Here is a 243831-nt window from a genome sequence, read left to right on the forward strand (position 1 = left end):
ACAAATCCCTACTGTCTACCTTGATCTCCTTAAATCGCCTGGGGTAGAACATGAAATATGTTTGGCAGTATTGTGGCTCACTGTGCAGATCATTATGTCATTTAGGATGCAATACATTTGGATACAAAGGACATTTTAGCTAATTAAGTATCATAGATCATCCAATTAAATTAATCCAGCCTATTATTATGATGATGATGATGATGATGATGATGATGATGATGATTGTTATTATTATTGTTGTTGTTGTTGTTGTTGTTGTTGCACAATCTATCTATTGTGCTGAGCCATCCAACATGAGTTCAGCAAATAAAGACAGACCATTCCTCCAGGACAAAAAAATCATTTAAAACATTTGTTGAAGCATCTGTGTTTGTGAAGCCAATCTGATTTTTCACTTTATGTGTACACAAAATCTTGAATTAATACCGAGGCTTTACAGCATTTGCAATAATGTGCACCAGAGCTTATTATCTTGGCAGAGGAACAAAAATCCCAACATAGAGCACAAAAGGTTTGGACAAAAAGAGGACAAAAAGAAACTATTCACACATTCTAATTACCACAAATGTCTTTCATTTAGCTAAATCTGGAAAATAAGTGGGGAAATATTGTAGATTGAGAGAAGATCTTTGCTCTGCTTTTTAACTGCATTTAAGAATCCCATCTGCACTGGACTGCAGCCATTTCTGCAAAAACCTTCCCATGATTTGGATTTACTTAATATAAGAAAGCTTTTTTTTTATTACACAGAAGAAAAAGACAATTTCTTTGCTAAAAGGACACACATGGACAACACCATCCAACAATTGTCTATACCTAGCTGTCTTTATTCATTCTTCCTTAATCTTATTATTCTTTAGAGCAAACACATTTTTTTCCCCCAATGTAGCTTTAACTCATGTATGTGATTTAGTTCATTTAATCACTGACTGAACAATACCTCTTGAACAAACACACACAAACACCCTGACGGTGGTCCTACACCTTCATCGCCCCACACAGACACACACACTTCATTCTCGACGTCTTGAAGACACAGACCACCTTCAACTTCTGATATACACACCACTCTAGTTCATAAACAATGGAACACTGGGAAGATCCAGTGTGAAACTAAGCTTTATAGTGTGACGCAAGCAGGAGTCACTGGTAGGTCTCTTGTCACCCATCATTAATAATAACAGAAACAGAGGAATTCTGGGTGTTTAGAGCATGTCTCTTTCCAATGCACTGGACTCTATGAAGGTGGAAGTTCCTAAAACGTCTTACCATTGCACGCAAAATTTACATTTCTGGAACGTTAAGTGACATGGTTGAAAAGACCGTCATGAAGTCTTGTGGTCTTGCAAGTGTCCGTGGAAGTACTCTGCTGAGAATCTGGCAGATATTTAACCTTCACGTCCTTTTTAGTCTCTCTCTCGCATGTCCTATTTCTCCCTTTTCACTATCTTTCTCTGAGAACTGTAAGTATTGCCGCACAGCTTGAACCGAGACAGCAGTGAAACCACGGTTTTCACTGTGTAGTTGTGGAATGTTTGTTTTGTAGCCTCCTGTGCAGCTCATTTAACTGGCCGAGCGTTATGATGTTTCTAGAAGAAATAGCATATTTGCCAAGCTTCGTTCAATTGAGGCTGATTCTGTAAGATCTCAAGTCTCGAGCGCACTCACAATTCCAAAACTTTTTTGTATATCAGTTTTGGAGGGGTTCTTTTGTTTGTTTATTTTTAGGCATTGTTTCTTATGTCATTTTGAAATCCACCACCAGTTCATTGCTACTTTATCTGTGAATAATCCGTGTTAATAAAGCCATCATGGGGCATGTGAAAGAAACAGTTTCTGCAGCTGTCCTCGGCCTGTCACAACAAATGACTGCGTCTTTGCTGAAAGCAGCTGATCTAATTCTAGGTTTAACACCCTGAATGACTTCATCCATTAGAACAAACATAAACCCACCCTCATAGTATCCTCTTTGAAATATACTTGCTGATATAGTACTACCTTGTCCATTGTTTTTGAGTTTTGTCTAATAGTGCCCGAAATAAAATAAAGCTGGAACTGATTAAAACACCATGCTCCCACAAGGCAACTCAGTTGAGGTTAGGGCAAAGGGCAGGCTGAGCATTCATTTGAATTCTTATGACTCTTCTACGGCATTGGCAGTGATTAACGATCACTAAATCAGAATAATTGGAGCTCCAGTAAGTGGAAATACTTTCAGGTACAAGCTTCAAATAATTTGCTTTTTTGTGCTCTTGTTAAGGTAATGGGCTGCATTTAAGTCAGATGTTCTTTGGTTTTTCCAGCTGTATCACCGTCAGTGTATCTGTCTGAGAAGGCAAGTAGATGCAGTTCTCAGTAGAAGGCAAAGGTTTACGACCTGAGCGTTAGAGCTTTGGGTATGTTCGAAGAGACAGCTCTATATCCTTGGCCTCTGGTCTGACTTTACCCTGCCTGGAATGCACCATGGAGCTGCACTGGTCTGTTTAATGACCCTCGGTACACCCTATGACTCATTGCTTCACTGCTGCGTCCCTGAGAAATGAGGACGTCGTTTTGAGAAACACACACACACACACACACACACACACACACACACACACACACACACACACACACAAATATAGACATACACAGCAAAAGCCTTACACAATGGGTATGAAAAATGTGCTATTGATTTCAGCTGCTTGCTTAAGATGTGCCAGTGCAGATGGTAGTGCAGATGTCCTCTTGCCCTCAACTATGTTCCACTTAATTTATAATACAGTTTGTGAGTACACTCTGTCATTGTGTGAAAGAAGAAGAGACACAGGCAGAAACCATGGCCACCACAAAGAGGCACATGTAGACAGATGAGTGAACTGTGCAAGGATAGTATTTGACATCTCCTTCAAAGCGGAAATAGGGACAGTGAGTATGCAGACACAGAGACTGTTTGGAGACTGGAAGTCTGGTGAGCCACAGCAGCTACTGCAAAGAGAACAGTGGATATACACACACGCGGTCCCTTCAAACCACCACGAAAATACAGCTTAGCAATCCTAGCTCATCTGAGATAAAATTCGAACAATCCAGAACCTTCTTTTGCCCTCAGTGTCAGACATACTTACTGTCACTCCTTCAGACTTAAATGGAGATGAATGGAGGAGCAGTGGCCCAGTTCGTCCATCAACATCAAGTCGCACAGACAGGCCAGATAACTGGATAATGTCAGACTGAAGACCTGTAGGCCTGTAGTTGCTGTCTGAACGCATGTCCCAGCCCCCAGAATCTGAAGCCTGACTTCAATGGAAGGCTGCTTCAATAGAAGTAGTTCTTACATGAGGCCTTATCCAATTCGGGGACAAGCTATTTCTAGCATGGAACAAGGGCACAAGTGTGGCTAAGGCTACTTGAGGGTTAATCAGCTAAAGCCTTATATTCTGCTATTACTGATGCTGTTAAAACATCTCATTGGAATGTGATTCATTTTCCAGCTAACATAACAGTAAAATGTTTGCTGGGCTAAAAAGGATATATCAGTATTAAGAAATTTGTACATTAAATGAAATGGTGTTTAAAATTGTTATTTTTTTATTTATTGAAATTATGTATTTTTTAAATTTTATTTAAATGAATTATAATTCAAGTGCCTCAGGCACTGGCTTTTTCTTGTGCAATTTCTTTGCTGTTATTTTTGCACAGTTAAGTGAAGTCTTGCAAATAAATACACTGTCAACCCCAAAGTAAGGCATATTTTCACAAGGGAGACATTCATAATGCATTGCAAGGTCTTTCAACATGTGTGCCTTGTACCCTTAAGACAGCAATTTTTTTCCTGCTATGATAAATTCTGATTTAACTTTGGAAACCAAAATAAAATAAGAGCTATCAGAGAGTGGGAGTTGACGGGTCTGGGTTTGATTCTCAAAGAAGCAGTAGAAGCTCCCCACATTCATCACTCAATGACAAGGTTCAAGCGTATGTCCTCAAGGACCGCCAGTTCACCAGCCAACACGCCATCCACCAGCCCTTATCATGAAAGCATACTCTGAGGTTTGAGTAAGCCTCCTTGACCGAATCATTCGCTTTGAACTTGAGATAAGATGACCTCCACATGGTTACCATGTGTCTCTCCATCTTGCTCTCACTGTCTCTCTCGTTCACTGTTTGTTTTTTGCTGTGCTTGGATGAAAAGCAGGAGCGCTCCTAAGAAACTCAGGAATTAATTTAGAGGCAAAATTTGTTTTCCAGTACAGGAAGGGAGTTTGGATGATACATGAAGAGAAGTCATGTTTGACGTCAACTAGTGGTAAAAGGTCACACTCCATTAGACCTGTGATTCAAATATTGAGTGTAACATGTGATTTAACTGTAATATAGAGAGGATTGAATTTAAATGGGTAACTGCTATAATGTATACTCACTAGCCACTAATAACAACAACTGTAAACCTGCTCATTTATGCAATAATCCAATGAGCCAGTCATGTCATATCACTTTGTACAATTTTCAAAAATCCAGTATCGGTGATCCTGTGCCCACGGTAGCCTCAGATTCCTGTGTCTGGCTAACAGGAGTGTTCTCATGCTGTTGCAGCCCAACAGCCCCAAGGTTCAACACATTCTCATCTCATGCTCCCAGATGCTTTTCTGCTCACCACAGTTGTATAGAGTGGTTATTTGAGTTACCAAAGCCTTCCTGTCAGCTCAAATCAGCTCCTCTGATGTTGGTTTCTGCCCTTAGAATTGCCACTCTAAAGCCTGTTGTATGTGACAATCTCAGGAGACTATCAGTTTCGGAAATACTCAAACCAGCCAGTCTGGCACCAACAACCATGCCATGCTCAAAGTCACTGAGACCATCAACTGAAGATCTTGACCTGTATTTGCATTATCGTGTGCTTTCTGCTGTTGGCACATGATTGGCTGACTGAGTAATTGCACAAATGAGCAGGTGTACAGATGTTCCTATTAAAGTGGTCAGTGAGTGTATTACATGTTATGTAGTAGCGCTTAGTGCAATGATAATTGTCGCCATCAACTGCTTGCAGAAAAGTGCACACATACTATACAATGATAATGTGTAACACAATGAAACGTGGTGTTTAGATATTTCTGCAATAAGCACTACTATGTGAAACAAAAACAAAAAAAACTTGAATTAAACACTCATCTCCCATGTTGATGAACTCTAAAATAAATGATTTCATTGTTTCCTTGGAGATCAGAGTAAATATAAGTTACATTTACAGGAAAACATAATCAACTTCAATAAAGACATCTTAATTAGTCTAGCCTCTGCTGAGGGAATCTGGGGCATATGCTTTCTGCAGCAGTTGCTGTAGGGATTATGATATAATCCTCATGGGAAGGACAGTTAACAGACTTCTTTCTGGAACTCAAGCAAGGCCGGAACAAGCACTGGGGCTGCTTTTCCCATCAGCGCTGGGAGAAAGGGGAGATGTTGGAGTGCCGTTCTCACCAGGCCACGGCTATGATTTACCACCAAATGGTCCAGTACCTGACAGCAGCAGCTGGCCAAGAGGCCTCGCCTCAGGCTCATGTCATCTACAAGATTCCTCTGCACTCAGCATTTCTGTCAACACTCAACATGACAAGCTAATTTTACCAGAAGCTGACATACTTCTGCACATCAACCAATCTCTAAATGCTAGAGCTATCGATTAGCACTGGAGGGGTAAAACAATAAACATTATTCCATAATAATGTTAATTTACAATGAGATAATATACTTATGCATACTGACCAATCTATACATGGTATTCCCAAGCATTACCACTGCATAGATAAAAATGGTAGTCTAAGTACGCTAGTTTTACCAGGACTTGATATATCCAGCTCTAAAGCACTGTGGCAAACCAGTGCAATAACAAATTCAGTAACCTAACAAGAAAACCCAAAATACGATAGCAAAACTAAAAACAGCAAATTTGTAAACAAAACCAAAAACAGGGCATCAAATTGTTTTCACTACACTATTTAGCTAACAAACTGAAAAGAGTTCTTTTACCTTGTAATAGTCCTACACCATTTCCAATCAGCAACAAGCATGTAATGTTCAATAAGGATCGTCCCTATCTGTTTTGCATTCATTCTGGTTTTGATTTTATTGTTGTGTTTTTGGTTTTGCTGTTGTGGTTTTCATTTGTTATCATGTTTTTTTGCTTTATTGTTATGCTATTGGTTTCATTGTCATGTTTTTGGTATTCTTATCATGGTTTTGGTTTTATTGTTGTGTTTTTGGTTTTATTGTCATGTCTTTGGTTTTGTTATTGTGTTTTTGCTTTATTGACATGTTTTTGGTTTTGTTATCACAGTTTTGGTTTTGTTATTGTGTTTTTGATTTCGCTATTATGAGCTTTTTTGCTTTTGGTTTTGTTGTATTTTTCATTTGTTAATGATACTGGCCACTGTACTAAAGGCTACTTTTACCACTGATGAGATAAGAAGTAACCTAGAATGCTGATTTTAAAAATATACTCACACAGTACAAATCATCTAAATACTAAAGTGTTAGGTCGCATGTGAAGTGGTCACTGTTAGCCCCAATGATTAGCCTCAAGGACTTAAAGCTGAGCGGAGCTGAAACCTAATCTGTTGTTTTGCAGCAAGCCACTTCAGGGCAGGATGGAAAGATTTATCAGAGAAAAAAGAGTGGAAGTGGAAAAGTATCAAGAATCCAAAAAGAAACGGCAATTCCAGATCAGCACTAATCCATAAAATTCAATGACAACTGGTAGGAGATTCCTACAGGTAGTTTCAGCTCATAAATGAATGAAGGATAAGGAGACGTCAACACACCAAACATGACGCATTGCATTCTGGGAGGGAGTGCAGCCTGGATTCCTGTGGACAGTAAGCCATCATGGGTCAGTGTCATATCTCCTCTGATACATTATCTTCCACTTACGCATGAATAGCTTCTCTGGTTCAGAATTGTCGTAGCTTTTGTCATCTAATGTATATTAACTCCAGATGTTTGTTTACTCTTTGGGTCCTAAGGGGCTAATGCTGGAAAGAAATGAGAGAATATGGGGAAAATAAAGTGTAAAAAAAAAAAAAAGTTTCTAGACATACTGACCTCTTTCACTGTGGGAATGTGAAGGGTTGTTTATTGCACTCTTGGCTGTTTTGTAGATCCGTTTGACAGTTTGCGTCTCCCAGATCTTAACCTCTGCAGTCTTGGGAATTCCTTATCAAAATGTTTGCCAAATCACAATATTATATCAGTGCAAAAACAGATATGCTGTACTGTCTTTAGGATGAGTAAAAATATCAAGATAAGTAATGAAGCCAGTGAATTCGTTTTTAGAGTAGACTATTCGAAGGTTCAGAAAAGGCAGCTATAAGTGAGAGTATAAATAAAAAAAATAAATAAAGTGAGGAAATAATGTTGCAATATTTGGATGTATGAGGTGACATTCAGTATGTCATATCAACAAGCACCCACTGTCTTAAAATCCATTTATATATATATATATATATATATATATATATATATATATATATATATATATATATATATATATATATATATACACACATATACATATACATATACATATACATATACATATATATATCAAACATTCTCTCTCACAGACCTTTTGGTTCCACATTTGAAATATAAACAAGCATTCATTAATCAGGGTGGAAGGGTGTTGTTGCCACGTCACAACTACAATCCCCAGTTTGATCCTGAGCTCAGGTTAATCTCTGTGCAGAGTTATGCATGTTCTCACCATGTACTCTGAATTTCCTCTGGGTTCTCCAGTTTCCTCTCACATCTAAAAACCTGCCAGTAGGTGAACTTGTGACTCAAAATTTCCCCAAGGTGTGAATGTGTGTATGTGGGCAATGAGGATGAAATAATGAACACTTTGATCATAAAATGCTGATCTTTTATGGAGCAACTTGATGAAACTTGATGTTTCTACATCATTACATTTTATAGCCACAAAAGAAATAAAGCGATGGTTACAATTAGTCTGTAAAACAATTTGAGCTCTCCATTTTATAACTGGACATTTAAAGTAATTATGCCATATTTGAAATTGTGGCCTATCAATCATGGCTTATAAACATACAGTGTATTGTAGAAATCACCATTTTACAAGGTTACTCTTTTTTTCATTTACAGCGAGTGTGGAAAGGGAAAAGCTGAGAGGCAAAACAGTTTTCTACTTGAGAGCCCCAGATATAACCCCAGTTTTCCAATTTTCTATGAACTTCATTTACTTATTTAGCAACATCCTGATGACAGAAATAGAATGGAGAATGTAACCTACAGCTGGAGTAAACTGATTTATGAGGGAATGAAAATGGTTTTCTTGCATTCTTCTTAGACAAAGAAAAAAGTTATTTAAACAACTTCACGACAGATATTTGCCTCTTGTATTTAAGGAATTTTGGTTATTCAGTGGAAAACCACTGTTTACTACGTTTGATCATTTCAACCCATTGTTAACCTTTTAACTACAACCTTAATTGTTCCTAACTTTTTAGGAACAATTTTCTTATTATTATTTTCCACCTGTGCAAACTCCTTTCAATGAATTTTCATTGTTGTTCACATGTTATCTAATGTCAAATATTATTCCTAGCAATGTTTTACCACCATCTTAATTAGCAACCTCTTGCTATTAACCATGATTATTAAGATCCATCTATCTTGACTATGCATATTGATGGCATCCCGCCATCCTTAAATCTGGCAATATAGGCTCCCGGTCTGCTAAGTTTGATAATGATGAAAACAAACAAGACTGTAAAAAAAAGTATAATTTACTCCCTCAGTGCCACTATATCATGCAATCTCTGTTCTAATTTCCTTTGGGAATACAAGTATCACTGTTGCTATGTTTTTACGTTGACAAAAATATTCAAAAACCATATGTATGATATGTTAGTTTGGATCTGCTTACTAGCCTCCCCTTCAACTCGAGAGAACATCACTCTACAAACGCCCAATAAATCACAAAGAGAAAGTTCTTGGCAAGGGGCCAGGCTGGGATTACGATGTCCAGATATCTGTCTTCAGCATAGACAAAGACTAAAGCATGCATCTGGAAAGCCTCTTGGTTTTCCCTAGCTGACAACGCTAGCCTGCTGGTGTGAAGATCTTTTTCCTTTTCATTTTTTTTGTAGACATCTCAGTGACGGACCATATCACATTTCATGTTTCCATACAGAACAGGAACTACAATAGACATGCCAGGAACCAGACTTTAAAAGCAAACTCTTTTTATGCTTCATATGCTTTTTGTCTTTCATCCTGCACATCTTCTGAGCTTTCAAAACAACCAGGATCACTGGATTTCACAATGAGTTTAGCACTGTAAATATTGCAGTCATATAACCTTTCAGTCCTGAAAACCCAACCTTCCTTTAACAGCACTGGCCTTCAGATTGATGAAGCGTTGCTTTCTGTGACCTTTTCAACCCGTAACTTCAGCCTACCAGCAGCTGTGCACCCGTATCCAGATCTCTCACCCTCCTTCCTCCCTCCCTCCCTCCCTCCTTCCCTCTCTCTCTCTCTCTCTCTCTCTCTCTTTCTCTCTGACTTCCAAGCCTGCATCCTGCCCATAGCCTTGTGAGAGACAGACATATACAGCACGACAGAGTGATAACCTCCAGCTGGGGGTGGTGGGTTCGAGTGCCTGGCAGAAAACATCACATACAGTACATACATATTGATTTGAAGGCCAGAGCTCCTGGAGAAATATAGTGCTGAAACCTGACCTTCCTCGGCTGTGATAATGGGCCATGTTCCCTCAGGAAATACCTGCCCTGTGACAGAGAGAGATGGAGAGAAGGAGATGAGGGAAAACCGAACAGAATGGCTATTGTTCTCACAGCCAAAGTTCACGAAGGCAGAGTGACAACCCAAAATAGACATTGCTTCTGGAACGAGACATGTGTCAGAAGTTCAAGATTCCCCACCTTTGCCATTTAGGATCGAGATTCAAAGATAGACAAGAGTCAAGAATTTCATATATAAAACCAGGTGATATGCTAAATTAACCCAAATCAAAAGACATTTCTAGCACTGTAGTGAAATCAATGTCATTTAGATTCGACTCTGAGCTTAGGAATTTCATGTGATATATTTTGAATGAGTCAAATACAGTATAGATTACATAGGTCAAAATTGCATTATGTAGTATATGAAATGTACAAAAATAAGAATAAACACTGACGGCCAGGTTGCCATTTGGATTTACGTTACAGTGAATTACACGAAAATTACAGAATCTGTTATTTGTCTTAAGTTCAACAAACGTTTTTTAAATGGTTTAGCATTAGTATATGTTCACATTAGAGAGAAACAAGTCACTCATGCCACTTGTAGCTTGTCGCTTGTGGATGTGTAGGGTTTTTTTTCTCTATGCACAGGTTGTATACAAAGACAGGATACAATGTAACCATGTTTCTAAGTTTTTCTTCCATTTTTGGGCCATCAAACAGTAAATGGAACATAATTGGAGATATGAACTCAAATTTGTGATCACATGTGCCATAGGATTGGTCGGAGGAATCATTCGAGTCATATCTCATATGCATAGAGTCACTTGCTGCTCTCGCTGAAATCGCAATCTCATGTCACACACATACACAGAGAGTGAATGATGCCCTGGCACTTTGTTATTCAAAAGTGTGAACGCAGGGTTGGGTGTGACTCAAGGACCGTGCCATCTTGAACAAGGGGCACAGACTTTTGATTTGATTTGATTCACATACTGTCAAAACACACACACACACACACACACACACACACACACACATATATCAGACACAAGAGATCAGCAAAATCAGGCATATTTTTTAGGTGCCAGCGAGTTGAATGAGATTTACCAGAAGGCCTCCAGGAGTAAATGATGGATATTTATTAAATAATTTTTACAAGTAAAAACATACAAATAAACCCTGCACTGATCTTAATATGTAATTGCTGCAAAATTGTTGCAGATGTGATTGTGGGTCTTTGTTTATTCGTTTTTGGTTTTGCTTCCGTTATTTTCAATATTTTTGATTTGTTTTCATGAATGTGGCACGCAGAACCTAAAAGTTCTCTGATTCTCCACTGAGTTTCACATATAAACAAAACTTCATAACATCAGCTGAAGTCTGGTACCAAAACGTCTTCCATAAATGTAGTAAATGTAGTAAGCTTTATTTATTGTTCAGTATATGCTTTTCCAATTCACACTGCATGTGTATCACAATCCTCATTCATTCATTGAGTTTGGAATTTCATTTCTGTACTTTCTCTCCATGAGGAATTAAACACATAGTGCAAATTATTTGTATTAGACTGTCAGATTATGAGGGGACATGGCGGCTTAGTGGTTAGCACATTTGCCTCACACCACCAAGACGCACCTGTGTACTCGGAGCCTGCCCATTCCCCCCATTTTTGGGGGGTTTCCTTTGGGTACTCCGGTTTCTTCCTTCAGTCCAAAGACTTGTGTTGTAGGCTGATTGGCATTTCCATAGTATGTTGTAGAAAGTTGTCCATAGTATGTGAATGTGTGTGATGGTGTCCTGTGATGAGTTGGCACCCCTTCCAGGCTGTTCCCCATCTTGTGCCCCAAATTCCCTGGGATAGGCCACCCCACCCTCCACCCCTGACCCTGTGTAGGATAAGCGGTATGGAGAATAGATGGATGGACTGTCAGATTGTTATCAAACGAATATTTGTTTATTACCTCAACCAAATAAACTTATTGATGTGCAAAAATTATTAAAATGGCACTGGTTAATGATTAAATGGGTTTTTAATCATACAACAACTATAGCGTGCTATCATCTCGCTATTTGTTACACTGGTCACAGACAAAGTCTTTGCTCCCATTAAGGTTTGTCAAGGGTACAAAGTGCAAAGTGTTTATCTCTGTGTTCTACTGACAAGTTATTACCAATATGGTTGACCCACCAGTGATTACATCTCTGTATCAACAGCCAATGAAGTAAAACATGTTTGACCAAGCAGGTATGACAACAGGAAAAGAGGCTAGTCAAATGCAAGCATAAACAACACAAGGACACTAGCTAGCATGATCTCATTTCCACAACACATGTGTACTCGTTGACACCTTCCTTAAATCAGATGCCAACATTCCATCCATCATAAACCATCTGTCAATCACTAGAGAGATTCCTCATCATTCTACAACCAGTCTTGTCATGTGTGGTGATGTAGACATGTACTAATGATCTCTTTGGCTCCAAGTTCTACTATCTAAGACTGATGGATGTCTCAATTAATGGTTGAAGGAGATGTAATGAAAAGAAGTATTAGAGATAATTAGAGGCTTTGAAGGGGTTTTTTACCTAAGAGTGTACATCTTAGGTAGGTTATATGCTACGTTATATATATATATATATATATATATATATATATATATATATATATATATATATATATATATATATATATATGTGTGTGTGTGTGTGTGTGTGTGTGTGTGTGTGTGTGTGTGTGTGTGTGTTTGTGTGTGTGTGTGTGTGTGTGTGCATGTATACATGTGTGTGTATTTGTGTATAAAATATTTTAAGGGTCTCATTAAACACTTGCAACACTTATGACCATTCTATGGTAAAAATGAGTTCAGCAAAAAAAAAGCAAGTATCAAAATGTTGTAGTGTGCATAGGAGCATCATGATATAATAATAGGGGGCATTACTATGAGGGAAACATGATCTCAGGACTTTCGCAATGACAGCTGCTGGTGTGTGTGTAAGAGCTGGAAAGGGGACAGATGCAGATGCAACTCTAGCAGATGACAAGGATAGGGGTCAAAAACCAAACGCAGGTTTTTATCATGCTCTGTCTGTCTTACACATAAACACACACACACACACACACACACACACACACATACACACACACACACACACACACACACACAGCGTTTGTGAAATAGCATGCACGCAACTGCATTATTACACATGTTTCAAAGCTTTAGGCTTTTCCCATCTGAGTCAAGCCAAGGCAGTAAGCAGATGGGATTTTTTTTTACTTGGCTATTTTTCAAGGAATTGTAACTTGAACTAGTTTTGACTCACAAGCCTCTATACAGATTTGCACGGTTATGGCTAAGGTATCATAAGGAGAGTGGTGTTATCACTAAGTGTTATACCTAAATTCATTATACTCATACATATTAAACTTTATCTGATTTTAGGAAATGCTGGTGATTGAACTTATCCTGAAAAATAAAATGTTTTTTGTAACACTCCTTCAATATGTTGCTTATTCATCCTCACAAAAAAAAAAAAAAAAAAAAAAAATTTATATAATATACCGGTGTGAGTTCGCTACCGAGAATTGGATGCATTTTTATTACATTCCACAATGTTGATGACTTAATTGTTCTAAAATAACTCAGACACATTAACGTATAAATTATATCAATAATAAGCACTGACTGAGTGTTTTGTATTAATTTTTTTTACATCTATTGAAATAAAAAAGCAAACAAAATGGACTCTTGGCTAAGCATTTTAAAGCAAAGAAGAGCCCATTGTTATCTTGTTATTTTGACCACATGGCCACAATTCAATGCTGTGCATTTGGTGACATGAAGGCCGAGCTGGAACTAAAGCAGGACCATTAGAATCATAGCTCATTGCTCAAGCAAAATGTTCTGCTCCCTGGGGTCAGCTCTGAACCAGAGAACAGTCCAGATCCCCATGAAGTCCAGGACATGTTGTTTGTCATGTGCGGAGGCTCTTTGATTCTCGGCCATATTGCGTCTGTTGCTCTTGATGTCTCTGGGAAAAAGGTTAAGGCTTGCAGAGATAAGTGAAAACGCAATTCCATCTGCTAAAGCCTCTATTTCATATGCACTCCTGCCTGTCAGTGGGATCTTACTGCTATAACTATGCATTGATGTTGTTTTGTTTAGTTTTATTACATTAGTATACACTATGGTATTACAAAATCAACACAATTTATTACAGTAGGAATGTACAATAAATTACATCTAGGTATATTCTGTCCAGACAAGATCCTCTTTAGCTGACAGCCTCTGAAATGGTCATGGATAAGAAAAATTAATGCTACTGTACGTAGGTTGTTAAGAAGACTAAAAGTTATACCAAAAGACATACCAAAGCAAATGCAGTGCAGCTGAAAATAAAGGAAATGGGCCAAGCAAGAGTGACAAAACATATTGAATGTTGGCAATTTGAATGGTTTCATAACTGATGCCAAAGCCTCCTCTAGTAATTTATAAGCATTTCCTGCAAGTGTTGTTTTTACATGGAAGGTATTATAATAACTGATTTTATGGAAAGTCCAAACTTTGGATCTAGCCAGACATTTGCACATCTAGCTAATTCTATTAATTTAATCAGTGTACACTTTGGAGAGAGCTTTGAATGGATGGCATAGGACTGAAGGGAAGTTTGGACAGTGATAGTAGCTGGCAGAAGAGCTGCTAATATTGCCTACACTAGCTTTAAAGATAAGATGTTATTCTGTGCTATGTGATATAACAGTTCAAATGGAAGCTAGAAGAGAAGTAAATCAGTGTTTTGCAGCAATACATGTCAATAAAACAGAGGTCAACGCTAATGCTGTCTCTAAACAATATAGTGTTACAGTTTCAATGAAGCAAATAAAGGATATTCAGATATATTTTGTTACGTGTTATTTTTAAATAGCTGATCATTTGATCCACTGCTGAGCCAGGAGCCACTCTTCATCCCAATCCAACATTTTACAATGTTCACACTCACCTGAACACTACCACACCTGTTTTCTGTATCTCTTCAAACAACTCTATACATGTAAACAATCCAATCATTCCAGTTATCTGTAGGGTTTTATCTTCTTTACACCTGGCAACGCTGAGCATTATTTCCCAATTGCTTTCTTGGTTTTGACCGTTTTACTTTCTCCATATTTTTGCCCCTTTGTTCTTCCTGTATTGCTCTGTCTGTTTGAACTTTTGACCTTTGCCTGACCACGATTTTGCCTGATGACTTGGATATGAACAAAGATTAAGCTCTCATCTACATCCACATGCCTCTGTTCCGTGACTTAATATGGGGGCAAATTCAGATCTACTGTATACAGTTTGATAATGCTTACTCACATAATCTTAATAGTCAGCTGTCGAAAGCACTGAAAGGGGTCAAAAAGTCATAGACATCCATGGTCTGAACAAAAGCTTCCTGTGGTCACTTTTTCGTACGCAACAACAAATTTTCCTCACAATTTTCCTCCGGTTGCTTTTCCTGTTTTTTTTTTCCTGCATCTACTTTTCAAAGGTAATATATATATTTAGCTTTCACTTGCATAATCTCACACATTGTTGCAAAAGCACAATAAAGAGGCCTGATCATCACACCTGATGTCCTGTTGATGTCAGAGCCAGCTTTTGAATAGGCTGTCCCATTTCCAGATGTCTTTTAAAATTATTTTTTATATATATATATATATATATATATATATATATATATATATATATATATATATATATATATATATATATATACACACACACACACACACATAGTTCTACAATCTAAAAGGAAAGAACATTTCCCTTCCTAAGAGAAATGGCGAAACTAATGTGTGCTAATGTACCTGTTTTCAGCCTGAACTTGAAGTTTCCCAGATGTGGCCTGGCAGTGGTTCCTATTTTATCACTCTAATTATTGTTAAAAACGAGTCACCCATTTGGGTGCCACGTTCCACACCTAAGTGAAATAAAGGAAAATAGGGCGCTGAAGGAAACACAACATGTAGAATTAACAGTTCATGAAGAGCCTATAGCTCAGTGGGGGTCGTTTTACAAGCACTCTTTAAGTAACCAGTGCTTTAAACATCAGAGGGGGTGCAGAAAGTGACCACAATACTCTCTGGAACAAAAAAAAAAAAAAAAAGCTGTGAACTGCTGTGGCTACTCGGAATGTTTCCAATCTCACAAGTGACTTTATTTGACACTGCGGCACTGTCGGCCAGGCTGTTTCGAGAGACAGTAATCACTCTCTACCCGACTTGAAACAGAACAACATACTGTGGCGCTGGTGGTGGTCCAACACAAACTTTTTTCTCACACCATAGGAAAACAAAAAGAAGTGTTTCTCCAGTCTTGATGGGGCCCAAGAACTATTCCTGGAGTCAATATGCACACGCTTGATTGTACAGTTGGAGTGTGCACAGCAGATGTAAACACAGCGTTATGTGTGCATCTCATATCCTCATCCCAGGTCTCATATCCTCAAATAGCGTTACATTTATTAACAGCTACACAGACTCCCATTGACAAGGAAACAGTTTGTTAAATATTAGCTAGAAGGGAATTGTGAGAAAAATGTTTGGAGCTCTTTTTTCATTTTTGCAAAGATGTGATATTAGCAAAAAAATATATATTAGTACGTCATACTGTGCATGTCTCATATGTAGAATGAAAGCAACTTTTTTTCTGAAATCTTCAGTCCCTCCAGGATTCCACGATTTTCGCAATATTCAGAGGAGCTCGCAATTTTTCAATATTACCGCAGATTTTCCCCAGATTTGGGCCAAGACACATCATGTGACATCATCACAACACGCATTCAGCCAAAGTCATCTTCAAATCACATGCGTCAAACATGAGTACAGCTAAAAGGTCTCATTTACCAACAAACACCAGGGCAAAAGGCAACAATTTCGTGCAATTGAAATTTCACCAATTCATGTAGTTTTCTGCAAAAAAAACCACCACAAAAACTCTGCAAATTGCATCACACATTTTGGAAGAAAAAAAAAGGAAAGAAAGAAAATCAAGCATTTTTGGCCGCAACATTAAAAAAAAAAAAAAAACTCCACAAAATCCTATATTGCCTGAATCTTCATAGATTTTAGATTATTAGTAGGCAATATTTAATGCAGTCATGTGCACTGAAATTGAGATGTACTGTATAAAAATCTAGCTTCAATAAAATGAGCTCTGGAATAGAATTCTGTTCGAATTATAACCAAATGAGGTGAACCAGCTCCCATCATTTGCAAATGGCCCTTCCCAGGGTCGTGAGACATCAAACCAGTCCAGAGGTTACATATTTCCCTGCAAGTCTTCAGATAGTGGCATTAAAAATAAGCCTTCGTCAAATGGTGGAGCGGTTATGGCTTTCCCTCTAAGGACGCAGGGTCAGAAGTCTGGTCCCCAACTGCCGGAGCTGAATCAATTTCAATGTGCTCTCAGGCGGTGAGGCTTCCTGTAGACGGTGGGAGAAAGTCATCTATCGGAAGTGTCCCAGAGAGGAGATTTCAAATTTGATTTAAATAAATCAGACCGGGAGTTTGGTTCATAATTGCAATGAAGAATAATATCTCTGACTATGAACGTAGTGTTGTAGAAAATATCATGCTTGAAGCACTCGTCGAATTGATATTGAATTTAAGTAAAGAGGTGTCAATAAACCTGACATCTGAATGCACATATTTTAGTTGCATTTAAACAATTTGAATGATGGGTTCTGTGGCAGCTTGTTTAAAAACCTGGCTTAGGAGTGTTAAGACAGTGGACACTCACTCAGGCTTTGGAACACTGGTGCTGTTGAGCACACGGAGTGTGTCTGGATGTGACAGACTCAAGTGTACAGAGTTTATTAAAGAGGACACAGCACAACAGCCGTAGCCTGCCAAGCTAGGACACTACTAAAAGAAGGCATTGTTTTCTGATCCAGAGAAAGCCATGCCCCATTCTTCTATAAATATAAAAAGCTGACAGACACTCATGACAGGAAATGATGTGTGTCTAGACAGGATATAAGTGGCATAACAGGCTCAGAGCTGGGATTTTTCTGCACCTGTTATTCTGAGATCATTGTCTGAGGAAAAGTGTTCGAAATTGAAAAGGGACACTTGTGAAAAAAATTGTGTGCTAAAATGTTCCACTTTATCATTCATATAATACCTTGCAGTTGCCTTGACCTGTAGGCTGGTCAAGACTTATATGTCACTTGTTAAATGTTAATATACTCTCACCCATTTTAATAGGAACACCTGTACCCATGCTCATTCATGCAATTTTCCAATCAGTCAATCATATAGCAGCAGAAGAACACATAAAATCATGCAGATACAGATCAAGAACTTCAGTTAATGTTCACATCATTTCACTGTGTCATGGTTGTTAGATGCCAAACAGGCTGGTTTGAGTATTTCAGAAACTGCTAATCTCCTGGAATTTACACAGAATAGTGAAATAACAGCATCCAGTGAGATGCAGTTCTGTGTGGGTGAATGCCTTGTTGATGACAGAGGTCAGAGGAAAATGGCCAGACTTGTTCAAGTTGACAAGATGTAGCTATACAGTAACTAAAATAACCGTTCATCACAACCATGGTGAGCAGAAAAGCATCCTAGAACATTCCTCTCAGGTCTACAGTTCTTCTCCTACCTCCCAAAACCATGCCAGTGGCTATGTTAAATATCCAGTAGTTGTTAATATGTGGATGATGGTGTCCGGGTGTCCCTTCCGGTGTGTATTCCCACCTGTTCCCAGGATAGGCTTCAGATCCACTACGAATCTGAATTACAATCAGCAGTTCAAATTGCCTCATTTGAGTTATGATGCTGTGATATTTAAAATCCCTACTGTTTAAAAATGATTTTACTTGGCAAGTACACAGTCTTTTATTTGTCTGTGTGAGTTAATGGTTAAAGGTGCCAGAGTCGAATCGTAGAAAAGCAAATCGCAGCTCTAGTCTAACAGGCAACATGGTGCCACATCAAATAAACTGTTTATCTTTTCTGGTTTACAGCTGAGCATGGCTTTTCTTGTCCAAATCTGTCTTCAAGTGCCATACAGTCATATCTCTGAACATGTAGACGAGATTACAGTGCACGTAAAATGTGCTTCCTCTGTAAAAACCGTTACAATCTATATCTAAAATCTATATATTGTCCCATAATGAAAGAGAAATTGCTTGAGCAAGGAAAGCTATTGTATGAAAGATATAAAACAAATGCAGTAATGAACTTGAATCCATACATCAAAGCTGATAAATCTCTTATTCTGTGCTCTCTGTTTTCAGATACACTCATCGATCACTTTATTAGGAACACTATTCTAATACTGGGTAGGGCCTCCCTTTGCACTCAAAAAAACCTCAAGTCTTCATTGCATGGATTCCACAAGCTGTTGAAAACATTCCTTTGAGATTCTGGTCCATCATGTTGACATGATTGCATCACGCAATTCCTGCAGATTTTTCAGGTGCACTTTCATGCTACGAATCCAGTGAAGAACATTGAACTCATTGTAATGTTCATGAAACCAGTTAGAAGCGATTTTTGCTTTTTTTAAAAATGTGGCCATGAAGGGATGTACACGGTCAGCAACAACACTCAAACAGGCTGTGGCATTTACCGGATGATTGAATGATTTTAATGGGCCCAAAGTATGCCAAGAGAACATTTCTCACACCACCTCCACCAGCCTGGACTGCTAACACAAGGCAGATTGGGTCCATGGATTCGTGCTGTTGGTGCTAAATTCTGACCCTACCATCTGTGAGCCTCAGCCTTCTACATTTTCCCAGTCTTCAACTCTCCAGTTTTGGTGAGCCTGTGCAACCTCAGTTGTCTGTTCTTAGCTGACAGAAGTGTAACCCGACGTGGTCTTCTGCTGTTGTCCATTCTGAGATGCTTTTCAGCTCACCACAATTACTGTAGCCTTTCTGTCAGCTCGACGCAGACTGGTGATTTTCCATTGATCTCTCTCATTAACAAGGCACTTCTATCCACAGAACTGCCACTCGCTGGATGGTTTTTCTTTATTGCACGATTCAGAGTAAACTCTAGAGACTGTTGTTTGTGAAAATCCCAGGAGATCAGCAGTTATAGAAATACTCGAACAAGTCCGTCTGGCACCAACAATTATGCCATGCTCAAAATAACTGAGATCACATTTCCCCCCTTTCTTATGGTTGATGTGAATGTTACCCGAAGCTGCTGGCCCGTATCTGCAAGATTTTATGTATTGCACTGCTGACGCACAATTGGCTTATTAGATAATTGCATGAATGTGTAGGTCTGCAGGTGTTCCTAATAAAGTGTTCAGTGAGTGGATATCATTCATACAGGGCTAAAAGAAATGTACTGTACAGTATATCATTTTATGGTCAGGGGTCAAGATGATTTCTCTTATAGTCGGCATGAATCTAGTTAAAGTCCACCAGTTTCTTCATTGTCTCAAGAGGTTGGTAAAGGCCTTTTTTTGGGGTATCCAAACTACTTGGCAATGAGCTCCATCCATCATGCCTGTGAAGTTGCTGGAGGCTGTGGCGCCACAGCCCCCTCCAAAAGGCCCTCTGTGTCTCTTACTGAGTTACTCAATGAGGGCTTGAGTTTTTCCTTAATGTCCCGCAGGAGCTGGGCCAAAATTATAATCCGCTTTGGTGCTTTTGAAACAGGGCATGCAGGAACACATAGAAAAGAAAGCCTTCTTCATGGCTTCCCTCCAACATCAGTGGATCATGTAAAATGATGAGGGTATGAATATGGTGAGTGTCTTGAATGATCTTAAATGATATATTAAGGGATATATTCAATACTCCATGACATCACATATTCTCATTTAGATGGGCAGCATAAAATGGTTCTTGTAAAATTTTCCAAGAAAATATATCAGATTTTTAAGTTTCACTTTTTAAAAAAAACACATTGTGGGATTAATAAATAAAAAAAATCGAAGTAAAGATTTAAATCTGCTGTGTCACAGATCACACCTTCTGAGGTTTTACAGAAGTTTTACATTGTTTACTGTAGAACATCTCAAGCCAGGAGACTCCTGAAATCCAAGCCGTTCCAAATATAGGTAGGTGTGATGAGGAGAGAAACAAGGGGGAGAAGGAGAGAGAAAGTAAGAAAGACAGAGAGAGCTCTGGATTGTATTATGTGTTGCTCCGAGCCGGGTGGTCCAAAGCCGTGTGCTCAGAGCAGTGAGTTTTAAAACACTGTTCCACTCTCCAAAACAGCTCAGCCTTAGAGTTTTGCTGGATAGGCCAAGGGGCCCATTAACCATTTATGGGCTAAGACAACATCGGTCACATCAGGCAGGGACTTCTTGTGGTGATTAATTTCCCACAATGCAAAAGTGCAGAAGTTACACGACAGAGCGAAAGAGAGCGAGAGAGAGCGAGAGAGCTTTGCGGCCAAACCGCCAAATGCCCCTCAGTGGTCAGACTAAACAGCCTGTTGGCTTTGTACAAATGGAATAAAACTAGCCAGCCCACTCCAATAATATATTAAGAATCACATCTTATCACAAAGCAGTAATTACCCACAGGGCCTAATTGCAGGATGACTGTAGTTCTCTGGAAATATTCCACCAGAATTGCTGTGCTTTAAATATTACTGTCTTGATTGCATCTGTGGGCACTGTTTCCCCTAAATCTGCAAATGATTATCCAAAATAGCAGAGTCTTTTGGATGTTCTCAATAATGGGGAATGTAATTGTTAGTCCTGGCTGCATGCATGTGTACTGGTTTGAAAATCTTATTGTTCATCTTTTCTTTTTTTTTATCCACGCTTTATCTCCCACTTTAAAGCCACTGACCATTAGCAGTAATGAAAGGAGCCGAAGAGCCGGCCTGATTGGGTATAGCATGCCCTCGTTAAATGCACAAGTTAAATGCACCCTTTCATCTACCTTATGTTTTGTAGTTATAGACCTCTGCGTGGATGAGAAATCAAACTGCGTCACTGTTGCTCAGGAGCCGCACAGTGTTTAGCTGCTGATATAAACAGGAGGAGTGTGAGGGATGAGAAAGAGGATTATTGTATGAGATTAGCATGCCAGATTCAGCAATCAGATTCCCAGGGGTGTTTCTGCACCTTCATGTCACTCAGGGATGACAGACTGGCATGAATGACCTATTGTCCAACGTCCCAATGGAAAACAAGAGAACGAGAGAGTACAATACTGACACTGTGTCCCTTCTATCTCATCAGTGGGAAAGAGTGGCTCAGACGAGTTAGGGATCTTTCTGAGCCATCCTGGATTACACAGGCTCGTCTTTATGATGGAAATCCACTCCAGAAACAACGGATGCAACTAATTTGAAGTTCATTTTATTTCTTAAGAATAAGAAAACCATATTGCAGTGATTTGTGTAATACATTCTCAGGTTATTTTGATATCAGCAGACTGAGTTTTACGACACACTCAGAAGACTCCAGAATGCTTATGTGGTCGAATGCTTTCATTACTATCTCCAGGTGATAAATTCCAATTTGATCTGGTTATTATTAGTGCATTCCAGGATGCCACGTACTGTCTGATTTATCTTGTCTCTCCACATCAAACCATATAAAAGGCGCTCAGGTTCGCAGGCACCTCCTCAAAAAAATGTTATACATAAACATGTTTAGGCAGTGGAATCTATCTTCCAGCCTTGGCATTTCTCTTTGTACGTGGAGAAGCAAAGCACATGCCGGACAGTGGACAGTTTTACTGAGATAACATTTGGCACTGTCACCTACTTTCTTCTATAAATACTTGCAAGAATATTTAAAAATCCATAAATCTAAGGACTCTCATTTAGATATAAATCATATAAAATATAGTGGCTTATATTGTGAAAATGGGCTTTTTTATGTTTTGTTGTATTTTTTTTTACACTATGAGGAGATGCACTTTCTTGAGTTTAATGGTGGGAAATCTCAAAAACATTTTTTAACACCATTTTCAACATCACTGACATTGATTCAGTTGAATAACTTGCTGTATTTGGCCCACGCCTAAATGAACATACAGCATACCAGGTGCATCTCAAACTGCATACTACTGTTCTGAGTAAAAGGATACTTCACTATATAAAATAACAGCTGGTGGCATACGGCTTCCACATACCATTTAGTATAGCAGTATGCGATTTAGGACAATACTCACACTTCTTTAGCTAGTATTAGAATAACCTGAATAATTAGGAGTGAACAAAGCCTAAAGAAATGTGTAATTCTGCTCAAAGAGACAAAGAAATCCCGTCATTTATTCTCCAAACACAAAACTCTCAATGACCTTTAGATATTTGTTCCCCCAAAAATCCTCGACCTTTCATACTTTTCAGAGGGCATGGATATGAGAAGATTGTGTTCTTTCACAATGTGTTCAGAATGTGTTCTTTCATTGAGAAGGGTAATAAGTAAGCTAATGAATATTAAGGAACACCGGGGTTAATTTATGCATATTAATGAGTTGTGATAAATGAGAACAATTCACTCTGAAACAATTTTTTTAAATATTTAAAAATTTTATAAAACAAATAAATTAAAATTTGCAAGTAAAAATATCTTGAGATTTTCTGAGATGACTCTCAGGAATGTACATACATACGTATATATATATATATATATATATATATATATATATATATATATATATATATATATATATATAGATAGATAGATAGATAGATAGATAGATAGAAAGAAACAAAAAGAAATAGGAAATAATTTGAGACCTTTTGTAATTAAAAATCATACAATACTAGCCATCACAGAAAATAAAAAGTTTGACTCAGCATAATGGCGTACTAAATGAAAAAATACACAGTCAATAAAACTTTCAGCCAAGAGACTGCAAGAACAGACCCCGGACAGTGGCATATGCCTGTGATGGCACAACGCACCAATTCATGATCCACTGGAGAGCATTTCAAAGCCACAGAGCATATTTCATGGGCCGAGGAATGAAAGCTGAGGTTTTTGGTTTGGGGTCATCTCAAGAGTCAAGAACAAGAATCCCTCAAGGAGTTTGAACAGGAAGTCATCACCAGGCATGAGTGTGTGTGTGTGTGTGTGTGTGTGTGTGTGTGTGTGTGTGTGTGTGTGTGTGTGTGTGTGTGTGTGTGTGTGTGTGTGTGTGTGTGTGTGCAGTGGGAGGAGATTTTCTGAAGACTTAAACACAAACATAAGACACATTGTGGCACTGACCACAAACATGAGGACTTTCATAATCCACTTTAACCACCACCTCCATCATAAACCCCACATTTTCTAGGGGAAAATGTAAAGTGGAATATTGTTAGGAAGCTTGTTTTTTTTTTTTTTTTTTTTTAAAGAACTCAGACAGCAGGGCAACTATACAAAAAACTACTCAAATTAACTGAGATTGATATTTACAATAAAATAGGCTTTGAATTCAGGGTGTATTCTCAGGACAAGCTCCAGAACCACAACGACCCTGATCAGGATAAAGCTCTTACTGAACATGGTTACTACAGTATGAATGACATTACAATAAGATTTCAAACCTCTTAAAAGCACTCAATTATATAAACACGATGTTAGTGAATGTGTGTATGATGTACACCATTTTTTTTCTGACCGCTCCAAGTCCTGTATGTTTATACAAGCAGTGTTTTTTTTTTTTTGTCTTTTTTTTTTTTTTTTTGCACTGCCTCAGCTGGGTTCAGTTGTTTAAAGTAACCCATCACGCCTAGTACCTTTTAATGATATCCATTGCAGCTCAGGAGAGTTCACTAAGGTTTAACACGAATGTGGACATGCTCTTTAATGTAAATATTTCCTTAGCTGTACATTTGCCTCATGCTGGGTTTAAGAGAATCTGTCTTGAGCTGCATCATCTGGAGAGGATTGTGTCCTGCAGCCACGACCCTCCTCTTGTTAAGAATAATGAACCACTGTTAGTTTATTCAGTAAACGACCGCAACAATGCTTCAGAAATTGATCCCACTACTGAAGAGCATAAGCATTTTGATTGGTTTACCCCTTTGGCGTCTTGAACAGGGTGCTCGGGGAAAGGAGGCGCGCATAGAGAAAACAGAACAGAAAAGGAGGCAGTGCTGAATATAAAACAGTTGCGTCTGCATAAAACATATGTGCACTGGGAAACAATGTAATGTGAGCCAACACTGACTGAAGCAAGGCAGGACACAGTATCTGCATATTGGATAATGCACCATTGGCCTTTAAAATCATTTAACCACTGAACAGTGGGGGAGGGGGGAGGGGGAATCCAAACAGCATCAGACTTTAAACTTTAGTAACAGTGAAAATGAGATAAACTAACACATCCGAACACATCCAATACATTAACTGCATTCAATGACCATAATGCATTGTTCCAAACGAAGCCTATACATTTTATCACAGAATCTATAAACGGTAACGACTCCCTTAGGAACATCAACATAACGCTAACATGATACATGTGTGAATTTCCTGCCCCCTTTCTCCCACTCGAGAAGAGAATGAGCTAGGCCATTGTACGACCAGACACAGCGAATTAGCCGCTCTGACACGAGCGTGACACAAACACATGTGCAGGATGGATTTCCTCCCTGTAACTCTTTCTGATTACGCAGAGATTATGAAAGCTAATCCCTCAGCCTGGATCACAGACATGGTTCAGTGCAGGAAAGCGATCTTATTGGCACGGAGGAGAAAGATGCAGAACAGGCACCTCCAGCATGCAGGCACCCACAGCTTTGTGTCATTCTAGATGCCCTGAGAGACCAGAGGACTGAGCGAGAGGGGGAAATAGGGCACAAATGGGAGAGGATGAAAGGAAGATCCTGACAGACAGGATCTTATGAGTAGCTGTAGACAACTCAACAGAGCATTGTGCCAGAGATGAGATCAGGGTTGGCTAGGCCAGGCGGTTTTTGAGAATACCAGCTACAATGTTGCTTAACATTGATTGAATGATTTTCACTATGATATCCAAACATGACTTGATACACATGGTTCACAGTTACTATTTCATTCTGATACACAAAGGTGCGGAAATGCATTTCACTGGTATTAAACATGACCCATATAGGAATTGCAAAATTTGTTAGCTTATACTCCTGCACCTTGGAGGGGAACATGATTTCTTTAAATGGGACATGTTCCTTGATCAACATCCCTTGATGCCACGAAAACAATATTTTTATTTTTTTTTTAAACAAATTACTGCTGATGTTTGATGTCATCAGATTTCACATCGCCGTTAATGAATGAAAAGCAATTAATGTGAACAGGTGTATCTTAATGTTGTTAATGCTGCGTGACATTTTAACATAATGTTACTCTGGTAATATTATTTGAAATAACAATTTCATTTGATCTGCTGCTTTTAGTTTCGAATAATGCCATGTTGCTCCAGTCTAGTTAATGTAGTGTTAGTAAATCATGTTAAATATTTCAGTAGTATGTTAATGTTGAGCTGGTGAAGTTTGGTTTAGGTATTATGTATAGAAATCAAACCCCTTCTGCACTTTTGATAGATTATACATATATATTCACACCAGTGTGTGCCATGAAAACATTCCCTACACCATTACACTTCCACCACCAGCCTGAACTGTTGACACAAGGCAAAGCCAAATTCTAACTTTACCATCTGCAGAAGTCTAGATTCATCAGATCATGTGACATAATTGTAACTTTTAAGTGTGCTTAAAAGTATTAAATTCACTAAGTATTCAATATAAATCCCAATTTTAAGAAAATTGATGAAAACAAAGACAACTAGAATGTATGCAACTAGAATATTGACACTTCATGAGATCTAAGCTTTCTTGGGTCTTCTGGAAATGTTGAATATATATATATATACACACACACACACACACACACACACACACACACACACACACATACACACACACATATATATATATATATATATATATATATATATATATATATATATATATATATATATATATATATATATATATATATATATATATATATATATATATATATAAAGTTTTCAGAAATTAGTTTTAAATTTGATTTTAAGCAATTATGCTTGATGTCTTGGATTATAGACTTAACATTGAACACCCACAACAATTACACCAGTTACCGTATAATCAAAAATGTGTACTCAAATTTATGATTTTACACATTTCTGATTTTACACATTTACACAATAAAGACAACCTACAGTTATCTATGAATAACATTTTCAAACAAATTCTCACAAATTCTCCACGACCTGTGACTGCTGCATCAGGGAAAAACTGATGTTATCAGAAAGGAATCCACCACCTCCCTCACCTCCCTCTCATCTAAAATGACTGGATGGAAACTTTTAATGGCAAAACTACATGTACTGGGACAACTAATAATTGGTTTAAAGAAGCCACATCTGGTTTGTTCAGCAAAGATGAGCCTGATAAAAGTAGACCTCGGGTTGCTCCCAGGCAGTGGCTGAGAATAGGCCTTAAAGTTAAACAAAAATCTTAACTACAGGAAATGGCCTTGTTATCATAATACAACCATTTACTGTTGGCCAACAGTCTGTGTCATGCATAAAAAAGAACTTGTTTACTATTAAATGCAGTTATAAAGCTCAAGGGTTCAGAGCAGGTGTGGATTTTGGAACATGGAGAGCATTACACGAAGAAGAAGAAAACCAAAGTTGTGCTACGAATTCATTCATTTTCTGAGGCAGAGTTGATCATTCTTGGATTTCCGCATGAGATCTTAGCTTTGTCATAGACAGACATTGCACACAAAAGTATGTATAAAATGGACAGAGTTTTCATGTAGAGTAATAACATATGTCAATACATAACATATAATAAAATATTGTGAGCAAGTTAAGTGCATTAATACATGCTGAGGAAAACAAACAATTATATGGCTGTATATTACAGTATATGATTATTTAGCAAATACAATACACCAGTGTGGACCTCGAAATGTGGAGGATCTGGAGAGATTCTGTATGGAGGAATAGTCTCAGATCTCTTGCCATGTATTCTCCAACCTCAACAGGCATTATAGAAGAAGGCTCAGAGCTATTATCTTGGCAAAGGGAGGTTGCACAAAGTATTGATTAAGAGGGTGCCAATAATTGTTGGACATCTATATTTAACATGATTTATTATTTTTTTGATAAACTTGTGTTTTGTTTGCAATTGTTTATCCATGAGAGAAGAGTATTTTGTGAATTTTGAACAAAAGATCAAAAGGTTAAACAATAAAGACAATTTTTCACAGTCTTCTTTGCTCATATTTACCAAGGGTGCCAATATTAGTGGAGGGCATTGTATGTTTTGGCTATTATCTGTAATGTTCTGTCCTGAGATTTTTAAGAGGTGCTCTAGTTATAGTAGGTCTGATAGAAGACAGGCCTAATAAGAATAATAAGGACCTTATCATCTTCATAGGGTGCTGCAATTTTAGTGCTTGGTGCCCTATTAACAATGTATGCCATGTCATCACATTGCATTTAAACATACCAAGCTACATAACAAATGATATGTTTTGTTTTGCCAATAAGATGGAGGGTTTTTGTCTTTTTCTAGTTTTTGAACCTACATGTCCACAAATGTGGTCCAAGATCTTCTAATTTTATTTTTCATTTAAAACTGGAAATAAAAAAGAAATTTTTAGACTTTTGAACATTGTTAAACAAAGAAAGGAAATGTTTAATATCTTGAACTTGCAGTATTTAAGAAACTGCTCTATTTCTATATTTATCACTATTTAAATTGAAGCGAATTTGAGATACTGAGCCTGTTAACTCCTTCTTATCAAAGGTCAGAATTTCCTTCAGTTATATCTCTTACATTGAAGCACATGCTCAGATCACACTCTGTGGGTTTTGATCTAAAAGGATCAGATTTTACACAAAACTTGCAGAGTCCAAGCCTGCTTGAGTGCGAGCTATAATTAAAGCAAAAGTGGGATGTACCAAAAACTAAGAAATTCTGAAATTTGTGCACATATTTCTAAGATTGTTATTGCTTATATAATATAAGTTATAATTATATAATTTATGGTAAATTAGAAAAGAAAGCAACTAGACACATGCTCACTAGTGAACTTGAACTTATAGGAAAAAATAGGGGAAAATCATCTGGTAACAGGTAGATTGGAAGAAAGTGTATTTTGCAGTTTAAAAAAAACGTTTTTCGTGTACTACTAGTTGTATTCCCCCAAAATAAAAAGAAGTCTGCACAGGGTATGTACTGATTCATGAAAAATAAAAATAAAACTGTGTGTAAAAGGTCATGGTTGTTGTGGCTTGGATGGAGGGCGTTGGACATCCTATGCCATTTATCCACTGAGAAAATCAGCGTGGTCTGAAAATCAGGCCCCAATCAAAATTGCTCCCATTTAAATGTTATCTAAAATGTCTACATGCTTTAATCCTGAGTCCCAAGCATGCTTTGTGGCCGCCAAATACAGAGTTTGCTATCATAATGGCCTGCTGATTGTGAATGGACAGCTAAACTGATTCATTTTTTCCCCTCCGGTTTGGCAGAGTCGACTTCAGCTTTTAAAACTGTAAACACTGTGCTATTAACGCTGATGATTTGCTAAATCCCATGTGGGTTTGTGTGTGTGTGTGTGTGTGTGTGTGTGTGTGTGTGTGTGTGTATGTGTGTGTGTTACTTGTATTACTTTATTAACATTACCATTGTGAGGCGTTAATTGGCTTTATCAATACACTGTATACATTATTACTAGTGCAGTAATAATAATATTTATTATATTAAATCACTGGTTGGATGGAAAGCTAACGTTCAAATCTCCTCTAAAAGTGCAGGATCTAAGAGTGAAGATGCCGCCAAATCCAAGATACTCAATGTTTGCTAAAAAGTCACGTGAGTTAGAAAAACACCACAAAAACCTCCTGCTTCCTGCTCACTTGCCTTCTCTTACACACATACGTAATGACCGGTAGCAGGTTATGGCCCACACACACTTGAACTTAAATGATATAATAGAGTGCCCAGAGGAAACATAATATATCTTTCACCATATTTTGTGGTCTACAAAGATGACAGGCTCCAAATATGCATGTAGAAAATTACACTGAAAAAACTATTTGTTACAAGGCATCTTATTACACCATGTTGCTGTTAATTATTGTTGTCTTTTGACATTATGATAAAAGGAGAAGGTTCTGACTTGTGTGGGATCATTATAAAATGTTTTAAGAGGTCTGATTTTGTGAAAATGTGCCTCTCCAAATGACTTAGCTAAAAAAATTAATAAATAAATAAATAAACTTCAACAGCAAACCAACCCTCAGGAAAACCTTTTTTTTTCTTTTCCAAGTGTACAAGTTTATCTTGCCATCTGAGAGAACACATGGCAACGAACTCCTAGCTAGAGGGTCTCTGCTGCCTCATACCCCACCATCCCTTTCTTTCCCCCCAACTAAATGAATTCCAGATGTTTGAGAGCTGTGTTGTAAGGGAATTTTATATATATATATATATATATATATATATATATATATATATATATATATATATATATATATATATATATATATATATATATATATATATATATATATATATATATTGTAGTCTGTTTAATCTACTTCCTTATTATTCAACGATTATCTATGATCACATTAAGAGGGTGGAGACATAGATGTGGGTTCCCATGAGCGTGGTGGAACTGGAATGCTCATGTTTGCAGATATGATTTGGATTTAGAGTGTATTGAATTCCTCCTGCAGTGGAACTGGGGGAAATACCTGCAGGAGAGAGAAGATTCATGATCTCTGTCTGTACTCTCCTCCAGAGGCTGAACTGTACATTCCTGAGCATCTAATATATCTATCTCTCATATATATATATATATATATATATATATATATATATATATATATATATATATATATATATATATATATATATATGAGAGATAGATGTATATAGAGAAAAAGAGAGAGTGTGTGTGAGAGAGAGAGAGAGAGAGTCCATGCTGTTTTCATTATGGGTCATGTCTGTTTTTTAAGAAGGCTTTCAGCTGAGTACCCATAAAGGCATGCAGGACTTCAGCAAAAATTGGGGTATAACATATTTCACTATTCCCATGAATATGTAGTTTATATGAAAATGACTGGGTTTGTGGGTTTGCATCTGCATACAGTTTTATTTAGGCACCAATGCATAGCTTTTCATCCAGCACAAAAGAAATTATTTCAACTATTTTCTCGCACGTACATTAAAACTCTTTCCAGGAGGTCAGCACAGTAGATCTACATCTTAGATAGGGAGCAGAAAAAACATTTGATAAGAAACTGATGTTGAAAATATTACCTGTTTTCATTAAAGAGCAAGAGCAATGTCGGAGTTTGTGTGTGTTCCCGGTTGAGCATGTGCATATGCAGACATGTGTAGGTCTCGGTGTGTGTGGTCCGCTTTCTTACTGTAACAGACTCATGAATGAAAGTAAAATACCGCTCTCTATTTTTAATAACATTCAAATCCGTGCAGCCTCGGGGTCCGCATGTGAGCTCAAGCTGAATTTCGTTTTTATCACTGCTGATTAATAAGAGAGCAGACTTTGCTAAATCTCATGTACACCACGTATGCAGCTTGCACATAAAAATTGATTTCTTCCCTTCCTTTGGCATACACTTCTTGTCATCATGACAATAATGATAAGCAATGGGGGGTCGTTCCTTGAAAACAAAACCATTCTTTAGATGGTTTGGTTTGTGGGGAAGCTATTTTATTGGGACAACTGAGGAAAGATGGCAGCAAGAAGGGTCACACTACAATGTTTACATGAGCTTCATCCAAGGACATGTTTAACCAAAACCAAAGTCATGTACAATAAGGATTCTGAAAAAATTGCTGTGGATGCCATGTTGACTTTTTCTTCACCAAACTAGACACAAAGTTGTACTTTGCAATCGAATGCCTTATGTTTGCAATAAAGACAAATCAGCATATTTTTTTTCTTCATTTCCCTCCGTACTGTGTGGCATTTTTTTATTTGTCACGTCGTCCTCCACATACACCGCTGGCAGCCGGCGGCGAGAGGGAAAATAAACTGACCAGCTATGATCCGCCACAAAAGCTAAATATTGACTTAGCGACCTGTAATCAGATTCACACAAGACAGAATGGAAATAAACAGCAACATGTGCGCGTTGTGGCGGGCCACAAAACAGAGCGAGTGCAGGGGAATGCCCAGAGAACTGAGTGCCTGTAATGTTAATCCAGTAATGGGCTCTTTGAAGGCCTATTTAGAGGAAAAGAATGGCAGTTTTAAACAGGGCTGTTCATCACATATATAAATATGTGCATACGCCTATATAAGGCAAGCTACAGCTCCTTTTTGACTCCTGTTGTGGTTGAAATTGCATGTTCTAATGCTGACTGGCACCGGGAACATGAGAGGCTGAGCTATTCACACTTGGTGTAAATAGAGAGTGGTTTGAAAGCTGCAAAGTCATGCATGCAGGGTCATTCCTAGACTGCTTTGAATTACCAGAATGACCTCTTACTGCTTACTGGCAAACTGCTTTTTATATATCAACACTGATTTAGCTAAAGGTTTTTGGCTCACATGACCTTTATCACATATGGTATCTTAACAATTGTATGCCAGGCTGGGCAAAGCCTTCTTAGAGTGAAATTGTGGAAAAGCATTGCCTGGAGTGTTTTGATTTATCAACTGTCCAGTTTTGGTAAGTCTGTACCTGCTGTAGCCTCAGATTCCTGTTCATGGCTGACAAGAGTGGAACCCCTTGTGGTCTTCTGTTTTAGCCAATCCACTGCAAGGTTAGAAGTGCTGTGCTTTCTGAGATTGTTTTCTGCTCAACATGCTGTAAAAAGTGCTTATTTGAGTTACTGGTGGCTTCCTGTCAACTCAAAGTAGTCTGGCCATTTTCCTCCAATCAGTCTGGCCATTAAACCCATGCCAGTCCGTCTGGCGACAACAATCACGCCACGGTCAAAGTCACTGACACGACATTTTCCCACATTCTGAACATTAACTGGAAATCTTGGCCTGTATATGTGAGATTTTATGCAGGTCGCTGCTGCAAGATAATTGGCCGATTGGGTAATTGCATGAATTAGCAGGCATACGTGTTCCTATTAAAATGGCAAGTGAGTGTTTTCTGTTCAGGATAAAGAGATCCATTATTTACATAAAAAAGAACAATATTAAAAATGATTGGTCTAACATGAATATGTATGTGCTTGGCTAAGCTTGGCTGAGTGTCTCTAATGAACTTTACAATTTTTCTAAATATTAATCAAAAAAGTGAATTCACATGACATCCATCTATTATTTCCACTCACACCTGCTATCAGAAAAAAACCCTCGAGCCTGAGAAAGAAAGTTTGTGCATATATTTTCATAAACATATGAAATAATAATTGAAATTATTAGTGAGCAAAGTAGTCAGCTGTGAGAGGACATGCATAATAAAGAGTAAAATCTGCATTTATTTATTTATTTATTAAATTAGCTGCTGTCAGATTCATAGGCTGGCACAGGGGCACAACATGTGTTGGTATACAAGCTCACGATGGATCCAGGGTCCTTGGATCCATCCTGAGCTTGTGTTACTGTCTGTGTAGCGTTTCACATATTCTCCCTTTGTCCATGTGGATTTCCTCCTGGTTCTCCATGTGGGTTTCCTCCAACATCTCAGAATGTGCCAGTTGGTGGCCTGGCGACTCTAAATTGTCGAAAGATGTGAACAGGCATTAGAATGAGTGTGTTCATGCTCTCCTGTCATTGGACTGATGGTCCTTCCCGCACACCCAGCCCCCCCCAATACATATGTTGTAGGCTGTTTAGCATTCCCAAATTGTTTGCAGTGTGCAAAAGCCTATATGATTCTGCCCTGTGATTGCTTGGCACCCCATCCAGGGTGTCCTCCACCTTGTGCCCTGAGTTTCCTGGGATAGTCTCCAGACTCCAGACCCAATGACCCTGTGTACGATAAGTGGTATGGAAAATGGATGAATGGGGAAAAAATGCATAAGAAGTCTCAGGTAGAGTTTGTGCAATATTATAAGGGACATTTTTCTTAACCATAGTGGAAAACCTGTCACATTTCTTCTAGAAACTTTGCTTCTGTTTGCTTTTTGGGGATTTTTTTGCTTCGGATTCTTTTTTTTTTTTTTTTTTTTTTTTTTTTTTTTTGGCTGACACCTGAACATTTTTCTGTAACATTTTGTTTGGAACAAAAAATTTTTAGAAATCCTGACTCAATAATGCGAATGTAATAAAATAGATATCTGAGAGGAATTAGGTCGCCTTTTGCACAGTACTGTATGTCACTAGTATGTGTGGTGTACTGAAAATACATTTTTTACGGAAAAACATTTTTTAACAGAACATAACAAAACGTTGCATATATTGCAGTGAAAATTAACAAACCATACATTGTTTACACAGCTTCTATCTGTCATGGTTTTGCCTACAGATTCAGTGCCCAGTTTATTTAGTTTTTCCTTTCTGTGTATAATATTAAACAGGATCTCATTAACTTCTAGCTAAGAGACAGCAGAAACATGTCATATGGTTTGGATCTGGATATAAAATAAAGGCTATGAATTATGCATTAGTGGGTGCATGTGTCACAGCTGAGGTCAGGTCATTATTGGGAAGCACAAGGAAATAAGCTGCAGGCCTAGAAATGCATTCATGCTGATCGAGTGCACAGATGGACGGAAGCAAGGAAAATAATAAGAACATGTGGATGAAAATGAAACATGCTTAGAAGGGATTGTATGGCTATATACAGTATAACCCAAAGGCAAGTGCTTTCCATATGTGGCATTTTTAGATAACATTTTTCACTAGTGGCAGTTATATCAAATGTCTGTGCCTGAACCGTCAGCAACGTTATTTCAGCTACAGTATACACATACATACAACCCCGGTATACAGTAATTAGTTATAATGTGCATGTATGTATTAAGTCATTTACGGTTGACGTTGAATATCACCTCTCCCATTTTTTGTTTCCCGCTCAAACAAACTCAATTCACAACCCAGATGTTTCTGAATTATGATTTGCTCCTCCACAGTTTCCCATCTGCTCCTAATTCTTCTTCTTTATGCCTCTCGTGAATTTTGCACTCCTATGACTGACATCCAAGACCTTTAATCACACGCCAAGACCTTAAATGATAAAAGAAATCAAATCCTCTATCCTTATCTTGTTTTGAATAGTTGTGCCTCCAAGTCTTGATAAGAATGTGCACTGAATTAAAGCAACAACAACAAAAAAAATGGACACAGAATGTTTGGCAAAATTTTGCACTTTAAAAAAAAGGAAAAAAAGGGCCCTATATTTTAAAAGCTGTCTATTGGGAACTTGAGATAGGCTTAGCAGAGGGGATGACGGGTCACATGACGCATCGCAGCCGCCTGCCTGCTTTCTCCTGTGGAGTCTGGAACTGGTTTTGGGTAAACCGCAGCAGTTGGAACAGCTTTTCGATTTGTTCCCCTTTCACCGTTTGCCCCCCCTACACACACACACAGAGACGTAGCAGCAGTACTATGAGCACACCCCTCGATTTTCCAAGGATAAATCTCGAATTTGCCTTTGAGCAGCCTTTGTTCCGAGTGCCTCTAATTGCCGGGCGCCTGGATAAACTGTCAGTGCTGTACGATTTCTTAGGCAGCCATCTTGGCCTTCCTCTAATAGGCCATTAGTCTCGCTTGCAATTCTAGCACATTTTTGGCCCAACTACACAGAGCTGCCGAGATAGCATGCAGCTGACGGCATTCACGATCCCAGAAAATGCCACTGTGCCCGCCGCCAACTGTAGAAGAAAAAAAACAAGGGGGGAAAAGTCAAACAGCCTTCATGGTTCTTATGTTTTAGGCATTAGAGAGTAGGGGCTTTTTTGTGGCTAATTGATGGTGAGGCTAATCGTTCTCTCGGTTTTCATTCAAATATAACTGGCCCCTATCATTCCACCCCTCACCCAATGTCACAGCATTCTCATGGCTGCTCAGGCAAAAGGCTGAGCAAAAAAAGAAAAGAAAATGCAAGGACTAAACCTAAAATCTTGAAAATAAGCAGTCATAAAAACTGACTGAAATCCATTTACACATAAACGGATTTGGAATTCGGGCTTACTCCCACATAACTGTCCAATATGCGTTTTCAGTCCTCCAAATTGAGAAACAGCTATTATGAAACTCACATACTTATCCTACTTTGCTGTTTTTTGAAGAAGACTATCCAGACTGTGGAAATTTTTGGACTTGTGTGGACTTTTTATCACTACTGATATATAAGAAGTTTTACACTAAAGTGTTGCTTTGAGATCAAATTAAAATATAAAGCTGAAATGTTATATTTGCTTTTACATTCCTGTATATGTCAATCACAGAATTTTCAAATATTACCTTATAATTACAAAATACATACTGTTTTCCATAAAATCTCCGTCCTTGTTTTACACCGATCAGCCATAACATTAAAACCACTGAGAGGTGAAGTGAAGAACATTGATTATTTCATTACAGTGGCACCTGTCAAGGTGTGCTAAATATTAGGCAGCAAGTGTATAGTCACTTCTCGAAGTTGTTGTGTTGAAAGCAGGAAAAATGGGCAAGCGTAAGGATCTGAGCGACTTTGACAAGGGTCAGATTTGTGATGGCCAGACGTCTGGGATCAGAGCATCTCCAAAATGGCAGGTCTTGTTTTGATGTGGTTAGTACCTACCCAAAAATGGTCCAAGAATGAACTAAAGGTAAGTTTTTATCAAAAACCTTTGTTACATATTGATACATGGTTGAAATAATTATTCTGACATTGTCGAAATGATTACATACATGCGCTGTATAATACACAGGTCTATAGCAGCGCATAAAGGTTAACACATGAAGACTTGCTCAGTTTATTGCAAACATTAAAAAGCATGCATTTTTTCTTCTATGCTCACCGTAGGCAACAGTGACAGGGTGTATTCATTCCAAGTCCTCATTCTGAAGGATTACTGTCATTAAAGCGAGACAAGTACCATAGAGGATCTAACAGAGAGCCAGCAGTCTTTTTCACCCTACAGTGAGTCAGTGTATTTGTTTAAAATGAAGGACCAGAAAATGAAGTTTGGTTTTATATCTCGTTTCAGTTTAAGGTCAACACAACATTTGCAGCAGAGAGCAGTGTTCGGTTTATTCGACATTCTCAAGAAACACTATTTCTTTCCTTAAAATCTGATATTCTGCCGAGGGCCTCTTGACTTCACCTCATTACATGGCTTATCTCCATCACGCATTTACAAATACTTACACTGACTCCCAGCCCAAATGTCAACAGAGGCCCATTCATGAGCCGTAATGGCTACACCCAGGTCTCTGGTGTCTGAACGTTCAGTCTCTCAGGCCAGGCCAACAAAACAACAGCTACAAACTGAAGTTTACTCTCAGGACTCCATGAAAAGCCACAATTTGAAACTCAGACAAGCTTCCTATTGTGCAAACAACAGAGCTTCTTTGTGCAAGAACAATTCAGGCTACATCACCACGGCCTTTCCGAAAATGGTGATATTTTTTCCCATCTGAATTGAGTTAGCTTGCCTGATATAGAATTTCACTTTTTTAGACTCATCTGTCAGAATGTCTTAAGTCTCTCTTCATTCTGTTTAAGCCACAGTCGTGATGACATTGAGGTAGCTTTTAATCAATTATTGCCCATAATCTGAGGGAAAGGTTGCTTTTGAATACACTCTTTACGGTATATGATATCGTGTTTAAGAATGTGATGATATTTATTTTTTCAGAATTCCGGAAAACTCAACATCTCGGGGGAAAATATGGATAAATCAGATTGGCTGGACTGTGTTTTCAATCCGTTTCCATAGTAATGTTATGTTTCTTTGGCAGTTATTAGCCCGCACATTCCATAACAAACTTGACTCCACTGCTGGTAAGTATGATTGCCTGTTTAGTTTGGCACCTGTGTGGAATCTTCTGCATTTTTTCCTATGATGAATAATCAGTGTAAACACATTAGCTCTCTCTATTTCTCCCCCAGTCCCTTTCACAACGCTGGCAACTCCAGGATTTCGGCGTAAATTAGGTTCTGTGGGACTCTCACATGAAAACAGTTGTGTGGCACCACAACCTCCTTTCCCGAAACCCCAAATTTGTCAGTCGCACAAGTGACTGTGTGTGTGTGTGTGTGTGTGTGTGTGTGTGTGTGTGTGTGTGTGTGTGTGTGTGTGTGTGTGTGTGTGTGTATGTGTGCATGCAAGGTGCAGTGTAGGTACTGCTAACCACACACCACATAACTTGGGTGATCCAGATGTGGTTAGAGGCTTGCTGCTCTAATCTGTGTGCTGCCATAATTCTGTGGTCATACAGGTAATATAGTCTACCAATCTTATTTTATATCCTCTTTCAATTCATACATTCATCATTTTCCCATACGGTCAATACTTTAAAGGAATACTCCACCAAGAAATACTTTTTTTTATTATTATTATTATATTGAATGATTTGTGACGTGTTTAGCAACTCAGGTACTAATCTGATGGTTGTTGCTGTAGTTTAATATTCTTGGAAGAAGTTAACAGCTGGTGCTACACTAATGTCACTGCAGGACAATGTTAGCGCAGTGACAATGGTGTTTAAGAGGAGGAGGGAGAAAAAAATCAGTGCTCTCAAACTTAAGGGATAACAGTCAGGTTCGCGCTTAATTCCTGAAAACAAAAATGCAAGAGCTTCTTTCCTTTTCTCACGCACCATTTTCCAGCAACGTTCAATGTCACATGAATGAGAAATCCAGAAGTAGTATCCGGATGTAGAAAAAGTGGAGACAGCAAACACTGGATTCAAAACGCGATGGTGTTGATGGTGGTGTTAGCATGAAAGGTGAAGCTTTGGAAGCTGATCTATTTGATCAGTGTGTACAGATGAGGAGGTGTGAGATCTGGACAGACTAAAGGACTAAAGCACTGCTGCATTGCTCTCTTTACGAACTCTTTATGACTTCATGCAGAAATAACGACCACGTTAAGTACATGTTAAAAAAAACTTACTCTGGCACTTAAACCTCTACTCTGCACACTTTGCTTTTCTAGAACTCAATTAACAGATCATGTGGTAGCACTACTTGTATTGTTCTCCACTTGATATATCACTTTGCTTTGTACTTCCTCATTTGTAAGTCGCTTTGGATAAAAGCGTCTGCTAATGAATAAATGTAAATGTTAGTACATGTTTGTTAGTTAATGTATAGGGTTAAACTAAATCAAACATACTCTATAAGAAAGAATATGAATTAAATATGCATCATTTCAAATTGTTTAGCTATATAATTTGCCATATGCAGCTGCGTACACAAACATCATGCGATGATGCTGGATCACTTTCATGATTTACATCCATCCTCCTTATCGAGCGTACAAAGACGCACTAATAAATTCATCGTTGCGTCATTCTCCATTCGTTTCTCTTCAAATCCCACCGTAGTACTAGTAATATGCTCTAGGTGGCTAGGGCTCGGGTCACTGCTCCTTTGCCCACCAGGGTGAAATTAATACAGTAACATTTATTCATTTAGCAGATGCAATTATCTATTAGCACTTAAAGCCAGTGTTCTATTTAGTTTACCCCTACGTGCTAATTAATACATTAACTAACAAACATGTACTAACATGTACTTAAGGTAGTCGTTATTCATGCATGAATTCATAAGACTCAAGTCGTAGTTAAGGTTAGCGCTTCATTAGTCTGTGATTAGTACATTTAACTCCTCATTAGTTCATATTCAATGAAGTAAGTATTAAATCAGGTATTAGTGCATGATTATTCATGTACTGTTATTGTAAAGTGTTGCTCAGAATGTTTTTAGAATGTTAATTCTAAAGATTAATATTCAACTTGGTCAGGGTGGATTTTTATTTTAACAATAGATCTGTGTTGTTTGAAACAAGCCTTTCAAAGTTGTTAGATTTTTTTTTTTAATTCTGCATTGTGCCAAAACCAGAGAACTTCTTATGAATGAACTTGTTGTTACAGGTCACCAGTGACAGTCTGTGATTTATACACTGCATCCATGAGAAGACCAGACAACACGGCTCCTGCTCAGTTGGAATGAAATCCTGCAGCTACTCTATGCGTTGCCAGCTATATAAATGTATATAAATATATTTATATATTTGTGTACTATATGTTAGAATAATACATAATTTACCTAAATAAAATGAAGGAACCATCTTCCAACTAGCACAAATGTTTGTGTTTTAATACAACTTTGAATCTCAGCCATGCTCATATCAAAGCTTTCATAGGATGTGATGGGTGGTTTAGTTCCTCTATCCCTGTCAACATATAGCTAGAATATTCTAGCTGATTGTACATGTTGGGTCACATGTACAGTATGTGTGTTGGTCTGGGAAAATATATCGAATGGCTAAATTCTGGAAAGTGGCCATAAAAGAACATCTGTAACATACTTTAACACCTTCATTTGGATAAACCATGAATTTGCACAGTTTTGTGCAAACGTTTTAGGCACCCTATTTTTTTTAGTACAAACTTTGTTATAGATTTTATATTTTATGACTTCTACATTATGAAGTCAGTGCAAAAAACAAAAAACATTTTAGATTCCCAAACATTCGTTTTCTAGCACAAAATTGAACGTTACAGAAAAATCTTAGTATGTCAGTAAAGGAAACAGCATATTACGTAAGAAACCATTTGTCAATCAAAAAAAACACAATGATGGCTGCTGGATTTTGCTGCACAAATAAGACGCGACAGTCAAAGTCTCCAGAAGAAACATGACTGGTTCTGCGAGACACTCAGTAACACTTACAGCTCATTTCCTCATAAAACTGCACTAATTCTACAGGAGACTACTACTATTTATTTATTTATTTATTTTTTGTCACACCAAATATTGCCTTTGTTTCATTTATAACTGTTTACTGCTCTTTATGGTTTTTTTTTTTTTTTATGTCGAAACATTTAATTATTTTGAAGGCATCTTTGCTCTACAGCATTTCTTTGCACAGTACTATGTCACCAAAATAATGTGTGAATGTTTTTATATCCTTTTAGGTCTTGCCTAGGCTTTCTGTGAAGATCATATTGGGTATATGGACGATAATTCCACCTTCTCTGACACTGCAAATCTTTTTAAAAGATACATTCACTAAGTACACAAAGACAACAAGTAGGGATTAGTTAAGACTAACATTGTGAGAAAACTATAAAGTGAGAAACCACAAAATCATTAAGACATCGCTGGAAATAGAGGGCCACTTCCCACTGGTCTGGGTGTGTGTGTGTGTGTCTGATGTTTCATGCCTGCAGGCACATGGTGGAAAGGTCACAGGAGGAGGGGAAAACAAAGCCCCCATCCACAGAAGTACCTGACAGCAACACATGCAGGCTTCTCTTTGACATCTGTGTTAGCTGTTTCATGGGGCCTGCCTCTACAGGCTTCTCCTCGTTCTCTCTCTTCTGCTTTCCCTTCAAAGCCAACAGGAAGCTTGAATGGCTGGAGAACATGCCGAGTCGAAGTGGCTAATGCTCCAGGAACAAATCTCAAATCCCGACCGTACCATCATGCAGATGGTTAGCTTTTAAATGACCAAGACGACCGAGGAAGGTTTAAGCAACTTACCAGGCAGTGCATTTAGCTAGCCAAAGTTTGCACTGTAAAGTATTTCCATATTGTCTAGACAATGCTATCACATCTTGTATGCAATCTGAATCTTAGCCAACACACACACACACACACACACACACACACACACATACATTCACAACAAAAAATGGCCACTGATGAGCGAGTTTACGCAGGTCACACCACGTTGCTAGGCAACCAGCACGCGACTTTGTTTGATTAGGCTCTGACACGGAAAGACATTGCATGGGAGGGGAGGGAGACCGAGAGATAGAGCTAAACAAAGACTGAGAGAGAAGAAAGAGCACAGTGCATGTCGTTTTCTGAGCCTCATTAATGTGTCAAGTGCAGGAAAAATATCGTCAGAGTGTAACTGTGAGGAAGGAAAAAATGAGGCATGAGGAAAAAAAATAGTTAAGAGGCTCTGGAAGCATTTTTCAGCACTCTTTTAAGGACCGGCCAAAGTTAGCCTCTAGTCCTGATCTGGGGTCGTTTGCTCTCTATAACTCTTAACACTCAGGGGGGAGAAAAGTTCTGCAGTGTAGGGCGTCAAGTAATGAAACCTTTGAAGACCAGCTATAGTGGTACGTCACAGGTGATGGAACACAAAGCTGAGCTGATATAAGCCCAAGGGAGAACAGCTGTCCAACCCAAACTGTGTCAAACACCACAGGTTTGATTATTTTAAGACGGGGCCTCTTTGAAATCCATCACCTGGAGTGTGTGAACATCTTATTTAGTTTGGTTTTCATACCACTCTATTAGGGCAGATGTCTATGAAATTTCGTTAATGCTTCTTTCCTCACACCCAAGTAATTATTATACACAAAGACATGATCATTAAAGATTTGTTTTTGTGAGTATCAGCGTCATTAAGAATAATTTATATACATTATTTGCATTAGAAATAGCATTTTTGGTATAACTAAATTTATTGCTTTTACTACTTTTCTCTAAGTTTCTACGTTTCGCTGAAGAAAATAGTTTGAAGCAACATCTTTTATATTAAAATTGGTTTTACATGACATTTTCGTTTGTTTGTTTGTTTGTTTGTTTGTTTGTTTGTCTGTTGTTGTCTGCTCTTGCGTTATACTCTACTTCTGCTGTATGAAGTCCCTCAAGAATTGTTAAAATCCGAGGTAGAGCGCCCTCTTGTGTTCATAGTGAATAGCATGAATGCAATCGTCTGACTACTGAAGTTCTGACTACTAGACAAAAATCCTTTACTAATCCTTGTCAGAAATAACAGCAACGCTTTACCATAAGCTCCACAAATAAGAATGTATTGATACTTATCCGATGGTTTCATAATGATCGATTAATGCAAGCAATAATACATTCAAGCATCGGTAAACAATGAAGAATATTTACATTAACAGCCTCTGGGTCATATATGAATAGACATTTATGATGGTTATAGTTAAGAATTAACATCTTGTTAACACATTCTGTTAATTAATATAATGAGTTGAGGTTTTAAAAAATTATTAACACACAATTAAGTATGAATAAAGTATTAATAAACTGTTATTTAGATTATGAAGAGCGTGTTTAGAGGGGGAAAAAATATAGGTTAACTCAAATTATAGGCTCTAATGTTCAGGCCATTTGTGACAGTTTGGTAAGTTCGTTTTGCAGCACCTCCAATTCTAAACTAACACCTCACATTGGATATATTGGATATAAATACAAGTGAAATATACATGCACAACCACTTTATTAGGAACATCTGTTCACCTGCTCATTCCTGAAATGATCCAATCAGCTAAACATGTTGCAGCGGTGAAACAGGGCATGGGCTCATGTTCACATAAAACATCAGAATGAGGGGAGAATGTGATCTCAGCGACCCAGTGACTGTGGCATGGTTGATGGTGCCAGTTGGGCTTTGAGGAAAGGAAAAATAACAGATATGGCTTAAATAAAGCATTACAGTAAAATTTACTTACAATAAAAAAGAGAAAAAATTTTAAGAAGTTACACTGATAATAGATCACAGTTCAAATAAACTCAAATTCCTTTCCTTGTATTAAGCAAAAGAGGCTTCATTTAATGTGCAAAATATGATTTATACAATCTAAAGAGTGTGAAAATCTGGTTATAGTCATTTGTTTCTTCGGCTTTCTACATTACGATCGAGTATCTAATTGTTGCTAAGGTCACAGCTAACATATTGCTAATCGTTGCTAACACACCAACACAATTTTCAATCTCACCAGAATGAAAATGCTTCACTAAGGAGTTTTTTTTATGTCTTGATGCTGAAACCTTGGGCATTTAGTATCTATTTTTCACATATTTCACCTCAGAGATTCTCTCATTTTCTTCCACACAGGAGAACTGTAAAATGCCAAGACAGAGCCTTATCAAAAACAAAACAAAACAAAAAAGCTATGGATAGGTATTTATTATCTAGATAATTATTGATTAAAGGCTGATTGGCGAGTCCAAAGTGTCCGTAGTGTATGAATGGGTGTGTGAATGTGTAAGTGATTGTGCCCTGCGATGGATTGGCACCCTGTCCAGGGTGTACACCGCCTTGTGCCCCATGCTCCCTGGGATAGGCTCCAGGTTTCCCCGTGACCCTGAAAAGGATAAAGCGGTATAGAAGATGGGTGGATGGATGGATGATTGATTAACTATTTTGTTTTAATGTCTTGTACCTGTTTGTGTCCAAAAATTATGGCAACTCACTGCAGTGTTACACCAAATTCCCATGTTTAATGCTTCCAAACATAGATAGGAAATTTCCAAACTTCCAGAGATAGGGGTCCCTGTATACTCTGGTAAGCACCCAATTCAAAAAGAATTTATACTGTATTAGCTAGCATAAACTGTCCTTTTATTGGTGCTGATGTAAAAGTTCAATATATTAGTCCTGCTAGCATATTAGCATACTGCATACATACTGATGAGACTCCTTACAGAAAGACATAGAAGTTTCGCATGTAGTGAGTGGTTGTTTTTGATTGTTTTCTAATGCTTCTCATTTTCTTATGTGAATAATTCTTTTTCACGTATGATCACAATACTTACAGGACATTGTGTGTTTACATGCATGTTTTTCACTCGATCACATATCATTCGTATAATCACCTAATCTGTTATTTTTCCACACAGGATTAAAAAAGAACATGAAGAGAAAGAAACTGCCGTTACAACCTACCCTAATAGTGTTAACACTAAGTAACAGAGTAAACATGAAACACTGTAATGACATAATTTCCTCCGTAAAACTCAAAAACATCAGTACAATATCATGCATATGACTGCCAGAAAAAAGTATTGAGCCCTTAAGCAAGGCTCTTAACTCTAAACTGCTTAGCTACATGCTTGGATTGGATTCAATCTTACTTTGTAGGTCACATTAGAATCAAAGCATATGCCAAATGAATGCATGCATATGTGAAACTAAATGAAGAACATGTGACTCATACAGTCCTGGTGTGTGACATATGTGGTAAATGTTCACACGTGCATATTTGAGCATGCAGCTGTTTGTGTCCTCACCCTTGCGTGATTAACGACCCTTTCTTTCCCAGTTCTGCTTCTTTTTTTTTCAGACAATTACTGTAAAGTTTTTCCAGAGGCTTTGCTCCGTGGCAGCCTAGGATTGTACTGTAGGCCCACAGGAGATCTCATTTAGAGCTGTAATGGAGGTGTACTTAAAGGCTATTACTGCGATCAGAGCATAGGTTGATGAGGAGCGTCGGGGCCTCTCACACAATGAGAGGCCACCTGTCCGTCTGTATGGACTTGGCAGACGGATGGAGGGTCGAGGAGAAGAGTGCACAGCCCCAAGGCCTGTAAACACACCCTGTCAGAGAGATCTGCTCAGGCATGATCAGGTTCAAATTTAAAAGCGTTTGATTATTTATAAAGGATTAATATTTATTACTAGTTAGCGTATCCTTGGTTTGGTGTAAAAATCGATGTCCAGTCTTCATGCATCAGTGTCTTATCAGGATTCAATAAGGATGAATCAGCAGTGAGGAAAATAAGATAGCAGTGTGAAAAGTTACTGATAACAGAAAGTTCGAACAGTGGGTCAGGGGTGAGACTGGCTTTAAGATTCAAGATTCAAGATTTTATTTGTCACATACACCGTTATATACAGTATATAACTTGCAGGGAAATGAAAACCTGCCCTACTCCTCCTTAGAATGTGCATTTAAATGACTAAATTAAAAATGACAAATAATAAAAAAAATAAGAAATATTTGTACAGGAATGTGCAAAAGCAGAGAGGTACAATATATGCAAGTATGTTATGTGTAGTAACAATACAAAGTGCAGTGTGCGGAATGTCAGAGGAGTGCAGATTGCAGAGTAACTAGTGAAGAGGAGAATGTATATGTGTATAATTGAGGATAATTGCAATTGCAATAAATAACTATCAACAGCTTCTTTCAGTTGGTCAATTTTTATATTGAATCAAAGGAGCGCCAAAGTAAATTGCCCCAATAATGACACATACATGATGGTAGTCATGGAAATTGTAGAACAGCATTGTTTTAAAAAGTGCAGATTTTATTTGAAAACTGAAGATCCAAAGGATTTTGTTAAAACTTTCTGTAAAACGTTCCATGAAAGCCAGAGGTACAATGACCTACAAATGTATTTATACCATGTTATGATGTGTCTAGCAATGGATATAATACATTATGGATTGTTAGCAGATATGAGTACACTATGAGTAGATATGAGTATGCTATATGAGTGTAGATCATTGACATTGGGGGTTTAGCATGTTTGCTTCACACCTCTGGGGTTGGGGGTTCGAATCCCGTCTCTGCCCTGTATGTGCTGAGCTTGTACTCCAGGTACTCTGGTTTCCTCCCCAGTCCAAAACATGTGTTGTAGGCTGATTGGCATTTCCAAATTGTCTGTAGTGTGTGACATTGTGATGGGTTGTCCAGGGTGTCTGGCCCATCCAGGGTGTCTCCCACCTTGTGCTCTGAGTTCCCTTGAACTCCAGACTCCCCCGTGATCCTGTGTAGGATAAGCAGTATGGAAAATGGATGGATTAACTATTAACATACAAATGAGGTTATAACTTAAATATTATATAAGCTGTACATATACATACTGTATATACTACACCTATTGTTTGTATCTGCATTCAGTCATATAGGACGCATTATTTGTTCAATCCGAATAATGTATTTGTATTCTGTTACATCATTAAATCAGTATATTGTACCAATGACATTTCCATTTTTTAAAAATGATTTACTGAGAATGTCTGTGCTATTACCAGGGAAAAAAAATAAAAAACAGTATCAAGGCAGGTCAAACATAATGCACTATACAAAGTGGGGTTGTGCTTCTTTGGTATTGGTAATGCATAACGATGATTGCTTAAAAAAAAGTGTAGTTCATGTTCATAAATAAATCTGTAAACTGCTGTCCAGATTATATCATTATAACATGATATGTGTTCATAGTGCATTGCAGATACGGCCTTTATAGAAAGTGTTGCCAAGATTTCCATTTGGGTCTTAAAGTTAATGTTAGGGTTAGTGTTTATAGTTGCAGTAAGTGTGTGTGTGTGTGTGTGTGTGTGTGTGTGTGTGTGTGTGTGTTCAGGAGGTCAAGAAGGATCATGATCATGATTTAATAAATGCTAAATGACTGTAGGAATTACAGCGGAGCTAAGGGCTGTGATTAAACAAGAACTAGGCAGGGGGTCTCATGGGAACCAGAGTACCTTGTGATGTGTCTAAAGCAGAGGATGGAGTTGGCATCACAAGAAAAAGACTGATCTCGCACGACAAATTATCTGTTCCCATTCCCACACATTGTGGGAGGTTTATTAAACACAGTGCAAAACAAATACAAAACAGAATGTGTGTGTGAGATGAGTTATGAGTGTGAAAGAAGATGAGAAGTTAAACTAGATGTAAACAGGACATGCACACAGATTTGGAATTAGAAATATCAGAAATTAATTACACTACACTACAGTACTGCAATGGTCAGAAGACTAGAGCATATATGTAAAATATAATCAATGATTAGGAATAATGTGGTTAAGACATTGGACTACTAATCATAAGGTCATGAGTTCAAACCCCAGCACTGCCAAGCTGTCACTGTTGGGCCCTTAACCCTCAACTGCTCAGTTGTATAAATGAGATAAAAGTAAGTCACTCTGGATAAGGGCATCTACCAAATGCCATAAATGTAAATGTAAATAACAATAGAGCACATAGACATGGAAGTAAACTGAGAACGAAGGTAAGGGAATGGTGGCATGGTGTGCTGAGCACTGACTGAGAGAATGAGAATGTCTTATAGAGAGTCCTTGATTAATGCAGGTGTTATTACTCCAGTGAGATGGAGCAAGGACAGGGCCGTTGTCGAGGCATGCAGGGACATGGCGTTCATTACCCACATTAGGGAGAAAAGCTCATACTGATAGGCTCATAGGAATTTTGTTAATGTTGCTTTGAGCTAAAAGTTCGAACAGATTACAGGATAACATTACAGGAGTTGGGTGATTATCACATCAGTGGCCGCACCACTTAAAACATTTGATATCATGATTGCGATATTTTGAGAATACATATCTACATGTGGAACCAGAGAACATGGGCTAGATTTGGCAGAAACCCAACACTGCTCATCACCCTGAGAACACCATCCCCACAGTGTAGCATGGTGGCGGTAGTGTTATATTGAGAGTTACCCTTGGCCACTTGGCTGTTTGCCTGATTAATGCCCTCCTTGCAACAAAAGTCACTGACTTTTGTTGGACAGCCTTAAGTTGGGAAACACACCCCTGAACAGTTAAGATTTTGGTCAGGGTTCATACATTTTCATACAAAATGCAAATAGATATAGATAGAATTTCTATGAATTTAGCATGAAGCTGCTGTAATGCATGAAAATGATGATTCAAAGTACTTTGCTCTATCTCACAAAAGATTTTTGCTTTCAAAAATCTCTTATTGGCAAATAATTTACACGTGCTCATTTGACACATGGTTTTATCTAAAACAACTTTAAGCACAGAATACAAGACAAATACAGTCAGTACAGTCAGTAATTAAGTATTCTGACACTTTTTGTTATTTACTATACTTCCTGTGCATATATCCACTTCAAATTTAGACACTTATTGTCATTTGACTTTGTACTTACAAATATGAACACAAAAGTATGTATCCATAAGTATAACCAAAGAGCTGAAGTTCTCAGGGACCACATTATTAAACAACAATCAAGTGAAAAAAGCTACAGAGCCATAGCAAAGACTTTAAACATCCCTGTCAGTACAACTGATTAAATAATATGCTGGTGGAAATCGTCCCCGGACAGGTGCACCATGCAAAATTTCATAACACGCTCTCGGACTAATGATAAAGAAGGTAAGAGACAGCAGTCACGTGAAAAGAATTGCAGTGTGACCCTAAAGCAGCAGGAGCAACAGTCACGCAGAAAACAATAAGAACAATAATAATAATAACATAATAACATATCAATAATGAACTGCACTTCCATCACAGTCATCTCCATTCCTACACCTAACACCAAACTCTTACAGTTACAGTGAAATTACACATATGGGAGCTTCAGTATATGGAGCTGTTTCTCTATGAACGGTACAGGGCTACTACATGGCATCAAAGCAAACATGAATGGAGCCATGTAGAATATGAGCTGTTTCAACAAAGCAACAACACCAAACATTCTAACCATCTTACATGTATTTGCCAACACCAGCTTTTTTACAAAAGTGTTTGTGGTGTCCAAATACTTTTTTGCCAAATCAAATTTGATAAATTTCATTTTTATATATATCTTTGTTAATACTTATGAATACATTGTTTATATGTACAGTATACATACCGCATAAAGTCTAAGTACATTATTTGTGTAAATTTGAAGAGGATATGCATTGGAACACATTGTAAAACTGGATAGTTCATTTAACTCCAAAAATTTGAGGAAACTAATTACCTCAAAATGTTTAAGTTGATAAATCAATTTCTTTAAGCCAAATACACTTAGTATAACAAAAATTTAACTCAAACTTTGTCATTTAAAATTAATTTTTGTTATATTTAAGTGTATTTGGCTTAAAGAAATTGATTTATCAACTTAAAAATGTTGAGGTAATTAATTTCCTCAAATTTTTGGAGTTAAATGAACTTATCCGGTTTTACAGTGAAGTATATAATGGAACAAAAACAAAATTTTTTTTTTTTTTTTTACTTGTAAGAAAATTTATTTCCCACATATTTGTCCAATTACTTTTGTTCCTGTTACATGGCTGTAATTAAATGGTTAATGCAAGATTTTCGTAAAACCCATGAATTAAAGTTGAAAGTCTACACTTCAATTTCATCTTGATTGCTTCATTTCATCCATTCCATTGTAGTGCTGTACAGAGGCAAAATTACAAATAAATGTGTCACTGTCCAAATACTTATGTACCTGACTGTACATATTGCTGAAGTAAAAGCACTAGCAGTGGCTTTCTAGACGTAATCCACGTTGAACTCAAACTTTGAGTCACAGCATAGCACTTTAAGTGGTGACTGATTATTTCCTTGATATTTGATTGCTTACAGACAGATTAAGACCTGATTATTATTGGATTAATTTGGCCTTTAGGGGATCCTTTTTATGTTATAATAACTGTACACTGACATTGAAGTGTCAGTAAGCCTTCTAATGTCTGACTTGGTTATAAGAAAAAGTCATTAGTCTCACTGCTATAGCCCACATGAGTCATGATCTAGTGTTGCTTTTTTAGGGTCTTGAAAAGAGAGAGAAAAAAAAATCCCACACCCAGCGAAAATTACACACTGGTCTTTTCGGAGAAGCAGAACTCGTTATATAAATATGCAAACAAACAAAGCCAAAGCATAGCTAAGGTCGCCAAATTGCTATGTGTGCAACCATCAAATTACAAGGTAACATCATAGTTTATACGGCAATAAAAGCAATAATTATGTATTGTGGCTGCATAAAAGCGTTGAATATCAAATTTAGGTCTAAAAGCCCTCGCTGTTTAATTTGTTCCATCATATCGAGGGGAATTAGTGTTCTTCCACTGGCTTTGCCTCAATAATAAAATATCTATAATTTTCAGGGAAATGTTGAAAAAGCAAAATTGACTTTACAGGCCTGTTCTTGACCTTCGCCTTACCGCTTACAGTTTTTGTTCAATTGCTGTGTTTAATGGTTTTAAAATGTTCATTTTATATGAGCATAAACAGTTTTGTCCCTGAAAATATAATGGTGCTCAAGATTCTGCCAACCATCTTTTATGACATGCCTGCCACATACTGTATATAGATTTTAAGATTTACAACACACTTAAAAAGGTTCCTGTCTCTCTGCATTGGATGAACTACTAATGCTACCATAAGTAACACAAAAAAGCTTACACACTCTCCATGCACTGTAAGTACCATTACTTTCATTTGGTGGTATTTTGATTCAAACTAAAGTAGTAGACCACAACAGGGCTTATTAATAATAATAAAAATGTTTTTTAGGGCTATAGTATGGAATTAAATTTGTGCCAAAAGTATTGAATGTAACTTTTCAAGAAGGAAACAAAAAATATACAATGAGAAAGAAGAAAAACACTCAAAATTTACATGGTCTTCAAATATTCAGTGTTCCTTATTAACCGTTTTCTATGCTTCGTTTTCACTAATCATGGTTTATGAATGCGCTGTCATTTTCGTTTACATTCCCCAAGTTTACGTTCACCATACTTTCACAAACCTCTCATTGGCTAGTGAGATTTGGATTGACAGCTCGAGTGTCCGGTTGAGGAGGAGGATGATAATGATGCCGATGAGGATGCTTTATGCCACTCCTGAAAGCTCATCTTGAAAAAATAGTCGTAGTCAAAAGGGAGATGCAAACCATGTAAACTGGTGTCATTTAAATTTGCTCAATATTAATAGCTAAAATAGCATACACTATTTGACCATTTTGTGATAATGAAGGAATATCTAGAAACAGATAGAAGTTTTATGTAGTATGACTTTGTCAGTACATGAAATGTAGAAGAAGTCTCAATAATTGTTGTGGGCCGGTAACAAAACTGTTATCTGTACATTTGTTAAGTGTATATTTTTAAAAAATATTTCCAAGTTGTACGTTTGTCTTGAAACACATTCATGAAGCTATGAAATATCTTCTGTAAAGTTCTCCGCATTACCTTTTTGGTAGTGTATTTACTGAATCACATTCATATGATATTGAATAATTTTTATATGGTATTCACAATGAATCACATCCATATGGTATTCATGTTGAATCATTTTATATGATATTCATACTGAATCACATTTGTATGGTGTTCATATGATAATGATGTTTATATGATATTCAGTCACATTTAACTTACAAGTAGGGGCTCATTTGCATTAAAAACTTATAAAGCACCAATGTAAAGCATAGCTTCTACAACCTGACTCTACAGCACTGAGTTACATGGCTCTCATGTCAGCTGATTTTAATTATTTTCATGTTCTCAAACTAAAGCAGAAATGAATATGAATGGAATGGTTGCTTCATACAGTAGCTGTCTTAAAGTTTAATGAATGTGCTATTACTAAAGAGCAACTCATAGCATGCAAGATTTAAAAATTTTTTTTTAAACATTTGCAGTAACTATATTGATAATTAAAGCTTCCACTCATCTTTCATTTAAACCTCTATTGTCACCGCACGAGTTTTGAAATAAGCCTTTTATAACTCCTGCAACATTGCTTTACTGGATTTACACAATGCATATGTATGTGTTATAAAGCCCCACTTTTCAAATACAGCGTTTATGATTAACTTGTTTACATTGTTTATTAATGCAATGGAATTCAGCAATCACAGTGTAATACTCAAATTGTTTTCTACTGGACTTCCACACCTTTGCTCGAGGCTAGAAATAGTCAGTTTTATTGAAAGAAAGCTGGATTGATCTCCTGGAAGAGCTTTCTTAAGAATGCTCAGTTCTGGTCTGCACATGCTGGTCTGCTGTATTATGTGCAGCAGCATGAGAAGATTTTATGGACTTCAATTAAGCAGTGTCTGATCGTATTAGCCAAGACACTGGGTCAGGATACTGGAACCACTGAATGGAGTTAATTGAATAGAGGAGAGGAGCTCAAGTGGGGTGTTCTCTGAACTGGGACTCAAGGTCAAGCCTCGCTGAGCACTTAGATAGAAACTAAGTGCAAAAGTCAAATGTATTTTGTCTTATAACCATCCGCTATTAAACTAAAATGATTAAGGTATAAATAATTAAAGATAGAAATTATAGGCCCTTTCTGAATATCATATAAATATTCTCTAATTCTCTAAAAATTTCTGTGCTCACACATCATCTATAACTGCCTCCAAACTTCTTCATACCCCTTGAACAGCTTTTCTACTATCATGGTTGTAAAGATAATCTACTGCCTCTATTCTTCCCAACTTACTTTATCTGTTAGATGTTATCCCATAGTAGGCCAGATGTTAAAGCCGAGCAGTTCTTGTCAAAGCCTTTGAAAATCTATTTTTCTGTTGATTTTAATTTATCATTTGGATTGTTGTCTTGTTGCAGGATTCAACCACATATCATTTTAGACTTCTTGAGCTTTTTTAGTAGATAAATTGTTATCTACCAAAGAAGCAAGACTGGGGCTGATTTCTTTCTAGCCCAGACTGTAGACTCAAGCATCCTATCAGTGACAGTCATGACAGGTGCGTACATATTTATATATTTACCTTTAAATAATTTTTTAGTTTTCAATATTTTCAATATTTGTCTTACTTTATTTTATTTGACCTTTTATTAATTCTTTATTCTTACTTTATATTCAATTATATTTATTCCTTATGTGTGTTTGTGCCTTGTCTTTTATGCATTGCTGGAACACTATAATGTCCCCTTGGGATACATAAAGTCTTATCTTATCTTATCTTATCTTATCTTATCTTATCAAATGTATATCAATATTAGAAAATGAATACTTTCATGCTGTACACATAGGTTTACCACACACCTTGAAGAATAGAAGAACACCCATCCTCCTGTTTTAACAAGTACTGCCAGAGGCATACACACTCCACCCTGTGTGTGTAAGGACGTGTGAGGTGGTTGTAATGAAGGGGGTGCATATTGTTGTGACAAGAACTGGAGGGGTTTAACTCTGATTCATCCCTGCTGTGTAGCACCACTCATCCGATCCAATCTGCTGGAAAAGAAGCATTCAGGAACTCTGTGGGCCGCGTTCATACTGGAGGCCACTTGCCTCAAAAAGCACCTCTAATTTCCTCCATTAGCTTTTACTTCACTGCATATGAAAGCAAAATGGGTGCACCTGTTGTCTCTCTGTCCTTTCATTTTTAAAGATGATTTTGATTTGAAAAGGATTTCACATACTTATTTGACATTAGCAGATATGAGATTGCATTCAAGTCTGAGTATTTTAAAACAATTATTCTGACAAGCTGGGCTCTTTTATTTAGCAAAGATAAACATTAAAAATTCCCAAAGCTTCAGCCTATTGCAAACCTGCAATGCATTTATTTAATTTATTAATCATCCACTCTGTGGATGGTGGTTACAGAACTATGACATTATTATTATTATTTTTAAAGATATATCTATCAAGCATTATAATTAATATAGATTCACCTCTTACATTACAGGGTAAAAGAGAGGAATTTTATTAAAGTTGTGGCTTAAGAATCGATATTGTTATATCATAATGAATTGCCTATTTTTAATAGTCACAAATTTAATCATGGCTTAATAAATATGGAAAGATTTATAATCACTGCATAATCATTTCGTGGTTAATATATCAGTGAACACTTCCAAAAGAAATAAAGCTATCATGATTTGTTCATATTTGAGAATTTTTTCCCAGGGTTTGGCTGACTTAACTCCTGGCTTCTCTCTTGTGTTTTCTTTCCTGGCCCATGATCCGTAATAAGGAAACAAAAGTAAAACTGAGTGGGACTGTAATTTCCCAAATACCACAAAAATGAAAACCTTTCCTGAACTATATTTAAACATCTTTTTGTTGCATGCACTTCAAATACGTGAACAGTTTATATCACCTCAATTCTGAAATACGGCTCCAATATTAACAGATGTCACACCATCATCAACTCCATCAATCATGTCCTGCTATCATGACATCCTGCTTGCATTGTTTCTAAGCTGCTGGACAGATATGTAGTTTCTTCGTCCCCTTGTTTTCACGTCCCAGTCCTAGTTCCATAGTTTTCCATGTCTTCTGTAGCTAAAAGACATTTGTTTAGCTTAATTATAAAAAGACATGGCTGTTAAGGCTAAAATGACAAAATACTATTTTACACTTATATGAATTGTAAATAAACAAATTCCAAATTACTATTAAACCCCTATCAATTCAAACACCTAAGACAAAAATGCAATGTTGTCTCTGTTATTCAGACATCAAGATTGCTAAACCAATGGTGTGTGTGTGTGGAGGGGGGGGGGGGGGGGGGGGGTTTACAAGAACCAGGAAGCCATGAGACAACCAGAGTGTGTGTTTTACATTTTAAAAATGTTTTAGGTAAAGCGTAATTATTCATTGTTTTCTTACATATATAATCAAGTCTTTAATACAGAATATTACTTGATCCACATTCTCTTTTGAATCTCTTTTGAAATATGTGGGCTGTCTGTTATATTTCTATGTATCGTAAATGTTTATATAAATAGACTGTCTGTGCCTGGACCATTAGTTTGAACATTATTTAAAAATCTAAAAGCAACCTTGGACAAATTTGAGAACTAAGAGAATGTTACAGGAACATTACCAGAATGTTAGTTTGTGGTTACAAAAATGACACCAATCTGGCAAATACAAACAAAGGTTAGTCTGTAGTTACAAAAAAATAATAATAATAATACTGAAAAACAACTTTTGGCTAGCGTTCCTTGTCAGGTGTCATATAACCATAAGAGAGTGTTACATGTTATAAAACAGAATGTTATGAAATGGTTCCCAAAATCCCCCCAAAAGAAACAAAGGTTGACCAAATGTTAACCAAATGTCATTCTGTGTTTGCTGGGAATCTTTTAATGAGGCTGCATACAAGGATCTGCAATAGCTGTTCTACAGTAGAGCGCAGATTATTGATGTTTGTAATAAAGAGTGCACCTAGTGGACTGGAAATGTAGAATAAACATGTTGTCAGTGGTGGAGGAGGAGTACGCATAATGATTATTGAAATAAATGTTGCCCTGCATGTAAAACGTTTGTAAAAAATAACAACTTTAGCCTTTTCTCTGAGATTTTATAGTGATCATGTTCTCACTTTCCTTTACCTCACTGTAGCATGATGAACATACTGTGAATTAAATGAATTAACATTGCTGTTGTCTGCCATCTCACAGTAAGAGTAATTATATATGAAATAATAGCACAGAAACATGTAGATCTGGATCTGGACATTATCTACAAAATATGAACTGCATGTTATAACATTACCCAGTGCTCACAGTTAAAGTTCAGGCTAAAGTTTTAATAATATTGCATATGAACAGCACAGTGGTGCAATTGGTAGTTTGCCACATCACAGCTACAAGGTCACTGGTATTTTTCAAGGTCTCTAAATATCTTTCTAAATCTGCTGAAAGCATCTCTTTTTAAAACCAGAGGTATTATAGCTCACTGGTTCCAAATTTAACTTTCAGGATGCATTCATTAGGAGCTTATTCTTCATATTAAACCTATTCATTTAATCAGGAGAAGGCTAAAAGGAGGTTGAAGTGTGAAATATAGTCATATCCTTTGGTTGGCTTGCTCAAAGTGGTAGTTTATGCCAAAACTTTCTAGCTTTGTTTGATCATGCTCTTTTTATCTCAAAAGAAGCATAATGAGAGCAATAAGAGATTGTATTACATAAAGAGAAGTGTAGATACAAAGGCAGGAGTCATCATTTTCTATCTCGGATTTAAAGGGTAAAATGCTTGTCAGGTTGCTTTGTAATAAAGAATGGGTTGTGCATGTGTTTGTATTTATTACACAATCACATTCTTATCTTTAATATATTTGGTACGAGATCACAGATGTTAGAAACAGGCAAACTGATTAAACTAACGTTTTGGTCTGAGATGATAAATGTAATAGAGGAATGGACAGTACAGTCTCAAAATGTCTCCAAATGTGCTTCAGCCATCGAGCCCAGAGTTTGTGATGGCCCTAATGGGATTTGTTACAGCAGCCAGACTCAAAGATTATAGAATGGCTTAGGCTTTTATGACTGAAACATCCACAGTGGGAATATAAAACCCAAGGTTATTATAGAAATTCATTCATTCATTCATTTTTAGTAACTGCTTTATCCAGGTCAGTGTCGCATTGGATCCAGAGACTATCCCAATCAATGAAATGATTCTGATTAACCCCAAATAAAGATCAGCTGTTTCCATGGGATTTTCTACTTCTTGGTTTCATCTGCCTGCTGAAGTCATGGTTCTCAAAGAGCTAACAAAGCATGTAATGGATTCTCTGTTGAAAGGTGAGGGATTCAAAAGAATTTCCAAAACACTAGATGTACCATGGAACACCGTGAAGGCCATCATCAACAAGTGGAGAAAATTGGGAACCATATTAACATTAACAAGAACAGGACTTCCTCCAAAACTGACAAAAGTACAAGATGAAAATTTATCAGGAAGGCTGGCAAGAGAAATTATGACAACATTAATGGAACTGCAGGAATACCTGGCAAAAACTGGTCACTCCCTGCATGTGACAACAGCCTCTCATTTTCTTCACATATGGTCTAGGGTGATTAGAAAGAAACACTTTCTCTTGGAAGAAAATGCATAACTAAATAATCCCAAATCATGGTCTTACTTTATGTGATAACTGTAGAACTTTTTGGGTATAAATCCAAAAGATAAGCAAGACCCCATATCATCCAAAGTACGCCATACCCATGGTGAAGCTTGTTGGTGGCAGCATCATGCTATGGGACTGGGGCTCTTCAGACGGGACTGGGGCTCTAGTAGACATAGAGAGAATTATGGATAGCTCCAAATCCCAATCCATTTTTTTTTACAAAAACCTACAGGCCTCTGTTAGACAGATGAAGATGAAGAAAAATCTCAATTTCCAGCACAATAACAACCCAAATCACAAATTCAAGTCAACAAAGGTCCATCTACAGAAGAAGAAGATCAAAGTTTTGGAATGGCATAATCACAACCCAGATCTAAATCCTTTTGAAAACCTGTGGATTGACATGAAGAGTACTGTGCACAGGAAATCCACTTGCAATGTGATAGATCTGGAGCATTTTTACAAAGAAGAGTGGAATAAAATAGACAAATCAAGATGTACTAAGTTGGTAGATTCTTACCCAAAAAAATGAGTGCATTATTACAAGCAGAATGTGCTTTTATAAAGTATTAGTTAAGGGGTGTGTACACTTATGCAACCAGTTTATTGTAATAATAATAATAATAATAATAATAATAATAATAATAATTAAATATTCTTAAAACAGGGTTGTGTAGACTTTTTTTTATCCACTGTAGAAAGTGATGCAACAAAATGATGGACACTGTATGCTGTTTTACATTATGATGTAAGTGTGTGTTGTGTGTTATATGTACACGCACCTTCATATGGGTACCCGTACAATCGTGTGTGTGTGTGTGTGTGTGTGTGTGTGTGTGTGTGTGTGTGTGTGTGTGTGTGTGTGTGTGTGTGTGTGTGTGTGTGTATGTGTGTAGCCATGGATATGACCAGCTGTGAAAACACCAGTGATTAATGATCACACCTGTGGGGAGGTAATGGGCCAAAGGATGGTGAAGCACTTTAGTCTCTCAGTCATCTCTCAGTCTGCACTTGATCTTGTTGTTTTAACACTGAGTGTCTTGCAGAGTTGCTGAGGCCAGGAACCGTGGGCAAAGGGTGGCTATCCATCTGCAGTCAAGACAAGACTAACACAAGAGTTACTGACATGTATGAAAATGTCACTCAAAAGCACCTGCATGTACGTTCTGCATATAGGTTTTCTGCTGTCATTAGAAAAATGACATAATAGATACTACATGCCTAAAAAAAAAAGTAGTGAGAACCAGAGGAAGCAGAATGTGTTCAGGGTTTTCCTAAATTTGTATTCAAAGATCATAGCAGGAGTCATAGGAATCTTAGACAGGGCTAACGAAGGTATATATCCTACCTATTTCATAATACACATTTAAACACACAGGCAGACAGGGGGTCAACATTAGAAACTATTAAACTAAGAAAACTATAAATGGGACTAATACTGTAAATACTGTCAGTTAGTATTTTAGAATGAACAACTTTGGGCATGAACAAACACCTAGAAAAACAAGAAACTAGGATAACTGTGGGGGGAAAAACTCAACACTGGCTTAGAAATGCAATGTACCTTAAAAATAAATAAATAAATAAATAAACCTCCCTACAAGATTCCTCTGCTTGTCTCTCCAGGGACATTAAGCCCTACAAGAGAAGGTTTACTTTAGCAAAAGCTCTAAGTAGAACTCTCTTAGAAAGCTAGAACAGTTAAACTTCCAACAACCCCATTAGGAAGCCTTTTTTTCTTGGATATGGAATGGATATGTATACACAACCAACTGAGCCCTAACAAGACCAATAACAAGAAACAGATCACAGTTGCAGTTGAATAAGGCAGAGGTAGCACAGGAATGGGAGAAATAAGGAAGTAGACAAATAAAGCATGAAGCAGGAAGTTACTCAAATCATTTTCAGATAATTTGGAGTTCATTTTAACTCCCTTGCCAGACTCATAGGCATCCACAACAATTTTTTTTTCTGAAGGCCTTACAGAACTTTTTAGATCTTGGCATGATGACACCACACACCTCAATAATAAATAAACCAGACACTAGATATGAGAGGGGTATAAATAAGACAGGTTCCACCTGCACTCCCTAAGCAGGTTCTAATCACTGACACCTGATCTTGAACACCTGATTCAAATTTTATGGATTTGAAGGTGTGATAAATGTAGGGGTGTACTTACTTTTTCCATGTGACTGATCTGGGGTTTTTTTTTTTATTTATTTAAATTGTGGAAATTTCTGCAAAATTTCTGACCACTCTTCCATGCAATATTCTTTCAGTTGCAAGTTGTTTGAGATTTTCTTGCATGTACTGCCTGATTCAAATCCCCCACAACATAACCCTCCATTTCTTCTTTTTGAGTCAATCTTTGGTCGATTTGATAGTGTGCCTAGGAGCATTATTCTGTTGATGTCAGTTTGTATTGCTCTCAGTGATGGGCTTCTTTCATGTTATAAGAATCAAGTAAAATGAGCGATTCTGAAAACGTAATCTTTTACCTTTACCAAGAGTGCTAAAAGTGCTACTAATTATGGAGTTATCTCTTGAATTCAGAATGCACCTGCTTTGAACTTTTCTCATGTGTCTCCCCCTATCAAAATCACACCACTGGCTCACTGTTGCAGCAAGAATGAAATTCAAAACGTCTCTTTCTCACAATCCAGGCACCAAAGAGCTCCTCACCACATTACTACATACTCTGGTTCAAGATTACACACCTGCATGCTAGCTCAGGTCTTCAGAGAGCTTTGGCATGTCCTTCTCTAAGATATAGACATTCTCTTAACCCAAGATCTAATTGCTTTATTGTTCTGGTTCATCAGTGGCCATCCGCAAAGGTCTGAAAAACCTAGCACTTCATCTAGGATCATACATCTCTGTGTTTACTTCTTTATGCTGGTTAGCCTGCATTTTCATGCTCCATTTGCTCATAAAAAGAAATACCTGAAAATATAAAAGCATGTAAATTTATGTTGAGTTTTGATGTTGCTAGTTGCTAGCTTCTGGACACACCGTGAAGACATTGTGGATAATTGTTGAGTGTGAAACTTTAAATCAAACACTACCCTACTAATCAAAGTAGTAGCAAAGGTCCGATGACAGACACGGTGTCGGGCTGCCTGGTGAATTTATGTCTTTCTGGATTTTAATTAATAGGATTCTCGCCTTCCCAGACATCAACACTTCAGCTCTTGCATGGAACCCCGTCATTGAACATCTGAATAAACCTGACATCATGGCTGCTGGGACCAGCAAGTGTTGAGTGTTGAGTCATGTTTCAGTCAACGCATTTTATCGTGTCAGCTGGTTTTATGTTCAAGCTCATGTCTTTGTGCTGTTGGATAAATTACAGCCCAGCTCTAAGTTTGATATTTGTGAGAAATATATTGTACGAGGTGTAATCATCAAAGCTATTCATGCTAGATTGGCTAACATAAGCAGAATCACTACAACTACATCTGTTGTGTTTAAACTACCAACTAAAGACCAAGAAATAAAAGTGGGTATGACTGCTGATATGGAATCGGTTTGTTTTTTTTAATAATATGAATAACACATGCAATTAAAGATTTGTTGATCTTAAAAGATATGTTGAGACCTTTGTATTATAAAGTTCTGTCTCTCATGCATGCTTAAAGCAGACAGAACTTTATAATACTAAGGTCACAATATGGGAAAGCTGTATCCAATTACAATGCAAAACTTTTTTAAATATAGAAATTTCCCCTATTTTATTATTATTATCTCTTTTTTTGCATATACTATTATTACTTCACTAATAAGGCCACAACAGTGGCAGTTTGTCCTATGGCAGGTGGCAGTTTTGCGGTAGTAGGATTTGAACTCACAAACTTACAAAGACCCAAAGCTTGAATCACTGAGCCTCCACTGCCCCCTAGAGGAACCAAGGACAACTTCCCCACGCAAAGTATTTTAGTATCAAATTCTTAGTTTTGCACATCTAGACTGTCCTCATATTTTCAGTAATTTGGATATTGCAATGTTTGACTTCATTTTGTTCATTCAGTAGTTCATTCAGTCCAATATGACTTACAAATTAAGCATAAGCAGCTGTGTAGTCATGGGTTAAAGGCTTTGCTCAAGAATATCTTAAGATTTTAAACCACAACCTATATGAACCACTGAGCCACCACTGCAATGTCTAACAGTGGTACAACATACAACAGTACATATACAGTCCCCTCCAAAACTATTGGAGCAGCAAGGCCAATTCATTTGTTATTGTTGTAGACTGAAGATATTGAGGTTTGAAATCAAAGATGGAATATGAGAAGGGAGTTTAGAATTTCAGATTTTATTTCCTGATGTGTGTATATATATGCCAATGTGTTAAACGACATAGAACATAGCACATTTTGTATCAGACCACCCAATTTCTAGGCGATCTGAATTACATGCAACAGTGCTTGTTTAATAAGTTACAGTAATTAATTCAGTCACCTTTCTGTCCGTTGTTTCATTTCTTTTTCCTTAAAACAACACAGATGCAATAGTAATTTGGCCATTTATGTTCTTAGCTTTTTTTTTAGAGTGTTTTTCCACCACCAAGCAAGACTCGAGTTTTTCATTAATAGCATCACAAGGATAATAGTATTATGATATTGTACAGAGGGATAATAACAAATCTGTTTCCTTTGCTATACCTATGCGTCGGTGTTTTTCCAATTATTTTCTGTTCCTTGTTGTTTGGTGAGATCACCTCACCCAATTTCTAGAAGGCCAAATTGCATGCAATGCCCATGTCTGCGACTAGATGGCGCAAGTGTATTGCATCTTATTCATCTGGAGCCCACAAACGTGTGTGTTGTAAATTATATATAAAATGTAATATTGTTTCTAAAGGGGCGCACGGTGGCTTAGTGGTTAGCACGTTCGCCTCACACCGGGGTTCGATTCCCGCCGGGGCCCTGTGTGAGCGGAGTTTGCATGTTCTCCCCATGCTGCGGGGATTTCCTCCGGGTACTCCGGTTTCCTCCCCCAGTCCAAAGACATGCATGGTAGGCTGATTGGCATGTCTAAAGTGTCCGTAGTGTATGAATGGGTGTGTGAGTGTGTATGTGAGTGTGCCCTGCAATGGACTGTCACCCTGTCCAGGGTGTACCCCACCTTGTGCCCGATGCTCCCTGGGATAGGCTCCAGGTTCCCCGTGACCCTGAAGAAGGAGTAAGCGGTAGAAGATGGATGGATGGATGTTTCTAAAGTAAGTCTATTGCAATTAGTCTTGCAAAAGTCCTTATTAAGCTTTTTTATTTATTTACAAATCTGTATCGCCTATCTTTTAAAAATATAGCTTTTTTTTACCTTAAGAATAAGAAAGACTTTTAAATTATTCCTGTACAAAGCCTTGCATATGTAAGCATTCACGTCCTTGAACCTTTCAGCATTTTGCAACCTGGAGATGAAATGGACTTACAATGTGTCATGAATCTACACAAAAAGACACCTTTTCCTGGAAAGCCATGCATCATGAAGAACCAGTCCAAGTCAAATTTCTGATAATAAATCTACATGCTGATTTCTGTAAAGCTGCTTTGTGACAGTGTCTATTGTTAAAAGTTGTACAAATCAAAAAATCAAAAATTATTATTTTTCAGTTGAATTGAATTGAATTGAATTGAACTAGCAGCATTCTGGTTACAAGCACAGAACTAACACTGCTGAAAAAAAAACAATAGAAACCATGGGAATTCTAACGGTTTCCACTACAAATACCATCACAAATCATCAGCTAACCATTAAAACCATTACCATTATTAGTCCCTAGTGGTATCCACTATACATAACAATGCCACAAACAGAAGACAATAAATTACTTGTAGAGAAGTACCCACAGGTATCATTACAGTTTCCATTAAAACCAATACAATTCCCATTATAACCATTACAACAATTACAAATTCTGTGACTATTTTTGTTGTTGTTGTTGTTTCAGCAGGGGTGAAACAAAAAGGTACAATGTCTGTACAGACACAGTAATTATGTACATTTTAAGTGCACATGTAGACTATTTTTACATATCATCTAGGAGCGTAATAAGGCAAAATGGCGCCCCCTGCAGGCTGAAGCAACGTGTTTCTGTTTCACACAGCGCTCCCTGCTCAGGCGACGCCGCACACCTACATTGTTAGAAGCCTCCCATTTCCTTCAACATGCCATTTTCGTGTCTCTCTCGGTCGGTATGACGGTTTTAACGCGTTACACCGGACTTTACTCGTTTTCTGCGCACTGACGACGGCGGAGGATTAGAGGTAACATTTATTATGAGTGGCTTTTATTGAGATGTAATGGTAATGAGCAGTGTTCCGGGTGAGCGTATCCTACCCCGCTCCTCGCTACTTAAGTGATATGAAGAATACGATTGCGTTTGTTTGGTTCACACTCAACACAACACTGAGACCTGGAACTTGCGTTTAATGAAAACCCAAATGTGAGATGAGTTTCGGTAATGTTCCAGCCACAGCTGTCTCTCTCTCTCTCTCTCTCTCTCTCTGCCTAATACCGTGTTCTTCGTGTTCACTAGGCAACCAGCGCTTTAATTACTACAACACATCTTGACAAAACATCCCATAATATGGCTATTTATTTGTCATTCTTATGTATACAAGTCGCGCCGTCGTCGATAAAAGGTCTGCAAAGTGACGCGGCTCGAGCTTAAACAGGCCGGTTAAACGAATTTTTCTTGACAGAGATAAGAGACCTCCCTTCCTTGTTTCTTCTTTCCTTCTTAAATCCTTTATTATTATTATTATTATTATTATTATTATTATTATTATTATTATCTGCCCTCTTTTAGGTGGAATATGAGTAGGTTTCGATGTAAGCTATCATGAGGGTGCAGGTGATGGAAGCGCCCAGCACCATGACCACCTTCAACCAGGAGAACGTGGAGGACCATTACGAGATTGGAGATGAGCTTGGAAGGTACGGAACAGTATTTCCCTGTTTAAAAAACAAAACAAATGGTCTTTATAATTTTGGGGTGAAGTCGTTTCTGTGTGTGGGTTTTATGGAGAACCATAGCTCTTATTGCTTATGGATATGATTTAATGCTACATGTGCACAGTGTGTAATAGACCAGAGAGAGATTGGGACTGTTACCAATGTTATGAGGGTTTGAGGATCGTGTAATGGTCCCCTTTGGTCTCCTGATTGAAGGCAGACATGGTGCAGGGCTCTACCTTCACCTGCTCTCTTATGACATTGAAACTTACTCATATTTGACGTCAAAGAGGACAAATAAAGGAAATATATACTTTGTGCATAATCTACAAATGGAAATCTGTCTCTTCTTTGACTGTATATTCGTTTAATTGGCCTTTTTTTAAGCACCATGACTGCCTTCAACTAGGAGAACATGGAGGACCAATACAAGATTGGAGATGAGCTTGGAAGGTAAGGAATAATATTTCCTTTTAAAAAAAAAAAAAGTCATGGTCTTTAGACTTTTTCGGTGTAGTTGTTTGTGAGCCTAGGCTGTACCATCGGGTTGTAACGGAGAATCCTACCTCTAATTGCTTATGGATTGTTTGTTTAATGCTACATGTGGACAGTTTGTAAGAACCGAGAGCGAGACTTTTGCCAGTGTTACGAGGTCGTCCTCCACGGTCTCCTGGCTGAAGGCGGTAATGGTACTCGGCACTACCATCACCTGCTCGCTTATGGCATTTAAAACGTACACATATTTGATTTAAAAGAGGACAAATCTAGAAATCGTGAAGAAACTAGGAATGGAAGTTTGTCTTTTCGTTTAGTGGCCTTGTTGCATCACGACCACCTTCAACAAGAGAAACGTAGAGGACTATTACAAGATACTATAGGAGCTTGGAAGGCTCCTGGATTTTCCCCAAATGAGAGATCATTCTTTACGTCTGAGACTGGACTTTTTGGATGAACATGGCCTCATATGAAGGATATGAATGAATAAGAAGAAACCATGATGTTTATGTGAGCCTACATTGTGGATTGGATGGAGAACCCTAGCTCTCATTAATTTTGCTTATAATACAGAGAGGTTTAAATGCTACAAAAATGCACCAGAGAGATACTGTACTTTTGTAGTGTTGGCAATGTTGTAAGGTTTTCCAGTACCATGCAGTGGCCAGTGATTATGTGGCATGCTAGACATCTACGGCGTTTTATTAAATTGATCTGTATGCCAGTCATATCAAATTTTTCTATTTCACAGCTGAGAGCTAAGCCATGACTTTTATTGGATACACTTTTCACAAGTGAAGTTAATGCTCTTCAAATGATTGTCATCGATTTGCACGGCCTACATTTTTTCTCATTCGCTGTCACTTATATTATGGGCCTACTGTCTGGACATATAACACACAATTGGTCATGATTTAGCTTCATTTGCTAAGGTCACCTCATGCGTCCCTTTAGCCACCTGGTCATTGTGTTTGCTTAATCACGCGGGCTGTGTTTCTAGTGAAACCTTGTCAAGTGTGGTTGGAGATGGGGTAAGGCTCTCCAGCTGGATATCGCAAGCTTGTGCATTCTCACTCACTGCCAGGCATGTGGGTGGTGTTGCTCAAGCCACATGAATCTAGTCATGTAGTGGGCTGCAGCAAATTGGACTCTATATGTTTAAAAGAAACGGTTTGTGTATCTGCTGTCATGTAACAGCCTATAGGGAGTGGGAAATGCCCTACATTTTGATATTGTGTGGGATAAGTGGTACTGTTCCAGTAAGAGGATGCTTCGAGACTCTTGAGCTGACTCTTTTCCTCTTCACTGCTACAGAATGCAAGCTTATCTCTATTAAACTGAACGGATTTGTGTAATTGATTCAGGATTGCTGTTATGGCTGTTCTGTGGAAGTTCTTGCATTGAACAGGTTCAGTAATATGGGAACCACGGGACTGTATTTGATGACAGTGATGAGGAAATAGCTAATACGCATGCTTTCTCTCGCTCTTTCACTCTCCTATTTCTCTCTCAGAGCTAGTTACGGTGTAAAATGTCTCTTTTTGGAACGTTTAAATAAACATTGATTACGAGTTGAATGAATGTATTTCAATCTATTTATGTCAATATGTTGTGTATATTGTATCATAGACAAGTGTTAACTGTGAGTCTTGGGCTTGTGAATGTTTTATAACACATGAGTGTGTGTTTTTGATTGTAGATACTCTTACTTTTCACATCTGTGTGTCCATTAAACTGTAACAGCATGCTACTGATGGGCAAATCCTCAAACAGTGCTCAGATTTGTCTGTAGATCTTAGTGCTGAATTTTTTTTTCTTGTCTTGTGCTTTTTACTAGCGACTGATGAGCATTTTGTCAGATGATCATGCTTAGCCAGACATGAGTAGATCCTTCAAAATCAGTAAGATCATTGACAGTGTCCAACGAAGTTCGTCACCTTTGTTATCAATCACAGGCCACCAGAAAATAAAGTAATCCACAGTGCTTATATAAGTGGATCGGAATATACCAGAAGTGTGCAAGTGATCAGAAGATTGTGGGTTTCAGTCCCAGGACTGAGACCTGCTGCTTGGCTTATAAGAAGTGCCTGAAACCTGCATGGATTTGACTCATGTATAAGATGATTTGTATAAGTGTCTACCAGCTAAACCCAACTTCCAGGTTCATAGGATGTGCACAAAAGCAATATTGCCAGTCACTGCTTGTGGTTCAGCTTCGGTCTTCTGATTCGTCTTTAATGATAGAGCTGGAACCTCAACAAGCCTAAATCGGAGGATCCAGGTTTGAACACACAGGACCATTCGATGGGCTTTAGAGACTACAGCCATGGTAAACTCTGAACACTAAGTAGGGAGTCTTTATTTTGCTAATAGGCCATGCTAAGGGTGGTCCAGATGTAGTGTAAGAGCACACCTCAGTTGGCAAGGGCATTCGTGGATCTGGGCTGCGTTGCTACTTGGACACGACGCTGGGATTTACAACCAGCTTTTGTATGTCAAAGAAAGTTTTACTGGAGTTTGTGATTGCGTAAGAGGGCTTTTTTTGTCAAGTTGTCACCTTGATCAGGGCTTAATATTGACCAAATTGAATGTAGTACCCCACTGCTTCCCTTAATAGGAGGTATTGACCACATTACACAACAGAGATCCTGTTTAAATGCCCACAGAAGAGAAGCAGAATGCACTGTATTAAAAGCAGTGCATAGGCTGAATCAATGTGGCTGGACAAGCTGGTTGCCTGCCAAATTCCTCATTACGTGTTAATTCCGCTCTCACTAATGCGGCATGGACAGACTACACAGTTTAACGTCGATGAAGTGTTTAATTTTCTTGTGCACGTTTCATTTGGTATTATTGTTGAAGGTTTTGTAATATGAAAGAAAAATGATGGACCATATTTTGTCAAAGGTTGTGAATGCAGTACCGCATAGCTCCATTATGGATTATTACATTCAGGCAAATGAGAGACAGTGAGAGAAAGCCTCAATAATATTGACACCATCTTGTAATGACATGCAGAAGCTGCAAAGATGCCTGTGTTAGAAGAGGGTGCAGGCTGGAAACTTCGCAGTGAAGGGAAACTGCCATCCCCTAAAGATGCTTAGGCCTATTGCACTGGTATATATGATCAGCATCCAGTGCTTGAAATGGAGCAGATGTGTAGACTTTCTGTAAATATTTAACTGACTGGTAAGCTAAACATTCATTTGATTGCTGCAAAGGGTTGCAGAGGTCCATACTTCGATCATGAACGAACATCTCATGCCACCTTTTTTCATTTTTATTTCCATAAATGTGTCATTAGACTAAATATTTGGAATATGGAGCTCTGCTGGGTTGAACATGAAGCATTTTTGGGTGCATTCAGATCAACTAAAAAGGTAGTGTAGTCTGGCTAATAATTTATCTGGTGTTTCCATTAAAACGTCATTCAGTTCTGTACCGAAACGATGGTAGATTGTGCTCTTGGGAAGTCTGTGTATGTGTAACTGTGTGTTCTTGTGAGGTGAGATGAAAAGAGTGTGTCAGAGAGAAATAATTCTCTTTTGAGACAAGTCTAGTGTGAAGGGTAAGCGCTGACCAGCCAAGCATGCCAAATACCAGCGAGAGAGAGGATTCGGCATTCGTTTTTGAAATTCTTACTGGTGTGTGGAGCAGTAGACTCGAGCAAACTGGCAACATAGCATTGATATCATAAAATATGGCTTTACACTGTGATCGAATCATGAGTACGGTACCTGTATATTATCGTCTGACGTCATTGTTATTCACTTTAACAAGTGGCATGATTCATTTCTCATCATTTTTGATCATATAGATTTCACAGGTTTAGTAACTGAGGTGGCACTGTTTTGCAAGCACTTAAATACATATTGTAAATGACAAGTAATATTTTAGCCTTGTACCACAGCATTCTTCTCAGTTCTCAAATATGATTGGTAAGGTGGTGTTAAGGATTTTTATTTAACAGCCCGGACAGTAGTTCTAGCTGTAATTTAAATGATTTATATTTAATATTTATATCACAGTCCCTCTAGAATTTAACATGACATCACAACGTGCATTCAGCCAAAGCCAAAGTTGATCATGAGAACAGCTAAAAGGTCTCATTTACCAACAGACATCACTGCGAAAGACCGTGCAAATCAATTTCATGCAACTGCAATTTTGCCAATTCTTGAATTTTGGAAGAAGAAAAAAAAGCTTCAGCAAAATCAATCGTTTTTGGCCACAACAATTGCAGAAGAAAAAAAAAAAACAACTCTGCGAAATCCTGTACAGACTTGTATTAGGATTTAAGGTTTATATTAACGCACTCGTTCTGATGCGTAATCGTTTCTATAGTAACGGATCATATACAGGGACTAGTGTGCTCTCTACATAATCTAAAGCTAATAATAAACACACAAATTTTTACAAAGAAATGCGTGTAATTGTTGATATTGCGAAGCTTTTTGTACAGAGATTTAACGTTTATGTAAGGAGTCCCCACTGTCAGCGCTTTGTAAGTCTTCGGTACAGAGCACTTTCACTGCTGTTTTGTTCATTAGTGATAAAAGGAAGCTTACTTGTCTCATCGACGTTCCATAACATTAAATGTAAATATAGATGATTAAAAAGCACAGCTTGTGATTCATTAATGAATGTTAAAAATGCACTCCTTGGCAGACCGCTGTGGTATAAGAGGAATAAAATACTTCGGGACATGCTTTTATTGGAAAAGAATCTGCTTTTGGGTTGTTCGCATCAGTCCGTGTAATGCATCAAATAACGGCGTACCCCATACCACCGCCCTCGGCCTCCAGGACCATGAAAAGTTCAATCCTTTCTTTCACCATCACACTGGCCATCTAATGCAAGTTCTCCAACTTTGCATCCACTATTAACCACAGCCCACATGCAAACGCCGCCCAGAGGCACTAAACACTCAGGAGCAACACCCCTGTTTTATAATCATCGGGTGGTTTGTTCCAGGCTTGGGCGCTTTAGGTGTAAACTGACAGCCTAATCAAAAGGCCCAGACGCAGGCTATTATGCCCAGCTCCAGTCTACTGTGATTAATGAAGGGCCTGGTCACAAAGGGATTGCCGTGAGCTTAGACACAGGAGACGCTTTACGAGTGTGTGTCAGTACACGGTACATGTCGACTTCCTGCAGTGGCCCACACTTAACATATAAAAATGCTAACAATAATTATTGAAGTGTGTTTTTATAGGTCATACAGCCTGTCATGCAATCAATAGTCCCAGTGTGTGTTATGACATGGCACTGAGCATTTCAGGATGACACAAACTGTAACATGTTAGCCTTGTCAATGTGTTTATGGGTCTGAGTTCCATAAACGCAACATTGTCGGCCATTTATCGACTCGGCGCTGTCATAAATGGATGCCGCGTGTGAACCTTCAGGCTGTTTAATGGCAACGTCGTCATCGACATGACCATGCAGTGCTCGGTGTTTGATGGAGCTTTACCGTCGCGGTCTCAAGAGTCACGAGGACAACATGTCACCTGTTAGGTTTACAGCATATTCACAGCTTGTCAAACCTGAGCAGTGGAAAATGAGCATGCCCTCAAGATGCGACAGCGAGTGATGAATCACGTCTGGGATCGTAACCGCAATTGATCGCTCAAATCCGAGTGATGCAGTGGCCTACCACAGGGTATATAGCAAACATATTGATTTATTAATATTCAGTAACAGTTCTGCAGCTCCAACAAGACGCTGATCGCAGTGGTAATGCTGTTGCTAAGCTACAGTGGGAGTGATTACTAAGTAGCAGGAATTCACACACTTGTTACACAGAGCACTTATTAAGAGATGGTTTGTGAATTGTCATTTAGGTTGTAAAAATGCCTCTCACCAATTATTAGCCTCAAGCCTTAATTATTTTTTGTAGTAGTAAGGTTACCAGTTTATCCAGTTTAGCAATTGTAATATCCACCATTATACTGGTTTGGGACACTTGCAGAATACACCGTGGAAATTGCTGTGTCCACACTAGGCGTGTGTGACGTAATGATATCCTCCCTACACCATATTACGTTGCAAAGATATCCAGTGACCTATATCGCTGATTATATTATATTACCAGACCCGCCAACCCTTATGCGTAGGAACTCTACGCAAAACATCCAAGAGCGCTAGTACAAGTTATCACTCGGAAAATGCCTAAAGAGCATTCTCTTTCTCCTCAATAAAACAAGAGGTGAGCTACAAACGTATGAATCTGGGATGATCTGCACAGGTGTTTTGAACTCTGCGATATTAATAGACCTTTCTTGGAAGCCCTGCCCAATTCCCGCATCTAATGCGCTCCCAATTTCTGTCAAGGTTTATGGTCGAATATTTTGAGTTCATTAATAAATTAAAATGAGGTGTCCGCCATCACATGCTACCTAAACAGCTTTAGTGCACCTTGGCTTGGTACAAGTTTCTGGATCTGTCCTGGAGGGATGAACAGCATGCTTCCAGAATATATCGCCCTGGTTGGTGTTTTGATGATAATGATGGTGAGTCCAACATCTCAGTCCAAAGTCACCCATAGGTGTTCATCATTTTCATACTCCTTTAATCCTTCAGTGTGCACTGTCTCTTGGGGTGTGGTCATCTTGAGAGAGAACATTCTCATCAGGATAGAAATGTTTCATCATAGGATCATCAACGAACAGTCAGAATAACTTTTATATTGATTTGCAGGAACTCATCCCTCTAATGGGACTAAAACCATCCAAAAAGGTTTTGTCCTTTAATTTGTCACACATCTGTGTATGTTAAAGTATTCTCAAAGAAATTCTCTCTCTTTTTGCCAGTTGACTATGCGCTGATATTAAAAGCTACACTGTCTCTGCTGCCATGTTTTGACAGTAAGCATGCAGGCCTCCTCGAAACCAAACGAATGTCAGTTTCAGTCTCAGCAGTTGCCCTTTAAAGCCACCTTTACAGCTCCTCCCCTTCTGCTGCTGCTGCTTTAAGCACCCTCCTTACCCCACCTTTTTTGCAATCGGTTCAGCACATGCATCTGTGGCTCATCCCCGATTAGCCTCACTCTCCCCGGCTCGCCTCGTGCTGATCAAAACGGCTGAGCACGAGACACACGCTCTGCCTCCAAGCTCGTTTAAAAGCACGACGCATCCGCCAATGCTAATTTTATAATTAGTTTCACCAGTTCAGTGAAGTTACAAGTGAGCGCTTGTGTTTGGTGGCGTGATTTATTATTTTTTTTCTTCTTTTTCAGCATGGCTGTCTCATTACATTTTCACATAATGTGCCCTTTGTGGCCTTAAATCCTCAGGAAAGGAGCAAATTACATTCCACTGCCATGTTGAAGGCCTCTTTCTTGGTAATCACTGGGATGGAATTGCACAGCTCCTTGTGTCTGTTATGTCTGTTATCTTATTACTATAGCCCAGGGTTGTCAGCATTATAAACGGACCCACGGATCAATATAACCAGCTCAATGCTAACACTCAGAAGACCCCTTTCCAAACCGTACACAAAGTATAACATCATGGCTGTAATTGCTGAACTTACAGTAATGCTTGCTACAGTATATAGTTTGTGCCCTTGGCAGTGAGTTGCTTGTCAGTGGTTATGAAACGATAGTATTTGAGACTGACTAGCTGGTGACAGCTTTGCACTGCACTTTATTTGGCTCGGGTCCGTCAGTGTTTCCACATAACTGTGTGCTTCTGATTCTGAAAAGAACATGTCATCAGTGAATACTACACATAGCACATTAAGAGTGCATTTCTGTAGCAGTGAAAATGTTTCCTATAGGTATGACCTAAAACTACTAACTTCAGCTACGAGCTCTGAGTACAACGAGACCAGCTTTCGATTTGGTCCGAGACATTTTTTTTTTCTTCTCTCCTTGTTGGTGTCCATTAGGTTATAGTTTCTCTGCTCTTTCGCTTCTCCTGACGCTGATGGTGTGTTCGACTGAACTCAGAAGTGTGAAGTCTGATCTCTGGACTATGTCATTTTCAAGTTTGTTGCATTCTAACAAAAAATTGGTTGGGAAATAACATGGATGGCTTCTTAAAAGCGTGTCCAACAGGAGTTATTTTGAGACCGTCGCAGCCAAAAACGTTCGATTTTGCTTCGGCTCTTTAAAAAATTTTGCCCTGCAGCTTGCGGAGTTTTTACTTGTGGGAAAACTACTTGAATTGGCGAAATTGCAATTGCACGAAAAAGTTTTGCACGCTCTTTCAAGGTGTTGTCTGTTGGTAAATGAGACTTTTTAGCTATACTCATGTTCGATGCACGTGAATCGAAGAGGGCTTTGGCTGAATGCGCGTTGTGATGATGTCACATGACACGTCTTGACCCAAATCTGCGGAAAATCTGCAGTAATTTTGAGAAATTGCAAGCTCCTCCAAATGTTGTGGAGCTTGCTTGATTTTGCGTTCATTTCTGCAATCGCAAAATCCTGGAGGGACTGGCATGTGGGTTTTTTGTTGTTGTTGTTTTGTTTTGATTTAACATTCTCAAAACATTCTTTTACGTTCTCAAAACAGCAAACACCAAAATATGATTTAATTGTTTATACTAAATTTCATTTAAACAAGTTTCTAATTTCTGGATTGAATTATATAGAGTGAGTATGATCATTTCACTTAATATTAACATGATATAATTATGTTATAAAATGGTTGTTGTTTTATGTTAGTGCTGATGGGAAGAAATAACTGTAGTATTTATTAGATTTATGTGATTATAGCATATGCGGTAGAATAGTGCAGCTGTATGCCAGCAGTCTGGATTCGGCCCTGAGCTCGGTGAGAATACAGGGCTTGGTTTTATTCAAGTCTTTGAAATTGTATGATCAAATTATGTTGGATAAACAAAAACAAATTTTGTTAATGCGACTCAGTTCGATCACATGGAACCAATGTATACATTTGAATTGAAGAGTTGAGGAGACATTCCCAACTCTCCCGGGTTTTTTTTTCTAGTTGCAGGTCAGAAATTCCCAGCTCCGAGCTTTGGGTTATCCATGACCTGGAATTTTGTAGAAATGTGACCTTTTATTTAAAGAGCTGTGGGGAAACAGCAAATGTAAGTTTCTGAAGATTCTGCAATCAATCCCAGTAGTGTTTGAGTATGTGTAAATAAAGTAAATGATTTTATTTGAATGGAAATACGGTTTACATATAGTTATAACTAATCAAATGTATGCAAAACACTTTTCTCAAAAACCTAAATGATTTAAAAACAAAAAAACAACTTCTTGACAGTTCTCCAAAAGTTACCCAATTCCACAGGAATAGAAAGTGCTTGACAAAGTCATCCAACAGAAGCGCTGACGCACCAGTTGGAGAGTTACTAGATATCATGAGAGGGTGTAAGACTTCTGTTTACCCACTCCAGTTCTCCTCTATAGTTTAAACCGTACTGTTAACATATGACACAGTGTTTTGTACTGTAAAGTATGGTTAAATTTGGAGTGTGAGATTTGGGTAAAACTTATGTTTATATATCAATCTATCGCATGCAGTAAATATAGAAGGGATGGTACATCTGAAAGCGTATGACTCGCCTAAGGGGAAATTTCATGCTCCATGTATGCATCTGACATGGAGTGTTTGCTCAGTGTCAGACACAGAGTGCCTGGGATTCATCTGAACGCTGATCGAAAGCCCATCCAGTGGCTCTGGAAAGAGTTTCTGACCATGCAATGCACCAGGAACACTATTGTGGTCAGTACACTTATTACAGGCCTTTTGCATTAAGCACAGGTCAAGGGTTAATATAGCAAATGATGTGGATTTCCTTTCTTAGTTTCAGTTCCTGAAAGAGGCTTGTGAGCAAAAAAAAAAAGGTGCAGAGCCAGTTAAGCAGGGTTTTTTTTTTGCTGCAGTCAGGGGAGTTCTGATAAACTGGCACCAGTGGATTTTATTTGGAATTTCATCTTTTCTTGTAAAGTGGTGTAAAAAGGAAACTAAATGTGTACACACACACACACACACACACACACAGAGAGCCAGCCTTGTAAGTAGCATTAGAGATCGACTCCTGCTGTTTGCCTGCATGTGTCTCTGGTAAATCCACCAAGATTTTTGTCTTCAGCAAAAATGTTCTGTGTGTGTATGTGTTTGTGTGTGCTCCACCACACCACAGTTTCCTTGGTTACTCCAGAGCTGTTGCATAATGCGCATGGCTTTGGCCCGCAGATTAGCCGGCTCAGGATCTGCTCTCCCTGAACCGTCCTCCCACACTCATTTTCCACTAATGAATCAAAATGGCTCACGCAAGTAAACCATTAATTCAGACCATGCATATCTAAGGAGTCCCCTATATGGGACCTGAAGTCATTATGCGGAGGTGAGGAACTGAACCCAAACTGTTTGTTTGCCGTTGTCAGGTGTAACACGATGTTGAGTCGATGATGAGTTAAATCTGAGCAGATGATGTTAGTCTGATTTGATACTTGGATTATGAAGTTGTGTGTAAACAGACTAAGTCTGGTTTCACACCTTGTTCGTTTGTTGTATTCAACACCAGGTTGTTTTCTTTTTTCTTTTTTCATTTCATCTGATTGTTTTTACATTGCAATAATTTCCAAGTAGTTGTTTATACATGTGGGTGTTTGTTGATTGGTCACGAATTGGACAGGGATTCAAGCACTCAGAACCTTTTCAGGTTTGCCCCATTAGTACCTAATGCATTATTTTGTTTTTCCTCTACTGCTCATCTGGCATTATTATCAGCAGCGCATGCTGCAGGAACAGTAGGAGTCTCTGTCAATAGTCCAATGTTTGAACGGGTACATTATATGGACAGTACAGCACTAGTGGGCTGCTAGAAGGGAAGGGAAATACATGCTCCGATGTTCTCTCTTTGCCATGAGGCTTGATTTGTTACACTAGTGTAATAAAAAATATTCTCTGTTCAACATAACAATCATTTAAAAAAAAATTTAAAAAGCTTTACAGGTGTTCCTCTTATAAAATTCCGCTATAATACAGTTCACGGACAATTCATCATGCAGTAATACAGTGACTTTTCAATTATGTGACCACAACACAATGCATTCGATCATACAGATACAGGTCAAGTGCTTCAATTAATGTTCACATCAAAGTTCAGAATGGGGGTGGTTTGGTTTTGCTGATCGTGGCATGGTTGTTGGTATCAGATGGGTTGGTCTGAGTATTTCAGAAACTGATGATCTCCTTGGATCTTTACACACAATCGTCTCCTTAGTTTATATATAACGGTGAGAAAGCCTTGAAACATCCAGATAGCAGCAGTTCTGCAGGTGGAAATGCCTTGTTGATGAGAGAGTTCAGAGGAGAATGGCCAGACTGGTTTGAGCTGAGAGTACAGTAACTCAAATACCCACTCTGTACACCCATGGTGAGCAGGAAAGCATCTCGGGATGCACAGAACCTTGAGGCGCATGGGTTACAACAGCCTAAGCTAAAAAAAAGAAAAGCCAAGGTAAGGTGTAAGATAAGTTAAGTTAATTTATTATTTGGGGCACAGGTAAGGCTGAGGAATAAGACAAACATGAAACAAAGGTTCAGTATCAAAGAATATATTAAGAGATTCTAAAAAAGTAAAATACCAGGACAAGCTTCATGTTTCTGGTACAAGCTACTTTAACAGAAAGACCAGTTAGCTTACCTGTCTCACTAACAATAAACTGACAAAAAAAAACAGTACCATACAATACATATAACAGTATCATACAATATATGTAAATGTATGAAAATGTTTTAAAGGTTAAATGTTTACATAGACATGTTTACAGAAACCATGTGAAGACATGTTTACAGAAACCATGTGAGTGGCAGCGCAATAACTGAGCCAAATATAGGTAGGGTCAAAATCAGAATTGCAAGCAAATCAAACACAGCTTAATATGACGCACAAAGCAGATCTGAGTGAGCATTGATCCAGACTTGAAGCTTCCCGCAAAGGCTCAGAAGTAGAAAGTTAATATAAAGAAATTCTTATGTTTTGACCTTAGTAAAACTTCATGGCTTAAGATACTGAAGTCACATAATTGCCAGACAGAGCCTTCTAATTCAAAAGTCCTGATTTTTCTATAATCTACAGACTACATTCTTAGAAAATAATGTTATATCTAGAATCTTAGTGTTCTTCAGTTTCTCCTTCTTTGGGAAACTTCTAAAAGGCTGTATATAGAACCTTGCAGCAACAGTTTCAAATTGCACAAAAGATTCCAAGTAGTACCCCTTTATAAATCTGGGACCATAAACTGTCCAATAAACCCTTTCTTCTGTACATTTCCAGTAATTGGACTGCATGGCCACCGTAAGAGTGTTTCCACCAGCAGTGTACAGACCCATGGTTCTCTTGGTAGGAAGAGGACCAAGACCCCAAATTGGTCTGGTGGACAATGTTCCAGTTTTTTTTTTTTTTTTTTTTTTTTTTTTGTATGCACATACAGCATGGAGTGTTTACACCAGCTGGAAAGAAACGGCCTAATGAAATTGTTTGATTGGTTAGCCTCAGAGTAGTTGCATGCGAAGGCAGCCTAAAATCCTGCATGGAGTTAATATAGCAGATATTGGTCCAGTTGGATAGTTAGTGTAAGACATGTATATTATCACTAGCCTAAGACTGTTCTTGGAGCTATATATTAGATAATAATATTTGATTATGGTGTATGGACATCTGTGCAGTGCTCAGATGATAAAATTGTTAATTTCCTAACAAAGCTTGCCAGTAGCAGAAACTAGTAAAAATGGTACTTAATGATATTGAACAATCGGAGTGGACAAATGATCATTCAAGCTAGAAAAACTGTCCGTTTGGCAGTTGCTTCCAGTATACTTGGGTCCATTCCAGCAAAATTGCATTTAATTGAGTTGACTGGATAGTTTCCCTACTTGGGCCTCTTTCTTCAGAATATTCCTCATAGTTTCTCATCATATTAAGCCTAAAAGTCCCTTATCAAATCGCTTTCTGGAAAGATTGTGTGTAAAAGTTGTGCATCTGAACTGTTACTTTTCATAAAGGATTTAAGGCTAGTTCAGACAGCTAAAATGAAAATAAAGACTCTACTATTAATAATGTTCTCATAATCAAAAGGCCCAGTTTTAACTGAATCAATACTGGGGGGGAAACCTAATTGCTGAATGAGAGATCAGATTAGTTTGCAGCTCTCAGGGTTAACGGAGAAGCTGAGACTGCAATCTCCCAGCTGTCCGAATCCCTCTGCTGAATCCGACCGTGACAACCGTTCCATTTTACAGTTATGCAGAGTGAAAAAGAAAAGCAGAGCAAGACACATGCCTCCAAAAGTGCAAATTGTGTTAATCAGTAAATCAGTTCTGAGAATCAGGTGAAAAAATGAGGCTTTGTACTGTAGAGATATCAGATGATCGGTACTGCTTGATTCATCTGAGAAAGGGGAAAAAAGTCCAATTCTGTTAGCTCGTACAACACAATGCTTTATGCCTCATGATGTTAGCATGTGCATAATTGGAATATTTTTTAACACAAAGCTTCTTAGGGGTTCTGTTGAAAATTGTGCCAGTTAAGCTGAAAATCTCCTAAACCTGTGGTGCTACATGTTTGTTTGTTTGTTTGTTTGTTTGTTTGTTTGTTTATCTGCATTTGTCTCCTATATTCTTAAATGTCATACTAGCAGGCCTGTCATGTGACATGTGATATTTCAGCAGTATGGCATGAGCAACAAAGCCGGAGTTCTTGTAGTGAGCCAGTCCACACCAAGAGAAAAATCATAGGATATCCTCCCTCGTTCATAACGGTGTACATGTTGACACACTTCTCACAGTTCACTCAGCTATCCCATGATGCAGCAACATCAACTACCATTTTCTGCACACCCTGTATAACGTGTATTGTTCATTTAGATGTAAATGATCTAAAGATACCCTTAGTCTTTAGTTTGCGCGTTCAGTTGCTGCGTTGCTCATTCTCATGCTCGCTTTTGAATTATTGAGTAATATTTTTAAAAGATTGCCTGAAAACCGTTCATGTCGTCGTGCCAAGCATCTGCTCGGTTGTTTTTTGCCGTCCTTCTTGCAGTTTATTCACTTGTCAGTCAAGCACCAAAGCTTTTTCTTTTCTTTTCTTTTTTTTTATTGTGTAATTGGAGGAAAATTCGAGACAGACCCTATCTCTGTACAATGGCTGAGAAACTCACAGATAGTAGTTTGGCAGGGGAAATTGTTTGTCTGAGCCTTGCCGCACCAAGGCTTTTTTTTTAATTAACAGTACCAGGCTGGGCAAAAAATGGCTCGGAGAGACGTGAATAGAGTAACGGTAACAATGCTGTCAAAACAGGACTGCAATCCCAGGTGTTTCCTTTCTGTGGACCATTCAGAAGTGTGAGGGGTTTAACTAAACAGAAAAAGGTATATTTAATGCATGAGTTGATGTTAACCACAAACATCACTTGACGCTTGGGTGTGTAGTGTTTTGGGCTGTTTCGGATGTAACAGCTGCTGGGGTTATGTTGACCACACTGGAACCCCACTGAGGAACCGTGACGGGGCAGCAGCGGCCCAACACAAAAGCATCTTTGTCATGAAACTCGCAGGGGTTTAAACCCAGGCGACGTGATTTATACAAGCGGGGGAGGGAGGGTTTAATCGACAGTCACAGGTCTAAATTGCAATATCGTTTACAAGAAGTGTATATTCTCTAATCTGTGAAGCTGACAGGACAGTAGATACAGCAATAACAAGGTTCTCTGAACAATAGCTCTACAAGAAAAGACCCAAAATCTAAAAGCTCTTTTGTTCATCTGATTCCTTTAATATCGCAATGTCTGTTATTCAGACTAGCTTAACAATGCATATGTGTATAGTATGAATGTGCGTCTCCATGTGTTGCGAAGGTTTACTACACACCTTTGTCCCAACACATATCCGTTTGATATGTTATATGCAGCCGGCGTGAAAGAGGAGCCCTTGTGATCTCCGAAGCTTTAGTCCCACGGTTGCTTTTCTACGCTCGTGTGACGTTAACTTGGCCCCAAGTGAAACAGCAGCTCATGCTTGCAGGGAAAGTAGAACATCTACAACGACCTGGGAACAGACACGTTATATACCAGGTGCAAACTCTCATCCGAGCACAACCATTCATTTTGAGGAAATTGAGACAAAATGTGTAGCATGGTCTGTAGCAGTATATTCTTAGACATCCATTCACCGACAGTTTTGCTCATTCATGCAATTATCCAATCAGCCAATGTTGTTGGTGCCTGACAGGCTGCTCTGGGTATTTCTGAAGACAGACCAGGTGACATTTTTACAACTTAAACTGTCTTAAACTGCCGAGCCTGTGGGCAGTATAGCTTCAGATTCCCGTTCTTGGCTTGAGGTTTGATGGTGGTGTGCATTCTGAGATGCTTTTCTGCTCACCACAGTTGTAAAGAGTGGTTACCATAGCCTTCCTGTCAGCTCGAAGCAGTCTGGATGATTTTATGCTTTGCGCACCTGCCATATAATTGAATGAATGCACAAGTGCACAGGTTAAAGCAGGTGTACGGTTCCTGATAAACTGTCTTTCTAAACAAGCTTTTACTGAGTACTTTAAGTAATCTGGACAGATGATGTCCTTATAAATGTATGGTTCAAAATCCATTATCTTTTCATGATTAGTTTTTGGATCAGTCTTTCATGCTGGTGCCATTTGAACAGAATTACATCATCATAGCGTTATAGTTTATGTGCTGAGGGTGGGGAAAAAACAATTTTTTTAATCCCAATAGCTAATAGTGTAAAAGGCCATCTGATGTTGAAATGCATGTGAATTGGCTTTTCCTGTGGGAGGCGTTTCATTGCCAGTGTCTGCTCTTGGGTCCTCGTGAGTAATTGGTAATCTGCAGCCAGCATTTCCACAGCATGGGAGTGGCGATCATTGCTCTTTGTGCTCATGACTCATTCACATTGTGTGCAGAATTCAATGTATGTTTTGAAGCGTTCATCCCTCATATTTTGACTCAGATTATGGCAGGATTGAGGCTAACGATTAGGCCGATGATTATCTTGTGTTCTTCAGTCCTAGTTTTGTGCAACTGAATCCTTGAGACATGAACTAAGGGCAGCATGGGTCTCATCAAAGTTAGGTCTTTGGGGGGGTTTTCCAAGCAGGAGTCTATGGAATACATTATAAATGCTGTGAGTCAGCTAGTGTCTGCTGCTTTTGGGGATATTTTTTTATAGTGTGAGATCTGGTGATGAAGTCAAAATTCTCTAAGTGAGGTATTATATTAACTTCTGAAGCATGTGGGATTTTCGTGTATAATCGTTTAAAATGATATAAAGGTTTAATAGTCTCTGTCTTTTGTGCTAAGATTGGATGTGTTGTTTCCATTTGGAAATAAATAAATGTCTAATCTTCACATGAGTCTGTGGGTAGACATGCTGCAAGGCACTGTGCGCTTCATTTCAGGTGATCCACAGCAATGCTCTGAATACTAATGCTTCACTATGGAGATGAGGGGAAAATTGGAAGAGAACACAGGAAGGGGAACATTGCCAGCTCTAGAGGAGAAAACGATTCCTCTACTTCACATCAAACAGTGACATTTGACCGAGTCCTTTTCGTTATAGTTTCTGTACAAATTGCCGTAGCACAAGGCCGGGTTGATGGTTGGGGTTTGGAAGAATGATATTCAAATCCAGTACGAAGGGCAAGCCAGGGCAAAGCTGGTCCAGACATGCATTTCCTCTGGATTATCCAGAGCACCTAGGTGTCCTTTTTTCGACTGGCTCTGTGTACATTTACATCACAAGATAATGTGATAACTGTAAAAAATGAAACAACTTTTGGTAATAATTGATCCAAAACTTGCCTTGAAGTGGAATTGTAATGGAAAAACTCCAGATCTACACGAGTTCTGCACTTTTGTGAAATGTAAGATATTTGGTGATTTGGCCACTGCAACAAATACTTCTTTAAAGTTAAATCCTTAAAGTTCTCATTTTAAACAGTATACTCTTTTTAAATAAGTAATGATTTGAATTATATCAAAGTCACAGCAATGTCATTCACATAGCCTACTTATGGGAAAACCCAAATTATTATTTTTTTTAAATCACATTTTTTTGGGAGGGGAGGGGGTGGGTATAAGGAAACAGTTGTTTTGCCCAAAAATGTTAATGCTCCTGTAAAATGAAGTGTTCACTATAAATAGTCTTTTTTGTGGTCAATGTGATAGTACAGCGACGCAATAATGGGGCACTTAGCTATTTGAATAAGAGGTCAAGAATACTTTTTTGTGTAGTATCTCACAAAAGTGAGTACACCCTTCACATTTTTGTAAATATTTGATGATATCTGTTCATGTGGCAACACTGAAGAAATGACACTTTGCTACAATGTAAAGTAGTGAGTGTACAGCTTGTGTAACAGTGTAAGTTTGCTGTCCGCTCAAAATAACTCAACACAGCCATTGATGTCTAAACCGCTAGCAACAAAAGTGAGTACACCCCTAAGTGAAAATATCCAAATTGGGCCCAAAGTGTCAATATGTTGTGTGGCCACCATTATTTTCCAGCATGACCTTAACCCTCTTGGGCATGGAGTTCACCAGAGCTTCACAGGTTGCTACTGGAGTCCTCTTCCACTCCTCCATGACGACATGGTGGATGTTAGAGACCTTATGCTCCTCCACCTTCCGTTTGCGGATGCCCCACAGATGCTCAATAGGGTTTAGGTCTGGAGACATGCTTGGCCAGTCCATCACCTTCACCCTCAGCTTCTTTAGCAAGGCAGTGGTTGTCTTGGAGGTGTGTTTGGGGTCGTTATGCTGGAATACTGCCCTGCGGCCCAGTCTCCAAAGGGAGGGGATCATGCTCTGCATCAGTATGTCACAGTACATGTTGGCATTCATGGTTCCCTCAATGAACTGTAGCTCCCCAGTGCCAGCAGCACTCATGCAGCCCCAGACCATGACACTCCCACCACCATGCTTGACTGTAGGCAAGACACACTTGACTTTGTACTCCTCACCTGGTTTCCACCGCACACGCTTGACACCATCTGAACCAAATAAGATTATCTCGGTCTCATCAGACCACAGGACATGGTTCCAGTAATCCATGTCCTTAGTCTGCTTGTCTTCAGCAAACTGTTTGCGGGCTTTCTTGTGCATCATCTTTAGAAGAGGCTTCCTTCTGGGACGACAGCCATGCAGACCAATTTGATGCAGTGTGCGGCATATGGTCTGTTATCTAGCTATTAATAGTCTCTTATCTAGCTATGGATTTAGACACGGGTCGTTAAACGGACCGCAGTGAACGGGCCTAAATTGTACATAATATACATCTTCAAGCTCTCTTCCGTGTTTCCTGTTTCTGCGGCAGCTCCTCCCTATCCTGCTTATGTTTGCGTAGAAAAAGCAAGACTAATGATATGTGGCTAGAATTCCAATTATTGCTCACTACCCTTGTTTGTGCAAACTGATAGTGTCCCGGAAAATGGAAAGCGGAGGATTCTTTCATCTTCACTCTCACCCTTCTGTCTTTTCCTCATGACAGTAACTTTCTAATCTTATCTGTCCAGCTTGCTTTTGTTTCAGCGAGAAAACAATTTCCCCCTGATGTGAAGACAGACTGAGCTTGAAGTTTAAGGAAGCCAAGGATACAGATGTTGGCTTGTTGGAAATGCAGCTTAAGCATGTACAGCAATGGAAATGCTTGGCTTGACATAAATAAGTCATGCTACAGACAATCTTACCACTAAGTCCATGGTCTATGATGGACCATCTTTTATGGCAACCATTACTGGCATTACAACATGTCCTAGATAATCTCCGGTACCAGTATTACGAGACTGTGCTTAGTTACGGTTCCCCCATGTAATAAATATTAATGCAGATGATGAAGCTATAAATACCATGGCTACTATAGCATGGGATCCAAGCACACAAACTCCACACATCTCCTCTAATGAACCGCCCTCCACTCACTGCTGTTTAATGCAAATCTGTCAATGTTCACCGTGCTTGAGGAGCATCTCAAGTAGCCCACCTAAAAGTAAACAGAAAGCAGCACTGCAAAGGAGAAAAGGGTGTTGTTCCAGCCCTCCCCCATGGTCCAGCTCAAGTTTCCCTTTCAGACAAACTGGCCAAAAGTTGGAAGCCCCGTCCAGAAATTGTAACAATGACAACACAGTTCTGTGGTGGTTAAAATCCTCATCTGGGTCTCTTACGTTCTCGGGTCCATGAGTAAAGGTGAAATGATTTGTTTAAATGCTAATTAAATCATTAATCGTAGTTGGATGTTTTGCCCAATAGAGTTTAACTCAGTGTGGCCTCTTCAGAGGATCCCACGGGTATCATTAACAAGAGGGATTTTCTGCTTGTGTATGTCAGAAGAATGTGTGTCAGGTAACTCTGTGTTCGACAAGCTTTTCCTCTTAGTAGACCAGGAGGACATTATACCAACTATAACTCTCCCGCTCTCTGATTCTCAGTGAGGACAGCCTAGACTAAGATGCATTCCACAGGGAAGCACTTTCATTTGAACCACTGCCAGTTTGTCATTCCAAATAACTTCTATGAGTGATTTGTTGTTGTTATTGCACATGTTCTGCTTTCTCCTTAATGTTACTCAGCACTTTTTTTTTTAACAACGTCACAATTACACTAACTAGCCAACACTAGAGGTTTTCTAATCTTAGGTTCAATAATTTTCTTCGAACATGCCTTTCAGAAGTTAATTTGGCAATCAGAGTTTTCACATTTTTCATATTGATCTTTTATTGACAAATTGTCTAGCTAAGAGCTAAGACAAATGCTTTGGAGCTTGTCCTCAACTGACACAAACTTGCACTCCTGGTTAAAATTGGGGTGAGACGTGCACAGTGGCTTCAGCTAATACATGGATGAAGAAAACAAGTTTCAAGCACTCAGCATCAGGTATATAATTAACTGCTTTTACTGTGTGAGTCTCTTGTCACTGTATTTGCTTCTTTAAGATTGCCATCAAAAATAAATTGTCCCAATCAAGGATTGGGGTTTAAAACAGGAGTGTGTTAAAGCATGCAAAACACTTTTTTACAATACATGTGCACTGTACATGGCAGTAATGTCTCTCTTCACACCTGCATCATTAATACCATAACACCCTTTACCAACTAAAGAAACAGTAACATAATATAGTACACTTGCTGGGCATGTATTAAATATAACCCAGTGTTATAGTTATTTATTATGTTTTCCATTAAATCTGTTTGATCTGTAAACAATGATTTATATCACATACCCTGTACATGACATGAAAAATTGGGTGAGGAAGCGTTAGAGACGCTAATGCCATGGAGTCTGGGAAACCTTTTGCCTTGACTGATGCACATCAGCATACAAGTTCACTTCTCCAGTAACGTCAAATGTGAGGAAATATTTTAGCCCTTGTGCGTCCTTATGGACATTTTTGTCTTTTATTTATTTATTTATTTATTTATTTTATAAATAATTTTGTCTGTGGTAATGCAAACAGCATAAATTTTGCAAAAGTTGTGGATTTTTGGGGGGAATTTTAATATTTCACCCTCATTTGCTTTCATAAGTCTATTTTAAACTAGGTACACAAAATAGTTACACTCGGGACCTCAAGGAAAAAAATGTCCCCATTGAAACGGCAATATTTGATCCCCATGATGATTAAGCATAAAATCAAATATTCTGAAATGTGTAGTATTTTCTCAGGTTTAGCCTGTGGGGAAAATACATGCTTTTCCTTTTATCTGACTCTGCTGTACTATAGAGCGCTGCAGACCAGCTGAATAAATGATGCAGCTATAATTGTGTGTGTGTGTGGGGGTGGGTATGGGGTGTGTGTGGATATCAGAGTTTGGTTTGTATGTGTGTAATTGTGTGTGTGTGAACAGTTTGAAAGAAAGAAATGATATTGTACTGGAAATCACAAATCCCACCCCATGTATACGAGTCAAAAAAGGTTACTGAGCTTTGAGGATTTTTGCATTATGTAACAAACCAGTGTTTAAAATTCTGAAAAGGTAGGAATGTTTGGTAATTATGATCAGAACTGATGCTGGTAAAAATAAATAAATAAATAAATAAATAAAAATCAACATCAGTGAAAGTGGAAAAAAATATTAATATATAATATTTTTGACAGTTTTTGGACATGGCCATTTTTGTCCACTGTGGACCTGTGTGTAACTTTTTTAAATTGACGCACACGGGTTAAATACAGTGGTTTTACTTGGAGAGCATGACAATATATTATTATATTAGATGTCAAAGAAATATTGAAATGTAATTTCACTCAACACTTAATGAAAAAGCACTATGCACGATGCTAGGTAGAGTTTTCAGAGCCCAAACTCTCTTTCAGGGCAGTAGGTAATTGCTTATTTCCATAATATCCACCGACAGGTGAAAAAAGGCCAATATTTTGTACAGAATACTGTTCTTTTACCCAACTCGCTGCTAGTTTTAGATTACCACTGATATATTTTGGGCTTGTGCAGTATTGGACTATAACATTATTCTGCATGTGTTTAGGGAGAACTTGACATTAATGCTCAGACAACAGCGAGTTTATCACTGTTAGCATCGTTTTAAATGTTTTCATTTAATGTCTTATTTGTTTAGTTATCTAATGAACAGCTTTGTGTTCTTTTCATTTAACACTTGCATCTGAATTTAGATTGTGTTCTGTTTAATTAATTATTAAAACTATCATTTATTATAGTATTACCTAACTTTAGGATGAGCGTCCTTTTGATGACATGGCACAAATCTTTTATACTTTGCTGAGGCTCTCACTTCAGTATTGGTGTTTCCTGGTCATAAGATGCAGAAAATGTGCTGGATTTATTGTTCAAATGGAGCTCCCTGTAACATATTTCACACAAAGGCTTTAAAAATGATAGGATCTAAAACTTACACTAGTACACAATTTAGTTTTGAGCTGTGCTCATTACATTTGTTCTATAGGCTAGGCGTATAATGTTAACGTGGGAGTAGCTTCGGAGGAGCAAGAACTAGGCTCTGTGTAACACCAGGAGACCCATTGAAGGTGGATGGGTACCAGTCTCGGTCTCGGCTTGATAACGATGCGCTTGCAGATTTGTACAGAACTCCCATAGTGCCCAATCTGGAGAGCACTTTCACCAGACGAGGCCTTTGAACGTTCGTCGTGTTTAACGAGGCTCTTCATCACCATGGAGCTCCAAATCTTAGGAGCACAAGAGCCTTGTCACACTGACGTCTTGATATGTTTGCCGAATCTCCTTTTCAGATCAGACCTGGATGGCTCTCGACAGGGCAGTGCTTCCCTAACGGGCCGATTCGCATGAGGGGAAGACAGCGTCGTCGTCTTTGTCAGGTGGTTGCTGGGCCGCTGGTGATGCTAGTTTGCAATTCACAGTGTACAGCAGGGGTTGGCAGCAATTTGCAGTATGAAGTGGGCTGAGGAAGCAATCCTTCTTTTTTTCCTTCCATGTTACTACTACCATGGAAACCGGCATGGCTGAGGAAGCCTTGATCCTCTCATTCAAGGGTGTCACTGACAGAAGCATTCAGCTGTGTCCTCCTGACAAAAGCCAAGCTGGGAACGTCATGAGGCATAGTTGTGTGCATGTGTGGTTTTTTTTTTTTCTTCTTTTTTTTTCATGCAGTTATTAAGCAATAACCTTGATAAACTGAAATGGACAAACGTATGTTTTGTAACTGTGAACCAGTTACCACTATTGAACTTTCGGTCATGATTAAACTGTTTAACACAGTCCTTATAACACTCGGATTATTTTGTTTATACTAAATTTTATTTTGTCATATACTCGAATTCATACTTTCCAGTATATTAGAATATCCAGTAAGTGTAAGAGAAGCTCAAGGGTGTATTGTTTTTAATTATTTAGTAAAAGTAATGCAACAGTAGAATACATATTATATCGGCTTTTCTGTGGGACATAACTCCTAAATTAATGGCTTTAAAAATGTACTTAACCAACATTGTTTTAAAAAAAAAAAAAAAAAAAAAGGAACCGAAATTGGTTATTTTCTTTAGCATGCACGGTGGATTAGTGGTTAGCATGTTTGCACATCTGGGGCTTGGGGGTTTGATTCCTGGCTCCACTCTATGTGTGCTGAGTTTGCATGTTCTCCTTGTGCTTCGGAAGACATGCATAGTAGGCTGACTGGCATTTCCAAATTGTCCGTAGTGTGTGTTTGTGTGTGTGTGCGATTGTGCCCTGCGATGGGTTGGCATCCTCTGCCTTGTGCTCCTGTGATAGGCTCCAGACTCCCATCTCAACCCTGTGTAGGATAAGTGGAACAGATATTGGATGGATTATTTTCTTTCATGTCTCTGCTCACATCCTTGTTTGATGACTGAAATCTGTCTATGAGCAACCTCAAAACCTTTTGAATTTGAGGCAGAGGTTACCAAAATTACCTACCTCAAACCATGAACAAGGCAGACCAAAATTCTTGCTTAAGTTATAAAATGAAGCAAAAAGACACAAAATGTCAGTTGTAGATGATGACACGGCTGGTGCCATTTTATGTCTAAAACATGGCTCAAAAATCTGTGAACATCATCTGTGGAACAGGTTATTTCCTGTTATCACTTACATTATAGCAGCCATAAACAGGCATTCCCTCCTTTTTTCTTGAAGTTAATAAGACAGAAAGATGCAGTTTGTTACCAACAATCTGTAAAGCAAAGACTGTTCTGTTATTGACTGTTACTGACACCGGAGACTCCTTCTATAAATGTTAAATAGACATCTCGTACACTATATGGCCAAAAGTTTGTGGACACGTAACCATCACACTTATTTATGCTTGTTGAACATCGCATTCAGATTGAGTAGCCCTTTGCTGTTATAATAATCTCCACTCTTTTTGGGAAGGCTTTCCACTAGAGGCTTTGGGGGTTTGTGTTCCTTCATCCCCAAGAGCATAGTGACGTCAGGCACTGATGTCAGTCAAGTAGGGCTTCCAGTTCATCCCAAAGGTTCGGCTGGATTGAGGTCAGGGCTCTGTGCAGGGCTCTGGAGTTCTACACCAAATGTGGTTTGTTCACAACAGCATTGTCATGCTAGGACAGGTTTGAGACCCTTAGTTCCAGTGAAGAGAAATTGTAACGCTACAGCACAGCATATAAACACATCCTTTACAATCGTGTGCTTCCAACACTGAAGGTATATAATATATATGAGTGAGAGAGAGAGAGTGTTTATAAACAGTTAGAAGGTTTTCTTCATTAAACATACATTAAACATTTAATATATTTATCATTAGTAGCTCGGATTATGTGGAGACTTGCAAGTCCCTATGAATTCATTGTTACTATAGAAAAGATAATGCATTAGAATGATCACATTAATGAACCTGTAATTTACAATGTCAGAGCTGCTCTTAAAGAAAATTATTGAACATTTACTGACTAAGTGCTTTCTCTACTTATGACTAACATTTCGAATTTAAGCATTCCGGTCAGATAATATAATGATCCGCAGATCCTGTGTAGCAAATCTTCTTTCATTAACACTGATTTGCAGGAGTCTGTGCTTTGTCGTAACAATAAAAATGCAAATGCCCCATCTCTATCTGCTGTGGGGTTTTTTGGCACTAGGGTGACAAAAGGTGGAGCCCTTTGGAATGGAGGTCATTAACATGAGAAAGCTCCAATGAAAGGACTATCTTCCTTCTCCACATGGTTCGAAAACGGTCGTGTTCACGAGGCAAATTGTTACTTCCGCAGTGTAAAAGTCCATAATTGGTGTCTTTGCCACAGCTGTTCAACAAATATATACCGCATAGAGTATGTATAGTAAATACGTTGTAGGTAATAGATTATATTAGTTATTTATATATTAAATCAAGGTCCTGAGCCAACCAGTGAGACACTGTGAAGAACTGTGTCCTGTTTTACACTGCAGAGTTGCGATTAGCAGCATGCCTAGTCTTTACACGATGTCTTCTCGACTTGGGTTACTGCGAGCTTCTGGCAGTAGTGCTACGTCTTGGAAATTGTTCACAGCCTGCATCGTGACTGAGACGGAGCTGTGAATGTGGTAGAATATGACTGTGAAGTACTGCAGACTGAGAACATGGCTCAAAGTTGCAGGATATAAAAAGCACATTCCCAGTTGAAGAGATTCCGTGTTTCACATTTTGTGCTCAGCGCTGCCTTTATGGTGTTGCACATAATCATGGTGATGCCTCTATAACAAACTATAATGATGCATTAATAAGACATCAGATCACTGTGCTCTAACAGAGTGCCTCAGGAACGAGTCCTGAAACCTGGAAATGAGTTCACGTTTTAGCACTTCTGGTTCCATCGTCCAGAATCGTTGGGTTTTTTTTGAGTGGGTTTTTGGTTAAATGCCTTCAAATAAGGTCTGGGGTTAAGACCATATTCTACGGCATGAAATACATCAAAAATACCCCACTGGTAATGCTTTAAACTTTTTAAGATGTCTTGAAAAAGACTGGAGCTAACAAGTGGCTAAATGAGACTATAGAGGTTGATATTAAACATCATCATGCCGAACAGGAAAACCCCTCGACTACAGCCTCGTTGTGTTTCTACTCGTGTTCTTGCAAACTATTCAAGATTGAAAGAGTTGTCGGAAGCGTAGCGGTGGTGACGTTGAAGTCGTGGTGGTGTTCGTTTATAGACTAACTTTTAGCTTTTTACTTCTGCCGATTTGTATTTAGGCTTCAAAATTCATAAAAGTTGTGTTAATTTGTGAAGATTGTCTTGATGAACAAAACATGTAAGAATCATAAATTTTTGTTCGTCACAGAGCTGATTTTCTGTAACAGTCTAAAAGCCGGTGGAAATCCTTATTGGATTTTTGTCAAGTGAACCAGAGTGATGCTAACTTCCGGGTTGGCCTACAAAAATACATCATCCCTGCAGCACTCTATAGTGATGATAAAGGCTTTTTATTTTATTTTTTTGAACCAGTGCATTGATTTAACCATGAATCCGTTGTTCTTCTCCAGTGGTCAGTTTGCCGTGGTGAGGAAATGTCGCAAGAAGAGCACAGGATATGAGTATGCCGCGAAGTTCATCAAGAAGCGCAGGAGCAAATCGAGTCGGCGTGGGGTGTCCAAGGAAGACATTGAGAGGGAAGTGAGCATCCTGAAGCAAATCCAGCATCCCAATGTCATCACTCTGCACGACGTGTTTGAGAACAAGAGCGAGGTTATTCTCATCCTCGAGCTGTGAGTATAGGACGTTTTGACTTTCCGAATGCAAACAGAAACAGGATTTGTAAAAGAGTTTGCAGGCTGTTTAAGTTTTTTATGTGCAGAAATGATAAATAGGGTCTAAATCTTGGAAAAAAGTTGAGCATGTGCAACATGACACCTGATTCTTGACCATGTTGAAGGGGGGGAAACTGAGCGGAACTGATTAGACTGCTAGTCCTTAGTTGTTTTTTCTTTTCTTTTTATGCCAGATGTATTGTTTCTCCACACCAGATGTTTTTATTGTTTAAAACAAAGGTCTCTTGTGCAGCTGTCAAGAATATGTACACTTTAGCTACTCAGCTTGAGCACAGTCACTCATGTACGCAAACCTCTAACATGATCAGTCCGTTACATTGATCTTAATGCGACCACGTCATGTGGCTCTGAGAACCGGTTCCTTACGTGCAGGACCGGCCGGGCCTGTTTGTGCAATCACATGCGTACAATGTTTTAGCAGCACACGAGTATTAGAAAGATACTCTTTCATGTCTATTACTTTCATGCTAGATCACTCCACAAAGATGAATGTCTAAATTACGATTGACTGCTTAAAAAAACAGATTAATTGTGATAAACTCGGCAACAAAAGAAACGTCCTTTTTTTCAGGAGACTGTGTTATAAAGATCAATTTGTAAAATCCGAATAAGCTTTCCAGATCTTTGTTTGAACCCTTTCCAATAATATTTTTCATGTTTGTTCAATGAACCATAATTATTGCACCTGTGGAACAATCCTTAAGACACGAACAGTTTACAGGCGGTAGGCAGTTCCAGTGCCTTGCAAAAGTTTTCACCCCGTTTGGCATTTTTCTTATTTTGTTGCATTACAACCTGTAATTTGAATGGATTTTTATTTGGATTTCGTGTAATGGACATACACAAAATAGTCCAAATTGGTGAAGTGAAATGGAAAAAAATAACTTGTTTTAATAAAATTCGAAATGTATTAAAAAGGGAAAGGTGTTGCATGCATATGTATTCACCCCCTTTGCTATGAAGCCCCTAAATAAAGTCTGGTGCAAACAATTACCTTCGGAGGTCACATAATTAGTTCAATAAAGTCCATCTGTGTGCAATCTAAGTGTCATATGATCTCAGTGTGTGTGTGTGTATATACTCCTGTTCTGAAAGGCCCCAGAGTCTGCAACATCACTGATCATGGGGCATCATCAAGCAAGTGGCACCATGAAGAGCAAGGAGCTCTCCAAACAGGTCAGGGACGAAGTTGTGGAGAAGTACAGATCAGGGTAGGGTTATAAAAAACATATCCGGTACTTTGAACATCCCAAGGAGCACCATTAAGAATATGGCTCCATAACAAACCTGCCAAGAGAGAGCCGCCCACCAAAATTCACTGACCAGGCAAGTAGGGCATTAATCAGAGAGGCTACAAAGAGACCAATGATAACCTTGAAGGAGCTGCAAAGCTCCACAGCAGAGATTAGGGTATCTGTCCATAGGACCACTTTAAGAAGTACACTCTACAGAGCTGGGCTTTACAGAAGATTGGCCAGAAAAAAAGCCGTTGCTTAAAGAAAAAAAAAACAAGCAAACATGATTGCTGTTCACCAAAAGTCATGTGGGAGACTCCCCAAACATATGGGAAGAAGGTATTCTGGTCAAATGAGACCTAAAGTTGAGCTTTTGTTGAGCTGTGTCTGTCGCAAACCCAACACCTCTCATCACCTCGAGAACACCATCCCCACCGTGAAGCATGGAGCTAGCAGCATCATGCTATGGGGACGTTTTTCATCAGCAGGCACTGGGAAACTGGTCAGAATTGAAGGAATGCTGGATGGCGCTAACGACCGGGAAATTCTTCAGGGAAACCTGTTTCAGTCTTCCAGAGATTTGAGACTGGGACGAAGGTTCACGTTCCAGCAGGACAGTGATCCTATACATACTGTTAAAACAACACTCGAGTGGTTTAAGGGGAAACATTTAAATGTCTTTGAATGGTCTAGTCAAAGCCCTGACAACAATCCAATTGAGAATCTATGGTATGACTTACAGATTGCTGTACACCAGCGGAACCCATCCAACTTGATAGAGCTGGAGCAGTTTTACCTTGAAGAATAGGCAAAAATCCCAATTGGGTCTGCCAATGCACATTAATGCCTTGATAGAAAGTCATTCAATTAAGACAAAATACATGCTGCCATATAACAGGAGAAAGAGTTATTCATGGCACAGCTGATTTACAATTTGTGACAACTCACAAAACTCATGAAAAAAAAGGGTTTGTTTTTGGTAGCTGATGCACTGCAGTGGCTGAGCTGCATTACTGGAGAATTTAAACCCCCCCCCTTCCCCCCGGAGTTTTAAACACACAAATCTAATTGTCTCGAGGCACTTGTATTGTGTGATTGCACGAGACTGTATCTGCTTTACAATAGCATTTGAAACCTTGCCCTTCAAACAAGTCTAGGAACTTTTTCTCCGTACAAGTTAACGACTTTTTGCATAGAGCTTTTTTACTGGATGGTAATTACGCTCTGATGTTTCCTCATTCACAGTAATGGAATGTTGATTTGTAACATTGTAATGCAACTGACATGAAAATACACGTGATCATATAACAGAGTCTTCCAGTGTTAACTGTGTGCGCATTTGTGTTTTTTTTAAAACCTGTTTTCAGTTATAAATTGATTCCGCTTGCTTGTTTTATAACTCGCACCCGCACTGTGAAGTATCAAATTCTCTGAGCTCACATTTTTACATATAATCCATTAGTGATGCTCCCTTTTTTTTCCTCTCACCCGCAACCCTGGAGAAAGGGCATAACTGAACGGTTACAGATTAGACCCTGAGACTTCCTGCTCTGATGCTTACAACACCGCCACCCATCTCTACTGAAGTGAAGGAGTTGTCACTTTTTTGAGGCGTTTTCTGCTGAAGGGAGAACAGAAACCTATCTAGGGCAATTGTTTTTGTGGCAGAGTGATTGGTGGGTATATCCCAGCTGGACCTCACCACGAGCAGCACAAATGATCATAGTCACCACTGCACAGCTGCTCCACTGCTTCCTCTTCCTAAATAAACACACCCAGATCCTGTCAGCTCTTGGCCAGAAGCCATGATTACAGCTTGGCCAACATTTCTGACTTTCAGTCCTATGCATTCACAGACTGCTTATCTGATGCCTTTTGTTTTAGAAAATTGCATGTAGAATATATCATATAAATGTTAATCTAGATTAAAATGGTCATTGGTATAAATCAAAGGTTATCTATTGTCCAAGAATGTGATAAATCTTGAGAATCTTGTTAGAATTTGGAGAAAAGCTGTAACAATTAATCAACAAAATTTTTAAATTGGCAACAAATGTTGTTGTTGTTGTTGTTGTTATTATTATTGATTATTTGGTTTATCTTCTGAAGCAGGCTGTGGCACACATTGTCACTTCATTTAAACTAAAAGCACATTTGATGGGGAAAGGCTGGAAACAAAAACAGATAAAATGTACAACAGTGCTCAAGAGTATGGGAAGATTTTACCTTCCGCTCTGCTGTTGACAATGAAAAGCACAATGTTCTCGAAACATGCTTATTAACCTCCTAGCATTCTCCTTAATTAAGGTTATCCAAATGTATCTCAGACTTATCCCTATATTTATCCATCTTTCCTATCCTGTCAGAAAACATTCTTGTGTCCTACTTTGATCAAAGAAGTCAAAGCCAAACTGGTTTATACAGCATTTCTTTTATGTGGATTTTGAATGTTGTGTTCAGATGAATGTCCTGCATTAATGTGCAGTGCGCAGTGTTGGGAAGTAGTGTTGCCACAAGTAGCTTGGCTCTGTTTGAATCAATTCAAGATTACATTGATTCATTTTTGGTTTACATCAAAGTGCTGGGAGTCTGTCCTCAAAAAGAGTCAGTTCCTTCATGCCTCAAACCATTGAGTTTATTCATCGCAACAAATATGATTTGTCTCTGTTTCAGTTCGCAAGACAACCATGTACAGTACGCTAGCACCGCGTCAGTTGTGTCTTCGTCAGTGGATGTTTGTGAACGTCCACTATTAGGTTGATTCGCAACACTTCCAGTCTTCTTGAATTTGTTAAGAAGTTTTGTCAAACTTATTAACAACTTATTAGCAATTTCGTGTGTGATGTGCTGGCCATGTTTCCTGTTAAAGTCCATCGCCATATATAATATAAACTAAGTATGAAAAATTTAAGACATTTTGCTAAAAAGTGTTAATTTAGCCTGTGTATTTTTGAGACACCCTGTAGATTGATATATAGATTGAGAAGATTGGTTTAATGGTCACACTGCTGTATATTTTCATGAAAATGTGCAGAACGACTTAAAAAAAAAAAAAAGGTATAGAAACTCTGAACTTGCATTAGTTTTTGTATTACTGTATTGTAGCTAGTGACTTTTTATATAAAATCTATTCTAGTATTAGTTGATAGAAATATTTTTTATATAAATACACTTTGAGTGTTTAGTATGTTATTAAATGGAATAATATAATTGCAGAATAATCAGTTGTCAAAGTATTCATTGTTGAAGGCCTCATTTGTTCTGCTTAGGATTTTTAGCCTTCGACCAGTTGTCAGATTACTGTCTTGGGCATGTTCCAGGCAGCTTGGCAGCTCAGACAGTTGATTCCTTAATCCTGTACTGAACTTGTCCTGTACTCTCGATTTTTTTTAAATACAACATTCTTAAATTTCACTTGCCGTAGACAGGTTATTTCAGAACTGGCTCCTCTGAACTGGAGTTACTCCTTTGACCAGTGTTTTTCCGGTGTTCTCAGTGTGGCAGGTGGAGAGCTCTTCGACTTCTTGGCTGAGAAGGAGTCTCTCAGCGAGGAGGAGGCCACCGAGTTTCTCAAACAGATCCTGGATGGCGTCAACTACCTGCACTCCAAACATATTGCTCACTTTGACCTGAAGGTATGGTGCTGGTTTGAGCAGCAGCATATTTAATTCCCACGCAACCACACTTGTATGGCACCTGATGACTGTTTGTTGGTGTTGGTGTAGTAGTGGTACAACTTCTAAGAGGATGTGTAATAATCCGTGACCTTTTTTTCTTCCATGGTTGCATTAACTTCTCATCGTAACGGTCACGAAAACTTTGATCACCTGACACATCAATCCATAAGGCTTTTGCTCTAAAAGGAAATAGCTAACATATTAAGCAACACAAAATGTTCACAAAGTAGTGGTAAGTCGTTTAGTGTAGTAGTGTATAAAGTACAAAGTAGTGGAAAAAGCAAACTTGTCTCCAGATTTGCATATAACCGATACACACTACTTTTAACCTCTCTCTGATAAGATCGGCATGAATTCCGTAAGAAGTTCTTAACATGTCAGTTTGATATTTTTATGTCAGTAGAGCTTTTAAGAGATTAAGCTGTAAATAATGCAGTCCAAGGAGAAAGAAGTATAATTCCCATGCAATATTCTGACAAATGCCTTTCTGCCAAGCTTGGATAGATTCTGCTTTCTAGAGAATGCTTCTGTAGCTTTGCATGTGATTTCCATGTGTTATGGTGTATTTCCGGATCCTTTGTCTTGCACACTCTTTCACTTTGTATCCATCCGTGTGGTTTTTTTTTTCTCTATCCTTTGCTTGCTGGATTTTTTTGTCGTCTTCACTTTGTTATTTGAATAACTTGAACTTTCTTCTTCTTCTTCTTCTTTTTTCTTTCTTTCTCCAGCCGGAAAACATCATGCTGCTGAATAGGAGCGTGCCTCACCCACGCATTAAGCTCATCGACTTCGGCCTGGCGCACAAGATCGATTTTAGCAACGATTTTAAAAACATCTTTGGCACTCCCGAGTTTGTCGGTTAGTCTTTTGAGTACTTGAGTAGAGTTGCAGTTCACATTCAGTCTAATTTTTCCCTCCACTCCCTTCTATCGTAATCCGCACCAACAGTCTGACATAACTACAGAGAATTAAAATGGATCAAATCCCGATGTCCTGGAACATCACTGTGGTTCAAATGAGGACGCATTGGCCATGTTTTGGATATTAACTCAGGCTTTGAGTCAGGCCTTGCCTCACACTCAATACAGTCTGTTCCAAACCACATAAATGTCTTGTTCTATCCATGAGTCAACTCTGTTTGGTTTCTGAGCTGTAGCTGTAGCCCCACCCTCCCCCCTATTCTGTTTCTCTGGCACGTCAGCCAGCTTTGCTTGAATGGCAGCCAACATAGCCGCCGGGCGTGATGAGACAGCAGAGCTAATAGAGAGACAATTATCTTCCCAGATTAACCGAAGGCCATTGAAGAGTGGCATCTCTGCCTGATGTACAGGCCAGGATGCATTTATATATAGACAGAATATATAGAGTAAATATTGTAGCTGTCATTAAAGCAAAAGGGGGGACATACCAAATACTACAATTCTGAAATTCATCTAAATATTTCTAGTTTATTTTTCAAATTCTTCACAATTTTTTTTAGTCCAGGTTTATGATTAATATCTATTTGAAATATATTCTATATGAATTAAAAAAAAAAAAAAAAAGGGCTCGGATAAGACTGCATCTGTGAATGTATAGGTTTGAAAATCCAAGACGTTGTACAAGCTGTTGCTCATAATATAATTTGTGATTTAAAAAAAAAAAATTACCTTCGAATAAAATGCAAAATGGAAGCATTTTATCAAATGGGTTCAGACTTTTGGAACCCATCTGTATGCAAGTAGCGTTTACCACAAACGGTAATTTCACCTTTTTTTATATTGAGAAAAGAACAGAAACCCCGTTTACGTGAAGCGTGCTTAAGTAAAAGTCTGAGGGCCGCTGTTGGGGCGATCGATAAGCAATTATGCAAAATGTACTTTTTCTGTAGGGTGCCTTCATGAACTCAACCCAAAGGTATGTGTAAATGAAGCTCTCAATCTGTATAATTAATGCCCTTATAGGTGGATTCCTTTTTCAGAAGGACGAGTTTCTGGTAATGAGTTACCTATTCAGTTAGTGTTGTTCAAAATATACTTGAGTTTCTCAGTTTCAGATTAATTGCACATGAAAGTGGACGCAACAAAACCTCAGGCAAATCTAGAATTGTTTTTCTTACTTGTATTGCTCCAGTGATTGAAAGTTGGATAAAGCTATTTACAGTATTTGCTATTTCTAGTGGCTAGGATTCAATTCTCGGTCAGTGAAGCTGAATGTTCTGGGAAGTGGTAGCTCAGTGGTTAAGACGTTGGACTACTGATAGGAAGGTCATGAGCTTTAATCCCAGCACCGCAAGCAGCCACTGTTGCACCCATGAGCAAGGCCCTTAACTCTCAACTGCTCAGATGTTTAAATGAGATAAATGTAAGTCACTCTGGATAAGGGTGTCTGCCAAATGCTGTAAATGTAATGTAAATACATAATGCCTTTTGACTTTGGACTTAGAAATAATAGTACATATTCATAAGCATAAGTGAATATATGCACTGGAAGTTTATTAAGTAACAAAAACGAAACATCCAATTATTTATTTCCCTTCACTCTTTACCACAGCACTTCTAAATTCTTGATTATGATTGGTCAGAAGGTTTTGATTCATTCCCGCAGCTCTGACAAAAGTCCTGTCTGTAAATGAAATGACATTTCTTGAAGAATTTCACCAGCTGCCCTGAGACTTCAATTATAAGTGAATTCCATGTCAACATATTTTAGTTTATTTTTCTCAATACAGGTATTAGAGGTGAACTATTTAAAAAACAAACAAACATCATCTTCATGGGAATCTTCTGTATGCTAACGTTGTGAGGCATACATAAGTTTCAGCCCCCCCTACTCATTACTCTGGTTAGAAGTTTCCAGGCGCTGAACTTAATAGCTTATCCTAAATATGATGAAGCTCACAGCAAGACTTCCTTTTTATTTAGAATCAACTCATAGACACCATGTCTCCGAGCCTCCGTTTTTATCATTCACACATCAGAAACTGAGATTTCCCCCACTTTCTTAACAAATGACTCATTTCACAGCTCTAATATTTCAGTGTGAATAACAGAACCCCCCCCCCCCCCAACTCCTTCACCATTGAGTGTTCCAGACATGTGTTTTGTAAGTTTCAGACATTTTGGTTTAAAATATCTCTCTGTTTTGCAGCTCCAGAAGTGGTAAACTACGAGCCGCTGGGCCTTGAGGCAGACATGTGGTAAGAAAAAACTCTCGACAACAAAATGAGCTCAGATTATTTATACTTAATCATCCTATTAGTTAATGAGATCTTGTCCTCTCTTTTTTTTTTCCAGGAGTGTTGGTGTGATTACTTATATATTGTAAGTATTTCATTATGGTGATGATGAAATGCACTTACATTTTATTCTTTTCGCTGGGCATTGAGTATCACATTTGTGAGCGTGTGTTACATCTTTATGAAAAAGAGCCAGAATTATTGCAGTTCTGGCCAGCTATTAGGTTAGATCGGGAATTATATTAACTGTGGAATTTGATCTTTGTAATTATGTTTTGCTGTATTTTGATAGATAACAGTAGATTCATTTGTTTGTGGAATTCAGAAATGCTTGTAATGAAAATAGTATACTATAAAATAAAGTGCAGCATCCCTTTCGTGTGTTTTCTGTGTCTGATGTCTTAATGAACACAGTGGAAAGTGAATGCAGCTGGAGATAACGTCCAGTGTGGTGGTGGGAACTGCACCTCCCTCCTCCTCTAATGCAAACAGCATTGATAAGGCTCTCTGAGCAAAGGACATTCCCTCTGTGACCAGGGTTTTCTCATTTTATTTCTCTTCGCTCTTTTTGTTCTGTCGTTACTATTCCTGTTGTCATGCCACCTTTTGTTTCTCTCAACCTTTGTTTGGTCTGTTTCACCTGACATCCCCATCCTTGCTTTTCCTGCCTACCCAGGCGAAGTTCAAATCCAGAACAGTTCAAACATTGGGGAGATTTCTGTCTCTGTCTCTCAGGCTCTCTCCTCCCATCCCACACTGCTGTCAGTGACCCGCTAAAAATAGAGCCACACATCAGGCTGGTATCATTCCCAACTCTGTCTGCATCCACACCTTTTCTCTTTCATTGCACTTATTCTCTCCTAAATTTACTGACTTTAATTGGTTGTTTTCTCCAGCACAGCTGTGATTAAAATGTGTCCATTCATTTACAGTTTGCCATAAGGCACCAAAATGACATTCACTTGAACTAAAGACCTACCAGTATTTGTCGAGGTTAGCCCTTTAATTAGCACCAGCAGAGATCCAGAATCTTTCAGACGCCTGTAATGTGAAAGGCTCACCCTGCTAAATTGCCCACATGCTTTAAATTCCTCTCCATATCAGATTCCTGAAAGATCCACGTGGACCTGAGATTAGCTGCTTGCTTCTCCTTCCTTCCTCCTAATTCTCTGCTTATATTTTGGTATGACGATAGCGCACCAACACACTCGTTATATACTTTTTTGAGTCTCAGGAAAACGGTGCTTTTCTCCAACGTGGTGTTTAGCAGTCCTTCGAATGAGCATTAATTGGATGAAGGATGACTGCTTGTCCTGTTGATGGATGTATTTTTGAAAATCTGGAATGAACATTGAATCACGGGTGATTTATTTATTTATTTTTGTCTGGTAGATTAAGCGGCGCTTCTCCGTTTCTGGGCGAGAACAAGCAAGAGACTCTGGCCAACGTGTCTGCTGTGGACTACGAATTCGATGAGGAGTATTTCAGCAACACCAGCTGTCTGGCCAAAGACTTCATTACACGGCTCCTTATCAAAGACCCGAAGTAAGAGCCCAGGCCTTCTGCAGAGTAATCTCAGAAATAGAAACCAATGATTCGTTTCTGTTTTGGAGAGTCAGACTCGGGACTGAATGGAGTTTAGCATGGAGTGTATTTTGTTTACCATATCAAAATGTTTAAAGTTTTGGGGTTGAACTAATTGGTCCAGAACATTTATTTACTGATCAGTGCACTAATAATAATGACCAGAAAATACAGAAGACCAACTTCAAATAATCTAATAATCAACCTTATTAGTAGAGCTCTTTTCATACACGTGATGACTCAGAGTTGTGCAGTCAACTAAATGAAACAATAAACGATAATTATAAAATGCACATCGATAGAGACAGGTGTGTGTCTTGTTGAGTGAGCTGCCAAATTTTGGGATGACATGTATAAGATTTGCTAAGATATCTAGATGTGTTTTCTATATCAGGACACACAATCTTACATGTGGCAATCTCTATGCATAACAACTCTGACCTATATAATGAGGAACAGTAAAGACAATGTAAAGACAGGAACCAGTTGAATGTGTAGAAATGGAGGACAATAGCATTTCCTGTTGTGGCTCTTTGTTCCATCACTTCACTGGATTGTTTGGTCAGTCCGTCTACTTCCAAACTTCTCCTATTTGGTTCCTCTTCACACCGTGTTGTCCTTATTGAGACCTTGTGTGTTTTGTGTGCGAACCAAAACTTGTCATGATCTCAAAACAAACGTGGCTTCATCTGAAACACGTGCGAATCCTTTAATGCTGATGTGTGATCGTTTCTGGAACAATATCATATGCTCAGTGGTGTAAACAGTCTGTGTGCCATGACCTGTTCACCTAAAGTTCATTAGATGTTTTCATTAGAGTTTTATTATCTCATGGGATGATGGGAGATCTTCTGAATCAGTCTTTACTGATTCCAGTTCTCAGGTGGCCTATCATGTTACGCTGTAGTGTTTTTCCACACATCGTAAACTCTTGATAATTAGCTGATGAGCTCAACCAGGCGTGTTAGACTGGGGTGGGGAAACAGGCACAAAGGTTTCAGGGCCCTGTTCTTTGTATGCAAATACTAGATAAGATGATGTGTACCAGATCTACTAATGATGAGAATTCCAAACCGGTTAGGTCACGTGTCCATTCATGCTGTGTGAACTTTATTATACTGAAGGATTTAGTTGTCTGAGGTAATTGCATGTTTCTGTGATGACTGGCAGATATATTAGGTCATATAATAAGCAAGTCGGTGTTTGGCTAATGAGAATATACATATATTATATGAAGGGGCAGCATAAAATCATAATGCTTGCACAATTTACTTATGCTTTCAGTCTGTCTTCAAGAATTGACAGCTGCTTCAAAGAATGGGAACGTATGCAACCCTGTCAAATATGTAATAATCCAGTTAGTTAGCTCTGTAATCCACGGATGGCTCTAACGCTCATGTATCACGCGTCTCTTTTGGAGTGTAAGGCTTTGAGGATTGATTAAGATTGATGTGGGTTAGAACAATAATGGTATGCCTTGCAATATTACAACAAACTGATGATCCTACAAAGTGCCAGTTCCACAGTTTTATCAAAACACCCACAGAAAACGTGGGATCTGAAACTGAGTCAGAAAGCTCTCAAAACACTAAGCGTGGCTTGTTTAGATGCTCATTTTGTGATATTGCCGATATCGAAATGATTACTGGGGCTATTCGTTTGTTTTGGTTTGGTTGGATGGTTGGTTGTTTTTCCATAGTTGCCTGCCAAGAAGCTAGGCTCAGTAGGCTATCACTTCTAGCGTGTTCGAAAAAGAAAAAAAACTACCTAATGATGTTTACAAAACAAAACTCTTATTTGGTATGTATATGTTAACAAATTGCGCTTCATGGTGGTGCAACACACCTCCGTGCTCTACCTATAGCATGCACTACACGATTCAGATCCCAGCACCTGCTACATATTACACACACAAGCATTTACTAGGCTGTCCCTCCAGGACTTTGAGATTTTGCGGTCGCAGAAAGTAACGCAAAATCAAGAAAGCGTCACAGTATTACAAGGCGCTTGCAATTTTTCAAAATCACCACAGATTGTACGCAGATTTTGGGCCAAGACGTGTCATGTGATGTCATCACGACGTGCATTCAGCCAAAACCCTCTTCAGTACAGCTAAAAGGTCTCGTTTCATGAGTGCGAAAGACAATTTTGTGCAACAGCAATTTCGCCAATTCAACTAGTTTTCCTCACAAAAAAAAGCAGGCGTTTTTGGCCGCAAAAATCTAAAATAAATAAATAAATAAATAACCAACAAAGACAAAAAAAAAACTCTGAAATCCTGTACAGACTGACTAGGCTGAATGGATCATGTACAACCTTTTTAGAATCAAAACATAGGTATATTGACAAGCATACTATTTTGTGCTGACAAGATGAAGCAAAAAGTGATGTATAAAATTGTCCTAACACTCCAGCTAGCTCAACACATAATGACTTTGTGATTAAACATATTGAGAAATGATAAAGACGCTAGCCAGACTGAAATAATCTCAAAAGAACAGTACAGCTAATAGCTAAACGTCAGCTAACAACATGCTGACTTTTTGATGAGGCCTCAGACAAGAGGTGCTACTTCAGACAGTTACTTAGAAGAGGATAATGACTATTACGATATACTGTTTAAAAATATACCTTCTGACAAACAAACAGTACATTATACAACCCTACAGTGTTTTGTACGGTAGTGGTAGCTGTGGTTAAGATATTGGACTTATTCCCAGAAGGTCATAAGTTCAAATCCCAGCACCACCAAGCTGCCACTGTTGGGCCCTGGAGCAAGGCCCTTAACCCTCAACTGCTCAGTTATATAAATGAGACAAATGTAAGTCACTCTGGATAAGGGCATCTGCCAAATGCTGTAAATGCATTGTGCAGCCACAGTCATGAACCCTGCTCTAAAGCATAATTGATTTCTGATCAGTTGTCGCTTGTCAGACAGACCACCTGTAAAGAAAGACCCAAAGACCTGACTATATTTTTTTTGTTGTTTTTTTTGTTCCCACAGAAAAAGAATGACAATCCAGGACAGTCTGCAGCATCCGTGGATCAAGGTTCGTCCATATTTCAGTGGCACGATGTTAGTGTAGTCACGACACCATGAAAACAAGTTTATTAAATGCGTACGTTTTCTTCCTTCAGCCAAAAGACACTCAACAAGCACTCAGTCGCAAGGAGTCAGCTGTGAATATGGAGAAGTTCAAGAAATTTGCAGCACGGCGAAAATGGAAGGTAAATATTATTGCGTTTCAAGCCACATTCGAAAGATTTACAGGAATTTCTAGGAACTTGAGTGATTTGCTGACATAAAGGTATGTAATGGTAAATTAAGTAAAGCAGGTAAACCTCGTCAGAAGCCCTGCCACTCGTTCAGGTCGCTCAAGTGCAAAGTAAGACTCAGAATTATCAGCTGGTCATGTGTAGATCATTGGTGTGTTTCCAACTGAGGAGCTTCTTTTATTTAACGCAGTCACACGTAATTGGGTTTCATCTTTTGTGAGACACATCACAACCAGAGATTATATTGTTATCCAAAGCACGAGCATCTATTATATCTGTCTATCGATTTAACTCTGCTTCTTTTTGCCTCTTTTGGCAGCAATCAGTGCGTCTGATCTCGCTGTGTAACCGGCTCTCCCGCTCCTTCCTGTCCAGAAGCAACATGAGCGTGGCACGTAGTGATGACACACTGGTAAGATCCTTACTGAGAAAAGTCTTACTGAGACTAACATACTCGCATCCTTTTCCACCCCACTGTTTGCAGGTGAATGTAGTGCTGGGTGTTCTGAATAATGGCCTCTTTCACTGCTTGTGATTTTCTTTCTTTTTGTGTGGCGGATGATATGGTGGTGAAAAGCAGACACGTTACAGCATGCTCCTTAACACACAACCCATGGTTCTGGTTTATAATTAGGAATTAGTAAGCTATTACATGGTCATTAGAATTGTTTGATGGTTAGATACAAGCCTTTTATTCAGTGCTTCACTGGAAATATTTATACTTTTTTTAATACTACTTTTTTTTTTTTTTAGAATAGTCCAAAATAGCTTTAATACTACTAGAGCTGCTACTCCTACTGCTACTACCAATGCTACTCCTACTGCTACTACTGCTGCTGCTACCAATGCTACTCCTACTGCTACTACCAGTGCTACTCCTACTGCTGCTGCTACCGATGCTACTCCTACTGCTGCTACCAATGCTACTCCTACTGCTGCTACCAGTGTTACTCCTACTGCTACTTCTGCTGCTACCAATGCTACTCCTACTGCTACTTCTGCTGCTACCAATGCTACTTTTATTGCTACTACTACTGCTACCAATGCTACTACTGCTGCTACCGATGCTACTCCTACTGCTGCTACCGATGCTACTCCTACTGCTAATACTGCTGCTACCAATGCTACTCCTACTGCTACTCCTACTGCTACCAATGCTACTACTGCTGTTACCAATGCTACTACTGCTGCTACCAATGCTACTCCTACTACTACTGCTACCACTGCTACTACTGCTGTTACTACTACTGCTACCACTGCTACTACTGCTGCTACCACTGCTACTACTGCTGTTACTACTACTGCTACCACTGCTACTACTGCTGCTACCAATGCTGCTACCAATGCTGTTCCTGTTGCTACTACTGCTGCTACTAATGCTACTGCTTATATTACTGCTACCAATGCTACTACTGCTGTTACCAATGCTACTCCTACTGCTGCTTCCGATGCTACTCCTACTGCTATTACTGCTGCTACCAATGCTACTCCTACTGCTATTACTGCTGCTACCAATGCTACTCCTACTGCTGCTACCAATGCTACTCCTACTACTGCTGTTACCAATGCTACTACTGCTGCTACAAATGCTACTACTGCTGCTACTACTGCTGCTACCAGTGCTACTCCTACTGCTACTACTGCTGCTACCAGTGCTGCTGTTACTACTGCTATCAATGCTGCCACTACTGTTACCAATGCTACTCCTACCGCTACTACTGCTGCTACCAATGCTACTGCTGCTACCAATGCTAATGCTACTCTTACTGCTGCTATCAATGCTGCTACTACTGCTGCCATCAATACTACTATTGCTGCTACTGCTATTGTTGCTACTGCTATTGCTACTGCTACCATTGCGACTACTACTGCTACTTCTACTACAATACTACTACTACTTTTGCTACAACTACTGCTACCAATGATACCCTTACTGCTGCTACTACATCTGCTTCTTCTACTACTACTACTACTACTACTAATAATAATAATAATTAATGTTATTATTATTATAAATTTTATTGATCTGTAGTTATCTCTACAGGATTGGGGGTGGAGTACTGAGAAATGATACTTAAGTGAAAGTATAGATGTAATGTGAAAAATCTTCTGAAAGTCAAAAAAGTTCCTACTTTACAATGTCTGTTAATGTCATGTTTTCATGGGAAAAGTAAATTTAATATCTGAAACTGTTAGAAGCTGCGTTTTGTTTCAGTCGGTCTCTAAGCTGAAACATTTTATTGGGATAGGGCCAGGGCGCTCATTCTCAAGTTTCACACTGCAGTCTGGTGGATTATCAGCATTCAAACCCACACAGGTAGCTGTAGCACTAACTACATTGTGTAGCATCCCAGCAGTTGATCAACTGGCATGATTCTTCATAGTCTCTTTTTTTTTTTTTTTTTTTACATTGATGAGCTTGATTAGATACTAAACTGAAATGATTAGATGCTAAACTGAAATGATTAGATGCTAAACTGAAATGATTAGATGCTAAACTGAGCCCATTCGATTGATGTATAGTTTGCAGTCCTTGAGTGGATAAGAGACGAAGACTTTGAGTGCATGTATTCAATTTCAGTAAACTATAAATATGCTAAAATAATACTTAACTATAGAAACAAAGTACAGTTATTCAAGTATTTTCTACCCCTGTATCTCTGATCATCCTTCTGTTGAGAAAGGTGTATCCAGGAAATGAGCTCGTGTTTGTGTGGGTGGGTGGGTTGATGGATTTTTGCAGAGGAAATGGGCATGTGTCATCAATAGTTCTTGTTAAGTTTTGACAGGATGCTCACTGTACAGTGTATGATAGGTGCTTCTGAAAGCTACATGCTTATTATGCTTCACTGTAGTCATTAATTTCAAACGCAGAAGACATCACTGTCATCTCGGGTTGCCAAATCCTGCTCTCATTATATAACGGCTGAGGTGTCAAGCCTCATCTTTGTCTCCAACTGCGCTCATCTTAGGAAATTGGAATAATTCAGCTTTTTCTGAGGCTGCTCTATTGACTTTATAGCTAAATAGGGAACCTGAAAACTCTTATTTACAATAATTCTGATTGCTCTTGAAGGTAGCATAAGAGTCTGAGCATTTGATTGTAAGCATTGCATTAATAATATTCAGGTCAACTAAAACCTCCATAATCGTGTGTGTGTGTTTTTGTGTGTATGCGCAAGCATATGTGTGTGTGTGCGTGTGTGTGTGTGTGTGCACGCGCATTCCGAAGCTGTGGAATGTAGCAGTGTCTGCATGGCTGCACACAAACACTCTTTTGCTCACTTTGCTTCATTTTCTCGTTCTATGGCCTGCTCGTCAAGCCTGTCAGCCTTTTTTTAAAGGTAGTGAATGCACATAAAAGTGTAACCATAATCTAAATCAGAGGAAACCCCCCACCCCTCCCTGCATTACTCAATAGGATTAGCAGAATACACTCCTTTTTGTTTTGAAGCCTGACTGTTCCACGACAGCACGAAACAAGATTTGGGCAAAACTGTGCCTGTTTAAAGAGATTTGGCATTGTTTTCTCACCAATAGTCCTTTCAAACATGGCAAATCCTGTCATTTCTGGGAAACTTTGTTGTTTAATGTTCTTGAGCTGTTTTTTAATATCTTCTATCCGCTAATCTGTATCATGCAAATAATGGTGAAGTGTTTGAATTGGAGGTATAGAATCATAAGTAAGTCGTTGAGCCGTTAAATATTTTGGAAAATGTGTATTCATTGTCAGTGTGAACATTCCATGTTGAGACCCATCCTGTTGGGTTTTTTTGTTTTGTTTTTTTAGTTATATCAATAGGATATACTCCTAGTCATGATCATTGTTTCCTATACAGGATGAAGAAGACTCATTCGTGATGAAGGCCATCATCCACGCCATCAACGACGACAATGTGCCGGGTCTGAAGCATCTCTTGGGTTCTCTGACAAGCTACGACATCAACCATCCCAATAAGGTGAGAGATCCGAACAGAGGAAGCAATAAAAAAGCACGTAAATACGGCAGGAAGATGAGTAAACCGAGTAGATTTCTCTGGAATCCTGTTCAGGAGTACCTGCTTGGCTTCATTCCAATTAGAACAGCAGCCAAGGCGAGCTCGATTGACCAGCTGATAAGCGTCTCGTTTACACTTGTCATGACGCTGGAGTCACCAGGTAGTTTTCACGGGCGTCTTTTCAAAGCAGTGCTGATGTTCAGCGTGTCTGCGTATGAGAACACTTCTTGAACTCGGCCTGCCCAGTTTAGTTTTCAGTGCATTCTTGACTGGGTTGTAATTGTAAAGCATGAGGAGGTTTGAATAGAGTTGTATTGTAACTCTGTGTTAATCATTATCTGATTAATCACGTCTTGGCAATGAGTGTGTTAAGGTCAGGGATGCAGAACATGTGGGTGCTGATTTAACTTTGAAAAAATGTCTGCTTGTTCTATAGTGAAGAAATTTTTTTTTTATTATTTATTTTTTAATCTATATATTTTTTCAAACCTGCATTAGCCTATTGAATTTGTTGTTGTCATTTTTGTCTAAACAGTCAAACACTGTTCATGTAAATGTTAGCAGATTGTAGTTATTAGCCTTTATCAAGTTTGGACATATAAATAGATAAATACCAAGCAGATTTTTTTGTCTCAGCTCATATCATATCCATAGCAGCCTGCTTCACTACACACATTGCCTAAAGTGCAGTGTGGTTAATGGTAAAGCGATCTATAATGAATTAATTTGTGTTCATGGCTCAGGAACATACAAGTTTGTGGAAACACTGACAAAACAGAGCAAACTAACGCACAGTTAAAAGCTGTTACAAAACGCATCTACTAGACAACATGCACAAAACTGTAGATCCCAGGGACCTCGGGGCACAAGGCGGGGGACACATTTACATTTATGGCATTTGGCAGACACCCTTATCCAGAGCGACTCACATTTATCTTATTTATACATCTGAGGAGTTGAGGGTTAAGGACCTTGCTCAAGGGCAGTGCTGGGATTTGAACTCATGACCTTCTGATCAGTAGTCCACTGAGCTACCATCACAAGTCATAATCGCACACACATTCACACACTACGAACAATTCGGAAATGCCAATCAGTCTTGTCTCCGGTCTGAGGGAGGAAACCGCAATACCCAGAGACAACCCCCGAAGCACGGGAAGAACATGCATACTGCATGCACACAGGGTGGAGGTGAGATTCAGGCCCCCAGACCCCGGAAGTGCAAGGCTAAGGTGGTAACCACTAAGCCACCGTGCCCCCACAGTTTAACATACAGAAAGAAAATAAAGATGCCTCGCAAAGCTAGACTCAGATCGTCTTTTATGTGCAAACACCACGTCTTCTAACCAAATCATTGGCCAGTGACTTAATGAATTTTTGCCGGTCACAAAGAGGATTAGAAACATGGTTAGAAGTGGTTAATGTAGCTTATATAGACGGCATTTCTTGATTTTGCGAAACACAATTTCAGTTGTTTACAAGAGTCCATTGTCAAGAAAACAATAGTTAACATCAGGTAAAACAACTTTTTTTTGCCATTACCATGCAGTTAGAGCATTAGCGTTTGTTAATGTAAGTGGCTTGTTTTTCTTTCACATTTACAGGTGTGTTTATGGCTCTTCTACATGGCACAGGCTGGTAACACTTTACTCAAGGATAGTTTTCATATCGCTCCATGACACCTGCATGTGCTCTTCATGATGACTCATAAAGCTAAATAAACATTTGCAAAGGTTTAGTTATTTCCGCACTCTCAGTAGTCCTGGTTTTCCCAATGTTCTGTTTGATGTAAATGATCAATTTATCTGTCACATGTACAGTATGCTGCTTAAAATTTCAACAAAATGCCTTCTCTGGTTGAGATGCTGCAGAAGTGATTGTCTTTAAGGAGAAAGAAAGAGATAAGAGGCAGCGAGGAAAAACTAATCTATCCACCAGAGTGAGAAGCGGGGTTTGCTGTTGATTGCCTTGCTTGGAGCTGTCCGGTGTGTGTGTGCACTCTAAAGAGCATTCCCACAGCTCATGCATTTATGCATGCCAAAGAATCACCTCCAGTCACAGCTGTAATCGTGGGCGTCAGCGAGAGCATTTAAGTACCCGCATTTTAGCCGAGTTCAGCAGAAAGTCTGCTTTCCACAATTAAAACGGCAATGCAAACACGGCAGAATAATTAAAGCTCATTTGAGCAAAGTTCTAAGACTGACTCTGATTAATTAGAGACATGTTTGTAATACCTGCCCTGCTATGAGGAACTGCTGGAACTCTGTGTGAGCTTAATTAAGCCATACTGTTTCTCTCCGTCTCCATGTGTGTCTGTGTGCATCTGTGTGTGCTTCAGCATGGAACGCCTCCACTCCTGATCGCAGCAGGTTGTGGGAACATCCAGATCATAGACGTCTTGATAAGAAAAGGAGCGGAGATCCAAACCTTTGACAAGGTGTGTATGACTCACTTCTATGTTAAACTTACTTTTGTTTTCGAAAGAAAGAATGAATAATTGAAAGATTCTTGTTTCTTTAGTTAGTTAGTTTTCTTCTTCGCAGTTTGAATTGGCAAGGACTATAGTGTTGCACTAGTACACACATTCCCAATATTCACCCTATCGTCAGGAAATCGCAGTGATGGTACAGCTTTCAGTGGCCGGAAGTCCAGGAGAGCAAAATTAGCCATGCTTTCTCGACTGGAGGGATGGCATTACTCTCTTCACTGCCAGTCAGTGCATCACTAGCTGATTATGTGCGTTTATGAGCTCAGGTATGTGGAAGAGGGTAGATAACACTTTCCTTGAGAAAGCTGCAGTGACTGGCTTCACATGTCTCCGAGGAAGCACTTGGAAGCCTTCACCCTTCCTGGTTGGTAGCTGTGATAGGACAGTTAGCAAGTTGCAAATAAAAATAAAAGAATTTGCTAGAGAGATCATAATTGCATATAGCTAGCTTTTTGTGCACTAGTATTTGTATTCGTACACTAGTGGTAAGTTCTGCTTCGTTTCTTTTACAAGCTGCAAAGAGAGCAGGAATTTTGTTAATTGGCCTGTGGTTGCAGCTGTGGTGCCATCAGTGTGGTAATAAGCAGTTAAAATGCAAGTACAGTAAATCAGAAGAGCAAAACAGCATGTTTTGTTACACCGTTTCAGTACTGCTTGAATAATAGTGTATGGAAATCGTCATTTCGCTGCTTGTCACAAACACCATGTCTTTAAACATTGTACAAACTACACTCTGCAACACAAGTCTTGGTTAAACTGTTATTGAAGAGTATTATGCCATCTGACAATCTGACAATACTACCGATTATCTTTCATCTGTAATGAAATTTCTGATTAAATTGTAATTATGGAAGTACTGTTTAGTATATTGCTGGACACCATCACTGGTAAATGCTTATTAAGAACAGCCATTTGGTGTTAAACAGTTTGAAGAGGCTTTAAAAAACCGGTTTCTGTTCAAATAAAAAGTGAAGGGCTTTTAAATGCAGCCAAAATAGCCTGGTTTTGCTGTCTCGCAGTCTGGAGCCAACGCTATCTACTATGCAGCTCGACACGGCCATGTGGAGACCTTGAAATTCCTCCATGAAAAGAAGTGCCCTCTGGACAACCAAGATAAGGTCTGTCTCTCTCTCTCTCGCTCTCTCTCTCTCTCTCCCTCTCCCTCTCTCTCTCTCTAATACATACGCACACATACATTGCCATCAGAAATAGTCTTCTGGCAGAGGCTACATCTGAGATTTTTAATTCCCCATCCTTCCATATGTGACACATTTTCACCTTTTCCCACTTTCCCTTTTCGCAGTTTCTGTGGTCTCTTTGGACTTTTCGCAGTTTCCATGGTCACTCGCCAGGCTGAGAGCTGCTCGCTCTATAAAATAATCGTTGCTCTGTTTACAAAAGCACCTCTCTAGACTCAAGAGCACGCTCAGGCATACCAAATTGCAGCATGAAGTGCTGTCGAGTTTCTAAAGCACAACAAAGAGTCACGCTTTTCAGTGCGTGGTACTTTATCAGAGATTGAAATTGCAAGCCTGCGTTAAGCTAAATGCTGTTCAGGCTTTAGTCACGTTTACATGACAAAAAAAAATGAAAGCGTGAAATTTATGTGCAAGTTAGACTGTAAATGAACCATCATGCATGGAGTTTACCTTTGAGGTATTTCGCACAAGTTAGTTTTAAAGCTATCAGTGTTTGACTTGCGCTGACTGATGTTAAGTTAAAAGGGTCCAGTAGTCTAAATCCACAATAAATGATCAATGCGCTAGATTAGTAAAGTAGGAAATTAGTAAAGGAGAGTCAACGATGATGTTAAGGTGAAGTCAGTCAAATGATAATACATAAAGTAGGGCCTCTTTAACCTATTGCACCCAGGGACTCCTAAACTGGGGGAGAAAGAAGAAGAAAAAACCATAGATAATCCTTGGGCCCCTCAACACAGATTTATTTTATGAACATAATCTTGCTGTTCTGATATTAGACATGTTATTTACTGTAAATGTGATCAATAATAGTGTGACTATTTATTGGTACCATATAGCTTTCTGTTCCTGAGAGGTCTACTCTCAGAACACATTTTCATTAGATTCGTGTGTACGTTATTTATAAGCCTACTTGTTTTTGAGTAATTAAGGATTGGAATGAATTGGCTAATAATTATATGAACTCAATACTTGATATAATAACAGTCAGTACGATTACATGGACAACAATAATCCAATATTAACCCGATTAAGACAATACTCTGATTAAGAAACTACTATGTAAACCACAATTTTTTTATTACCTTAATCCGATTAAAGTCATACTCGAAGTAAACACAAATCGAATTAAGACATGGAGTATTCCTGTTTTAGTCGCATTATTGAGCTGCGTTACAGACATGTACACACCTTAATCACGCTAACATCGTGTGAGTGTTTTCACCGCGTTTTGTGACAGGACACGTTCACACACGGCAGTGCTCAACCGTTTTACGGCAAACAGGAGAGCACGGTTGCTTCTGAAACCGTGTACTTACCTATTATATAGTAGGAGAAATACATGTATATAGTAGGCGAAATACATGTGTTTCGGCTACTATATAGTAGGTAAGTACGTATTTGGACGCAGCCCAAAGCTTCAGGCAGTCTTCTATTTGCACGTACAGCATGACAAATAATTAACTGGTCAAATTAAAAATAAAAACACCCAAAACTGTATACGGTGCCATAACAAAGACAAACTGTATGTTGATGCATGAAATTCTGGAGGGAACGTTGGACGGCGTGGCGCGGTGACGTAATGACGTGTGCTGTTAATCCATCTATGTTCTATAACATGTAAAGCGGGAACATGAAAGGAGTATTCTAAAAGCAACTCGTGTAAACACCTTATTCACAATATTGTCTTATTCAGAATAAGGTCAATAATTAGCTTACTGCTGTCCATGAAAACGCAGTTGCTGTAACTGAGTTTTATTTTTTTAAATCATACCCCCCCTGGCTATGCTTCACAGATGCCACTTTAAGAAACATGGATATAGAGGATCATAATAATGGAATCAGCTTCAAGTGTTTAAGATTAAGACATAACATGACACATTACTGTTCCAAGTATTTTGTTACAATTTACAGCAGCTGATGAAAGAAATTAAGCAATATTTCGGTAGAAATCTGTTTCATAATAGGATTTCTCAAATGAAATGGATTTGTCTTGGTTTCAAATAGTGTATTCTAGAACGATTAGAATTAACTGAGTAAAGCTATAATGAGATTTTGCAATATGATGAAATAGTGCACGCAGTCTTGTAACCCTTTGCATAAAAAACATGAACACATTCAAAAATATATGATCGAAGTGTTTTAAATCAAATTACCCATTAAAAATAAATATTATAATTGTAGTTACTTTAAAGCTGCAATTAAGGCCTTCATGAGTCATATCAAGTATTATAATTATGCAGATTTAATGATTGAGTTTTCTCGTCATGGGTTTCTCAGACAGCTCACTGAGCCGCATCCGCTCATGCTCATATTAAACCGTTACCTTTCCAGTCTGCATGTTATGAATATTACAGTTTGCTTTTGCTTTGTGCTGCAGTCAGGGGAGACGGCTCTGCACGTGGCCGCTCGATATGGCAACGTAGACGTGGTTCAATATCTTTGCAGTATTCACGCCAACCCTGACCTGACAGACCGGGTGAGTAAAACCAGACAAACAGGAAAGTACAAAATACTTCACTTAAAAACAGGATTAATGAGCTACACACATTATACACAGTAGATCTTTACATCATTTACTACCTGAAACTGAAATGGACTTCATTTGGAAAATGTGTTCAATAGCCGAAGTAATGAAGTAGAGTACAAATATAATATAAGTACAGTACAGGAATAACACTGGAATGGTGACTCGTTCTTCAAAGAAGTACAGTAATGAAGAATTTGTCAACATTCCTGTTTTTATTAATTAGTTCTTCTGTACTGCAGTACTTGTTGAATTTCTTTTCTTTTTTGCGCATTCTGTGGTCATTTCCGTGGAAGCACACTGATCTAGCACTAGCAGTTCGTGCAGAATTTGGTGAAAATGTCATTCAGGAACTTGATAATTATGCTCAAACAGCTTTGCTAAAGCTGAAAGCACAGAAAGCACTGATTGATTTTGCACTCCATAGCAATAGCACACGGAGATGGCTAATCATGTTTGTGCTTCATTTCACTTGGCAACCGCTTATAACTTCCAGTAGTGACCTCAATACACCAATACCAGCTGTTCTTACCCAAATATTTCGAGATGACGAACTGAGATATGACCGCAAGATTTTTAATTGCTTACTTAGATTTAAAGCAAGAAGTATTGGGTGAATCGTTTTATTCGGGAAAAGAATAACGTTCGTAGCACTTTAAGCTCTACTACTGTTTTTGTGCCCTTTCTGTATATGAATAACACTGTTATTTCTTTTTGTCCTGCAGGAGCAGGAGACTCCTCTGCACTGTGCAGCGTGGCATGGGTACTCTGCAGTGGCACGGGTCCTATGTCAAGCCGGCTGTGATGCTAACGCCCGTAACCGTGAGGGTGAGAGCTCACTGCTCACCGCCTCGGCCCGTGGCTTCCGCGACATTGTCGAGTGCCTCCTGGAGCACGGGGCTGACATGGACTCCACTGATAAGGTACACGCACACAGAGGCACTGGATAAGCAAAAGTGAATGAGTGCTGTCTAGATCAATAACAGAAACTGAGATCAGAGCTCTTATGTGAAAGTAGGTAAACGCACATTTGTTATGTAATAGGGCAGCTCCTATATAGCAGCGCTCCTGTGCCATTAGAACATAATGAATTCTTCACTCTCGATAACGCTACTATAAAAGTGGTATGGATTTTAAACATTTTAATGCACTTTTGTCTAACTAATGTCTAAATTGTTTTTGGTCCATGGATTTTAAACTCTACATCACAAGTAAATTTGCTTAAGTAAATGATTGCAGGGTTTCTTCATTTCCTCTGAACAAATGAAGCATTTGTAGTTTGGAAGCACATTCGTATAGTTGCTCCACGTTTGGATTTGGAAATGTCTCTCTGACAGTTCTCTTCTTTTAACAAGTTCTTTATTTCGCATGCGAATGTGTGTTACAGGACAATCACATCGCACTGCACTTGGCGGTACGGAGGTGTCAGATCGAGGTGGTAAAGTGCCTCCTCAGCCACCACTGCTATGTGGACCACCAGGATCGCCATGGAAACACACCACTGCACATTGCCTGCAAGGATGGCAACCTACCACTGGTGGCACTGCTCTGTGCTGCTAAAGCCAATGTGGACATTCCAAACAAGGTGAGTAAGGTGGAAACTGGTTCAACAACAGCATGCATATGCAAAGTGACCCTCAGGAAAAATTCAAACATCCAAGGGCACGCCATTCTCTCAGTCATCATGAAACATCAGAATTGAGGTGGTTATGAGGCTCACACAAACATTATAATAGTATAACTTTTTTCAGTTTGCATGCTCATTAAAAGACTACTTTTGGTTACAAGTAAAAGAACTATTTTCATATTAGTTGCACATTTAATATGCATACATTTTGAGATCTGATTCGATATAATTTGATGTATTTGTCATGATTTATAACAGTAGCTTAGACAGTAGTAATTGCTATAATTCAAATAACAGGTTTATATTAATGCAATCATTCTACTACATTATTGCTTCTGTAGTAACAGCTATGACGAGGACTTTTATGCCAGATGATCCATATACAGTAAATGGATTGATGATATTGTGAGATTTTCTGTGAGGAGATGTCTAGTTATCATTTTTTTGAAGGAGTCTCCAGTGTCTATGCTTTTTAACAGTCAGTGGAAAAGTTTTAAGTTTTCCTCCATGGGATTGTCTTCACGATGAGGGCTTTATGCATTGTGGTTTCTGGGTAACATTACAACCTGCTTTTTTTTTTTTTTTTGGTTGGTTGTTTTTTTTTTTTTTTGTCTTATTAATTACAAGGCTGGTGAAAGAACAACGTTTTATATCTGTGACAGGACGTAAGTGACAGGAACTAACTTGTTTCGTGGACGTGCACAATATAATATCTATATAATACTTTCTTGGGATGCTTGATTGATTACTATTTGTGTAAAATGCATATATTTATTCATAATGTAGATGCAGTATGTTTCCCTCACTTGTCCCTAAAGGACAGTGTAGGTGATGATGGTTGAGGATTTGCCTTCGTTTGCCTTTGTCAAACTTTTAAAACACTTCATATGAGCGTTTCTTTATATAACTTGACAAGGTCATTGCGAGACTTTTAATAGACGGACTAATGTTCAACATTTTGTCCACGGGAATTTATCTTACTTGAGGGTTTAATGGAGTGTCATACTAAACAGTTAGATTTCCACTTCCTCTATTTCACTTCTGTCCCTGCTTCCTTCCTTTGTGTTGTAGGTTTTGGGACGATTTGAACCATTGCATGATTTAAAACCTTTTTTTTTTATAGCTATGATCTGTTGAACAAATGTACTTTTTGTTCTTTTGTCCTGAGTTTATTAGAAACAGCACTTCCATTAGCCAGCAGGCAGAAGATGGATGGTGGCTCTTATTCAAAGCTATAACCGAAACAAAATGTTATTAGTGTAAAGCTGATCTGTCAGCACCAGGGTTTCTCCTGAGCCACAAATGGAAAGTGCAGAGGCTTTTTTAATTTCCATTTTGGCTGTTGACTTGGAATTTTTTAGACTCTGAACTCCCCTGATTACTGCTTTTCTGTATTTGTTATTGCTGGGATGTTGTTTGTGGAGTGGTGTAATCATAAGACTATAAAGCTTTTTGTTTTGTATTTTTGTCACAGTTTGGGAGAACTCCTCTCCATGTGGCAGCGAGTAATGGAGGACTGGAGGTGGTGCGGCATCTCTGCGTGGCCGGAGCTAACACCGAGGCCATCAATAATGTGAGTCATGGGACATATCCATTGGCTTTCCATAAAGCCAGGCTTTTGCATGAGTTACCCAACAGTTTAGTGAACCTAAGGTACAAGGTCTTCAAAAGTAGAAGTAAACAAGCAGATGACAATTCAGATATATAAAGTAAGTCTTAAGTATGAATTACTGGAATGGTTTACCAACACAACACCCCAGAATAAACAACACAGAAATCATTACAAATATGAGTCACACAACAAACCCACCAACGTTCAGACATTTTCCATCAGAGGGGATTGGGGTAATCAAAACAACTTGTTTAAGTAAAGTAAAGAGTGCTTTTACTTAAAATACAGATTCCCTACCCTGGTCCTGGAGTACCTCCTGTCCTGTACATTGTTGTGTTAGAGCGGAGAGAACTAGGATTTGGGACTGTGTCTTAAAGAATAAGGACTCCATGACTCATGAGTAAAAGCTGACATCCAAATAACTGCTCAAGTAAAAGAAAGGAAGTATCTACTGAAAAAAACCCCACTACTTAAGTAGTGAATTACTCATTACACAGGATTAGATTAACCGAATAAGCAGTAGTTGTATTAATAATGAGATCAAAACTATTCACTGTAGATAACGGAAACCATCATCATATACTGCTTATAGTATTGCATCATACAGAAAGGACACCTCTTGTAACATAAATGCAAGGCCGTGAACGTAAACGTTACTACCCCCCCCCTTTTTTTGGTGCCTGACAAATTTAAGATTGCGCACATTTAAGCTTGAGAGAGAATTAGAGGTCATGTTCTTCTCTTTAGACAGAGTTGAACACTCGAAACGTTTACCATTATTGACCATCTTATGCTACAAGCGTTGTACGAGTATACCTGAAGTTGTAGTCCTTGTCTAAGGTATCAGGATGACAAGCAGGAAGCAGTCATTTGTTATAATCTAACATTAATGCGCTTCTAAAAACACTAAGAAGGTTGGAGATTTTGAGAATCTATTTTTAGCTAGCCCGGCAGAAAAATGCTTGGTGATATTCAGCTCTAGGCATTGCAGTAAGATCATGTACTGTGTAAGTGGTATTTTAAGGGCCTCTTACATACAATTATTAAATTATTCCAGAAATGTTGTAGTGCATTAACGTTTACCTTCCATTACCTGAAATCCAGTCCCTGCGGAAGCTTAGGAAATTAGATTACGTCAAGGGAAAGCTAATTGGCGCATATGAAATTGAGTTTCCAGCTTGTTTTTTTCCTTGGTATAAATGACTCCTGAAAGAACACAATTAAGTATGTAGTTCAGATCTCAAGTACTGATTGCTCACTATCCGGTACTGCACCTCTATAGTGGATAAGTGGCTGCATTATCGAAGAAGTATGAAATCTATACAGGTCGAGGTAGCTGGGTCTGTATTCATATAATCAACTGTGTGTGTCTGCTTTCTGTAGTGTGTATGTGTAAGCTTGTCCCTGGAGCAGGTGTTATTAATGCTGCCTAAACAGTCTCCTTGAAACTTTAAAGGATGTCCTTCGGTCTGTTTGCGTTTTCCGATCTTTCTTTCTTTGTCAGTATGAGAACCCTGGCCTCATTGTGTCAGGAGTCTTTCCTCTATGAACACTTACCTCAGTCTCCAGCTTGGAAGGCACTTTCAGCTGTTTCGAGACATCTAGTAGCCCATAAATGACGACGAATACCTCCCTAATTGGGTACTCTACAAGAGTTCGACTGAGAAATAAAACAGAAGAATGCATGTTATAAAAAGAACGGGAGTAAAAATAGGAAGACTGGTGGCCATGGCTTTTAGATGGACAAAGATGTGTCTGAACACTCAAACACAAAACACCAAAATAGTTGATTGCAAACAAAGAGCTTGGGTATCCTGTCCTGGCTTATATTAGCTAGGTAGCTAGCATTAGCAGTAAAAATTATAAACATATATGAGTTAGAAATCTCCTCAGAAATCATGTCTTGTTAGCTTACTTTAGCTAGCTAGCTAGTATTCACACTAAAATTATGATGCTTTATGAATATGACTTAAAATTCCTCTCAGTAATTGTCAGCCTAGGTTATATAAGCTAGATAGCTAGCATTATCAGTTAATATTAGAAACATTCCTCTCAGAAATCCTTTAAGGTGGTATTAGTTATGTGGCTCACACTCGTATATATGGTTTGAACTCAAACACTGTGATTTTCATTATGACTTAGCTTTTTTGCTAGAAAGAAAGCTTTTAGTTTATCAACCAAAGCATTAGCTAGGACATGTTCTAGCACAACAAAGCTGCAGATTTTTAACCCTTCTTTTCTATTTCATTTTCCTCACTTATAGTTAAACTAAGGATTTTCCCACCTCACTCGCATTCACTTGATGTTTATTAGTGTGTATGTGTGGCTGTGTAACAGAGAACACGGCCTGTTCAGAGTGTAGCTTTGAGAAAGGACCGCAGCTGTTTGTAGCTGTGTGGTTAGCAGTATGCTTGTGGTCTCAGGTGCTGGCTGATTGTATGGAAGGGTGTTTAGTATGGGGATTTGGGGTTTACTGATTTCCTCTGTAAGCCCTTGAGGTTTGTGTGTGTGTGTGTGTGTGTGTGTGTGTGTGTGTGTGAGAGAGAGAGAGAGAGACATGTTTTTGGCCTTTCCTAGATAGCATGTAGTATTCCCACCACCCTGCACTGTCCTCATGCTCATAAATCCAATCTGTCTTTAGTCACAAAAAACCCAAATCTGCCATTGTCTTTGTCAGCTAACAGCTATCATCCTTCTAGTGGACCTCTAAAGCGTATCAAGGACTCGCTGTTCAGATATAACACCCCCTCTCTTTTTTTTTTCCCTCTCTTTTTTACTGCTTGTTCTTATAGTAATATCCGAGCTCTGTAAAAAGGAAACTGAATGAATTTTACTTGTTCAGCCTTGCTCATCTGGCCAGCTCACATCATTCTGCCCTGAAGTTTATCTCTCTCTGTGATCTCTCTCTTTTTTTTTTTTCTTTTATAGGATGGAAAGACAGCAGAGGAAGTGGCAGTTGCAGAACAGCAAGAGCATGTAGCACTTCTGTTGGCAAAATTGAAAAAGGTTTGGTGCTCTATTGTCCTATCATTAAAAAAACACATGAAACTGATTGCTTTTGGTGTTTCTGCATTCATGAATTGTATTTCAGATTTGTGTGTGTGTACTCTAACTGATTTCTGTTGTTTTACTGTTGTAGATGGGCAGTTGGTTGAACAATCACAATGTTTTAGCTTGGGTCCAGGTTTTAAAAGTTATTTTTAACGTTGCATTCCCTACATTTACATTCTAATGATGTAGGCAGATTTTCGATTTAGACACAGGTCACGTTCAGCCTGTGCGGTACATAATATAATGTTCAATAGTTTTTTTATTTTATTTTATTTATTTTTTTTACTCTGCTCATATAGTTTCTGTTAAATTGTATGGTCTCTAACCACTGCATACATAAATCTACTTCCATGCGCACTAATGGCTCCCTTTAATTTTCTCTCTGATTGCTCCCCTAGGACAGCCACAAAGGCGGCTACATTCAGCAGCTGAGACCCACTCAGACACCTCAGCCGCGGATCAAGCTGAAGTTGTTTGGCCACTCCGGCTCTGGGAAGAGCACACTGCTGGAATCTCTCAAGTGTGGCATCCTGAGGAGCTTCTTTAGGCGTAGGAGACCTAGACTTACCAACCCTGTGAGACACCCGGCCTCACCTGCCACATCCAAACCTGCAGGTACGAAAGGCGTCGTCACTCCAATGAAACCATGTTCATGCTCCAATATGTCGGCACAATTATTTCACCAATTTCTAACATTTAATCACCTTCAGATCAAAAGATTTTTAAGATCATGAGAAACAGTTCAGTCAAGTGTCTCCAAACTTTTGACCAGTAGTGTACACAGTAAATGCATTTCCTCCTTCAGGAGACTCATAAGCATCATAAAAGGAAATGACAGTGTCCTGGAAAGAAGAAGAGTTCTGTAGAAAGTGTTAAGTGCGCTAGACATATTCAGCACACTGTGACTAACACATTCTCCAAATCCTCGTGCAAGTGCAAGAATGAAGCATGAAGAAAAATCTTTTTTTGGGGGGGACGTTGACACTGACAAGAGTGTTGACTGTAGAACTGCTGCCTGTTATTTTACTGCTCCAAGCCTAACTCAAGTCTGAGCTGGATTGGTTGAGTAACATTTCCCACAGTGATGTCATTCCTGGTCAGTGTTTGCAAATTCAAATCGAACAAGCCTCAGTCTCGTGTGGTGTGATGAGACTGAGGTAATCATCTTTCGAAGTAATTAGCGCTGGGATATGAAACAATTGCTGGGTGACTTTGTGCTTTGACCCACTGTAGACTTTGTGCTTTGTACTTCTACTTTGTACATCTCATTATGAAATAGATAATAAAATGCAATTGTTTGAGCATTTTCATAGGTGTTAATGCTAGTGTACTTTAGTCTAAGTAAGATTTTTAACCCCTTAAATCTGTGGATTCAGACCTGAACTCCTCACTCTTGTAACAGTACTTTTTCTTTTAGGTTCTGTATAGTCACTAAATAATTTCAGATGGTAAATAAATTGAAGTGGATCACTGAATAACAAGATGGGATTTTCAAGAGGTTCAAGGATTTTGAATGACCATACTGCCCCTTCTGATTATAGGTTGTTACTGCACTAGGATAATCCTTTGCTAAACGTAATATTTAATCCTTTAATAAATGTTACAGTGATTTGTCAGTGTTTTATAAGGATGTGTGTGTGTGTGTGTGTGTGTGTGTGTGTGTGTGTGTGTGTGTGTGTGTGTGTGTGTGTGTGTGTGTGTGTGTGTGTGTGTGTGTGTGTGTGTGTGTGTGTGTGTGTGTGGTTTGTACTCCCATCCAGTCTCTGTGAGTATCTCCAACCTGTATCCAGGCTGTGAGAATGTGAGTGTGAGGAGTCGCAGTATGATGTTCGAGCCCAGTCTGACTAAAGGAGTGCTAGAGGTGTTCACACCCGTCCACAGCAGCCTGAACACCGCCGATGACACGGCCACCAAGGCCATCGACATCCACACGGCCAACGTCAATGGTTAGAGGCCCACCTCATTTTCCTCACTCGTTTTGTGTTTTTATTACGAAATCTGATGAATCATGTTATAGTCTGGACACAAACCTGAGATGCTTTCAAACTTTTTGGAATCTTTTAAGCTATTTATTATATCAAGAAATAATACAGCATGTTGAAATATTTGCTGAAGTTTATATTGGGTCTTTATTATTCATGTGTCATTACTAAGTTATGAGTGTCCATACTTTTCTGTCAGAGTGACTAGAATTATTATTACCTTTATTTGTCTGTAAGGTATCGATAACGAACACAGATGGGAAAATACAGCATGTAGCTATATAACTAATTCAAAACTAGTGCACTTGAATGATGCATCTGATTGTAAGACATTCGTATCAGACATTCCTGCAGTACAGTAAAAATACACCTGTGTTTACCCATCGCATTAAAATAAATTCTTCTCTCTGGGGAAAAAAAAAAAGTCTGTGCCATTCCTCATAGGATTAATATAGACATTTCGAACAAATACCTTTGATTGAAAAATTAATGAAAGTGTCTTAGAACATTTATGTGATTCCCATAAACCTTTACTGACCCCAAGGCCTGCTCTTAGACTTTCTCTGTCCTTTTCTCAGTGCCCTCCCTTTTGATTTGAGACATAGAGATAAGGTTGGAAAATAAGGAATCACAAAATTCGGAAGAAGTCACTTATTGGCTCGTGTTGATTTAAGGAAATTTGTGTCTGCATGTGTGTATTAGGTGTGGGAGACTTCAGCGTGTGGGAATTCTCCGGTAATCCAGTGTACTACTGCACATACGACTATTTTGCAGCCAATGACAGTACATCCATCCACCTGGTGATGTTCAGCCTGGAGGAGCCGTACGAGACTCAGCTCAGCCATGTCACCTTTTGGCTCAACTGTCTCAAGGCTCTCACGCTGCCTGAGGACAACATCGGTGAGTTTGTGTGTGTGTGAGAGATAATAAAGTAAGCGCATGCTTTGTACTACAACTGCAGGTAAAGTAGGAGTAGACTGTGTAGGGTTGGAAATCACACCAAATTTTACACCATGATAATTCATAAAACAAATCAGGAGCTTTCACCAGTGACATGTGTCCAAAATGAAATCTTGACTTCAGGATTTTCATTATAAGTGAGTTTGGTGTAAACAGTTTTTTTGTCCATACAGGGAAACCCTGCTATGCATGTTATATATAGACATCTAATTCCTTGTTTAGTAAAAGTCACTTAAAGTCAATTTAGGGAAATTGAGAATTATAACACAAGGACACAACTAATGAAATAAAAACGTATAATCTGTAGAACATTCAGACTGGATTTTGAAATAAATGTTCAATTAAATTAATGATTTCATGATGAAACTTTTCCATCCTGATGGGAGAGGTCTCTTCCAGGATGACCCGGCTCACGTGCCCGGGCACGTGGGTTCAGTGAATGGTTTGAGTGTCAAATTGATGTATATATGATATGATGTATGATATATGATATGATATGGCCCGGCCCTCACCAGATTTCAACTCAACTGAACATGTATGGGAGATTTTGGAGTGACGTGTTACAGTGCTCTCCACCACCATCATCAAAACATGACTTGAGGGAATATCTTTTGTACTGGTATTCACCAATCCAGTACAGTTCTAGAGACTTGTAGAATCTATGCCGATACATATTTAAGCTGTTCTGGTGGTTTGTTGTCCAACTTTATGTAGAATTTCCTTTAGTATTTCACCTGTAAGATTCCTTAAAAACTACTCTGCAAGTTGAAATTTTCTGAGAGTGTTTACTTTTTTTTTTTTTTTAGATCCCAAGCCCTGTGTTTTCCCTCAGTTACTGCTTAGCAACCGTTGCTATCTGCTATTATCTTGGTCATGCTCTCAGCCCTTTAGTGAACACATTATCTTTCATTGGTTATGTTTTAAGAGCTCGAACGTGTCAAAAGACATGTCTGGGAGACTCATAATAGTGAGTAGAGGATCTTATTTTTCTACTTAATTCCAAATCCAAAAATAAATATAAAAAATATATATATTAGCTTGTGATTTGTGTGTTTAGTAGATCTCACTATTAGCTGAACACAGACATTATAATTAAATTCCCCTCTCCTTGCTTAAGGCAGGTCATTTCTTATGTTAAGCTGTATATGTGTGTTTATTTAATGCGAGTTCATTCAGGTTCCTCATGTGCACTCTCTGCTGGATGACATAATGTAGTGCTCATGTGTTTACATTACATTTCTGTTTAGTCACTTGGTACAGTGTCTTATCCAGAGTGACCTGAACATAATGTTCAAACAGGAAAAGATAGGATTTGAAATGTTTTTGTAACTTAAAACACAAATCTTGTGACAAAATTGTTGTCTTTACTGTGTTAATGTTTAACACAGGCCGAAAACACATTTCAACGTATAATGATACAAAGAAAACAATAAATAATGAGCTGCTACTCAAACTTGAATTATTAGTTTTAGGAAAGCACCCTAAAGCGAATTAAGTTCATAGAACAGCATGACCTGAAATGTTTTATTAATCTTATACTACATCAATTTACCAACGATTCCGATTTTTAAGCATTTACATAGGGTGACCATACGTCCTCTTTTCAAACATGGGCAGAGTGAAACCGATTTTATTTCTATATATTTATGTGATGATAATAGTGTCTTTTTTCAGTGTATTGAAGTCTGCATTCATAGTAACACTGTTTTTTTAATTACATGATTAACCCCACTCCCACCCCACAAAAAAAGGTGTCCTCTCTTAAGAAAACGGGAATATGGTCAACCTAATTTACATTTAATAACATTTAATGTTGGAACGTCCACGAGACAAGTTCCTGTCATCACGTATCTAATACTATACTATAACAACAGTTGTGTTTTTCTTTGTTAAATAACAGCATAACTTGTTTATCCATTTATTATTAGGCTTAGATTACATAGATCATCCATCATAGAAGTTTCTAAATGAGCACATTAATATAAACCTATCCTTTCAAGTACAGCTGGAAGTATTCTTCAAATTTGCAAATTCAGCACCAATGCTGTATAAAGCAACTAACAGAGCATCGTTTTACTTCCAACACCAATCTCTAACAAGACTGAGTGCAGTAATCATTAATGCTCTGAGCTCTTCATGCTTTATGCTGTACAAAAACAAAACATATTTTGTAGCAACACTTTCAGTCCATTAGGCTGCAAGACACATTCTAGCTTTCTCATTACTTGAATAATGTACAGTGTGTGTAGGTGGATAATTCCAGGTTAAAGGGAATATGTTTTTCTGGTGTGATTCTAGCTTTTGGAGGGAAGATCAGAAATCCTCTGCACGTGGTGCTGGTGGCCACGCACGCCGACATCGCCAATCTGCCTCGCTCATTTGGTGGCGAGTTCAGCTATGACAAGGAGAGATCTTTACTGAAGGAAGTCCGTAACAGGTAAAATTGTTCTAGGGAGTTTGTATCTCAAATGCACAAATTCCCCTTCACATTCATCTGTGTTACAGGAAATGACTTGAAAAGATTTGTGGAAAGTAGTCCGTCTTTATAAGAATAGTGTTTCGTTTAACTAGATTCACCATTTTTAAATCAAGTCAAGTAGGCTTTATAGCTGTATTTTAGCTTTATTTTCTTCAATACTTGAAAACACCCTCATAATAAAGCACATAAATACGTTAAAATACCAAATGCAGAACAAATACACCTACTGTACAATAAACACAATACAGATCACTTGGTCTTAACATGAGCAGTGAGCGAATAGTAGGACTGTCATGCGACAGGAATAGATGCAGTTTGGGGCAAAATCGTAATCGAAAAGCAGGAAATGGTCAGGCGATCAACATACAACATGAACTAGGCAAGATTAGTTCATGTTGAACCAGAAACGAGATCAACATCAGAGATAAGTGAAAGGAAGATTGGTAACAAAAGGTACGGGACACTGAGCATGTACTTCGCAATGACCAAGCGAAGTCAGAGTCCCTATATACCACTCCATACAGTATTTTGCAGAGTTTTTTTGCGATTGTGACCAAAAATACAGAGATTTTTTCCAACATGTGTGATGCAGTTTGCAGAGTTATTTGTGCTTTTGTTGCAGAAAACTACTTGAATTGGGGAAATTATTTTGCATGGTCTTTCACAGAGATGTTTGCTTGTAAATGAGACCTTTTAGCGCTACACATTTGCGACGCACATGAATCAAAGAGGGCTTTGGCTGAATGCGTGTTGTGATGACGTCACATGGCGTGTCTTGGTCCAGATCTGTGATAATTTTGAAAAATTCGTCAAATTCGTTCATCCGTATACTGCACCATTTTGCTTGATTTTAAAAGCATTTCTGCATTTGTAAATTTGCGAAATCCTGGAGGGACTGATATACTTGAGTGTGTAATAGAGTCCAGGTGTGTGCACTCATAATAACGGTGAATGTGATGGAGTTCGTGATGGATGAGGGTTGTAGTCCTGCATGTTTGTAGGCCACATTGTACTCTGGACACTTATTCCAGCATTGATGTCACAAGGACAATAGGCATATTACTAAATATCTAAAAAATTAGTAGTACCTTAATAGTAATGGGGAAGAGTCTCTTCTTAAAACAAAGGTTTTAGATTCATCTACATGAGGAGTTCAGCTAAAATGGATAGTGTGCATACTATGACAAAAAAGATTGATTTACAGTTTTCCCTAGCAAAAATCATACCCCATTAAAGTTCAAAGGTCTACAATCCTTAATTGTGTGAAATTGATTTAAATCTCTCCCAGGTTTGGAAATGATCTGCAAATAGCTGAGAAGCTCTTCATTATGGATGCTGGAGCCTCTAACTCAAAAGACATGAAGTTGCTGAGAAACCTCTTATTAGAGCTGCGCAACTCCATCATCTCAGTAAGAGCTTTCTGTTTTGGTCTTGTAATTAAGGGTATGTGGTTTTGTTAGAAACACAATTCTGATTTTTACACTTTAAATGCTCTAACATTTACTCAGCATTTCTGGGGCAGTTATTTATTTATTTATTTATTTATTTATTTATTTATTTATTTGTGAAGATTGCAGTACAGACATGTGTAATGTGTGTGCGCACGCGCTATGGGAATTATCATAAATGTGTGAAAACCCTTTACATGGTGAAATGTTGACATTTTCTACATATAGAATTTCCTAAAATAAAGTATGTTTGTTTTTGCATGTATTTCATTCTAGGCATGAAATAAAAAAAAGTGAAAAAGGTCTCATTCCGACAGTGGAGCCGATATCTATCGGATTACATACTGAACTGATTAGGCACATATAACAACTTGATCAAAGCCTGACAAAACAAAAACTGTGTGAGAAATTCACACTTACCTAGCGACACTACAAATATCTTATCAGTCTAACAGTTTTTACCACCGCATTTGTTGAAATGACAGAACATATTTGCAGGAAGATTTGGGCAAGATTAAAAAGTAAAATTAAAACATTAATTCATTCATTTTGGTCAAAAATATGTATGTTTTCGTAAAGTTGAGGTGTCAAAGTATACTACAGGCAGAAAAACCTCATTATGGATAAACTCAATTTTGGAGCTGTATGTCATAATTTAAACACAACGACGTCCAAAAGGTTTTCCCAGCGGCCGCACAAATGAGATCCCACCATGGATCCACAATGTTGGACATCCCACCATTCGTTCAAATAGTAACTATAAATACAACTGAGAGTTTCAGAAACAATTTTAAGAACCTGAATTTCCAGGCTGTTACTGACATTTTTCCCTTTTATCACAGCTGAAGAGCGTATAGTTCTAGTCTTTCATTTTATTAAACTGTATATTTGTTTTATGAAATACAACTTACTCACCAATTTTTATGGAAGCCCATTTCCATCACTGAGGAAAAAATTAAAAAGGTCATTGCAATCTCACAATTCTGACTTTATTTCTTGCGATTGTGAGTTCATATTGTGCAATTTTGACTTTATTTCTCATAATTGCGAGTTTACATCTCAATTCTGTCTTTTTTCCTCACAATTTAGACGTCAGATATGCACTGACAAAGCATCAATCGTTCTCTATGAATAGGCTATATGAGGATAACACTCATCAGCTAGTCCAGACAAGGAAAACCAGACGCTAGCGCACACTCGTTACCTGAAGTTAGCCACATTTCAGGTACTGTGTCAAGTGAATGTCTAAACTGCAAGAAAAAAGGTCAGAATTGTGAAATGTAAACTCACAATTGCGAGAAATAAGTCAGAAATGCAAGATGTAAAGTTGCAATTACCTTTCTTTCTTTTTTTTTCTCAGTGGTGGAAACGAGCTTCTATAGATGGTGTCCATAAACACTGTCTTAAAACTAGCCATTGATTGAATGATGCCAATTTCAACAAAATGGAGAAATTAGCGAATGTTAGCTTGAATGATAAAACATAAAAAATAGGACCAACCAATATATATTAGCCTAAAATATGAGAGCTCCATGTAGCATAAAAAGCTTCGTAAATGTTACTTGATCGAAGTTGTAATTCTAAATTGTTTTAGAGGAATACCATTAGTCACTGCCAGCAGTATGAAATAATTCTGTTGAAAAATGTCCTTCATACACTTGTTAAGTTGTTGTGAGGCTGTATGAAAGTGTAGTATGTTATAACTCAATATCAACCCACACTTAATAACAAGGCCTGCTAGTCTTCTCCTCTTAGAGACATACACCGTCAGATGCACAAATCCTACACAGTCTCTGTAAAGAGACCCTCTCTCCTCTCCTCCTACACCACTTCTTCTCTCTGCCTCCTACACATACCTGCAGCCATCTCCACCTAATCTGCCTTTCTGATAGAGAGAGAGCACTGCATCATACCTGCAAGCAATTGAATGATCATTTCTTCAATCTAAGGAAAGTGGAATAAAAGACACATGAAGGTTCTGCTGTTATATTCCCTTGTGAAGCCTGTGTTGTCTGCCTCTCTTTCTCAGAGCTGTAGGCCTATGACTCAGCTAGCAGAGAAATTGTTGTCCACGCTTCCTTCATGGCGTAAAGTGACTGGACCAAACCAGCTCATGTCCTGGCAGCAGTTTGTGGTTGATGTACAGGACCAGATCAACCCTCTGGTCAGCGAGGAGGACCTGCGAGAGCTAGCTTTACAGCTGCACAGCATGGGAGAGGTGTGTATACAGTGTGACTGAACCCTATTCTGATTGTCTTCGAGGAAGTTAATCAAGACACACACATACAGTCAGTGCCAGAATTATTGACCCCCTTCAAGAGAATGGACAAAATAGTTTTCAAAATTCAAATTTTTTCTACCCACCTTTATAAAAAAAAATTATTTTCACGAACTTGACACATACACACACTCTAGCCTCATAAGACTTTTTATCCAGGAGAGGTTTCACCAAATATATTTGGTGTAACATATTTTGTGGGGTGCCAGTAGTTTTGAGCGGGGTATGTTAACATATGTTTGGGGAAAAATTAATTGTACAGTGTCCCTATATATCTATAACATCAAAAATAATCCCAAAATATCACTTAGTTGATGTGTTATTAATTTTTGGGTGCCACTGAGTTCAGTGGTTAAGGTGTTGGACTTCTGATCAGAAGGTCATGAGAGCAAGGCCCTTAACCCTCAATTGCTTAGTTGTGTAAATGAGATTAATGTAAATCGCTCTGGATAAGGGCGTCTGCCAAATGCCATAAATGTAAATATTCTCAAATTGACAGTAGAAATGGTTTTGAGTTCATGCATATTCAGAGCATGTTTATAAATATGCAGAACTTATATGTATTTATTTGTATTTTAATGGATGAGCTGTGGGTGGCTTTGGTTGAATAGCAATCCCTCTGTTGTTCCAATTACACTGCCTACACTGTTTTTAGCAGTGTAACAACATCAAAACAGCCAGGGTTAGTCATCTGGCATATTATGTAAGAATGTTCTCATGTTGTGAACAGTTGTTTTTTTTTGTTTTGTTTTGTTTTGTTTTTTAAACAATTATTCAACTAAGGCTTTTGAACTGTTGTTAGAGTGACTGAAGAAAAAACACTTTTATGTCCACTAGATGGCTGTGTAATGACATCTAGAATTAGTTGTTGTCCTTCTTTTGTATCGCTTACCATTTGGTAAGAAATTGTTCCATCTGGTTTAAATACTACACTAATGCTCTAGTATTCCAAAGAAAGAAAGATGACCAGCACTGCCACTGCTTGGGGATTTTTACCATTTCTCTCTCTTTTTTTTCTGTGCCTTAGATCAACATCATACAGAGTGAAACTGTCCAAGACGTGGTTCTCTTAGACCCCCGCTGGCTCTGCACCAATGTTCTCGGCAAGCTCCTCTCCATTGAAACTCCAAAAGCCATCCACCATTACAGGGGGCGCTACCGTCAGGAAGAGCTCCAGACGCTGGTCTCTGAGGGAGACGTAGATGAGCTCCTTCAAGTCTTGGATGCCATGGACGTATGTGCACGTGACTTGGCCAACCCTGGTATGGTGGATGTGCCTGCCCTCATCCGTACCGGTGACCTGCAGCATTCCTGGACTGATGAAGCAGATGAAGAGGTGGAGGATGCCTTGCTGTACGGAGGTGTCCGCTTAGTCCCAGCCGAGCACTTGACGCCTTTCCCTTGTGGCCTTTTCCACAAACTCCAGGTGAATCTTTGTCGCTGGAGCAGGCAGCAGAGACCGGAGTTCGAGGCAGAGGAAGTTAGGCTGTGGACCGGAGGTGCTCGGGTAGGAGTTGGTGGAGCCGATGCTTTAGTACTGCTAGTTAATCACGGACAAGGTCTAGAAGTACGGCTGAGAGGACCAGAGTCTGAACGTAGCCGATGCTACGCTTTGCTGGATACGCTATGTGGAATGGCAGAAGGGCTGCTTGCTGCTACACTACCAGGCCTGCTAACAGCCCGTCATTACCTGAGTCCTCAGCAACTGCGAGAGCATCACGGACCTGTCATGCTTTACCAGCCCAGGGACTTCTTTAGAGCTCAAGCCCGGGGTGAAAACGCGTTAACCAACACCATGGGTGGCTATCGGGAGAGCTTTGCTAGCATCGTTGCTCTAGGTTGCACCCAAGTCTACAAACAAGGAACTCTTGGCGGGGATGTATCTGTAGCTGAGGTTAGCCTCCTGGCTCGACGCAAGCTCAGTCGCTTGCTTGACCCACCTGACACCCTCGGCAAGGACTGGTGTCTTCTAGCCATGAACCTGGGCCTTAGTGAGCTAGCTGCTAAGTACAGCCCCGGCACCAATGGAACTCCTCCGGCTGACCCATTTTCTGTCCCAAGCCCAACAGCGGCACTCCTTTATGACTGGAGCCAACGTTCAGACTCTACTATTGGTGTCCTGGTAGCTAAGCTAAGAGAACTTGGCCGCCGTGACGCAGCTGATTTTCTGCTAAAAGCAGCACCCGTGTTCCGGGTCAACATGGACAGTCTGGGGACTCCAACAGAACCTTGCGGCCCAGTCTGCAACGGAGGAACATCTTACAACTCCATCAGCTCCGTCATCTCACGCTAGAGCACAACCTGTGTGCATGGAAGAACATGTGCAATTTAACCTATGGAGTGTTGTTATCTTTCAGTTCCTGTGTTGCATAAGACTGTAATCTGTGAAGTTTGATACTTTGTACACATCAATCTTCCTGCTCTATTCTTTCTGAATGTCTCATTTCTGTGAGTGTGCCTACTTTACGAATCATTTTTAGCTCATTTTTTTTTTGTTTGTTTATTTGTTTGTTTTTTCTAAGTGACAACATTGTAATATCAAGGAAAATCGAAGGATTTCTCAATTTCGGATTCTTTTATACATTTAGATATGTATAAGGCAATGGTTTTATACACAACCTTTTGAGAAGAGGCTGCGTAGTTAAGTGCTTGGCCCTGTTACTTGGTGATGATTCAAGCAATTGAGTGCCTTTTTCGATGGAAAGCCAATTCTTTATGAGCCATTATTAAGTTGCCTAATGCCCCTTATTGAATTAAAAACCCAAGGTCTTCTAGCCTTAAACTTGGACTTGCCAGTGTTTTAGCCATTTCAACTTTGAAATCCATTTTCTAACTATATTGCTAATTTGATAGAGATTGGGGTTTTAAAAGGTGCAGTTTACGATCATCTTTTTCTCAAGTTTACATTTTCTTATACTAATAGTTTTAGCAATATACTACTATATAAACTTGAAACTGCACCTGTATCCACGCTGGAAATTTAACATAACATTATAAATAAATACTTTAATAAATCTATTTTAGCCAGACCTTAGCCAAATTAATACTCTTTGAATTAATAAAATATTATTGGATACCACAGGTACATTTTAAAGGGTACGGTCCTATAAACAGGGTTTGAAATAACATAGAAAGCAAATGGAAAATCATTCAACAGGACTTTTTGAGCTTTTATTTGACATGCAATATCCTCCAGTTGAATCAAAGGGCCATTTCATTTTGAAAACAGCTGGAGGATTTGCTACAACAATGCTTCATTTTACATGAGTTTAATTATAAAAGTTAGATACAGACAATGTTTCTTAAATATTGCTCTTAGGCTGCTGTATCTCTCTTAGCTTATTTAACAACAAAAATGTTTGAAGGAAATTTGTATTATTAATGTGATTCCTTTTTTTTTGTGTGTTTCGAAGCATGATCTAAATATTGTTACAGTTATCAGCTTTAATATATATTTTATTTCCCGTGTGTTAACAGCGTCCACGAGGAGCTCAGACAGTTTCTTTCAGACATGCACTTAAACTGCAAGCTAATGGTGCTCTTTTCAGTGGAACTTTAACCAAAAGGATGCCTTTCTGTTACGGATTGAAATCGAGCAAAGGTTTTGTGAAATGTTTCAAAATCAAGACGATGTATATTCAGTCTCATTTAGATCAGTGACTTGTAGAAACCACGTGCCCTCATCTGAGTGAGTCTTTAGCTTGGATTAGCTCGTGTTCCATCATACCTGTAGTATACAGAACTGTTTGGGTTTTTTTTTTTTTTTTTTGTAATGGAACTGAACGTATTTCTTGTGTCAGTCAACTGCAATGGCAAACTTAGTTTTAGTGGCACACACTTTCTTTTTCTTTCACTTCTCTTGTGTGAGAGATAAAGAAAAAGGAGGACACCAGGAAGCTCCTTGAACTTCCAAACAATCCAGTTGTAGTTTTTCTCACATCTCCATTACTTCCCCAGCTCCCCCGTTAAAAATAAAATAAGAAAAGGGAATCGTGCATACTTGCTATTCTAGAAAGCACATTTTTATATATTGTGATTGAGTCTTATGTATTATTGAGCGTTCTCTTTCTCTGTTTTCAGTCAATTGTTGAGGTTCATGTTTTCCCGCTTTTCGAAAACTTCTGGACTTCATAAGTGGGAACGTGAACCAGGCGTATTAAAGACTTTGTACAGTCATCTCTTTGCACAGAATGTTTCTTCTATTTATATTATATTCCTAAAGCATGTCTCTGAATGCCATGTGCTTAATACTTCCTTAAAACAGTGTAGTACATTTTTATAATAAATTGTTTACCTGATCAAGTTTGGCTGTGTTCGTTTTTAAAGCAATGTTTTGACCATCACACTGTTTTGAAAAAGTCACAGGATATCACTGAACCTCTCTTTGCTGCTGATTAACTTGTTGTGATAACAGATGTTTGTGACGCAGGAGGATGATCTTCAAGGGTTCAGAAAAGTGCGCAGCCTGGAATTCTAAGCAGTATTAGGCGGGGGTTTTTTTTCCTGTTCGGCTGTAGTTGGAGCTTTAAAGGTTTTGATGCACCAGAACCATTCAACTCTACACTGTAGACAAGACACACAACCATTTTTCTCACATTCTCTCAGGTTTATGGAATTCTCACCATAAATTAACATTTCCCCCGTTATATGTATATCCATTGTCTGTATATAATATAGGGAGGTCATTTAATATACGTACTGTTATAAACAAAATTTTTCTTATCTACTTATCTAAATGATTCTTCACCTACTTCTAAATAATTCTTAATATTTTCAGCAAAATTAGAACTTCAGAAATAAAGAGAGATTACTGTAGTTTAGAGCCTTTGACTCTAAATGCTGGGGGATGGGGGGCGGTTTACAAATAATGTCTGGTACAGGACATGTCAAGGCACTGGATATTCTCCTATGTCGTCTTCGTTTGTGTTGTGGAAATTATGGCTGACTTGAATTTCAAGCTGAACAGCTAGTGTTCGCTAATATTGCTTACATTGTTAAAGGGCCACATTTACTCTCTCTTAAAACTACGCACAACGTAAAAATTTTAAAACGTACTTCGAATGTTATAAAGTGTATGTATTAAATTAGATGCAGGTTGCATTTCATCAGAACACATTCTGTAGCATTGAGGTCAAGATGGCTTACAGACCTAATGTTAGTTCACACTTGTGGTTGTCTATGATCCAGTCAAAGGCAGACAAAGGTTACTGTTTGAGAATCTTGAGTCATTTCGACTAAATTATGAGGCTGCCTTAGGAGGAGATTAAGGTTAGTGGTTTAACAGTCACTTAGTGACCGCATTAGGATATCAACTTGGTGTCCTTTGGTGGCATTATCTAACCTTTGACGGTTGTGTTATTGGGTATATTGATGCTGTCGTGGAAATTAGACAACACTCGCAGATTCGTCCTCTGAAGGTAAAAAAAGGTTTATTACAGAAAGATGGTTAATACAGGATAGAATAAAGCAGGATAGAATAATGAGAGCGCTGTGAAGAGCTTGTGCTGAACCACTACTATATATATATATATATATGAAACGCAGAGCATGATACACTTCTGTGTACCGATAAGAAGCGGTTTGAGGCAGTTCAAACAGGCTTTGTTTCAGGGTCTTAGATGTGCAGATGAACCTTGAACAGAAGTACATGTTTGTGTCTCTGTATAGCAGATAAACATTCTGTACTGATCTTAAGTGACATGACATGGCCTTCTTAGGCGTTATCCTCTGATGAGAATGAAACAAAACAAGAACAAAACTATTACAAAGTAAAAATGAACAATTTCCCTCACATATCCCCATTTTATCATTACAAAATCTAACTAAAATTAACAGAGAAATTACAATGCTGTGAATACATCAGAACTTCAGAAACCTTTCACAGTTCAACTGAATTCATCATAATGCAGATATAATGAACACACTAAGGCTGTTTCTGCCGATATAAAGTATCCTGTAGTCAAGCAAGCTTATTTTAAAGTGAAATGAGAATCGTCATGGTCAAAGGAATATTTACAATAGGTGTGAAATGGATGTCAATGGGTCATCATCATCAGTGTCCCTGGGAGGAGCTTTCCAATTCCTGTGTGTGGAGGTCTCCCAAACAGTATCCCAAAGGGGCTGACCATCCTAAGCCTGTTTCAGAACAGCATTTGTTCAGTCTGTTTTTTAGTGTCCCAATTTCTCACTCTACCACCCCACAACTAGCTGGAGGATATGCACAGTGCTGCTTTAAGTCAATACGCAAATATTCACCCACCTACTTAAGGGCATGGCTCACAAAAGGTGTGCCATTATCACTGGAGATTATCATTATCACTACCGCGTCTGAGTCCTGTTTGGACGTAGGGACAAGGCCTTCTCTACCTTCAAACCTCAACCCACGTTACGTTTTTTTTATCTCATAAAATTCACCTATACATTAAATTTGCCAAATGTATCATGTACCGCTGATATGATGGAATGAGTCAGTGGGGCATGCCACTTGATAATAACCCGCCGAAAAAATACTAGGCCTCGTGCTTCTTAATAAGTACTCTCTACTTATTTATTGCTCAAACCGGACTCTTTCCATTAGCAAATTTTTTTTACTGTTATAAACTCTCTCTCTCTCTCTCTCTCTCTCTCTCTCTCTCTCTCTATATATATATATATATATATATATATATATATATATATATATATATATATATATATATACCCGTCGGTATATATCTTAGTTTTGAAGCTGTGATCTAAGAAATACCAATATCTCTGCCAGCACAGAGGCAAAGTTCCTGGAACTTCTTATAAGAAATCACTCCATGTAATACTTCTCTCAATGTAATACACGCATTTCTTATATCATTGACTCCCTTCCATACAGACAGCAATACACAATAACTTCATAAAATTCTAATTCTAAATTCTAATTCTAAATATCGGTCTTTCGCTCCACACGACAAAGGGCAAATCGCTTCTGTGTCAACACGACTTCAGGGTGAAACTTTTTCACGAGCGTCCTCTGGTTTGCTTGTTGTCCAGAAAAGCTGAAAAGACTCGCGCAGCCCAGCCAGGAGATGCCAAATTGTCTTGGAAAATAGTCAACACTCAAAGAATCGTCCTCTGAAGGTGAAAAAAAAGGTTTATTACAGAAAGATGGTTAATACACGATAGAATAAAGCAGGATATTTGCGCTTGTGCTGAACCACAATGCAGACCAGTTGATTGTTTAAAATTCGCACGACACATGAATCTTTAATACGTAATTCTTACATAATAAACTCAAATCTTACTTTTTATGAACAATAGTACATATAATTTGTTCCTGCCACTACACTTCAATGAATGGATTAATGAATGGATGGATAGAAAATATGAAACTTATGTGGAAATTATTTTGTTTTTGTGTTGCTTGCCATATTCATTGGTTTAACGGATGTATAAGGTCAAACTGGTACATAATGTTCTAGACAAATGAATGTACTCCAGGCTGGCTTTCACATCCAACACCAGAATCAGCCTTGTTTATTCTGTTAGGCTTTATGTCTCAAAGCTGCAGGCCATGTAACATTTCAGTATACAACATTTAAATATATTTCCAAGAAAAAGTCATTACTTTAGTCTTTGTGTAAGCTGCTGCTGATAGACCTGATAGACCCACTTTACCATGTCGTTTTAATGTGATTTGGGATCCCATCTATCCTTCGAGTTTCTTACCCAATTTTGGGAGATTAATCATAAACGATGATTAAATGAACTCTTCAAAGACGCACCCAAATCTTGCGTTTCATCATAATGTGTGAAAAACACAACCTCATCAGCCGGGAAATGAACCACGTGCTTCCAGATCACATGTTGGATGATTAATGTCGGGGCGGGGGCGGAGTCAGGATGCGTTTCGGCCAATAAGAAAGCGTGGAATTGCGTCTTTGAAGCCAGGCTTTATAAACTTGCAGTTGTTTTCGACGAAATCTATTCATTTCAAGTTTTCCTCAGAAAAGGTAAGAGTTGTTGTTTTGGGTTTTGTTTTTTTTTGTATTTAAATTAAATTTTGTGTTTTTGCGTGCTATTTAATTTATGTTTAGTTTGGAGAGTTTATCTGTGTGTATGTTTAGGTGATTTGTTGATTAATTTAAAAATCTCTCTGTGAAGAATGCAGTCTGTATTTAGAGTATGGCCTTGTTTATTGTGTGTTTACGACAAGGCCGTCGTGCGTTGGTCTAAACCGCTTTGTTTTAGCGTCTTGAACATGTTTACTAGCCTACACCGGTCTGGGCTTTTACTAGGTTTTATTTGTAACTGTTTCGGCTTCTTTAACGCCGCGATATGAAATGTTTATTGCTATCCGTGTCCATAGAGGTTGTTTTAACTCCCTTTTCCATCCTGTCTCTTATCTCCCATTATTCTTATTTTGTCCTCCATTTCCGTGCTTGGGTTTCAGTCTCATTTTCGTTTTCCGGGAAGCTCCAGCGTTCTGAATGCTGATGGCCACAAAAGAACAGCGCGTCCCTTCCCTGTTTTCCCGAAGCCTTCTCCGACAGACGCCATAATGTTGTTACCGAAAAAAATAGTATTTGTGAGACGAGTCTGTTTAATATAAACGAGCATAATGTATCAGCTCAAAATATAAACCCCCAGCTCTGTTTGAGATCAGCTGTTTGTATTTATTTATTTATTTAGCTAGCTCTTATCTGTGTACTGCAGAGCCGCGTGTCGTGACGTCACACCAGCTGTTTCTCTGACTGTGTGTGTGTGGTGTTTCGAAATTGTCCTTGATGTTCCATGGAAACATTTTCTCCCTTCATTTGATTGTTTCAGCTCTTCACCATGAGACTGTGTTTGGCCGTGCTGGCTGTGTGCCTCAGCACTGTATCTGCTGCCCCCACTGTGGACAGAGAGCTAGACGGTCACTGGCAACAGTGGAAGGAGTGGCATAATAAAGACTATCACGAGGTAAGTGCACTCTTTGTTCCCAAACATCTTTTATTTTTAACCTTCATGTTTTGTGGACTAACCTGATCACTTCCTCTCCCTGTAGAAGGAAGAAGGATGGCGGCGAATGGTCTGGGAGAAGAACTTGAAAAAGATTGAGCTGCACAACCTGGAGCACTCGCTGGGCAAGCACACTTACCGCCTGGCAATGAATCACTTTGGTGACATGGTGAGCATGATGACAACAGCTTGTTGTCCTCAAATATTACTTCTTGTACAGCTAGCCTAAAAACTGCTTTGAAATGTAATCAGTCAAGTCAACTCCTAGAGTTTCTGACTACTGTTCCATGCATGTGATATTCAGTTTAAGGTCTGTATTCAGGTTGCAGCCATTTTCTGAATGTCTATACGTACAGGCATTGGAATGGAATATTCCTGTATACATGGTGGTTTTGTAAGTGTGCCTGAGTTGTCCCAATACCTTGCCTACAGCTAAGCATCTGTTAGTACCCACAATTCCTTGCAGCCTGTGCATATCTCCTTTCAGTAGATATTCTGAATGTGTCTACATGCAAAAAAATTTCTGAATAAAACTGAAAGTCAGAATATTGTCTTAATCTGAATTGGGCAATTGGAGAGAAGAGATGACCAATGATCACTGGTGGCCTTAAACTAGAAGTTTACATGTTAAAAAACATTACATTGTGTGCTTGTGAAGATAAACTCGATGCATATACCTATTAAACTGCTCTCTACTACTGAGACAATTGTTTGCACAGTACATCTTCATAGTTTATCATTTTGCATAATTCATGGTCTAATGCAGTCTTTTGAAATCTCTCTTTAGCCCCATGAGGAATTCAGGCAGGTCATGAATGGCTACAAGCACAAGGCGAGGAAGATCAGGGGATCTCTCTTCATGGAGCCTAACTTTCTGGAGGCCCCAAGCAAGTTGGACTGGAGAGAGAAGGGATATGTAACTCCTGTCAAAGACCAGGTGAAGAATTTTGCTCAACTAGCCTTAAAGACAACTTGAATGTTGGTTCATGCCTGTGATTCCTCATTCTTAAGAATTAATTATTAGTCATCAAATGCATGACTACTTTTTCATCAATTCATGATTGCCATGAAAACTTCACTCATCATTGATTGCTATTGTCCAAAATGCTCAGGGCTGTTTAATTTGCAAAGTTGTTAATTTGGTGTTTAGCACTTGCCTTTAACTCTTATGAGTGTTCAACACATTGTGCACTTTCCGCCCTTTCAGTTGATCTGGCTTAAGATTCTTGTAGGATAAAACTGGTTGCACAGCTTTGTATAACGGTTAGATGTAATTGCTGTAGGCAGTTCTGACATTAAGTAAATGTCTGCACATTAGTCACATGCCCCCCCCCCCCCTCTCCTCCCCTCCCCCTCACCCCCTTTTCCTCCCTGCTCAATGTGCAATTAAGTTCAGGACCAGTGGTTTTTACTCCAGTTGTAGAGACATGACGGCAGATAATTGTTATCCTTGTTCTTTTAGGGTCAGTGTGGTTCTTGCTGGGCCTTTAGTACTACTGGAGCCATGGAGGGTCAGCAGTTCAGAAAGACTGGCAAATTGGTGTCCCTCAGTGAGCAGAACCTGGTTGACTGCTCTCGTCCTGAAGGCAATGAGGGCTGCAATGGGGGACTCATGGACCAGGCCTTCCAGTACATCAAGGACAATGGTGGCTTGGACACTGAAAAATTTTACCCCTACCTTGGAACTGTAAGTTGTTACTTTCTCCAGGTTAAACTAGAAATTTAGGGTGTTGTCCATATTGGCGTCGTTGTAAAAGGAGTACTAACCTGTTAACTGTATGCTGTTTTCAGGATGACCAGCCTTGCCACTACGATCCCAGTTATAGTGCAGCTAATGACACTGGCTTTGTGGACATCACCAGTGGTAAAGAGCATGCTCTGATGAAGGCTGTGACTGCAGTTGGTCCAGTGTCTGTAGCCATTGATGCTGGACATGAGTCCTTCCAGTTTTACCAATCAGGTGAGATTTAAGGTCTGTTTTGTTCTTTGTGACCAAAAAATTGGTTCCAACTCATTTTGTTTGCAGTAGCTACTATGCATTTTGGTTCAACAGTAGCAGGTGCTATTACAGATGTAACTTGGCAGTCTGAATCCCAAATTGACTGTTCTGGTTAGCACAGCTCCTTTTCTTTGTGTTGAATCTATTGTCTTGTCCGCAGGTATTTACTATGAGGCAGACTGCAGTAGTGAGGACTTGGACCATGGAGTTCTTGTGGTTGGCTATGGCTATGAGGGTGAAAATGTGGATGGGAAGAAGTACTGGATTGTCAAGAACAGGTATGAGTCAACTTGTATGTAGAGCAACAATAATGGGGGGTGCCCAAATATTTAACTGAAGCAGTGAGGTACACTAGTGTCAGAACCTTACAGTAAGGGGTAGCTTGCTGTATTGAGGGCTTCTAAGAGTCATAGGTGTGTCTCCCTATAGTGAGATGCCAAAATGGATACATGAATGAGTGGGTGTGCATGTATGCAGGTAATCAGATTGTAGCTGTTTATCAAGCCAAGTAGCATAATGTTTCATTTTCCACCACCCTTCCCTCATTGATGGCTTGACAGTAAGTGCTGGACAAATGCCACACCATGACCCTTAAAACTCTAGGGTTGTTTCATGGTAGAAGACCAAAATTGTGAAAGTAATGGCAGTTGTCAGGCTAGATTTTGGCATGACAATTCCCGACCTGACAGACACTCCTAATTTTGGCTTTGTTCTATTTACAGCTGGAGTGAACAGTGGGGCAACAAAGGCTACATCTACATGGCCAAGGACAGACACAACCACTGTGGCATTGCTACAGCAGCCAGCTACCCACTGGTTTAAGAAGAACCTCCAGCAAGGCTTTCAGAAGGCCTTGTCTCAATCTCTTCAGTAGTTCACTACCATAAAGTGTCTTCCCTGGTGTTGTGACGCACAGCTGCAGTGAAGAGCTTGTTAATTGTGATAAGGGAAAGTATTCATCCCAATTTGTGTGTGAAATGAAGACCTATTGAACAGAACTGTATAGGTCTTTCATGAAACAGTTTTATGCAATTGTTTTAAGTAGGGTCTTAATTTTTTATGTAAATATTTAAGTTGGGTGTTTAGCCAAAATGTAAATGCCTTCTTGTTTTTGTCTTTTGTTTCATGATCACTTAAACCAGTTTCAGTACACATTTCAGTTTCCTGTGCACCCCCCCCCCCCCCCCCCCCCCCCCCCTCCAAGCAATTAAACCATGGGCTGATGGTCATTGCCTGGTTTGGGTTTTATTTTCTTGAAGTGCATCTTTTTGTTTATTGCTTAAGTCAGATCAAATATAATCAATGTATGTACACAGGCTGTTTACAAAGATTTGCCATTGCTTTTGAACATGTACAGTAGTTGACTAAAATCTTGGAATTGACTAATCTTGTTAGTCCTGACTTGATTGATTTAGTGCTGTGAAAAGTATCTGGTTTCTAAATGGGGCAAGGGGTTAGACTAATCACAACAGTTGTTGGATAACTTATTTTTATTTTATTTTTTTAAATATATTAAAAAGCAAGAAAGTTATCAAACTCACCTCACCAATTGGGGGGGGGGGGGGGGGGGGATCACACCTTTTTTATTTTTTTATTTTTTTTTTTTAGCCGTAATAACTGCAACCACATGCTTCCATCAACTGAAACAGTCCTTCATTTACTACTAGTACTTACTCCTATTCTTTGGCTCACTCTTGCCACATAATCCAGTTGCACTTGAATTTTAATTTATGAACTGAAGACCTGACAATCTCCTTTAGGACTTTCTAGTAGAGAGCAGGATTCATGTTTCCCTCAATTATTGCAAGTTGCCCAGGCCCTGATGCAGCAAAGCATCCCCACACAATCACACTTCCACCACCATGCTTGACCACAGGTATGATCTTTTTGTGGAATTCTGTGTTTGGTGTATACCAGATGTAATGGGACCCATGTCTTCCAAACAGTTCCACTTTTGGCCCCTCAATATAAAGAACATTTTCCCAAAAGGTTTGAGGATTGTCAAGGTGTGTGTTTACCAAAATTCCAATGAGCTTTAACCTTGGTTAGCAGTGGTTTTACATTGCCACTCTTCCATAAATGCCATTTTTCTGAATGTGGGGTCATGAACAGTGAGCTCTTTATTGGTGCAAGAGAGGCCTGTAGGTCCATTTGATGTCCTTGGTTCTCTTATGACTTGGTGGATGAGTAGTTGCTGTGCTTTTGGAGGAATTGTGGCAGGTTGGACACTTCAGGGAAAGTTCACTCCACCCCACCCCCTTTCCATTTGGGCTCTGGTTCTCACTGTGGTTCTTTTGAGTCTTGGAGCCTGAAATAGCTTTATAATCCTTCCCAGACTGATTGAAATATATTTCCATCATTTCTGAAATTGAATCAACAGGCCCAGTTGATATTGGACAAGGTTTTTTTTTTTTGTTTTGTTTTGTTTTTTTGCTTCAATAATTAACATCATTTAAAAACTGTTTACACCGGTTACCTTTTTTTGTTTTAATTTCTGAAAGTTTAGTATGAGATACAGGAAAAAATCAGGATGGGGCAAATACTCCTTTTAAGCAGTGCTGTATATTTAATTTGGTAGAGTGCTGTGTAACAAATGAGTGTTTTAGAGTACAGCATATCAGTTTATTCTTTTAACAGTCAGCATGTTGTTAGTGTAGACAGTGTCCATTACACAGAGCCAGCGTATTAGGAGGTTAGTGAATCTGAGCAAAACAGTTGAAGATCCAGGAAGAGGGGAGTTGCCAAATAACTTCCAGACAAACTTGATACATAAAGCAAATGTCAGCCACAATATTCTAGAGAACCAAGGTAGGGAGGGGAACATTGCCTGAGGCTTTACTCTGGAAACTGAAAGGAAGTGATTTTAGTTACATGATTTGAATATTGAAGATTCAAAATCTCATTCTGAGATAACAACACTTAAAAAAGGAAATGTAGACTGGAGGTTACAATTAATGAAATGTTACTAACATGGGTACTAATATTAAACCATGTTTTCTAGATTGTTATAGAGCCTAGGACTTTAGACTGCAAAGTAAGACATAAGATTTCCCTGCATGACAAGATTTACATGTTCACCCACTGGTACACGCCTGTTTACTGGCAGGATGTAATTCATATCAGAATTAAACATGGCTATACTGCTGATTAGACAGCATTGAACAAATCAGATATGTACAGGAAAAATCCTATTTCTGATATTTTTTGACAAAGGACAGGTATTCCTCCACATCATCCGGAGACCCCACTACAAAAGGAGCCCTCTGATGCACAGTCTCGGGCTTCACGTCCAGGACACGCTGTGTGCCAGTGGTGGCGATTCCTCCAGCCTGCTCCACTAAGAAGGCAATAGGGTTACACTCGTACAGCAGTCGCAACTACACAGAGAAGGAGAGATGGAGGAAGTTGTGCAATATGAACCCTAATTCACATCCTTCAAAAGTAAACAAGTTTATTCACCTGACTTTAAGTAGCCTTCTACTATAATGTGATTTTTACATGGTAACTCAGTTTTGATCACTGAATACTAAATTCACATTTAGTATTGATTCAGTGAGTTATAATTTCTGATGATGTGTCTGATATGTGGATTATAAGAACAGTACAAATTATGGGAGAGGAGATCAGAATCCACAGAACCTCTCCTCTAAGCAAGCTAGCTAGCTAATGTTATTAATGGTAGTGATGGACAAAATGATTATTGTACTGACAAGTTAAAAATGTACTAAGTGCTGTTAAATATATAAAAGCACTACCTGAGTGGGAGTCATTATTAAAGTGAGTATCTAGTGTAACCTCCAGCTTTAAGCACTACAGAGCATCTCATCCTCATGGACTGCACCAGATTTGTCAGTTCTTGCTGTGAGATGTTACTCCACACTTCCACCAAGACATTTGCAAGTTCACAGTCATGTCTGGGGGACACACACGGTTACATGTAATTTTCCACTGTGAGGACGATCAGCTGTCCTTCCTGTCTCCCTGTAGCACTGTCTTAGGCGTCTTACATTACAGACATTGCAGTTTATTTCTCTGGACACATCTGCAGTCCTCATGCCTCCCTGCAGCAGGTCTATGGCATGTTCACGCAGGTGAGCAGGAACCCTAGACATCTTTCTTCTGGTGTTTTTCACAGTCAGTAGAAACGTCTCTTTCGTGTCCTAACTTATTGTAACTGTCACCTTAATTGCCTACAGCCTGTAAACTGTTCGTGTCTTAAGGACTGTTCCACAGGTGCATGAGCAATAATTGTTTATAGTTCATTGAACAAGCATGAAAAACATTGTTTAACCCTTTTTCTATAAAGATCTCTAAAACGTTTTTATATTTTATAAAATTATCTTTAAAATACAGTCTCCTGAAAAATGGCCGTTTCTTTTTTCGCTGAGTTTATCTACCTACATACAAGCTAGTGTACTAGTGACTAATTTGCTAGCTAGCTTTTTTTTTTTTTAGAATGGCAGAAGGACATGAGAGAATTTTCAGTGCATATCATGTTCCTAATCCAATTTTCTTGCGATTAATAACATATTAAACAATGTATTATGCCACATAGATATTATGCATGTTGTTTGATTTAAATGTTTGAGTCCAGTCTGTGAACCGCTTATCGTTGAGTCTAGTAACAATAACATGTCAGTTTCAGTCACGCAAAGTTTCAGAACTATTTTTCTGTCAGGTTTAACAGAAACTTACAACCTTTTCAGCAGTGCAGTTGCCATCCAATCACTATTTTGATAGCTGCCATTTTTTTAATGCATTGCTTCCCTTGAGACCCTCTTTTGTAACCAAATTGGATCGTAAAGGCTAGCAGTGCCACACAGACTTTTACTATAGTCTCAAATAAACTAAAAATGTTTGTTGTTGTTGTTGTATTTTTGATTCTCTTTTTTCTGAATGTTTAATGTCCCAGGTTTTCTCACTACAACATGATACTAGAAAAGACTGCTTGTATCCACTGACAGGAGCAGATCTGGGTCACAGATAACAGGCAGAGCACACTGGCCCTACAGTGTTTATTTTAGCCATTGCTCAATGACTTATTACAAAACACATCAGCCAAAAATGAGCTCTCATCTACCCTTACAGTGTTTTACAGTCAGAAGGCAAACATCCTTTAGTGCTGACCATGAGCTAATCTATGGGCTGATTCAATGGACACAGCTAAGATTCAGCTTTCAGTATAGAGGTAAATATTTACATTTCACAAAGATTGCCTAATCTATCAATGCAGATAATGACAAAGTACAATGCCTTCTGAAAGCATTGGAACAGCAAGGCCAATGTTTTTGCTATACACTGAAGACAACTGGGTTTGAGATAAAAAAAAAAATTTAAAAAAAAGTTGAATAGATGATGGATCAGAATTTCAGCTTTCGTTTCCTGATATTTACATCTAGATGTGTTACACAACGTAAATTAAAGTAAATAACACTTAATATTTGGTTGCATATCCCTTTCTTGTGATAACTGGTACACTAGTGGTTTCTTTCATTTTCAGGACATTCCAAATTGTTGCATTGGCTATACTCAAGCAAAAATTGGAGCAAATCATCAGCTGATGTTTTGTGTTCTGCTTGGTTGAAACAGAATACAGAAACAGAAGCATATCCTGTTTCTGTTCTTAGTGTCTATGCTCTAGTGTCTGGCCTTTAGATGCCTCATTTTTTTTCAGCACAGAAACATCAGTGCATTATTTGCTTTTCCTTCACAAGCGTTGTAAATATGTTACCATATGAAATAACACACCTTTCCTTTGGGGCTCTTCTCATTGGCAGGGTACAAGAAGATTCCGCCATAAGCAATGGTACGATGCACATCTGAAACCATGGAGCCCACATATCTGGCACCATATGGAGCACTGCCATCCTGCAAGACACAAACACAAAATATTTACATTTTTGTACAAACAAAAAGATTACATCATTTCTCAGTGAATCTCAGTTTTATTGCAACATAACCTATAGTCATAGCAGCGCATTACAAAAACGCAACATCAGGGCTGCAAAATGTGACTATTACTATGCCCAGTATTTTAAGCGTTTCCAAGATGACAGTGAATGAATTTGCAGATTTCATGTAAATTGTGTCATCTGCAAGCCTGTGCCAACGTGACGCAGTCTCTACAACCACTGAACATACTATAATTAAACACAGGTTTCATTTCTGCACAGCATTCTCATAAGGAAGTGAAATGTGGCCATTCCCGTGTTCCAACCTGATGACAGTTGTCTTGGTACATCTAAGTATCTGCTTTAAACTTCCCATTTTGTAGGGTGATATGACAAGACATATATGATCGCAACATTAAGTTATATGGTTCATGGTAAATGTTGTGTTCCCGTGTTTAATAAAGCAATGAATAAGACAACCAGTGTTAACCTTTTGTTATCAAAAGGACGGAACTTCCTTGATTGTCTGATTTGTAACCTATTTCAAGCAATGGTGAGATTGGAAATATTAGATTTAAGATTTATGTTGTTATAACAAAATGTTAATGGTATTATTATTTCAGATTTCTGTATCACCGAATACTGTCATAATAATATACTGTAACCTCCTTAACAATGTTTAGTGTTATAATTACAGATCACTATATAACTATAAGGGTGATTTCACAATCAAAGTGGCATTTAGCCCTTGAATTGCTTAAAAAAATATTTTGAATGATTTTTCACCACTGAATCTATGAAAACATGTATGTAAGCATCCATCCATTCTCCATACCAGTTATCCTTCACAGGGCCACAGGGGAGCCAAGCACAAGGCAGGGGACACCCTGGACGGAAATGCCAATCAGCCTATGCGTTGTTTTGGACTGGGGAGGCAACTGGAGTACGCAGAGGAAGCCCTTGAAGGACTCCACACACACCGGCTGGAGGTGGGAATCAAGCCCCCAACCCTGGGGGTGTGAGGCAAGCGTGCTAACCACTACTTTAACATGGTTTAAAGTAACACGGATGAGAGGAGCTTTTTTTGTTTAGGTTTTTGTTTAGCAAATAATAATCAAATGCACAATATGGTTAACTCATGCCAATGAGTACATTAAAGTTGAGTACATGGGCATTAAAATTAATTTTGTGAATCAATAATTTACTTTTATTTTATAAATTGGTTAACAGGATTGTACTTTCATTCCCATGATCTTCAGAACATTTGGATGATGCAGCTTCCCTCAGAGCATTTGATTTGAGGAACACTCAAATAACTGGACTGACATTGACACACAAGTAAGAATTCTGAATCATTTTCATCATTATATTTCAAGATATTTGTAGTATTGTTTTTGTTTTTAATCGAAGTTTTGTAGTGTGGATCAGCTAGGGTGTAAACTGAGCATTATTATCGGAGTATTAAACAAAGTTCTTTGTAAAATCTGGTAATGTCAAAATAATGAAATAGTGAGCTTGTGGCCAATTAGGAGAGCTTTCTTGATAATGTTAAGACTTTAACATGAGATTTGTAATCGAATTCTAATTATAACTGAATTTAAAGCCTGTGAACATTAGAACACTGCTAATCTTCAATGAAACAGCAGGGTGTAAAAAAAAATGCTTAGCCACCTAATAATCACAGACAAACACCAGTCACGATCAGAGTTCAGACTGGAAAAGAAGTCAATATTTGAAATCTTTGAACATCACTTTTCAACATAACCGTGTGTGTGTGTGTGTGTGTGTGTGTGTGTGTGTGTGTGTGTGTGTGTGTGTGTGTGTGTGTGTGTGTGTGTGTGTGTGTGTGTGTGTGTGTGTGTGTGTGTGTGTGTGTGTGTGTGTGTGTGTGTGTGTGTGTGTGTGGAAAAGAAAGTCAGGTGTCTCTTAGTCATGATATAACTGAAATGAGCTGGCAGAAAAGTATGTTGACTAGAGCAAGCATGTTATATCCTACACACACACACACACAAATGAATACTGAGGTCTAGGGTCACCACAATCCTGTAAACAAGCTCCAAAAACGACACTTGTTAAAAATGATACGTTAGAAACCATTTTAATATCATATATGGAGATGAGAAATATGTATAAATAGTAACTGGACATACAGCAACAATTCCAGCTGTGGCTTAGTCATGGATGGGTTGTTAAGGAGTAGAGGCTAACAAAGTTTAAACGTAAGCTATCAGTGTTACGTAATCATTAATAATCTCTAATTTCATGAGGTGGCAGCTGGTAAACTGTAAAACAGCCACATTCAGCTTTTTTGAGGAGCCTGTATCATCATGTGAGAAGTGTGCTTAAGTTTCTGAATCTATCAGTTCCGTATGGACGCGTTTAACATGTTGTAACCTGTGCGGTAAACTTTACATCAGCAGTCTCGGGTTGTGTATCGGTGCTGACTGAGGGTCAGCTGATGCAGGAAACTGTCAGGCACAGAGGAAACTGTGTCCTCACATGTCCACTAGCTTTATGGGTCAAGGACGCAGATTTGGGAATGGCCACAACCGGTTTATTCCCTGTGTTTGTCTTTATGTGTTATGAACATAAATAATATTTTAAAGAATAATAAAGAGTGCTTAATAATAGTAATTGCTGGAGACTAATGAAGGCCAGAACAATTAGTGTGTACTGTTGAAAACTGGCAGTTGTGTTTTGTTCAAATAAAATGACCCCTTTTATTTAAGAGAGATTATCTTCAGGTTAGTTTGCACTGAAAGTCACACTGAAATAACAGTAATACAATTGTCTAATCATTGTAAATGTGAAAGATGTCATTTCAGTCCTTGCCACATGACCATCATCTCTTGGACTCACATCTGTGTACACACCTGCCTTCAGGAGAATCCCCAAGCACGCGGTGTCTCTATTTTTACAAATACTGTTCAATTTGCTGATAAATTATTCGGGGTATTTTATAATAACCGTCCATTTTATTGCTTGAGAAAACTGGACAGAATTTATTCATATACAGACATACACACATATAATGCATACATGGATCAACATCACTTGGTTGTTGTGAACGAATGAATGAACGAATGAATGAATGTCTGCTGCTATTCCACACTTTATTGTAGTTTTGCACCTATTTTTTTTTTTGTTATTGTTATTATCATCATCCTGTCCTTCTGCACCTTGAATTTTTGCACCTTTTTACATGATACTGTATTTTTCATGTAATTATTGATGTCTCTTTGCACTGTATTAATTGTTAATATTTGTTTAATGTTATACTGTTGTCTAGTACTTCAGTGTCCTCTGCTTTTGTAGCATCCACCTTTCCCCTTGGGGATCAATAAATCTATCTAACCACAGCATCAATCCATCCATCCAACTATCTATCTTTCTATCTATCTGTCTATCTATCTAAAATTGAACTAAAGGACGTTGTTCAAAAGGACATTGCTAAACATTAGAGAACATGAGCATCCAGAAATCTGGCCCTAGGTTTACTCCTACCTCAGGAAATTTCTTGTGTTTTATGTACTCGGTCACTGCAGGATCGAAGTACTTGGCATAGCCTTCGTTTATGCTGTAGGTCTTCCCCTTCTTCTTGATCTTCACATTTCTTTCTGTCAGGATGAATTCGCCTATGGCCTGAAGAGGAACAGCACAATGTTTACACCTGTGCTTTCATTTTCACTGGACACTGGCATATACAATTCATGGGAGGGAAAGGGGAAGCAAGTGTACATTCCCAATAACAGTAAATATTCAGTACCGTCCACTGAAAGTAGCTCTCAACCTGATTAAATGAGAAGTGAAAATAAAATAGCGAGCAAGTATTTTATTACTGAGCAGCATTGAACCACATAGGAATATAAGGGCTGGTTGAAGTTTAGCAAAACGTTAGCTGTTTGTTAAATAATTTTAGATAGAAACCAAGTGTCAGGACCTAAAAGAGAATGTTTGGTCAGTGACTTTGGCAGAAGTTAGGTGAAGCGAGCAAACTGAAAATTCATCCCTTCAGTGTTCCTCTAAAACATTACTGTCTAGGCTAGAATGCCTGACATGATTGACAGGTGAACAGAAACCAAAAACATCTACAACTACAATATTACAGATGCATAATATTATATACTCATATACAGATACTCACTCACTTAGAGTGAGTGGAATGAATAACTCTAGGTATTTTGCAATTTTCACTTGTCTTGTTGGTACTCACTGGATCTAACATGAAGAAGTTGAGTCCAGCTCCAGTACTGAGAGCCACTACAGTGGCACTACCATACAGCGCGTAACCGGCACATACTATTTGATTCCCTGGCTGGAAAGCATCCTTCTCCGTGGGCTGATCTTCTGAAACCTGGGAGAATAAGACCAAGAGACAGAAAAATCTCTATAGTCTTTACACCACATTGTGTAAATGAAGTCTGTGCAATCAATTTGATATTAACCCACAAAAGTAAAGACTTTCTCCCAGTGAAACCAGACTGAGTGGTTTCCGTTATACAGTGCTATGAAAAAGTCTTTGCCCCATCCTGATTTCTTCTGTTTGTGTGTATATCTCATACTAAATTGTTTCAGAAATTAAAACAAAATCTAAGATAAAACAAATGCAACCTGAGTAAACACAAAATACAGTTTTTAAATGATAATGTTATTTATTGAAGCAAAAAAGTTATCCAATACCAACTGGGCCCATGTGAAAATGTATTTGCCCCCATAGTTACTAATTCCCTATCTTTGAATCTGCATTCATAATGGGGTTCAGCTGGACTAGTTGCAACCAGGCCTGATTACTATAAACCCTGTTCATTTAAATCAACACTTTAATAGAACTTTTTCAACAGCATGAAGTTGGATAAAAGGTCTTACCCAGTAACACACTATGCCAAAGTTGAAAGAAATTCCAGAAATGATGAGGAAGAAGGTAATTGAAATACATCAGTCTGGGAAGGACTACAAAGCTATTTCAAAGACTCCAAAGGACAACAGTGAGAACCAGAGTGAGAGACATTTTCTCCAAATGGGAAAACAGCACAGTAGTGAACCTTCCCAGAAGTGGCTGGCCTTCCAAAATTCCTCCAAGAGCACAACAACTACTCATCCAGGAAGTGACAAAAGAACCAAAAACAACATCAAAGGACCCACAGGCCTCTCTTGCTCAATAAAGGTCGATGTTCATGACTCATCAGAAAGACACTGGGCAAAAATGGCATTCATGGAAGAATGGCGAAGTGAAAACCACTGCGTACCCAGAAGAAAATTAAGGTTTGTCTGAATTTTTCCAAAACACACTAATCTTTGGAAGACAGGGTTCCTGTTACATCTGGCATGAACCAAACATAGAATTCCACAAAAATAACATCATACCTGCGGTCAAGCATGGTGGTGGAAGTGTGATGCTGTGGGGATGCTTTGCTAATTCAGGAGCTGGGCAACTTGCAATAATTGAGGGAAACATGAATTCTGCTCCCTACCAGAAAATCCTAAAGGAGAATGGTCTTCAGTTCGTAAATTGAAACTCAAGTGTAACTGGATTATGCAGCAAAACAATGATCCAAAGCATAGGAGTAAATCCTAGTCCTAGAAGTAAGTGAAAGACTGACCTTTAAGGGGGCAGTTAGTTTTTCACATGGGTGATATGTGTTGGATAACATTTTTTGCTTCAAAATAAATAAATAAATAAATAAATAAATAAATGAAAACTATTGTGTGTTTACCTGGGTTACTTTTGTTTTATGTTGTATTTTATTTGGAAATCTAAAACCATTTAGAATGAGATATACACAAAAACAGAATAAATCAAATACTTTTTTCACAGCACTGTATAAGATCATACAATATGGATGATTTGTTGGCTGTGTGTTACTTCACACGCATGTATACTGTAGGGCAGTGTGCTTTCCTCTGGGGCAGACTATCAAAACCACCTCATGTGTTACAGCACCACCTAGTGAATATTTTTGTTAGTTTTAAACGAGTATAGACGAGATTGTTTACTTATTTTAACACATTTCTAATTTGCATAGTTAACACATGCAAATATGTTGTGCTGTGAACTTTGAAGCAAGTAAACCACAATTACAATAAACAGCTGCACACATCTTATTGTCAAATAACAGCATGCATGAGCTATAAAGGAAGTGTGATATACCACTCGGATTTCAAAGTAACATGAAGCAACTAACGTTTTACAAAGAGGTCAAATAATTCAGTCACCCAAATGGCAAATGGCACCAATCAAACTGAGATAATTACACTGACACTTACTATCCATAAAGGGGGCCTTAAAATAATTTTTTTAAAGTCAAGAATCGCTGCACCACAGAACCACTAAATGCCCTAAAAGTGCATCCAAAAGATAACCAGAGAATCTCAACAAAAACAAATGTTTTAGCTTCACAAATCTGGAATTCATGGCATGGATGCCATTCTAAAACCTTCTGTATCCAATGCGTGTAAACCTTAAAAATACACAAAAAAAAAACCCTTAACAATACAAAAAAAATAAATGGTGTGATGAGTCAACTATTCCCATACTTCCTACATCTGGACAGATTTATTTTTGGAGGAAGGCAAAGAATTCCTTCAACCCATAACGTCTGCTGCCAACTGCTTCAGCACAGTGGGGGAACCATAACAGTAAAGAAAGCTGTCTCATGGAAAACATTAGTGCCAATGATTGCTTTGCGTGGTTGAATAACAGCCAACATATGTGTGGCAATTTGCCAGAACCTAGTGCACCCTATGGTGCAAATATTCTTTTCTGATAATGTCTCGATAATTCCAGAATAAAGCTGCTTTTGAGGGAAAGGGTGACCTGACTGTATAATAAGTCTGTGATATTAATATGTTGTTACGGGTTTGTCCACCCACTAGATTTGAATTTTGGAACATAATCTGGTAATAATCTATTTTTAAAATAACAGGAAATTGAATTAATACAATTATTATATTTTACTTATTGGCTTCCATGTATTTTCCAGAAGGTAAGTTCTTAGGTTTTTAATTAAAAGACGGCAAAGGACACAATTCCTTTGACAACACACAAGACCATGTGACATTCGTGTATGATCAAGAGAACTTTTGTGTGTTTTACATAATTCTATGTACTTGTGTTCATTACTGTGTGAACTAAAAGTGAGCGACAGAAAATTATGTCAAGCACCAGAACACAAATAGAGAAGCATCATAGAGACATGCCATATTCAATAGAAATTAGTCATGGAATAGTTTATGAATTATGTCAGTAATGTTTGTTTATCCACTGTGTTAGTACAGTTAAAGTTGGCTATATTTAACCTTTTTGTAGATGGCAAAGATGGTGCCTATAGGTGCCAAGCAGTCGATGTTGGAGGAGCCATCCAGCGGATCAAAACACACCACATATTTTCCCTGCAAACAAGAGGTGGAGTGGAGTTGGTAGCATACATCATATATATCATTTGAAATCAAACTCCAACCAACCAACCAACTTTACTTAAAAAACAAACAAACAAGCCAGACATTTTTAATGCAGTTTTATTTTTGTAACACTAGATGCCACCAAATCACAACTGCAAAACCCTTAAACCTACAAAGGTTTCCCTTTTAGAAAGCACACAAAACAGAACCCACTGAAGCCCTGTTCAGATTTAGTTTTGACTTAGACTTAGTTAAAACATCTGGGTGATCTGATCCCAAGTGGACAGGTGAGATGGAGAGCCATCCCTGCTGGAAATTCTACTGGTTTCTACTACACATACCATTACAAACCATCAGCTAACCATTAAAACCTTTACCATTACCATTATTGGTCCTTAATGGTAGACATAACATGCCACCAATAGAAGGTAACAAATTACCAGTAGACACACACAGGGACTATTACAGTTTCCATTAAAACCAATACAATAACCAATATAACCATTAAAACCATTACACATGAGGGTTTGTATTGGTTTTTTTCAGCAGGGATTTCACACCTACGTTGTACTGAGACTTGTGCTGAACTGTATATACTGTAGTTTTGTGAAATTCCGGTAAATGGAGCACCATCTAGTGATCAGTTACTGTTAATGCTATATAAAAGAAGCTGTGCATGCAGAGTATAACTATTCCTTCAGCTCTCTCAAGTAATAATATTAAAACACTCTAAAAAATATTTTTATATAATTAGACTACTGGTAGAACTATCTATATATTTTAAAATGAATTGGCTTTTTCCAGACTTATAATTCTTTCCACTGAGCTAGTGTGCAAAGTTGCTAACATTAGCATGCTCCATTTTGGCTGGCTTAGCTGGCCACTCCTTCATCTGTGCCATTTGTTGAGGTTGCTGAATTCTTTATAGCATTGTCATTTTGTCAATTTGCATTGGCTGCAATTTCATATAACTAATGCCGTGATGGCCACATTGTTTTGTGCTAGTAATTACTTTAAAATAGCCACCTGCTATGCTACTGGAGATATGCTGTGGAGCTGTATCACAAAATTTTCTTGTTTCATTAAATGTGCAAAGATATGTATCCTATGTTCTGGATTAGCTGACCATTTGTTCATATGTGTAATTTGTTATGGTTGGGGAATTCTTTCATTCTAAGATCACTTAAAAAACAACAACCTCATAGTACTTAGAATGGTTTTAATGGTTATGTTGGGAATTGTATTGGTTTTAATGGAAACTTTAATGGTCCCTGTGGGTCTCTACTAGTAATTTCTTGCCTTCTATTGGTGGCATATTATGTCTAGTGGATACCATTAGGGACCAATAATGGTCATGGTTTTAATGGTTAGCTGATGGTTTGTAATGGTATTTGTAGTGGAAACCAGATTCTATTGTCTTTTTCAGCAGAGCAGTCTACTGTCACCATGTAGTGTCGCATATTGTACAGCTTTTGTTCAGCTATCACATTTCATGTGGTTTTAAACCAAAATAGTGGGACATTTAAAAAAAAAAAAAAGAATTTAATCACGTTCCAAGTGATGACATTAGTGCACACATTGGAACATACCCGTTTCTCAGCGGGGGTGATAATGGCTTCTTTGTTCTCCTCAGAGACGAGGACACAGGTGCTGTAAGAGGCCTGCAGCATGTTGATGACCAGATCATTGGACAGCACATCCAGCTTTTTCACCTCATCACCGGTAACGTTAATGTGCCCAGCAATGCCCTGACTGAAATATACAGAAGTACAGAAAGGACACATGGGTGACTTTTTTTTTTTGCAGTGTCTTTAGAATTGTAATAAGTGTCAGAGTCAGTTTTATCAGCCAAACATTTGCATTAACATTTATGGCATTTGGCAGATGCCCTTCCTTAACTTACAGTACAGAAGTGCTTTGAAGTGTCTATCAATAAATACATCCTCATACTCACTCACTAGGACTAAGAATACCTTGAGTCTTAAAACTCTGTTGGATAGGTAATATAGTAACAAAAGCACACAGAAACTATTTTTTAAAAGACTCATTTATGAGCAATTTAACTTGGCAGTTGTTCACACTCACAAAAACAATGTAACAATTACATCAGCCCAACGAATATACAGAAATATTTTTATATCTACAGCTTAATGTATTATACACCAGTGGGTTACAGCGATATATGTGTAGGAATGTGGGGGTTTTGTCTGTTTTTCCCATGTCCAAGTGGGTTTCTTCTGGTTTCACTAACTCGCCTGTAGTGGTGAATGTGTGTGTTCATGATGGACTGGCATCCCATCCAGGGTGTATTCTCACCTCACACTCTGTTCCTGGATAAAGTGATACCTGTCCAGTATGGTAAAGATTTTTCCTTCTTTCCCTTCTGTACCTTCTCTAGGTGTATAGGGAACATTACTTAAAATTTCCTACTAGCAAATATGAAATGATCTACTAGAATGGATATGAAAATAATGATATGATCTTTATCTAGTCAAAATAATCACCATATTAGCCCCATTGGAGAAATTCTGTTTCAAGTCTTAACGAGAACCAACCATTTTAACTACTTCTACAATCCACATAAATGTATTGTGCCATTAATTAAGTAGTGTTTCTCAGTTACAAAGGTCATAGGTCTCATGTATCATACAGTGGGTCAAATAAAAAGGCTATGATGCTATTTATAAATGATTAACTAGAGTAATACAGGGGGGTGAATCTGATGGATTTGTACCAATATCTTTATCTTCAGAATTCATTATAGCATACATGAACCTTTTCTATGGTTCTGTAGCATATTCACCAGTCACTCAGAAATTATATTACTTAGATTACTGTCACAGCTTACTAAATTAGCCAAAGGTTTGAACATTCCTGCTGATAAATTTTCATGTGTAGTATTTGCTACTGCTTTATAGTAATTGTAAAGACACTACTTCTTTATAGAGTAGAAGTGCACAATTCCTTCATCTAGTCCACTCTGAAGTTTTGCCAGGGAGCAAGTAATGGAGACTTTTGGTAGATTGGTAGGCTGTTAGGTGGATGGCTTTTTTTTTGACAGAGCACACCAAAGTTCATGCAGCATGATGGAAAAAGCAGGCATGCTTAGATAGGAAGTAAAGAGGGCTTGAGAAATAACAGCAAAAGATGAGATGAACAGAAGAGTTTTTATGTAATAGTTGGTATGTCTTTTATCAATAAATGCACGTTTTGCATATGTTTCTAATTTTTACTAATAGACACACTGAATATATAATTCATCAATTATATGTATCAATTATAATCAGTTAAATATTATCAATAAGGGTTAGGGTTAGGTAAACCAGTGTTAACTGGTGAATCCAACTATTATATAATATTATTGTTTCTTATATTTTATGCTGTGCCTCAAGAGTAATTTGCTTTGTGCTTCACTGGGCAACTTCTTTATTATATTCTTTATTATATTTTAAATATTCTTTGATATTTTTTACCCTGATCGTATGACCGCTGTTTCAACCTGTCGTTTGAATATATATATGTATATATATTTTAATGAATACCGACTAAAGCATAGTAAAGTGAAAGGTTGAAGAAGTTTTCTCACTTGTCCATTTAGCTCCAGTATTGCCAGTGCTATCTCTTCTCCTGTAACTATGCAGCAGTCCTTCTGGCACATTTGAAATGTTCTGACTTTATTTTTTTTCCCCATAGACATTGCAGATTTTTTGACTAGTTGTTATCTTTGTCTCCTTCATATCACAGTGAATATAGATGGGGTTTTGTGCACTGCACTGTGACTGTCAGATTCAGTGAATACTAAATGAAATATAGGCTGACATGATCTAAGATTGGCAAGCAAATTGAATAAATCTGCTATCTGCATGATTTATGTGCATGAATCCCTGGCAACGATAAAACAAAAAGAACCATTTAATGTTTATTTTGTTATTTGCTTCAAGATCAATAAATGAATTCATGCTGTGGTACAATGTAGCTTTCTAGGGATATAATTGAATGGTACTCCACCGTATTTGTGTAAAGTAGCTGACAGTACCATGGAGTATGCAGTATACTGTAGTTCTATGGCATTGAGAAACACCATGGTATAATTGGTCAAACCAAGGTAGTACCATCACATATCATCAAACAACCATTATGGTACCACATTCTATTGTTGTAAGGGATGATATTGTAGGTATTTGTCTATTTATTTAGGAAAACATTCTGTAACTGTAGCAAGTAAACATTAAAAAGAAGTAGCATTAGAACAAACTAGCTAGAACAAACACCGACCATATAAAATTCCATGCCTGTTCAGTAAAATAAATAAATAAATAAATAAATAAATAAGCTAATCCCACCACTCTTTTGGATCCCTTAAATTCTAGAGCTGTCACAACCACGAGCCAATATTGTACGGAATTTATCATAAATTTGAATTTTGTTGAAATTTTGTTTGTGTGTTCAAATGATAACTTGTTGCCTAGCAAAACTCTTTCCCTTAAGGGAAGTGTGTAATGATTTCAGTATTTGGTGGCCATAGGATTCCATTTCTTGTTCACTAAATCAGCATTAAAGCTTCAGTGCAGAATTAAAGAAGCAAAATCTGCACACCCAAAACATCTTGCTGATTGACTACATTTGAGGTAGGATGCCACACCTTTGGCAAAAAACTGGCATCATCCCCTTCCCATTCATCCTCCCTTTGCAATCATAAAACATCTAACCAGGACTTACAGGTGAGCAAGTCCCGCTTTCCTCACAGCAGATGAAATGGCTTTGATAGCTGTTAGCATGGAGTTGATAAGCTGGGTAAGTTCTCCAGTCGCACCTTTAGCTTGTCTCCCCGTCTCCACAACAAACCGTGTGAGAGTCCACACATCTGTGTCAAAAGCAGATTGATCTGACATGTTTCTGTTCCTCGTTTGTTTACCCGCGTTGGGAATGGAAGACAACTTCAGTCTGGAGTTGAATTTTAACATATGCAGGACACGGGTAAAAGTCAAGGGCTATATTTGTGAGAGGTATCAAGTGACAGAAGAGTGACTCATGAACTTGGTAAACCACAGAAGAGGACTTCTCACTGAAATAACTGGGCAGTTTTACTGATCAGGCCAAACAAGGGACTCATGGGACTATCACAAAACATAAAAGCAGTAGTTGATCATCCAGGTAACAAAACACAGTATTAAGAATCAAGGGTATGTAAACTTTTGAACTGATTCATTTGTGTAAATTCAGTTATTATTGTGGACTATATGTAAACATCTGTTATGTGAAATAGCTTCTTCAGGGCTGTACGAAATTGTAAAAAATAACATTTTTATGGTCCCTCCTATTTAAAAAAAAGAAAAAAAAAAAAGAAAAAGGATTAACATTTTGCAGATTCTGCAAGGCATATGCAAACTTATGACCTCAACTGTAGCTACACTTCTTATTTCATTATACACAGAATGGTCTAAAACCCTTAAACACAGTGTAACAAACTGTCAACTTTTTTGGCAAAGCTGAATTTATTTTCCTTTACAATAAAAAAGCAGGCACTTCATTCATATCGCATTGATATGAAACATGGTCGAGGGAACTGTTCCGATTTCTTCCACGTCCTTCAAGACCTGCTGCAGCATTATTATCACAGATTTGTAAATATCATACAAAATGAATCTTTGTGTAAACATTTTCCAGTGAGTGCAAATGTGACAATGATGCTTCTTGGAGTATTTGTATATCTGAGGCCTGTTGCACGAAGGCAGTTTCGGTGAATACCCAGGTAAGTTTGTGTTTAGTTCAGCAAAGTCTGGTTCTTAGGTCTCAACAAGGTGGAATGGTTTTATCTGTTTTCATTGCCATGGTAACTTCCACTACATGGCTAACCTGCTCTGGAGCAGGTTTTATTCTGAGTAAGAAATCGCAAATCCAGATTGGACCAATCAGCTGTGAGCGAAGTGATATAAACCGACTGCATCAAAGTTAACCCTTTAGTGTTTGTAGCGATGGCTTCAGAATTTGTGGAGAATCCTGTGGAGCTCAGCATGCAAATAATAAGAAAGAGCACTTAGAAGGAAACTAACTTTTAGGGACAGACAATCTCTATGAAAGATATCGATTTTCTGGAGATGGTACAAATTTGCATGCGGTGGCATTTTTCCTGTCCTAATATACTTTCACAAATTGATATTTATTTTATTAATATATAATTAAAACAATTGACGTTTATATTATGTGATATTATATGAAGTAGGTTGGGGTTATAAGTTTTCACTCAGCTTATTCTCATTGTGAACCTATAAATTCTGCCAGCAATGTTCCTGAGCTTTGGCAACAGCAAACGATGTTGCTTTTTGTGGTTAGTGTAGGTTTAAATTTCTCATACTTCCACATAATAATATCTTGCTCTTCAACTGAAAAGTATGCCCACCTGCTTTTTTCCATGTTGAACGCTGTTGGCTATTTGCTGCAAACGTCTGGCTTTTATGTACACAAGCACGATGAGTAAAACTTGATTCAGGGTTAAAACCTGGGTTGACTAAGAAAGTTGATAACCAGCTGCATGAAACCTGTTAACGTTAATTTACCCGGGTTGGATTAGTTTGGCTTTGTCCACTCAAAACTTCGTGCAACAAGCGGAATTTATAGAACATGAGTGTGATATTTGGTGAGGATGTGGTAATCTTTTGTGTTCATTTTATTTTTTTAACTTTAACTCATAAGAATGATTTTTTGATGTTTGGAATTTGATGTTTGGTCTCTTAGAAGGCTTTTAGTTTTAGGATTTGGTCACTTGTGATGTTTTTGGTAGATGGAGATGTACTCTTGAACATCATCTGGGGATCCCAGGACCACCGGGACCCTCTGATGGATGCTCTCGGGCTGGATGTCCAGCACATTCATGCTTCCTGTGGTGGCCATTCCTCCAGCCTGCTCAGTGATGAAGGCCATGGGGTTGCACTCATACAAGAGTCGGAGCTACAGCACAGACAATCAAATAATTCTTATCATTCTTTTAATAAAAAGTTTTTAATAACTTTTTTTCATACCTTTATGATACTATTAAGAAATAGAATCATAAAGTTATGATATAAGATGTTGATAGATTCTCAGAGCTGAAAGTAAAACTTGATCATATTTATTTGATTACAACAATTCAACAATCTCCATAAGGATAAAAAACTACCAGATAAATCAGACTTGTCTGCCTCTGAAGTCAGCTGACCAAGAATTAGACTTTGCTTAAGGTATTTCACAACCAAATCACGTATCAAAAGCCAACATTGATTTTACTGCCTGTTGATGCAGCTGGAAGGCAAAACTCTGTGGACTTTACAGGGTGTGACATTCTTACAATAAAAATAGAGTAAAATCATAATAATAAATTCATTATACCTTTCCTTTGGGACTCTTCACATTGGCAGGGTAGAGGAAAACGCCTCCATAAACAATGGTCCGATGAACATCTGCTACCATGGAGCCCACGTAGCGGGCACCATAGGGTGCACTGCCATCCTGCAAAAATACACAAACTACATCATCACATCAGCCAGCAACACAGAGAATGCTGGAATTACAGTTACACATTTGAGAAAACACAAAAGCATCAACCTCTTGCCCAAATCTTGCAATATAAGACTGGGCCTGAAGGCAAAATATAGTCATGTGTGATTCAGGTCAGATTTCAGGATACTGTCAATATTCCAAGATCAGTAATACATATAGGAGTAAGTTAAATGATCAGTAGTAATACTTTCAGGAAGTGATATTTATCCACGTTACACTGATGAAATGTTGAATACAAGCTTAGGATTAGTGGTACATTTTAAACAAAACAAAAATTAACCTCTGCCAAACATGCAGTTGATGTTATACTTGTAGAATGGCTTAAAAAGGGCTGGTCACTGAGCAGACCACAAAACATTGCAGCATTGCCAGGTCAGTTTTGTCACAGGACTACTTTTGAACTTCTGCCAAAGAAAACTGTATTTTGTTTAACACCACCTCATTCAGGTGTACTGCATGGCATTACATATATCACAATTAATATTACACCGTATTTTGCAATAGTAGTCTTGCTGTTAGACTAGTGTATAGACGTTTGAAAGATTCATATTTGGAGTATCGGTCTTGTTTTGGGCTGCTTTTTATTGCAGGTGTGGCAACCCCATCAAACTGAACCAACAGAAAAACAACAAAAACAGAAGTATAGGTGGTGAAAGAAGTCACCTCAAAAGAGATGTTGGTTAGATGTGTTGCTTAATTTTGCAACAAAAAAAGGATAAGAGATGGAGCAAAACATTCATTTTCTGTCCTAACATGTTTGTGCTTCTGCTTCTACAACTGCAAGCACATTAAGTAGAAATCAAGCTGCTGATCTGTGCAGTGACCATGTGAGATTAAGATGAATCATGGACAAGTGGTGGAGTAGTAACGAATACATAGTGGTTAGGGAGTCTGTTTGGATGCACACAAACACTGCAAGCAAACCATCTGCGTATAGTATATGTTTGCTAAAGTTCTGTGCCCAGGTGCAGGGCTGTACCTCTGGGAATTTCTTCTTCTGCAGGAACTCAGTGACAGCAGGGTCAAAATACTTCGCATAGCCCTCGTTGAGACTGTAAATATTCCCCTTTTTATTGATTTTCACATCCTGCTCTACTAGAATGAACTCCCCAATTGCCTACCAAAGAGAAAGAGATAAACACGTTCATACAAGGTCATTCCACATGTAAAGATCCTTTTAGTTCTTTCCAACAATTTCTTGAAACACAAACAGCTCTTAAGTATCAAGCGTAAAATTCAAGAACTTTTTTTTTTACTCACGGGATCCAGCATGAAGCAATTGACACCTTGGCCGGTTGAGAGCACTATCATGGTGGCACTGCCGTACAGCGCATACCCAGCAGCCACTATGTTTCTGCCAGGCTGCAGGGCATCCTTCTCACTTGGCTCGTCATCTGAGCACTTTGGAAAGACCAGTGTGTGGGAATATTTTACTATACTATATTACATATACATACATTTTATATTTTATATATTATATATATATATATATATATTATATATATATATATATATATATATATAAACACTATACAACTTCAAAAATGATCAAATACGATCAATAACTACTTTTCAAGTAGAGTATCGTGTAATACTAAAACTAGTGGCAAACCCATTTCATGGACTCAAATGATACCTTTCTATACACAGAGAAGATGGTCCCGACGGAAACCAGGCAGTCAATGTTGGAGGATCCATCCAGAGGATCGAAGCAGACCACATATTTACCCTGTGGAAACAACACATGGACATATTTCAGTTTATAATTCAACATTTAGGCTTGAGCAATGAGCCTGTCATCATCTATTGCCCTTGTTCTCCTGCTCATACCCTGCTCTCCTGCTCCAATATAATGGCGTTGTCGTTCTCCTCACTGACCAACACACAGGAAGTGAAGGAGGATTTGATCATATTAATGACAAGGTCATTGGAAAGGATATCCAGCTTCTTCACCTGGTCCCCTGTCACATTTGTAGTGCCAGCAATGCCATACCTATGCAATAACATGAGCAGTAGGTTTTTAATATAAATACATTTTGAACAACCTGAATGGACAAAGTACAGATTTTACTTAAGCACCATTTGAGTATTTGTAAAGTACTTGAGTATTTTGAACGTTAAAATTTTACTTTGTTCATTTTCCAGGTGATGTATGCCATTTTGACTGTACATAGTTAATTTGATAAATTAATAGATTATGAAAATTTATATTAAAGTGACGATGGAGAAAATCTTTTGTTAACAGTGAAATTCAGGTGTGATCGGGATTTTCTGGACAGAAACACACTGATTCTCATGACAGTCACTTGTACTCCTTATACTTTGTGAAATATTACATGTTTTGTCCTTTGATACTTTGGTGCAAACAAGAGTATTATTACATTTACAAGTTATTGCTACACTCAATTCAATGTCCTTACCACTGCAAAGATATATGACACTTTTTCCCCCTAGGGAAACCTTTGCAGAATGTGTGGCCACAGACTAAAACCCACCTGACTGGTTTTACTCCACTCCACTCCACTCCACAACGAAACACAGACATGTTTCGTATTCATCAGTAAGGTTTTTGTTGCAAATTTCATCAGGATGTGTTACAAACAGGATATTAACCCAAGTGCTCTTTTGAAACCCCTTATGCAAGCATGCAAATGACACTGTGTGCTTCAGAGTTTAAAATCCTAACATGTTGAAATACTGCACCGTATCCTCATAGCTACTATAGTGGAAATCACCCCAGACTGTATGATACAGTACTTGAAATATAGTTAAACCTGTAGTGTTTTAACCTTTTGACTGTAACTGTCTAATTCACTGCTTTGAAACAAATAAAACGTTTAAAGAACAGAACCCATTGTACTCTGACGGGTGACACCGGATAGTGAGATTTTCATCATTGTAGTACAACAGCCATACAGAGGAAAGGCAAACAGTATTAACTGTTTGGAAATATAGGCTCTAACGTGTGAGCATGTGAATAGGAGTTTTGATAAGCATTAGGTGTAGGTGGAGTAATCGAGGCAGACGTTTTGAAACACTCTGGATTATACAGGTGAGACTATTTGGTAAAATGTAGATGAAAATAACTCCGAGATGAAAAAGCAGAAAGACGTGACAGACAAGAAAAGGGTGACCATATTAGATCAGTAGCAGGTATCACACAGGTACCTAACCCTGGTCCCGGAGTACCACTTGTCCTGCACATATTGTTCCCCTGCTCTCACTGACTGACTGACTGACTGACTGTCTCTCTCAGACACACTCACACACACACACACTTCAGGAACTGCTGTTAATTAGCTGATTTAATTGGATCAGGTGTGCTGGGAGCAGGAATAACATTAAATATGCAGGACAGGAGGTACTCAAGGACCAAGGTATGGAACCTGTGGTGTATTTTAAATGGAATCAGTGTATCTCTGTATGTATGTGTATATAACAGCATGATTATAGATTGCACAGATATAGTAAATACCAGCTCACCTCTAGACTATAAATATTCAGTCTGTGCAAGCATGGTGCAAATCTTGTTTACTTCAGCTAATGGGAAGGTAGCATAATCCTGCTGAAAAATCCAGTTTGGTGTGATATAGTTACCAGTACTACCAAAACACAGACCGAGCTGGTCAAACTGGTAGACAAACTTTGCCACTGGTAAATGCAGGTAAATGGAAACAATTGATTACTGATCACTAAAGGCAACATCGTAGGCAAGTAATTTCTAAGAAAATAACACAAAATGATGCAATTAGAAATCTCAAATAATTCTTGCTCAGTTTACTCAAGTAGGAGGATCTGGTCAGACCAAACTGGGTTTTTCAACAGGGAAGGTAAAGCAATTCATACAGAGGTGGATGATTTCTTCCCAAACACAACCTGCAGTGGCAAAATCAAACTTTTTCAGTATAATACTGAAAAGCTGCATGAGATTGCTTGATTGAGAAGCAGATGATCGATGAACATAAACTTACATGTGAGCGATGCCTGCTTTCCTCACTGCACTCGAGATTGCTTTAACAGCCGTACACATGGCGTTCAGGAGGGTCGTCAGTTCCCCTGTGGCTTTCACTTTTCTTCCCTCCTCTAACAGAAATCTGGTCAGAGTGATCGCATTGGTATCGAAAGAGCCGCGGTCCGACATGTTGAATGAGGGGGAGAAAGACACCAACGAGGTCTGAGAAAAGTAAATAAGAGAACTGTACTTATTCAACTACATTCACAACACGGAACTAAGCAGGAAAAGGGCGTGTGGCTGAATTTAGCCAATCAAAAGCGTAGAAACGCCAAATATGTGCAGGGGGCGTGGTTACGCCGGTGATTGCTTCGTTTTTGTCAGGAATAAAAGATGCCTTCATGCACGAAACTGGAGAACTGATTTGAAGTTTGCTTTGTCATTGTCAGTGTCATGTATTCGATATGTTAAAATTCAGCCTAAATACTTGAGACTAAATAATTATAATAATAAAAAGTTATGAAAAGGACATTATCTTGATTAATGACTCTTTTATATCCCCTAAAGCAGTGTTTTTCAAAGTGGTGGCTGCGGCCGGGGGGCCTCAACAATTTGGTGTGAAAAATAAATAAATACATGATTTTCTCTTTCTCACTCTCAGACAACCACGCACACACAATCAATTCCTAATCTACTGTAATGATGCAAGATGTAATTATTACTAATAATAAAGGGGGATATATTCAAAAGTCTGTATTTTAATGTGTTTTAAAGACATCTTGCAAAAGGGGGGCCTCGGTCAAATGTTAATGCCATTTGGGGGGGCCTTGCCCTGGAAAAGTTTGGGAACCCCTGCCATAAAGGTATTAAAGTAGAGCATGAGACACTCAACTGCACCCAGTCTCTCACTCAAACATAAACATCAACAGATGTTTGTTTGTTTTTTAAATAGTCCTATAAGGTAGGAAATGTATTAATTCCCTACGACAGTTTATTAAACACATAACACAGCAATATCCCCAATGTTGATTTAACACCCAATGTTGAATTTACCCCCTACAGTGTTTATGTAAGTCCATTGGATATACATGAACATTCTGGGTGTTAATTCAACACTAGGGATTTTACAGTGAAGTAAATGCATTGAACATCATTTATATTATTATTATTATTATTATTATTATTATTATTATTATTATTATTAAGAGATTACATGATACCACTTTTCTTTCCTGATACTGGAACCTTGAGCATACCAATATCATTAAAAAAAAAAAAAACTTCTTCTTTTTCCAACTGAAGCACTTCCTGTAATAAATACAAGGCAAAAATACACAGCTGAAAACACGACTTATTCAAAACAGCAGCTTTCATTCAGTTTAACTCAAACACACATTCACTTACATTATAAATATAGACATATAATAAAGTATCAAATATAATAAAATAAATCCCAACAAAAATGTTAGTTTTATTTGTTACCGGATTGGATTGAATTTGTTCTTTTTTCTCTCTGTGATCTGACTTTTTTGTTGTTGGTATCAGCCGCATACTGGTCTTAGGTATCAGATTTGGTGCCATTTCTAAATACTACTACTACTACTACTACTACTACTACTACTACTACTACTACTACTAATAATAATAATAATAATAATAATAAGAAGAAGAAGAAGAAGAAGAAGAAGAAGAAGAATACAAGAATTACAGTCACAGTTATCACAGCTTCTTTTATTTAAAGTGCATTCAAGGAAATAAAAATTTTATATGCATTTAAGCAAATTAAAATGTCACTGTAACTAATTATGCATCATTCTAATCATGGTTGTACACTATGAAGTGTGCAGTGTTATTTAGCTGCATGCTTTTGTGGTCTTGATTGTTACTTTATTGTTATTATGGTACAAGTCACTGTAGACTGATTTTTTGTTAACCTTATTCAGACACTAGATGTCAGCCTTAAGCAAAACTTCTTTGCATTCAAACCTGTAATGGGAAACATTTGGTGAAAAAGCTTCAGATCAAACATATTTGGAGAATTTCAGCTTGCATAGTTACATCATATGAACATAACATCAAATATGAATAATATGAAATATGACAACTGTTTTGCCCTGCTTTGTCCTTCATAATCTCATTAAAAGTCATCATCACAAACAAGTAGTACTGGACACACAAATAATGCATTGTAACACCGTGCTCAGGGTACAACACAGAATCTCTTCTCTTTAAGGATTATAATGTTTCACCTTGAGGTTCACCGCTCTTAAGGTAAGCCTCATTAATCCCTTATGGGAAAGCAGGCACACAGTCATAGCTGTATTAAAGAAGTATTATAATTGTACTATGTTATTAGACAGTAGTTGAAAAGGACATAATGTGTATGGCAAACAACAAAAAGTATATAAAATGCAATCGGTAAATCAGTGTAGTGTAGGTCATGCCTCACTGTAGTAAGCTGTAAGACAACACGCTGTGCTTCTGCAGAATGTTCACTCACACTATAGTAGTAAACTATCTTTTCTTTAGGATGCTATAACTTTTAATCAAATTCAGTGGTTCCTAACCTTTAACCCCTTGCAGCCAGTAACAGGTTGGAACAAAACTGACCATGAAAATGTTACTCTAACACAATAAACAGCATTGCTAGTAAGAGAAAATGGTCCGAGTATATGGACTATTCCATTACTGCTGGAAAATTTCAGAAAAATACAGTCTATTTTTGTAAGCAATTAGGTAAGCTATTAGGACAGTGTTAGAGCGAGACAGACTGAGTATATGGACTATTCCATTACTGCTGGAAAATTTCAGAAAAATACAGTCTATTTTTGTAAGCAATTAGGTAAGCTATTAGGACAGTGTTAGAGCGAGACAGACTGGAACAAAGTTAATGTTTGCCTTGATGTAGAGCTACATGTCTTGTGTCTTGTACACCCGAGAGTTGTGGTTAAAGGACAATATCAAGGACAATTCCTTTGTTTTATTTTTTAAATGTTTATTTTCTAAATAGATTTTTTTTAGGTATATATAATCAAATAATTCTGAAAAAAATGTCCATGATTCTTAAAAAATATTCTCATAAAAACATTAAAAACTAATCAAATATAATGCCCACACAGCTTCTTCAAGGGCACATTAGTACAAGTATATATGAAGAAGTAAAGAAGAATAAATATGTTACTTTAAGCATAATTAAGGTAAGATAGTCCAACAGGTTTCTCTTTTAAAGAAATGCACACTTGGTAAACATTGGTACATATTTGAAAAACTAATTGGGAAAAAAAATTCAATTAGACAAATCCCAAAATAATTATCTAGGCACAGGGATATAATCCAGTTTCAGTTCATTTGCAGTCTCTGACTTTTGCTTAAAGGTCATTTCCAATGCCATTATAATAACCTATTTATCTGGATGTGGACAGCAGCAGGGTTCAGACTATTGCTAACATATAAATGCACATCCACGTGTCTGCCCGATCTGTACAAACCTGCAATTTAGGTCAAACTAAAAGTAAAAACATGTTAATTCTACAATAATTCTAATTCTTTTATAGACAGGTTGATAATGCAGCGAGTGGTTCATGAGAGAAAACGATATGCTTCTCGATGTAGGAGTAATCCGAGCACCTGAGCTCGCGCGCGTCACGCCATGTTCATTATTGCACCAGACCTAACAATGCCGCGTTGCGCGCATGCGCACTGATGAGCTATTTCGGTGGACAGGCGAACTGCGCGTGAATGCAAAACTGGTAGAGCTAAGTAGAACAGAGATGTAGACTTCTTCTCATGCGTGTGTTTTAATGGGAAAGTAGATTGATCAAATTGAAACGTTTACCTGCTTTTATAAAGTGTACCAGTGCCAAATACCTGTGGGAGTCTGACCTCGCAACTTCATGCCAATCCTGCAAAACACAGCACGCGCGCTTGGAGAAGTCGAAGGTAAGTTCATGCATATCGACTTTAAACGACAAGTTGTGCAACATTGATAGTCTTTACATAAGCGTATGTGCAATATGTAGCGTTAATTTACTGTGCATATCAATCTTGTCTTTCTAAACAAAATTGTTTAAGAAATTGTTTGCAATAAAAATTCCGAGTCTAGCTAACAAACAAACCTTTGCGAAAAACAATTCCTGGGACTTGGAGTGGTTATTTGATAGCGTGCTTGTGTTCGTCTAATTATGGCGTGCTTTTCTCTGTCCCTGTTCTCTCTCTCTCTCACACACACACACACCTGTTGGCATATCGGCCATTATAAGCTTAACATGCTTACATGTTGGTTTGGTTGTTTCTGTTGGATTATGTCGGTGAAAGCAGTAACGTCTGTGGAATACAGTCAGTGTGTGACCTCGTGTTTAAGAATAACCTAATAAGACACGTGCTTTCTTCACTGTTCCTTTGATATAGGAATATGTCCCAGAAAAATGCATGGAAGTGTTTAGAATACACACATGACTGAGTTTTGTTGGGAAATTGTAAAATACTAGGTTTTCTATTTACTGCTCGGTTACTAAGTTGCCCTTGGAGAACCTTTCAGCATTCCTCCATGTTAAAGGTCTACTAGGGTTTTCACAATACCACAATTTGACCCTATTTAAAATAATAATAATACACACTTTCATTGTATATTCATTATACTGTGTTTTAAATGAAAATACAAACTGCGTTGTATGCTGTTTTCAGTAGTCTTAACTGCTATAAACTTGCATACATTACTGAATAAAACAGTTGTGTTCAGGTTTAATGTGCTAATATACTCAGGAAAAAAAGGGGGAACAAAGCTCTAGCTTTAATTATGTATGTTTTCCCTAGATATGTGTATGTATTATATAAAGCTTTACTCTAAAACTCTAACGGCCCATTTATGTATGCACCGTAAAATATTACACTATATCAGTATTTCTAGGTGAAGGCTACATAAAGGTACAAAAGATGAACCCTTGAGAGTACCAGTGACAAGGAAAAGTATAGTTCAGTGCTGTTTTTCCTGAGAGTGTACTGTAGAGCTGAGAACCATAAATGAAGACTTTTCCCACTTTAAAAAAAAAAAAGCCTTTTAATGACAACTTAATACTGAATGCTAATGTGCAATCAAGATTTTTTTTTAAGAAGTCAGTTTTGTTAACTTATAATTTGTAAGTATTCAGCTTTCAATACTGTTCTTCTTTGCTACTTTTTTTGTAGACCAAAATATGATAACGCTTAGTTGTAACAGCTATTTAGATTCAATAATTAAATTGTAATCTATAAAAGCTAACATTATATATTAATGTATATTGATAAATCATAATAACACAATACTAAGGACCACGTCGAGCTCAGGTTGCTGTCTGTGCAGAGTTTCACACGTTGGTGCCGTGTCTGCATGGGGTTCCTCTGGGTTGTGTGGTTTCCTCTGACCTCACAAAAACATATCAGTGGATGGATTGTATACGGTAAATTGCTCCTAGAAGTGAACACCCAGTATTCCCGGGATTGGCTCGGGATCCACTGCGACCATGGTAAAGCAGTCACTGAAAGTGGGTGAATACAACACTGTATACTATAATACAGTATAATATACAGTTTTCCTGATTTTCATTTATAAATGCGCCTGGAGAGGGTTAAGAAATTCATGGCTGCCATCTGAGTGAAACAGGAATTCCTTTGGGGTCTTCTGATCCCTGGAGAGGATGTGATTTTCAGTGCTTTTCCTTCCTGTTTAGATTTCCAGGAAGTTTTCCACTTTAACAATGACCGCAAAGAGATTTCAGACGGAACCACCTGATGTGTTAATGGTAAAATATGACTTTTCTTTATCATAGTGGTTTCTAAAATAGTTCTCAAATACATGTCTTTTGTCTGTTCCTTCATATTCAATTAATGGAATCCTGAAATTAGACTCGTTTTTGTGAAGGTGTTTGTCTGTTGACTTTGGTGTACAGTTTGGACATGCTAATTTTTCCAGCTCTGAGACAGAGGAACGTAGCCATTAAACTCTCTCTTTCTGTGTGTGTGTGTGTGTGTGTGGGTGAGTGAGAGAGAGAGAGAGAGAGAGAGAGAGAGAGAGAGAGAGAGAGAGAGAGACAGACCTGCCCTAAACAAAAACATCATTATGTGATGGTGAAAGGAATTGTCATCGACTTTCACATGTTATCACCAGAGAAAATGAAGCCACTTGTTGTGCACATCTGAAGCGTGGGACCGCACTCCCCTTAGCGTTTCATCAGAAGACAATTTTTGGACCCTTTCTTTGCCAATTTCTCTGGTGGAAATGTGGGAACAAGTCCAAATCAGGGCAAGCCATATCCTGTAATGTTGGAAGATTAGAGATGAAAATTGGCTCGTAAAGAGGGAATCGGTATTGTTTTTTGAAGATAAAAACAATGGTTTCAGTATAAAAGTTGTAAAATCGAGCTTTCTTCAAGGACATAATGAAAAACTGTGTTAAAGAACGAAAAAAAAACCTCTTCCAGCTTTTATGTCTGGATGCCGAAATATTTTCTTGTTTTATTTATTTATTTATTTAAAGAACAGAAGGAGCACAGTAGTGCTTGATGGTGCCAGTCACTGCATGGCTGTGCTTTTATTAGAGGGATAAATGTACTGGAGACATGGGGGGGTTTGTGTTTGGTGCTAGTAATTCTGTGTAAACATTTAATTGCTTCAGGGTGCTGGTTTGAGTTGTATAATTGAGGCTTTGAAACCTGTTGTTGAGTATCTTTTAACCATGTAACTTGCACATGACCCACATCAAGTGTCAGAGATGTACTGAAAAAGCTAAAATATTAGAAAACTTGGTTAAACTGATGCCATTTGCATACACATCCATACACTGGGTAGGGCCCAGTGACCATGTGGCTGGAGTACGTCTAAGGGGCTGTTTACACGACAACGTTTTCAACTAAAAATGGGAAACTTTTTATGCAGTTTGGCTGTTCGTTTACACAACGATGGCATTTTGGGGCCTGACAACGCAAACATTTGAAAATGGGTTTTAAAGTGCAAGTTTTTGAAAACAACACCGTTATCGTCTCCGTGTAAGCGTACAAAAATGAGAATTTGTGAAAACGATAACATCATGGGCACGTATATTACGTGTTCAGTCTATAGGCATGTGTGCAAGCACTTCAAAACAACGTGCGAGACAATGGCGGAGTACAGGACCGTTATTGTGCTGTTGAAGATTTTGAGTTTATTGAACCTTCTCCAGCCAAGTGTAGATTTACTGCATCACCACTACGACCAGCGAAGACGCATTTGTTACATACGCCAAATTATTAACCCACGTGTCCGCCAACGAAGGGTACTCAAAATCTCATTATCTTTGTAATTGTTTGTTTTGTATTATATCTGTATTCCTTTGTTGCTAATAAAATATAGAAAGCAGGCTGACTGCCAGTGTCTCACTATTTCGTTTGTATTTGCCAATTTTGTTCCATTTTGGTACAATGGTGGTCAATTTTTAGTACTTGATGCACTGTTTAGATTTATATGACCTCACCAACTACTGGCCTGGCATGCACAATACAGTGTTTTTAGTCGTTTTCGCAGACCTGTGTGAACGGGGATCGTTTCGACAATGTTGTTGTCTGTACGTGAAACCTTTCAAAAACGTAAAGGAAAAACTCCTGTTTTTACTACATCATTGTCGTGTAAACGTACCCTTAGTTATCACCTCACTGAGAAGCCTCTGCAGATGGAGATCAAAGATCAAGTGTGTGGACAAGGGAAATGTCACCTCTGGCTGCCTGGCAGGCTGTAAAACTGCTCCATGTTTACCCATGTGAAATTACTTCCACTTTGCTACTTAGTTATAACAGTTTGCGTTGTTGTTGTCAGTGCAAGTCTACTTTAATGGGTTTTTAGTATGTTTAGTGTGGGAGTACCAGCACCTGTCTTGTGTTCATTTCAAAGAGTTTAGTTGTTGTTATGATTCCCCCACCCCCATTGTTTTCTATTTTCTGGACTATTAGAATTGAAGTGATATCCCAAAGTGGTCAGGGATTAATACTGTGTGAATATTTGAACCTAATCAGTTGTATGAGCATGACTGCAAATGTACTTCTTGTATAAAAGAAGTAAACAAACCCTCTGAGCTCTTGCTGGTGTCTGTTACCTGCATTGTGACTCACTCAGTGTACTCATGTCTGAGTACACAAATAATCAGTAATGGAAAAGCAATTAGACTCATAAAGCATTGGTGAAGCCAGATCTTTTTGTTTTTTATTTATTGCTGAATTTTAGTTTAATCATGGCAATCACTACAAGGATCTTGATTACTTGAGGAAATTTTACACTGAATAAGCTAAATAAATGGAATATCTACTGAAGTCTTAGTGTATGATATTAAATTGAGAAAAGGAGGAGTTATTTTTGTGGAGGTCTTGGATTTACTTCTGAATAAATGTTATATAGGATAAATATTATAAGAACATAATTTATTATTTAATAAGGAGTCATTTAAATTTTGTTTCTTGGCGAATGTAATATTAATAAATTAAGAAATAAACGAGGGTGACACAAATATAACCTAACAAACGGTGATGACAAATGTGACTCAAATGCAGGATTTGTTTTGTCTTGGTACTGAATCCATGAACAGTTGTTAAAAAAAAAAAAGAAGAAAAAAAAGCCCATTGAATTATGTTTAAAATCATTAAAAACAATATAGTTATGTATCTGTTATTCTTAATCATTTGATAGTAGAAAAAGCTTTTGCACTGAACTAGTTAATTTTAGTTCATTTTGAATCCCCACAGCTAAGCCACTTATCAAAGGGTTGGCATCCTGTTCATTCAGAGCGTGCTAGATTTACAAGATTACCCAGAATTCTGCCAGAGGTTGATTTTTGAAATCCTTGTTTGGTGCTTATATTGTGTAAAGCAGTCTCTTATTTTCAAAGTAAGGTGTTTATTTTGGTGGGGGAAATCCTGTTATTTTTTTTCCGTAATTTGCTTACATATTTTTTCACAAGGGTATTGAATTACAGAGCTCTCAAAATTCCCAATGAATTCTCTTTAGGGTGTTTGTATAATGTTGGCATGAAATGTTTTTAAATGAAATTTAAAGGACATGGCTCTTTAGAGTGATTGAGATCACTCTTTTCTGTTATACAGGGTTTGGTTATGTGTGCATTGCAGTGTTTTCTCTTGTTCTTGAAATAGGAACGAGCAAAGTGGATATTCTCAGTAATAACAAGTTTCACCGTCCGCCCAGGATCATGGTTACATTGTGGAATAAAGACTGTCTTGAGGCCAAAGTCTGCAAAAGTTGGCTCTGTTCCAGTTTTTGGAAAAGGGACTTTTATGAATTGGTAATCACAATAGCCATCAACAAGGTGGCCAAACGGACCAGACGACGTAAAAGTGAATGACCAATGTCGCATCAGAAGCCCCTTGCTGTGGTCATAGTGGCCAGATAGGCTTGAGTGAAGGGTCTTTTGTCAAGGAGACAGAATCTCACTGGTTCTTGATTAGCTTTGATGTCAAGTCTGAGCTGGAGAGTGTCATGGGTGAAGTTTCTGCCAGGGATGTGTTTTGAAATGATGAGACGGGCTTTTGTCTAATTGTCATGTCCCCTTGAGGTTTCTGAGAACCGTCAGAACTGTCAAAAGCCGCTTTTCCACCGAAATTACAAATGGTAAATGGTTTGCACTTGTATAGCGCTTTTTTCCAAAGCATTTTACAATGTGTCTCATTCGCACACAATGGTAGCACAGAACTTGCCATCGGGAGCAACTTGGGGTTCAGTGTCTTGCCCAAGGACACTTCAGCATGTGGAGTCATGTGGGCCGGGGATCGAACTGCCGACCCTATGATTAGTGCACAACCCGCTCTACCACCTGGGCTGCTGTGTTACTTGTAATAATTAATCCCAGGAATTTTTTTCAAGGGACCATTTGGTTCCTCCAAATGTTTCCATCGCGGTCTAAAGTACCGTGAAGATTAGGCAGATTAGTCTGGTGACATATGACTGCACACAACAAGCCCTTGGCGTGGATCTGAAGCCTCAAAGTATGCTACAATCAAACTGATTATTGACACAAAGTAAGCTGATTTTAATGATGTAATAATGTAAAAAGTTTGCTTAGCTCATGAAAACACGTAGCAGGCTCTGATTGGAAACTTTTGAACAGTAACAAGAGTTCCTGCAACCAAACTGGTGGTGTAGTGGTTAGGCGCGCTCACTGCCACAGCCCGGGTTCGCACAAGCTTCTCTCTGCACTGTGTTCCTGTGTGAACAATTCCCAGCTCGCTTAACCCACCTGATATTTTTAAATGTACTTTTTTTTTTTTTTTGCGGCTCGCCGTTTCCAGTTCCTGCTGTATTTCGTCCTCGGCATAAATACTTGAGGCCTGAGCCTCATCGTCGTTCCACCACTCGTATTTTTTAAGTAACTCCATTGTGTTGATTTGAATCGCAATAAACAACTGTTACTGTACGCACCGCAACAGACGTTTAAAGATGGTGGTTGATGCACCATTTATATAATGCAATCAGTCAGCATGTTCAGCGCTCAAGTCCCACCCCTCTAAGTTCCTGTTTTTTGAAAAAGTACCACCTCTCGAGTAGGGACTTTGCGAGGGCTAAATATTTTACCCCAACTGTAATTTAGACCCTGTTAAAACGTGTTCATAGGACCCAGTTGCTTATTCGAGATTTGATTACATGCATATTCATGTGAAGGGTAGTGTTACTAGAATTTAAACTACTATGCTTTTATCAAGTATAGTGTCAAAATATTCACTACTAATACAAGAAAAAAGACACAATGCTGTCATGATCTGATGTGAACAGTTATCAGATTATTCAGGAAGTATAAAAACAAGTTAATTAGGATTAAGACAATTCTATTTCAAGAAATCTGAAACACTTCGATTTAGATAAATAGATAAGTTATTCATTGCACGTATACTGTTTTTTTTTCTGCATCTGTGTATAAGCACAATAAGTACAAACAACCGTCTTTGGATTACAATAGAAATGGTAATGATAAGAGGAAGATCTAATAAACAGCAGCTAGGTGTAGCATTGATCAGAAAAAACTCTGCCAGTTAGCAGATAAAATAGTTTAACTGCTTACAAATTACTTGCATAGCTAATAAAAGTAATCTGATTGATTGACTCATGTAGACCTGTAGTTTATTATTTTGCTGAAGTGCATGTAAACGTGTTGCGCCAATTGTTTGTTTCAGTTTTCGGATTATTCTGTACATATAAATGAACTTCCTGTTGGACACCGATACATTATAGATAAACTTTATATAGTGTTATGATTCCCTTTCATAGTCACGGTCAAATGTCTTTATTAAATAATACCTCTCTCTATCTATGTTTACATTCACAGAGCACTTTCTTAGGAACACTTTTTGTACCTACTAATTCATGCAGTTATCTACAATTCTTTGCCAGCAGTGCATAAAATTATGTCTATATGGGCCAGCAGCTTCAGATAATGTTCACATTGACCATCGGAGTGAGGGGGGAAAAAGTGATCTCTGTGATTTTGACCATGGCATGATTGTTGGTGCTGGCAGGGCTGGTTTGAGTATCTTTATAACTGCTGTTCTCCTGGAATTTTCAAGCACAACAGTCTCTAGAGTTTTCTCAGAATGGTGTAGTAAAGGAAAAAACATTCAGTACAATCATATCAACATGGACCATAATCTCAAATGAATGTTCCAACATCATCTGCAATGCATGCCATGAAGAATTGCGGGAATCCATGCCACAAATTGTTTTGAGAGCAAAGGGAGGTCCTACCCAGTACAAGTATAGTGTTCCTAATAATAAAGTGTTCAGTGAGTGAATATACAACAGTTCTGAATATGACACTTTAACCCTGATCCCTCAGGCAGTGTTCTCCATGCCAGATTATATAATGATCCTCAAACGATAGACCTGTGATTAATGAAATGTACTAAGGGTTGCTTATGTCATCACTTATTGTGATTTGGGTTAGTGCAGAAGATGCGCTTACATTAACAAACATCTTTTTGGTGTATTAGCCTACCATATTTGTAAATGCCTATGCATTTTGCATAATCCTTTGCTGTCCTCATGTTGGTGGTTTTTGGACTACCATAGCAGCAGACACAGAATTGAATACACTTTCAGACCCTTCCAGAACTTTATTGTTGGTTGTTTTGGTCACAGTTGCTGGTCACATTATGCATGTCACATTATCTCAGCTTTTTGTCTAAAATTTGTGTCAAAATTGGGCTAAAAATCAAACCGTGTAAACCCGGCTTAATGTATGCTAAGCACATTTACTGTTTTTGGCATTCTTTGAGGGCTTACGCTCATTCATGGATGTGTGCCCTCAAGTTCCTTTATGCAAGACCATGTGGTCTTTACTTTACACATAATTGAGGGGTACATGTTTAAACCTGAAGATGCTATTCGAGTTGAGTATGTCCTCATGTCAGCTGCTAGGATTACCCTGTGTACAAAAACGCCTACATGGCAAATTGGTCAGACTTTTGGTTCTTTATGACATTAAGACAGGCACAGTTTTTGCATGCTTAATCACATTCCTTTCATGTTTAAATAGATAGGGTTAAGCTGGTAAATTATGGGTAAGTGCAATGTTCTGAACTTAAAATGCATGCCTGATGGGATGCCTACTTTGTGGTTTTAATTCGTGTACTATCTTAAAGTTATGAGTGCATTCTTACCTGTTTGGGTGCCAGTAATCGATCACTTGATGAAGAGATGTATGCTAGAATGCTCTATATGTTAAATGCTAGTCCAATAAAGATGGTTTATTTGCTTTTTAAAAAAAGGTTCCGTTTGACTGATTATTAAAAGAAAAAAGAGAGAAGAAAAAACAGATGCAGTGCCCTTGGTAAATATGAGCAAAGAAGGCTGTGAAAAATTGTCTATTATTTAACCTTAATAACCTTAATATTTTGTGCTACCTCCCTTTGCCAAGATAACAGCTGAGTCTTCTCCTATAATACCTGATTAGGTTGGAGAATACATGGCAAGTGATCTGAGACCATTCCTCCATACAGAATCTGTCCAAATCCTTAAAATTGAGGTTTACGCTGGTGGCCTCTCCTCTTCAGTTCAGCCCACAGGTTTTCTATGGTTTTTCAAGTCAGGTGACTGGGATGGCCATTTGAGGACCTTGATTTTGTGGTCAGTAAACCATTTTTGTGTTGATGTATGTTTTGGACCATTGTCCTGCTGGAAGATCCAACCATGGCCCATTTTAAGCTCTCTGGCAGAGGCAGTCAGGTTTTTATTTAATATCTGTTCATATTTAACAGAGGTCATGATGCTGTGCATCCTAATAAAATGTCCAGGTCTTCTGGCAGAAAAACAGCCCCAAAACATTAAAGAGCCACCACCATAGTTAACCGTGGTCATGAGGTACTTTTCCATATGTGTGCCAAAACCACCTCTGGTGTTTATTGCCAAAAAGCTCTCTTTTGGTTTCGTCTGACCATAGAACCCGATCCCATTTGAAATTCCAGTAGTGTCTGGCAAACTGAAGATGCTTGAGTTTGTTTTTGGATGAGAGTAGAGGCTTCAAACAATCCTTCCAAACAACTTGTGGTGATATAGGTGGCTTCGGATTGTAGTTTTGGAGACTTTCTGACCCCAAGACACAACTAACTTCTGCAATTCTCCAGCTGTGATCCTTGGAGATTTTTTGGCCACTCGAATTATCCTCTTCACAGTGCATTGAGACAATATAAACACACTTCCAATTCCAGGTTGATTTGTAACATTTCCAGTTGACTGGAACTACTTAATTATTACCCTGATTGTGGAAATGGGCATTGTCAATGCTTGTGCTATTTTCTTATAGCCACTTCCCATTTTGTGAAGCTCAACAACCTTTTGCTGCACATCACAGCTATATTCCTTGGTCTTACCCGCTGTTATGAAGACTAAGGGAATTTGGCTTGTGTTACCTCATATTTGTACACCTTTTTTTTTAAAAATATCAGTAGGAATATACTTCAAATATGTTTTTCTCATATGAATTCATAGGGGTGCCAATAGTTGTTGCACTAGTTGATTTTTATTTTTTATTTTAAATAAACTCAAAGGTTTAAACAATAAAGACAAATTATCACAGCCTTCTTTGCTCATATTTACCAAGGGTGCCAATATTAGTGGAGGGCACTGTAGGGAATGCATTGTGTGCCTGAATCAATGTTTTCTTTGTAACTACTTGCAAACGATTAATCAAATAAAATAAGAGACAAAATATCCTAATATGCACCATATCTATCATCTTTGAGCTCAGAAAACATACAATTTCATGAAGAATCTGGTGTCTTCTTTTAGATGCCCAAAATTCCCATGCAGCTTGACCTTAAACTAAGCATTATGGATTTGGTAGTGTGCCACCAGAGCCACTGCAAAGAACCCCTTCAACTGCCCTGCTTTTCAGCTCGGCTCTGAATAGATTGCCCCTGGGAAGCGTGAGGAGCGCCTTGCTTGACGAGGCCTGCCGTAATTGAATGTTTTGATAGCTCTTTATGATGGAGCATGCTGAGAACATGAGGGGGTGAGTCAGAAACTGCAGCCATGCAAGGAATCCAATTGCTTGTTAAGCTTTAAACTTGAAGTGTTTTCTACCATGATTCTTGCCACTTACTGAAGATTTGAATGGAGTAGAGAAGAAAGTCAAAGGAAGAATAAACCCACTAGAAACCTGTGCTTAGGTTCACCAGGGAATGGAATGTAGCTGGGTGTAAATCGAGTTGGTGTATTTCAAGGCTCAGGTTTTGGGCAGGAACAGGCAGGCCTGAAAGAAAAGATTCTTAAGAAAGAGTTCAGTAGAAGGTTCTAATGCTGTGCTTGGTCACTTGCAGTCAGTCACATAACTTATGTAATACTATGAAGTATTAACTTGTGTAATAATAAGAGTTTACTTATGTAAGCAAAAGAGAAAAAAAATCTTTGCTTCAGACAAAGTAGCTTTGCCTTATGCACTCACTTATCATTGTTTTACAAGAAGTCAAGCTCATGACTTTTCACGGCATTAAGAAAACATGCCACCCTTTTTTTTTTTTTTTTTTTTTTTTTTTTAATGCCTATGTAATTATACATTTATAGCATTTCTGGAAGGATGCTTTTTTTTTCGTGTCTTTGGATAAAAACTCAAGTGGACATGAGAGGACCTTTTTTAAAACCAGCCATACAGTATGTGCTATGGAAAACTGGGCTCTTCTGTATTTAGGCCAATAGGCCCCGGTGTCCTCGGGTTTCAGTTGTAGCTGCTTGCTACGCCCTGTAGGCCTGCTCAAATTACCCCTGTACTATCAGCTCTCTATCTGTATGGGCTATGCTGCTGACCTCACACTCGCTCTCCCTTTGGGTGTTCCAGTGTTCAACAGCTATACAGTAATGCTAAAGAAAGAAAGAACTTGAGTGGTCTTTCCTTTTTTTTTTTTTTTTTTTTTAAATCCTACTCCTGCCCAGTCCCAAAAGACTTCTGCTTCTACTGGAAAGTTTCTGAAGTGTAGTAATGAAGATGTATTATTTTACCTAAAACATACTCTACTTGAAGTCTGTAAAATGATGTTCAGGCGAACCCTGGTTCTTTTGTTTACACAATATGCTCTCATACTAAACCAGATGAAGAAAATGGCCATTTGATGACTACACTATATGGATAGAAAATTGTGGAAATTTGATGATCAAACATTTGTAGTTCTTCCCAAACTGTTGCCACGAGGTTAGAAGCACACGGTTGTATAGGATATCTTTGTATGATGTAGCATTACAGTTTTCCTTTTTGGAATTAAGAGGCCCACACCTGTCCCAGCATGGCGATGCCCCTGTGCATAAATCATGGTCCATAAAGACATGGTTTGTCAAGGTTTGAGTGGAAGAACTTTGGTGGCCTGAACAAAACCCTGATTTCAACCCCAATGAACACTTTTGGGGTGAACTGGAATTCTGACTGCACCCCAGGCCTCCTCACCTGACATCAGTGCTTGACCTCACTCATGCTCTTGTGGCTGAAAAACGCAATTCCCCAGAACCATGCTCCAAAATCTAGTCGAAAGCCTTCCCAGAAGAGTGGAGGTTACTACAGCAGCAAAGGGGTACTAAATCTGCGATTAAATGTTCAACATGGTTGTGATTGTTAGGTGTCCACCAGATTTTGGCCATATAGTGTGTTTAAATTTTCTGCATCCTACTTTCTGAACATGACTGACCTTCCTGGCATACCACAGAAGTGTAGCTCCCTACATTAAATTTTCATCAAATTAACTGTGACTTTACTGAACTTCAACATAAAGGTTACATTTGAAGTGGAGACTTTACAACAACTAGCTTCCGGATGTCTGACACGTTTTTATTGTTAGTGATCTTATTCTTTAAGACTTTCCACCATATGTTTGCTTTGTAGCTAGATGTGTTATATACTGTCTAGATGTCTTAGAAGTAGTCTGTAATTAAACATCATACAGTTTAAGGCACTGAGTCCATCTTGAATCCTAGAATCCTACAAACTACTATACGCTCAACTGCTGTATTTCTAGCTTTACAGTCTGAAACTGTCACCGTTCAGCTCTGTAATCGCCAGATGTTGTGGCCACCCTTCTAATTTGTTGGCATACCCAGCAATCATTGTGCTCCCCTTTTAAACACAGCTGCAAGACGTGGTGGAATGTCCTATCTCATGGTGTTGATTGGCATGTAGGAGCAGAAGGTGAGGAGGAAGCCTTAAGATCTTCATTTGGGGAGCTTCCAATTGCAGTTAGACTTGATGAAAGTTCTGAGAGTATGTTATGACTCAATATCCTCTATGTGGTCTCAAGTAAGGGCTTGCATATGGCACAACAATAGTGTTCACTGGTTTGAGTTCTTCCAGGTTTGATTCCTGGGCCATTCATGACTGGGACTCCAGGAGATCGGTGGCATTCCTCTTTCCTGTATCAGTCAGAACGACAACAGCCAATCATGGATGTATGTTTGCAGAATAGAGCAGTTAGCCCTTTCAGATGCCAATGTTGTTTGATTAGTAGCTTTTTAAAAAAAGCACCATAGCTTCATATCTCATGTGTTGGATACTAATAATGTATTAGATACTTGGATAATTATCTAAGAATGCATATAGTTGCAAACTTACAATAAAGCCTACCTTCCTATTTTTTCCTGCCTAAGCCTGCATTAGGTCTCTCATGTTTCTGTTTTAACAAATAAGGCCAGGTTTTTCCGTGGTAACAAAGGATCCATGCTGATGATGTCTCCTGGTGGGGTGGGGTGGTGGGGATTGTCAAAGAAAGAACATTAATATTTATTTACTGAAAGATCATATCCTTCTGTGTGTGCTTGCTCAGGGCTATGTTCCTGAATTGAGCCTAGTTTGTTTATTGAAATTAGCCTGCAACGTGACATTCTCAGCTGGACTGACAAACTTGTTCTGCAAGGTTTTTATCCCTTTTCCTGCTAATCATTTAGTGTTTCCAAAACTATTTTGACAGACATACTGACATTTTGTTGATGGTGATGATGGTCCAACAGCTGATTCAACATGGCTGGAGTCCAGATTTTATCGTGTGTCGTTTCCTAGGGATGTTATTCAAATCTCTGCTCCCATGAGCTTGGCCCTGTTATGTAAATGATCAGTATGGAAGTCTCTGAGATATCTGTAGGCTTTCTCATCTATTGGTTCATCTATTGGAAAATCTCTGAACCATATTAATTTTTTTAAATTGCTGCTTATTTTTTTGCATGTATGCCGCTTTCTGTACTGATTCTGGGGGCTGGAAAGGTTTTAAAGTCAGGGTTTCAGCTCAGTTAGTTCTTGTGAACCTTGTAGTGGATGTTTTTGGGAAATTTTGCTTGGTCGTGGGACCATAGAATGATGGCTTAATAAATAATTCATTGATCTCAGTTGGCAGGACAGTATGCTCTCTAACTCCAAGATGAAAATGTGCCTTAACACGGACCAAAACAACAACCCAAAACTTAAAGGCAAGTATGAGGTGTGAATTTAGCAGTTTGGATACAATTACAAGCAGATTCAAAATTGTTCACCACTCCCACCAGTTCTAGCTTCTTACGTTATATTGCAATAAACACTGTAGTTTCTTTGCACCAATTACTTCAGCAAAAGACAGTTGAGCCCCATTCACTGAAAAATGTATTCCAGCATGCAGTAATCATTCACTGAAACTGTAATAAGGAAATTATAAATTAGTTCTTTTTTATTTTGTGTAAAAATGAAACAAGGAATCTCATGAAAACCAAAGGGTTATCAAGTGGAAACACGAAAGCCTCCATTCTCATGGCATTAAACTTAATTACCTCACACCATTATTCACTGTTCTTTCCTTTTATGTAATCAGCAACCAGTTACACAGCCTATACAAGTGATGAACAGTGAACGAATTGCGGGGGACCTGGCAGGAACAGGGAATGACATTAACATTATAAATAAAGCTAATTACCCCAAGGACAACTAGCTTTTACTTACTTGAGATCCTTACAGTTTTCTGCACACAGTCTATTCTGATAGTTTCCACAGACTTTTTCTTTTTCTTTTTTTTTTTTTGCAGTGAACGGACCCCAGTTCAGCTTAAAACGTGCCTCAGAAATCCTGTGATGAAAACCGGTCTGCTTTGTGCTCTCTGTGGACAATGTGTCTGCTAATTTGATCAGTGCTCATTGATTCGTTAAGCCCTGCACGCTGTTACTGAACTCATTCCCAGGCATGGAATTTGGGTGTCAAGGTCATACACTTTGCCTTGTTTTATAAGAATAGACCACTCAGGGTGCCACATCTAATGAATGCATCTTAAGTGTGGAGTGACAAGACCATCTGACTTGTCTCAGTCTGCTGAAGAGGAATAGAATCCAGTTTAATGAACACCTAGTCTCACAAGCCAGAGTAGCTTTCACTAGAGAGTCTGAAGAAAATGAAGAAATGGCTTTGTTTGTTTTGACATGAGGAGGCCTGGCATTGCAAATCACCCACCGTATTTACTACTGTTTCAAACCAAACTCTTTGTAAAGTCTTTTTCCAGTCTAGTGTTTCTATTTTGCTCTATTTCTATGTTCAAAAGTTAGTCTTTCTTGAGAACTTGTGTGCAGAAATGCAAATAGAGGGAAATGTTGACTACAGCTTTCAAGATTCTGAAGCTTATGGTCAGCAAAGTGTACAAAGGGTACAAGACATTGTGTGAGGCATGTGTGAAGCGTCTAAAGATACTTGTTAACTCGGGACTGACCATTTTTAAAAAGGAGTGCATAGATTTCTATACTACTATACTATAGAGGCATCAGAGACTTTTTTATGTTTGTTTAATTTTCTATGGACACTTTAATTTGTAATACAGAATAAGGCTAGGAATGATATTGAAGTTCAGAAAATAAGTAAGGAATTAAGTGCAACAGGGTGTACTGTTCTAGAAAAATAAACAACAAAGGTGAGGGCCATTACCACCCTGAAGCTGAATGAAATGTTTAAAAAATAATAATAATAATAATTTATAGTTACATTTAATGTTGTAGAATGTCTTTGAAACAAATTATTTCATGTTAACACTTATGTTATAGCGGCTATAAACAGTGGTTCCCTCATCAGCCGTTTTTTAATCGTTCTCTTGAAACAGCACCTTCTGACCAATAAGTTTTTTGAGAATTCAGCCCTATAGTATAATCAGGGATATGACGATGTCTTAGACGTACTGTACTCGGGTCTCATGTTATTGCAGGGCAAGATGAGAAGTGAGTTTCCCACATTGATTTTTGAAAGCTGACATCCCGGTTATAAGGTCCATGGCTCTGTACATCCTGCTGAGAGCAGAGTTTCTCCAGACATGGCACAATACAAAGCATTATGTGCACGAGGGCACAGAAGTGCCAAACCCTCATGACCTGCTGACACATTCTGAGATTAGGAATGAAGCACAAATGAGTATAAAGTTAAGGACTGATGATGATGATGATGATGATGATGATAGTAGTAGTAATAATAATATGAAAAATATTGCTTCATTGAAGGCTATGACCATTTTCCAGGCAAAAATGGGATGTTATCGTTGAAGTTTCCCTGCTGAAAAAACAAAGAATAGAAACCATAACACATTCTAATGGTTTCCACTACAAATACCATTACAGACCAAAAGCTTAACATTAAACCATTACCATTATTGGTTCTTAATGGTATCCACTAGACATAACATACCAACAATAGAAGATGACAAATTACCAATGGAGACCCACAGGAATCAATAATTTCCATTAAAACCAATACAATTCCCATTATAACCTTTAAAACCATTACAGATTCTGTGGGGTTTTCAGTTGTTCTTTTCAGCAGGGATAAACAATAAAGGACAAGTATATATGAGGAGATGCATTATGAAAGCCCCATAGTATTTCATAATTACTATTCACAGCCCTTAGATTGAGAGTTGAATGGACCTCTCAGTTGTGACATTAGCAGCGAAATGTGAGTTCAGCAAATGAAAGGTATTTTGGTTTTTGCACTGTATGTTCAAATAAATACTTTTTACATAGATCTGGAGGATGTAGTCCACGCTGTGTATAAAAAGAAATACTAAAATGTATGTAAGCATTCCTTGTTCAGAATTGTAAATAAACATTTTATGCATTTTAATGCATTTTAGAGTTCAGTTCTTTTCAGCACATCACGTTTGATTATGGCGTTTCCTGTCTTATTCCTGATGGTGCATGTAATGGAGAAGAGCACCTAAACCTTAGGTCTTGTCACAGTGATTGTTCATACTCATCTGTGTATTCATTTTTTCCGTCGAACTCTTTTGTCCTTCGAGTTCTACTCATTTGTGAAAATCTTTTTCTTTCTTTCTTTCTTTCTTCCTTTCTTTCTTTTTAAAAAAATCTTAGTCTCTGTACTATACAAAAGCTCATGAGATTTTAAAAAAAAAAAAATTATTTTAAGAATACAGTTAGACTACAAATAACTTTCACTCTGCCTATGAAATATATTTTTGCACAATGACTTAAGTTTTCCATCTTTTTCCTCTTTTCTTTAGGCAAAAGCTAGCAGTCTGTTCATGAAGAAGTTCCTCTGGACCACACGAAATACTTTTAAGTAGTTTGGTTTCTGAAAGTGGAGGGTGCACACAGGTAATTCTCTCATACTTTTTAGTCCTTGAGTACTCACTTCAAATGGTTTGTACTGATTATTACTACTTACACTCCCTTCAACCATTACTTTTAATGCACTTTGTTATGCTCTGCAGTCTGATAACTGTATGACTCAACAGGTTTGATTGCTGCTGAAGGTCATATGGCTTTGGGCTAGGCACTTTAAACCAAGTTAGCTGTAACTGGCTAATAAGTCAATTTGGATGAAAGCATTTACCATTTACATTTTTTTTCTTCATTTTAACATTCATGCATACTCTTTCAATACCGTGAGGCCTTTTTTCCACATGAAAAGGCCTGATACTTTTAAGATGGAATGTCTGCTTGTGATTTCACCGTCCTACTCCTGTTGCGTGGGGAGGTATTCTTAGACAGAGCTCCATTGTGCAGGTGCTTGCTTTGTGAATGGATGTCCGGATGCTTTTGACACACTGTCAACCACAGCACTGGGCACACATCATGGTGTACAGTAACTACACGCCACAGTGTGTTTATGGAAGAGCTTGATATGCTGTAGTGTGCATTAAAAAAAAAGAAAAAAAATCTTTAAAGCACGTAGAACATTTCATCTTTTTATGCACTGCAACTAACAGATAAGGCTTAGTATTTAAGAATAAACCGGCAATTATGTGTACATGTTAGTAGCTAATATTGAATGTCTCTTTCGCAGTATTTAAAACTACGGGGAATCCTAATGTAACAATATGATCTATATATCTAAGTTTCTATGTGTTAATAATGAATTTGAGCTGGTAATGTAATTACTAATTTTAATGATAGTAATGTAATACAAAGGTCATAATGTATTAAATTGTTCAACTCTGGGTTTGTTTGACTTTTTTTCTTAACAGGTTTAGCAGTAGATGTGTAGAAACCTGTAGGCTTTAAGTGACTCCTTGAGCAAATGTGTACACTTTCTTTTTTCCCCCTTCCATGCCCAGCACTAACGTTGTTCATCAAACTTTTCCTATGCCAAAGTGCTCATGAAGATGTGTCTCAGCCTGAGCTGCAACGCCCATGTAATAACTTGGTTGGCCACAAGCTTCAGAATCAAGGTGGCAATCCGATTCTATCTGAGGCTGTTCCTTCATTAGGTTTGAGCTGATTGACATTGGCACATACGGGATGGTTTTTGGGGTCGAGCTCATTTGGTGCTCTGTGTTGATTTGCTGCCCATAGCATTTGTGATGTTATTGTCTTCCTGACACGTTGAGCGACTCCATCTTTCAATTAACAGGACAATGTTGTTGTGTGCTTCTCCTGTGTGGGCTGTGCCATGCTGCCATAATATTCAGGAATTAAAGTGTATACCCAAAACACTGCAAACGCTGTACTCTCTCCCTGATGAAACTGTCATTAATCTGTGCTTGGTAGAGGACAGATTGTCCAATGGTTTATTGAACACATAATATGCACATATTTGTGCAGTGAAAACCTTTTGAACTTTGACAACAAGCTTTTAGGAGCAATTTATAGTCACTGGATTGAAAATGTTGAAGACATTCTATCTCACTGGATACGGGATAAGTGAGTTTGGATGTTTACGGTATCAGTCACAAAGCCTCCTACTGGTAAACTTGGTGGTTCTTGTCGACAAACTGTACCATACAATCTAGTGACTGCTAGAAGACTGGCATGTGAGCGTACACGAGATTAAATACACTGATGTTCAAGACCACACACAAAATGTGAGATTTTAATCTGTCCTATCTAACGATGTAGGGAAATGTTGTGGTCTGTGAAACTGGCAATGCATCTTTGTCAAGAGCTTGAAGTTTGGAATACTGTCGTAAATCTTTAACTAGATGGCCGGTTCTCCAAGTGTAATGAAGTATTATAAATTATTCTTCAACCCCAAAACTGTGCAGTATTTTGGCATTATGTATGATGTTAATTGTTAATGCATTTCACTCTTTACACTTTTCACCTTTGTGTTTGTATTGTAATATTTCTTTATTCTCAATTACACATTAATACTTGGGAAATGACTTAAGGATTGGCTGATTAGCTTGATGTGGTCATTTCTTAAGAAAACATTACAATTTCTTTAAACATCTGTTTTGTATCCGTCCATGCAACACTGCCTACACAGTCACTAGTGCTTCCATTATTGTGCCAGAGGCCGTCTTGGCCTTTCTCTATTTTACCGCAGGAACTAATTTCTACTGTTATTGCATGGCACCTCCATGCTATCCCATCATGAGTGATGTTTCAGCGCACTTAAACGGGAGCAATCCCAAAGTCCCAGGGCTGCTAGGATTGGGACAACAACCTAAATGGGAAGAATATTCAGAATGTATGTTCTCTTTCTGCATCCATTTTCTGCAAAAAAGTATTTAATTATTGAATGTATATTACCAAGGTCATTTGTCTTTGAAACTGAAAGTGTGAAGAAAACAGCATCTTTGCTTGTTCCATACTTCAGCCCTCACGCTAATCTGTCTTTAGTGCTCCAATAACATCCATCAATCTTCCATACTTATCCTACACAGGGTCGTAGGGGAGCCTGGAGCCTATCACAGGGAACTCGGAGCAAAAGGTGAGGGGCACCCTGGACGGGGTGCCAACCCATCGCAGGGCACAGTCGCGCACACATTCACACACCCATTCACATACTGCGGACAATTTGGAAATGCCAATCAGCCTACAGCGCATGTCTTTATACTGTGGGATGAAACCTGAAGGAAACCCCAGAAGCACACAGGGTGGAGGCAGGATTCGAACCCCCACGTGCTAACCATTAAACCTCCAATAACATACAACTATGCATTAGCCAAGGGAATATGTATACCCTCACGTCGGTTGCTCCTCAACAGCATCACTAAGCCCAGTCCACATCATGCCCACTGATATCAGTCTGTATAGCAAAGAATGATTTTAGTCATCCCTGACCATGATGTCACCTCATGTTGTCCCTTTGGACCATCTCCACCACTGAAAACAAAAGGCTAGCTATGTCAGGGGGATGTAGTGGGACGAACAGCTGCTCTGCTCACTACCCAGCAGATGGAGAGGCATAAACAGTAGATCAGAGTCTTGAATATGGATTCCAAGTGAATACAATAGGACCAGCCACACGGCAATGAGCCGATTCATGATTATGCAAAAGCTCGGCTGGTGGAGTCCTGTGTCACAGTGATTATGTAATGCATGTGTGTTTTCCAGCTGAGTTGTTGAAGGTCATCATTCTTCTTGTCAGTTGCTTTTTGAATTGATGTATATGCAAAGTGAAATCGGAAATGTCCATTAAAGCACGTTTGAAGATCAGTCTGCAGACGATTTGTCATACTTGTATAGGAGATGCTCTAGCCGTTTGTGTTAGGAGCATGGGAAGTCCTCCTTTGTAAGGAAGAAAGGGAAACTGGTTTTTAATGTGCTGCTTGCAAATGGGTTCACATTTGATGGATAAGATGACCAACTAGGGAATTGGCAATTTAGCTGCACATGTGGCTCAGACATAGTTTTGTTTGTGTAGTACCAGTTGATGCTTGGCCAGCTTAAGTAACCCGGTCAGACAAATTCCACTTGCTTTTAAACCCAGCTGTGTTTAAAACTGGCAAGATGAGTTTGGTTGGAAATTCATTTCACTAAGCTTATGGGTTATATTTCTATTTTTTTTTCTTCTTTTCCTTGTTCTCATGTCTTGACTTATTTCATTCCCTTAAGGTTTGTGCTGCATTGTAATAGTTGCTACATTTGCTTTCACCTCATATGCAAGGCCAGAATTTGTTACTTGGTATTCTCTCCTTACTTTTTCTTTTAGATGATGCCAAGGAATATTTAAAGACGTCACCCCCAGCCATTTAGTTTAAAACGTCAGACAACTTCTTAAAAGGCTGTTTTGGAATAAATTGGTCTTTCGGTTCATTTAGTCAACCATCCATCTCCATTGGATTCCAGGCTGAGGTAACCTGACACTTCATGGGTCAAACAAGCATGCTGATAGTTTGCTGTTTGAAGTCGGGTGAGCAAAGCCCTCTGTTGTTCCTCCATTTAACTACAGCTTTCTGTTGGTGCTTGGGAGCTGAGAGTGGATGACGAGAGCTTCTGAAGGTCACCCAACTCATTAAAAGGTGGAATTCCCGGGGGCTATGTAAACATTTACCATTGTGTTTCAAAAGTCAAAAAGTACAAGCTGACTATCTTAATCAAGCTGAATTTCTAGATTGAATCACATCTGACTCTTAGGGGTTAGGGGTCTCTTGTTCTCTCACTGTATTTTAGATCTCTGAAGTAGGGAAGACCACCTATGGGCCCCTCAGTCTGCCTGGCTCCACTGGAGAGCTAAATAAATAACTGGCTCCAGCCTGTCCTTGGTCAAATGGACAGAGGGGAGCTGATAACAAAGAAAGGGGGGATAAAAGGTAGAAGAAAGGGCATGAGCAGCAAAGAGTGAATAAGAACTAGACCAAGTGTGAGAGAAGGAGACCTTCAAGATCTGAGAGATTACTGACAGAAAACCTGCCCTGAGGAACAGTTGAACTTGTCACGTATGTCTATATGTGCATGTTTTGGACAGAGGGCGTGACTGATTTAGACACCTCCCAGGCCCTGCAATTGTCTCTTGGGTATGCAAAGGGGGGTCGAGTCATTGTTGAACGACACTGTGAGGTTTGCCATCTGAGCCTCACTGCATGCGGTCTTTCTACTAGCCATGAAGATCATGTCTTTCAAGCACATTTTGCAAGAAAAATGTGTTTTTCTGAATTGCACAGTATAGTTTGGTCGAAATGGTTTAATTATTTTATTTTTATTTGGATATCTTCTCCACCTGTTATTCACCCATATACTTTGGACTGTGCTGGAGAATCATAGGACAAAGCAGTTCTGAGGTAATTGTGATGTCTTTTTGTGAATGAGATGCCTGTGTGCAGTTGATAGACTGAAATTTTCTTTTAGGTTACATTCCATAGTCTCTTAAACAGAAGATGGCCAGATCACTTTCATAGCTTGATATTGTCTTGTTAATAAAAGAGCAGGGTTTACTTTTATTTATTTATTTATTTATCTATCTATTTATTTATTTATTTATTTATTTTTATTGATTTTGTCCATGTCTCTAGATGGCAGTGTTGCCTGAGTGTAATCAGCCAAACTTGCAGAAGCAAGCAGCACAAATTAAACTTAACACACACGATGCTTTAGCCTATTAGCTCAGCATAGGTCCAGATAATGCAATGTGTTCTGTAGATTAGGTCAGCTCAGGTTTTTAACGTCCCCACACTGGACAATGGTAGTGTCTTATTCAGTACACTGTATTATTGATTTGAGAAAACATCTGGGCAGAGGCCTTTTTTGGGCACATGCGCTGAAAGAAAGAAAGAAGGTGCCAACAGACTATATATTTAGTGAGTGAACACTCTTTCATCTGAAAGGCTGGTGTCTTCCTGCTTTTCTTAGACACTGCTTTGAAATCCACATTAAACATTTCGCTCACATTGCATGTTTCTTGTAAAGTTTAATTTGTCTGACAAAATCACTACAATTCCTCCAAAGAATAGCCCTAAGAAATGTAAAGTCTGTGGCCTTTTTTTGTTATTCTAGTCCTGTAATTTAGTAGAAAGAGAATCTGTGTTTTTCTGCTGAGGTCATTTTAAGCGCCTTACATTCTTGGAGTTAAATTCTCCTTCTCTAAATGTGGAGATGAGTTCTGAAGTATGTGTGTGTGTGTGTGTGTGTGTGTGTGTGTGTGTGTGTGTGTGTGTGTGTGTGTGAGAGAGAGAGAGAGAGCGCGAGAGGGAGAGAATTTTAAATTAAACTAGGGATTGAAATCCAACCCAGTGCCCTAATCCTGGGATGTGCCTCCAGACCCATTAAAATTCCTTATTCCTTTTAGAAAACAACTTGATATTTTTAGCTTAGTTTATACTGCCTTTCTCAGGTGGTTTAGATTGATCACCTGCTACAGCATACCAACTCCACACCTTGGTTTTGCCTATAAAGGAATGCAGCTGTCTTTCACACAGGAATGTTGCTTGAATATTTAAGTTCAAGCAAGGGAGCTGTTTACTGCTAATACAGCTAGGCGTGATGGTGATCAGGACAAAAGTAGATCATGATGACGTTATTCTCAATGCTGGGCTCAAATGAAGGTGTATAATTAGCATGACTGAATTGGGGTTGGCTCCACTTAGTCAGGCCTCTTATTATTTTGATATCCTTATGTTGCCTGGAGTGCATAGTCATCTTTAGGAGGTGGAGATTGAGAGCTGAAAGATTTGACGTTAACAAGTAGATGACTGTCATTTTGGATAGTATTGGTGTATGCTGTTCTGATAGTCCGGTAATCCAATGTACTTTTTTTAAAGGCAATTTTTTGACCCAGAGTGAACATTACAAGATACCCTGTGGTGCCTGGCTTGGGGAATTATAGCATGTTGATTGGCATAGCGGTGAGCTGAATTGATTCTTGAGCTTCTTGCCTTAGACCAGCATCTATTCAGAAATTAAATAGCCTTTAAGAAATGCCATTTTAATTTGGAAGACCAGCCCTTTGAGCAGAAAAAGCTTAAGAGGAGAGGAAAGGAGCTAATTCAGGAAAGTGGAAGGAAGAAAGAAAACTCATCTTTGATTCCAAGACGTCATTGTTTTCTCCGGTGCCTGTCAAGATAATTATATCGCTTTTGAAGCTGGATTTGAAAGGAGAGGATGGGGCATGGTATGGTGGCTTTGGTAATAAGTGTGGTTGTTGCAGCGCTGCTAAGCTCCAGTGCCTCGGCCCAGATCAAGACTAATGCGAACGCACAGGTGTGCAGCCCTCCTGCCCTTTATTTTTTATTTTTTTTATTTATTTATTTTTTTTGTAGTCCAGTCTCTAGCACTGCCATGGTTGGGTTAATGAACTCCAGCTGCCTGAATTCAAAGACAAATAGCTGCCAGTTAGGCTTCATGTTAAAGTCTTTATAAGTGGGGCAAGGGTAGCTGGTGGTTGTGTGTAAACACCGCACAGTTTTTCCATCACTGGAAAACAGCCATGCATGCTGGAAAATCAACCACATTTATGAGGTGATAGGCGCAGGCTTTTTCACAGTGGCTGCTAATGAGGAGGAAGTTAGTTGTCTGAGTTTTTGCTGGTAACATGATTAGATTTGTCTGTTTTTTGTTATATTTTGTCGTCTATTAGTCATTACTCAAAGTTCTGCATACTCTTATCCACTCTTTCTAAAAACATCTCTCATAATGGCTTTGATCAAACAACATAGGCCTTGTGGGTTTGCACAAATTGCTCAGTGCCTGCAGCCTCTGTGCATCTACAAAGGACACACAGTGGTCTTAAGTAGTCAAAGAACTGGCGAATGAACTGGAAGAGCTATGTGTTTTTGAGTTGTAGAGCTCTTGAACGCCACTCCACCTCAGAACCTGGGGTTTCATATTACTCCCAGCACTGTCTGCTTCTCTGTCAGCATAATTGCGTTGAAATCATTGGTCATGGTTCATGGGTAATTTAGCTGAAGTGTTGATGTCTTGAGGGGGTTTAGTTTTTCTTTGGAAATTGATGCTAAATTGTGTGAGACTGATAGAGGGTAGACCATCACTGATGGATTGTTCTGTCAGGGATAGATGGACCGTTTCTGAGAATTAACCAGTGTGTGATGGGTCTATTATTTTTCCTGATCCTTTTTCTTTTTTCTTAAGCTGGAATATGAGCTCATAGATCTACTGCACTACTTGGTGTTGCATAGGGAAAGGTGGTCATATTAAGGTATTTTAATTTAGCAGTGCACCCTATTCAAAAAATCATCTAGATATCATCAACTTGATGTCAAAAGGACTTGGGAATAGGCGTCTTGTGTGGGATCGTTCTGCCATTTCGGTCAGCTTTGTGTTTTGTGTATAATGTTTAGGGGAATTAGTAGGGCTTTTGTTTTGCAGTTGACTGTACATGCTGTGCACATCTGCACTCATGGAGAAGGAACAGGGATGCTGGGTGTGGTTCTTGAACATTTCAAACTAATGTGTCAAATTATTTAGGAAGGAAAATCAGCTAAGTCGAGTAGAAGGAAGTTAGGTGAAAAATACATGAACAAAACTGTGACTGGGTGTTTAAGTGGCATCATTGTTTTTTGAGTCACGTTAACTGCATTCATGCTAATAGCTTGGGTGGTTTTTGGAATGGCATAGAACAAACTATTCAACACCATTTTACCGGCAAGAGGTAATTCAGGGACAGTGTCTTGTTGGTTGTTGGAATGATCTGCTAAGCTTCACCCAAACCAGGGAAGCATTTGACCATTGAGTGAGCAAGCTGTGGCACGTAAAGGGAAGATGGAAATATCACAAATATGTCAAAATATTTGCACATGAAGATTGTGTGAGGATTGGTTCTGTGGTTAAGTGTGTGCTCCTGTCTTCAATGTGGCCCACGGCCTTAAGGTTGGTCATGAGTAGAAAAGTAGATCATGTTCACTCTTGCGAGAATCTCTTTTAAATGATGTCTAGCTATCTGAAATGGAACAACATTATCCCTATGTTTTTAATGCTTTCTCCTCCCGGTTAGATCTGAACTAGCATTTTGCATCTGTCTGGGAGGAACTTTCGGGTGATTCCTTTCGCACTTTAGAGACATGGAATGTGTTAGCTGAGCTCACTAGTATGCATCTTCATCTGATGATACCTCACACCAACACTTAATTTTTTTTATTATTATGTCACAAGTATAGTATTAGTAAGAGATGGATTACTGCTGGAAGGATTTTGGTGATCATGACACTAGTCATCAGTATTGTTTTACTAGCATGATGCTGTTACATGAGTGGAAACTAAGTTCTATTAATATAGTTAGGTTTTTTTTGTTGTTGTTGTGTTTTTTTTTGCGCAGTGTTAGACGACCACCAAGGTAGCCTGGTCTACTGGTCATAAACTGTGTTATTTGACCCAGACAGATCATATCCAAGATGATTTTATGGACATTTTGCCATCAACTGAGACATGATACACCTCCAACCTTTCTTCCACTTATAAATCTCACTTGCTGTTAATGCATCTATAACCTAATAGAACCTCCTTGCCATCAGGTCATGACAGAACTGGTATTAGACATTTATGGGTTGGGTGTTATACATATAGGCATGCCCTGCAAGTGTACACACAATCACAAATTCTCCTGTACATCTTAGCTTCTATTAAATAAGCTTTAGTGCTGTTGCAGTCTTCAGACATGTCTCGATGTTGGTCTTGACATCCTAGCTAGTTCTTCTACCTGAGGGTCTTTTATAGGGTGCAGACTGCTAGACAGTTTACTGATCTCTCCAGTCAGGATGTGTCACTTCCTGATATAGGACCTAGATCATTTCACTGTCTTCTCAGCAACGCAGCTAATTCTGGCTGCAACACATTAGCACGTTAGACACGGCGCTTAGTGCGTTGGTGCAGGACTAGGATCGGAGTAGTCTCTGCACCTAACTGCTGTGGAAGTGACGGGATTTTAGGATGAAGGAGGACGGTAGGTCCATGTTGCTCTGTATTTTGAGTATGTTGTATATTACTACAACCTTAGTAAAATTTCTCATTGGTGTGTGTGGGTTTTTGTTTTTTTTTTAATTTTGCAAATTTAAACATGCACAATATTGGTTTTCAGACATAGTTTAGGTTTTATCGTAGACTAAAGTGTTCATATCCATTGAAAGGCTGAACGTTTATAAGTACTGTTTAAGGGAATCCAAAGTCAGAGTTATTCTATATCTAGTTTCTTATATATTTAAAGCCTAGAGTCTTCGATCCTCCACAATTAACGATGTAATAAAATAGGACTTGTGGATTTAAAGTCAGCTGCATATGACCATGAAATATCATGTACTCGCCCAGTTCAGATCTCTCTTATTGTGATGTGAGACTCCTTACAAAATTCAGCTTATATTGTGAACACTGATGTGTACTGTAATATTTTATTGTTATAGCTTTAATCTACTTTCTATGAATTCCCCCCCAACGTTTTAAGAATTACTTGTATTGTACTCCATAAAAGATGAACATGCAATAAGCTTGTGGTACATATTGTATTTTAGCATGTTTATGCAGCATTGTTATGATTACTGTGATGTTAATGCTGTCCTGCAGTATGTAATTTCAACACTGGTAATTTTACTGGGAAAGGAAGTCAGGTTTTAGAGCTGTTCGCCCTTCTTTGGCCACAGTGTGGCCGGATATTATTGAGTCATAGGGTATGAGACCCTGGGGAGTTTTTGGCAAGATTTCACTTCAAATAGCAAAGAGTTTTTTTCATTGCACAGCTGTCTGGTCATGCTGTTCCTTATTGTTTTATTGTTGGTTGCCTAAATGAAGCATGACGGGAGTGTGTGTTTTGGGTTGAGTTGTTGAAAGTGTGCCCTGAAACTGCTCAAGCAAATGAAAAATAGTGCAGTCCATGTTTGACAATGTTCTTTCTCTAGTCTTAATGACCTACTTACAGCTTTGTCCGTTTTTCTGTGGCTTCATAGAACGCCATAAAGTGATGCCATGTTGTACCCTAGGAAGTGAATAGGAAGACATTTGGGATTCAGCCTTGTTTCATTTCAGAATCGTTTGCATAACTACTTCTAAAAACATGCCTATCACTAGTCACCACCAGATAACCTCCAGAGAAACTCCTCCACATTTCATGTTCTGTGATGATAAACCAACACACTCTCAGCCAGGATACGGATAAACCTGGGTATGCATTCGTTACCAAGCTGTGCCATGTATATTTGGTTCTGTTTTGGTATTTTCCATTATTTTCTGTTTGTTTTAGGTAGTCGCATTTTTTGTGTGTTGCTTTTGGCACTGGTTATAAAGATTAACATCTAGCATTGTTCAACATGGCTCTGATATGCTCTTCTGGGAACATAGGCTTCTATTTCCTGCTGAGTTTTTGTTTTAGGAATTTATAAGGCAGGCTGTAAACTCAGGCTCAACCTCATTTGCACGTGTGTCTCTGCCTAAGCCGAATGATCGCATCAAAGTGTTCAGTAGTGTCCACCTTCCTGGACACTTTCCCACCTAGGACTTTAGCACTTGAATTGATGACCGGGTGTCACATGATCGGCATTACATGGTCAAAGAGCCTCATTCTGACACCTGATTGGTGGGATTCATGTCTGCCTCCTTCACTGTTTATTTTCACAACATAGATAAACTAGCTATTGAGCTGACTCAAGACAAAGTATTTTGTTCCAGTCTATATTTGACCTCATTCCTTTGAAAGTTTACCAGGTTTATTTAGAGTATCTCTCAGGTGCCACTCTGGAAATGGAGCCCTGTTTTGTTGCCCAGCACTAAAAAAGCAAAGACGGTCTCTGCTGTGCTCGGATATAAGGGCCTTATGTGTGGCGTTCATATTGACCTAGTTTGCTTTTTCTTTGTATACTGCATTGTGCCTTTACATAAGACAAAAAAAAAAAGTGTTGGGATGGTGCTGAATGAAATCACTTGTGTGTGCTGCATTGGAGTGAAATGATGATCTGTGTACACTTCATTCGTAATTTCTTCTTTCCCTTCAAATGCCCCTTGAATTTCACAGAAAGCGTTTTCTTAAGGCTTTATAACCATGACTATGCATTGCCGGCATTACACGTGGTTCTAAGCTTGTTCAATCTGATCTCGGGAGAAATGAATTGCAAGAAAACTTTTTGTAAGAAAAGATACAAACGCTAACCGTGTCACTAACTTTTACCTTTGTGCATATGTAATAACATCAGAATTGTGCACATTGTTACTAATTTGTGAGTGTGTAACCAGACTGACATTATACTTAAGCATGTCAAACATTGGAACTAATTTATTTATTTATTTATTTATTTATTTATTTTTATAAAGTATGCATGCCATAATCTTTTCTGACGTTGACAATGTGTACAGACCGTATGCAGTGCATGATGTTTTACCTTGAAGATGTGTGTGTTTCCTGTCATCAGGTTGCATGGTAAGCTGGATTTGATGCATGGCATTTGCATGACCCCATTCAGCACCTGTGTGGGGTTGAGAGTGATTGGCTGTAGCTATGGCCCAGACCACGCACCTTAACGGCGATCGTGCAGGTAAGACTGCTTCCTCATAATTTGTAGATCAAATATATTTGGCTCAGAGATGCCCATGATTGGCTAGTGTCACTGTGGTTGACAGGGTAGAGAGTAATGCAATCCATCCCACCCAGTATTGGCACTGCCAGTTTTGCTCTGTTGGCCCCGGACATGGATGGGAAATTTCAATAAGAACAAAGATACAATGAAAAGCCAGTAAATATTGTTAAAGCCTTCATATCAACCCCCGATAATATACATACACCTTCATGATAATATACTTGAACTTCTTAGAGTGACTATTCATTCATAAAATCTCTAATCAGGCTGTCTTCTTCAAACCATGGTGAAATTATAATAAAGATTTAAATCCACAGGGCTTTAACTCAGATTCATAAACAATACATCTGGTCATTGTTCAAAATGGCACACAGGAATTATGAACTGTAGAATTGGTTTTAAAGAGTACACACAAGTGTAGGAGGAGGATTTGGTCACTGTGGTGTGAAATATGTGAAGGGTCTGTGTTAGTCCATGTGCGCATACTATTCACCTCTTTACACATGGGTAAGAAAAAAAGTATGCATTTTATTATACCATATATTTCAAAATTCTTGGACTTTCTCATGAGTTGTTTCTTGGGTTACAAATCTGTTTGTCAAATCCAGGTTTTCAATTAGTTTCTCTGACTTATTTGTAGGTTGTCACTTATCACCTGTAGGTGATGTATAGGATCACATGAAAGACAGATCATTTGCACCAATTTTATTCCTTGTTTGTGTGTAACCAGGGATTTTCCCTAAAGCACTGATCAGAACTTCCCAAACACTCATAGAATGATCACAGAAGGAGTTTTGCTTAACATGGATGTCTCAGTCAGCAGTCTACCTTGGACCATGCTATATGCATGAAGGGTCTTCACTTCAGCCACTCCGAGATGTTTGCACAAAACTGTTTGTCCATGATAGTTTAAACAAGATTCTTTACCATTCTGTACAATTCAAATGACGATAAAGTCAGGGAACTTGTTAGAAGCATGTTGCTAAGCTGTGCCTCTGGGCAATGTGGAGCCATCACTGATTAACAGCTCTGTAAATAGTGGAATCCTTTCCATTGAGGAGGGTTAGTTTTTATACAAAGGCTTTATAATCAGAAGTAAAGCTGTTTTTCTCCTCTTTAGAGGACTGCATCTTCTTTAAAGTTAACTGTATGGTTGTTTTTACTATTAGTAAATTTGATTTCTCAATAACATGAAAAGCTGTCCCCCCATTAACTTCACTTACTTGTTTCATGTATGTTCCATAAACTCAAATGTAACTACAGTCAGTTTAAAAAGTGCAAAGTGTTTACCATTTTTAATTTATTAATGAACAGTCAGTGGCAAATCACAAAGCCGCTGCGCTTCGGGCCGTTTCCTACTACCACTGCCTGGATTATATTCGTATATAAAAGCACAGTCGGTTGTGTGTTATTCCTTACTTATAGTATGGTGCCATCTGAGCAAAATGGTCTAGCAAAGGCTGTGGCTCTCAGAGATCAGCTAGCCCATATGTTTTGCAATTAAAATGGAAGTTGTTGATGTTCATAGTGCTAAGACATTATTCCCATAGGCCAATGCAACTAGCTAACCCTTTCGACTTGAATGATATTCAATTGCTGGAAATCATTTAAGCCGTGATGTGTACAGCATAGAGGTTTCTTCCAAAAAACAGTGTCCGCTGTTTAGGGGCAAATAACTCAATGTTTAATCTTAATCAAATAGTTTAATTCAACTCGGAAATCTCCTTTTTAAATTCCATATTTTCTGTATATCTGGAATCCATTTTGATGCCTCAGTTCTGGGATTCTCTCGTGAACATCAGTGGACTACTATTACCAGTCGTAGTTCCTCTGCCAAATTGAATTGGAGTTGATTCAAAGAGTTAATCCAGTCATAAGTGATCATTTACTACGATGAATCTCGTGCCATCTTGACTCTTTGGTATTTTTAATGTCTCTGTCACGGGTCATATTCTCGAATGCTACACTGAATTAAACTAGGCCGGGTTATTATTTTAAACCACCCACAGCAGTGTTTTCCCTCTTGTCTCAGCCATTTCCATCCCATTGCACATATGGGATATTGCCGACTTTTATTGTTGAAACCTGGTAGTGTTTTAGTCGTTTATTCCATGGGCAGTCAGCTCTAAATAGACTGGAACAGGACATCTGAGCATCATTTCTCAGTACACATGATGGACTTTCATATGTGCCTGGTTTAGCTGTTAATATTAGTGGAGTCTTTAGACATGCAACACGGTTAGCTTAAAATAAGGAGTATAAATATTCTCTGGATGTTTATTATTCTTGAGCCTAGCCTGTATAGCCATGTAGAAACATTTTGCATTGTTGTTGTTTTTTTTTTAATGAGCCGGCTAGTTTGTTAGAGTATGACGTGAATTCCTAGGGTAATTAAACTTGGGGAGCTGACGTGGTTTCCCTGGGACGGGTCAGGAAATACCAGACCAGCATGAGGAAAAAGGGCCCTTGTTTTCTCTGAGTTTAATGCGTGTGTGTGTGAGCAGTGTCTCAGTGGTAACCAGCTACAGCACTGCTTACACCGCACTCGTCACTAAATGGAGTTTTCTTTCATTCATTTGTGGATTCGGAGGTGAGTGTGTACTAACAGAATGGTCTCCTGTTAACAATTTCTCTTGAATTATGGTATTAGGCAAAAATATTAGAAATTTGTTGAATTGCAGCAAATGTAACAGCATAGAGGAAAAAAACACTTGTAGCTGGCTTTTATTGTAGAAATGGTATTACTTGTAGCTTTCATGTGCCACTCTTGTCTTAAGTTGAAAGTAAATAGACTGGCATGTCTACTTTTATCTTAAAGGTGTGTCGATATAACGTGTGTATCTTTTATAGGTTATACAAATTCTGGTGATTTTAGCCATTTCCTTTTACAATTAAATTTTACCCAATCTTATTGGTTCATTTTTGTTTGCTTGAGGTCTGGCTTGTGAAGATTGAGAAAGTGCCTGCCTGTAGCTTGGTTATTGAAAATGTTTTTAATTTCTCACATTGTCAGAATTATGTAATGAGTTATGTTTTTGTTTTTTTCTGTGGCTAATCTGTGTTGAATCCTCATGATGCATGTCTGGTATGTTCAAGTCTTGTGATAATGTTTTTTTTGCTTTATGGCCCACCCCTTTATATATTATAAAGTAATAAATTATTAAATCAATTAGAAAGTTTTTTTTTTTCTTCAGAAAAGCTTAATCTCAGTCTTTCCCCACCCCCCTTATAGATGTACTTTATGATTTTGTAAACATTATTGCATTAAAGTTGACCGAAAAAGAGCATCAACAAGGGCGTCGTTGAAAGCCGAGATGCATCTCAAGATATTTGCAGTTTGTAAAATGATCTGCCACGCGATGTTTATTTTTCTCCCACATTTTGAATTTGGGCTCAATAAAGGCCAAACATGACTGTCTGCCTTTTATTTTCATTGCAAACATTTGCCGAATTCCACCTCCTAAAGTGACCTGGCCCTCTGAAAGCGTCACACCGACTCCATTGTGTCAAACTGGAACGTTGTCTACAGATTAATAAGATTTGGTTAGCCAAAAACCTCAGGTTAGTCTAGAAGTAGATGAGAAGTTGTCAGATATGATGAGCAAAACCATGATTAGTAAAACCTAATCATAGCGACCTGAATGTAGATAACCAGGTTAAGCAGAATGTTTATGCAAGCTATATGGCTCAAATAAGAAGCTGCATTTTAAAAGTCGCCACATTTAAGAGATGCTGATAAAAATAGTTATTGTTTGTGGTCTCAAGATCTGAGCAGAGTTGTTCCCAATTAGTGGTGATGAGTGATTGGTTATTTTTTCCTTTTTTTTTTTGGACCAGATGGTTAAGTGGTTAACATTCCTTCTCGGTGGCCATTGCGAACATTCCTTCTCAGAGGGATTGCTAAAAATGTTAATCGGTATTAAAAATAAAAATTCAGTTTAGAGACCATATGTACATTGTTTCATGTGGTATTCTAATATCCTATAGCATGTCTATCCTATATAAAGAAAACAAGTTTCAGCTTGGCTAGCTGTACTTTAAGGCGAGCTGTACTTTTGGAAATAGTCAACCATAGAAATGTAAAACACTTACAGATGTTGCACTTAATCTTCTCTCTTTTTTTTATTTTTATTTTTATAAAGTGAAGTATTCCCATACCTCAAATGTTATCTTGGCTTGACTTCACTCATTTACAGCTACATGCTAGCAAAGCTGCCTTGAAATGGTGCGCATTAACAGTGCAATTTGAGCAGGTGCCACAGATCTGGTAACAACCACTTCTGTCATCTTTTGATTAGGCTCAAGTAGTGCCCTGTCTTAAATGTTTTTTTTTCATTTTTTAATTTTATTTAAGAGTTGCATCTTAGTTGAAGACATTGAGTTGAGCCTCCTTTTTCTTATTCCATGTAACTGAAATGAATGTTTTGTAAGGCAAATGTACAGAATGTAGTCGTCATCCCATTAGTCAATGTGAAAATAAGTGAAAACTGAGGACTATGTATATAATGTCTCAAAACTGTGCCTTTCATAGTACCTCCCCCATCCACCCCAATATCTATCTTGCATATCTATCTTGCATATCTTGTATATCTTGTTTATTTATTTTGTTTATTTATCTTGTTTATTTATCTGTGTATTATCTGTTTATTCTTCTTGTGTATTGAATGTACTTGTTGCACGGAACAAAAAGGAGTGGCTCTTAATTTCATTGTGCATATGTATAGTGACAATAAAAGGCATTCATTCATTCATTCACATGCTCCATTCTATCTCAGCAAGTAATATGGCTTTTACAACTTTCAGCTATCTATTTTGAGATGTTTACTTTTCAATAATGTTGTATTTGGTTTATTGTAAAAGCAAATTGTCTAGTCAAGGAAACTCTGGTTTTTACACTTATAAAGAAAGGCTGAATGAAAACCGTGACTATGCAATGTGGAGATGAGTCTCTAGGAACTGATAAAGCTCGGTCATTATCCAAAAGTCATTAGGCATTTTGAAATCCCAACATTGGCTTATACCTTATATTCCCTCACTAGTCTTTCAACCAAGATGATACATTGTCCAAGATGGTTTATTGAAATCTAAACTTATCCCACAAGCTGTTTTCTAATTTGAGGTTTTCCTGTAGGAACTAGTGTGTTTAAACACTTTCTCCTTTATATCATTCTAGCCCCTTCATGTTGAATCAGAGTTTGTTCACAAACAGCTCAATGATGACACAATCGTGCCACTCTGGTGTGTTTGCTATTCCAGCTGGAGCTATCTTTGGGGTCATCTTTTACTGCAACCCTATTGGCTGATACTCTTTCCTTATTTCTGCTTTAGCCACTCAGCTTTAAATAGTTATCTAGACACATCCTTGGTCAAAACCATTGTGCATTTAGAACTGGAGCCATTATGACTTGCTCAGGAAACTAACTTAACAAACAAGCCAGGATAAATGACATGGTAATGAAATGAGATTGGCAGACGATTATTTGGTTCTTTCTTTAATACAAATATCTTGCGTTGGTTGAGTGTTTATCTTCTGGGCATCTTTCTGAATCCAGAGATGGCTAGTAAATGAAGAAAATTGTTACATTTTAACCAGGATTTTTTATTTATTTATTTATTTATTTTTAAATAATTGTTTGTAGTGATTTTTACACTCTGTGTCCAGGCAATTGTTCTAACACAATATCTCTAAAGTTTGTGTATTTGTCAGCATTGTCATTTATACTGGACATTATGACTGATTATTATCCTGTAAGCTGCTTTTGTTGGTCTGGTCTCTGCTGCTCTCTATTTGTGACAGGTCTGACAACCTCCTGGGTTGCACATGCTGAAGTCAGAGCTCAGTTGTTCCTTGTACCATACTGTCCTGCATCTGGTTGTTTTCAAACAAGCTAGGGGCTGTTGTCATGCATGTACTGTATGATGGCTGTTGTCCAAGAGGTTGAATGAGCGTTTTATTTGAAGCACATTTATTTTTCTTTTTGGTACAATAGACTAGAATAACCTTTTGATTAAATGTTTGAATGGAGTCCTGTTGTTTTTTTATTTTGTCTGTCAATATAATTTATAATTATGGCCTGAAATACTGTCGTGAAGAAAGGCTTCCTTGTTAGAGGAGAGTGGGTATGAGGTATTTTCCAAAAAAAAAAAAAATCTTTCAAGAGAAGCAGAGGCAGAAGAAAGAGGCTTGTAATTGGACGAATGGCTGAAGCAGCCAGCCTATGGGAGCCCAGCTGAGCTTGGCTAAGTTTACACCAATAGTGGAATTTTTTCCCCTTATGGAGTGAAGATTGAGAAAGTGCCTGCCTGTAGCTTGTTCTGGTTTCTACACTCTGTTACTGCCTACAAGAGTGCAAGGAGCTCTGAAATAGGGACTGCTGTTTGATGCATGGTAAGTAGGGCTTGAAGAATTAGAGGTTACATTACCAGACTTCCCTTCCTAAATTCTCTCAGTTTGAAGGAAGTCGTCTGGCAGCCTGCCTTGCTGAAGAGTTAGAAATGGTGAGGTAAAATAAACAGTTATGCATGCTACTTTTATGCAGCGTATACTGAGAGAATAATACTTAATACTCCTGTAGATTTGAAAAGTAGCTTGGCTGAAAATGTTAGGAATTCTCAATCCGTTCAGTGGAGTTTTGAATGTTATGTATGCAAGGTGGATTACATTTGTGTTCCTCTGTCATGGCGTGCCTTGTTTGTGGAGTGGTAATGAATGAATTGTTTACATTTTTTTGAAGCTGTATCATACAGAGACCCTACCCCTGCTAACCCACTCTTTGCCAAAATTGTGAAACAGGTTCCGTTATTAGTATTTAATTCTATCCAGGTTGCCTAGATAATATCTCAGTGGTGTTCAATTATCCACATTGTGAGACGTGTAAACACTAATCCTAATTCTGTGTTTCGCTAATCCTGACATCTGTGTTTCTCAGTGGTATGCCTGTAATGTAAATTTGGTTCCTTGGGCCATCTTGATTGTGTGCAGCTTTCCAGACATTGTTAAAACAGTTTACATGTTTCTACCTGCAAGAGTACATTAATTTGGTGGTCAGTCCCTATAGAGAGATTATGCTGTGCATGTGTTGGATCACACTCTGGTTCAATAAAAACCTAAGTGAATCCTTTAGTTCATGGAAATATACATAGAATTAATGAATTACATTTATAGTTTACTTCTCGAGGCTTCATAGACCTGTAAATTGCAGGTCTGTGGGTTTTTTATTTTTTAGTTTTTTTTTTTGTTTTTTGTTTTTTTGCTTGTCTGAATTTTTATTTATTTACATTTATGATCTTGATCTTTCTCATTCTCTATAGAAAAGGATGATTGTAACAAGGATCCTGCACCCCCCTATTGTTTGGAAACCCCCTATGGTTATCAGATAGACTTGGACTTCCTCAAGTATGTTGATGACATAGAGAGGGGCAACACCATCAAGAAGCTGAACATTCAGAGAAAACCAAAAGTAACCAGGTCTGTACCACCCCGTCAGCCTGGTCAGGCTGAATGGACTTCTACGGACTCTCTTTCCTCATCAAACAGTGATGAAAGCAAGCAGTCACCAGTCTTTTTTGCAACTCGGAACCAGCTAGCGTCCCTGGGCCACATTGCGCAAGTCAATGAGGCCCCCCAGGCCTTTGTGAACATTCTTGAGGCCAAGCAGCAGCAGCTGCCACCACCTTCACCCTGTCTCCCTCGCCATAACCTCCAGGTGGAGAAAACACTAATGGAGACTCGGAGGCGGCTAGAACAGGAGCGGCTTCTCATGCAGCCACCAGCAACCGAGCCACCACGCCGGCGTCTGCCCAGTTTCGGGGGAACGGGCTCCAATAGCTCCTTGTCGTCCTATGGTGGCTCATATGGGGCAAACCAGATCTCACCTAGTTCAAATTCTCTTCAGCATAATGGACATCTGGCTAATGGTGAATACAATCTTTATGTAACATCCTCAATGGGCAGCTCAATACGTCACAGCCCACTGAGCTCAGGTATGACTACGCCGGTAAGTAACATCAGCCCCCTGCACCTTCAGAACATCCGTGACCAGATGCTAGTTGCGCTCAAACGACTTAAAGAGCTTGAGGAACAGGTGAAAACCATTCCAATCCTTCAAGTTAAGATCTCGGTCTTGCAAGAGGAAAAGAGACAGCTGGTGTCACAGATGAAGAACTCAAAACTACCTGGGCAGGGCCAATCTGGGGTTTTTCGGAAGCGATCCTACAGTGTAGGAAGTGCTGACCAGTATGAGCCTGTGGCCCAGCTTCAGTCCGGTTCTGAGTTGCACATTGTTGAGTCAGAAAACATAGAACAGAGCTCACAAAGGCTACAGGAGTTTCGGCAACTGACTGCTGAGGTACAAGCTTTAGAGAAAAACATCCAGGACACCAGCAAGGAGTCAGAAAATGCCTTACACCAAATACAACACAGTACAAACCAAAATCCCTTGCAAAGACAATGGAGCCGTGAGAGTAAATCAGTTGGTGTTGGTGCAGATGAAAATATGAATGATGTAGTGATCTACAGGAAGTTGCCAGGACAGAGCAAGGATGTAGCAGTAGGGACTGAGCAGGAGACAAGGAGCATAGGATTTGGGGTGACTGAGGCCATGCTGGGCATGAGCACTGAGGCTGAGGCTGAAATAGAGCTGCAGCACCAAACCATCGAGGCCCTTAAGGAGAAGATCTACAGATTGGAGGTACAGCTGAAAGAAACCACTCATGAAATGGAGATGGGCAAACTCAAGCTAGAGCTTCAGGTGGCTGGATCAAGGAAGAAACTGGACAAGGGTTCGCTGGCAAGACCTGAAATGTACAGCACTTCAGTAGAGGCCAAGGTCTCCACAAAGAGTCAAGGGGTGGGAAACCATGCAGAATGTAATATCAGCACAGATCATGTACCACAAACACACACTGTTGCTGTCTGTTGTAAACCAGACTCGAGGCATATTGCTGTGGGTCCAGATTTGATAATGGACAGATGGGTTGTACAAGAACGTGTGGAGGTTCAAGATAAGTGTGTTGGAAAGGAGGTTATAATGTGCCACCAGAAAGTGGGGGTGGAAATAAGTAAGTGTGAGGTGGGAGTCAACACTCAGTTGGCTGTGGAAACTTTAGACCTTTTCAAGACAGAGTCTGAACTGGCAAAAGAATTCAGGTCCATTGGATGTGGAGATTGCACGATGGATGTATTGGTTAGTCCCATTAAGGAGGTGTTGTCCAAAGGCACAGCGACTGACACTGTGGGTAAAATGGACACTGCTGTAATGGTTTTCCCCACAGTGTTTTCTCAATATACAAGCACCGAAGTTAATACTGTCGATAACTTCACTAACACTGAGTGCATTGTTCTCACTGATTCTTGCATTAACACTCAACAGAATTCTGAAGACAAGCAAACGAGCACAGTACCATTGGAGACTCGCACTGTTGCTGTCGGTGACGGACTTGTAAAAGATCTACAGACCACAGTAAAGTCTCGCTCCATTGCAGTTGGTACCACAGCTTCAGGTGATGCTATTGAAAAGGTGAACTGTTCCAAAACCAAAGAAAGTGGGGTTGGGCATACTAGTATAGATGATAATTTTTTGGTGGGTCTTAAGACACGGAGCATAGCTTGTGGGCCTTTTCTACCCCTAAACCAAGAGATGGAGAAAAATGTGGCAGTTGAACAAATGATTGCTGCAGAGACTCTCAATTCACAAAACAAGGCTGGTACTAGGTTTGACTTGGATCACTATATAGAGAGAGTGCAGAAGCTTCTTCAAGAGCAACAGATGTTGCTGGCTGAGAATTACAGTGAGCTGGCAGATGCATTTGGTCCACCACAGCAGTCCCAGTTCAACTCCATCAACAGTGAGTTGGTAACCACCCTGTCATCCATCAACTCTGTGATGAAGTATGGCAGCATTGAGGATCTCCACAACGCGGACCTCCGGAGTCTGCAAACAGACTCTAGTAATGTCAGAAAAGGTTAGTCATGTTTATTTATCAACAAAAATATGTTGTTATTGTTATTTAGATGTCTTGATTGTTGGCTGTTAACTGCATGTTAATACTGTTGAACAAAAACAATGTGTTAATATTACTGTCTTTTTATACAGTCTCTTGCCATGTGGTACATCTAAAGGTATTAATTCCTTAACTACAAGTAAACAACGATTATTAGCCATCACTTCCCACGAGTCACTACACATTTTACACATTTTAACAACAGTGCACATTAGCATTAATGACATTTGTTATGGTACTTGATCTTATGATCTTGGAATAAATATGGAGTAAATTTGTTCTCCACACCATATCTTTTACAACCTATATACATAAATATACAGGCACATATGTTGGCTTAATGCATCGTTGTTATCTATAGCCTATTTTTACTCTCTGGATCTTCTTGAGTGTGGAGAATTGGATGTAGCGTTCTTCCTGTGTTAGCGTTCACTGAGGCTTAATAAGATCTGCGAAAGTTGTCTCTGACCCCGTTTTAGTCATAAACCAGCAATGAGCTCATCTCTCTTGGGATGCAGCAGCTTGCTCTAAATGTTTAGTTGTTGTTTATGGTGTTGTATTTGGTATTATGTAATAGGCAGTTGCATTATGGGATCGCAATGAATAAATTATAAGCATGGTCTGTTTCATGAAGAATGAGTTGGTCCACCGTTAGCAATATTATAGTTTGTTGTGTCTTCCTGTCTTTCAGAAATTTGCATGTATATTTAAAAAACAAAAAAAGGGGAAAAAAGCACGTTGGTACATATTAAAAGCAATGCCGTAAAAGGCTTAAAATGTACCGCCAAGGAATTTAAGACGGTATGTCTTTTACTGCCAATATAACATTGAGTAATTCAGACCGGATTTGTTTTTCAGGGATCATGTCGTGCCCAATGAATCACCACTGTAAAGATAGAAACAGCAGTGCATGTGCCACTTCCAGAGAAACACAAAAATGTCTCAAGTGCTTGCAAGTCATGTCAAGAATATTCCTTTTGGAGGCAAAAACATCAGAATGCCTACCACTACAAAAACACTTAGTCAGTACAAAAACATAAAGCAAGAGTAATTAGAGTAAATATGGATGCACTTGTGTTCTAACATGTCTTTAGCTTTGTAATGTTGTAGAGCAGCTATTTTTGCCTGAAGCGGAAAATAGAGCTGGTCATTTACATGCATCCGCATATCTTCATGCTGTGCTATTATGCACATTTATTTCAAAGGAATGCAAGTTTAGTCTATAAAAAGATCCCTTTCCCGTAATAACTGTACATGTCTGTTGTTCTTATCCTTTCTGCTCAGACGCTCAGATTGCCAGCGCTCATTCGGTCAGTGCAACGCTGGAGGTCACTCACACACAGAGTGTGTGTACTGAGGATACAGTGACCCATGAGCAGAGTGCAGCCTCCCTGAAGAGCCATATGGACCAGCAGATGTCTACTGCTCTACATGGTAGGATCTCATCAAATGCTGTGTATAAAAGTGGTCTCTATGCTTAAACATTTATACAGTGAGGCATATCTTTGAGTACAAAATATTTCCTTGTAATTGTGGAAATTGTCTGTATTAGAAGGGTAGCTGACTAAAGTAAGCCTTGTTGTGTAGAACTTGGTGCTACAGGCCGCAGACCTCTATTCTTAGCTGTTAAAATGAAGGAAATGTCCATAATGGCTGCTTTTGCCATATACAGTATGTATGCAGAGAGAGGAAGGCGGAGGCCACATGTGTGAGGCATGTTCTGGCAGTTCACAGGCCTGTGCTTTTTCTCTGTCTCTGTGGAGAGAGGCGGAGGTCCTCTGGGGAATTTGGCAGCACAGAGCCTGTACTTAAAATGTTTGGGATAGTTTGGGTTTTGGATGGGTTTCTGTTGCTTGTCGATTTTTAACTTTATTTTTTTCAGCACTCGTGCTTAATTTTATAAGTTAGCTTTTCTTTGAGACTTCTGTATTACTACTTGGACTGATTTTGTATTTTTAAAGAATATTTTGTTTATGATGTGAAGTAGTTCATCAAATGTTTCTGTCAAATAAATATGCACAACTTGGCAGAGTACTGCTTTTGGTCTTGATTAGTGGCTATTGTTTGCTGAAAATGTTGAGGAAACGTGTTCATTTCCATGCAATGCATTCCAAGTGAGATTGTCAAGTGTCGAAAGGTGGCCCATATCAAGTCCTGCTGATGATTTGTTTGTGTTTTTGTTCACTTCAGCAGTACGTATTCTTCTGTGCTCCACCATGTGGCTTATTGAAAACCTGTCTGAATATCAAACATAACTGTACACAAAGCTAGACACTTTTAAATATATTAGCATTCAATTTAATTTCCTTCCCTGTAGGTAGCCAGAGCACCCTGAAGTCTATCATGAAGAAGAAGGATGGTCGCCAGGGTACAAACAGCACCAAAAAGAACCTGCAGTTTGTTGGTGTGAATGGAGGGTAAGAGCTCAAGATCAGCCAGGATTGATATCTGTTGTGTATGTGTATTGCATGTAATGCTCGTTGTTATAACCCTGATGTTTCCGTGTTAACTGGTTCATCCAGGTACGAGTCAACGTCAAGCGATGACTCCAGCTCAGAGGAGAGCAGCTCTTCTGGCTCTGAGGCGGAAGAGGACGAAACGGAGACCCTGGAAAAAAACATAAAGGATAGGAGGAACGATCCGTTTAGTAATGAGGGAGCAGAGGATGTAAAGAGAGATGTGGAAAGTTCTGGCCAGGAGAATCCGGAGACACTAGAAAGGTAGACAGTCTGAAATCTTTTCATTGTCAAAGTTGATATCTCATCTCCATTAGAAGGAACTCTTTTGTATAATGAATTTTTTTTTTTTTTTTTTTCCAACTGTCCAGGTATGAGTTGAGTGAAAAGATGCTGTCTGCATGCTATGTTCTTAAAACCCACCTAAGCGACCCTAAGGCGTTATCCAGTAAAGATGTGGTGAGTTTAAAAAGAAAATGTAAATGCAAATTTAACTGAATTAAAAATAAAAATCCTGATAAACAGCCCCATCTGCGTAATTCAAATGCACATTGAATTTTCTTACCTCCGTTTGAGAATCCTCTCTATTCTAAACACTAAAAAAATGTTTGGGTCAGGAATCAAATTGGGGTTCTGAATAGTTCCTTATGCCCTACTTCACCAATCTGCTTGAGGCAATTATGGAGTAATGGCTAATGGGCCGCTTTGCGGCTAATATAGTGAAAAAGAATGTTACAGGAACAGCAAATCCGAGTGGAAGGCAAAATGTAGGGCCAGATCCAGCTGGTGCACTGTCAGGATCCAGCATGAACCAAAAACCCTAGCCAACTGATGTTCCCAAAAAAGCTTTAATGACCATGGTTAGTACTAATTACAATGCTTTAGAGAGGGTTTAGACTCTGTGAGGACTGGATTTTATGCCAGGTTGTGGATTTGCTTGGATTTGAGTTTTGGTGATGTTTGAAAAAATATAATACATTTTCCTTTTTTTTTGGCTTTTTAATTAGTTAATCAGAAATTCTTTGATCATTTGCTTATTCTTGCCCAGTAGTCTCAAAATTGCAGTTGACTTCACTTCTGCCTTTAACTAACATCATTCTTCACATTTTAATGAGTAGCACAAAATAGTACTAAATATTCATGATTTATTCATATTATTTTGACAGTTCAGTGCTTTTAGTCGTGTTAACACTGATTTCTACATTCATTTGTCTTGCATCACAGAGGACATGTACGAACACGGTGCAGCACGAGTGGTTCCGTGTGTCCAGTCAGAAGACGGCTGTGGCGGCTATGGTGGAGGACTACCTGAACGCCTTCCGTAACATCTCTCCCGCACTGCTGCAGCATGTGGTCAACATGGCTGATGGCAATGGCAACACCGCCTTGCACTACAGTGTTTCCCACTCCAACTTCCACATTGTCAAGAAGCTGCTGGATGCAGGTAACCAGTTCATACCACTTATTTACAATAACAAAATGGTAAAGGCAGATGTATTTAAAAGATGTGAGGAATTTATCTGCTGTCATTTTTAATTTGATGTGAAACAAATTGGTTATTTTTTTACATTTCTTTGCTTTTTAAAAAAACAAAACAAAAAAAAAAAACCTTTTACATTTGATATTTAATCATTTCCCAGATGCTCTTCTCTATATCGACTTAGGAAATGTGCATCAGTCAAAGTCACAGGAATACAAAAGCGCATAAAGAAACTGAAATTATTTATAACCTGAAAGATTAGAAACTAATGCTGGTTTATAGTGCTCATGTAGTCTAGGTAGTAAAGAAAGGACAATTTGAACAGTAAAACGCAAACAATAATACAAATAAGGTCTGAAATTTTCAAACTAGTATATAATAATAATAATAATAATAATAATAATAATAATAATAATAATAATAAAAAGTTCAACAATTGAATAAACAATGTCACTCTGATGTTGAACAATGGAGATGATGTACATGTGTGTAAATTTTTAAAGACAAATTGCAAAACCACAAACACCATACATGATGTGGTGCAGAGCTCTTGTGAGGACAAGCTTCAGTTTGATTCTTACTGCAACTGGAAGCCAGAGGACTGACCTTATTAGAAAGGTCAAATAAAAGAATGTCAGAGCATAGGAACCAGGTGAGCGGCACAGTTCTCAGTGCTCTGTAGGGGACATATGAGGTAAGCCTGCAAGTAGAGAGTTGCATAAGCAAGTCTGGAAGAAATTAGAGCTTTCTGTGGAGCTGAGCGGATTCTTTAGTCAGGGAATGTAAGGTTCCTTTGATGATGTGAAGAATATTGTCTAAAATCACATTTCAGTAAGGCAGTCAGATCTTCTGGGGACCTGATATCTTCAGGGTACGTGAAGGAAATAAAGTTGTGTGTCATCAGTGTAGCAGCGATAGGGAAAGACATAAGATCCATTTACTGAGAAATTCTGTGTATAAAGAGAACAAGGACTGATCCTTGGGGCACTCCAGTATTGAGGCTGTGAGGATGAAACAAATGTGGTAGTATTGATCTTGTAGATATGAAAACTAGGTTAAGAAAAAAAAAAAAAAACAGGGCCGATTTAATAAACATTCCAAACACACAGCTAGCGACAGAAGAGCAGCAGGCCATAAATATTTTTCCTTTGAAATGCCGAACATGCATATTATCACTTCAAAATGTGTTCTAAACACATTTAACTAGGATGTGACTTTCACCTCACAGGTCCAAAGGAAAAAAAAAACAGTTTATTCTGCAAATGAAATATTGTGGGTGAAAGTCTAATCAACAAGGTCCATGGACCAAACAAGTATAATCACAGCCATGACACTTGACTAGCCCCAGATTGCCTGTGATTTTAAGATGATCTGTAATTAATACACGAGCAACGGATAGGAAGCATTTTGGAACTTCTTATGTTTATGGATTTTTAAAAATAAGGGTTTTCCATCACACTCCACCTTATCCACCACATTCACAAATGTTTATGCATAAATAAATAATCAGGAATTTTTATGGGAATGTTTATTTATTTATTTATTTATTTATTTATTTATTAATGATTTTTTTTATTTATGTTGCCTACATTCATGGCGTTCTTCTTTTTCTATTATGCAGCATTGCCAATGAATGCATGCTATTTGCTAATCCTCTATTAAACACCCCTCTGAAAGAACTGGAGAAGTGGGCTTCTCCAAATCATTTTTTTTTCTCTGGTTCTCAGTTCTTTTATGAATATCCCATAATGCTGTTCATGATGAGGTGCAAGCATTTATTAGCGAGAAAAGCCCATTGTCCGCTTCCTTTTGAGCTTCTCCAGTCCCTGATGCCCTGTGTCCCAAGTGAGGCCCCCATTCTCTGCTTTTATTCTCAGAGCTTGGACCAACTGCCAGTCAATAAATCAGTGCTTTAGCCCTAACTTCCTTTTTTATTTACAAAAATATGCTGTCTCAGTGGTTTGCATGTAGAAAGCCTTCCCCTCTTGAAGGTTAACAAAGGAAGCCCTTTGTCCCTGAACACTGATTTGAAGGGTGGCCCCTGGACCCTCTCTGATAATCTGGTTCCCATTCTTTTTGTCACAGATGTCTGCAACGTCAATCAGCAGAACAAGGCAGGCTATACTCCCATCATGCTAGCTGCATTAGCTGCTGTTGAGGCCCCTAAAGACATGAGGGTGGTGGAGGAGCTGTTCAGCAAAGGAGACGTCAATGCAAAAGCCAGTCAGGTCAGTCTAACATCAGTATGACCTTTGAAACATGAAAGTATTTAGCATTAACTTAACTTTTCAATAGGTTGCAATTTGACATTATTTTCATAGTGCCCATGATCTGGGTGATGAACAAAATTGAAAAATATTAGACAGTAAACATTAGACATGTTTTAAAAATGGTTAAATAAGCTCACCAAATACATTATACACATCACATGCAATGCGCTTTTTTATGTACAACTGCACATTCATACATTTCTCATCAGACAATCATGTGGCAGCAGCACAATGCCAAAGAATCATGCAGATACAGGTCAAGAGCTTCAGGTAATGTTCACATCAAACATCAGAATGAGGAAACGTGTGAGTTCTATGAATTTAACTGTGGCATGGATGTTGGTACCAGATGGACCGGTTTGAATATTTCATAAACTGCTCATCTCCTGGGTTTTTCTCACACACCAGTTTAGAGTTTACACACAATGGTGTGTGGGAAAAAAAAAACACTGAGTCAGTGTCAGTTCTGTTGGTTGAAGTGCCTTGTTAAGAGAATTCAGGGGAAAGTGGGCATATTGGTTCAAGCTGCCAGGAAGGATATATTAACTCATATAAGCACTCTTTACAACTGTGTTGAGCAGAAAAGCATCGCAGCATGCACAACACATTGAACCTTGAGGTGGATATGTTGCAACAGAAGAAGACCACCTGGGTTTCCACTCCTGTCAACCAAGAACAAGAATCATGGGCTTAAGCTCACAGAAAATGGGACCAAAAACCATGCCACATTTAAAGTCACAGAGATGACACTTTTCCCCACTCTGATGTTTGGTGTGAACATTAACTGAAGCACTTGACTTGTATCGGCATGAGTGCATGCATTGTGCTGCTGCCACATGCTTGGCTGATTGGATAACTGCTTAAATGAGCAGGTATACACATGTTCCTATTAAAGTGGCCGGTGAATGTATAGTCTTGATGGTAAAGGGTTACCTCCTTGACTCGGTCCTCTAGGCTGGTCAGACGGGGCTCATGCTGGCAGTCAGTCACGGCCGGATGGACATGGTGAAGGCGCTGCTGGCCTGCGGTGCTGACGTCAACATCCAGGACGATGAGGGTTCCACAGCGCTCATGTGCGCCAGTGAGCATGGCCACGTGGAGATAGTCAATCTGCTGCTGGCCCAGCCGGGTTGTGATGCCACACTCCATGACAATGTGAGCAAATGAACAAAAAAAACACCCACTGTACAGAAATATCGATGCGACTAACAAGAAACGAGAACCAGTTGCAGCAGTTATTTCATTTGCATTGTGCTGACTGTCTTAAGTGTTAACTACTGACTGATTAATATTATTAGTGGAGAAATTTAACTGAATTTGACCATTACTGAAATGTATGCTACTATGCACGTGTGTAAATTCAGGATGAAAGTACTGCTCTGTCCATTGCTCTGGAAGCTGGACACAAAGATATTGCAGTGTTGCTGTATGCCCATGTCAACTTCTCCAAAGCGCAGTCACCAGTAAGTGTCGTCCCGACTGCTCTCTGTAGTATTACCCGCTTTAATTCCTAATACTGTCTCATTTAGTGCATGCTCGAGTCTTCTGTTGATCTAATCACCATCCTTTATATGGTCAGCTATTGGATAACTATTTCTAACACGGCACGGTTTGTCTTGAGACTGGTTGATCTGGATGATGAGCTGGTTTGATATAAGGGGCATTAAAGTTTTGACGTTAACATTTATAGGTCAACATGTTAAGATTTCTTCTAAAGTAAATTTTTCAGTAGTGACCAAACACAGACTGAACCTTGATAATTGTGTAAATACGGTTTGGTTTTGTAAGGTCCTATCTGACTGTTTCGTTTTAAGCAGTCTCTTACTCTAATTAAATAAATAATAAAAGCTATAACGGATTAGAGAAAGAGCTTTTGAGCCTACAAGTCTACATTATGATCATATATGCTTTTCAATAGGTTTTAAGTTTTCTCTAAGCAGTAAAATGCAAGATACTTAACTTTGACATTTGAAGTTGTACCTAAACAAGAAATTTTCCCTTAAAATTAATTGTGAAACATTTCAAGAATTGTTAAAATGCATTAACCATATTGCATGTAGCTAACCAAAGTTAGTCATATTTAATGCCAGTGCTATCTGATGTTGGCCACAATATTATCTTTCTGCACTGAAGACTTTCTAATGCTCTAGAATAATTCTACGCTATAAATGCAGTGCATCCAGTAGTCCCGTTTTTGTATACTTAATTTTCATTACGGTCATAGAGTATATGTAGAACATCAACAGCTAAAAGTTACTTTCTCCAACATGTCTGTTTCTGTCAGAGTGTAAATAGAACACGCGTGTTGATTGGATGAGGCCACCTGTGCCATGTGCATCCTGTGTTCATCGGGGATGGTGATTGGCTGTCATATAGAACTTTATATATCCAGGTTTGTCTGTGGCTCATGATTTAGAACTTGTCAGTGTTTCAGTACATCTGTTTCTTTCCGCAGGGAACACCTCGACTTGGCAGGAAGACTTCTCCAAGTCCCACTAGGAGGGGCATATTTGATTAGACAAGCCCCATACCTCTTTCACTTTTTCCTGCTGCTAATTATAGTTCATATGTGCCTAGCATTCATAGCCAGTGCCTCATCAAACCCTGGAGAAAGGACTTATTAAACCCTGATGCTTTGAATCCATCACAGACTGTGAATGGCCATTTATCCAGCACTTTTCTGCCTTCAGTGTCATGTTCATCGTCTCTTCTACTTTGAATTTGTCAGTGGGTTTCTTTTTTGTTTGTTTGTTTTGTGTTTTTTTTGTTTTTGTTTTTTGGTCACACCGAATGGATTCCACGGTACATTTTATTTTGTGCTTGAAATCGCAATCAAGCGATGCACGTAGAGGAGTTCTGACATCAGCTGGAACGTGGTCACAATGTAAGCTCTAATCAGTGTAGATATTAAGGTTCATGTTATTTCTTTCATCCAGTTGTCCATGTGTCCACTGTGTATCTACAGATTACTTTTGTTTTTAATCAGGAATGAATTCTGCTATATCTAAGATGATCTGAAGTCAAGCTTTATATTTTAACCCTGTTATGTGTATATATGACTCGGATTCACAGCAAAGTGGATGTAAATCAGTCTTATTCTCAGTGTCCCTGTAGACATGGTGTAGCAGATTGGACTACAAAAATCGGACAATGTTTTAAACATTTCAGTAAATATCTAGATTGAACATGGCCTTACTTTTATACATGACATTTTTATTTAATAATCACAGTATTTACCGATTTACTATCAAATCCTAACAAGACATGAAGTTATATATTTATCAATTAAAGGTTTTATTAAGAATAAATGTATTTTCATTGTATGTAAATGTTTACAGGACATGGTTATCATAGGTGTTAAATAAACTTCTATCAGACATTATGGTACTTTTCTCTGAAATTCAGTGGTTAAAGTTCGTATCATTTTCCAGGTAATAAAATTATCTAAAAATTGTTTGCCTTTTTTTTTTTTCTTTTTTTTTCCCCCCTCCTCCTTGTTCCATTTGTTTAAATGAAAGTACTGGAGACGCTTCACTGGGCAGAACTGTAGCAATGCCTCCCTCTAGTGGACTTCCTGAGTAAGTGCCACCTCCATATGTTCTGGACATCCCCCAATTCACCGATTTTTGGTCTGAGATATTTGATTTTTCTAAACAAGCCCTTAACTGTTAGAATCCCTTTGAAACCTTGCATACCCATTACGATACAGCACGTCATTGCCTTTATTACCTTACTGGCAAGGCATGACCATTCTCCTTAAAAGGAAGCATGCTTTTCCCTACACCACACAGTAGATGTATTCAGGAAACTTTAGCGTGTATTAAGCTTGAAAAGCAACAATTTTCTCTGAAGGGATCACAAATCTTTTAATAAGACCTGGAATATTCTGATCATTGAATTTATCTAGGACAACACTGTCCTAACAGGACAGTGATGCTTAGTGATTTGTCATCTAAAGAGAGACGCATACCTTTTTTTTTTTTTTTTTTTTTTTTTTTTTTTTTTTTTTTTTTTTTTTTTTATTTAAATCCCACATAGACTGGACACATTTAAAAAAAAAAAAAAAAAAAAAAAAAAAAAAAAAACCCTTTGTCACTCGTCACCAAAGGAAAACTATAGAATTTTCAATATAAAATCTACACGAGTCAAGTAACATATATTTAGAAAAAGAAAGAAAAAAAAAAACAGTTGAGAGATCATTAAGTGCAATCAACCAAGGTCATTAGAACTGGGATCGTGTGCTATGGACAGATGAGACCCAAAGTAAACTTTTTAAGCCAAACATACTGCCTACACGAAAGGTACCCACTGTAAAGTATGGATTTGGATCAGTGATGCTTTGGAGCTGTTGTATCATTTTAACCCAAAACCTGGTTTCCTCTGCCTGGAGGTTAAGACATGGCCATAGATAATGACTACAAACACTGAAATCAAAACAACCCCATCTCTTGATTTAAACCCTGTTCAAATTTGGTCCACATTTGCATACCTGAGTATCCATGCCTTATGCTCAATATTTATGGATTAGGCTTTGGATCCACCAAGACCCTGATCAGGATAAAGTGTTTAGGGAAGATGATGGACAGCATCCCTATTTATTTAAGAGTACCGCATGTGTATTTCATCATTTTTGCTTAATTTCCTTAAAGATAACAACATTTAGAAGCATCTGTGCATGAGCCAATCTGCTTACATCAGCTGCACATACATCTGCCTCAATTACTGTAATCTTGTGCTTATCTTCTGAACTTCATGGAAACCTCCATCCTGGAACATGTTTAGATTGAAATTTTTGTGATGTGTTCAGTGCTTCTCGTGCTAATTTGTTGGATGCTACTGTATTGTTGTTATTCCTATGAGAAGTCAGTAGGGGGCGCTATTAGTGCAGTATTACAGTGGCGTATAATAGAAGTTAAAAATGGCAACGATCTCAAATTTAAGTTAAAGCAAAAAAATCCCATGAAAAAAGAGCAAAATTCTCACTCATCATTTTACAGTGATGTTCAACGTCATTAATGAGAGTAGATATCATGGAGCGTCAAAGTTATCGCAGCTATTTGATGCAGTTGCACTGAGTTACAGCAGTGACTGGGATCTGCTCGTGCATGATGGTGCTGATGGTGGTATTAGCATGAAAGTGGAAGTTTATGAACCTTTTCTCTGTTTGAGCAGAATACAGATAAGGAAGTGTGTGTGAGAGAGAGAGCTGGACAGATTAATGTACTAAAGCTCTGCTGCATCACTCTCTATGTAGAGATGACGCAGGAGTTAAATCCCATTGAAACACCACTCTAACAAGGTAGTGCGTAAAGTAGGAAACTGTTAGACTGTCAATGAAAGAAGTCCAGTCAGAATTTAACTGCAGAGCAAATCTTGGATGTGATTGAAGTTCATGTTAATCATGAGGATGAATGTGTCATTTAGTGTGATTTTTTAAAACTAGATGTTTAGAATCGACAGAGGTTTGATGTAAACTACACTTGTCATTAGAAACCTGTGGCATATCATCATTCCCATTTTTATTATTCAAGGGGAAAAAAAATTAATAATGTGTCCACCAATGCCAGTAGTGGGAAGGCCGCTCTCCTGCTCTCCCACGCGCGAGATGGAATGTTGAGGTGACTCTCGCGCCAAAGAGGAGCGCCACAACACGCACGAGCCAAAGCAGCAGCACGAGGCCACGAACGTTTCTGCCGGTTAGAGATGAGCGACGACGAGCAAAGCAAGCAGCCGTTTCTGGACGGTTCTACACCTCGGTCCACGGCTTTGGTGGGCAAAAAACAGCCTCGCATGCCGAAATGCTCCCGGTGCAGGAACCACGGCTTCGTCTCGCCTCTAAAGGGCCACAAGCGCTTCTGTAACTGGCGGGATTGTCAGTGCCAGAAATGCAAACTGATAGCGGAGCGCCAGCGCGTCATGGCGGCTCAGGTAGCTAAGTGAAGCTAGCTGTCCTTAACTCTTCTCAAGCCTCAGATTCATTTATCCTGTTTAAACAACACTCAGGCAATTTTTTTATATAATATATTTTTATTTAAAAAAAAGAAAGAAGGAAAAATTCAAACAAACAAACCAAAAAAACAACAACATAGTACTTGTTTTCTTGCTTGTTGCTCTTTTGTTCGTTTAAATATTTACCATGCTAGCTTTTACTAAACACACCGAGGATCACGTGAACGTTAGCCAGACAACATATTTCTCAAACAAAAGTCAAAACGGTCAATTTGTAACCCTTGTACACAGCGTTTAACCCTTACAGAGTTTTGTTAACGACTCGATTAGCTTGTTACACCAACCTAACACATTGTTTTTCAATAACAAAGTGGGTTGTTTACTTTAAGGATACAGTTCTCAGCTACAATGTTAAGCAGTGTAGGATTTGAGCTGCCTGCTGTTTTTTTTCACGCCATGTTGTCGAGCAGAGGAGAGAAGTGTGTTTTTAAGCAAAAACAAACAAACGAAAAAAAGTTTTAAAATATATATTATATATATTAATAGCAGTTCACTTTTTAGCTAAGTGATAAGTGCAATGCATAACATTTTATAATTTCCTTGAGCGCAACAGTAGATCTTCATTAGGAAGAACTAACACATTAATCTACATGGTTAATGTTTTTCTTCAGGTGGCTCTGCGCCGTCAGCAGGCTCAGGAGGAGGAGATGGGCATCTGCACGCCGGTGAACCTCGCTGGTCCAGACATCGTGGTGAAGAACGAGCCTGGAAGTGATTACGGCTTTGCGGTGGGAGCGAGATCACCTTCCTCCACCAGCACTGGATCTGCTTCTTCTCCTGCAGCCTCTGGTGAGATGAATTACTTTAAATCCAGCAAGAATGAGTTCAACACACATGTTCATATGCTCTTATGGATGTGCTCTTGTTGGCTTGAAACCTCGTTTTGTACCCACTAACTAAAAGACATGTACAATTCAAGTGCTGTATGGCCAGATTACAACATTTCTGTGGTCAAATACAACCCCAATTCCAAAAAAGTTGGGACGCCAGGTAAAATGTAAATGAAAACAGAACGCAGTGATTTGCACATCTGATAAAGCCATATGTTATTCACAATAGAACATAGGAAACATATCAAATGTTTAAACTGAGGAAATGTGGCATTTTAAGAAACAAAATAAGGTAATTTTGAATTTGATTGCCGCAACACGTCTCAAAAAAGTTGGCGCAGGGGCAACAAAAGGCTGGAAAAGTAAGTGTTACTAAAAAGAAACAGCTGGAGGTTAATTGGCAACAGGTCAGTAGCATGAATGGGTATTTTTTTTTTTTTAAAAAGTATCTTAGAGAGGCAGAGTCTCTCAGAAGTAAAGATGGGCAGAGGTTCACCAATCTGCAAAAAACTGCATCTACAATTTGTGGAACAATTTCAGAATGATGTTCCTCAATGTAAAATTGCAAAGACTATGAATATCTCATCATCTACAGTACATAATATCATAATGTACTGTAGAGTACATTATACTGTAGTACTGTAGAGAATCTGGAGAAGTCTGTGCGCAAGGGACAAGGGTGAAAATCAATACTGCATGCCCGTGATCATCAGGCCCTCAGGCAGCACTGCATTAAAACAGGCATGATTCTGTAATGGAAACCACTGTATGGGCTCAGAAACAGCTCCAGAACTCCAGAAAAGTATATACAGGTTTTAGAGCAACACATTCTTCCATCCCATCTTTACTTCTGAAAGACTCTGCCTCTCTAAGATACTCCTTTTATACCCAATCATATTACGTCCCTGTTGCCAATTAACCTCCAGCTGTTTCTTTTCAGTAACACTTACTTTTCCAGCCTTTTGTTGCCCCGGTCCCAAATTTTTTGAGACCTGTTAAAGCCATGAAATTGAAAATGAACTTATTTTTTCTTAGAATGGTACAGTTTAAACAGTTGATATGTTTTATGTTCTATTGTGAATAACGTGAGTTTATGAGATTTGCATATCACTGCATTCTGTTTTTAATTACGTTTATTTACATTTATTTACATTTTACACAGCGTCCCAACTTTTTTGGAATTGGGGTTGTACATGTAAAATTTATCAGGTTAGGTAGTTGTTATACCAAAGAAATCAACAAACCTTTCCTGGATTTTGGCCCTCCAGGTTGCACTTCTATTTTAAAAGAGGACAAAAAAGCACGGAAGGAAAATGAACAGATGCCTTTATAGCGTAACTGTTTAATATATCCTATATAAATATAAAATTATATTTATACTAATAGATGACTAATAGACATGCCACCAGTAAAATGTATTATTATCAAAACATATTTTTGTAAAGGATTAGAATTAAAACCAAATCTAAAAGGAAAAAGGTAACCATTATGATTGAGATGACTATCTTGGCTGAAAAGTCTTTTGAGATCAGAAAATCATTAAAAATTAAAAATCCTTAGAATAATCACTCTGATTTAAATAGTTAATCTTGATTGAAATCACTTTAATGTATGTTAGTAGTAGTAACTGTTATTAAATAGTATTTCTCTCAGCCTCTTGGTTGTTATTAATATGTTGTACATTTAATATTGTGAGGATTAAATTAAAATTAAAGATGGTATGATACCATTTTTTCTTTTCTGTTAGTGATACTAAAATCTTGAGTATTAGCCTATGCTGATACCGATACCCATCCGATATTGTTTTCTTTAAAAATCCAATTTGGATCTAATCTTTTCCATTTGCCTGATCTGACATGTTTTCTCCGATATTTGATCCACTATATCTATTTAGCTGGTATCGGCTCGATATACTGGCTCCTGGGATGGTGTCATCTCTAATGAAAATGCTATGTTATATAACAATGAGACATATTGATCATCTTAGTGCAGTGAATAATACAGTGGTAGTGTTACTATGAAAAGCTTTCACCAAAAGTAGTTATTGATAATTTGTTTTTCATTCATAATTGAGAGGTTTCTAAGAGAAAATCTGAATGATAGAAAGAACTATACGAATAAAAAAAAACACTTGTTAAAGAAAAAATCTGCACAAAACCTGAAAACAACACATTTTGTCAATTCTGTATATTGCACATATATCGAAATGTCAAAGAAAATTATGAATTTATACGGTAAGGAGGTATGTCAAGTAAAAAATATTGCTAACTCCTTCAGTCACATAGCACTATGACCTACTTCTGACTCTTGTGAAAGTGTGTGTGTATGTGCAAGTGTGCTTTGGCGTGGTTCAAGTAGAACCGTGACCATGGACAGCTTGTACCCATCTATCCATTTTCCATTTTAGTGACCCATTCATCCTAGAACACAATGCAGCCTGTGAGGTGCTCTCTTTATTTTTAGAAAACACAGGGAGGGGGTAATGAAAGAGCAACAATTCCCGTAACATTCTGTCACTGGACTATGTACATATCTCTAGCTCTGGTGATTGCGCCTTGGCATGTTGGGAAATCGTTTTGATGGCTCTCTGGCCAGAGATGTTGAGTCAAGAAGGGTGGGAGAGAGACAGGCTGTTCTTGCTCGTCTGATAGGATTGAACTAGGAGGGAAATATCAGCCCGGTCAAGGCTGCCAAAATTTGATCTGTGCTCCTGTCACAGGGGCAAAAGAGAGCAAAGTGGCACTTACTGGTCATCTGACACCAGGGCATAGCCAGGACATTCCAAACCTGCACATGAGATAAAGAAGAAGGTGAAAAGATAAAGAAATGGGTTGCAAAGAGAGTGTAATGATGCATTTTCGAAGAATAATGCGAAAACATTTGTACTAGCAGGATCACTGGTTTGTTTCACCAGCAGATGGGGCCATGAGCAATGACACCTCTGATCTTCTCCATCGCTTTTAAAATTGAGAAGACAAAGACAGCACACAGTTTAACAACGTAAAAATTCGAAAGCATCTACATTTTGAACCTGTTGCTTTTAACTGAATTTGTAGCTTACCTCTGGCAACTTGAAGCTTTAGGCTGTGTAATTATTCATGAATGGGTTTAGGGTTATCCATTTAATAAATTCAGCTCAAAGTGGTTTGAATGGCTCAGGAAGTGTACGATGTGTCGTTTCAGCGAGCCGCTCTTCACTGTCGCCGAGCCCCACGGCAGCCAGCAGGGGACACTCTGAGAGCTCAGCTGACCTGGTGATGGATGCCTCCTATTACAACTTTTGTCAGCCTTCCCGCTATCCAGCATACTACAGCAATCTCTACAATTATCAACAGTACCAGGTGATAGCACACAAATGCTGTCATTTGTTTTAACATAATACAATAGTAACAATAGTCATTTCTACATGCTCAGAAATACTTAGTACTAAGCTATATCTTTGCTATATAGTGTAACTTTAAGGTAAATAAATGGACTGTAATTGTTTTTTAAAGATTACAAGTTACACTACATAGACTTACTTCTACTCTAGGTAAAAGATAAATACTAAAGGTACAAAAGTTATCACTGCAGCAAATAGGTAAGTTACAATTTAGTACCCTTTTTTTCTGAGAGTGTATTTTACATATGCAGCATTTAGTCTGTTTGAATCAAGCCCTGGTGAGTTTACCCCCTCTGTGCAGTTCATTTGGATAGCAACACATCAATCTGGTGCAGAACAAAACAACATTACATTTACATTTATTCACTTAGCAGACACTTTTATCCAAAGCGACTTACAAATGAGAAAAATACAAGCAAAAGTATTAATTTATTTCATTACTTGTTTTATCAAATTACTTTTGATTTCCGTGAAGGTTTTTGCTTTGTGGATTGTACTGTGTGAACCTGAATCAGACCATTCCTGACTGGACAAACTAATAGGTGTGAAATTTGCAGCAACTAATTGCAAATGTTGATGTACTTTAATTGTAAGTATAGTATATGTAAGGTGAAATAAGTTTTTATTTTTTGTTTGTTTGGGTTCTTTTTTTTTGGGGGGGGGGGGGGGGGGGGGTGGATTATTGGTTATTGTGGCAAGCTTATTTACCATTAAACACATTGGCTGCAAGTTTTATACAGAGTGAGTGAATAGAATTGGTTTTAATAAACAGAGAGAAGGTCTCCCAAGATGCAGTGGTGCATTGACTTTCTGTGAAGTTCCAGTCCCACTTAAAAATCCACTCCAAACAGGAAGGATTGCTCCATATTAACTCAACACCCATGAAGAAGACCACCATGGTACACTCATTTCCCTACTCACCTAAGCTGTGTCCCATGTACTCCAGCAGTATGTGGTAATGAGCTGATTAAGTGGGTTAGAGCGCTTGTTTATGCGGGTTCCTGTCAGTGAACCCAGCTGCCTGTTCTAACTTGGCACGGTGGCACAGTCAGCTTTTACGCATAGTGCCTGTCCTCTCGTTCCAAGCCAGTGGCTGAGTACAGCAAGGAAGCTGTGTAGTCTTCATGCCACGCTGTCTCTCTTACAAACTGTTTACATTTCCCTGCTTCCCCCATTTGGAACTGCAACTAATGCAGCCACTGGGAGTTCTCTAACCCTTATCCAAGCCATGCACTTACACTGAACAACACTGAATTTGTCATCCCCTTTAGTCACTCAGTTTGGCAAATGATTTTTAACACATGTTTTAAAATGCCTGAGATGCAGTTGCTTATGTTTTCTGGTCAGTTAGAGATGCTGACCTCTAATCGTTGCCATGCAACAGAGTTATAACAGCACTTTACTGTTATTTTATTTGCACATATACAAAAGCTAATAACAGGGGAAAAAAATCTTGCTTGATTAAAAGGACAAATATGTCAGATTAGGTTCGACAGGGTTACATTAGGTTGCAAAGAATGATGATGAATTATTGCCTTACTTTATTAACTATTAATCGTATTCAAATTGTTAAACTGATTATTACAGCTTTATACTACATAAAAGTTTCTTCTTGGCTTTTCCATACAGTAGTAATATACTGTATTGATGGATTTAATAAAAAAAAAAGAAATACATTTTTTGTTGAACATTTTGTTTTGTTCAACAAAAATGTATTCATGTATGTGTAGTGTAGCATGCTGAACATTGGAAGTGACAGTATTGTCATGATGCTCATACTGAAAGATATTTCTGAATAAATCACAAATGAACACAAAAGAAATGCGTGCAACTTGGTATAAACAGGGATTTTGGTAACTTACTTTTAATAGGCTCTGAGCTGTGCTCGAGAGCAAAGATGAGTCTTTTCACAAGGACGAGGCTGGTGGAGTAATGATGGCATTATGTTTTATATGAATAGGCTGTAAAGAGATGACATAGGATGCTCTGGACTAGATAGTGAGATGAATGTAGATTGGAGTAGGATGGTGGACTGTGTATATAATGTTAGAAGACATTTTTTTTTTTAACATTATTTAACTGTTGTAAAACAATAAAGAGCAAGTACCAAGATTACTATGTTATTATTATAATACTATGTACTTTGTATAATACTATGTATTCTTCTTTTTCTTCTCCTTCTTCTTCTTCTTCTTCTTCTTATTATTATAATATTCAGTGATGTAGTTACTGTAATCTGAAAGCTGAAGGTGTGTAGTGTCTAATTAAGGCATGACTTCCATGGTGTTGTATAATGTAAAAGATTTCTATTTACTCACATTGAATTGGACAACTTGAAATTGAGGGCATCCTCAAAGTCATGGCAGTTCAGCTTTGATGTCCCATCATCTTAAGACACTTTTATGAACCTTAATCAATCAGCCAGGAAACCACTGACATACGACGCAGTCTCAACACTGTGACATGACTAGTATGGAGATCATCCTCTACATTTGCTTTGATTTATGTTACAAAGTATCCCCATTGTATCCAGTATGATTTACTCTTGTGTGAAATAAATTAAACCAGTATTTCTTCAGGGACGTACCAATAACGTGTATGTCCATGTGGGCTGTTGATTGAGCCATATTTCAATATGTTTGTGCAATTGGGTGCCTGACAGCAACATCCTGCACCACGGTCACTGCTTTCGTCACACTTCTTTGTCCCATTTGAATTGCAAAGGTTAATGTTATTGCTATAGTGTTTCAGCACACTTGAATACTTTAATGTTGATCTCATTATGCATAATGGGACTACCTGCTAGATTGCAAGGATTTATTTTCAGTGTGTTGTCTTGTAAACAAAGATGGACCAGATATGAGCTGACGTTGCTTAGGTTAAACCGATGTTGCTTAGATGTTAAAGCCGAAAATATTAGCCTTAATTTTGCAAGGACTTATTTTATATGGTCATTTTTAGCATTCATAGCTTTACCAGTCAGCTGGAGACATTTCATTTTTGTTATTGTCCAGCAAGACAAAAGATTTGAATGTGTTGCAGTCAGCTTAAACAGTCATATTCAAGTTTTCAGAAATCCTCCAACTAAATCTTATTACATTTTAAGCGGATCCGTTTTTAATAGTTTGCATTTCCTTAAGAATGTAATCCGTTACCATGGTCTACAGTTCCCTAAGTGAGGTTGATACAAATCGGCTTAACATTGCTGTAGGGGAAAATGTAGTGGGTGAAGAAAACGCTCCCCAGCTTGTCTTTATCTGAGCACGTCCATCTCCTGCCCTTTCCCACCTCAAGCAAGCAGGGCTGCGCTGCACTGCAGGTGGAGAATGAAAATATGAGGGTTGCTTAGAGGATCCAGATAGCTGATGGTGCCAGATAAGAGCCCTCTGAGGGAGGTAAGGGAGATGAGCCAGCCCCTATTAATGGGGGCTGCACTGAAGCTTTCACCACCAAAAGTAGCACTGCATCAACACCTACTACACCATACTACTCAACTCTATCTTTCTTCCTGTTGAAAGGGAAAGTCAGACTTGAACATATACGCTAGATGAATTACCAAATGAATATGATCAAAAGTTATGAGTGTACATTTTAAGTTCAAGAAATTTGTCTTGAGCTTAACCTGAACATGCCAGTATTGTACATGATTGTGAGAGGTGGCAAATAAAGTACTAATACTAATGAATGAGAGCAATTTAAGACCATGAAGTTGAATTAGTCTTGCAAAAAAATGAGTTGGATTAACATGAGCATAGAAATTGAACTGTGCCTTAGGCAGACCACAGTACATCTTAATTCCTGTTGTGACACATTTCAGATGCTTAGCCATGTGTATTTCTGTTTTTCAATGCATGTTTCAGTGGAGCATGTCCAGAAAAATACAGTTCATTTTTTGTTGTATTTGTCATAGGCAATATGAGAAGCCTAGCATAGCTTAAATAACAGTTTATAAAACTGTCTAGAATTGATGGGGTGAACAATAAATGGTGACATATTACTGGCTGACAGAAATCAAATTCCATAAAGCTGAAATTGAAAAACCCCTCAAGGCACTGTGCTGCTGACTAGACAGCTCATTTTAAAGTTCTCACAAGATGGTAGAAAATTGACCAGAGATGTGTTGCATTTTATTTTGAGGAAATAACTTATCTGGTCTGAGAAGCCAGGTAAGATACATAAGGGCTGTAGACTATATCTTACTTTTTTCATTTCATAAGGAGACATGCACAACTTGGTTTTACATAGCAGGCTTGTTTTCAGAATTTCTCATTTGTGTTGCATGATTCTGCATGCACTGTGATCAAGATGGCATATATAACAGATTTTCTGGAGTTGACTCTTTTTTTTTCATGTAAAGTTGATCCCCCTTGTGATCCAAGTTATGCTATTATTTATAAACATAGATGTATCAGCTCCAGAATTATTGGCATCCTTGGCTAAAAAAAGGTTATGAAAAAAATGTTTGTTGTTAATTACCTTAATCTCACACTGAAAATATCAGAGGGTTATAACTAGGACTGCAACAACTAATCGATAAAATCGATAATGAAAATAAATGACAACTAATGTCATTATGGATTAGTTGGGCTTGTGATGTCACTGTGGATAACCCCCATCAGTGGCGTCACTTCACAATGGTGAAGAACGCATTTCTGTTTAATAAAACACATCTGAAAAACAGTGAAGGTCACAGAATAAGCTGCTGAAGGAAAAGTGCATGATCCAGGTTGTCCAAAACATGAGAATGTTTTACATAAACTGCTTCAAACAAACTCGTAAGGGTATTAACGTGGCTTGTCATGTCACATGCTGCGACAGATGTGTGTGCTGTTTAATGTGTTCCAGACATGTTTTCTTCAGCTCAGAAATGACATTGTGCACAATGTATAGCATAGCCCACATAGACACATTTAATACCTTTTTCATAGCCTTCAATTTGCACAATGTTTTAAGGACAACACTGGGCAGAATGTGAAATAACGTGTTTTTGGTCCTTTTAATCCAACTAATCAATTAATCGAAGAAATAATCGACAAATTAATCGATTATCAAAATTGTCAGTTGCAGCCCTAATTATAACTGTTAATTGAAGTAACAGTATTTTAAGAAAATTTGAAACTGTATATTTAACAAAATCATATGCGTCGCAATTATGTACACCTCATCCTGTTAGCACTTTATGCCTCCCTTTGCCATCACAAGCACTGAGTCTTCTTGTATAATGCTTGATGAGATTTGAGAATAGATATCCTTAGTACAGAATCTGTCTGGATCCTCCAGGGTCCTAGGTCCTTTCTTGTGTTCTAACCATCCTTATTTTTATGCCACACCCACCAACAGTCTTTGTTGCCAAAAAAGACTTCTCTGGCCATAGAACCTGGTTCCAGTCAAAACTATGACCTAAAATTATTTAAAAAAAAAAAAAAAAAAAAAAAAAACTAAATATAAATGTGAACATGCTTCAGTTGCATTTTGTTTAAAATAATTCATAGGGGGGCCAATCACTGGCATGTGTGGTTTTGTTAAAATAGATTTTAAAATAAATTTACTTAAATCATAGGTTATACTTCTCATTTTTCCATATCATTTTTATACTCAACTTTACAGAGGGTGCCAATAATTCTGACGTTAACTGTATTATTATTATTTCATATTTCCTGTTGCATTAATCTTACCCTTGTCTGGGTGTTTGTGTGTCTGTACGTGAATCATTTTACTTTGAAGCAGATGCCCAGTGTAGATAGCCGCCTGTCCAGCCACAACATGTCCCAGCAATACCGTATGCACTCCTACTACTCTGCAGCCTCCTACCTAAGTCAAGGCCTGGGCACGGCTGCCTGCATGCCCCCCATTTTCACCCTGGACGACAACAACATCTGCCCTGAGCCCAAAACTGCAGGTCAGTGTCCTCATCAATCTCCCATCCCCCTCTTCTTTTCTCTCTCATATACACACGCATGCCCATACCACTCACAGGCCCATAAAGTTTTATCCAGAGTTTATCAACAGCATGCGCAAAGTACATCTGAGGGAGGTTCACTCTGCAAGTCAAGAGCACCATAAAATTCACACAAATAAATAAATTCAAAAGTAAAACTTTTATTATGGCCATTTGTTCTTAGGCCCTGGGATTTAAAGTGACATGAGCTGCATAAGTGCAGAAGTCGCATTCTTTTAATACTCTAGGTTCTTCATGTTGCAGATATCATAAATTCACAGGTGGTGGCTGGTTCTGAACTGCCCAGAGCAGATCATTTTATGAACGAAAGCTTGAGAAGTTGACAGAACTCTTGCATGCTTTGTATTTTAATAGACCTAATGTTCCCCCATCCTCTGAAATCCTTTACCTGTTCTGGTTCTTAATGAATTTGACATGCTGCTTACTCATGAGGGTGCCAGTCCCCCTGCACTCTCACTCCAGGGTGTCCTACGCTCCATTACAGCACAAAAGCCCTCCAGTCTGGGTGGTCTCAAAACACTGATTCTAACTACCCAGTTACTGGAGTGATGGCGAGCCGATGGCTGTTTCCTGTGACTAGATTTAAACATATAATGAGTCCTGCTTGCCCCAGTTTGATGTATAAATACCCCAGTGCTCAAACAAAGTTATTTTATAAATGATTAAATCCTTTTGGATTCCTGATTAGGAATATATAGATTAGTGTTTAGGTGCAATTTGTTCATTCTAAATTTTCTATTTATGTATGAGCTCATATACACATCCAGTATGCACATAGGCAATGACACGGTATCTGGAAAGGTTTTGCCACAGGTCCTGTGTGCGAAGCCAGATAAATCTTTGGTTGTTAAGGTATATTTGGACAGGTCTGGCAATTGTTAAAATATCTCAGAGAATATGAATACACAAATCAAGGCTTGAATAGTGAAATCTGTGACAAATACTGGATTACTAGTAGTTACTATTTGACTAGTACTATACTACAATTCTAAGTCTTGCTTAGAATAGCTGGACGATACTGACACTTTTTCAGTTTGCATATCATGTGAAGTACAGGTGAAGAGATGTTCCTATGCCTTTTTAGTGGTTTCTTGGGTTTCCTGTAAAAACATTAAGCATCATCTGATAGATTCATCATAGATTTTAAAATGATATGTTAAGGGATATTTTAAGTATAAATTTTAGGAAATTATATTGTCTTGCAATGAAGACAAGAGGCTTATGAAAAATAATAAGCCATTTTGTGCATTCCTTCTCCCATTCTACCCGTTTAGATGGTCTTATTAGGAATGGCATGGCCATGACCTTGCATGCATGGCCAGGTTGGCATGGCCAGAAAAGAGCTGTTATCTGCAAAGACTTGCCGACTTGCCTCCTATTCTAGTGTGGCACACAGATTTCACATGCTTCCTGTCATCATTATTAGTATAGCCAGTACCAGGCTTGATTTGCTACTTAGATTAGATTCCTGAGCACAATTCCCAGCATGACATGTGTTTCTGTTTTTTATATATAAATAAATAAAATATATAAGACTATGTAAAAATATTTTTAAATACTAGATTTTTTATTTCCATGAGCTGTAAACCGTAATCATCAAGATTAAAACAAAAATAAGGCTTGAAATATTTCACATTATGTGTAACGAATCTAGAATATATGATAGTTCCACTTTTTTAATTAAATTATGGGGGGGGGGGGGGGACTTTTCCACAATATAATTTTTTTTTTTTTTAGATGCACCTGTATATCCGATATATAATATATGTGTCCGATCCCACAGAAGAGTTACAGTAACACAAATTGCTGAAAAGCTTAATCCTGCCTATGATAGAAAGGTGTCAGAGCACAGTGCATTGCAGCTTGATGTGTTTGGGGCTGCGTGAATGCAGACCTGTCTGAGTGCCCATGCTGACCCCGGTCCACCACCAAAAGTGCCTACAATGGGCACATGAGCATCAGACCTGGACCATGGAGCTGTGGAAGAACGTGGCCTGGTCTGATAAATCATGTTTTCTTTCACATCATGTGGATGGCCAGGTGTGTGTGTGTCACTTACCTGGTGAAGAGATGGCACCAGGAAGCACTATGGGAAGAAGGTAAGCAGACAGAGGCAGTGTGATGCTCTGCTTGGAAACTTTGGGTCCTGGCATTCATGTAGAGCTTACTTTGACACGTACCACCTACCTCAACATTGTTGCAGACCAAGTAAAGCTCTTCATGGCAATAGTATTCCCTAATGGCATTGGCCTCTTTCAGCAGGATAATGCTCCCTGCCACACTGCAAAAAATGTTCAGGAATGGTTTGAGTAAGATAACAAAGAGATCAACGTATTGACTTGGCCTCCAAATTCCTCTGATCTCTATATGATCGAGCATCTGTAGGATGTGCTAGACAAACAAGTCCGATCCACGGAGGCCCCACATTGAAACTTATAGGACTTAAAGGATCTGCTGATAACGTCTTGGTGCCAGCACACCTTCAGAGGTCTTGTGGAGTCCATGCCTTGATGGGTCAGACACTGTTTTGCAGTGTCTCAAAATAATATTTAAGTTAGGTTTGATCATGATCAATGTTTTAAAGATTTACATGGTGTAAATAAGAATGATTGCTCTCAAGATTACATTTTGATATTCAAGACAAAGTTTGATCTTTGGTCCTTAAGATGTAATGCTCTTGTAGACATATGTCTTTCTATGAGTCTTGTGAGTGCCCCATACACCTGCTGTGCCTCCTGTGCTCCCACCCTGCACGATGTGTATTTATTTCCCCCTTGCTCTGTGGATGCGGTGGGGGTGGAGTGGGGGGAAGTAATCAGTTGGCCAAATATGAGGCCAAATAACCTTCAGGAGTGCCATGCTGTCCTTTCTGAGCGGCTCTCTCTGCCGGTGTCTCGGGAAAATTGCCTCTGGGGTTAGTGAGCGGGAACAGTTAAGATTTACAAACAATGATGAAGCTTGTCATGCGTCTTTCTCCATCCGTCACGAGCGGCGGCCCTGCCGGGGCGTCCAAGTGTTCTTCATAAAAGCCAGCTCGCTGTGAAATACGCCCCTGTGCGCAGTTTACTGCCCCAAGCTCGTCAGCAGCGCTTTGCTGTAAATCGTCCACGCCGCTAGTGACACCACACTCCATCACCCGCCTGGTGTTGGCTTACATCCACCCCACATCTCTCTCCCAACCCATCCTCCTGCCCCGTCATGCTCCGAGATGATGTGCTCCCTGTGAGTTATGTTGGAATTTTAGTGTTATACGAGACAGGTTTAACCATTTTTTTTTCTCTTTCTCTTATTTTTTATTTATTTATTTTTTTTTGTTGTTGTTGTTGAATAGTGCTGAAAGTTTCATGCAGGAAGAGAAATTATGTGTAGTCCAAAAAAAAAAAAAAAAAAAAAGGGACACTAGTCAGTATATAATGTATTAAGCAAATTCAGAAAGTAAATCTTAAGTTTTAGCCATCATTGATTTGGGTCTTAGTAGTTTGGTCATGTTTACACATTCAATGAAATTCAATCTCAAGTGTTTTATTTTCTAGTAATAAAGTAGAGAGCTTATCAAATCTATAGATATTTATTGATCTGACTGTTCCCTGTGCTGTCTCTCTAAGCCACAAAGGTAATGGATGAATCCCATTATTATTCACATTTATACTGTGTTAAAGTAAGACAGTCTATGCAAGGAATTTGCTATATGTATTCATACTGGTTGCTTGAAAACCACTGCTGAATAAAAGGCATTTTCTTTAATAATTTCTTTAATCTTAATGTAAGCTTATAATGTTTCCCAAAGCTCCACTTTACCAAAAGGAATACAGTGGGCAGTGTAATTGACTTCAAATCTACAGAAATCTGCAATGTATTTGTCAATTCATCCCTCACAGTTATTGTGGGTGAAATGTAGGAATGAAGATTCACAGATCATGTAAGACTAGTATTTAAATCAGTTTAAAATGATCTCAATGTTACGAGGTGTATTTCACAATATTTTCCATTATTTACTAAAAACTGTCATGCTAATGACTTTGCTAATGAGTTGCTTTTCATGGGTCGTTTTACCATGAAAAAAGTAACCTTGTCTGTGTCCGTGTTTAACATTACAAGTTGTGAAAACTTTCTTAACTGAGAAGAATTTTTTTTACTTACTCTCTTATTTATAAAAATAATAATAAAGTAATTTGGAGCAGCAAATTGTTTAATTGGTTATTATAATTAATAACTTGAATGCAAGTTTCAGTATGGTCTCAGCTCAATTTACATGGGAACCAACGGTTATGACGGGAAAAAAAGTACATGCAGATCAAGTGCAAACAAAGTAAATTTCTGAAAAAACACAGTTTCATAGAAATAATCAAAGGCCCTATTCACTCTTTCAAACGATGGGATCAACAATGAAAACTTTCTGTAAATGCAATGAAGTGTTAATAATTCAACAGGAAGAGGTGTAACGTCTCATGTAACAGAGAAGCCATATATCTTTTATCAACATTGCTAAACCATTCTCTTCACACCTAGCAGAGTGGTTAACTTTACTGTACTGCCAACTCAAGGTGAAAATTTCTCCTTTAAAGTAACAATCTGTTGTGTGTATGTGGCAAGATTTTACGATTCATGGCATTTTGTTTTGCTCTGACACAAATCAAATTGTTCAGGGCACAGAGATTTCAGTCCTGTATCTTAATACTGAGACATTGTATTTTAGTTTATAATTAACTTTTGTTTTTTGCCTGATCATTCGTGCTAGGATAATGGTCATTTCACTTGGCGGCTCTATGCCAGTTTTCATGTTATATTAGCACCAAGCAGACAATAGTGCACTTGTTACACTGGATTTATGTGTAAAGAATTCATATGGGGCCAGTTATATTTGTAGGACATATTATTTAAATTATTTACATCCCCTATGTTCCTGAGTTTTCATAGTTTTGGTGTCTACAGATAAGTGAACATTTATATGGGACGTGCTCGGTTTGCTGAGTTATCATATCTCATAGCTGTGATGCATATGCTGTGGTTTTGTTTCACATGATTTTACTTGCCAGCATATTTCAAGAACGGATCAAACATAATATACACTGTGGTCACCTGACCATCACACCCATGTATGATTTTTGAAAAGCCCATTCCAGATGTTATAATAACTCAAAGCTTACCACTAGCTTTTGGAATGTGTCTGTGGAGACTTGTGCTCAAGAGCATTAGTGAGGTACTGATGTTAGGCGAGGAAGCCTGGTGCACAGTCAAAGTTCCATTTCATCCCAGAGGTGATCAGTGTTGAGGTCAGGGCTCTGTGCAGGCAACTCGAGTTCTTCCACACTGACCTTGGAAAACCACTTCTTCATGGGCCTCCCTTTGTGCACAGGGATATTGTCATTCTGGGATCTGTTTGGGACCCTTAGTTCCAGTGAAGGGAAATTGCAATGCTACAGCATGCAAAGACATTATAGACAATTGTGTGCTTCCAACTTTGTGCCAACAGTTTGGGGAAGGCCCACATATGGGTGTAATGATGAAGTGTCTACATACTTTTGGTGATATAGTGTATCTCATGGCTGCAATGGATATGTTACAGTATTTTGTGATTTCTGCATACCGTGAAAATTTGGTTTCCAAGCCTGAAAGTTATTATTTCACATGATTTTACTTGCCAACGTATTACAAGCCTGGATCAAATATATTCATTGATCAAAATAATAAAGATGCTTCTTTAGGTAAACGACTGCCTGAAAAATATTGTATGCAAGTTTTTACTTATGAATGACGCTGTTTTTCTGTTTTGACTTGTATGAGGAGATAATTTATTATAGCTACATTTAGCATTTTACAGATACAGAATAAACACACTCACTCTTGCTATTCTGTTATAAAAAGGAATCCGTGGCCTCGAGGTGAAATCCATGACTGGAGTCTAACTACAGTCTGGTGTCTAAAAGCTTAAGGCACACTTAGTGACTCCTCCATTTCATGCTGTCTTGCCCTCCCTTCTGCTGATGCTAAATGCTTTGTCTTTTCATTCTCAATGGATTGGTTAAATACCAGTGTAATTGCCTGCTCTGAGCTCAAGCACTGTTGTAATATGTTGTAGAACATCTCCATTAAGACTTGCCTGAGGCATTGGGGAGATTAAATGCATAAGGAGCATTGCTTTATGTTCTTCTCCAGCCATTGCCACTGTCCAGTGCTCAGAATGGTTGTGCCACTAGGACATAGACATATTGAGAGGAACATGCTATAGTGGAGACTGACCAATATCAGTAGATATAAATGGAAATAGAGAAAATTCCAGATTACCCATTCCTTGATTAATCAAGCTGGAATGTCTTTTTCCTGCAAATATTTAAAAACTGCATCCAAGTGTGTTTTTAATATGTTCATATTGTTTATAGTGTAGCCCTCCATTTACCAGTGATCCCCTATGATCCCAAATCCCCTATGATGTCAAAATGCAAAAAAAAAAAAAAAAAAAAAAAAGAGTGAGGAATAAGTTCTGAGGGAGTGCTTTTGTTTAATTTAAAAACATCGCAGTGTTTTCAGTTTCAAATGTTAGTGTGGTTATGAAATGCCTGTTTTGTATGGTTCTGATCAATTCTCTGGCTGACTTTCTGACATTAAGAGCCCCATCTGAATGTAATGAGACACTAATTTCACCCTCGGGACTGTAGTCTGTGCTCCACCAAATGACGCTATACTTATTTTCACATCTCTTATTCCACATTCACAATTATTTTTGCCCATTTTAACAGAATGACACGAAATCCCTCAAAGCATTGATTGCATGTCTCAGGTCATTATGGTATATCCATAATGTTTCGACAGATCAGAGTGTGTGTCCAGAGATGGACAGGTCATTTTGTGGGAGCTGGCTGAGTGCCAGTGATTTAGCATGGAGGAGGGCTTGTCAATTCTCTCAATGACACTCTCCGGCTGGGGACAGATTGGTTAACAATGCGGGACTGGAGGTGCTTACGTGTTTAATTAGCCTCTGACCCTCACTTGATGCCTTCTGTCAGACACTGCTGGCCACTCATGCCGTTCTCTAATAGTCCAATAATGGTCATTGAAGGTGTCTGTTCTAATGGTAGTTCAGCTGATATAGGACTTTTTTGCAGAATTGTATTTCGCCACAAGTACTTTGCATATCAGAGACTTTTTATGATGATACATTTCAATGCCCAATTTACAAGAGAGTAAATGTATTAGTGGTTTCTTGGTTTCTCAAGGTACTTTTTCTAATGTGTTTGGTCAGGAAAAGTCTTAATCTGTATGAGAATGTCTCTGAAGCAGCCATTGGCTGCTTTGAGGAGTCAGTGTTTGTTTAAGGTTTAAGTCTCCACTGAATTTTATGCTCCATAAAGTCCTGCCACAGCTCTAATGATGGAGAGAGATGCGCATGTCGCTCAATAAGACAGAACTCTCTCCATCTCTCCATCATAACTTCCTTGCCATCCTAGAGGGAAGCTTTACAAAGTGCATAACTAAGACTTAATTATTGTTTGAAACAGTAGTTTGTTAGCCCAGCCATATCATGTGTTGTCAGATTACTTTTTAGATATGTGCATTTTATTTATTTACCTATTATTTAGGGGTGCAACTAACAATTATTTTGATAATTGATTAGTCTGTCGATTATTTCTTCGATTAATATTTTCTGTATTTTTTCGAAAAAACATTTTATTTCACATTCTGCCCAGTCTTGTCCTTCAAACACTGTGCAAATTGAGTGCTATGTAGAAAGGTATTAAATGTATCTATGTGGGCTATGCTATACATAGTGCAAAGGATTTTTTTTTTTTAAATATTAACATTATATTTTAAAAACAAAAAATCAGCTGATTGTCCTCAAGCTTTAAAGCAGAAGTTAAATCACTATATTAAAAATGCTTAAAAAAGAAAAACAAAAGCACAAACTAAGTTTTAGCTGGTACGAGATTGAATGTTCTGCCATAACACACACATTCACTCATTTGTACACAGTAACATGTTAATTTATTCTGTAAATGTATCACAGTTCTTACAGTTATATACAATGACACGTTATAACCCCATTACAGTTACTGCTCTCATAAAAAAACACAATTACTTTTGGTTTCGAAATATCGCTAAATATAGCATCAAACAGCATATTTGATCAAAATGAATATTTTAGTCAGAGTTATTGTGCTTCCTTTCTATCGCGTGCTGTTTGATTGACGTGCATGAGTGGACTTGTGCTCACTCAGTGAAGTTTAATGGAGAATTGCTCGCTGTCAGGTCGAGCCTTCATGTAAAATGGAAATACTGGCGTGAATTTCTAACATTTACAGATTAAAGATATAAATGTAAAAATGTCATTTCTGAGCTGAAGAAAACACATCTGGAACACATTAAACGGCACACGCATCTGTCGCAGTATCTGACACGACAAGCCACGTTAATACACTTACGAGTTTGTTTGAAGCGCTTAATATAAAACACTCTCATGTTTTGGATAGTGTTTTTCAGATGTGTTTTATTCATAGAAATGCCTTTTTCACCGTTATGAAGTGACGTCACTGACCGGGGGTTATCCACAGTGATGTCACAGACCCAATTAATCCATAGTGAAATTCGTTGTCCATTATTTTCATTATTGATTTTATCGATTAGTTGTTGCAGTAATACTATTATTTATTTGATTACTTGTTCATTTACAGCTTTGAAACATATAGACCCTATATGTAAGTGCATGACAGAGTGTGTGTATCTGTGTTTATGTAAGTTGCGGGATTAGGCACCCTCATGGCACTGTGCAGGTAGTATATGAGCTCTGCCAGAAAAGCCTTATCCATAATAGATAAGGCCTAAATTACCATCTTCTCTCACATCTGGGCTTTTGTTCACTTTTTGTTCAGACTGCCAGAAATGATTGAGCTCCTTTCACCTTCTCCCCTCCCCTTTTCATGGGCTTCAAAAAAAGACTTCCTTTTGTTAAACCACACAAAGACGGGTTAATAGTTTGGAAATATAAGATATTCAGTTGAACAGAGGTGAATAGGGCAAAAGTTCAGAGAAGAGAATAAGTTCTTTCTGAACACAGAGAAGGTAAATCTTCTCTTGTTTCAGTACTGTTCTATACTTGACAGACGTGTACAAGTTTTTAAACTATCAAGCAAACATGAGTTCATGCCAAGTCTTGGTTTAATTTTTTTTTTTTTGTTTAACAAAACATAAATACTGTTTGTAACCCTTTATACCAAAATGATACCAAAATGCCTCTGTATGAAATTCATGACATTAGATTTAAAAGGGGAATTTTTTGCCTTTCTTATGGTTACTGTATTTCACTCCTAACTTTTTATTTGACTTTTTGAACATTGTTTTGATGTGCAAGATCATTTAAGAACACAATAAAAGTATTTTAAAACATTTGCTAGGAGCCACATTCTCTTGTGTTAAATGGTAATTCGGTGATAATCAAATGCAACAAAGCTGTGACACAGAACATGTCTGCCTGCCACACAAGCCCCAGTGTGCAATTTACCTTCTATACAAAATGACCTACCAGTCACCTGCAAGTGCTTTTGTTTTTAATTACACCATAGTTTTTCCCCCCTGATGAACTCCTTCATAATTAACACAGCCACTGCTAATTCCAAGTCCCTTATCTCTCACACCATGTTATTGCTGTTCATAGAGTGTCTGTGCAGTTTAGCTACACAACCATTAGTATTATCGATTGGTTGGTTTGGGATGGGTGACAAACTGCAGACAGGGTGCCGAGTCCTGAAGCCTGAAACCAATCAGAAGGTTAATGAGGAGAAAAATGACTCCTTTTTTTTCCACGAGTGCTCCTTAATTACCTCCACGCCAGAGCAGAGCGGTCTGAGGGAGGAGGAGAAAGGGAAGAGTGGCATGGAAATGAACTCTGTACTGTCTCATGTGAGTTACGAAGGTCAGGAAAGCAGCTGAATTAGATTTATGTAATCTCCCTTGCACTGTAACTTTGATAGACCTCACAGACACTGTAGTATCAGTTTTATATGCGCAGTTAGTTAAGCACTGAACTGACCTGGCTCAGTGCACAAGCCATGATCCGTGAGTTTATAGTAATGTGGATTATTATAATAAACTGTGCTATCAGTGTTTCAAATTAACTTTAGCATCACAGATAATTTGTCATTACTTTGAGTACAACAAAACTGAAGAGTAATGCATAACCCATGGAAAAAAAACTCTTGTAGATGATATTATTGATTATATTCTTATTAATTTAGTCACCAGTACAGTTTCCATTATTTGCCTGTTTTGTTCAGAGAGTGTTAAGGAAAGCTCAGTTCACTTGATACATTGCTTATCCAACACCGCTTGTTCTACACCTGTACAGTGCATGCTCAGCACTCAGCACTAGCTCAATACGTCATCAAGTTCAATGGTTCTGCCCAAGGGGCTTGAACTCACCTCAGTCTGCATGATTCATGTTTGCGAGCACTTTGTCTACTTTGTTGTAATGTTGAGAGCTGTCACTATTATAATCGCAAAAAGCTAACAGATTGCATGTGCACTGACTTTCAAAGCTGGGGCAGTAAAAATGATTCCACTCACCCATTTCACATGTTAGTGTGTATTTTGCAAGACATTTTGACAATTTTTTTTTTTTTGTGCAGATGGTAATAAATATACAGTGAGGGCAAATAAGTATTCAGACACTTTTCTTTTGTTATTCAATATACTTTCTGTGCATATATCCACTTCAATTTTACACACACAAAATGTATGTATATAAGCATAAACATATGTTTTTAAAAAATTAGGGGATATGCGAAAATATTTTGACACTACAAGTTACCAACATTAATACTTTATTGTAAAGCTTTAAGACATTTAAGATAAGAAGGAAATCACTTTTTTTCCAGCATTAGGTTAATTGTTGGCCCATTCCTCTTGCCAAATCATCTTTAATTCTGTGAAAATATGAGGTTCCTTCTGATGGACTCACAATTTCAAAATTCTCCAAAAACTTTCAGTGACCTAGTACTGTTCCAGAAACAGCCCGATATCATGATGCTCCCACAGCTTATAGTTTATAGTATAAAGGAGTTATAGTAGTCTGTTGTGTGTGTGTGTGTGTGTGTGTGTGTGTGTGTGTGTATATATATATATATATATATATATATATACACACACACACACACACACACACACACACACACACACACACTATAATAATAGTTTTGCTGCGTTGTTCACATGTCTGAGCTTCTGTGCTTTGCAGCTTTCTCTTCTGATGGAATTCCTGACACTAGCCTGGCCTGCATGCCCATCAACCCTATGGTGAGTGCTGAGAACAAGGCAGAGTGTGAGTCCATCTCCGACTCTGGAGTGTTTACTGTGGACTCCATTATAGAGGGATCTGCCAAGTAAAAGTAAAAGAGAATATACCAACTGCACTTGACTTACCTCATGGCACTAGGAGGTTAAGGCCATGTTGTTTTTTTCTCACGAGATTTTCCTCAAGAGCATTATATGCTAAAATAAGTTGTGACTATCAAGTTTAGCTTTTTTGCTATTTAGTGATTGAATTTGAGATTTTTTAAATTTGGTTTTAGGCCAGATTGCATAAGGACCTTTATGTGCCTTCATATAAATATCCATATGCATTTAGCCACCTTGATCTATTTCAAAATCACAAGACAGTTAAAGAGTTTGAGCAAACAGAAGATATTTTAAAAAATGTAGATGTATTTCTAACCAGACTTATTTTTGATCAGTTTACAATCAACAAGATGTTCATTTTGTTTCCTAAAAGAGAGTTCATTCAATGTTTGCACGTAAAACTGCAATCTGCAGTGCACGTCAGCTTTATGACTTTTGTTATTGCTTTGATAAATACAAATGTTTGAACAAGTTATTTTTACTATTAATGTACAGCAGATGAGTTTCTACCCATACTGTGATGTTCAGTCTCTGATCATTTTAGCACCTTTCATCCAGACAACAGGGGATGTAGTCATGGGTTAGTATGCAGGAAGGTATACTAATGAATTATTCTTCAATCTCACTACAACCAGTGCTTTGTTTATTTATGGCCACCAGCAAATGGGCATCATTTAACTTTGGATGATTTGCATCACTATCTACCTCCTTGAATTGTGAGAGGTTCCACACTTTACTTTATAAGCTGAATGCTTCTACCCTTTCTTTGCATACCGTAGAGCTGTCACTGTATGTCCTTGACAATAATACCCCTGCTTGACATTAACGATGTTTGATAACTTGCCTTAATTAACAAAAATACTCTATACAGCCGCAGATTACGTGTGTGTGTGTGTGTATATATGTATGAGAGAGATAGATATAAAGATATACAGATGTAATAAAAATAGTGAAATAGTATGTACACATCTGTACCATTAAACTTATACACAGTCTAAAGAAATTAACCAGCAAAATATTTTGTAATTTATCATTTTTATACTTCAAAAAATTAACTATCTTCCAGTTAAATAAGGCAAGTTGAATTACACATGCAACCTGTTATTTGTATTTTTATTCTCTTAATAATAAAGCAATGGGATTGAACATCCCTCTTTTCTTTCTACACATATGAACAGTGAAGGTGTTATCACTTAGACAGTTTGTTCATGTTAAGATTTACTTTCTTAATTACTGCAACGCTGAGTTGTGAGCTGTACTACAAAATGGTTCTATTGCTTTAACCACTGCATTGTATTACTGTGACTGACTGTTATGGAGATTAATTTCAAATGCCATGTTGCAAAAACGGCAGTTATTGTTATGTTTTAATAAAACAGCAAGAAAACTCATTTAAAGTACTCTGGTGTTCATGCAACTGTGTACCATGGAAAAATAGAAACTGTTATTGATGACTGATTTTTACACTGCATGTGAATACAGTACACCACATAAAGCCAAAAACGACAATTACTTGTATTTTCTTTGCGCAAGATGCTGAAAAGATTTATTTGATTCTGCCCCATCTGCTATAATCAATAATCCGACCATCTTGTGTTTTTTTTTATCCTTTTTTTATTAAACACACTTAAC

General features: G+C 38.3%; 6 protein-coding genes across 15 annotated transcripts; 4 read left to right on the forward strand and 2 right to left on the reverse strand.

The window, feature by feature from the left end:
* The first annotated feature begins 63301 nt into the window (after window positions 1-63301).
* Window positions 63302-133823, forward strand: dapk1 (death-associated protein kinase 1). Of its 4 annotated transcripts, none has more exons than XM_017451791.3 (26): window positions 63302-63468; window positions 64014-64141; window positions 90603-90824; window positions 95619-95757; window positions 96528-96657; window positions 98929-98977; window positions 99075-99101; window positions 100409-100561; window positions 103605-103650; window positions 103739-103828; window positions 104196-104288; window positions 107716-107835; window positions 110213-110311; window positions 111382-111480; window positions 113942-114040; window positions 114814-115011; window positions 115476-115673; window positions 117190-117288; window positions 120256-120333; window positions 120777-120993; window positions 122139-122324; window positions 123063-123260; window positions 125619-125757; window positions 127088-127208; window positions 129277-129465; window positions 130553-133823. In XM_017451791.3, exons 2-26 carry the CDS (start codon window positions 64047-64049, stop codon window positions 131816-131818), a joined length of 4350 nt encoding a protein of 1449 aa, XP_017307280.1. In that variant the 5' UTR covers window positions 63302-63468; window positions 64014-64046; the 3' UTR covers window positions 131819-133823. The 4 variants fall into 4 exon arrangements, with proteins under 4 accessions (XP_017307280.1, XP_017307283.1, XP_047005853.1 ...); XM_017451794.3 differs by lacking the exon at window positions 64014-64141 and adding an exon at window positions 64547-64612 and having other exon boundaries at window positions 63312-63468; XM_047149897.2 differs by lacking the exon at window positions 63302-63468 and adding an exon at window positions 64547-64612.
* A 3651-nt stretch (window positions 133824-137474) lies between these two features.
* Window positions 137475-141883, forward strand: ctsla (cathepsin La; the record flags this gene model as incomplete). Its single annotated transcript, NM_001200253.1, is given in 8 exon segments — window positions 137475-137507; window positions 138325-138459; window positions 138545-138667; window positions 139286-139435; window positions 139961-140185; window positions 140290-140458; window positions 140658-140775; window positions 141220-141883. Coding segments are annotated over 7 exon segments (1011 nt in total). The 3' UTR covers window positions 141320-141883.
* Window positions 141884-143040: 1157 nt separating this feature from the next.
* fbp2 (fructose-1,6-bisphosphatase 2) lies at window positions 143041-159129 on the reverse strand. Its single transcript, XM_017451790.3, has 7 exons — window positions 158506-159129; window positions 155376-155538; window positions 153685-153777; window positions 150602-150742; window positions 149893-150030; window positions 146246-146365; window positions 143041-143874 (listed from the first exon to the last, which is right to left on the reverse strand). The coding sequence occupies exons 1-7, from the start codon at window positions 158748-158750 to the stop codon at window positions 143686-143688; spliced, it is 1089 nt and encodes a 362-aa protein (XP_017307279.1). The 5' UTR covers window positions 158751-159129; the 3' UTR covers window positions 143041-143685.
* Window positions 159130-160484: 1355 nt separating this feature from the next.
* On the reverse strand, window positions 160485-165467 carry fbp1a (fructose-1,6-bisphosphatase 1a). The gene is given in 7 exon segments (NM_001200654.1): window positions 160485-160734; window positions 161152-161271; window positions 162302-162439; window positions 162583-162723; window positions 162959-163051; window positions 163153-163315; window positions 165294-165467. Coding segments are annotated over 7 exon segments (1014 nt in total). The 5' UTR covers window positions 165464-165467; the 3' UTR covers window positions 160485-160545.
* Window positions 165468-168972: 3505 nt separating this feature from the next.
* Window positions 168973-218088, forward strand: kank1a (KN motif and ankyrin repeat domains 1a). 6 transcript variants are annotated; one of them, XM_017452098.3, is made up of 13 exons: window positions 168973-169213; window positions 186256-186349; window positions 198262-198384; window positions 205738-208389; window positions 209713-209862; window positions 210746-210845; window positions 210951-211148; window positions 211256-211343; window positions 212109-212328; window positions 214450-214592; window positions 215589-215789; window positions 215999-216097; window positions 217090-218088. In XM_017452098.3, exons 3-13 carry the CDS (start codon window positions 198348-198350, stop codon window positions 217150-217152), a joined length of 3951 nt encoding a protein of 1316 aa, XP_017307587.1. In that variant the 5' UTR covers window positions 168973-169213; window positions 186256-186349; window positions 198262-198347; the 3' UTR covers window positions 217153-218088. The 6 variants fall into 6 exon arrangements, with proteins under 6 accessions (XP_017307587.1, XP_047005672.1, XP_017307588.1 ...); XM_047149716.2 differs by lacking the exon at window positions 198262-198384 and having other exon boundaries at window positions 168974-169213; XM_017452099.3 differs by lacking the exons at window positions 168973-169213; window positions 186256-186349; window positions 198262-198384 and adding an exon at window positions 195691-195812.
* Window positions 218089-220197: 2109 nt separating this feature from the next.
* Window positions 220198-243590, forward strand: dmrt1 (doublesex and mab-3 related transcription factor 1). 2 transcript variants are annotated; one of them, XM_017452552.3, is made up of 5 exons: window positions 220198-220562; window positions 221255-221432; window positions 224657-224814; window positions 230580-230754; window positions 242039-243590. In XM_017452552.3, the coding sequence occupies exons 1-5, from the start codon at window positions 220338-220340 to the stop codon at window positions 242185-242187; spliced, it is 885 nt and encodes a 294-aa protein (XP_017308041.1). In that variant the 5' UTR covers window positions 220198-220337; the 3' UTR covers window positions 242188-243590. The 2 variants fall into 2 exon arrangements, with proteins under 2 accessions (XP_017308041.1, XP_017308042.1); XM_017452553.3 differs by having other exon boundaries at window positions 230583-230754.
* Window positions 243591-243831: the final 241 nt, after the last annotated feature.

Source organism: Ictalurus punctatus, chromosome 22 (assembly GCF_001660625.3).
Source record: "Ictalurus punctatus breed USDA103 chromosome 22, Coco_2.0, whole genome shotgun sequence".
NCBI lineage: Eukaryota > Metazoa > Chordata > Actinopteri > Siluriformes > Ictaluridae > Ictalurus > Ictalurus punctatus.

Excerpts from the sequence above, each read along its gene's own strand:
- dmrt1 (XM_017452552.3), top strand. The coding sequence starts at position 220,338 with ATGAGCGACGACGAGCAAAGCAAGCAGCCGTTTCTGGACGGTTCTACA. Across the intron at positions 224,815-230,579 it reads ACAATTATCAACAGTACCAG|CAGATGCCCAGTGTAGATAG; the intron begins GTGATAGCACAC and ends TTTACTTTGAAG. Across the intron at positions 230,755-242,038 it reads CCCTGAGCCCAAAACTGCAG|CTTTCTCTTCTGATGGAATT; the intron begins GTCAGTGTCCTC and ends TGTGCTTTGCAG.
- dapk1 (XM_017451791.3), top strand. The coding sequence starts at position 64,047 with ATGAGGGTGCAGGTGATGGAAGCGCCCAGCACCATGACCACCTTCAAC. Across the intron at positions 95,758-96,527 it reads TTGCTCACTTTGACCTGAAG|CCGGAAAACATCATGCTGCT; the intron begins GTATGGTGCTGG and ends TTCTTTCTCCAG. Across the intron at positions 110,312-111,381 it reads AGATCCAAACCTTTGACAAG|TCTGGAGCCAACGCTATCTA; the intron begins GTGTGTATGACT and ends GCTGTCTCGCAG.
- fbp2 (XM_017451790.3), bottom strand. The coding sequence starts at position 158,750 with ATGTTAAAATTCAACTCCAGACTGAAGTTGTCTTCCATTCCCAACGCG. Across the intron at positions 153,778-155,375 it reads TCACCCCCGCTGAGAAACGG|GGAAAATATGTGGTGTGTTT; the intron begins GTATGTTCCAAT and ends TCTTGTTTGCAG. Across the intron at positions 150,031-150,601 it reads ACTTCTTCATGTTAGATCCA|GCCATAGGCGAATTCATCCT; the intron begins GTGAGTACCAAC and ends GTTCCTCTTCAG.
- kank1a (XM_017452097.3), top strand. The coding sequence starts at position 200,911 with ATGCGTGTGTGTGTGAGCAGTGTCTCAGTGGTAACCAGCTACAGCACT. Across the intron at positions 214,593-215,588 it reads TCAATGCAAAAGCCAGTCAG|GCTGGTCAGACGGGGCTCAT; the intron begins GTCAGTCTAACA and ends TCGGTCCTCTAG. Across the intron at positions 216,098-217,089 it reads TCTCCAAAGCGCAGTCACCA|GGAACACCTCGACTTGGCAG; the intron begins GTAAGTGTCGTC and ends TTCTTTCCGCAG.